The sequence below is a fragment of the Tachypleus tridentatus genome, chromosome 7 (assembly GCF_004210375.1).
Source record: "Tachypleus tridentatus isolate NWPU-2018 chromosome 7, ASM421037v1, whole genome shotgun sequence".
Classification (NCBI taxonomy): Eukaryota; Metazoa; Arthropoda; class Merostomata; order Xiphosura; family Limulidae; genus Tachypleus; species Tachypleus tridentatus.
Window position 1 is genome coordinate 183,922,554 of NC_134831.1, and position 262,588 is coordinate 184,185,141.

At 35.2% G+C, this 262,588-nt stretch overlaps 5 protein-coding genes across 17 annotated transcripts; 3 read left to right on the top strand and 2 right to left on the bottom strand.

The window, feature by feature from the left end:
• Positions 1–3,978: 3,978 nt before the first annotated feature.
• LOC143257458 (uroporphyrinogen-III synthase-like) lies at positions 3,979–19,132 on the bottom strand. 8 transcript variants are annotated; one of them, XM_076516149.1, is made up of 7 exons: positions 19,033–19,132; positions 16,588–16,666; positions 14,923–15,091; positions 14,643–14,723; positions 10,693–10,767; positions 8,579–8,668; positions 3,979–5,646 (listed from the first exon to the last, which is right to left on the bottom strand). In XM_076516149.1, exons 2-7 carry the CDS (start codon positions 16,657–16,659, stop codon positions 5,558–5,560), a joined length of 576 nt encoding a protein of 191 aa, XP_076372264.1. In that variant the 5' UTR covers positions 16,660–16,666; positions 19,033–19,132; the 3' UTR covers positions 3,979–5,557. The 8 variants fall into 8 exon arrangements, with proteins under 8 accessions (XP_076372264.1, XP_076372266.1, XP_076372265.1 ...); XM_076516151.1 differs by having other exon boundaries at positions 16,588–16,669; XM_076516150.1 differs by lacking the exon at positions 19,033–19,132 and adding an exon at positions 16,817–17,000.
• LOC143257456 (CDK2-associated and cullin domain-containing protein 1-like) lies at positions 17,609–37,006 on the top strand. 3 transcript variants are annotated; one of them, XM_076516147.1, is made up of 9 exons: positions 17,609–17,798; positions 22,636–22,759; positions 25,192–25,294; positions 25,980–26,075; positions 28,334–28,433; positions 33,225–33,314; positions 33,754–33,877; positions 34,558–34,601; positions 36,641–37,006. In XM_076516147.1, the coding sequence occupies exons 2-9, from the start codon at positions 22,644–22,646 to the stop codon at positions 36,697–36,699; spliced, it is 732 nt and encodes a 243-aa protein (XP_076372262.1). In that variant the 5' UTR covers positions 17,609–17,798; positions 22,636–22,643; the 3' UTR covers positions 36,700–37,006. The 3 variants fall into 3 exon arrangements, with proteins under 3 accessions (XP_076372262.1, XP_076372260.1, XP_076372261.1); XM_076516145.1 differs by having other exon boundaries at positions 17,611–17,798; positions 33,739–33,877; XM_076516146.1 differs by lacking the exon at positions 17,609–17,798 and adding an exon at positions 19,306–19,375 and having other exon boundaries at positions 33,739–33,877.
• A 16,102-nt stretch (positions 37,007–53,108) lies between these two features.
• LOC143258256 (uncharacterized) lies at positions 53,109–80,542 on the top strand. 4 transcript variants are annotated; one of them, XM_076517237.1, is made up of 3 exons: positions 53,109–53,684; positions 75,508–75,597; positions 80,290–80,542. In XM_076517237.1, exons 1-3 carry the CDS (start codon positions 53,546–53,548, stop codon positions 80,430–80,432), a joined length of 372 nt encoding a protein of 123 aa, XP_076373352.1. In that variant the 5' UTR covers positions 53,109–53,545; the 3' UTR covers positions 80,433–80,542. The 4 variants fall into 4 exon arrangements, 1 of the variants encoding a protein (XP_076373352.1); XR_013032233.1 differs by lacking the exon at positions 53,109–53,684 and adding an exon at positions 58,239–58,319; XR_013032235.1 differs by lacking the exon at positions 53,109–53,684 and adding an exon at positions 58,249–58,284.
• An 8,275-nt stretch (positions 80,543–88,817) lies between these two features.
• LOC143257888 (uncharacterized) lies at positions 88,818–209,327 on the top strand. The gene is made up of 20 exons (XM_076516912.1): positions 88,818–88,834; positions 89,740–89,827; positions 94,736–94,903; positions 101,945–102,226; positions 107,512–107,664; positions 108,298–108,377; positions 109,604–109,736; positions 113,564–113,730; positions 115,801–116,032; positions 118,620–118,827; positions 144,068–144,265; positions 145,839–146,002; positions 159,787–159,925; positions 162,318–162,816; positions 166,112–166,191; positions 170,233–170,538; positions 174,708–174,731; positions 195,531–195,566; positions 199,758–199,895; positions 206,950–209,327. Exons 1-20 carry the CDS (start codon positions 88,818–88,820, stop codon positions 206,967–206,969), a joined length of 3,132 nt encoding a protein of 1,043 aa, XP_076373027.1. The 3' UTR covers positions 206,970–209,327.
• Positions 209,328–253,561: 44,234 nt separating this feature from the next.
• Positions 253,562–257,176, bottom strand: LOC143258257 (putative G-protein coupled receptor No18). Its single transcript, XM_076517238.1, has 2 exons — positions 257,050–257,176; positions 253,562–255,988 (listed from the first exon to the last, which is right to left on the bottom strand). Exon 2 carries the CDS (start codon positions 255,948–255,950, stop codon positions 254,550–254,552), a length of 1,401 nt encoding a protein of 466 aa, XP_076373353.1. The 5' UTR covers positions 255,951–255,988; positions 257,050–257,176; the 3' UTR covers positions 253,562–254,549.
• Positions 257,177–262,588: the final 5,412 nt, after the last annotated feature.

Below are 262,588 nucleotides of genomic sequence, written 5' to 3' on the forward strand. Positions count from 1 at the left end.
CTTCATCTCACAAGATAATCATTCTGGTTCTATGCTGCACTATTAGGGCATGCAATACAACATTCTTAACACGTCACAAGGGTTCCACTCACCCATGTTTAAATTTTGACATTCCAATAAGTTTCTCATGTAAATCATCCTGAGTCACCCCTTATCCCTTTGGGATGGGATTGGTATGAAATACACAGTTCATATACACATTTCAACACATTAAGTACTTATACTATACTTTTTTATCCAGTAGCTGTATCTTTACAACATTTGGTAAATTTTAGTAAAGAATGCAAATGTTTTATATACAAAAAATCAGATTTTTTAAAAAAATATTTTAAAAAAGATTTGTTTGTGAAAACATCAAGCCTGTTTCATGAATAGTACCAGTGTGAAATGATTTCCATGTTATGATTAAAAAACTATTTTGCATCCCAAAATTTTCAAATATTATTAGTGTAATTTTTAAAACCTTCTAAATACATTTCAAATATTTGTTTCCAGTAAGACTTTATATTTTGTCCGCTTTTTTCTACCGAACTATGTGGGATCTGTCAATTTGACCAACCTTGTAACCACCATAAAATTAGGAAATAATTAAAATTGTGCTTTTTTCATTCTAGAATGACAACAGCTAAACAAAAAATACAAATGTTTAGTCCAAATAACTTAAGTTTCATAACATTATGTCTGTGTGTGTGTGTGTGTGTGTGTGTGTGTGTGTGTGTATTTTTTTTATTATATTTACCTTCCAGTTGTGCCTGGCCATCATTACAGAACTTGCACTGATGTGGCACATGAGCACTCATGTTACCATATCCAATAATATAAAATTTATCTTTAATCTTTACAAAGTGACCCTGTCTTGGCTGTGTTTTAGTAGACTAGCATTTTGTAACATACAGCCACATTTCAATTATTATATATTTGTATATAGATTATTACTATTTAGAAATAAGTTATTAAACTTATCTTTCTTGAAATACAGAACAGTAAACAAAGAAGTAAAAGGAACAATTACCTCTTCTAGCTATGACATTTGAACTTGGTTGCTGATTGATGTAGGTTGCTAAGCCTTTTAAAATTCACACATGGAGGGTATGAAATGATTTTAAGGCTTCATATATACAGTTGAATAATCAAAATAGTCATAAATTACTGTATCAATACTACAGAATTCCAGTACAATTTATCAAGCTTAGTTAGTAACTAAGCTGTATTTAGGTCTAAAAATATGAAATTTCAAACATATTAAAGACACAACCTACCTTCTCAAAATCTTGATTCAAAAGAACGAAATAGGTTCTAACACAGTAAAATGATTGAAAAAGCCACTAGGGGGACATTCTGAGCTTTCAATTGGTTATTCACAAGTCATACATAGAAGTGTTTATAAGGGACTGCTTCCAAAAAATCATAGGTGAGTGGGGACCATTGTATTTGATTCAGTACATTAATGGTATCTCATTATATAGAAAAATAAGATTTTACTTTATATTTTACCTTTTAAATATCAATAATTTGAGTTCCTCATATGTGTGAAACTATAGACTCAGTACTTTGAGATCACAAATGTCTAATTTGAACCAATGCTGCATTCAACATATCATGTCACTCACAAAAAATTGATTCAAGTGTGTTCTTTAGAAATTTACTTTTAATTAAGAAATCAATGTATAATATTAAAATTTGAATTATAATCTACAATTTGATACCAAATGTAAGAGATAAGTTCATAAAAAAGTAGTTCAACCAAATTTCGAATGCAAGTCAACAAATGCAATGACATGGTCTTTAATCCTTGACCTGTTAACATAGGGTTAACCAATAGTAGCATGATATTCTCACATGATGTATGGGACTCCCTCTACACTCCTCTACTGGACTATCACTTTGAAGTTTGACAGAAGACATCAGCACTGGAGAAAACAGGGAAGAAAGGTGGAAAGTGTGAGCAAGTACCAATCGGAAACAAACTTTCACTACAGAAAAATGATAACTTCACTTCAGATATGGTACCTACCTCTTTTCACAAGATAGGCTAGAATTCCACATTAAGAAGGAAGAGGGATTTATACAAGAGATTGAAAGTACTGCCTAAAAGTGTACAAAGGATACCTGTTAAAATATGAAATATTTTTCCAAAGAAGGGAAACAGACCATTTTTCAGCCACATATGCTCTCAGCTCATAAAAAAACATAAAATTGAAAGGAGTACAAATGAGTGGGATAAAATGTGGTAGGAACGTTACTAACCAGAGCAAGAAAAGATAATTCAATCCTACAAGAGAATGAGTGAGAAAACAGGAAGCACCTCTAGGTATAGAGTGACTATGGCTTGGCAGATTGTACTTGAAAAGACATCTACATCTAAAACTTCCTCACAGGGTACCAACATCCATGCAAAGATAGCTTGAAGAATATAACATTTTCACCTCAAACTCAAGAATTGGGGATTAAGACCTGCACCGATTTTTGGGTATGACATGAGGATTATCACTCAAGGAATTGATGTCTGACATCGAAAGGATGCCTATCACATGGAATCAACTCCCCCAACCATGTCACAGTGGAGGCCACCCAAATGCAATAACATCCCCTCAAGAAGAGAACAAATGATAGTCAAGGATAGAACTATAACAGTCCCAAGTAAGACTGTTGTGACCCACAACACAGATGAAGTAACTGAGGGAGGAAGACAGACAACCCACACTATGTGAGGACTTATGGTGATTGGTCCACTTTAATCCAAAACCTCCTTGCAGGGTACTGACATTCACATGAGGGTTGGATGAAGGCTCCCAACCAAAGAGGGTGAACTACATATCGATATCTCAACTCCAACAGTTGTGTAAATGGTATCAAAAAGTCATGTCATCCAGCAAGGTGATGAATCAACTCCTATGTAAGCCATGTCTCATCTACACCAGCAGAATGCCACTGTCCTATGCTCTTGGCCGAGTGGTAATAGCCATCTTTTTGTGGAAACCATTCAAAAAGGCACTCAAAGAAAAGAGGGTGACAGTGCAGTGGTGACCATCTCATAGGGAAGGAGGAAGAGAAGTAGACGTGAAAAAGGATCCTGGCAAGATTCTATCATTTGTGAAGTGCCCACTCAAGGAATTTCATATGGATGTGACAGAGATGCCAGTGAGTCATGGAAGATTACATCCCCACAAACAATAGAACCTCATGAGCAACAAGTGATTGTACTAAGAGGACATGGTGAACAAAAAGTTCCATTCATTGAAGACATAAAAGAGAGGGCAGTGCACAACTGATATTTGTGTTGAAAAAGACCTTCTAAATGGACAGAATGAGTGGGTTGGAAGAATGACTTCTCCAGTGTAATCAACTAGCCCACCTGAGTTGCCACAGAAAGAAGTTGGTGAGTGTGAGTGGCTGATTCCTATTCAAAATGAATCAACTGTCCATGTAACAATAAAACTGTAGCCCCAGAGCATGGAGATGACGGGAAAGAGCATAGACTACATAGACTAGTAGACATAGTACATAAGGTGCCAAGGCAAGTCTGAAGATAAGAGCTTGAAATTGGTAAACTACCCTGAGATGGCCAAACTGAAGGTAAGGGTGAGACCACCTCATAAAAGGAACCATTCATAAATTCCTTAGAGATGTCAATAGTAAATTGACCCAAACCACAACTACATCCAGACCTATAAAGTCCCAGAAACAAAATGGAGGAGAGAAGGGCAAGGATATCTTCAGAAAGGATATTTGATTTGGAGCTGCCCAAATAAATAGGTAACAAATAACCTAATAACTATTGATCTAAAAAGGGATAGTCTGCATGATGGTAAGAAATAGTGAACTGATAAGAAGTCCTCAGGGTGTGGTATGCTGATTTATTTACTTAATTGTAAGAAAAATTTATCAGCAAAGCTCAAATATATGGGAGGGAAGAAAAACAAGAAGCGGTTGGGAAGTTTGTTTATGCAATAAGGAAGGATGATAGGAAAAGGGATAAAACATCACAAACCTGAGACAAAATCTACAAACGACCAAATTAGGCCTAGGTGACTCCTTAAGCTAGAAATGGGAAGAAATATCAAACTTTACAGGCATAAAAGGACGATCAAAGTCCTCATCATTCTATACAGGTTCAACTGGCTCAGGAGGAACTTGGGCAATGTCTGGGGACAAGGGTTCACCCATGTAATGTTTGATATCTTAACTTATAAAAGCTGATAGATCCACTATTTGATTGTCCACACCTGAGGTCTGAAAACAAAATATTGGTTGTTGGTGTGAATTTTGGAATTAATTGTACAAAAATAGGTTCACAAAATTCAAGTGCAGAAATGCAGTGAAAAGAATGAACTGATAAATTCTTATACATGAATTAAGTTCAATGAAGGCAAATAAAGTGAAGAGTAACCAGCTTGTGTGAAAAAAAAACTTTTGTCAAAATGGTAGCACTAGACACACAAGACAGTACATTTTAACTCAAATTCTGCCAAACCAGAAGTGATAGTTTGGTAGAGGGTGTCATGTGAATACAGCATGTTACTATTGGTTAAGAGGTAATGCACAATGATTTGCATGAAAAACATGTTAGCGTATAGGCTTGTGGCATATGTAAAGTAAAAGTGTGCATATAAAGAACAGCATTGAATGAGAATGTCTGATCTTGTGTGAAGGGATGAGTACTGCTTTGGAATTATTGATGCATGGATTTTAGCATTTTTTAAACTTCATTGTATCATTATTTAAAAACAATCATAGTTATTATTAACTAAGGTAATTAAGTTCTCAAATGATTTCTATTTGTCCTAAAAAAGAATCCCAAGTAGAAAAGGGTTAACTGTGACTTATTCAATAGTGAATTTCATTCACTAATCCTTATTTGATATTATTTACCCTTAGAATAATCCTTAGTAAAAAAAAAGGTTAAACAATTTTTCTTTATAAAAATACTTAAATAATTGTTGGAATTATTAATTATAACTTAAATATTTTGTTTCTTTGGTTTGTATATTTTGGGTAAATATACTCAAGAAATATCTGTGCTGGCCATCCTTAATTTAGAAGTTAAAAACTGGAGGAAAGGCAACTAATCAACACAACCCACTGCTAACTGTTATGCTACTCTTTACCAATGAATAGTGGGATTGACTGTCATATTATATAACATCCCCATGGCTGAGAGGGTGAATATGTTTAGTAACAGGATTTGAACTTGTGACCTGTAGATAGTTAGATAAGTCTTAAAGATAATTTTGTATTTTTAGCCTGGCAACAGTTTGTTTAATTATCTACATCTCCTAAGATGACTGAACTTTGTGCAATATTATAATAATTATAGTCTAAAATACTGCTGAGAGCATAGGTTCCCAAATGTCGATTCAAAACAATCTAATCGTTATATATTCTGATGCATTATGTTTTGTTATCCACTTTGATATAATGAATTAACATGATTAGCATATCTGGCATTTTGAATTACCTTAGTTCTGACTTACAATGTCAAGAAGTTCTTCACTGACCTAAACAACACAGGAAAATATTTTCACTGCAAAAATAAAAAATATACCACAAAATTCTGTCACCTTTTCAAAATATAATTTCTCAATGTTCTTTGAAGGTCCGGATGACAAATGGTATGGTAACATACAATCTCTTCAACTTGGATACCTATATATAAAATTATGAGGAAGTTTCTTTTACAAACAAAAACCAAATAAAGAACTGTGGAGCTTTAGGGTGGTTTAATAATAATTTTTTTTAAATTTTCAGCTTTTTAATTGTATAACACTAAGTAGAAAGTTTAATGGAATTATCCAGTTTCAAATTATTTTATTAAAATAAAATCAAAAGTTTAATATAAAAATATTTTATGAACAACATTTTTGGTTAAGCCTAATTTTTAGTTAATGAGCTCAGCATCAATACTTTAAGATCCGGTTTCATATTTCAACACTAGGAAACTGAGTAGCAAATGCCATCTCAAAAATACATATGTTTGTTTTTGAATTTCATGCAAAGCTAAACAAGAGCTATCTGCGCTAATTTCCCTTAATTTAGCAGTGTAAGACTACAGGGAAGACAGCTAGTCATAATCACCCACTGCCAACTCTTGGGCTACTCTTTTACCAACGAATAGTGGTATTGACTGTCACATTATAATGCCCCCACAGCTGAAAGAGCAAGCATGTTTGGTGCGATGGGGATTCGAACCCATGACCTTCAGATTATGAGTTGAATGCTTTAACCCACCTGGCATGCCAGGCCCCCATATAATATATATAAAAAAATTATATTACATTTACCTTAACATCAAATAAGGATACAAATCTTAACCAGCTTCTCAAAACCTTCAACAATATTTTGTCTTTAATACAACATATTGTACAAATCAACAAGTTTGAGGTCTATATGTAGAACAGTTCAAAACACAGAATAGGTACATTGAAAAAGTTCTGTGTCTTGTGCTTTAATCAAGATAATTTATTTTAATGCAGCTTCTCCCAAGGTCATTTTACTTTGATCCAACTTCATTTTTCTTATACCAAACAGTAAGTGTTTGCCAGATTTAGAGTTATTGGGTTTAAATACGTTTTTATTAGTTTCAAAACATAAGCAACATGGGCTTCTCTAAAAGTCTATTTGCTTCCAGGACCATGTCACTCACACTGCTTTTGTTCTAACGAGAGAGATATTTTATTTTTGTGATACATAACCCAGATGAAAAGAAAAAAACAAAACATTATTTTAAACAAGGATTTACAATATATTTTGTAATACACACACAAGTTCAAATTGAAATTTATCAGTAATTTGTGATGGTTTGTAAGTACAGTCCACAAGAACTTGTACAAAAATATTTTTGGCATTTAAACAGCAAAAAAATCCTTTATATGTAGGTTTATGGTACATAATACATTGGCTTAAAATTAACTAACTGAATAATGGTTTTAAAAAAACCCAAAACCTAAGTAATGCAGAAAATTAGGTTATTATTAATAAACAGTTCAAGCAACAGGCCTAGATATTGCTCCAAGTTGAGCATGCTTATGAAGGAAGTCAATGGCTGCATTAAGTAATTTTATTCATTTTAGGGTCAATATTTAATACATCATTAACATAATGTTTAGATAAGTTTGTTCACCTGTATTTAATTTTCATAAGTACTTTTGCAAACGACTTTCACTTGTGTTGTTACTCTGTATCTAAGATAGTTGTCAGTTGTGTCATTTGAAATATGCTTAATCTTAGTATAATAGTCTTATGTTAAGAACTACTACAAGTATAATCACTACGACTGAGAATATCTACATATTTATCTCTACATAATCTGACAAGAGTTACTAAATATCAGGAAACATAATCAATTATCACAGATAAGCCATACTTTATGCTAAGCTAACCTTTCATGGAAAAAATGCATAGCTTTATTGTCACTCGCAGAATTTTTTACCCCTCCTAAAATAATTTATATTTCCATTCTTGAGCATGCTATAGACTTGAGGTTAAGTCTAATAAAGAATAATTGCTTACTACAGACTTGAGGTTAAGTCTAATGAATGGTGATTGCTAGCTATATTCTGGAGGTTAAGCCTGATGAAGAGTGGTTGCTTGTTACAGACTTGAGGTTAAGCCTGATAAAAGGTGACTGCTTGCTTTAGACTTGATTAAGGGTAGCTGCATAACACAAAGTATAACAAGTCTGATGCTGGTTTTAATTTTTTTTGTATTTAAATATTTTACAATGTTTGTAGAGTAAAACTTCCACTTGACAAATTTACATGACAATGTTTAGAGCTAAGACAAGATTTCTATAACAACAAATACATGTATAAAATTCATAATAATGAAATTGTCTGCCAAATTTTCTGCTGTTTTAATTAAATTAGTTAATTTAAATAATTTTAATAAAATAAGTTTCTAACTTCATAATTTCAAAGATCATATACATTACTTATTTCAGTTTATCAATATTCCTAAGCTTGTAGTTCGAACTACGTGAGTGAAGGCAGACAACTGTCAGATTTGGCTTCTTTTGACTACTAGCAAGAGGCAAGTTAGATGTGTAAATCTGCTCAAATTTTTAAAAAATAAAACCGTGTACAGATAATTATTTCACATAAGTGAAAGATAATGTAAGAAAGTCTTGATTTGGAGATATAAAAGTTTTACACTCTAGGTACTATTAGCACATACACCTTTTAAGCCTAAATTTTTACAGATGGGCACACTAACTTCAGGCAACTTAGTTTTCCACAGCCCACTATCCTGGGGAAACTGCACGAGAACTGAAAACTCAGTGTTGTGTAATTTTTACTTATGCAGAGAAATATATTCTTAAAGGAAAAAACAAACAAACAACAAAACATTTTGCTAGATATTATAACATAAGCTTTAGAGACTTGTTTTCTGATGCTAGGTAAATCTAGTAAAACACAGCATTTTCTTAAAAGCTTTCAAATATAATTCATTGTTTATTAGTAAATAAACTTATTTTTAGCTTGACAAGCTCTTTCTATAGTTTATCAAAGCACTGTGTATTGTTTAGAGAATTAATGAAACCTCTCCTGACATTTATTTTACAACAGAAAACTTGGAATACCTTTTGACTCAAGTCCAGAAGAAATGGAGTCTTTCCTGAGGTTACCACATGGAAACAGCAAAGTTTTGGATTCCTTACATGGTATAAGCTCTATTAAAACCAATTATTAAAATAATTAATGAAACAGATAACAGCAAACTATCTTAATAAACAACATTGCCTTAAAATATCATATAAATTGTACATGATTTGAAAAAAAACAAAAAACCTGAATAAGGACCATTTACACATGAAAGTGGCTCAGATGACCACTGTGATGTTAGAAATGCATAACATCAAAACTTAAAAACAAAAAGTCACAGATGACTTTGCAAAAAATGTACTTAAACCTTAATAAATCAGTAACTGGGACAAATATGCATATACACTTTTACATATCAGATGTGTTTACATATAACTAAGTTAACTGCAGAAGTGGGTGGTTAACCTTTAAAAGGTATTTCAATCATGTTTAACATTTACAGGAAGAAGTTAATCAGTTAAGCAATATTCCTTCTAAAGGGTTTTCTGAAAAGTCTGGTTGTATAGACCCTTCAAATAATATTACTGAGTGTATCGCACTTGCTGTCCTCATAATTCAAGACAGGTTTGGATTGACAGCAGAATTAACATGACCTTCTCTTACATTGACAGCACCATAATCAGTCACATATCTAAAACTATGAAAAACTGAAAATCACCAATGGTTGCAGATTTTCTGGTCATCCTCTATTGGGTAGGTTTGTCCCTTGACCACAAAAAAAAAGGAAAAATGAAAAGAATAGCAGCTAAACACATTATTTAAATAAAGATACAATAATTTAAGTGCTTGTTTTCTTAAGTATGAATAACAGCTTTAGAATAATATAGTTCAAACATTTTGTTTGTTTCTCTTGAATTTTGTACAAAGTTACACCAGGACTATCTGCACTAGCCATCCATAATTTAGTAGTGTAAGACTTGAAGGAAGATGGCAAGTCATCACTGCCTACTGCCAACTCTTGGGCTACTCTTTCATCAAAGAATAATAAGATTAGCCATCATATATTAATGCCCCCATGGTTGAAAGGACGAGCATGTGTGGTGTGACGGGGATTCGAATCCATGACCCTCAGGTTGTGAGTCAAACACCCTAATCACCTGGCCATGCCAGGCCTCAAAATTTTTTAATATGGTTAAGGAAATAGATGTTCTGGCTGAGTTTGTAAGTCAGAGTTTACACTAATAAAAAATATTCTTACATTGCACCTGGAAAATATTAACATACAAAAACAACAAAAAATATACATTTTTCCCTCCATTTTCCAATTTTTTAAAACACATTGCTTTATGATAAGTAGTGAGAATTTAGTATGAAATCATTGATGATTGGTTAGTCACAACCCATTAATGTTTGATTAATAGTAACAAATTTAGCTACTTATTATGAAGGGCTATGTTTTATTTTAATAAATACTATCAAAACGTTTTTTCAAATCTAAATCCAAATAATTTAGGTTCCTCTCATTTTGATTTTATATTGACATGGTCACTCATTATCCAATCATATATCAGAAAGGAATTTTCACTGGCAGGATAGGGGATATTCTTCAGTATATCATTTTATTCATTATAACAGATTAATAATTTCCAATCACAACATAAATCAATTTTTTTTTTCTTACCTAAACAAGCAACCTGAGACCACACACACACACACTGCTAATGATTATGCCCTGGACCCTTTTCAAAGGTTCTTATGACAATTTATTAGTATTGTTTAGAGTATCTAATGATTATTGGTAAACCTTGATGGGTTTAACTAGCTAACTGTCATCCATTTATAGTCTTATAGTGTACAACTGGTTCAAAAAAACTAACACAGTTTTGATAAAATGATATTTTGCATGTTGAAATGCTAGGTCATATGTTAAAATCAAAAGGAATAAGTTTCAAATGTAATGAATCTCCAACTTTGTTACCTTGTATTACCATTTGATGAAATTCATTGTTACTTGTCAATCTTTTAGGCAAAACAAACTAGCTCTAACTTTCAAGCTATAATTCATTAAAAATACCAAGAGTTTACTTTAAATACAAAAGGCATTTCCATTGAGATAACTGTTTTAGGCTGCAGAATAAGATAGGATACATACGTCTAAGAATCACAGGAACAAGATCATCAGCATTTCCCGATTCTTTCCCAATTGTATCCAAGCCAAGACTGGTTTCTAAAATAGTTACAATTATATTATTTTTTATTATATAAATAGCAGTTGTATCGAAATATCATCAGGTTTTTAAGTCAAATTTTAAAATCCTGGACTTTATCACAAATTGGTTGTTTTTGAAAACTTTACTAGATTGCAAATGTTTGTTCAAAAGAATGATGGTGTTTTGGCTTCTATTCCAAGTCCTCCTTCCTACTATTCAAATTTACTATGTCTGAAGTTCCAGTGACACATTTACCACAAGTTGTTTTGAGGAACTTGCTGAGCCAATGTTGAGGAAATTTTTGGATGAGGAACACAGATGGACCTCCAGAAATCGAATATAATTAAACAACCAAGTGGATGAATTGAATCAAGTTTGGCAGCCATTTAAATTTTTATTATATTTGAAACCAACATCAAATGAAAGTGGTGTTTAGTGCTACATGTGACACAAGGGTCAGTCATGCACTATGATCTTTTCAATTTGTCTCTCTTCCTGCTGCCTTTCTGCCTACTTCTTGAACATTAATTATCCATAATGTCAAATGTGGACCAAATGTCAAATGATGTACATGCATGCTGTCCTGTCATCTTCATGAAGGCAATAAAATAAATGATTTTAGCATGCTAGAAAGAAAGATATAACTAAAGTTTGATAAATACTTTATATTATAAAACATACATATTTACATAAACACTTAGATTTTTATTCAATTACAATGTATCAGATAAGTCCATAGACTGAAAATTAATTTTTCTAGTAAAGGGTTTTTACACACATGCAAGCAGTGAACTTATGATCAACAGATCCAATGGTCAAATCACAAAGTGGTTTTACTGCATCGAGAAGAATCAAAGATTTTGGCTTGAGGAGGTGAACATTTCTATGGAAGCTTTAAAATAAAGGCTTAACAGTAAAATCTGACATGACAATTTTTGAGTCACACACACACACACACAAAGAACTGTTTATAAAACTTAATAAAATCTTATTTAATTGTATCATTTACTCACAGATGATATTAAAGAATTTTGCATTAAACAAGTTTTGATAAACTAATCTCCGTCTTTGACAAAAAAGTCCAATAATTTTACTAATTTCAATAACAAAGGTACAAATAATGATCAAATATTAACATTCTGTACATTGCAAGTATTTAAAATGTAAGTTCTATGGACATTTTTAGGTTTTGACAACAAGTAATTCCCTAGGTGGGATCAATGCATTATTTCAACCTTGCTTGAATACACCAATGATGTAGTTATACTTTGTCAGAGGCAATTTTGGATGTATGTAATATATGTAATTAAAAGTTCAAGTACATGTGTAAGTACTTTAAGTTTAAATTATAATACAGTTTTGGGTAAAATTGGATATAATCAGAGTTATTCAAATCATATTAAAAAGGTTTTAATATTAATAAACAGAATGCTATTTTGTTCTGTAAGAAAACTGTGAAAGGCAACAAATAGAAAAATTACTACATGAAAAATTGGGTTGTTTCAAAGTAGTTTGGTTTGAAAACATCTATAAAGTTAAAATTACTTTAAGTTTCTGCTGTTTGCTTTTAAATAACTGAATAGATTAATTTGTACTGAGAAAAGATACAGACCTTTCTTGTTGTTTCAACTGATAAACATTTTATAGCCAATAACTATGTACAATTATATAAAATAATGGAATCAAAATATTAACTTTAATGTTTGTTGTTCACTCTTCACAGACATGACTCTTATTCTCAGAAGTTGCCTAAAGAAAACTCACAACTTAGAATGAATCATTTTTAACATTTGTGTTTTATGTTCACCAAAAAACTGAACATTTGTTACTAGTGCTCTCAGGTGGTCATAGAGCTTGGACTTTGCCTTTTCTCTTGTTTCAATTAATAACACTGCAAGAGGCAAGGTTAGTAAACTGTAACCAGTTAATTAAAGTTATTTCAGAATTACTTCACTCAGTGGTTATGTTGATCTTTTATGCTTAAGATATTGTATTTGATTTACATATTTAATAATAAGGCTACTGAGACAGAGAACCTTGGTGTAGTAACAGAGAGATAATACAGACCATCAAGGTAATACTCTCTAACAAATATAGTTTTAGGATGTATCTAGTAACAATATTAGTTGAAAGAGATTATCTCATTATATGTTAAAACAGTAAGTAGGTCTTACTTTGAATAATGCATACAATTGCAATCTTTGGTAGATTTCTTTTAACATAATACAGGCTGCTTCTCATACAAAACCAAATATGAAGTCAAGACAGAATCTGATTGGTTACCTATCTATATTGAAGTTTTTTGAAAATAGCAATAAACTGAAAGAATGGTTATTCTGAATTTCAATAAAAACATTAATTTGAATTATATGCAAATTAAAAGTAGTTTAATTAACATTAGTAAAATAAAAGTTTCAAGGATTAATTAGGAGCAGAATCTGTTTTTAGTACAAATCTTTTATTTCAAAAAGATTAAGACATTAGTTCTTAAGTGAATGACACAGTAACCTTTTTTATTGTTCTAATTATACATAGCATGCGCTTTCAAGCAATTTCAGGTAATGCCCTACAAAAATCACACTTCAAATATAGAACACAAGCATTACAATTATAAGTAATTATAAGTTTGAATTGTCGAAATGTCCTTTTGACAATACTGGTGTGAGAAATGAATCTCTTAAACTGTTTAATGGTGTGTGTGCGTGTGTGTGTGTTGTGCATGATTGTTTGCAAGCACAGTTGTATTCCATATGGAGTCGCAATGTGTATATTATAAAGAATCAGGATGTGGGTCATTTGGAACTTGAGCTTTATTGTCTTAAATGGTCGAGCACTTGCCTTGGAACACCAGTGAGCATGCGTCTAAGGTTCATGCAGTGTTCTCAGCATCCTGATACATTATATATTTGACAAAAATGGCTACAACTTGAAGTGAACCTCAGTATCCATGTATGATTTGAAGTCATACTGAGCACTGGCACAAACTCAGTTTTCATATCAAAGTACAAACAGTAGATGCAGTTTTATAATATTTATTGTGAATTAAATTATAAAAAAGCTCTGAAAATCTCATATTTATTTTTGTACTCATCCTGCATATATGCCAAGTTACAGCAGTATTTGTAATTCTCACAGCATGGAATACTTTGACTCATCCTGCATATATGCCAAGTTACAGCAGTATTTGTAATTCTGACAGCATGGAATACTTTGTGGTAATACAATTTTTTCTCAACAGTAAGTCAGGACTCTTTCTAATAATTAAATACAACTCAAAGCTTTGTAATTATAATCAACAATAAAACCACAGAAGACAGCTTTTGAAATATACCACCTCTGCATCATTTGGAACAGTGGTGGATTTCAGGTTGTGTGGGCCCTACATCCCATGTAGTTTTACACAGAATAAAATTATCAATGGGCCCTGGGGTTGAGTTCCCTCTATCTCCTACCTAAATATGCCACTGGTTTAAAAGCTTCACAGTACCAACCTTTTTTTTGCAGAAGTATTACTGATGTCCCTGGTTTCTTCTTTCCCTGGCAGTAGAAGTACTAAAACAAATTGCAGGAGCCTCAGTTTAAACAGAACATGAGCAGCATCTGTTGTTTTGGCTTAAAATATTGTATATCTGATTTAAAATGTTATCATTTTTATAGATTGTGAAATTTACACAAACATCATTGGAATGTTCAAGATAATTTCCCTAAACCTATGGAAAGAAAACTTATATTTTATGAAACAAGGCAGGGACCACATTCAATTTGTCACTAGCTCTTACACACCACAGAGAAATCAATGATTGTTAATAGGAGCAACAACAATGAATGATGTGGAATTACAATTAATTAAATATTCTGATTAATTACTTTCCTCCATGATCACATACCTTACCTGCTGTTAAGGCAGTTGCCTCACCGACGACAAATGTCAACTTAGATCTCAACTTACTTAACAGCTCCTCTCTCTCTTCTATTGAGAAATAAAAAATTATTGTGACTTGTTTTCAGAATACTGAATGTCATGAACAGTGAAATGTCAACTTTATTTTGACATTATACATTTCACTTCAGTTTATATTCTTAAAAGTACTAATAGGTTACTTATTTTTTAAAACACATGTATATAAGAAGTATGCAACAGAATTACAATCTTGTTGTTAAATAACACTTACCACCCATAAGCGAGGACATGGCACAGGTAACAGCCTCTACTGCTCTCTGGCTTGTGAAAACAATACCAGAATACTCTCTTTTCAAACAGGCTCTTAGTTCTTCTAAGTTGGCAAATTGAAACAGGAGCACAGGAATGATAACAGGATGAATACCGAGTGTCTTCAGACACTATGAGAGAGAAACACACGTTTTGAAAGCATGTTAGATATACATAATGGATAATGTGTAACAATAGGTGAGTCACACTATTCTATCCATTTAATTTCGGTTTAACTCAATTAAAAAAACTTGCCTTTATTCCTAAATCATATTTTTTATTATATCCAGGTAAGATCTTAAAATTTTCTCCATTTGTGGGTTCCTTACATCTATATAGTGCATGTCTCTTAATACTTCAACATGACATGGACCTTAAATTTTCATGCTTGTGTACATACATTTCAATACCCTAATGATAGAGCCTATATAACCTAAATGTAATTTAGGATAGCTGTACTGATACGTTACAGTTGATGCTTAATAATCAGATATTCAATCTTTATATTTAAATAAAATTATTATTCTAAACCCTGGTTTAAATACAGATTTCAATTTTACAATCTAGCTATAACTTTTTCTAATTATCTAGAGACTGGGAAAAAATCCAAAGGTAAGTACAGAATTTAAAGTTTATTCATATTATAACAGATTGGTCAGAGGTTTTTTTTTTTTTTTTTTATCAAGTACAAACTTTCACCCTCTAGCTCCAACATCTCTTAATTTGAGATCTAATTACAGTTTTAAATTCAGGAGGTCGACCACTTTTGATGGATGTATCTGATCATGTGCAAGGTCTCATAAGTTAATTTACTCTAATACTGCCTACAAGAATTTCAGCTTGAGGTCCTGATAAGTAATAAAAATCGAATTAGGCATAAGAGAGTCCCACACTTCATATTACTGGAGCACAAAAACACAGCTAAAAAAAAGGGCTCCTTGACTAATTTACTCTAATCTTGTCTAAAAAAGAATTTCAAGTGTCATAGCTATTGAGGATTTTCTCTTCTTTAAAAACATTGAATGAGTGTCAAAAAATAAAATTTTCAAAAGACAGTGTCTGTCATCATTGCTAATAATACCAATCATTGATGTACAAGATTCAAAATTCATTAGCTACACAAACCAAATGTTTGCATAAAAAAATAATTTACCAATACAAGATGTACAGTGTACATATCAGTTGTAATGAAGTACAAACTTCTTTATACACTGCATTATAAAATTATTGAATAATTTTCAGTTTTTGCCTGATATAACACTCAACATCAAGAACAGTCCCCACAAAATTGAATAAAATCCCCCATTTTGTATTTAACAGACATAAAAAAAAACCTCAGCAGTAAATAGGAGGGCTAAACTTTGTTTATATTTCATTATATGATTCCTAAGTTATTAACCTACAAAGTGACGAATGCCAACCTTTCCAAACCACTAAAACTAAGCACAAAATTGAATGCAACTTCAATATATTTTGACCAAGCACTAACTAAAACTATTATAAGTATCAAATTTTCCAAGTAACTGGTCAATCTTTATCAAACAAAACATTAAAACTATGACTTGATAAATAACATATCAATTTCTTTTAAATATATATTTCCAATGAAACTCCAGAAGGCTCTCACTTCTGAATATGGATCCTCTGTGTTCACGTCGTGATCACCTTTAAGCAGTACTATGATACTGCAAGCTGCCATACTTCAACTTCTTGAAAGAAAAGATGGATTATTTGAGTAAATTGTTACAGCAGTGTGAGCATAAGAAATGGCCACAAGGTATATAAACACTTGACCATCACAACGGTAGTGGTTCTTATTTACGTAGGTTAAATTTTGAAATTAAAAACAAACATACATTACAAACTAAAAGTTTCTTCTACACTGTATAAAGTATCTACCCTATTGGGTTGATATATACACATAGATATGTGTGTGTATGTATATATTCGAAATTAACTTCTTATGCGAGTTTCAGTTTACGAAAGATGACGTATAAGAATCCTCCCTCGTAAGAGGATTTGTTTCGTTATAAGCGGGAAAGTTAACATCTGTTTTGTCAACGCACTGACAAAAAACGTGGCATCAAACTTATAAGGAAATACGCAAAAGCGTTTAATAAGATAAATAAACTACATTTTTGTTACAAGCAAATTAAAAAATATCGCTTTTGAAATTTAAAATAACAGACATAAGTAATATAGAAAATAATACATTGTTGGAAAAATATTTGAAAACTAAAAGCATTTGTAATTAGTTTTAATAGTTAAGAGCTAATGGAATTCCAATATCATTAACAAAAAAATATATTCTATTGGGATACCTTCTTAGACAGAAAAAATAATTATGATCTAACAATGCAAGTTTAATTTATTTAATAAAGAAGATTTCCAAATTGTTGTTTTCACTTTCTTACCTGTGCAAAATCCACTCCAATTGGAATAAATTTATGTATACAATATACACACCATGTAATTTATGGCAAATTGCTAAATTCAGACAATTAAAAATATTTAAACAAATAAAAGTTTTCGTCAAATTTGTATGAATGTATTCAATTTATTGAAGATAAATAATTGCAGAAGATTATTTCAACCGCTCGACTAGTTCACGTGCTCTAACGGATATTACCAGGTTTTCTTGCATATAATTTGCAACACAATCGCTACGATAGCGATGCCAAGGGTATTAAGAGTAGTGAGAAAGAGTACTTGAATTTGGACAAACAAAATTAACTTGTATTGCTTCGAAAAATATTTTACAAGTTGTAAAGGCAATATTTATTTGTTGCGCGTGTCGGACATCACACAGGATAAATTTGTTTCTGAAAACTAACCAAGGTAATTAATAATGACCAAGTGTTAACATAGTTCCACTCGAATTTAGCTTAGGTTAAACATTCAAAATGTAATTTGTAAATTGAGACGTTAGCTAAGCCTTGGCTTAAGTTTAGTCTATTTTAGGCTAATTTTATAAGTTAAATGATAAATATCAACGGTTAACTGATAACCATGAGTCACAGTATTAGTATTACTATTTTTTACTTAAGAGTTAGACCTAATAATAATAGTATTAATAAATAACAGCATCACCCTTAGTTACAATGTTAATGCTATTAGATCTAACTCTGATCATGTAAAAAGTAGTAATACTATTACTAATACTAATTATTTTTAATTTTAATGACATTGATAACAAAATGTAAATATATTAATAGGGACCTCTTGGTCTACTGTGGCTATCCCATTGCATTTTATTATGTTCATCCCTGATCAGGTCACAGGTATTCAAGTCCTTTCTTGAACATTCCAAATCCTGAAGTTGCATCTACTTCCAAAGGACTCTGCTGACACTAATTCCAATAATATTCTAGGAATTCATTTTCTTGCTAGTATTTTAACCTCTTGGGTGATTATTTGAATTTTTCAGCTTCTTCATGCTTGAATTCAGGGTCTTAAGCTTAGAACGTACAATATAGGATGTCTCTTTACAAGAAATGCAGTTGATGGAAACTTTACCTTTACGTGAGAATGTAAAACTGTAAGTCTGCAGTTACATGACTCAAGCTCCATTGTACCAAAAAAATGTACACTCCTTGTGTGTTGGGATCATGGTTGCATTATAGGAGCGACAGTCAAATCCTACTATTTAAGTAGAGTAGCCCATGAACTGACAGTGGGTGATGTTGACTAGTATATTTTCCCCTAGTCTTATCATTTCAAAATTAGGTACAGCTAGTGTATGTCACCCTTGAATAGCTTTATGTGAAGTTTAATAAACAACAACATAGGTAATAAATCTGGAAGATTAATTTGATTAATCAGTAGTCATGAATGAATATAATTTCACTGATTATAATCATGTATTAGTGTTAGTTTATTCCAGCTCTCCAGTAATAGAGTTGGGTGATTAATTGTATTTGCTTGTAGCTAGAGTGTCTTTAAAATAAATTATAAACCATATTTACAGTTGAAAAACTGGTGTTTACAATAATTATTGATATTGCAAGTATAAACATTTTAAGAATGTATAAATAGGAATGAATAATATTCATACTACATTTCATACACTTACACCAGTTAGTCCTACTGACAGTTTCCATTGACTTGTACTAATGTTACTGTAGTCTTCATCTCTTCTGTTCATTTTAGTTTTGTTATCTGCGAGATCTATTAGATGAATTTGTTAGAAACTGCAAACCATGTCTTAATCACTTCATCAACGATATACAAAGTTAAAATAACTTGTTCAGGAATTAAGAATTATTATTAATTCTAATACTTTACCAGCAGTTTCACTGTAGCTACAGGCTGAGTTTTTTCAACAAAAAACATTAAATCACCCCTGTTTTCAGGATAACCAGCATCTCTCTGCACCATATTACTTTGAATTTAAGATGTGCACCACTTTTAAAAAGGTATTTTCAGGAAACAAAATTTCAATAATTAGAAAGGAGTAAATATGTTTTAAAAGAATTTATTAATTAATAAAAAATGTTAATGTATTTAAAATGAAATATAATAAATATATATATATAGATATAAAATATACAGAAAAATTAAAATTTTCATTACATCGTTCTTCATGCTTTCTTTATTTAATCAGAATGTTACTTTGATGTTTTTTCTGACTTGTTATATTTTGAAGATGAAGCATCTTCATTACTTGATTCATTGTTTTCCCAAAAAATGCCATCTTGCATTCTATCTTCAAAATTTGACAGCAATTTTTGACTAATTGTTGTCCTTCATATTAATGATAAACCTTCTTTTTTCATAAATTTTTCACACTAGTCATGACAAGCATTGAAAGAAATACCATTATTTCCTGTACATTTTTTGCTTTTAACATTAAGACTTTTTTCCTTACAAGCAATCCTTTATTTTGTAACTCTCTCAAATACATTAAAGTAGTGACATTAATTTCAGGATGTCTTCCTTTTCTTGGGTCTGAAAATGACTTTGTACTTTTCTTGCAAGAAAACAACTTGGTTTTCATACCACATCAATGACATAGATTTGCCTCACTCACTGCACAGTTCCTAATCTGTTTGGTGCACAAAATAACTTTTATTTTAAATTTGGCATTGTACTTAAAACACTTCTCCATGGGATAAAAAAAACAGTAAAAAATGACAACTGAACAACAGGAAAGTTGGACAAAGACTGAGGATGGTGATATCCAACTACACTGCTAGAGGCACTGACATTGGCAAATTTGATGTTTTGTATATGTTTTTATTACTCTTTCTAAACTAAGTTCTTTTTAAAATATAGTCCAATCTGTTTGTTGATGCAGGATTTTTTCAAAAATCTTTGTTTTTTGAGGAAAATGATGTTTTTGAGACTTTTGAAGAGTTAAAAATAACAAATATCTCAAATTTAAGATGCACCCTAATTTTTAGTTTGGAAAATGTGAAAAAAGTGCATCTTAAATTTGAAGTAATACAGCACATCCTTACCAATGTTTTTTTACCTAAAGTGTATTGCTTTACATTTTTTAATCATGAAGCTCATTCTGTATATTCTGGTCAAGTAATTAACTGAGTAGATTTGGCCCAGAGTTTTTTGGGTTTCTTACTTTAAGAAGGACATTGAGTTGTTGGAAAGTGTTCAAAGGAGAGCTACTTGGGTGACTCCCAAGATGGAGGTATTATAATATGAGGACAGGTTAAGGTCCTTTCTCAATGTCAAATCTAATTGAAGTGTTCAAAGTTACAAATGGAATGGATTTTATAAATGCATAATCTTTTCTCTTGGAATATATTGCTTTCAGTCTTGGTTGATGTAATGAGACTAGCAGAGATGCCAATCATTACGATTTTGGTGTATACATTACGACTATGCGCTCATACAGACAAATATTATGACTTGTTGCAACTCCCAACTTATTATACATTCTATAGGCCTATTCAATAAAATGATAAATTGTTCCCCCAAGGCTTGAAATTGGTGAAAGATCATTTCTAGTGAGATACAAATAAATTTTGATAATAAATAAAAGACATAGTCCAGAGGGCTACTTGTGATAATCATGTTTGTGCTTGAAATAACAAAAAATATTTGTATCTCCGACGTCTACCTATAATTTGAGTGCGGTGCTTCTCCTTACTGAGTAAGTGGGGGAACCCATAGTTGCGTCATCAGTGCTTGTCAACCAATCGGTGCTCGCGTAGATGGGTATTTCTCATTTTCTGAGCAGCATAGAAACATCAATGTGATCATTCACAAGATGGGAAAAAAGAGGCCTCGTTCACCATATTGTCTTGTTTCTGGCAAATCTAAAAGGACTAAAACTGTGAAAGGGCTCTGTCTATAACCATTACGCTCAGTCATTTGAAAAAGTTGGCATCTCTGGATTAGGATATTTCAAGCGAGGGGTTTAAGGGTACTCAGAAAGTCAACGATGAATACCAGCAGATGAGCATTTCTATCTTGAACAGGTCTACCACAATGGTTGAAGGGACACCTTGTCATCTGTCAAATGTTATATTGAAGAACTATTCAACTTGTTCACATGAACTAATGCACAACAAAGGTCCTGAAGCAAACTCTAATGTTAGCAGTTTTAAAAATTATGTGGATGAGTGCAAGGCTTGAGTTTGACTGGAAGATTTGGAGAACACTGATATTAGAAATTTTCACATTTCAGGTTATAAGTTATTTAATGATGATGACTTTTAAATAAGGGACTAAAGTAGCTTTCTACAAAACAGAAAACTATAAGCTGTTAGAAAGAAAACAAAAAAAAAATTTAGACAAGAAGCTTGTTTTAAATTGGAACTGTATAGTACGTAATACCTGTAGCAATCAGTCAAGTTAAATGGTTATTCCTGTTTCATATTACTTGGCCTGGATATGTGATATGAAAGATCGCAAACCAGCGTGGAACCAGCAAATGAAACAGATTTCCTAATCAGTTATAATAATCTTTTGTACTTGGAATCCTGCAATATAAATGACCAAAAGGCATATGTCATGGCTGTAAGTATCTGTGAACCTTGTTTCTAAAATGAGGTGTAGCTGTTTCTTCTTAGTATTAACAAAATTGCAACACAATTCAACAATTGTAGTTTGACATTGTTAATCATGAGCAATGGCTTATTCTACCATTTTGTTTTTTTCACAGTTTGAAGCATATAAAAAATGACATTTTTTAGTATTAAAAGAAATTTGGAAAGATAATGTGGTTATCCTTAAGTTGACAGCGAGTACAGTTAGCCATATATTCAGCTATTTTAATTTTTCAGGTGTACATTTTATCACAAATTACATGGCCTGGAATGGCCAAGTGGGTAAGGCACTCTATTCGTAATCTGAGGGTTGTGGGTTTGAATCCCCTTCACACCAAATGTGCTCGCCCTTCCAGCCGTGGTGGCATTATAATGTGACATTTAATCCCACTATTTGTTGGAAAAAGAGTTGCCCAAGAGTTGGCAGTGTGTGGCGATTACTAGTTGTTTTCCTTCTATTCTTATACTGCTAAATTAGGGAAGGATAGTGCAGATAGCCCTCGTAACTTTGCACAAAATTCAAAAACAAATAAATTACATTGTTAGAAAATTTTGCTATTGAACAACAGTGTTGATTGTCACATATTACATCAATTTCTCAGAATGTAGTAAAATATTTTTACCTGTTTTCATGCCTATCTTAATATTTTTCTGTCTACAAACAGGTTATGAAATGATTTCAGCAGAGTACGAGCAGGAATACTGGCCTACGATTCAAAATGCTATTGATCTCCTGCTCACACAGTCCATTGGGCATAAAGGGCTTATGTCATTTGAGAATGTCTATAGGTAAGTATACAGTTGTATAGAAAATCCATTGTTGTTATTAGCAGTGAATGGGGTACACTGCTTAAGATGTGTTTGGTTTTAGTTTTGATACTGTTAGTTGTGATTGTAACTTGTATAAAATTTCTTACATAAAATCTGTTTTTCATTTGTGTATGTTTACCATTCTTGTTAAGTTGGTCTCCTCATTCGTTCATCTTGATTTTGTCAATTATTTGTGGCGGTTTGATTTTTTATTGAGAATTGGAAATATGCTACCAAATAGATGCTGTATAATGTGGACTGTAACACCTTGTTCAAAGACATGCAACTGATATCAGACCTGTTTGTGATGTTTTTCTTTTTGCTTTTTTTATTTAGTGCTGTGAGTTTATTTACTAGCCAAAAATTTTAAGATAGCTCTAAACGTACATCAGCCAGTATTCAGGCTGCATCAGATTTTATTAGTTGTTAATGAGAGCTGTAAAAATATATGATTTGTGTAATGCCTGTACTTAAACAAAAAGTGTTGTATTAAAAAGATAACTTTAAATACACACATTTCACTACCTAACGTTGTATGTATTTGTTGTTTCTGTGAAGGCCATTGTGATGGAGCACAGAGGGGACAGATTTAACTTCTGTATTGCATCAGTAGAATATGCTGAATACTTGTCATATGAGATGTAACAAGTTTTATTGCAGACTAAGTATGAACCACTAAATATGTGCTCACTTTATTAATTTTAATGTTGAAAAAGGAGAACCAATGTAGTTACACACCTTTCCAAGATGTATGTTTAATTATTAATTAACAGTTTAAAAATGTGTACCTTTAATGAATGAAACTTTTTGTAACAGTGTGTTACAGTTGGTCTATGCTTATTTTCTAATCAAACTGTTGCTTTTTCTGTTTTTGTTTATTATGTTTAAGTAATCAGTGATTTCTTATTAAAGAATTTGAGTGTTAACATGCTTGTAAGTGTTAACTGAAACTTTTTTTTTTGCTTAAAACATCTGTAGCTGTTTAATCTGTCATAGTAGGGTGCTCATACAATGTAAGTTTACTTTACACAGCTGTATAACTGTCACTTATGTCAATTACATGCACCAAAATAATCTGCATTTATTTTCATATAACTTATTTTCAAACATCACATGAATGTTTTATTTCAGCTATATGGACTATGTAAAATTAAAAAGTTTTTGAATGAAATATGAACTGGTAATTATGGTTGTCATTGGTAAATTGGTACTGTGAAAGGTTTGAACTAATTTTTGGTAATGCTTTCCTACCTTTCAAATGTCAAAATCTACCCTGCATCACAACCTTCTTTCTTGAAGAGACCCTAAAGAACTGGCTATGTAATTAGTCCAACATCTATAATGTGTATAATAAGTTTTTTTATGTAGATGTAATAGGGGAGAAAATCTATTTTAACAAATTGCAATCAATTATGGCAGAGGATGCATTTTTATGGAAATTTTTAAAAAGGATTTATTAATGAGAAATAAGGAATAGACTTAGTGATTAATTTTGTTGGTTAAGGTAAAATGGGAGTTGGGATACCTTTGGTGAACCAAAAGCCTACCATCACCTCATAATTCCTCATTTACTTAAGGAAACAATATAGAAGTTGTAAATGCAGGTTAACTGTGGGTTATTAATAAAATTCTTATTTTAGAGACAAATAACAGGGGCAGCCCAAGATAATTTTTTTTTTTTGTAGCCATTGATTGGTGTCATGAAAATAATCAACAGAGTTTTATTATTGTAGCTATTTAAGTAATCAAGGTAATGCCTTTATAATTTATTATTTTTGATTTTTAGTGATGTTGAGAAAACCCACTTGTAGAGAAATATATATGCAAAAACGGCTCGTTTGGGTTGAGAAAATATTTTACATTGAAGAGCGAACAACGTTTCGACCTTCTATGTAAAACATTTTTTCAACCCAAACGAGCCGTTTTTGCATATATATTTTGATTTTGATTAAAATTAGTGTTTTTGACTTAATATATTTTATTATTCCAACTGTCCCATCTCATGTAGGAATAATCAATTAGTTAAAAAATAATTGATAATCTAATTCCACTAATCACCCAGCTCTAAGAAGAACTACTAGTAGCTAGAGTGAGGAGTGCATTCTATACTGTAATTACATGAAGTAACCAGAAACACACAATGAAAGTCTTGCTTGTTAGAAATGTGTACAGTCATTGATTATATGAAATATTTTTCTGGCTTTACTAAGAGATCATAATAAACACATGTAGGACATGTTTGAAGTGGAAAGTGTTCCTGGCAATGGAAACAAATTTTTATTAAACATTTTAGAAGTTTCTTGTAAAATAAAGGCTTGCTTTGTGTTTGCACATTTTTCTGATTTTGCATTATGCGACTAGAACAGATACTGGAATGACTTAATGGTTTGATTTCTTGTCTTTCTTTTCAGTTGCGTCAACAAATGTATTTGTAAAAATTATTCAGAAAGGTTGTACCGTGACCTTTTGTTTGAAGTGAAGATACATTGGGAGAAAGTAAATCATGAGCTTGAGGTAGGATAGGCATTTCTGAAATTTATATAGCAGAAGTTAGATCTTAACAGTGGTTTATCAACTGTAAATGCTAAGACTGAATAAATAAATATACATATTTCTTTGCAAGCTTTACACAAAGTTTAAACAGGGAGAAAAATAATGAAATATTACATTCACACAAGGTCAACATTCCCTCATGTAATGTTGCATTTTCCTGTGAATTATCTTTTAATTTAATCCATGTAACATGTTAACTTTCATTGATCATAACTAAAGGAATATAGGTTGACCATGCATTCCCAAGTGGAAAGCTAATTAAAAATATTAAGTTCCTTTGAATGAAATATTTTGAACCCTTTTAAAAGGTGTAATTTTCAAAGAAAGTTCTCACTCTGAAGTTAAGCATAAAAAATTTTTAAATTTACATTAAACTAGTCTTTTGCAAAGAGGTAAATCTTCTAAAATTTCAAAGCTACTGTTACTGAATTTTTATTGGATAAACTTTTCTCTGCCAGGTGGCATATTTAGCATAAGATTTTTAATCATTGAAATAATTTGAATAATATACTGATCATAGCATTGTTTCATATTAATTGTTTTTAGTTTGTATGATGGTGAATTGATTTCTTTTGCACTTCTTGAATCTCTTTAAGAAATGAGTTGAATGGTTATCATTTTGTTTGAACAGTTTGTTTTTTTTTAGGTCAAAGCAGGTCAAGTTTTAGTGAAGATCTTCGATTCAGTACTAAAACAGTTTGAATCCAGTCTTAGAGGACTCATTCCAGTATTTACCTACATGGCAAGTATAACGTTATGTTGTGTGTATGAATAATTCAGGTGTATGCACTGCACATTTTCTATTTTTTCAAGGTTTCAGAATTTCTGCTTGTGAAAAAATTTGTCATGTTTGTTGCTGAGAGTGTATGTTTATGTATGTATGTATTTGCTGTTAATATTAATTTGTTATTGCTGCAATATTATCTTTTTGTTCTGGTTCTGTGTGAAAATTTTCAAATGGAGAGTGACTGGAATTATAGTCAGAATAGAGTTACGTGCCCATGAAGAAGTAAAAACTTTAGAGTAGACCCATATTCTTAGTTTTATGATATGTTACTTCTAGGTATTAATATAGAGCTCCAAATTCGTTGTCTGCCTTACAACTATCAGAATATTCTTTTGGTCATGGCTTGTTAAAAGTTAGTGGATTAAACACTGGATGGGTTTATTGAATCTTAACAAAAGCAGGCTTCTTGATTGTGTTTCTATGTGTTTCTTCAAGTGATTTGGTTTGAATTTTTTGCAAAGTTACAAAAGGGCTATCTGTGCTAGCAGTCCATAATGTATCAACGAAAGACTATAGGAAGGCACCTAGTCATCCCCATCCACTGTCAACTCGTGGGCTACTCTTTTAAGAAGGAATACTAAGATGACCATCACATTATAAGCCCCCATAGCTGAAAGGGTGAGCATGTCTAGTGGGATGGAGATTCAAACCTATGACTCTCAGGTTGTGGGTGAAGCATCCTAACCTCCAGGCCATGCTTGGCAATTCTTCAAGTGAGGCTAAGAACATCTGTGTAGCAGCATTTGATCTAGAATGAAATAATAATTAAGCTATAGCTGCAGTCAGCTGAGTCAAACATAATGGGTTACCTGTCATAGAAAAGTTTTAATGAGGTAAACACAATTAAAACTGAGCTAATCAGTGTACCATTAAATATTTTATGTAGCTAATATAATATTGTATCAATGAACAATCTTTATAGATAATAACTTGTTATATTAAGTTGTGATTCAGTGAAAAATGTTAAAAAAGAAAAACATTAAGTTTTGTTTCTCCATTTCAAGTGATTGACAACTAAAGTATTTGGAATTCATCTCAGAACTGATATATTTCAAGATGTATTTATGATTCTTTCAGTTTTCTTTCCACTTGTAGGTCACCTTTAGTTGCTTGAAAAATGTTTGTGTTTTGAAAATAAAAGCTATTAACTAGTTTAAGAGTAACCTTATAATTGTGTGTTAACTGGTTTTATTAGCAGCATTGTTTGTGTGTTGTGTAAGCTGGTTTAGGGGCAGCATTGTTTGTGTTGTATAAGCTGGTTTAGGGGCAGCATTGTTTGTGTGTTGTATAAGCTGGTTTAGGGGCAGCATTGTTTGTGTGTTGTATAAGCTGGTTTAGGGGCAGCATTGTTTGTGTGTTGTATAAGCTGGTTTAGGGGCAGCATTGTTTGTGTGTTGTATAAGCTGGTTTAGGGGCAGCATTGTTTGTATGTTGTATAAGCTGGTTTAGGGGCAGCATTGTTTGTGTGTTGTATAAGCTGGTTTAGGGGCAGCATTGTTTGTGTGTTGTATAAGCTGGTTTAGGGGCAGCATTGTTTGTGTGTTGTATAAGCTGGTTTAGGGGCAGCATTGTTTCTGTGTTTAAACTTACTTGGTGGCACATTATTTCTGGGTTGTTGCATCCATGTTATTTGTAAGTAGCTTCATTTCTGTGTTGTACTGGTTACCATTTAACAACCACTTTTTTCTGTGTACTGAGTTAACAACAATTTTGTTTGTTTGCTGTTTTGGTTTAACAACCACTTTGTTTCTGTGTTGTACTGAGTTAACAGTAATATTACTTCTGTGTTGTATTAGGTTAGCAACAATTTTCATTACATTTTGTATTGGTTTAACAACAACTTTGTTTCTGTGTTGTAGTGACTTAACACTCCTACGAAAAGACGTTTCTAGTCCTGATTTCTCCAAGCCCGTTCCCCTGGCTGTGGTTTCGCTAGATAGTAGATAGGGACAGTGGGAATCTCGTTAATCCATTCATTAATGGATTTAAATGGCAATTTCATTTAAATACAAAATTATTAGCCTAATATTAATAACCTTTCAAGTTGCTCTGGGGCCTATTAGGCCCCACTTTTCGTAGGAGTGTTAACAACAGCTTTGTTTATTGTGTTTCAATGGTTTGAAAGTAGCTGTGTTCCTTTGTGTTTAAATGTTTTCATTTTAATAAATACAGCATTCCAAAAAAGTACTGATGCTAAATATTTTGTAATTTAGAACAGGTATTTAGAAAGTAGAATGGACACTGATTTAAGGAGTGAGCTGTGCCGGTCCTTCACTTCTGTCCTTGTTGATAACCATGTAAATAGAGTAATCGGTAAGTAATAATTTTGTTTGAAACATTTGTGATTTTTAGCTAACACAAACTGCATTTTATTTGTTACTTTCACTGAGTGTTAATATCCCATTTTGTTTCCTAAGGTTGTCAGATGACTATTAACCTTTTAGTTTTCTCTGTACAATAATTCTAGTACAATTAATTCCCTTGTACCAGTATCCTCTAATGCACATAGTTTTAGTATCTTACATTCAGTATTTTATTAAACTAATTTTTGTTTTTTTTATACCATTTAGTATAGCATAAAGTCTTAGCTATTAATCCATATTTTATATTTATGTAAGTTTTCAATTTTTAATTTTGCAGTGCAATATTTTAAAAAATCTTAAATTTTTCTTAGTGTGACATGTGATACATCTTTTTTTGGTATCTACTCATCTCTGTTTTATCCCCTGAGAAAATTACTAAATTAAACAACAGTTACTATAAAACTGTCATTGCTCAGACAAACCATAATTTTATAGTCTTCAGTTTGTTTGTTTGCAGAACCAGCAAATCACACCCTTCCTGTCATATCCTGTCTTTTCAGGATATATTAATAATTCTCTTTATGTTTAATTATATATTACTTATAAATAATAAAGTGTCAAGATTTTTGTCTATTAAATGATGGATTGTATTACATTATGTTGTGGATAGATAAGCTACAAGGTCAGTAAAATTGACTAACTTTGTCTAGTGTTATGGTAGAGAGAATAAAAGATAAAATTTAAAGTTTTTCTGAAAACACATTTGAAATGTATTTAGGAGAGTTTAGAGATTACAAAAATGAAATTTGTTTGAAGAAAATTTTGATTTTAACCTTGAAATTACTTTACAAACTACAGGGTGTTTGGAAAGTTTTTGTGCAGTTTTGTAATCATAGTTTATTCAGTCTATTTCAAGCCAGCAACTAATAGCAGTGTTTAGAAACATAATAAGAAGGATCCAGGCCTGTATTGATGCCAACGGGGGTCACTTTCAACATTGTTTATAATTGTCATTCATATTTACCTCCTGTATTCTATATTGAAACATGTCTGTTAATAAATATATAAGTGCGCAGTGACTTTCCGAACACCCTATGGTATTTAAACTGTTCAAAACAGATACACTATATTAAAGAACAAATTTATTTTTAGTTTATTAAAAATACTTCACTAAAAATATACATATGAAAGGCTTATGTTAACTGAAAGATTGACAAATGTTTTGAAGATATACATACTATACTGAAAGTTAGTATCAAATCTATAAAGACTGGGAAAGACTTTGTCAAATTAACCAGGCCCACATGAAGAGAGTTAACTTAGGCTGTATAGAAATTTTATAGAAATTAGTGTTTGGTTTCATATTTTTTGTATGATTTTGAGTCACAGATTTTTCATTTTGTAATTATTTTTGAATTTAAAAATTTAGTATTCTACTCGAATGCTATATGAAATTTAAATTTATTTTTATCTACAGTGGAATTTGATAACATATCAGAAATAATTCTTGGAAGGAAAATTTTTTTAACTTGTCAAATAGAAATCTTGCTAATTTTACACCACGTGCAATTACAGTTTGATACAAAAAATCATGAAACCATATACTGCTGCATACCATATATTCCCGACATCAGCAGAAAATTAACCAACATTTGGCAAAAACTAGTAACAAAATATGACATTCCAGTTAATACCAAATTTATTCAAAAACCAGGCACAAAACTGAGATCTATGCTATGTAAAAACTACACTGACAAACACCACACCAACATTATTTATAAAATACAATGTGATAACTGCCACGACTTCTATATTGGAGAAACAAGTAGAAAAATGGAAACCAGATTTAAAGAACATAAGTCACCTTCACACGTTTTTGAACACTGTAAGTCAAGTAAACACAACATAACCATAGAAAACACTCGAATACTAAATAAACAAACATAAACGAATGCAAAATTAAAGAAGCCTTACTTATACAACAACTTAAGCCCAAAATAAACCAATACAAAGGAACACCTTTATATCTATATTAAAATATAATATAATAAATAATAATAAAAATTAAAGAAATAATATAAAATTGTATATTCAGCATCTAAGCCTGCCCTCTACATTCCGACACTCATTACACAACCTCTTTCAAACATGTGGTCAGTTACCTCTCTCTTTCTTTGTGAACCTGACGATGACCGAAGAAGGTTGAAACGTAAAAAAGTTCACTCCTATACGTTAAAAAAAAATCTCAACCCAAACGAGCCATTTTTACATATATATTTCTCTACAAGTGGGTTTTCTCGACATCACTGATTAGTTTGATACATTTTTTTTATAGAGGTATACAGTATACACTAACATATTATTTTTCCATGTTGTTGTCCACGTATATAAAAGAATCTGTCCCAATATTTTCTTTGAATACTGTTACATGTATTAACTAAGTTTAATGTCTTTGTAATAATGAAAATTTTAATATGGTTACCAGTGATGGCATGAGAAGTACTTGATAGTTCTTGGGTCATGTCATTGCAATTTAAAGGTTGGCTATTAACCAAGAAAGAATGGATTTCATGTTTATCTCAAGTTTTTTTATTATGTAGTTAAAACTTTATGGCTGGCTGTAAGCATACTGCCACTTCTGTATTTGCATTCATGAAAACAAATAATTCGCAAATTTTACTCTCACTGGACCTTGGACACTGCAGGCATAAAGCATAATAACCATTGAATATTTGTGAAGCAACATATAATTTTTGTTTTTTAAATAGTGAAATAAACCATTTTGTGTAATGGGAGGCCATGTAGGCTAGTTGTTTGGAGTTTGACTTTAAATCTAGGTTTACAGTTTTTAGTGGAGTACATAAGTCATTAACTAGAGGAAATTTATAGTTATAATAAAGGATGAACTTAGTGGCTGAGATTCAAAATACAACACCTTAATTCAGTTTATTAATACACTCGATAACATCAAAATTACCAAAGGTATCTTCAGAATTTTCACTGTTAAAATGACCGAATTCTTCAATCTGACCAGGTAACTGTCCTTCAATTAATCTTTCAATAATACTCGTTAAATTCCTTACTACACAAATGGATTATCAGGTACAACATCAAACAGTATATATTCAGTCAGTTTACTTTTACTTTCATTAATATTAATAAACTAAATTTGTTCTTAGCTGTGCTCTTCGACTGATAGAGATAGCAATAGTTACTTATGCTGAGCTCGAGCTGGAAGAGTTTCTTTTCTTCAAAATGGTCAGGAATCATCAGCAACAGGCTTGTTAAGTTCTTGGTAAGAACCAAGACACTGACTTTGTCAAAGAAAAGGGAAATTTGTACTCACTTTTTCAGGATTTCTATGAGCATTCAGTTAGCTTTATATGTTTGTCATACAAGTAGAACCTTCAGATGATTGGTTGATATCCACTGTCTGATCAAATCAATACTAATTGTCAATTGGTTATGGCCAGAAGTGGTAAGTTGGCCACTTTATTTGCATATATTTCTCTTCATTTTCCTTCCAGTCAAAGTTCTGCCAAGAGTCTCTGGTTTTTCTTTCGAAGTCTTCGTATAGAATTCATTTCTTGCCTCTACTGAAGTTAACAAAAATTTATTCATACTTTCTCTCTACTACATGTGTGTCTATTTATATAGATAAAATAGACAGTGGGTTTCCGATACTGTCTTGAATACATCGTATCATATGTACTGGGCATATATATTTATTTCCCTTCTAGGTTAAGTGTCATTGTGTAACTTCTCTTGTGTTGTCACTATGTGCACATATGTCACATATGTAGTTGTTATAAAATATTATTCCTTTAAGCATTTGAAAATAATGTAAAATGCCTCACAATACTGTGTGCAATTGGAGCCTATATATGCTGATCATTTGGAGTTTGACTTTAAATCCAGTTACAAAAAGAATATGCTATGTAATTATGCTGGTGTTAACATATAAGCTGTAGTCTTATTTATTCTACTTACCACATAGATTTCGTGACTCAAGTTTCGTGGGTATTTGTACCTTCTGCATGTCACAACAGAATTAACTACTCCACAAAGAACATTCTGTGTTTAGTATTAACCAGACATGTTTTGTAGGATCTGTTTCATTTCAGCAAACTAGTAACAATAGTTATAAACCTAGAAATGATTATATGCGTTAGCATATTAAAAGAGAATTTTCAAGAAGCATCTAATATATATGAATAATGTAAATAGATACTATGTTACTATATGTTATATATCAAACCACTGTTAATTAGAATTAGCAATTTGAATTTTATTTTGACTTTAAATAAAGTAAATATTACTTTTTTTTATAAAAAAAAAAATCTAAATATAAACATTTTGGCTATAATCTTATTTTACAATCTTTTTTTTTTTTTAAGTGTGGGTATGAAAGTGAGACAATGTTTAAGTTAATTTTGTCACATGTCCTCAAATAAACAAATTATTGGCAAAATTTTCATACTCAGTTCAAGAACTTTTAACATTATCTTTTAGTTGTGTTAAGCTATTAACTAAATCTGTTAGGTAATGGTTGATTGTTTTCTTGTGACAAAAATCTTAAGAACAGAATTAATGTAAGTGTGATATATAGACATTTATATCAAGTTATGTATAAATGTTGAACAAAATTCAAGAAATTGCGATGTATCAAAACAGTACAATACATCACGTATATAAGTATTGAATCAAGTTACTGGAAGTGTGATATATCTGAACAGTAGAATATATAATGTATAAATATATTTTTCATGTATTTATTGTGTTGTCAAATGACTTATTTCAGGGGCACTAGAGGAAGCACAGTTGTCTGCTTTTACAGTACCCCCCTCAACTGTGTTCAGTGTAGTCAGTGGACTCTATTCTTTAAAGAGAGGTAGGTTTGACTTTGTTGGAAAGATATTCAATATTTACAGTGTACTTGGTAAATTTTGAGGGGATGTGTTTCCCTCAAACATTATAGAGAAGGTTAATATTGTTCAAATCAGGTATATTTTTTCTTGGTACAAGAACTAAAGATACTCTTGAGATTTTTAGCAAAACAAAATGTCAGAATAATGATTAAACATGTACATATAGAAACTTGTTATTTGAAATAAAACATTAGCTCTAGAAATTAAATATTAGAGAGGTAATTTTGTGTGATGAAACATTACAAGTCTACTTGACAGCTACTGTGTAGATCATCATATGAACCAAATCTAGTAAATTAGTGATAATATAGCATTAAACTGTAGGTGCATTGTACTTCACATTATCTTGTATTGTAAGGTTGTTTGATTGTACGTTTGCTCTTACAGAGTATGTTTCTTTAGCTCCTCATATCTTTGCTAAATACATTCCAAATGTACTTCCTCCAATGTCAGTCTCGGATCTTCCCCTTGCTGTGGAAGAAACACGAAAGTTTCAACAAAACCTGATTGAAAGTGGATTCTCTAGGTAGATTTCGTTTTATTGTTACTTAACCTTTAAAGCAGTGTTTTAATGCATGTTCCAGTAAAGTTTATTGAATGTCAACTGTAGTGTGAATACTGAAATTGTAAATTATATTGAAACTTTCTAATTTGTTACATTATCTGGTGGTTTTCATTCTTGTTTATATGTTTAAAAAATATAAAGTGAGTAATATTTTGTATTAGTTTCAAATTTATTTTCATTTTAACTGTGTACATATTTCTGTTTTCTGGGGGGTTTTATAGGTTTTTACAAAATTTACAAGTAACATTAGTTTAGTGAATGTCATGAGACCACTAGTATTGACTGAGGTTTTATAAAACATTGTATTATTAAAAAACAAATGATTTTGTGGTTTCTGAAGATTATATAAATTCGGTGTTTTATGGTAATGATTTATATCATAGGAAGTCTTGAAATGTAAACATACTCATTATAACAACTTTGTATCAGACACTAAAATTTGGGAATATTTTTGAAGCATCTCAGTATCTATATTTTGTTACGTGAATGTTTTGGATTTGAATTTAAGTCTGTAGAATAAGGTTTAAGATCAGTCTGATTGACAATACAGAAGAAATAGACAAATATCTTAAAATATTTCTTGAAGTGTTTATAAGTTATACAGCCACACTCTGGTAACACCTTTTTAATTGATTTTACAGAGGAAATCAAAGCAAAAAGCGCACAGGAGACAGTGACATCTTAAGTAAGTATCGTGGGTATGTTTTTCCAGACACATTTTATAACAAAGAAAATCTTTACAATATGTTTTGATGTGGTATAGACGTTATAAATTATTAACCCTTTATTTTTAATCAGATCATATATGTGTATTTAGTATGTGTGTTTTAACAAGTGCTAATCTGAAGCCACTTTGTAGTATTTGGCTTAGATGCTGCTAATTTTGGTGATTGCATATTGCAGAACAAAATATGGCATTCATTTCCTAATTTTCAACTTTAAGTTTTACTACGCAATTATGATTTTTTCTGCAGTTAGTGTTACGGCAGAGAATAAGAGAGAGATAAAGTATCCAATTTACTTGAAAATAAGTTGTTCATGTAGGAGGTTCTGGAGGTTGTTAGATGAAATATGAACACTGTATCTTTATTGTTAACATGAAATCATGTTTCACTTGGAGTTAGTGTAAAGATTTCAGGAATTAATGGTGGTATGTTTCTTAGAAACATTTATAATTTAGGTTATGATGTACAACAGAGATAACTAAGAACTTGTCACATGATGTGAACATTATCTGACAAATATGGAATTGTAGTTTCTAGGTTGGACATATCGACCAGTCTTGTTCTTCTAAATTTAAAAGGTGTCTTAAACTACATTTTGTACAACAGTTTAGTGGCCAAGTCTGAGGAATTGAAAATTCATGCTATTTCTTCTCCTGAAAAAAAAAAAAATCTCCCATGACATAACAATACAAGCAAAGAAGGATTTGTATACAGATTTAGTATGTCAGATCATTTTGACATTTTGTTTACTGGTAGTAAGATCACACCACAGTAACACTCCATTGGAATAATGAAATTTATTATGAGTGTTGAAACAAATGATTCTTATTTTGTTAAATAGTAGTTGCTATCTTCTTTGGATAAAGTAAAACCAATTCCCAGAGTTAGACAAAATTAGTGTAATTCCTTTTTTTTTAAATAAAAAAACATTAATTATTTCTTTGTCATGTCACATCTATGGGAAACACCTGTTACACAGAAACTGGAAGTGGTCACTCATTACATGTTGTATACAGAGAATTTAACAAAATGATTGTCACTTGTATCAGTGTTTCAGTCTCCATTAGTAAAGTGCCATTTCTGATTATTATAACAGCAATTCAGAGCACTTCTCATTAAGAACAGTTTCAGACAGATGGTGGAGGTTCTGTATTAAATGGAACCTTACATTTGAAAAGTGTTATTTCTGATTTAGACAATAGAATTTTAGAACACTTCTTTGTAAGGAGTTTAAGATAGATGATGGAACTTTTAGAGTAAGAGATACCTTAAATATGTACTAAGTGTTTTCTGGAAGGGGGGTTCTTTTAGACAGCAACAGTGCTTCTTAATTGAAGCAACAAACAAAATCTCCAGATAAATTTTGTTTACTAACTTATTACTATGTAATGTTTGTTTGATAAAGACAGTACTCTACATTTAATAGTTCTGGCATATGTGACACTACATCATATTTGGATTTTGAAAGTTATGGTTGGAAAGTTACTGAAATAGTGCTGATATACATTAGAAAAAATTACTAAACTGGATTTTTGTTGGAGGTATTAAAATACTGGTGAATGGAACAAATTGTCGATCTTATATTAGTCGTTTCCTGATGAGAATAACTGACAAAAGTTATTACACTTAGTACACGTGCACTAGTTCCCAAAATACATCTCAAAATGATTGTGGATGAAAACTAAAATTTATTTTTATTTTTAAAGTCTTTAACCAATTTGTTTTACAACTGTCCTACTTTTAATTCAATTATTTGATTGTTTTATATATTTTTATTTTGAACTTTTGTTTTTTATAATTTCTTCATAAATCATACAAGTAAACTGTACGTAAAAGCATTTACCATGGATGTTGGTACCTTGTTTTATAAGAACTTTCAGATTAAATTTTAATCAAATATTAGTTCACTTAGATGTTGAGTGAAAAAAATATTTAGACTGCTACTTAGTAAATAATAAGATAGGCTTATTGTAAGATCTTGTTTCTTTACTGTTTTTAGGAGGAACAGCTTTGTATCCATTGGCATTAAACAGTATACTTATTGATGGACCAAGTTAAGAAAATCACACATGAAGCTTCCTTTTTTTCAAGCCCACTGTCAGAAGGAACTGTAACCTAATGATAGCTTTGTGAATTTCTGGTCAGAGAATGGACAACAGGAGAATCACATAAAGCTGTGATTTATGAAACTGTTACTCAAAGATTCAGTCTGTGTTTCATCCATCCATATCACATTTCATCTGTTAGTTGAGAATGTAAATACAATGTTTAACTTTCTACAAAAGAAATTTCTTGTGGCATTAGTTTGTATCTGTTGTTTAGCTCCTTTCGTTTAAAGTAAATAAAGTTCATTTATTTCACCAAATGGGATTGTCACACATGATTTTTGTTTTTATTATAACCATTGCATGTGTGTGTGTTTTTAACTTGAAAATGTTTCAAGTTATAAATGATAAAGAATTAATTTAAATTATTTGGAACATAAACAGGCAACCAAGACAATAGGATAATGAATATATATACGGCATGTGGATAAAGAAGCACGAATATAAGTTTGGCACAAGAGAGTATCCATAACCACTTTTACAAATGGACACTTATCCAAGATTAATTTGACAAATAACTGTGAATGAATAAAGCAATGATAAAGTAATTTCCCTTGTTAGTAGAACAATAAAGTTAATGGTCATGTCATTGAGTAATTATTAGATTGACAACTCACAACTGGGTGTAGTACATCAATAAAAAAGAAAATTGACAAGTCAGTGGAAACGTAATCTAGAGAAATTTGGTACAAGAAAAAAGTGAAGCCTCATGAAGGTATGGATGGCTATTGTACAACTGATCTCCGTAAGTAGAGCCAACAAACCTTTGTGATGACAGTAATTTTGTACAACAACTCTTCACTAGAACCACCAGACCTTGTGATGACAGTAAGTAATATTAGCTTTTGTACAACGACCCTTCACTAGAACCAACAGATGTTGGTGATAAAAGTAAGTAATATTAGCTTTTGTTCAACGACCCTTCACTAGAACCAACAAACCTTGGTGGTGGCAGTAAGCAATATTATACCCTTGTGCAAATTAATTGAAACAAATGGTCATTTTAGAATATTTTCAGCATGGCGGTCGGTGTAGGCTCGCTGGACCCACTGATTTCCTTTAATCATTTTTTCACACGAATTGCGTCATTAGCTGTGTTTTGCAGTGCGGTCGATCTGTTTTTGGGATATATGACGAAATTTTGAGGAATATTACGTCATTCGAAATTGCGTTATAAGGGCAAGGAGACCAGTCAAAAAACAACTTACCAACTCGAAGAAAAACTATAATTGGGGTCTGAAATACAAGAACTGGATGCAAGAGCAATGGAGGAAGGTGTTATTCAGTGACGAGACTCATTTCTTCGTACAGAGTCAAAGAAGTCTGCATGTTTGCAGATCTCCAGGTAAGATACTTGGAGAATCTCGCATCAATCAGTTCGTAAAACATCCCTTGAAGATGTTTTGGGGCTTTTTCAGCTACTATGGCGTCAGAAGCTTGTATATCGTAGAAGGTATGATGCGAGGACCACAGTATATTAAAGTTTTGCAGAGAAGAGTCGTTCCAGAATTGAAAGAGAGATTTCCAGATGGATCTGGCATTTTTCAGCAAGATCTGGCTCCGTGCCACACATCGAAACTTGTGAAGAATTTTATGACTACAACACGAATAAAGGTGCTGGATTGGCCTGGAAACTCTCTGGACTTAAACCATATTGAAAATCTTTGGCGATTTGTAAAGAAAGACTTCGGGGAAAAGACTACTACGAAAGATAAGCTAATTGAGGCCATAATTGAGGTGTGGTACCGCGATCCAAAAATTAGTAAAGATTGCAGTTAACTCGTGGATTCGATGCCAAAGCGGATTAATGATCTTATGAAAAATAAAGGCAGTCATATCGTATTAATTTGTGAGTAATTTTTGGATTCTCAGAAATAAAACGCAAAAAAATGAAAAAAATCGTAATTTTCCGTCTTGTTTCAATTAATTTGCACAAGGATGTAGCTTTTGTACAACGACCCTTCAATGGAACCAACAGACCTTGGTGGTGGCAGTAAGTAATATTAGCTTTTGTACAACGACCCTTCAATAGAACCAACAGACCTTGGTGGTGGCAGTAAGTAATATTAACTTTTGTACAACGACCCTTTACTAAAACCAACAGACCTTGGTGATGAAAGTAAGTAATATTAGCTTTTGTACAACGACCCTTTACTAGAACCAACAGACCTTGGTGATGAAAGTAAGTAATATTAGCTTTTGCACAACAACCTCTCACTGGAACCAACAGACCTTGGTGATGACAAAAGCAATATTAAATATACAACAATTGATTTCATTTACTAGAAACGCCACACCTCTTAAGTGGCTTTTTCATTAGCTGTGTTTTAAATTAGTTTATCATATAATTGGACTTGTGATTTATGTGAAGTTGTTGGCTTTATTTGAAGAGAGTCCCCAACCTTTTTAAAATCATATGAGTGTGTTACAAAACGGTCGTTAATTTGAAGATGCATTTAACTGTTTGCTACACTAATATACTTTTCAGTTTAGCAGTGATGGTATAGTGAGTTTATAGAGTTTTGCCAGTAATCTCTAGAATTACCACCATATTGTACGCACAATACGTATAGATAGCCTATTATATAGTTTTGTACTTAACTGCAAGGCATCTCGGTGGGTAAGAGGTAATCTTATGTGGACTTACAATGCTAAGATCCGGGGTCGGATTCACTACGATGGACACAACAGATAGTATACTGTGGCCCTGCTCTAAAATAAACAACAAAAATAACTTTTATTAACACACAAAACATCAAAAATATAAAACTAAATATTTAACGAGTTTGTTTTTTTATTTTCCGTTAACAGACTTAGTGTCAAATAATGTAAAAACAAATTTGATGAAGGAAATTCGAAAATCTTCAAACCTCTGTTATTGGTTTCCTCTCTATAGTAACCTTGGAGGGAAATAAATAAACAACGGAAAAAACAAAGAACTATAAAACAAATATCGAACACTGGGTCACAAATCATAGAATGGATAATCATGTAACGTGTTCTGATTTTTGTCGGTACCTGCGGAAGCAAAACGTCAATTGCGTTTGGGAGTGGGGTTTCACCTTTATTCGATCTAATCTCATGTTTGCCGGCTTCACATGTTTAGGAAACGTTTGTTTTGTTTTAGAATTTCACGCAAAGTTACTCGAGAGCTATCTGCGCTAGCCGTCTGTAATATAGCAGTGTAAGACTAGAGGGAAGGCAGCTAGTCATCACCACCCACCGTCAACTCTTGGGCTACTCTTTTACCAACGAATAGTGGGATTGAACTTCACATTATAACGCCCCCACGGCTGAAAGGGCGAGCATGCTTTATGCGACCGGGATTCGAACCCGCGATTTTCAGATTACGAGTCGAACGCTTTAATCTACCTGGCCATGTCTGGCCACATGTTTTGGAAGAAGGGGGGGAGGGAATAAAAGAGGGAAGAGCAGCAGACGTGGGCACTCAAGGCCTAAACGTCCCACAACTTTACTACCCTTCAGTCAGAAGTTCGGAAAGTGGTTGCTCAAAAAGCAAGAAGGAGTAAAGGTAATAATTAGAATAGGATGTATTAATGAGGTAACAATAAAATTGCTATTGCAGGTAGCATTCGATATGATGCTTATAGTTAAGGACAAAACTACACAAAAGGCTATCTATGCTCTGCTCACCACGGATATCGAAATCTAGTTTCTAACATTGTAAGTCGGCAAACATACCGCTCTGTCACTGGGATGCCCAATGACATCTAAGTAAATACCAAACTGTGAAATTACTACTATACTAAGTACAAGTTTTCACTGTTGTAGTACCCGTCATCGGCCCATCAAGTATAAGTTTTCGTTTGTTTATTTATTTTTCTTCATTACAAAACTAAATCTAATTATTTATATCAATACAGTTCCTTCCATATTGCAATAACTGTCGTTGCGACACTTTAATGGTACAGATTCTAGAAAACCTTGCAATAAACATTTGTGATACTCAAGTGGGATAGGTGGCAGCACACTAGCAAAATTTGTGTTGAATTTTCCACGTTTGAAACCTGTAGACGTAAAATCCTTTAGAACAGATTCCATCATTTCCTTGGTAGTCTGCTCTCTACTGATACCCGATTTAAACCCTTTTGATTTCTGTGTCCTTCTGGGGTTAATTGAAATTAACCCACTCAGTACACAGGAACCTAAAGAGGATACAGTAACTCGGGAGTTACAAGTCACAATCACAGTTGTGTGTGGGAGATAAGCAACGTGACGTCATAGAAAGGAAGTCATACTGAACATGCCATTCACAGACCATTAAATCTTCCAAGTATGTAGTGTAATATTGTTAAATGTTGTATGTACCATTCACGTATCATCATTTAACAGAGTTATTACAAAAAAATGCGTAAATATGTATATATAAAACATAACGTCGTGTATTTTTTGCCTTCTTGTTATATCAGATTTTATCCAGATTGATTTTTGTTTATTTTCGCGCAAAACTACTCGTGGGCTATCTGCACTAGCCGTCCCTAATTTAGCACTGTAAAACGAGAAGAAAGGCAGCTAATCATCACCACCCACTGCCAACTCTTAGATTACTCTTTTTACCAACGAATAGTGGGATTGACTGTCACATTACAACGCCTCCCCACGGCTAAAAGGAAAGGGCGAGCATGCTTTATATGACGGGGATTCAAACCGGCGAACCTCGGATTAGGAGTTGAACGCCTTAACCACCTGGCTATACCATGCTTTTTACACAGAACTACATTTGTTTATTTTAGTTACCATGATTAATTTATTTATATATGGTTAATATTTTGTTATTTATTGTTGTCAGTGGGGATTTCTGAAATCATTAAATTTGAAGAGAGATGAAGCTATATAAACGCCCCCTAGTAACTGGTGAAAAGAAAAATCATAAAATGTATTGCACTTCAATATATTATTTACATATAGTATGATCGAAATTTCTTCATAACTCTTATCTGAAGGATATTCATCTCGACACAAATTGTATGGATCGTAAAATATTAAGACATAAGTCTTTTTGTTTTTATCACTTTTTGTAAATGCATCATGATGAGAATTTAGGCTTAACATCGATCTCACAGACTACTGTGCATTCTGATATTTTTAAAGAAAGAGTAGGATAAATCGAGAAACGCGACGTTAATATTATTAGTATGCATACCACGTTTAGAAAATATATCATTACATTGGTTGTTCCGTGATCTCTCACTGTAGTGCCAAATAGCTATGACAGAGTTAGGATTAAGTGGTCAAGTCAAAGACTTCAAAGTTTAGAAATTAATGGACAGGTTAGAGACACTGATGTTTAGGCATATTCATCCATCCTTTAGAACTGTTTACTAGAGAGAAGTTCCAAGTCAGAAGTCCTCCCAGCGGCAGAACGTTATGTCTGCGGATTTACAACGCTAAAATTCGGTTTCGATACCCATAGTGGGCAGAGCACAGAATAAACAACAACCAAAAAACACAATCGAGTCAGATGTTTCTGCCACCTATAGCTAGTCTTGATCGATTAGCGGGATTATTGTTTGTTTTGAATTTCGTGCAAAGCTACAGGAGGGCTATCTGCGCTAGCCGCCCCTAATTTAGTAGTGTAAGACTAGAGGGAAGGCAGCCAGTCATCACCACCCGCAGCCAACTCTTGGACTACTATTTTACCAACGAATAGTGGGATTGACTTTCATATTATAATGCCTCCACGGCTGAAAGGGCGAGGATATTTGGGGATTCGAACCCGCGACCTTCAGATTACAAGTCGAGTGCCTTAACCACCTGGTCATGCCGGGCCTTAGCGGGATTAATTGTCACGCGTATGACATTCACGATAACTGAAAGTGAATAGCATGTTTCTTCACTGACTTAACTTCTTATATTTTACGCTGTATTTTTATGTATTTATTACACGCGACTGAAAAATCTAGAAATATCTAGCTCTCTAGTAACAACAATATTTACATAACGAGAAAACTTAAAAGCTTTGAGTAAGACGACGTCAACAATATTACTAAAGCCTGGTACAACAATTACTTTACATAAACAACGTGCGAATTCCATGAAATTACGCAGCAAAACGTTATAATAATCGCTTTTAAAATAATTAACCTTTAACAATCTTGTTATGAAAACTGAATAATCACTAAATAATAGCTATTAAGCTGAACGGTTTTGTATATCCAACGGGATATAGTTAGTTCTACACACAACTGATTATCTTCTGGTGGATAAAACTGTATAGTAGCTACATGTAAACTCTGAGAATTAAGAGCAGGTGATCGGTTTAACCCAAGTTTTATGAGTTGATTTGGATGTGTGTGGGTTACATTTAACCCTATTTTTATAAACGAATTGGTGTGTGTTTGATCCGTTAAACCCAGTTTGTAAAACAGAAAAAATATATGGTTTATTTAACCCAAATTTGGATGGTGCTTGGTCTTGAGCGTTTAACTATATTATTAAAGGGACTGTTTATGGCCCATTTTACCAAACTTTTGTAACTAATATGGGTACAAGTATCATTTCATCCAAATTTTATATATGAGCAATGCGTGGGTCGTTTAACCCAAATTTTATAGATGGGTTAGTGTGTAGTACATTGCAAGTTACAGTATTTAGTCCATGTGGTTTAACTATTCAAACCAATAGATTTATATAGAAATATGGATTGGTCTGTGGTCCGTTTTACCCATATTTTATAAATTGCTTAGCTTTAATGATTGTATTAGTCTGTGAGCTGGTGTGTCCCTGTAGTTAGTGTATTGGGCTGTAAACTCGAAGGTCCAAGGTTCTCTTCCCGTTGCAACAAAATCCCGCTTCACTTTTGGAGCTCTGGATACATTATTAGAGTGACGGTTAAATCTCACTTCGTGAGTGTTTTGCCAATGTGTGCTATTGACTGGCTGCCTTCCTTATACTTTATTAGTTAATAATTAAGGACAGCTAGCGATCAGTCGCTTTCCATGAATATTTAAAGCATACGAATAATTACGAAAAGATGAACTTCGTGTGTTTGATTTGTTTTGAATTTCGCGCAGAGCTTCACAAGGGCTATCTGCGGTAAATTATGAACAGCTAGAGCAAGAGTAGATTAAGAGTTGGCGCTGGGTGGTGGTGACTAGCTGCCTTCCCTCTGGTCTTATACCAACGAATGATGTGACTGACCGTCACATTATAACGCCCCCACTGCTGAAAGGACGAGCATGTTTGGTATGAGGGGGATTCGAATCCGCGACCCTCAGATTACGAGTCGAACGCCTTAACCACCTGGCCATATCTGGCGAAGTTGGTGTGCATCCACAACTCTGAATTAGAGACACGTACACGAAATATAAATTCGGAAATACATTTTCACATCCTTTTGAATGTTTCAGGTATTTATATAAATTTTACAAAAACAACAACGAACAAACAGCGAAACATAAATAAGGTCAGCTACTCGAAGGCTATCTGCGATAGCCACCCATAATTTAGCAGTGAAAGACTAGAGAGAAGGCAACTAGTCTTCACCATCCATCGCCAACTCTTGGGCTACTCTTTTACCAACGAATAGTCATATTGACCATAGCATTATAACACCCTCACGGCTGAAAGAGCAAGAATGTGCGGTGAGACAGGGATTAGAACCCGTAATCCTCAGGTTGCAAGTCAAGTGCTCTAACCACCTGGCCATGTCATGTACGGTCTTAACAAAATTTGACAAATAATGATTTGAAGAATTTCATTTAAAATTACCCAATTACACACATGCTACCTGACGTACCCTCAAACACACGGGGAAAAATAGGAAGCACTAACTGATGACGAGAAACCCACTTGAAATAAAAATGTATCTCAGAACGGCTGGTATGGGTATTAACACTTTTACTGATAAGCAGAGTACAACGTTTCGACCTTCCTAGGTCATCTTCAGGTTAATAAAAGTGTTAATCAGGAAGCACTGATTTCCAAGGTTACTCCCGAAGGGGTTCTTAGGGCACATGGCCTGTTCGGTGACAATAGGTGTAGCGGTTTGCCAGTTATAAGCTGACACACATACACACACACACACACACATACACAGAGTTTGCTGTTAAATATTGATTTATAAGATGTTAGAGATTTGTGAAATGGAAGAAAAAAGTTGACAACACTCGTTATCGGTATAGGTGTTTTCAACTCTAAAGCCACCTCACGTGACTTGAAGTTTATTACCAACATATCTCTAGTACAGGGGTCACCAAACTTTGTTCACAGGGGCCAGATTACTTGGGGAATGAGAAGCGCTGGCCACATGATCATTATGTTTAATACTCATAAGCTAGAACGAAAGCTCTCTGTAAAAGACTTAACATTAAGTTTAGGATGCCACATTAGCCATGTGAGAGTAGCATGCAATACACACATATAATAAAAAACAAACAGAAATACAACCAATATTTTTATTTACCAAAAGGTTATCAAAGAAGGTGACATTAGCAAAAACAATTGTCACATCGCACATAATAAGTACATATCTGAATTTCACTAAGCTGCAAAAATGTTAGTGAGATTTATGAAATTGGCGTTTGGCTTTCAAAATATCTTCAATGTTCGGTTTTGAATTGCTGCATCCAATCATTAGGATTACTTTGAAATGTTCATCAGTCAACCTTGATCGATGTACCGACTTCACATACTTCATTTTTGAAAATGCTTGTTCACAGACATAAGTTGTTCCGAACACTGATGCCATACCAGATGCGAATTGCTTCAGCTTTGGAAAATCATCTTCAGATATGCAGCTGTAAAATTCAATAAGCTGCCTCTCTCTGTGTTTTGCTTTCAACAAGTCATTTCCCTGCAAATTGATGACCTCCAGCTGAAGTTCCACTGGCACGTCATCAATGACACAATCAAAAGGATTCTGAAAAAGGAGAATGTCACTTTCGATTCTGTCAAGATCCGAAAATCTCTCTAATCCAATAATCTTTTTCTGAAACTCCATGTTGACATCTTCTGTGATTCCAGAATGAAACTCATTGAAACACTGAAAATGAGAGAGGTTTCCTCCTTCCAAATGTGCTTCAAACAATGACAGCTTTCTCCAAAATCCTTTAATGATTCTATAGAGATCACAGACAAGGTTAATCTTCCCCTGAAGTTTCAAGTTCAATTCAGTCATGTGGGATGTGTTGTCAACCAAAAATGACAACTTTGACAACCAGGCTGGATCCGACAGAAGTGGATCGGCTCTGTATTTCTCGATAAGAAATATATCTATTTCTCTTCTCAGCTTATAAAAACGAGACAAGACTTTACCGCAGCTGAGCCACCTCACCGTCGTGTGATAATGCAAGTCACAGAAATCCGAATCAATTTCTTCAAGAAACGCCTTGAACTGGCGATGATTAAATGCATGACCCCAAACGAAGTTCACTGTAGAAATGACTGGTGTCAGTACGCAAGAAATATCTAAGTCTTTTCCACAGAGTGCTTGCTGATGTATGATGCAGTGTATGAACAGAGCGCTTGGGAGTTGAAGATCTTCCAACTGTTTCCTGATCAGCCCCACCAGACCCTTCTTTACTCCAGCCATGTTTTTTCCTCCATCAACAGTTACACCTCTAAGCTGATTCCACTTACAAAATTTTATGCACTTCCATGAAAATGTCTTCTTCAGTTATTCTTCCGTGTATGCTGCAAACTGATGCTAACTCTTCCGTGATCTGAAAGTCCAAATTAACTCCACGAATGAACACGAGAAGTTGTGACATACTCGAGAGATCAGTAGACTCATCCTGTGCCAGATAATACCATAGGAAGTTTCTAGCTTTTTGGCTTATCTGTAATGCGATGTTCTCTCCACGTTCTTCTGCTTTCCGTACAACTGAAGCTGTTGAAAGGCTGATACTTTCAAAGAAATTGGCTTTTTCAGAACACAGCTCATTTGCTGCTTCCATCATACACTCTTTGATGAAGTTGCCGTCAGTAAAAGGTTTTCCTCGCTCTGCCATCCTATGCACTATTTTGTAACTTGTACGAGTGACAGATTCATTTTTAGCAAACTTTCTCGTGAAGAGATTCTTTTGAGATTCAAAAACACGTTTCATGGATTCAAATTTCTCAGAACGAAACTTTCCTGAAAATTTCAAATACAGTCATGTGAAAAAATTAGGACACCCTATGAAAGCCTGTGCATTTTTGTAACATTTTTGGATATATAGATATTTAATCTCAATTTCAACAATACTAAGAGATTATAGGAATATAACTAAACAAGTAAAACTGAAGAAAAGACTTTTCAAGATCTTCTGTAAATGTAATTCTACAAAAATGCATATTCTAACTGAGGAAAAAGTTAGCACACCCTACCCCCTAATAGCTAGTGTTACTCCCTTTAGCTGAAATAATTGCAGTGAGACGCTTCTTGTAGCCATCTACCAGTCTCTGACATCGGTCTGAAGAAAGTGTGTCCCAGTCCTCAATGCAGAATTCTGTCAGCTGTGAGATGTTTGAGGGGTTTCTTGCATGTACAGCACGTTTAAAGTCACCCAACAACATCTCAATGGGATTAAGATCTGGGCTTTGACTCGCCCATTCCAGGACTCTCCATTTCTTAGTTTTCAACCAGTCCTTGGTGGATTTACTGGTATGTTTTGGGTCATTGTCGTTTTGCAGGGCCCAGTTCCGCTTCAGCTTTAATTTTCGTACAGATGGTCTCACATGATCCTCAAGCACCCTCTGATACACAGTAGAATTCATGGTGGATTCCATGATTGTGAGCTGTCCAGGACCTGCTGCAGTAAAGCAGCCCCAAACCATGACACTTCCACCTCCATGCTTCACAGTTGGTATGAGGTTCTTATCCTGGAATACTGTATTTGGTTTACGCCAAACAGTTCCTCTGTTCTGGTGTCCAAATAACTCAATTTTGGACTAATCTGTCCAAAGAACATTATTCCAGAAGTCCTGGTCTTTGTCTACATTCTCTCTGGCAAACTTCAGTCTGGCCTTGATGTTTCTCTTAGAGAGCAAATGTTTCCTCCTTGCACACCTCCCATGCAAGTTACACTTGTGCAGTCTCTTTCTGATTGTAGAGGCATGCACTTTCACATCAACAGCAGCCATAGCCTGCTGTAGGTCCCGTGATGACATGTTTGGAGACCTCTTTTAGCATCTTGCGATCTGTTATCGGAGTGAACTTGTTTGGACGACCAGACCTGGGCATGTTGGCTGTTGTTTTAAAATCACTCCACGTGCTGACTATTTTCTGGACAGTGGAATGGCTGATTTCAAAATATTTTGGGATCTTTTTAAATCCCTTACCAGACTCATAAGCTGCTACAATTTTCTTTCTGAAGGTCTCAGACAGCTCTTCTGCTCTCACCATGGTGCTCACTCTCACTTCAACAGTCAAGAGCACACCAAACTAAATGTCTGAGGTTTAAATAGGGCAAGTCTCATTCAAAATGCTGAGTAATGATCTTCTAATCATGTGCACCTGGTGTGATACACCTATGTGTGAGTTGAACCATTTTAAGTGGGAATAAATGTGGGGGTGTCCTAACTTTTCCTCAATTTGGAATATGCATTTTTGTAGAATTACATTTACAGAAACATGTAAATTTATATTTACATAAACTTTCCTTCAGTTTTAATTGTTTAGTTATATTCCTATAATATCTCAGTATTGTTAAAATTGAGATTAAATATCTATATATCCAAATATGTTACAAAAATACACAGGCTTTCATAGGGTGTCCTAACTTTTTCACATGACTGTATGTTGATAGATGTTTTGTTTCATAGTGACGCCGAATATTGTACTCTTTCAAAACGGCAACACGTTCGGTGCATATCACACAATTAGTTTCTGGTTTTTTGTTTCCACAAAGAAGTACCTTTCTGCCCATTCTTCATTGAAAGCACGACACTCAGAGTCCACTTTTCTTCTTTTAAAAGCAGCCATAACGATGGGTGAAAAAAAAAAACGGGATCTGAAAATGAAAAACTCAGAACGCTGTGAGAAACGTATTGTACAGGTCCAAGAACGAGTTACGAAAAGCGCATAACCCGACTAATAAGAGAAATGAGCTTGCTGAAGCGGTAACCCTAGGCCGCTGAATTTACAAGACGAGTCGATAGGACGAGGGTTAAGTTTGTACTTGTTTTCGAAATCCTAATGCTTTCATAGATACGTGCCTCGATATGAATAAACGGACAGCAAGGACGAAAGAAGAATTTTCCTATTGGTTAAAAATGCACGTGACAGCCTTGTTTCTTTTTATCATAACGTCTTGTGTTTGCCAACTTAAAGCGGCCATCGGTGTGATTTATTTTGTTATGACAGTTGGACATTTGATGAAATGTCACTTTTTATTTCCAAGCGGCTAGCTGCTGGCGGGCCCGACAAAATGACCTCGAGGGCCGTAGTTTGGTGACCCCTGCTGTAGTATATATATAAAAAAATAAAACTTACTATTGATTTAATAAGAGATGTAAAATCTACAGGAACGCCCATTTTACTTCACTACCGTTAGAAGTATTGTTTTTGCTTTACTAGGCCGTAATCGAAGTCACTATTTCATAACCAAACTATGAGTAACTTGAATTAATTAAAAAAAGAACATTACACATATTGGTTGAATATTATTAAACAATCAAGGTTTTAAAAGACTATAGAATATTTCACTACTAACTACGCCACACGTTCTTGAACAAACATTAAATCCACGAGAGTAAACTTGAAGCTGACAACTTGTGTTTATTCTCGTGTTTTGTATGTGAAATTTGTTCCATTTCTTAAAATATCAATTTCAACGGCGGTATTGGTTGGAATCTTTGTTTTATTGTTTTTTTCAAATATTTAATATTCCACTTTTATTATAGAGACTGTTTTATATCGTTAGCTCAGTATATGGTCTTAAGACTAATCTAAATTCCATAAATTGGCTGAAACTTGTGAGATATTATTGTATTTACGGCAGTAAATAATTGTTAACTGCTACAGACAATACATTTCATACTTTATTAGCGAGAACTTGAGAAAGGTAAACTTAATTAACGGGTTGATTTTTACTTTTAGTCCTAGTGAATGGTTTGCTTTAATCCTAAGTTCCCATTAACTTCTACAATGTAACGTAAATACATTTTTAAAATATAGAAATAACATTATAATTGTAATAAAATTTAGGAATGCGACTTTACTAAAATGAAATAGAAAAAAAAAGGCATTAGAATAATCTGAAATAAGAAAGTCAGTTATTCACTTGAAAGTTTAGAAGGAGTTAACAAAAGAACTGTTGTTTAACATAACATTCTATAAGAATAATTTGTTTGTTTTGAATTTCGCGCAAAGCTACACGAGGGCTGTCTGCACTAGCCGTTCCTAATTTAGCAATGTAAGAGCCGAGAGAAGGCAGCTAGTCATCACTACCCATCGCCAACGTTCTTTTACCAACGAATAGTGGAATTGACCGTTAAATTACAACGCCCACACGGCTGAGAGAGCGAGCATGTTTGGTGTGATGGGGATTCGAACCCCCGACCCTCAGATTACTAGTCGATCGCTCTAACCACCTTGCCATGCCGGCCCTCAGTAAGAATAATAGACTTTTCAGAATCAGTTTTTATTGGTTGTAGTTTCTTAGTGCAAACATACACAACAGGTTTTTCTGCACTGTGTCCTTCGCGGAGAACTGAGCCAAGGAATTTAGAAGTCCATAAACTTATTATAGGTCAATCTCATTATTCGTTGGTAAAAGAGTAGCCCAAGAGTTGGCGGTGGGTGGTGATGACTAGCTGCCTTCCCTCTAATCTTACACTGCAAAATTAAGGACGGCTAGTGCAGATAGTTCTCGTGTAGCTTTGCGCGAAATTCATAAACAATGAAACTTTACAAGTGGAATACGTGCACGTGACGGCTAACCCTCGCCGCAAGCGTATCATACACACGTATAAACATATAAAGTTTTAATTTTTGTCTGTTATGCAACAATGTCGAAAGTTTGAAACAAAATTAATATAATTCAAAAGTATACAACCAATAGAAGCTGTTTAAAATTAGTTGTGTTCTCTTGGTAATATGAAATTTTAATTCTGACTTTACAAAAACGTGTTTCGGAACGTATGGTAGATTAAAATGGTTGATAAATTAATTCGTCGTTTTTAGCTTAAATTTGCTTCAAAATTATTTTATATATCGAACCTTCATTAACTGTTTAATTGTCACACGATTATCTTATTCTTCTCATGCAATGTTTAACAAATATAATCTAATTATATTGATACATGAATTGTGCTCTGGCATGGCCAGGTGGTTAAGGCACTCGACTCGTAATTTGAGGGTTGCGGGTTCGAATCCCCGTTACACCAACTATGCTCGCCCTTTCATCCGTGGGGACGTTATAATGTTACAGTCAATCTCACTATTCGTTTGTAAAAGAGTTCCCAAAAGTTGATAGTGGGTGGTGATGACTAGCTGCCTTCCCTCTAATCTTACACTGCAAAATTAAGGACGGCTAGTGCAGATATCCCTCGTTGAACTTCTTCGCGAATTTCAAAACAAACCAAACCAACGTTTATTTTATTTTTAAAAAAGTGAATTGCAATCGTATAATAAAGAAATATAATAAAAATTGTGATTGTGTAGTAAGGTAACGTAGAATTTTATTGAATTAGATTTTTGCTATTAATCACAAAGCTACACACTGGGCTTCCTTTACTCTGCCTACAACGGGTATCAATACCTGATTGCTAGTGTCGTAAAGCTACAGACTTTCTGCCGAACGAATGAGGCGCAAACAATCGTAAAAAGAAAAAAATATGTTTAAAAAAAGAACGCGCTATTAATACACACTAATGTGCGACTTAAGAAGTGATTAAAGAAACAGAAAAATGAAACATTTAAAAGCAAACTGATAAAAAATAGCAATATTATTATTTTAGGGGAGAAAGGAGTTTCACCGCTAACTTTTGTAATTATTGTGTAGTGAATAGTGATCTTAAATTACAGATATACTCCGTATTAACTAGCTCGACTCCGTAAAGTTTATACACGTGACTAGTCCTAACTTTGTGGAATGTGAAGACACAAATTAGCTATAGTAAAAACATTAGAAACTATGAAAACAAATAAGGTGAATAATGGACAAATTTTAATTTTACAAATAAAAAAGTTAATTTTATATCACGTTCGGAAGAAATGGTACTCATTAACCCTTAAGGGAATATGACAGTGAAGAATAATAGAACAGCTAAAGGAACTAAAATAAAAGTAAATAAATGTTACTTGGATATACATTTTATGTAAAATATCTGTGGTTGATTAACCAATTATAATTTAAATAATAATAAATTAAAACCGTTGGTCAATTCTCTGGCAATCCTAGGCGGCTCTATGGTAAGTCTGGGAGCTTAGAACCCTAGAAATGTGTTTTAGATATCCGCGATGGGTATAGCACTGACAGCCCAATGTGTAGTTTTAAGCATAACAACAACAACAAAACAAACAAAGCAATGGATAAAACCCATAAGTCAATCTTCTGGCGTCCCAGTTGGTTCGGCAGTACGCTTGTGTTAAAAATATGATTTAGGTATTAGCAGTGGGCAAATCTCTGGTAGCCCATTGTGTAGCTTTGGGCTTGTCAACAAAATAAGCGAATAAAGCAATAAATCCCCGTTAGTCAATTTTTTGATGTCCCACGTAACTCACTGACAAATGTACGGACCTGTTTGGTATTATGACCGACAATGTCTTTCAAATGGTCTCTCTTCTTTTTTTTTTTTTCATGAACACATCAAATCAAGAAACCTTCTAAAATATCGAATTAAATAAACAATAGTTATAGCTCATGTTCAGGATTTCATACTCTCCTGATTGTTGTTCATTTACCATTCCCATCTCTAATTTTAAAACTGAAAACAAAGAGAAAAGATGAAAAGATTTCTTAACAGGTAACTTCTTATGTTATAGCTCTCACGTCTCAGTTCAGTTAACTGCTTTCTGACAAATAGCATTTGTAATAATACTATGAGATTACGTGTTAATTAAGCTTATTAGCTTCAACTACAACGCAAGTCTAGGGTTACCGTGATTTTATTTGTAATTTAATCGTGAAGGCCTAATTAAATGGATTGTAGGCTGATTTCGTCGGGGGCGATAACATAACCAAAATAAATTTCGTTTTTCCCACCCATCTCGTGATAGTCATTAGGGTAATTCAGAATAATTTGTAGAAATGATTTGCTTTCTGTATGTTCATGACGTAATGACCAAGCTGGCCTGAGAGTGGGTAGGAATTGCTTACTTTCCAAACGAGGATGGATTATCATCGATTGGATTTTGTTTGCACGTTTCCTAGGAAACTGGGAGAAACAAGGTGTAATGTGGCTGTTGAGCATGAGTTCGGCTTTTGGACTGTATCCCATCCACGACCGTTAACAAATAATTACATCAACTCTCGTTTCGCTCGGTATTACCTATGAGAAGAGGGATTTTTTTTCTTTTTTTGGATTCTGAAAGATACTCTGTGTCAAATGGTCAACGATTTACAGCTTTGTGTCAAGTCAGCTGACCTGGGGAGACAAATGCGCAGCGAGTATTTATCGGAGCATATGAAAGGTGTGCCACTCGAATTGTTAACGTGTTAGGACCTAATCGAAACCCGACAGTCGGTAACGAATAGAGACTTATATTGTGCTGTAATGTCCACCTCTGAGATCGTGAGGATCACACCAAACTAACATGAACCATATATGACTAACTTGGTATTCCTTAACGGCATAAAGGAAGAGATGACGCTGTTTTCCAAGAGACCCTGATAGCTAGAAAGCACAAAAAAATGTTAATCCATGTGGAAGTTATCCCCTTTAGATCACTAGACCGAAGATTAGCCATGAAATCTCCAGAGAGACCGAGATCGCTCGCAAGGAAATTCACTAGATCCTGGTGGGATTATTGTCTAGTCTTTATGGCACTCTGTAAGTCTGAAATATCACATGACTATAAGAAGTCGCAAACACTAAAACACATAGAATGATATGCACAATAGTTAGTTAAAACTGGACAGGAAACAACCACAAAAGAGTTTACTTAACATAAATTACTTATCGCGGTTTAAATGGTATAAGTATTTCTAACTTTGGAGTGTATTGAGTTATTCTTATTAACATAAAGTAAATTGCGCAAGTGAATGAAACAGTGTAAAAGCGTAAAGCTTCAGTTGAATAAGTTTTGGCTCTACTGTTTCCTGTGTTAAACAACTACGTTTCGTAATGCAATCAGTATTTATGTGATTTAACATGAGCGACATCATTCGCGATTCATGCGCTAAACGGCCCAGACATTCCAACTTTGACATAGCCAAATGTTGGGATAATCTTTCACTAACGAATAGTTGGATGGGATTGAATGTAACATTATAACGTACCCACGGTTGCAAGAGCGAGCATATTCTGTGAGTTGAGCGCCCTGCGACCAAGTCATGCCAGGCCTACATCGGTACTAAACATGAAGTGTGTTTTTGAGGGTTTCTTCGGTTGGTTTTTGTTGTGTTTGTTTTTCTACCTTTGGTGACTCATTTTGATAATGAAAACCTGATGGTCTAGACATTTCTTATTCTAGTTTGTTTCTTTTACTAGGTTGTCTAATTAATCGATACTTCTGATTTATTCTATTTTCATGTGTAATGTTCGTAATATTTTTCGTCACTAAATTTGAAGAAAAAAAGGGCAACGTTTCGTTTGTATTGAATCCTTTTACAGGTAAATAAACATTAAGAATACAATATAAAGTTCTCAAACCTACTGTATAACTTCCACTGAAACAGCTTGGATAAGTTACAGTTATTCAGGGACAACAGTTTCTATCCATCTCACGAGAAAGATAATAAGTAAAATATTTTTTGTGAAGAAAAGCGGCCCTTTGAGAACGCTCATTTGGTTTTTCTTCACGTTGACGATGTAAATAGTCTTATGCGAGATTTTTTGTTAAAGATTAAATTCTCAGTTTTGCTTTTTTAGATCATGGTCAAAATTTGTTTTACAGAGATTCTTAGTAAGGAAAGCTATTTGGGAAAAGTTAATGTTTAGTTAGATTGAGTTGGAGATTTTGCTCTAAATGTGATCTCAAATATTTTGTGACTTGGAAATAATTGTATAGAGAACTAGATAAGATTAGTACAACGTATTAATTATGGCTGAAAATTGTTGAACACTAACGATGGTTTTAATATACAAATGAATTAAATAATTCGCAAAAAAATAACAACATTTCAGATATTATCCTGTGGTAAAGGAATAAACAAATTAAAGATTTCCAGCAATTTTTGTCACACTGGATCAGTCATAACATCTGTTCAAGAGCACAGAGGTCTTGATATAGATTATGCACGTGGTTTTAACGTAGAGTTCAGAGAACTATTAATCCAGATAACCAAGGATATGGAGGATTGTGGATCACCACATTAGGAGTGTATTCTTCGTGTTTTAGTATTACAGGGAAATCTTATCGAGAGCATATCATTCAAGTAGTCTGAGCAGATGCAAAATTATGATTTGCCACATGAAAACGAATTTTTAATACTGTATTGAAAGATCCTAAATAAACCACGTTAGAAATGTATTTATGTCTTATAGGAGGCCATATCAAGAAGGTTGGCCTAGAACGCAGCAGGGTTTGGATTTACCGTATCAAAAACTTTAGTTTAGAAAGAGCAGGGTTATAATAAATCTGAAACAATGACAAATATTAACCTGGAAAGGACTAGGCCAAGAATATATTGCTCAAGAGGTGTATAGAAGAGTATGTGACTGACCTGTTACAGAAAGATTCTAATAACTAGAGGACCACCGTAATAATATACGTAAGAGAAACTGTTTTGTGGTTCTAGATCCCAGCTGTAGCTATCGAAGCCACTAATGAATTGTTATGATAAGCACCTTATTTTGTTCTCTGAAAATATGATTGGTTTAAATATGTCTAATTTAACGATACTTTATTGGAAGTCAGTTTATGTGAAAAGTCTGAACATTTACGAAACCATCTTGATGACGAGAAACTCACTTGAAATAAAAATGTATCTCAGAACGGCTGGTATGGGTATTAAAACTTTTATTGATATGGAGAGAACAACGTTTCAACCTTCCTAGGTCATCTTCAGGCTAAGAAAGAGAGAGTTTGAATGTGACCGTGACGGACATATGATTTAGGAACGAGAGTATAAACGGGTACGGGATTGTAGAGGGCGTTGTTTCCATTTTTCTGCTTGTGGAAACAAGATTCAAAGAATACAAAAAACACCCTTACACGTTTTGAACACTGCAAATCAAATAAACAGAACATAGAAAACATCCAGATATTAAGTAGGGAAACAAATATAAATAAACGCAAAATCAAAAAGCCCTACTTGTGCAACAACTAAAACCAAAATTAAACCAATACAAAGGAACATCTTTATACCTAAACTAATTAATGACCTAACATCCACCTGAAACGCCCCTACAATCAGGTACCCGTTTATACTCTCGTTCCAAAGACATATGTCCGTCAACGGTCACATTCAAACTCTCTCTTTGTTAACATGAAGATGATCTAGTAAGGTCGAAACGTTGCTCTCTCCTTTTCAATAAAAGTGTTAAACTCATACCAGCCATTTTGAGATACGTTTACGAAACCCATTTTTCCTATTACTGACAAGTGTCCCAGTAAAACTAATTTTACCGTACGTCAAAACTGTGTAAGAAGTAGCCATCATTTAATGGTCTGTGAAAAATTGCACAGGTGCAAGTTATGTTCTCCTGGTGATTAAAAAGTCGAATTGTATACATATAGGTACGAAAAAGAAGGCGGCATGACTTACTTGCAAATATAAATAATAAACAACTGGTGTTAGCGTGAGTATTTTCATCTTAGTTTCGGAAATATTAACTGCCCCTTCCCATATGTCTGTAAACCTACAACCTTTTCAAACTATTTGAAATAATATTTGGATCGGATATGGTTTGCTACTCTACTAGAATTTGCAAAAATAGCTTTGTACAGAATAATACATTTCCACTTCTTTCATAGAGTTAGATTTAATGCATGTGAGATTTCTTTAACGAGTTGATTAGCCGAAGAATGCTTTATATTCTTTGTCACTCTAGTAAGAATATGCAGTGAACTGTAGGACTTAATTTAGTTGAAAGCTGTGTTCTTTAGTGACTCTATACATTTCGCTATAGTCTCGTATTTATTTTATACTTTACGATATATTCAAATTAAAAAACAACAACTAAATTTTGTTTTATTTTTTCAACCTTTAAAAACGTTTACCCACAAACCACTTATATAATGAAAGAGCACTGTCGTCTAATTCATATATTGGAATCACTTAGTTGATGTACAAGTTAGACATCACGTACTTATTTACACATGGGATATGATCTATTGACCTACATTCTGGGGTGGATCAGTTCAGGGCGTTGTATATCGGGATATATTCCAATATTGATCAGTCGATCTATATGTTGATGTTGAACATCACGTGTTGGTGGAAATTCTGAATTTGAACTATTAACTATTAATATTCTACACTTATTCAGTTGATCCATGAGTTATACATCATGCACTGATCTACATACTAAGTTCAATCTTCTGATCTACGTGTATGTCCTCAGACTGATCATTTTATCCACGTCTTAGATATCATGTTCTGGTCCATATTTTGAATATAATATATCTTATCTTCACTAGGTGATCCACGAGTTAGCTGTTATGTACTGATCTATATACTGATTAGGGGATCTTTACCTATATCCAGAAACTGATGAATTCGTCCACGTGTTAGATATCATGTACTGATTATTAACTTATTTATCCAGAACCCGAGTATATTAAAATATCAAACTAATTTAGTTTTAACGTTAACTCGTATTCGAATTTTATTAAGAAAAACCTGCACTGTTGACAATTCAAAATCATACCAAAGCTATAATATTGAAACCGTAATGTCTTAGTTGAGCAAGCAATGTGATTAGTACACGTTACAATGTGATTAGTACACGTTATTTTCTCACACATGCACTGATTCAGCCATTAAATTTGGTAGATGAATCTCAGATCACTCGCTTGCTTTGTTTGATTCAACCATGGAATATTGTAGACGAACCTAAGGTCGCCACATGCTTTGATTCAGCCACGACATTTGAATTTTTTTTCCAAGTTTTTGAACAACATTCCAAAAGAATAAATAAAACATTAAGTATAAAAGAGATTGAACAGGATAAAAAGGAAGTTCTAATTTTACAAGTTTTAAAACTTTGGTTTTTCCACGAGACTCGATGATGGAAAAGGTTATTTTTAGTTAATTGTTTTCAGTGCGAAAACTTTTTAGAAACCGTCAATGAGCATTATAACATCACATTCTATCAAATTAAAGTAAAAGAAAAAACAACAGAAAAAAAGAGTATAATTTTGAGATAATTCCAAAGTACATTTGTGAATATCACTGAATTTTAAATGGTTATTTAAAGTCTCCATTAAAAGTTAATACAATATTTTTTCAGTGCTAGGCGGCGTTTGTCACTCACGACTGTTCTAGTAAGTTCACAAGCTTAGGTTTCGTATGCTCTAATGTAAGTAAACCTAGACAAATTATAATTTAAGCTGAACAATTATCTGAGAATGATTAAGATTTTTCTAGCTTAAAAATTATATTTTTATATTTGTATTTGCTATTTTGTAATATGTGGAAGATATTGATTTACATTTAAGGTAAAACTACAAAGAAAATGAATACAGGTAAAGCTGTTTATGAAACACGTTAACTTGAGCTTTTGTAGAGTTCAATTTGATGTATCGGCTAGCATGCAAAGTGGTGAATGTGTCAAAAATACATCTGTAACTTTTCTTCATCACGTGCAAACAGTTTGTCCTTGATGAAAAAAGGTCCATTTTAAAGAAGTGCTAAGGTTATAGGGTTTTGTATTTTTACCTTAAATTAATTTTTTAATCCAGTGTGTTTTCCTAATATCATAAATATGTCTCATAAGTGACGGCACTAGGCATTTGTAGACGAAGCAATTTACTCACGGCCCTAAACAGCTAAAGGGTTTCTATTCATCAGAATATTAGCTTTTGCATGTTTTTGTACTGTACGCATTTGATAAGAAAGCGTCTTCGACTAAAGTATTCCTAAAACACACCACTCAGTAACAGAAGGGTATTTAAATACTTGCAGCAGCAACAACACACATTTTAGTCAGACACAAGTGATTTGTTTGTTGTTAAGTGCACTCTTTGAGAAAGATAATATTAAGAGTGCGTGAGTAGAAATTACTTTTTAACAAGTGTTTAGTAAGAGCTAGAAGAGACCTGCAAAATACCTACGGTTAAATTTGTATATTTATTGTAACAAAATTTCTTGAAATACAAAATCTTTTAGAATAGAGCAAAATATACTCTTCAAAAAAAGAAACGCAAAAGGGATATTTTTGTTATTTTAAAGAGAAATATATGTAATAACGTTACAAGCTCAGAGTATGTGATGTTACACGTGTTAAGGCACTGATTGTCAGACCTAAATGACAATAAAAGTTGTGCACTTCGAAAACGGAGGAAAACATCGGATTTTTCGCCAAAACGCATTCGTGTCCAATAAATTTGTTTGAGAGATCTGCATGTTCTGCAAGTGCAACATGTGCAAACCCCTATAAAAGTGACGGGTTCTCGGTTTCCATAACTCAGTGTTAAGCCACCGACACGCAATATAGTTACGCCAAGACTGACTGAAGCACAACGCAACAACGCCATTGGTCGCTTAGAAGCAGGCGAATCTCGATCAGATGTTGCCAGAGCTGTGAATGTCCACCCAAGCACCGTCACAAGGCTATGGAATCGTCACCAACAACATGGATCAACTCGTGACCGTCCACGATCTGGCAGACCTCGAGTGACCACGTCCGCACAAGATCGCTACATCCGGTTACGTCACCTTTCGGATAGGACCACCACTGCGACGTCTACTGCCTCAACCATACCAGGGCTGCGTAGGATTTCCGATGAGACCGTACGCAACCGTCTACGAAATTCTTAGGCCCCATGTGCAACCTATCATGGTGAACGTCAACGACGTTTTTCAACATGACAACGCTCGTCCTCACACAGCCCGATTCACCACTGTCTTCTTGAGACACCACAACATCAACGTTCTTCCCTGGCCCTCCAGATCACCAGATTTAAACCCCATCGAACATCTTTGGGACGAGTTGGACCGACGTCTGCGACGGCGACAACCTCAACCGCGGACTCTACCTCAGCTTGCAGTAGCTTTGCAGGCTAAGTGGACAGCCATTCCACAGGATGTGATTCGTCATCTCATCGCTTCCATGGACAGGAGATGCTAAGCAGTTATTGATGCTCACGGGGGGCATACTCGTTATTGATGTTGAGTGACGTTAAACTTCAACTAGTGAGCGTGGACTTCGCCTTTGCAGACTTTGGATGTTCAGCAGTGAATGTGCAAAGTTTCACACATGTCATACAGAACTATTCGGAATAAACTTGTTAACAATTTGTCTCAAATTTTGCTTTTGCGTTTCTTTTTTTGAAGAGTATATTTCTAATCGTAGTCACCAAAATCTGTAAGTCCGCTTGATTAAGCCTAGCATTAGCTACGTTTTTATTAACCACGGTCGACTATAAGAAATAAATCAACTCTACAATCAGTGTACGTATTTCCTTGTAGCAAAGCCACATCGGGCTATCTACTGAGTCTAACGAGGGGATTGAGCCCATGATCTCAGCATTGTAAATCCGTAGATTTACCGCTGTACCGGCAGGGGACAACTAATGTTCGTTTTTTTTCTTTAGTTTAGATTTGGTTTGTTAGTTTTGGACTTCGCGCAAAATTACACGAGGGCTATCTGCGCTAGCCGTCCCTAATTTAGCAGTGTAAGACCAGAGGGAAGGCAGTTAGTCATCACCAGCTCTCGCCAACTCTTGGGCTACTCTTTTACCAATGAATAGTTATAACGTCCCCCTGGCTGAAAGAGCGAACATGTTTGGTGTGATGGGGAATTCGAACCTGCGACCCTAAGATTACAAGTCGAGCGCCTTAACCACCTGGCCATGCTGGACCTGCTTACTTTGGATAGACTTGGCCTTTATTGTACTCAATACTATCAATAAATAAACTATGTTATTCTACAACCTAACGTTAGATTTTCATCGAAGCTTAGATAAGCTTTTAACATGATGCTTCACAAAATACTCGTATCTATTAAAGTGTATTTACATCCACTTTTTAATATATATGTAAAAACGGCTGGTATGGGCTGAGAAAATTTTTTATGTAGAGGAATGAACAACGTTTCGACCTTCTTCGGCGAACCTGACAATGACCAAAACCAGCCGTTTTTACATATATATTTTTCTCTACAAGTGGGTTTTCTTGTCATCACGGACATCCTCTTTTGTTTACATTCGTTGAAATGAAGTTCGCGCACATTTTCAGAAGAGAGAAAACTGAGTATTATTAAAATCAACTGTGCTCATGTATTTATAATTTATGGAAATGACGAAATTAATATTTTTAGGGAGTGGGTAAAGGAGTAAAAAATATTCCTGTCGAAAAACAAAACAAAAAAAACCTCTCTCGTCTCATTTGCCATTACGTTTGTGAAATAACGAAAAATAACAAAAACAGAATGCTTGGCAAGATTGTTTAAGATTCAGTAAATAATCTGGGTCGTATCAACCAATAGGCTTTACAATATAGAAATAGGACTAAGTTCCATTTTGTCCCCCATAGTTCATAGTATTTAATACAAATTTTGGATAAGAATATTTTGTTTGTTTTGAATTAAGCTACACAATGGGCTATCTGTGCTCTGCCCACCATGCAGTGCGAGTCTGTATGCATACTGCTGTACACCTGAGAGGTATGGCCGAGAATGATCCAATGGGATCAGAGGAGTTAGGGTGTAAACAAGCACACATTTCGTCGTTTTATATATAGATTTAACATTAGATTTAATTTTATTACTTAATTTTCACTGCTTTTGGAAGTATTGTGTTAAAATTAAACCACACGTATCGGAATCAAAGTTAACATTAACATAAAAATATTGTAACAATGAAATATGTTTCTATGTGATGTAGGCCTAAGTCCGAAACTAGGCCTCTACTAAATGTACATGTGAGGGCTTTGGGATCTTGAAAGTAATAAATTGTGTAATTAATATTTTTTGTCTGAAAAGTACGTCAGAGCCCTCAGCGGAGCAAAAAGTACTTGGAGTAATAACTTACATGCTTTAATGTGGATACCTACAATTAAGTTATTTCCCAAACTCACACATTCAAAGCACGGCGGTTACTTATTAATATGCCAGGCATGGCCGGGTTGTTAAGGTATTCGACTCGTTATCTGAGGGTCGCGGGTTTGAATCCCCGTCACACCAAACATTCTTGCCCTTTCAGCCGTGTGGGCGTTATTATGTGACGGTCAATCTCACTATTCGTTGGTAAAAGGGTAGCACAAGAGTTGGCGGTGGGTGGTGAAGACTGGCTGTTTTCCCTCTATCCTTACACTGCTAAATTAGGGACGGCTAGCGCAGATAGCCCTCGTGTAGCTTTGCGCGAAATTTAGAAAACAAACAAACAAACAACTTAATAATATTGTTCAAACTTTAGTCACGGATATTCCAAGAAGCAAATATTAAAGTGTTGATGAATAGAACCTGCCATCAGTGCTTTAAAATGCGATGTCATTAATATAAATCCAACTTTGTAGCATCGCTTGAAGGACATTGTTATTAATACAATAAACACAGTTAAAGTACCGGCACCATCATCATCAGTGTTTTCCAGACTTCGAGTTGTCCATAAAGCAGTTACGAGGACTCTTCATTACGTTTGGTCTGCTGCCATTTCCAAAACGATTTTTGTTTTGTTTCTGTAATCAGTAAATTTAAAATGAACGTGTGATTAGGGCACAACACCCATGACCAGATATGCATACAGCTGGTCATTCGGTCTGGGCCATTGATGCACCACCACGTGGGCGACGGGACCACCACACCGCTTCGCAAGAGTAAATACTTTACTGCACTTGAAATCGAACATACCAGCTGAGGTGCGTTCACGATGCCATTGCTGTAATAAATTGAATTTCCTGAATTAAATATAAAATTACTTGTGAAACCAAATATAATGTAAATCACAGATAAAATAACACAAATACAACGTTTAACAAAAGGGTTCAGTCAAGGGAGTTGTAAAGAAACGTCTATTTGTACGATACGTTACGATAATTTTAGACGTGAATAATAGTGTTTGCGGGCGCAGGTTGGCCCTGTGATTAGAACTTCGGAGCTGGCAAGCTCAATTCGAATCCATGTAGAACCACAAAATATTCCATGCACTGTAACCTCTGGATGAGTTGCCTTTCCTCTGGTCAGCAGTTCAAAATTAGGGGCGGCGGGCAGGTAGTCTTAGATTAACTATAAATTCAAAATACAAATGTATGGTTTGTTTGTTTTAGAAAGTTTATTCCAAGTTTAGCAAAGAGCTACATGGATATATTCATCCTTAATTCAGTACTGATAGACTAGAGGGAAGGCAGCACCAACCAGTCTGAGCGAGTGATTGGATCTGACTCACACTCTTATAACACACTCGAGGCACGAAAGTGCAAAGCGAGTTTCTGAAGGGATCAGGGTGTGAATCACGAACTTTCAGATTCACAGTTCAGCCATGCTGACCAGTGGGTCTGCTTGTTCCCTTACCTTGAATAAAGATTTTTTTTTGAAAGTAAGTACGAAGTAATTCTCAAATATACAGAGAGGTTTTTATCTTAAAACACTCGACAGAGATGCCATTGGCGGCGCTAGAATATTTTTGTTGGGGAGGCTGAGGGGATCTGAGGTAAACTGTGGAGTGGCTTCCAAAAATACCATCAATATGAAGTATTGATGGTAAATTATAATAATGTAAATACCAAAGTACATTTCAGAAAGTTGTGCTATTTTGAACTGTGTTTTCAATGCAGTTTTCATTGGAAACTCATACTCTGATTAATAATTCATTATTACAAATTAGAAATAATCTGTTTATGAAACTATGCGTATATGTAAAAGAGGAAGCTCACCTAAATTTCACCCAAGGTAATACATAATAATAAAGAAAATCAAGATTAGCTTAGATTGAACATTTAATATACCATTAAGAGTAAAGCTACAAATAAAAAGACATATAACATAAAGACATAGTTTACATAGCAGAAACGAATTATCCCATGTGAAGTTAATACACTCTGAGGAAAAGTAAGGTCACTATCAGGCTAACTGTCTTTCATCATGTTGTGTTTATAATCAATATTACTTCAAAACAATGCGCCTGTTCTGTTGTAACTTAAAATCAACGTGGTTGTCTAATCTTCGTCAAAGCTAAAGATAGAATGGCATTACACAGGGAGCAGCAATACAGCGCATGAGTTTCAGTGCATTCAGTACGTTGCTATGGGACGCATGACACATACTTCCGTCTTAATGAAGACGTTGAGTACTACAGATCTACGTCTCTTTGGTGTTAATTGTTAAGCAACAACGACGATTGTGTTTTCCATATTTTATGAATATATGTAGGTAACAATATTGGGGGGCTGAGTGGGGCTTGGCTCATTTTTGGGGGACTCAAGCCCCCAACCCCTCCTGGCGTCGCCACTGAAAGATGCAGTTCTATTTCGTATGTAAATCAAGAATGAAATCGACTGTAGGAGATAGACAGATGGAATATTATCTTTTTTCGTTTTTACTGAAAATATTGCAGTTAAAAGATCTAGAAGGATTCACCATAGGTAGTTAAAAACGACAACGGAAGTAAACCATCGATTTTGTTTGTTAATAATGATCCTATACGTGGCGCATTCATGTTGAAAAACTAACTATTCGTGAGTAAAGCAAACTTGTGTCGAAACGAAACTCTTCTGTTAAATAGACATACTTGTTAATGGATGACAAATCCGATCATGTCAGTGTTGTGACCCGTTTGTAGATACAATATTAACGATATTTCTGAGACTTTTCTTTTAAAAACTCTTCATATTCTATAAGTCACGATCGTAGACAGGTAGATTGGGGGACAATCCCCCGAAATTTTTCATAGACATTTTTAGTGTGTAAAATATGCCATGTTTATTTTATATAAATACTTATTTCATAGGCCTGACATGGCCAGGTGGTTAAGGCACCCGACTCGTAATCTGAGGGTCGCGAGTTCGAATTCCCGTCATACCAAACATGCTCGCCATTTCAGCCGTAGGGCCGTTATAATGTTACGATCAATCTCACTATTCGTTGGTAAAAGTGTAGCCCAAGAGTTGGCGGTGGGTGGTGCTGACTAGCTGTCTTCCTTTTAGACTTACACTGCTAAATTAGGGACGGCTAGCGCAGATAGTCCTCGAGTAGCTTTGCATCAAATTCAAACAAACCAAATTTTTGTGGAGCTTCCTAATCGAAACTTGATAAAAAATCAAAGTTTATTTTTCAGAAAGAAAAAGGAAACATACTCAAAATGTTAAATTAATACAACATGGAATTCTGGGAGTGACAAAGTGTTTCTTTTAGAATGTTATTTTTTTGTAGGCTTCGACCGCTGGTACTCACAAGTGACAGAAGATCTGGCCTTTAACATCCAACCCGGTGTATTCTGTTCATTGACGAATTGAATAACGTATCAGAAATTATTACACTTCAAGACGATTTATCTGAGATACTACGATTGGCTTAAATAGACTAAAACGAACCACGTTAATTGTTGGATGACGTCAAGTCGTTGTCATGTACAGTAAAGGAATGAAAGATTATTTATTGTTATGGCAGCGGGAAAGAACCCATACAGTTATTGCCTGCCAAACTTAGTCCTTCTTGTGCTCAGTAAAAGTAATAACATCATTTTATTGCTTAGGAGAGCGAAAGGAGCTCGTGAAATTATCTACTAAATATAGCTCTTTCCGGTGTATTGAAGAAGAGGTAAACAAATATTAGAACGTTGTTATGGCAATGAAAAGGCACTTACCCAGTAATTACATGTTAAGTTATGAATATAGTTCCCACCCATAGGTCTTAAAGTATTATTGTTGTTATGCATAATGAATATGATTAAAACGATTTTGTGTTGTTATGGCAATTTAGAAAAACCTAAACAATCATTACCTGCTAAATGTATTTGATGACATTTACACTACGATTGACTAAAACCTTTCTTGTGTAACGAAAGCTGTAGTTGGGAGAGATAATTATACACCTTCAGACACGCAGAAATTCTTCGTGAGTTTTCTCCTATAGATAATTTAGGATACTTGTAGACAGAGCGCACAAGACTGATCCACACGCGTAGTTCAGATAGTCCTTAACTTTGAAATGATAAAGTTGAGGAAAGGCAGCTAGTTAACAGAACTCGCAGTCAACTGATAAACTTCTTTAAAAAGAATAGTTGGAATTGACTATTATTTTTATCACGCGCTGACGACTTGACGCGAACTGTGGATTTAAGAGTCCTTCAGCTAAGTTCTAAGCCTCGTATAGCTCTTGACTAGATAAAATATTTACATCAATATGCGTAGTAAAGAAACGTAACTTTATTAAAGTTTCATTTAAAAAAAACGCATTTGTTTGAGATAGCTATTATACAGAAAAAAAAACAAATTGTGATCGTTTGAATACAGCATTTATCGCGAGCCTTGAACAGGGTATCTGAAGGGCGAGCGAGAGCTTTCAATAATCTTCAGTTCAATTCAGGGTAATCCCGTTTTATGGTATCTCTTCCTTAGAATGTCTTCACGTGTTTGAAAGATACATTTCCAAGAATCTTTTCCACTACCAGTAAGTCAGACGCCTATGGAAGGTGAATTTATTTGTTAGGCTTAATACCTTTGAAGAATCTTAAATATCCGACTAAAATGGAGCAATTTTTAATTTAAATGTTTCTAAAGTATAACAATTGTGAATTTTCTGACAAAGCTTTTAATTCATCGCTTATTTACGTAAAAGAGTTTGGCATAAAAAATCACTTTCATTGGAACAGTTGGGAAGTGGAAGCTAATTGAGACATTCGAAGAGCTTATAGAAAATTGTAAACCGTTTTACAGTTAAATATACTGATCGTGATGCTTTTACCACAGGGTGGCGATGCTTATTTGAAAACATTACTTATTCCTTTTATCACTCTTGACAAAGCGTGAAAAACTACATTTCCAGAAGTTTCTTTTGTCTTGTTATCTCGATGGTGTAAAATGTAATAGTCCCATTTCAAAGTCCAATATCTTCTTGTTTAGAATGAAAAGAACAAACCTTTCAAACATTGTTGCCTCGTATTAAGATCTTCCTGAATTTATTGACTAGAATCTTACGCCAAGGCTCTATGATGTTTCATAGCTTTCTTTTTTAAAAAAAACCTTTATCTATTTGACGATGACATTAGGGGCGTGCCCACTAGGTTGATGTCGAAGCAGTTGACTCTCAACGTCCATCATCTAAGGCTAGATTTAAAGTTTTAAAGTTTTGTACATTTTACTCCCCATTAAATGAAACTATTAATGTTTCCTGCACTTCAAATTAATTCTTTGCTCTCTTTATACCCCCTCCCTCCCCTCCCCTTCAGTTCTAAAATCGTCCCTGATTCTTCATATCAATCCGGCGACACAGTGTAACAATGTGAGATGTTTTACATTCTGAAACCAAAGTTTTGCTTTAAAATACTCGATAATCTATTGAAGGTGTTTGCTTCAATCATTGGGCGCTTCAACAATATAATATTCATCGCCATTATATATAATATCAACCTAGTGAATATTGCCTCGCTTTCGTAAATGTAGCAGCTGTTACGTCATTGAGAATCGATGGTCGAGCCATTAAAGGAAGTTGTTGAAAATTCTTATTTTTGAAAACTAGTGCGTTATACTTTAACACCAGTCAGTTTTCTTAAAGATTAATAAAGTTTAATAATGACATGAATAGAGAAACGTTTTTTAAACAAATATTAAAAAAAAATAAAAGCAAAGCGATTAGTTAGAAACAAATATGTTTAAGAAGTTAGAATCACGATTATGCCTTTTTAGTTAAACTTTGTGGGAGAAATTTAAAAACCAAACCAACTCGAGATATTTCACTAGATAAATGTGTTTGTGAATTTTGCGCAAAGTTACGAGGCTATTTGCACTAGCCATTCCTAATTTAGCTGTGTAACACTAGAGGGAAAGCAGATAGTTTTCACTACCCAACCCACCGCCAACTCTTAGATTACTCTTTTACCAACGAATAGTGGAATTGACCATAACATTATAACGCCTCCACGACTGAAAGGGTGAGAGTGTTTGGTGTGACGGTGATATGAACCCGCGACCCTAAGATTACGAGTCAGGCGATCCAACCACCTGGCCATTAGATAAGAAATGACCCAACTGTTTAAATCGTAGATAGTTGCTTAGAAAATACTTTTGATAAATTCCAATAGAAATACTCAACTCAAAATCAATTTTTAGCGTGCTTTCTTCTTTTTTAAGAAATCACGTATAATGTGAATTCGTTACTAATATAAAGTATAAATGTTTGTTTTGCTCAGGAGAAAAAAAGATCACCTCGAAACGCCATCAGCTAACAAGTGGTGTACGTCATCATATCAAATTTCAGGAAAACAAATCGATGGCGCAATTCCGAGAAAACCGATATTCGATTTTATTAAAGTGGACTATATTTTCTGAATTTTATTTGTGCCGCGATTTTAGTCTATGTACGCTATATAACGCTTATCTTAAGGCTACACTGATTCGACTTATGGCCTAGCGCGTAAGGCGTGCGACTCGTAATCCGAGGGTCGAGGGTTCGCGCCCGCGTCGCGCCAAACATGCTCGCCCTCCCAGCCATGGGGGCGTTATAATGTGACGCTCAATCCCACTATTCGTTGGTAAAAGAGTAGTCCAAGAGTTGGCGGTGGGTGGTGATGACTAGCTGCCTTCCCTCATTAGCCTCATTAGCCAATCAGAGAACAGCTTTATGACCATTAGATGATTAAACGGAATGGTAGCTTCAATGAGAAGAACAGTGACATTACCGTGATAGAGAATGCCAGACTGTTATATATACCTTATAATACTTAATACGGTGTTCCAATGCTTTCTTTAAAGCTGTGGCCTACAAACCTGTTGTTTTGAAATTAATTTCTGACTGATATGCATTATTGATATTTGAAAATATTCTGTAGTACCAGTCGCAGTATATTTTGTTTACACGTGTATTTTCGTTAATGTTAGTTTCTTTGTACTTAAGCGCAAAGCTACGCAATGGGCTATCTGTACTGTACCCACCACAGATATCGAAACCTGGTTGCTAGCGTTATAAATCCGCAGACTTATCGGTTTTCTACTAGGGGGTATTTTCCTTGTGGATCTGGATCGCCAGAACTTTAGCCCAAAGCCAAATAAACTTCAGGAATTCACACCGTTACACCTACAGAATATAACTGTAACCACGTATTCACACCATTACATCTACAGAATCTAACTGCAACCATGTATTCACACCATTACATCTACAGAATATAACTGTAACCACGTATTCACACCGTTACATCTACAGAATCTAACTGTAACCACGTATTCACACCGTTACATCTACAGAATCTAACTCAACCACGTATTCACACCGTTACACCTACAGAATCTAACTCAACCACGTATTCACACCGTTACACCTACAGAATCTAACTGTAACCACGTATTCACACCGTTACATCTACCGAATCTAACTGTAACCACGTATTCACACCGTTACATCTACAGAATCTAACTGTAACCACGTATTCACACCGTTACATCTACAGAATCTAACTCAACCACGTATTCACACCGTTACACCTACAGAATCTAACTGTAACCAGTGACTTTTGGAGTGGATAATCCATTGATCTCCACCAAAAAAAAGTAAAAAAGTCAAAGTCTTGCTGGTATAGTGATTACCAGTGAACATCAAATATTGAAGTACTTTGGTTATGTTTCTGTTATTCCGCTGCTTCCGCTCCATCTACTTAGTAGACTACACTGTAGTATAATACAGTGTAACATACCACTTTATAGTAGACTGCAAGGTAATATAATACAGTGTAACATACCACTTTATAGTAGACTGCAAGGTAATATAATACAGTGTAACATACCACTTTATAGTAGACTACACTGTAGTATAATACAGTGTAACATACCACTATATAGTAGACTGCATTGAGTGTAATACACTGTATGTTACTGCACTGTCTTACAATGTAGTGTATGAATGTGGTTATAGCAACAAAAACAACCATATCTCTATACCGTGTAGCCATTTTTTAAAAACCTAAGAAATTTATTACGTTCTTTTCTATTACGATTTCTATATTGTTGGTTTTATTTATTTTCCCATGAATTGTTGTGTTGTTGTTTATTATGAAAAATGGGAACAAATCTCCCAAACCACAAACCAATCAGATTGCACGGCAGTTTGGGGTCTAGTATCATTACGTAACATTATCTCACACCAGATACTTTCTTTACTCTGTAGTAATGGGCGAGAACGTAAATGGTTCCATGCAGGGCCAGTGGCTTACCCTAAAGACACATCTAGTATAATTACAGAACATATTTTTGTATCTCAGAACGGCTGGTGTGGGTATTAACACTTTTATTAATAAAGCAGAAAACAACGTTTCAACATTTCTAGATCATCTTCAGGTTAATAAAAGCGTTAATATCCATACCAGCCGTTCTGAGATACATTTTCATTCCAGGTGGTTTTCTTGTCATCAAGAATATATATTCGTTACCGTTATGTTTCGTAACTTTTCGCGCTTTTGTAAACTTCGATGTAGCCAATTTTAATTGATTGAATAAGACATCAAATATGGAACGACTGGAACCATAACTAGCCATGAGGGTACACAACTGATATTGTAGGCCTAAGAAGTTATAGGAACTTTATGTAATTTGTTTCGTATTCATAACTGTTCTCCAGTGGGTAACGGTAAGCCTAGGAACTTACAATGAACACAGCAAGTTACCTCAACGTGTCTGTGTTGTAAAACAAACAACTATTGATATTTACAATTATTTATTATTAATTGTAACTATTATTGTAGAATTTATTAGCTCTCCCCCTGGTAAAACTAATTACGTAACTGAACCTTCATAATTGTGTGTGTGTGTTTTCTTATAGCAAAGCCACGTTGGGCTATCTGCTGAGTCCACTACTCTTACTGTAACTAGCCTTCTATAAATCGAGAATATTTCGTTTGTTTGGTCTGCCTGCTGTAATTAACACTTCTTTAAAAATAATCAAATCTGTCATAATATTCTGTGTAAATATACCTCGAATATTTAGCTTGTGTCATGAAAAAACAGAACAAAAATCCATGCTCTTACATGTCGTAAAATCTTCTGGTCATCGTTTTAACGCCCTCTGGTTGGACAACAGTAAATATGTGGACTTACAACGCTAAAATCCATGGTTCGGTTCCATGTTGTGGATAAACAGCAACAATAGTTTTTAACAGTGGAAATAATTACGTAGTATATTATAATGAACACTTTTGGAAATAAAAAAAGCACGTGTACGTAGGGTTATTAAATGTTGATTCTACAGAAACACCTAAACTCTTTAAAACACACACTTAAATAAGCTTAAGCCTAAATTACAAAACGGGACACAATTAGAAGCGTTTAAAAACCTAGAACTGCGTAAGTCCAGTGAAGCAAAGATGAATCGATATCACACTTTTGTTAAAATGTAGTGGTGAATCCGAAATTGATTTTCATATCTCATACAGATCTTTAAACGGTAGATCAATATATATATATATATACATACATACATACAAAGTGGTTTAATTTGAAGAAATGAAATGTATATAGATATATATATATATATATGCATGTGTCTAAAACCATCGGAGTTCTGCATCATGGTTACGACAGGGGACTGTGGTGTATGTGTCTTCTGAACAAAGACACGTCAGATTATGTGTTGTGGTTATCGAGGGGAATCAAACCCCTGAGTTTAGCGTTGAAAATCCATAGACTTACCGCTGTCCAACCGGAGGATATGCCAGGATAATTCCGCTTAGATATATAAGGATAGCATGTGTTATCCTGACTATATTAGTAACCTCCACTGTAAATAGTATATTATATATTGTCAAAAATGTAGTCTCTGTTGTAAAAATGTAGTTTGTATATTAAATAATGTTGTCTCTATTGAAAATAATGTAGCTTGTATTGTAAATAATACGATCCCTATTATAAAGAGTATAGTCTTCATTGTAAATAATGTAGTTCACTGAAAACAATATACTCTCCATTGTGAGTAGTATAGTTATAGTCTCTTATTGTAAATAATGTAGTATATTGCAAACACTGTATTCTCTATTGTAAATAGTACGGTTACAGTCTATTGTAAGTCATATGATCTATTAAAAATAATGTACTCTTTATTGTAAGTAGTATAGTCTATTGTAAATAATGTAGACTTTATTGTAAACAATGTTGTCTCTTCAGACATCCATAGTTATTAACAATAATTGAAGGATGCTACACTTTTTTGAATAAACAAGTGTACTACAGAACGCGAAGTACCATTGGTTATTTCGACAACGTTTTTAATGGCATGTCAATTATAATATTGAGGGCGAATAACGCCTGGCTCAAAGTTGGGTTACGTTTTGTACCAGTTCGTGATGCCTCGATGACTTGCTATGTGTTTGTAATCATTACTGTCCTTCAGATATTTAAGAAGTCAGGACTTAATAATAAATGACGGTAAAAACAACAACAAAACAATCACGCAAAAGCTAAAGTCATTATTTTCTGGGGAATAAGTAAATAAATATAGTCTTTAGATATCACGCGAAGTCACGATTTTTCACGAGAACAATGAGGTTTTTCGAAATTAACTGTATTGCGTAATATTTTCACATGAAATTTCGGCCTATGTATTTGTTTTTGAATTTCGCACAAAGTTACTCGAGGGCTATCTGTACTAGCTGTCCCCACGGCTGAAAGGGCGAGCACATTTGGAGCAGTCGGGATTCGAACCCGCAACCCTCGGATTACGAGTCGAACGCCTTAACCCACCTGGCCATGCCGGGCCTGAACCTGATGATAGCAAGTGAAGAAGTACTGCATTACGAAGCAGGTAGTTTGTGACACTCTAATCATTCTTCAAAAAAGTATTCAGTACAATGCTTCATATAAAAATGGGAGAGAAGGACCATGCTATTAAGCACGATTTATCACTGCCAAGGTTTACCTTCACAATGTAGTGTGTAAATATTACAAACCTGACAGAATTCACCTATTTGTTTAGGACTGACTCATTTTAAGGAGTGAAATTCAGAGGTGGTCAAAATGACCCGGTTATCTGTTTTTCTTTTTACTCCTCGATCAAATGAAAACACAATGTTTGTTTGTTTAGTGTAAAACCACATAAACGACAGAAGTGAGAGCGCTATCCCCTTACTGGTGCGAGCCTGAGGTAGGCTAAGCAACAATGTGACAGCGAATCCCACCACTCAAGAGTTGGCGGTGGGTAGTGTTGACTAGCTGCCCTTTCCTCTCGTTTATCACAGCTAAATTATGGGCGGCTAGAGCAGATATTCTTCAAATAGCTTTTCACGAAATTAGAAAAGCAAACAGATCACTCATTCAGTGCTAGGGACTGGAAATTTTAATCAAATTCCCGAGCTCTCATGTCAAACAGCGGTATTCTGTGGATTTACTATACTATATACCGGGTTTCAACACCCGTGGTAGGCAGAGCACAAGTAGCCCATTGAATTTCTCTGCACTTAATTTTAAATAAAGAAGTCCACAGCTAAAAAGTCAGTTTTTGCCATCTAGTGGCACAGCGGTATGTCTGCTGACTTACCGGTCTTTGATATCCGTAACTGGTGGAGCGCAGATAGTCCTTTCTGTAGTTTTGTGCTTAAAAAAATCAAACGAAAAAAAAAATTCTTCAAAATTCTAAGACGTCTTTCGAAATTGGAAAATCATTATTTGCTATAATTTTTGGCACCAAGTTCTCCACTTGTACCTTTTTGTAAAAAACTCGTATTGACTATTTCAAAGTTGCAACCTCATGTTTTCCCTTTTCTTTTCTATGCATAAAAGCAACTGGTATTGGTACTGCAATGTAAAAGTAATCAATTTAGATATTCATGGAAAAACACTGTTGAATTTTGGCGCCTGGAACTAAAAGGATATAACGGATTTTTATTTTTTTTAAGTGGTGCAACGGTAAGAGGCAGTAGCCTCATTTGCGAAACAAATTATTTTAGACAACGATTATAAAGGGACCATTGTCATGCGTAAACAATAAGCCAGCGGTTTCACATTTGTCTTTTTTGATGCACTGAATATTTCGCCATCGTGAACATTTTACTGGTTCGCTTTTTATTTCTAATTCATACGAAATTTATTCACATATTCTGAAACAGTTCCTGTAGGTGTTTTCTTCTCATGCTGTACAGTTCGCTACCATTGTCGATGTAGGTGGTTAATTTTGAAATTTTGAATTTATTCTATATTTATTCACATATTCAGACATACAAATTTCTATTGTGTTTTATATGTTTTATCCACATAATTATTTCTCTCCGAAACCTTATGTTCCTGTTTTATGCCTTGGATTTCTTTTCCTGTTTACAGTACAAGTCTCTCAAGAACGGTTGATTGTTTTACTGAAATACTACGATCACCAGTTTAGATATCATACAATATCCCACCTACTCTTGAATATGACGCAGATAGCCCATTGTGTAGCTTTGCACTAAAAGCAACGCAAGAATATAACATTTTCTTACTCGTACACAAACGTCCTTGTGGTTTATTTATTTTTGAATTTCACGCAAAGCCACACGAGTTCTATCTGCGCTAGCAGTCCATAATTTATCAGTGTAAGACTAGAGGGAAGGCAGCTAGTCACCACCACCCACCGCCAACTCTTGGGCTACTCTTCTACCAACGAATAGTGTGATTGACCGTCAGATTATAAGGCCCCACAGCTGAAAGGGCGAGCATGTTTGGTACAACGGGGATTCGAACCCGCGATCTTCAGATTATCAGTCGAGCGCTTTAACCACCTGCCGGGCCCTCAATAAGGGATGATATAATGTGGGATGTTGTGAGCTTGAGCAGCTATATCTTGCTTTCCTAACTTATCTTTTGTTTATTTGTTTTCTTTAACATGTAAGACTATCAAACGGAGGTAAACGGCTGAGGAAGGGAGGGGCATAACGAGTGCAATGTGAGCCTAACTTCTGAAGTCACTTCTAAACCTGAAACCGTGGGTACATCTTACATCCCACATCACAGCCTGTGCCCTGGTAGCCCTTTTAATTTATTCAATATTTTTGTTTTGGTTGCTGAGGCTTGTTTTAATAATATATGTATATATATCGCCACATTTTCGGTAGCAAGATTTATTGTATTAAAACAGGAAATGGGTTTGGTTAAGTCTAATCTTTCGCCTGAACTATAAAAAATCGAAGTTTTTGATTATGCAAATTATAACGTATGGCACATTTATATCATGATAAAAATATTTCATGTTGTTCATTATTTTAGAATCTTTACTTCACCTCCTTCGAAACTTAGTTTAAATAAAACTTTATTTAAGTAAGACAAAACAAAAATAATACATGCCTTTCTGGGGTTAAGACGAACATGGCGGATATTTATTTGTACCTTTCATGTTTCATACGCACATGTTTATTATAAAATGATATTACTTATTTATTTTACAGGTAACTCGCTGACTTCTGCTTGGTGGGTAGAAAATACCCCACCATTTCGAATTGAATTGGACGAGACTACGATAGAAATCATTGACCGTGGTAAGTATAAGACAGGCTTATTAGGTTCTCCACTCTGGACAGATTAGATGTTGTGCTCAGATGATATGTTTCATATTGTTAGCTAAATAAGTCGATGATGCTAATATGTACTTATATTACTGATGCCATTTTTATCAGTACAATTATTAGCGACGCCATGTTTAGTTCGCCATTTTTTAAATCATAATGATGTACTTTATTTCAACAGTCAGCATCTAAATTTAAAATTCACTCTTAAAGACACACACGAGTCTAAGTACCACTTTGGTAGCCTTGAATTATTTTGAAGTAAGTGTGTATCGGTTTGTTTTGTTTGTTTTTGAATTTCGCGCAAAGCTACACGAGGGCTATCTGCGCTAGTCGTCCCTAATTTAGCAGTGTAAGACTAGAGCGAAGGCAGCTAGTCATCACCACCCACCGCCAACTCTTGAGCTAATCTTTTACCAACAAATAGTGAGATTGACCGTCACATTATAACACCCTCACGGCTGAAAGGGCGAGCATATTTGGTGTGACGGGAATTCGAACCCGCAACCCTCATATTAAAAGTCGAATGTCCTAACCACCTGGCCATGCCGGACCAGTATTATAAGAAGAAATCAGAAATCCTCTTAGGCCGAGAATACCTAATAGTACAAATTGTGTACGTTTGGAAATCAATTTTCGTCATAAAACATTTATTTCATTTTAAAGATTGAATTCCTGAAAGTAAGCGCTAGCCAGTTGTTCGACAGTTCAAGTTCTTTAAGAATATGTCCACTATCGCTTATACATGGCGAGTTACTTTTACAAAATTAAACAGTGGTCAGCTATTTTTAGTTCGAATTTTTCAATAATACGTCCATCACCGACTATATATGGTGATCCGTTCAAAAACTATACTGGAACACCTTATAAGTTTAATATTAAATGGACACTCTGATGCAATTAAAAAGTTAAGGTTGAACAGTTGAAGGTTCGAGATGGTTTTATTATTCTAACCCTGAAATTGTCTATAAATTAATAACATTTGTCTTCACCCCCTTCAATCTGCAATTTTATTTTTTTTTGGTTATATAAACTTACATGGTATATTTTATTCTTTTTCTTATTATATGTTAAAATTCAAATTTATTCGATTTTAGAAAATCGCTTATTAAGCCAAGGCTCTAAAATCCGAAATTATTCGGTTTTAGACGACCACGAGATGAATTGTACGTTTAAAGTTTTCTTTCTGGAAAGTTATTCATGATGGATTGGTATCACGCGCACGCAATAAATCACTGTGTAGACCCATTTGAACGGCTTTAAAACAAACAGGAAATACTACGTTTCTTAATTATTGTAGAAATTACTGTATAATAAATACCAAAAGATTTGCAACTAAAGAACTAAGATTAAATAAACCAGTTTGTGAGAGAAAATGGAAAGACTCTTTCCCATGTAAAACATCGTGGTGGGATCCAGTTAAGTCTGCGACAGAAAATGAAGTAACAACAGCATTTCACAATCAATCATTTTCGATCTTCACTCTAATCGAACATCTAACCATCATACACAACATGACAAGTGGATTCGCCTGCCGAAAGAAGTAGTCATTTCTTTTTACCTGAAAACATACAGAGCACAAAAGAAAAAAAAAAAACAAAAACAAACAAAGAACATATTTATATATCAATATATATATATATATACACACACACACAAATATCTATATCCTTCCCCCCGTAGCACAGTGGTATGTCTGCGCTAGAAACCGGGTTTCGATACCCGTGATGGGCAAAGCACAGATAATCTTTTGTGTAGCTTTGTAGTTATTTCCACACAAACCAAAGACACATCTATAAAATTCCTTTCATTTGCAGATATAAAATAAACTGATTGCGTAATTTTGGAACCGACAATTTGAGTCATGCGACCTCAAAGATGTAGTCATATTCTGGTTTTTTCAAAAGATAATGGACAGGAGCAAATAAATGCCCGTAACCTGTAGTGATCATCACGTAAAAATGTCCTTCTAGTAGGAGCACCATTAGTTAAGATTTTGTTTTTTAAATTCACTCTTCAAAGACCTGTCATCAGAATTTATGTTGTAATGGAAAGGAAATATATTTGTTACAAGGAAAAACCGTGGCTGCTAACGGGTGACTGACTCAAGGAAAATACGATTGGATAATTATGTAAGCTGCAACAGCTATAAGACTGTGTCACGTACAGATGGCTAATCCCATCAACAATGGTTGTCACGTAATATGATTAATTCTTTCTACAATGGCTGCCATGTACAGAAGCCTTCAACAATGATCAGGATTTGATGAAATCAATCTCAAGGGATTACAGAGATATTATCATAAACTGTTATTTATCAATAACTTTTAATCTGAGCAAGATATACACGTAAGTCACAAATAATTTAATTTATCACTCTAACTAGGACTAGAAACCAACTGATCGGTCCAGTATTGCCCTAGCTATCGATCTCTGTGGCTATAATACGCTTTAGTGCTGTCCAAAGGATATTCTATAAATAATACGTGACTGGACTGGAGTCTCGTTGCGTGGTGTGGTGTTCCACATTCGTTGTTATCTATGGTGATATTAAGACAAAAATATTGAGAAAACCATGCGTTATAACTTACGTTTGCGTCTGCTATTCTGACAGCGAAAGCTGCTGACAGTGGTTTAATTATGTGTAGAATGTTCTCACGGCAAGAGTTATGTTCTCCAATTCCTGTTAAAGGACAACTAAAATCCAGGGTCTACCTAAACGTACTTGCTAACTATGTTCACCTTACAATGTTGCAAAGCTGCAGATACGTCTTCATACAGCATCTTAAAGATATTTTTAACATCATTAAAGCGCTTTTGTGAAATCTCTATAAAGAAAATAAAATGTATGACAGAGCAGCAATGGTTGCAAGTTAACAATGAGTATTAATCACATTGTTTGCATAGTTTTCTGTCTGGGAAGAATCAAATGTAACAATATAAGATTTTCATTATATAGGCGTTAATTTAAGAATATAACAATTAAATAACCTAAGAATTTGATTGGTTTATCCAGTTCGTGCTTATAAAATATATTTTGAAAAAGATTCATTGATATATTATGTTTATTTAAGCAGAGAAAATGCACACAACAATAGAAGCTTGTTTTTGTACGGTTTTCTTTGTGTCTTAACTGTTAAGCGCAAAATTACACAATATGCTCCACTCGTTTTCTTCTCATTACTGATTTAGTGATAAGACTGAAGGCTTATAGCACTATAATCCGCGTTTAAAAACCTGTGGTGGGCTGGGCACAGCTAGCCTACCGTAGCTGAAGAACAAATTAAGAAATGAAACGAAGTTAGCTCCCATCCCAGCGTGTAGCGTGACCAAAACTTGATTTTTAGTCTTATAAACTCTTAGTTTTACCCTGAATCATCAGGGGACGCAACAAAAGCTTTTAGATGCGTTTTAATTGAGGGGAATACTTGTGAAATTATGTTCTATTAATATTATCATTATATTGTGTTTTTTCTAAGCCTTTAACTATCGTTTTGTTTTTATTTTCAGCAAACACTAAAAGAAAAAGAGATTTATCTAAACAGGCATAATTATAATCCCTTAGCATTCATTACATTTTAATCTTATATAATATTATTTCTAGAAATTACTCCGCCAATAGGTGTCACGCTTAGCGTATAAAAATGTATAATAATTTTATAGACGGCCTAAATAAAACAATAGTTGATCGTTATATTATTATAACACAGACCTTTTTAAATATATGATCACATCTCCAAAAAGTGCATGAATAAATTTGTTTATGTTTTGAATTGAAGTTTTTGGCAAGTAAAACTATAAATCTTGATATGTGCATACGAGAACATTTCTATATTTCAAAATTTAAATTGTTATGAATGAAGCTTTGATATTTCTAGAAGCAACCAGTCGTCGCAATTGGTTGATGAAGGTGTGTTATGAAATGTAGAGTTTAGGCTTAAAATTATAAAAACAACACATAAATCTCCCCACAGTTAGCAGTACGAGCAAGCCCAATGAAGAGATTCGAATATTGACATTTAGACAGGAGCAGATATTTTGTTACAGTTGTTAGCAGTACGAGCCAAGTCCAATGAAGAGATTCGAATATTGACATTTAGAGAAGAGGTTCCAATGTAGCCGGAAGAGTATAACCACGCTTATTCTGTTGAACACGCTGTTAAAATTTTTAAACGATTTCCATACGTTTCGAACAACCGGTTCCAAATGTGTATCCAAGCGTTGCTAGGTGTTTCACCAATAAACAGTTTTGGTAGCTAGGTAACAGATCATTATATATAATCAATTCTACCTCGATGTCTGTTCTTCTTATGTTCACGAGAAAATCTTTTTTGCTGATTTTGCAACTCTGATTCTCTGCATTCTTTTATTGAAACATTCACCCGAGCATAAATTTAATTATTTCACCTCAGTTCACAGCCTACTTCGATACAAGCTCCATATCACCATGGATCAATAGAGAGATGGATAGTTAGTTACGTGGATGGATGGATGGATAGATAGATGAAAGAGCGACTGAATGGATTAGTGGAGAAATAGACGACCATTTTAGAGTTGCATAAATTGCTAGATAAATAACAGCGAATAAAAATTGTAGTTAGTAAGCTGTATAGATACATTTGAATGCAATTTTATATATATGTGTGTATGTATTTCTTTATGTAGGACTTCATCGTGGTCCTAATAAAGGGAATGAAGTTCGAGATCAGAAAGTTCAATTAGCCGTGATGACAAACTCACAGCAACTTTGGTGTGAAGTTATAAGTGGAAGAAACGCGACCAAGAGTGTAGCATGTCAAAGTCGGTAAATATTCTGTCGAGAAATCAAACGTTTAAAGAGAAATAAAAAAAAGAGGAAAATTTGGAATGAAAAGTAATTTTGGAAGTGTTTTAATAAACTCTGTTTGTTTTGTAAAAACATGGCTCGCTAAAGTGTTCTCAATCCTTTTGTGAGTTAGTTGCGAAACTTTGTGAACAAATTATAATTAAAGTCAACGGATAACCAACTATTAGAGGAATGAACAAACAGTTAAGAGAAACGAACAACCAGTTATTACAGAAATGAACAAAAAGTTGAAATAAAAACAAATTACACATTATTACAGAAACGAAACACCAAATCCAATGAATAACACTATTATAGAAATAAACAAATCAAATATTAGTTTTGTTTACTTCAAATTTGAACGAAGGGTGAAAAGCATGTGTAAAGGTAATTACATAATTTTAAAAAAATCAATTATATTTAACTCTCCAGACATGTTGTTTTCTCCAACACTTGTTACCATATTGTTCCCTCTAACCCTTGTGCTAATACAGTTTTTTTTAACGCACGTGAACATGTTGTTCCATATATATCTCGGGGCCTCATTGTTTCCTCTTACTGTTTGGTTTGGTTTGTTTTGTTTTGAATTCAGCGCAAAGCAATACGAGAGCTATCTGCGCTAACAGTATCTGATTTAAAGTTATAGGCTAGAGGAAAGGCAGCTAGTTAATACCACCCACCATCAACTCTTGGGCTACTCTTTTACCAACGAATAGTATGATTGACCGTAAATGTATAAAGATCCCACGGCTGAAAGAGCGAACATGTTTGGTATGACGGGGATTCGAACACGCAACACTCAGATTACGAATCGAGTGTCTTAACCACTTGGCCATGCCGGGCCCTCCTCATATGGTCCTGACTTTGTTGTTCCTTGGTAGCGAGTTCCAGTTCTCGTTCCAACAGGAATTCCAGGTTTTATTACAGCCAGTTCTTTTTAACACACGTGCTCGTATTGTTTTGCTAATAGTCGCTATCGTGTTTTCTATGTAATATACGTGACCATGTTATTTAAACACGTTAACTTTTCTTTTTAAAGTGTTTTAATATCGACGATACACGTTTGTGTTATATTCTGGTCTTAAAGGAGATAGATGAAGGTCAAGGGAATTATACATGTGGTACGAGATTTTAAAACATGTTACAATAAAACGATGGTAAACTTATTCCGTTAATCTCCACATATCCTGAACATATTTTATATCCATGTTGGTAATCAAAGGATTGAAACTGTTTTTGTTATTCAAAAAGAATAATGGTTTTATAACGTTGAAGATATGATATTTTCTAGTACTCGCAGATATTTTGTTTTAGTATTGTTACCAGCAAGTAGGTGTATAAATATGTAACAGGAAATGTCACCTTCTGTCAGTGTTAGATTATACCCACGGTAACAGCGCTTATTACTCTCGTTGGAAACAGTTTCTTTGTCTCTAGGTTATTCATTTAAGGTTACACGAAAGCTATCTGCTCTAGAAGTCCCTATTTTCGAACGCATAGTCCAGAGAGAAGTGAACCCCCCACCAACTCTTGGGATGCTGGCATCTAAATAAATAGTTGGATCTGACTGTCACTCTTGCAACGCATCAACAGCCCTTAAGGGTGGAGCATTATTTGTCAAAGTGATAACAGAACACGAACACTGGTTTGCAGATCCATAATCTGGCACACTAACCATTATGACTCGCTGTGTCCAATAGATAAGCAATAACAACATGTGTTATTGCGTTATACTAGTTTCGGAGAATTCCACTTTTCATCAGTAGCCCTGTACGGATGTTTCTAATTATGACTATAAAGCACGTTCACACCGTCAATATGTTTGAATTTAGTAATTTAGTTTTTTAAAAATTATTCTATTAAGAGTAGGGTTGTATAAGTCAAAGTTTTGCCAAAGTTTAAGCAAAAAGTTTGAAACTGTGATGGACCAGATAACCTAAAATGACTGCAAGAGGTTTTTGTTATTAAACAAAGGTTGTTGGTCAGTCCTTCCCGAATATTTGAGCGATAAGGTTTTATATCACGTAGCCAACAATTAAAAGATTTGTTTTTGAATTTCGCGCAAAACTACACGAGGTCTATCTGTACTAGTCATTCCTAATTTAGCAGTGTAAGACTAGAGGTAAGGCAACTAGTCGTCATCACATACCGTCAACTCTTGAACAACTCTTTTACCAACGAATAGTGGGATTGACCGTTACACTATAACGTCCACACACCTGAAAGCGCTAGCATATTTGGTGTACAGGGATTCGACCCCGCGACCCTCGGGATGTGAGAGAGTCCAAGACGAATATCTTACGATTTACCAATCCCACCAAATACTCTTTAGTCTCAAAAGAATGGTTTTAATTAGTTTGATTTTCAACCACTTCACACAGAGTTAAGAAACAGAACCGTTAATAAAGTTTACACGATTGACCTTCGAGATGGCGATGTTCATAATGATAGTTCGATGACTCAAATAGGACGTGGCTGATTCTTGCAGCTGGAATTATGAAGGAAGACCCGTGGAATATAATTACCAGATTCATGACTAACACAATGGTTATTACAACAACCAAAGTCTCATCTTGATTTGTAAGAATTAGGAAATATGATCACAATGCGGTAACTATTTTTCAGACTACGTGGTTTGTAAAAGGGTTTAAGAAGTACATTTTTATTCACTCAGGAAAAAAATAACAAAATAAATTACTTCAGATAATAAACTTTTACGACGGTCCTCTCGTGCTTTAGATGCCATTTTATGGAACATAATGAGATTTTGTTTTTGTTATGTGAGAAACGTTTGATGTAGCAATGATTTATTAGGGAAATAGACTCAGTAATTTGAAAACGGTGGCACTAGTTGTACCGCTAGATAAAGATATCCAGGTGTAAGATCAGATAATCTTTTGAAAGTAACATGTTCGTAATAATGTGTTGTTTTTTAAATTCTGGATGATCATTGTGTTTCGGGTATTCATGCAAAGCTACACAAGAGATATTCTGCGCCAGTCGTCCCAACTTTTGAAACTAAGCTTAGAGGAAAGGCAGTTAGCTAACAGCATCCACCGTCAACGCTTGGGCTACACTAAATATATAGTAAGCTTTAGCGTCACTTTTATAACGCCAAATTTCAAAATACATTGTGTGCGATTTGATGCACCAGGACAAGAGTAAAAGACTTCCAGATTTGTAGTACAGCACACTAATTATCAGGCCACACCTGGCCTCATGAGTTCAGACCTTTGTAGATCGTATAACTATATAAATGTTGAAATGAAAGCACTTCAGCAAAACTGGATATTAGGGAAGCATTAGAATTTGGCATGGTCTGTCAGTTAGGACACTCGATTCGAAATTTGATGGTAGCGGGATCAAAACCCAGTGCGCTCAACACGATTGCTCTTTCATTGGTGAGGGCGTTATAATATGGCAGTCAATCCCATTGGTCGTTGATAAAAAGAGTTGGCGATGAATGTTCCGGCTGCTTATCTATCCTTGTGATGCAGCAGTTCGAAATTATGGATGACAGCAGATAGTCTTAGTATACTTCCACTAAACAATTAAAGAAACAAATAAACAGCGGAACATCACACACACACATAAAACAAACTCTTTTCTTTATGGGATTTAAATTTACAGTTTAAATGACAGTAAAAATAATCATTAGAATTTCTCTCTCTAGCGTCCGCACTTGCTTGGTTGTTTATGCATGAATACTGTAAATAAAAAATTACAAATGAGTAACTGGAGTGGCCAGCAGCGCCTTTCTTGCCTACTTGTCATTTGCTGCTATTTTGAGTTCTTAGTTGATCAGAACTTATTTGATGACGATATCCACTAGGTGGATTTATTTGGTGATCACATCCGCTACGTTTCATGACATATCTATAGGGTAACAATTAAGGGTGGATACAAGTTTCTGGGCGTTCGTCCCCTAGCATGTATGAGAGAGCATCGTTTGACAACATGACGCAGTTATCTCCATGGTGATGTTATTGTAATCGTAAACTATTGTATTCAGTGCTTCGCGAGCTAAAATATATTAATTAAACAATCGACTTTTTTGTAGCTTTTTAAAAACGTTATGCTAAACGTTGACTTCTCTGACAACATGCTTATTTAACTGACATGTTAGGTGACGTTCAATAAATTACGCTTTCCGTTCCAAGTTCGTTTATGAAATTGCTGTTTCCTCAAACTCAGTAAAATGAATGGTTTAGGGACCTGTTGTCAGTTGTTCAAATGACAACCTAACCTGATTCAGGTGATAACTATAATAACACACAGAAACTGACTGTTAAATAGAAAGTTATGTTTGTTTAAAAAAAAGGTTGTTTGTTTGTCGGACTTTTGCGGAAAGCTACTCGAAGGAGGCTATCTGCGTTAGCCGTCTCTAGTTTTGAAATATTAGAGTAGAGGGAATGTAGCAAGCCAGCATCACCTACCACCAACTCTTGAGCTACTCTTTACCTGACCGTAACATTATAACGCCTCCAAGATTGAAGAACCGAGCTTGCTCAGTTACGAGCAGATTGCAAGTCAAGAAAATATCTGTTGAGGATATTTACTTCCGCGGGGCCCCTGAAATTGCTCTGTTTTAAAAGTAAATAAAACCAAAATTAAGAGTAATATAGATTTGTATTTCTTACTTTTGAAGTTCATGCGTCGTGCTGTGTTGTATCCTATGGAATGTATAATGTTTCTTGTGATTCATGGCACTCGCACGTTTTATTGACTCACGAAAGTACAAAGTGCAACGTTAAACTTTTCTAATATGACGTTATTTTAACATATACTGACTGACTGGCATACAAAAAAACTACTATACAACAGAGCGAAGTGGTTCAAACAGGTGGCTCCGTTTTAGAGAAATAACCTGAGGTGATACATAGAATGAGCTCTTGATAACCGCCAAGCTTAGGCCCGGCATGGCCACATGGTTAAGGCACTTGAATAGTAATCTGAGGGTCGCGGGTTCAAATCCTCATCGCACCAAACATGCTTGCCCTTTCAACCAAGGGGGTGTTGTAATATTTTGGTCAATCCTATTATTCGTTGGTAAAAGAGTAGCCCAAGAGCTGGCGGTGGGTGATGATGACTAGCTGCTTTCCCCCTAGTCTTACACTGCTAAATTAGGGACGGCTAGTGAAGGCAGTCCTTGTGTAGCTTTGCGTGAAATTCAAAAAACAAACCATCGAGCTTTACACAAAACGAAAGTTGGTTTTTGAGAAATTTTGCGCGTGTAAAGTTATACGAGGGCATTTTGCATTGATAAGCTATAGCTCAGACACCCACAGTCCACGGCACCCACCCCAAATTCTGTGGTTATTCTCGTGTCACCATAACTTTTACAACATACCTAACGTCCCGACTTGCGGAATGTGACGTTTTTCATTTGTAACAGAACGTTCATGATGGACCCGAAGATTCGTAGTTCGGTTTGCTAACATTGGATTCAATATTTTTTTGTGATTTGAATCACGTAATACTGGATATGATTTTTTTTTTCTCAAGCAAAACAATCATACTAATCAATGAGAGAATGACTGAACTGTGACATCAAACGCACTGTTTCAAGAGTAAATAGCGCTCGGGTTATAGGATTTCTATTTCATTTTTTTTCAACCGCACAGTAATGAAGTCGTACGATAAGCATATCTGACAGCGCCACTTATGATGTTGTTTTATAAATATTTTTACACACCTCAACCAATTGATAAAGCTATTGGTTGTATGTTTTTCTTTCCTCATCAGCTATGTTTTTATGCCTAAATTTATGTAGTGCCAGTCCAGTGTATTAAAATTTTGGAATCAAAATCAAGGCTTAGCTAACTGCAAATCTTAGCTACTTGGTGAAGTCACAGGTCTTTGAATGATAAACAGTCGTTCTGTTAGGTCGAAAACCAAACCATTATTTCTAAACAAGGCAATTCGAATATATTTTATAACTTAACATACTGCCTTTTATTTCTTTCGATCACAGAATTATATAACAGATAATTATAAACAAATGTTATAGAATTGTTTATCAAATTATTTAATTAACAGAACTTCATTCAAATTTTATAGTCGAACTGATACACTACTGGCCAAAATTGTATGGTCAATGAACGCAAAGAAAAAATATGCATTTTGCGTTGTTCGACTCAACCACTTATTTGAGTAGAGCTTCGAAAGATGAAAATAAGAAAAGGAAAAATAAAAATAAAAAACTTTTTAGCATTTAATAGGGATAATGTGAACACTATGAAGTTAGCCTAAATACTAGCTGGTCAAAAGTTTAAGACCATATCAAAAAGAAGTCCTAAACAGGGTAGGAAATGCTCAACAAAAGGTCTCAGTAGTGAGTTGCACGGCCCGTCATTGCGAATAACTTCAAACATTCGCTTTGGCATGGTCGATATAAGCGTTTGCAAAAGGCTGGCTGGAATGTTATTCCAAGTGGTGAAGATGGCTTCACGAAGATCATGCACTGTTTGGAATTGACGTATATTTCTATGGACGTCCCTTGCCATCCACCCCAAACATTTTCAATGGGATTCAATGAGGCGAACACGCTGGATGATTCAAAAGAATCACTTTATTTGCCATTAAAAAGTCCTTTGTCCTGCGGGCATTGTGGATTGCAGCGTTGTCCTGCTGAAAGATCCAGTCATTTCCACACAAGTGAGGGCCTTTAGTCAATAAGGATGATCTATCCGACATGCCAATGTAGCCAGCTGGTGTTTGACGCCCCTGTATAACATGAAGCTCCATTGTTCCATGGAAGGAAAAAGCAACCCAGATCATGATGGAACCTCCTCCATTGTGTCGTGTAAAAAATATCTCCGGTGGGATATCCTTATCGTGCCAGTAACGTTGGAAGCCATCTGGACCATCCAGGTTAAATTTTTTCTCATCAGAGAACAAAACCTTCGTTCACTTTTCTACGTCCCATGTTTGGTGCTTCTCAGCAAAATTTAACTGAGCTGTTTTGTGGTGTGGAAGAAGGCGTGACCTTTGAAGACGTTTACGGCTTTTAAAGCCTTTCTCTCGTAGATGCCGTCTTATTGTTCTTGAACTGTGTTCTGCGTCCGTAAGAGCCTTAATCTGGTTCGACGATCACTGGTGTCTTGCCGGACAACCCGTCGAATCCTCCTGCTCAACGTCGGCGAAATTTTCTTTGGCCGCCCACTTGAAATTCTCGTGCGTATCCCTCAGGGTCTTTTAAGAAATTTGCAACAGCAGTTTTACTATGCCCAATCTCACCAGCGATGACATGTTGAGAGAGACCTTACTTTTGCAGCTCGACAATTCTGCCACGTTCAAACTCTGTCAATTTTTTCGCCTTTGCCATGTTTTTACCCAATGTAACACAATAGATGTCAGTGGGAGATGTTGACAACGCTAATGCTTGAACACAAATGGCTAAATTTCGTTACGTGTTTACCGATTAACGCTTCGTTTCAGTATGGTCTTTTGACCAGCTAGTATTTAGGCTAATTTCATAGTGTTCACATTTTCCCTATCAAATGCTAAAAAATATTTTTATTTTTATTTTCACTTTTGTTATTTTTATCTTTCGAAGCTCTACTCAAATAAGTGGTTGCGCCCAACAACGAAAAATGCACATTTTGTTTTATGTTCATTGGTCTTAAGATTTTGGCCACCAGTGTATAAGCTGAACGACATTTTATGCACATCTATAAGGAAAATTTATTGACGAGGGGAGGATAGTCAATGAGTACCACTCACCGCCTATAAGATCACCCTTAAATTAGAGATGGGAGTGACTGTCATTTTTATAACGCGCTCAATACTCACCATGCGAACCTTGAACGATATTGTATGCAGTCTGAAACACTAACCACTAGAATCTCAAGTAACTGTTTGATTCAGATGTTACAGTTAACGCCATTTTATTTCTAGAATCTGGTAAGATTTTTGGCGCTTGACTCTTAAATAACTTTTGTAAAAATCTGTTATCTAGGAATGACAATAGTAATAAATTCATTTATTTTGAATCAACTAGTTTTGGAGATCTTAATTCGCTTTCAAAGCAATTTTATTCACGACTGGAAGACTTGAGACTATAAAACAAAGGTTTGGAAGAAATATCTATATAAATATTAACTTGAAACTTTTGTCACTGTCAAAATAAACTCCAATTCTCCTAGTATTAAGTCTTTGATCGAAGCCGTGTCTTTGTGCGTGTCCACTTTAATTTTAGTAGAATTTTCAGGGATGAAATCCTTATGGTCATGGAACATTCTTACCTCCATCATTTGGTTGTGACTCTTTTCATCTACTGTGTCTCCATCTTGAGTTGCTGCTGAAAAAACTCAAATTTTATTGGCTACTTTTGCCCTCGGCTATTCTATATACTCTTAAGGTCGGTATGGACACTTACTTTTGGTGAGAGACTATCATATTGGTTAGGCCCAGGAAATATTTCAGGTATCTACTTGGTAGATTGTAATGGCTGCTATCGGATAGGGGTTATAAGGAGAATTATACGAGTCTTTCATATTTTCTAATCTTCCATGACTTCAATGAGTTCAAGGTCACCAGCGGGAAGAAACATGTATTTCATGTACATGTGGTTTTAATAAATATATGTTTATTTGTAGGGTTAAGCTGGGGGTTGGCTTCGTGGTTAACGTGTCTGTTGCAGACTGAAGGGTACAAGGTTTGAGACATGATGCCGCTGAACAAACTTCGCACTTTCAATTGTGAACGTGTTCTAAAAGTTGCAGTAATTCCTCTTATTTGGTTCAAATAGCCAGACAGAGTTCACGTGGCGGTGGGTGCCACGGGCTGGTTGAATTTTCTCCGGTCAGTAAGTAGTTCAAAATTAATGACGATAAAAAGTATCAAGGGTCCCTGATTAACTGTAGATGTCATTCAAGTTGAAAGTTCAATTTCTAATTTTTTTTTTATAAAATAACAAACAAACGTTTTGACTCAACAAAAAAAACAAACTGAATTTGAGAAATTCTAATTCTTAGTTGCTTTAAAATTTTAGTCTTGGACAATTATTTAAGAAGAACATGGATTTTGTGAAGAACGAATTTATTTTTTTATCTTTGCCGCGCAAAGTGCGGTAAGTTTATTACTGTTCACGTCAATCATTTTATTTGAGATTTTGTAAAGTATTGGATTTCAAAGGCACATTGTCAAAAAATTCAGCGATATAATTTTTTTATTCGTCTCAAGGTGCATTAAGTAAAAACAAATATTTTGATGAAACCGATATTTAAAGAAACAAGTCGTGTAATTCTATCAACTGTCTCAGAAATCTCACTTCTTTGTACTTCCAGGTATTCAAATAACTTGTCTTCTCCAACTTTGAAGTTCCTACGCGCCTTCTACCGAAACAAGAATTACAATGATACTGACTCCGTACAGGTAAGCTGGAAATCACGTGATCTCTTTTACCTACAGATAAATTAATCTTTTTGTTTTGCTTAATTAAATTGTGATATTTTAAACATACAGATGACCAATTATCTTCTTGTTTTGTCTCATTAAGTTGTGATACCACAAAGAATTTTCCGCACTTAAAGCTATGAGTGCATTATGAGAGTGATAGTCATTCTTGGTGACGAGAAACCCACTTGAATTAAAAACGTACATGTATTTCAGAACGGCTGGTATGGGTATTAACACTTTTATTGGTAAGTAGAGAACAACGTTTCGACCTTCCTACATCATCTTCAGGTTAACCTGAGCTCTTTATTAATCTGAAGATGACCAAGGAAGGCCGAAACGTTGTTCTCTCCTTATCAATATAGGCCCAACATGGCCAAGTGGTTAAGGCACTCGACTCGTAAACCGAGGGTTGCGGGTTCGAATCGCCGTCAACCAAACATGCTCGCCTTTTCAGCCGTGGGGACGTTATAATGTGATGGTCAATCTCACTATTCGTTGGTAAAATAGTAGCCCAAGAGTTGGCGGTATGTGGTGATGACTAGCTGCCTTCCCTCTAGTCTTACATTGCTAAATTAGGGACAGCTAGTGGAGATAGCCAGCGTCTAGCTTTGCGCGAAATTCAAAAGAAAGCAAACCAAACCAAACCAAAACCTTATAAATAAAAGTGTTAATACCCATACCAGCCGTTCTGAGATACAGAGTGATAGTCAATTCCTTAATATGAATTATTTGGGTTAGGGTGGTGCTTACTGGCTGCCACCCTTCTGGTGAGTATTTCAAAATTAGAGACAGCGGCAGAAAGCCTTGATAGGTTTGTCATAGACACAAACAGAAAATATAAATAAATTATATATGTCCTCCTTCAGTAAATTATACGCTGCTATTTCTTTAATGTTACTTTCATCAAGTCTACTGGCTAGAAAATTAGTATATCTATTTTTATTATTTTTAAGTTTAACATTATTGTGTTTTTGCTATTATGATTATTAGTAATTGTTGGTTTAATATATGTATTTAGGACTAACCTGAGCTTCCTAAGCTAACAAAATCTTATGAGGCATTATTGGGTTTACAGCCAATAATATCTACAATACTAATGTTGTTCAACTGAAAGAAACGATTCAATCTTATCGTTATAAGTAAATATAATATATTTAGTTAATTAAACTCATTACTGGGTTGATGTTTAGTTACGATTTACTTAGATACACTACATGGCCAAAACTTTGTGGACACCTCTTTTGATTAGTCAGTTCGGATGTTTTAGCCACACCCATTGCTAACAAATGCATGAAATCAAGCATACAGCCGTACAATCTCCATAGACAAACATTGGCAGTAGAATGAGTCATACCGAAGAGCTCAGTGACTTTGAACGTGACACTGTCATAGGATGTCACCTTTCCAACAAGTCAGTTCGTCAAATTTCTGTCCTGCTTGAGCTGTCCTGGTCAACTGTAAGTGCTGTTATTGTGAAGCGGAAACGTTTAAGAGCAACACTGGAGCAGTGGAAACGCGTTCTTTGGAGTAATGAATCACGCTTCACTATCTGGCAGTCTGACGGACGAATCTGGGTTTGGCGGATGCCAGGAGAACGCTACCTGCCTGAATGTATAGTGCTAACTGTAACGTTTTGTGAAGGAGGAATAATGGTCTGGGGTTGTTTTTCATGGTTTGGACTAGGCTCTTTAGTTCCAGTGAAGGGAAATCTTAATGCTACATCATACAATGACATTCTAGAGAATTGTGTGCTTCCAACTTTGTGGCAACAGTTTGGGAAAGGTCCTTTTTTGTTTCAGCATGACAATGCCCCTGTGAACAAAGCGAGGTCTATAAAGACATTGTTTGCTGAGGTTGGTGTGGAAGAACTTGACTGGCCTGCACAGATCCCTGACCTCATCCCCCATCGAACACCTTTGAGATGAATTGGAATGCCAACTGCGAACCAGTCCAGGATTTTTCTCTTGACATCAGTAGCCGACCTCACTAATGCTCTTGTGGTTGGATAGGAGCGAATCCTCGCAGCCATTTTCCAAAATCTAGTGAAAATCCTTCCCAGAAGAGTTGAGGCCGTTATAGCAGCAAAGGGGTGACAAACTCCATATTAATGCCCATGGATTTAGAATGAGATGCTCAACTAGAATATGTGGGCGCGATGGTCTGGTGTCCAAATACTTTTGGCCATGTAGTGTATCTTACTTTGATCACAAGTCGGCATTAATGGCATTATTACATTTTGTTAACACGTTTTACATTTTATTTTCTCGTTTGCTTCTCTTAAGCACGCACATTTAATACTTCATACTGTACTGGATCAGTTTTAAATTGCTGTCTTGTTGGCTGCAATAGCCAGTTGTCACTATTCAAGAGAATTATGGAGAGACTACGTCATGGTTACCTAAAGAACTAGTAATAAAACACCAACATAATTCTGCTTAGTTGCAAATAGATAGTACGTTTAAGTATTTTTGTTGTGTGTCTTATAGATTCCAGTCATCCAATGGGACAGCGGTATGTATATGGACGCTAAAATCAGGGGTTCGATTCTCCTTAGTGGATACAGTATATAGCTCCATATGACTTTGCTATAAAACAAAACAGATATTTATGGCTATAAAGAGTATTTGCTGCTGTCTCTAATTTTGAACTGCTGATTAGAGGAAAGGTAGCCAAATTCAGTAATGCTCACCATCCACGCTATGTGCTTCATTGTCACACTTATAACGCACCCAGAGCTTCTAGTGCAGGGTATATTTTGTTTTTGTCTTTAGTTTAAGCATAAGGCTATACAATGGGCTATCTGTACTCTGTTCTATCGTTGTATGTACTACATAATATTTAACCTGACTCGTCAACTCCGAAATCCAGAGCTCTACCACAAGCCAAATCGATGTTTATAATTATACCTTCATTTTATGCATATTGGCAAATTGTCTGGACACGGTTAACAAACGACTGGTGTTGTTAATCGTGCTTTGTCAGTAATAACCAAAAACATTTCGCTTTATAACTGGTTTGGCTAAATGATACTGGTTAAAACGTATTTTGAGTTAAGTACACATTTACGAGAGTAATTATTGAAGTTGGTTTAATATACGGAGTTAAGACTAATATAAATCATCCTAAATTCGACGAATCTTGTGGAACATTAATATGATTATGGCCGAATGTATCGTTAAAAGTGTGGATGCCTTTATACATTTAAATTATAATCATATTGAATATTTTATGTATTAATTTTTGATATTATATACCCTTGATCAGTTTTGTACACAATATTATTTTTGTTTGTGTATGTAATATCTGGAATTAGTATCGATAGAGCTTACTTTTGATCAGAAGTTCTTTCTAAAATGACCCCCGCTAGTAAGTCTACGGATTTACAACGCTAAAATCAGGGGTTCGATTCCCCTAGGTGGGCTCAGCAGATAGTCTGATGTGGTTTTGCTATAAGAAAATACACACTTTATAAAATATTGATTTTTTTCTGTGTAATAACATTTGTTTGTTTCGAATTTTGCGTAAAATTACACTAGAGCTATCTGCGCTAGCCGTCCCTAATTTAGCAGTGTATGACTGGAGGGAAGGCAGCTAGTCATCACCGCTAATTCCTGAGCTACTCTTTTTACCAACGAATAGTGGGATTGACTGATACATTATGATGTCCCCACGGTGGAAAGGGCGAGCATGTTTAATGTGACAGGGATTCGAATCCGCGACCCTCGGATTACGAGTCGAATGCCTTACCACCTGGCCATGTGTAATAATGTAATGTTGTTATAGGGAAATAGTATCACAGCCAGAGAAGATAAAATGATAACAAGTAGGGCAGGAAACCCGAACTCTCAAGAGTACATTTTTTTGTTTTAGTAAAATACAAAAGTGAATGTATAATTAAAGAGAATCACGCAATTTAGAAATTATGCAGTTAAACTGTAAAAATAGTGAGTTGAAAAACTCTCTGGTTTAAAAAAACACTTGTCAACCAGATTTCAGAATCCATAGAACATCAAGCAACAAAACTCTTCAACCCATAGAACACCGACCAGTAAAATTGTGAGAAAAATATCGCTGAACACGTGATTACGAGAAACCCACTTGAAGTAAAAATATATCTCAGAACGATTGATATGGGTATTAACACTTTTACTAATAAAGCAGAGAACAAAATTTCGACATTCTTAGGTTAAGAAAGGTCGAAATATTGTTAGGTGCCATGTCAGTAAAAGTGTTAATACCCATATCAGCTGAAATATATATCGTTGAATACTTCGTCAAGCAGAGTGGACAAAATGAGATTATTTTATGCCTTACATGATTTTAACGCTCCACATTTCGTACTTAACATCACCATAATAGCAATTTACCCATTATGACCTGAAGAAACGTCCTATAAATAAGAAAATGCTGTGCTTATCACGTTAATATAAATACACGTTCGTATTGAATTTTAACATCTAAAAATGGCCGTTTTACTCAGGATTTTACAAAATATTAACTTTTTGCAGTTTATTATCATAAGTGAATTAATATGATTTCTAACCTTTTTATTTTCAAACACAACAGTAATTTAGGCTTCGTATTCAACCTTATGTTTTGAATTTCGAGAGAATAAAAATTATTATAGTTGATAGTACTTTCGATATTTGAAAATATAAAAAAAGACAGCATCATTTGCTTAATGTTTTTGTCATCTTTAATTGTTTTTTTATTTGACGAAATTATGATTTTTAAATTCGTTGCTATTAGCGAGGTAAGACTTAATTATTAGGATACGGGTTTGAATTTGGAGTTAGGCTTATGGTGTCAGAAAGCTTTCTCAACTATAGAAACTAAAGAAATTATTCCAGTTTTTATATTTATTGAAATGTTTTTTTCTAACAGTGTATGATACTGTATATTTCATGCAAAAAACGAGTACGTTATGATGTTCATTGGAATGGCCGTTATGTGGACCCAATAAATGCATATTATAAGAAGAACGTGTTAATTTTGAAAGGAAAGAATCCCAGACTTCCAGATGACCAGTATATTTCAAGATTATATTATCAGGTAAATATTTAGTTTTGATAATTTCTTGTAGAAATTCGAGGCTTTTCGACTGTAAACTTGCTTATTTAAGCCTATTTATTGAAGCAGGTTATGTATTTTTGTTTCTGTGAATTTTGCACAAAGCTACTCGAGGGCTATCTTTGATAACCGTCCCTAATTTAGCAGTGTAAGACTAGAGTGAAGGCAGCTAGACATCACCACTCACCACCAACTCTTGGGCTACTCTTTTACCAACGAAGAGTGGGATTGACCGTAATATTATAACGCCCCCACGGCTGAAAGGGCGAGCATGTTTAGTGCGACCAGGATTCGAACCCGCGACCCTTGGATTACGAGTCGAACGACTTAACCCACTTGGCCATTCCGGGCCCGAAGCAGGTTATCGTTTGATATGATTGAAAATGTTTTATACAACAATGTGTAAGGCGTTTAACATTATTTTTAGACAAGGTGTATTTATACAACACATTCCAGTCCTACAACACTCGCGATGGATCTGCCTTTTATATATATGTGAATTATATGATAAGTCTAATCCAAAACAATCGCTTTTCCTTAAACACTGTGTAAAGGTTGTTTACAGATATACTAAGTCTAATCAAAATACAACAAGTATGTTCGAGTACTTTTTGTATGAATCTGTTTACAAGGCCGATACTTTCGATCTCCGGTTTGAAGTGGTACAAGGATATAAGAACAGTGACTCCTTCCTCGGTGGACTCAGCAGATAGCCTGATGTGGCTTTACTATAACAAAACATACACGCACACTCCTTCCTCTGAACAGGATGCCAGTCCATCGCATATTAACCCCTTAAACTAACAGCTGGCACTCATTATACATATCATGTACCATGATATAACTTATTTACGTTATTCAGCAGTGCGAAACCGAAGTAACTTAGAATTATTTCTTAACTTTCTTATTTCGGGGAGGATTATTACTTTAGAGATAAAACATTCATGACTAATCATTTTTTTTGTGCGAATAACCATAACTACAGAAGACACGTGGTCATACACATACATCAACAACATAAAAAAGAGTTGAATAGACTCACGAAGAACGTTTTCATAGTCAACTACATTATACGGACTATTATAGCTGAAAAACGCTTACATTATTACACTATTTTATGAAGTGTTATAGCCAGAAAGTGCTTATATTATTACACCTTTCTATGAAGTGTTGTAGCCGGAAAATGCTTATATTATTGTCCCCCGATGGAAGAGCGGTAAGTCTTCAAATTTACAGGGGTTCGATTCCGCTCTGTGGACACAGTACGTTACGGTTTCACTATAAGGAAAAAAACACGTACAAAACACCATTTTTTCTAACTGTTTGATCCATTGCGCAATTGAAAGTAAAATAACAAGTGTAAAGAGACTTTACAGAACATGCGCATTTTTGAAAGCCCCTGTAACACAGTAGTATGTCTGCGGACTTAAACCGCTAGAAATCGCGTTTCGATACCCGTGGTGGGCATAGAACAGAGAGCCCATTGTGTATATTTGTACTTAATTGTAAAACAAAACTTATATTATTGCATTCTTCTGTGAAGTGTTATAGCCGGAAAATGCTTATATTGTTACACCCTTCTGTGAAGTGTTATAGCCGGAAAATACTTATATTATTACACCCTTCTGTGAATTGTTATAGCCGAAAAATGGTTATATTATTACACCCTTCTGTGAATTGTTATAGCCGAAAAACGGTTATATTGTTACACCTTTTTGTGAAGTGTTTTAGTCAGAAAATGCTTATATTGTTACACCCTTCTGTGAAGTGTTATAGCCGGAAAATACTTATATTATTACATCCTTCTGTGAATTGTTATAGCCGAAAAATGGTTATATTGTTACACCTTTTTGTGAAGTGTTTTAGTCAGAAAATGGTTATATTGTTACACCCTTCTGTGAAGTGTTATAGCCGGAAAATACTTATATTATTACACCCTTCTGTGAATTGTTATAGCCGAAAAATGCTTATATTGTTACACAATTCTGTTAAGTGTTATATCCGGAAAATGCTTATAATATTCCACTATTTTGTGAAGTATTATAGCCGGAAGATGCTTGTATTATTACACTATTTACGATTACTCTTGTACAGAAACACCCACTGCTCATGATTAAACTATGTGTTAGTCATAGATCAAATTTTTTAAAATTGTCAGATATTTTGATTTCTATCAAATTCGTGCTTTAAGGCAGGTTGGGTTATATTCAGTATAATTTTCGCGTGTCCCCAAAAACTGATCACATGTGTCAATATTATTTTTTCTACACATTCGATATCGATATATGTGTGTGTGTGCTGGCTGCTGGGCACGCAATATTTTCTATCTTAAAGTTATATTTTTCTTTGAGATCCATAAAACTTATGACCATCGTATATTTGGCTACAGCTATTAAATCTATATTACTAATTCGAAGAATTTGTGTGAAAATAACTTGTTGCATTGTCAGCTTCAGTTGTACAAGGTGAAAATGAATATTTTGAATTATGAGATCTTGTTTTAATTCAAAGTTACTTTATTCTTTTATTTCTGTAAAATTCGCTACAGTATGAATGGGTATTGTTTTCGTTAAAGGTGTTTATACATATGTATACCACTTCTATCCGATATGTTTCTCTCTCTCTTCGTATATATATATATATATATATACGTCTACAAAACGTATTCCATGTTTAAACTACAATTTAAGGTTCTATTTTAAAATGGATATGTGTAATAAAACAACAGGTTTTACAGTACATATAAATAATGTACAATGTATGATATGGTTAACCTAAAAAAGCGTTAATCAGAACAAATGTTTACCTTGAAAACAACCTGATAATCCATTATCTTGAGTATAGAAGTGAAAACGTAATAAAATACTGAATTAAGTTGTGTTTATTATGTATAAAATATACATGGAGTATGAGTCACTAGAGTCAGTTGTTTCGTTTAGAATATAGTTAAAATTTTTGTTTCTACTCTAAAGCAAACAATAATTATATTTATTTCATCTTTGTAATATTTTATTTAGTGCTAATGTAATACCAACCGTACTAAGCGTGCAGTTTCAAACGTACAGTAACTTTCGTTTCACCCTGTATATACTTATATGCACGTTTATATCTGTGCTTATGTATAAATATATGTCTATATGCCTACGTGCACACACACACTCATATATATATATATATAGATTTTTGGTGTCGAGTATTGAACCGATAGAACATATACAAGTAATTATTTGAGGCTGAGCACGTGTACACAGAGAACTTTCTTTGGGTGCCTGGTGGAAGTGAGGACTTGCCGAATTATACTCCATTACAACGAATATTAGTTTAATGTACCAGCCTTTACTCAGTATATTGACGAAAGAGGGCGTAGTAATGATAAAGGAAAATGTATTTGAAGTGGTTCTGAGTAGAAAGGATTTCATATTTGTTTGTAGGCCTTTCGTCAAATAATAGTTTCATGTTTATTTGTAGGATTTATTTCAAGGAAGAATTTCATGTTTGTTTGTAGGCTATATGTCAAGGAAGGGTTTCATGTTTATTTGAAGGATTTACGTAAAAAAAAGATTTCATGTTTGTTCGTAGGATTTACATCAAGGAAAGATTTCATGTTTTCTGCAGAAACTGGAAACGATAGTATTACTACAGACAAAGACAAAATTTCGAAACTGAAGAGACCTCTTTAGTAGATTTATTCTAAGCCAATAGGCTGTTTTATTAGTTGTTTTTCTAAGGAAAAGTAAATAAAAAACGAACAAAGTCCTACCTTGGAGAACCTTAAGAAAGACAATCACCTACTGAAGTTATTATTCCAGCACCTATCATGGTAGTAAAAGTTAAAAAAACCAAAAAAAATCAATTTATACAAAATTAATAAAATTGTTACCCAGTTAAATGAATTAGAATAATAGCCATCCTTCAAACGTAAAGTCAATTGTAACTGCTAATTTCTACATTGCATTCTATCTTTCACAGGAGATTATATATTTATATGTGTTAATGATGTTAACACACCGAAGAAAATAGTGCCAGGAAGTATTTATTGAAATGGCTTTATTAAAAAACATTTTAAAGATTAATAACATATTTAAATTTAAAATTCAAATTCTTAGTACCATAGAAAACATCCAGATAATAGGTATGGAAACAAATATAAAAAAACGCAAAATCAAAGAAGCCCTATTTATACAACAACTAAAACCAAAATTAAACCAATATAAAGGAACACCTTTATACCTATACCAACCAAATATCTAACTACAACGCCCCCTATCCCGTACCCGTTTACACTGTCATCCCTTAGACATGCGCCCGGAAACAATCAGTTATAAACTCTCTCTTTGTTAACTTGAAGATGACCTAAGAAGGTTGGAACGTTGTTCTCTGGTTTATTAGTGAAAGTGTTAAACCCATACCAGCTGTTCTGAGATAAAAAAATATTTTTGACTTAGAATAAAGTGATGAAATATTAATTATTTTACTCTTAGATTGGTTAACCGTTTTAATTTTATCCAGTTGTTCATTTAACTGTTTCCTACAATGTATTCCTTCTTTTAATGAATGCATTTTAGTTTATATTGAACAATGATGATCATATCATGAAACTATGGATGAAGAAACAGATGTAACTATAGTACAGACCCTTTCACAGACGTAACTATAGTACAGACCCTTTCACAGATGTAACTGTAGTACAGACCCTTTCACAGATGTAACTAGAGTAAAGACCCTTTCGCGGATGTAACTATAGTAGAGACCCTTTCACAGATGTAACTATAGTAGAGACCCTTTCACAGATGTAACTATAGTAAAGACCCTTTCACAGATGTAACTATAGTAAAGACCCTTTCACAGATGTAACTATAGTAAGACCCTTTTACAGATGTAACTATAGTAGAGACCCTTTCACAGATGTAACTACAGTAGAGACCCTTTCACAGATGTAACTATAGTACAGGCACTTTCACAGATGTAACTATAGTAAAGACTCTTTCACAGATGTAACTATAGTAAAGACCCTTTCACAGATGTAACTATAGTAAGACCCTTTTACAGATGTAACTATAGTAGAGACCCTTTCACAGATGTAACTATAGTAAAGACCCTTTCACGGATGTAACTATAGTAGAGACCCTTTCATAGATGTAACTATAGTACAGACCCTTTCACAGATGTAACTATAGTAGAGACTCTTTCACAGATGTAACTGTAGTACAGACCCTTTGACAAATGTAACTATAGTAGAGACCCTTTCACAGATGTAACAATAGTACAGACCCTTTCACAGATGTAACTATAGTACAGACCCTTTCATAGATGTAACTGTAGTACAGACCCTTTCACAGATGTAACTATAGTACAGACCCTTTCACAGATGTAACTATAGTAGAGACCCTTTCACAGATGTAACTGTAGTACAGACCCTTTCACAGATGTAACTATAGTACAGACCCTTTCACAGATGTTACTATAGTACAGATCCTTACACAGATGTAACTATAGTAAAGACCCTTTCACAGATGTAACTATAGTAGAGACCCTTTCACAAATAAACAAGGTATACTCAAGTACAAAGAATATATCAGAAAATAAAACTGTTCATAAATATTGTTTAGATAGTGAATGTAATAAAGTAAAAATAAGTTATTTCTTTGATAGAATGTTTATTCAGAGTATTCATGATGAGTAAACTGTCTATTATTAATAAGAGAAAATCCTTAATAACCGTGGCACTTGAACTTCTTTTAGGCAGGATTAAAGTAATTTAATCTGTGAGACATTTTCCTTCCTCCCTCTCTAGACCTTTCTCGTGTCATCCTGTGTCACTGTATCAAGTTTGGTACTGATTGATCAAGAAATGTGGAAGCGTATAAGGAACAGATACACAGACATAGCGACATTTATTAATATAGATAATATGGGGGTGTGATCTTTTCATGACCTTCCTCGTGTCACCCTGTGCCCCTGTGTCAAGTTGTACTCGTTTGATAGTTTTTTCTTCAAAATTTAATATAAAATCAGATGGGGGGTCCAACTATCCTTCCCTTATGACCTTCTTGATACCATCCTGTATTACTGTGTGAAATTTGGCGCTGATTAATCAGGAAATGTAGAAACGTATAAGGAACAGACACACATCCCATATACTAACATTTGTTTATATAGATCAGATGAGGTCTAACTCTCCCAGTGATGTTGATTTAGTTTAGACACCTACAAGAACCCAACGCTACATCTTCTGGGAAAGAAATTAGATTACAAAGTTTTTATTGATGCTAAGAATGTGACATCACAGACAGTAAACCCGACTCCGATGATTTCATATTTTCATAGGTCTACTCTTATATGGACTAAAAGATGCGAACAAACAGCCACAAACTTAGCTTTATATATTAGCAATACCAAGTGTGGAGGTCTCATATACTCGATTCGATCTTATTATCATTAGGATCTCTACCAGCCTACCCTTAAACTGAAATTCTTTTAGGTAGGATTAGAGTAAATTAATGTACGAAATCTTGGGCGTGGTCAAATACGTGTTGAGAGGGTTTAACTTTTCGAGTCTAAAACTGTAATTGGATCTCAAATCAGTCAAAAGATGACAGTGCTGCGAACTAAAAGTTTGCACTTGGGAAAAATAAAACAAACAAAGAAAAACCTCAGAGCTATTCTATGAGTCGCTATGCTATGGCTAAAAACACATCAAATGTTTACTTTTTAAGCAGCTAATATCAGCTTTTTTTAAAGTTAGACATTTTTTCGACACGTTTGAAATTATTTTACAATATTCAATGTGTCTGAACTACTTAGTTCCTGTGATTTGTTATTTGTTAGATTCGTTGTATAAAGATAGATTCTTATAGAAACAACTTAGGCAGCAAAATAAACTGCTTGTGCAAGACTTCTTCAAACCACAAATCTTTACCTGTGATTACCATACTTTGGTTTCCTCACGTAATAAATAAATAATGTATGTTTTTTTTGTAAAGATATTTTTAGAGTGCTAAATTTTAACGATGTTTTTTCGAGGAAACTGGAACGAATTATTACGATACGGAGAAAGGTAGCTTACATGTAGTGCTTCAGGAAGGACAGGAAATTGACGTCCGACCACGTGAGGTATTGGAGTTTGGCTTAATTTTTCCGGTACGTTTAAACGGAAAGAAGCGGACTGGACCAGCAGAAGCGGATCTCGTAGCCAGCATTTCTTCGTTACTCGTAATTCCTACAGATGGCATCAGGATCGTAGAAATCGAATGCTGTAGGGACAGACGATATTTACTTTCCCGTCTGAATAAAGTTGAAGTTCAGGTAAGTGTTAATTACTTCGTTGGTTTGTTTTGTGAACGTCATAATGACGTCACTAGTTTTGAAGTGCAGAAAAACAACCAGTGAGCAGTATCCGGCACAAAAACAAACTGCTACTCTTAACTTTTAGAACAGAAATAAGAACAATTAGATATTTATGCTATGCCCACCACGGGGATCGAAACTCGTATTTCAGCTTTTGGTGACCACTAATTGCACATGTAGAAGAGTTAGTTAGTCTGCTTTAATATTTTCGCACAAAGCTACAGACGGACTATTCTCACATACTTATCCCCAATTTTGAGCTAATAGACTAGGGAAGGGGGTCAGTAACATACAGACACAAAATTAGCTTTATATGTTTGTGCCCCAGTAATATAAAGCGATTCTGTTTTGTAACTCATCAGGATCTGTGTCAACCTACTCTCGAACTGAAATCCGTTTAGGCAGAACTAAAGTAAATTAGTCAATGAGACTATGAGACATTGAGGCTGCTCTTGCCTGATATAATAGTAGGATTTGACCGTCACCTTTACGGCTGAAGTACATTTTTTTTGTGGCAACAGGCCACGAACCATGAATTCTAGTCACATTAATAAACCAAGCTACGCCCGACTCTAGGATCAATTTTTCTAATCAACAATTTCCTAAAAAAAATGTTTGTATATCAAAAAGTATCTCAATGACCACAGCGATCTAATTATCACAAGTCTTGTTTGTTTGTTTGTTTTGGGAATTTCGCACAAAGCTACTCGAGGGCTATCTGTGCTAGCCGTCCCTAATTTAGCAGTGTAAGACTAGAGGGAAGGCAGCTAGTCATCACCACCCACCGCCAACTCTTGGGCTACTCTTTTACCAACGAATAGTGGGATTGACCGTAACATTATACACCCCCACGGCTGGGAGGGCGAGCATGTTTAGCGCGACGCGGGCGCGATCCAGCGACCCTCGGATTACGAGTCGCACGCCATCACAAGTTTTGATAACAAATTGAAAACGCTGCCATCATTAGAATCGAGACCTGAGTTATTATATCTCGTCAGCTTTATTATTTGTTTTTTCGTTTCTTATCAAATGGTAGTTCCTAAAAGCATTTTATCTCCGGTACTAATAATAGTAACAATAACATTTATCACCACGGCTTCCTTTTCTTCCGTGTTTATCATGTAGTTCAGCAAAGTACACTCCAGATAATTCTAGTTCTAAGCTTACGGCATGAAATAACATGTTTTAGTAATTTACCAAATTTTGATGACGATATCATAACTAACATTGCTTTTTTTATACTGGTTTTTTTTTCAGACACGCAACGGATAAATGTAAGACATCATATTGTATAAAAACATAGACATCAATAACACCTATCCAGGCCTGACGGGAAGGGGAGTTATAGTCCCGGGGCTCGGGAAAATATGGGATAAAGAATAATGTATTTTCATTTTCGTAATATACTTAAGGAAAAATCGCAGTACTGCGGGAAATCGCATTGCCTCAAAAATACCTTTTTATCCAAAAAATGTAAATTCTCAATACATTTGGCTTCCGCCCACTAGAAAAATTATTCATACGCCCATGAATATACCATGAATTTAAGAAGACTTCAAAAAGGTGCTCGGGGACATAGTTGTCCCTGGGGCTCAACCTGCAACTCGACTCCCCTGCACCTATCCTCCTGTTCGTATATATTGGCTACGATTATCTTGATACTTTCAAACTTATTGGATTGACGTATTGAATACATATATACACGACCGACGAAGAAAACGTTACCATGGGGAAAAACTTTTATGCATTTGACATACACATGTTGGTTATGGGTTGTTTTCCTCTAGACTGACGGTGTCACACATATTTTTAGCTTGGTGGTATATTTCATGAGCAGTATGTGTTGTCTTTGTTATGCTCGTTTTTCTTCGTGGACAGGAAATAGCAGAGTGATTTAGAAACTCTTAAGCTCAGGTCTGTCCATTTTGCTCCAGTTAGATAAGCCGTACTAATATTTTGTCCTGCGGATTAAAACGTATTTGGTAAATGGCATTGTTCGTCCTTGTGCAGACTCTACTGTCGCAGAATTAACTGGTACTTTCGAGCAACTTATTTTTTTCGGGGAGTGGGGAACTTTTATGCCCATAGCTGTTTGTTTGTTTGTTTTTGAATTTCGCACAAAGCTACTCGAGGGCTATCTGTGCTAGCCGTCTCTAATTTAGCAGTGTAAGACTAGAGGGAAGGCAGCTAGTCATCACCATCCACCGCCAACTCGTGGGCTACTCTTTTACCAACGAATAGTGGGATTTACCGTCACATTATAACGCCCCCACGGCTGAAATGGCGAGCATGTTTGGCGCGACCGGGATGCGAACCCGCGACCCTCAGATTACGAGTCGCACGCCTTAACACGCTTGGCCATGCCGGGCCCATGTCCATATCTCATAATCCAAATAAGTATCATTAATATGAAATAAAACTTTCAGCTCTCCCCTTTGCTACAAGTGTATCAATTCCCAACAAACATTCAAATATGTCTCTTTTTAACTTTTAACGTTTCTTTCTTCTACGTTTTTCTTTTAATCTAGTTTATTTGTACATAACTTTCTACTCTAAAAGTCTTTATCTATATTAAGAGTTAAGCCTAACACCCACACCGTTTTTCATCCTATAACATTAACCTATCTTTAAGCTCGTTCTTTAGAGTTTTCTACATTTTATTTATATTTTCTCTTGGATTTTCCTGTTTTGGGTTCTTTGGTCTACTTATTCACTCAGGAATTGTGCCCTTTCTGCCCGTTACAGAGATGAGTAATGGTATTATGTTTAGACTTAAGGGGTTGGCCATTTAGTGCCGTTAGTCTATTTCCTTAATTCCCCTTTTTTTATCTATTTTCCTTTTTATTTGTATATATTTATTTTATCTCTCTTCGTTACATTCAAGTCCCCCCTCAGCGCTCATCGGTGGTGTTTGAAGGCTTAAATGCTTGAAATCGAGGTTTGATACCCGAGCTGGTTCACTTTTTGTGAATTTAATTCTCCTAATTTTATTAGGACGCGTTCTTGTTAAGTCAGAAACGTGTTTGAAGCCAGTATAGAAAGGTATGTTACCGATGTATCGTTAGATTCTATATACATGTATAGGGTTATTATTCATTGTTTAACTAACGCGTTGTTTACAGAGTCGGCCCCTTACAAGGCTATCTCACAAACCATAGATTCTTGAAATAAATATACATATTGCAAATGCTTTCAGGATAATTTGAACTGAAATCACGCCTCAAAGCTTATTTCAACTTTATGTAATGTTCGGTGGAATTTTAAAAAAAATCGTTATTTTACTACAGGAACATGCTAATTCTTTGTTAACTAACTACATTCACTACTCTATCTAAATATAATACATACATTATGATAATTTACTTCACAATTTTAGATCATATAAAGAATATATTAAATAGGCAAAGAGAAGAGGCGAGTCTCAAGGTATAGATTTTAATTGATCTATGAACAAAAATCTCGAGTATTCCTATCCAGTGATAATCATATTTTCTTCCATCTAATTTTTGACCAACTTATTCTTAACATTAATTTCTGCTGGTTTGAACCAAAAAGCTTGCATGATAAGAAAAGACTTTTTTTTTTTTTTTATAATCAGGTAAAGCTTGTATAAAATCATAATTTCCTGTACTGGTTGGATCTGCAGATGCCATTGGAATTATAATCGAAAACATCGCTTACAGTGATGTTATCTGATTGGTGATAGTGATGTGTACTTGCCATAGGTTTATATTACCTGACTATATCTGAGGGTCGCGGGTTCTAATCCCCGTCTCATCAAGCATGCTCGCCCTTTAAGCCGTGGAGGCGTTATAATGTGACGGTCAATCCAACTACTTGTTAGTAAAAGAGTAGCTCAAGATTTAGCGGTGGGTGGTGATGACTAGCTGCCTTACACTGCTAAATTAGGGACGGCTAGCCCAGATAGCCCTCGTGTGGCTTTGCGCGAAATTCAAAAACAAAACAAACAAACAATACATTTAAGCTTAACTCAAATTTCCTAAGCTGGTTAGAAGTTTTAAGGTTCTAGTGAGATTATAGCCGAAAACATCGCCAACAGTTATGTTATCGAACTAATGATACAATCTACGTATGTAGTCAAATGTAGAGGACACAGTGAACTACCTATCAAAAACATGTATAATTATTTATGCATAATATTTATGTACAGATTAGGCCTAATCTACACCTTCTCCAACGAAGAAAAACAATTCTATAAGAACACAACAAACATATATTCATAATTAAGCAGTATTTACATAATCCTTGAGTGAGCGAACATTACAAGCATTCAAATTCTCCAGGTTTTATATCTTAAATATTATCTTATGAAACACAACAGATTTAACATCCTTACAAGGGGCTTGCTATGACTCACCCTGTATATGTCGTGTACGCCTCAGGCGCGTAGCTAGAAGTGTGGAGGAAACTTTTTACAAAACAAAATGTGGGCCTTTTCTTCAACACAGATAACATAAGCCTGAGAATCTAAACTTCACAACGGGAGTTTGGGCTTAAATAATGCATTTTCTATAATTCAACTAAGCAGGTTTCGATAGTAATATTTATTTATTTGCTGTCACGTAAGGATTTTTTTTTACAGTCGTGAAGAAAAAATACTTTATATTTATCGCAAATATAATATGTTGGAGTTATTTATACAATCTCTTGTTGCCATAGCGACGAATAAATAATATTTAAAATATTAAATAATGTTATAGTGCACGCACCAACAAATACTATCCAGAAATGATACGCCATGCGGACTGTTAACTGTTTATATACTAGCGGTGTGTTTCTCATGGGTTCTTGAATAATTGGTGAGATTTACGTCGCGAGTGATCCAAAGAAATCTGTTGTCAGTGGCTGTCAACATTTTAAGCATAACAAAATATGACCCGATTTCAATGAAAATGATTCACTTATGTAAAAGAACATGTGACGTGATGGAGAAAAATTGATGTTATTTCGGATTCTGCATACAGGAATTACTGTAGAACATGTAAAAATCTCAACACTATAAAACCATCGCAAGTCTATGTGATTTAAGGGACTTACATGAAAGCCAAGTGTTTATGAAAAAATTAAAAGATGGTGAAATGTTTAGACTTTTTAGAATATTGGGGTGGTCGTTTTATCCTCCTCTTCCGCCTATGCCCTGACCAGTAAATGTGTATTTACCACTATATCTCTCATTTAATTACACCACTGAAATAAAATATAATATCAATAATAATTTACAGTTCCAGGTTTCCGGTGACTCAGTCAGTGTTACTAACGAAACTCTTAAGACAACGTCAGCGGATGATTTGGGAATATATATTAATATGTTGGTATCAGCAGTCCGGAGTGGCCTCATGGATAAACAGGTTAAGTCAGAAGTCCATTCCTTATGGGTAAGTCAGAGCAGGATGGTTTACAGCAAATATGATAATACGGCTGAGTGTTTTCTCTCAAGAATCTCGATGAGATATTTCATCATTTATGAAGGAAATTTAATAAGTTTTTTTAAAATTTCCTTCGTGCTATCGTTGCTTTTTCTTATAGGGGGCGCTCACCGTCTACACAATTGCAAACGTATTCAAAAATTAACGAATTAATGTACTTGAACTTAATTAATTTGATACAACAAACACAGTAGAGTTGAATTATACACGGAGACATTTCGCTGTTTACAAATACGTCTTTTTTTTGCGAAATTTCGGTTGTCGTATCATATCCTTAATTGTTCAATAATGTCCTATATAATTCTACATATTAACTTACTTTACGAGGCTTAAGGAATAAACACTATTTATATATACCATTTATTAAACGACCATTGTTATCGAGTGAAAACCTTTTTTTTTTAAGCTGCTGGAGGTGATTATAATAAATTTACTTATCGTCAGGCATTTGTACATGTTTGACGCGTCGCTGACAACGCATTAAAGATAAATAGGAAGTATAGTTTAGTGAAATGAATTGTTTGTTGACAAAGAAATGTTCATCTTTAAGCCTTTGTTAACACAACTTCTTTAAACCGACAGATTCGTAACCATAGTTATCTGGCCTCGGACATAATCGTCGAAGGAGCTGCTCTGCAAAGAACACGAAGACAAACCAATCAGTAAGTTCATAACCTTCTGTTACCTATGTCATTAGCAGCTCTGCTTAGTGTCTTATTAGATATATAGTTACTTTGTTTAGTAGGTATGTACTGCCGTTTAGTGTATTGTTAGATATATAGTTACTTTGCTTAATAAATAAACACTACCGTTTAGCGTCTTATTATGTTGTTTCGTTTTTATTCGTTTTTTTCAATTTCGCGCAATGTTACTCGAAAGCTATCTGCGCTAGCCGTCCCTAATTTAGCAGTGTAAGACTAGAGGGAAGGCAGCTAGTCATCACCACCCACCGCCAACTCTTGGACTACTATTTTACCAACGAATAGTGGAATTGACCGTCACATTATAACGCCCCCATGGTTGGGAGGGCGAGCATGTTTGGTGCGACCTGGATTCGAACCCGCAACTCTCGGATTACGAGTCGAACGCCTTAACACGCTTGGCCTTCCGGGCCCGTCTTATTAGGTACGTAGTTATTTTGTTTAGTAGGTACATACTGCCATTTAGTGTCTTATTAGGTATGTTGCTTAGTAAGTATTTATTACTTTGTTCAATAGTCACTTATAATTTTGTATAGTAGGTATTGCCGTTCAGTATCTTTACTAAATATGTTTTGTTTAGAAGGTATCTGTCGTCACACTGTTCTAACAGAAGTCGTTATTTGTGTACAAACTGTCGTTAACTTCATACATGTATCATTATTTTGTTTATTTGGCCTCCATTAATTAATCACGACAGATGTTAATTTGTTTAATGTGTACATCCTGTCGTATGTGTGCTCTGTATATACATGTTGCTTTTGTTATATTAACAAAGTCGTATTAAAGTGTCTCAGGCTTGGATGCAACCTTCATTCTTGAATGATTGGGAAAATTATCAATGAACACGAGATTGGGAGTAAATCAAAATGTATTGAATAGATGGAAATTAGTCTTTAGTGTATAAAACGAAATTTAAAAATTAAATTTGTTTTTAATTTTAAAAATTCCCCCTAAGATGCGCCTGTCAAACTGTTGTGTTCCAGGTGCAAGCCGTAGAAGTCTAATGCTCCTGTACGTTATATATATAATAGCAGGCATAAACTACAAACTTTTGTGTATAACCTTGCTGTTTGTTTTCAAAACATGGCAACATTAGATAGCTTTCCTTAGGTAAAGGTGTATATTTGATTTACATTCTTGACTTACTGAAACTTATGCATCTTGTGTTCAACATAATTTATACGTAGAAGCATCTCGAATACACCATCGTTCCAAACTCCTTACAAGATACTAGTCTGTGTAGAAGAGTGCGGGAAGACGGTGACAGAGGTCTCAGTCTATGAACCTTTAAGAATAATCCTGTATGTTAAAGATGCTAATGTAAGTAGTTCTTAAAGTTTGTTTACAAACCGCTATCTTTTGACACTCAGCATATAGAACTGACTTTTAGACGAACTTGTTTACTTGCAAAGTAAAACAAAACGCAAAACTAAGGGTTATTACTAGTCTCTACACACCCCCTAGTGGTACAGCAGTTATTTATGTCTTTGGATTTACAACACAATAAACCGGGTTTCTTCTCGCTGGTGGGCAGAGCACAGATAACCCATTGTGTAGCTTTGTGCTTAATAACAAACAAACTAGTTGCAACCTTTACTTTTATTATTCCCCCCCCCCCGTGATATCTATATGTTATTAAGGATCTTGTGAACAGTGGGATCAAGGACCCATAAACAATTCGATGTATAAATTATTCAGAAAAAAAACGTGTTAAAAATTCTAACAGAAATTTCATTGGTATTTTTCACTATCTGATTTAGAAACTTCTCTAAGTAATGGTCTACCGAGGCTACCGAGTGGAATCGAAGCGCTGATATTAGAGTTGTAAATCCGTAGATTCACCTCTGTACTAACGGGGACTAAGTAATAGTCTTAATGAGTTAAACATTACAAATCAATGACTTTATATTACTCTGTAATTTTAATATATTGTGTTCGGCCATCTAACATTTTGAAACAAATAAGTATTAGACTGGAGAAAAAGGCTGAAAATAATTTTCAAAAGCCATTACATCTGTACACATTTCAAGGTGGTTTACGCAACGCATGTGAGTGGACCTCTTGGATTGCACTTTGATATATTCAAAACCAGATACTAACAAAATACACAGTTTTTCAGTGAAAATTACACAATATTTTGATAAAGCATGGAACCTGAAGAAAGGCTTAACCATTAATTTTCCTTTTCCTCGAAAAAATTAGCACCACCTTTATATATTTCTGCCTACGCCTGCACACCTTTACAGATTTCTGCCTTTGTCTTCACCAATTTTTATAGGTTTCTGACTACATTTGTACCAACGTTATCGATTTCTGCCTTCGCTTCTGCAGTGAAAGAATATTTTGAAAATCATCAGTAGTTGTAACCCTAGTTACACAGAACGGATGTGGTATGGGGTATAGAAAGTATTCATTGTTTTAGGGTTCGGACCAATACAACATAACTAGATTACAGAGAAGTCGATATGCATGAATAAATTGCATTTTTCTTTCAAATGATAAATTGAAATTCATTTATTAGCTGTTAAATTACGATAATGGAACTTCCCATTAGGATACAACAACTATATCTTTTATTTATTATATTTTAATGTGTAACAAAACACCTTAATTTAGATTTTTGTTAAGGAAACAGCGCTAAGGTAACGGTGGAGTTAGGTAAAATAATGTTTTGGACCTCCATGACCTCGGAGTCATGTCTGAATACACCCCTCTTAATAATAAAAAACAAACAGAAATAAACATGTGACTGCTAATGATAAGCTGGATTTACCATCATTGTTTTGGTTATATTTACCATTAATAGATTCAGAATATAGGCTTACATTATGATCTGTAAAATGGAAGGTCAAAGAAATAAGAATAATTAGAGATGATATTATTTTTATATCATTTTTCTAGTCGCCACTCGTTTCTTGCGTTTTTATGATAAATATTGTTGAGCCAAATGGAACATCAAAACAAATTTAAAACAACAAACAAACTAAGAAAGAAAAAACAGCATGTATTACAAACTAAGTTATGTATCAAACCAAAACCAGGAGACATCACACCAGTAAAAAGAACCAATAAACGTGTTACAAACAAAACCAGCAGCAATTATACTAGAAATAAAACAAAAAACGTGTCACAAATTATATTATGCATCAAAACAAAACAAAAACAAAAACAATACTTGTAGCAGTAAGATGTGACAAGCAATATGTGTTACAAAAACAACAGAAATAGTTGTAGCAGTAAGATGTAACAAGCAATATGTGTTACAAAAACAAAAGAAATACTTTTAGCAGTAAGATGTAACAAGCAATATGTGTTACAAAAACAACAGAAATAGTTGTAGCAGTAAGATGTAACAAGCAATATGTGTTACAAAAACAAAAGAAATACTTGTAGCAGTAAGATGTAACAAGCAATATGTGTTACAAAAACAACAGAAATAGTTGTAGCAGTAAGATGTAACAAGCAATATGTGTTACAAAAACAAAAGAAATAGTTGTAGCAGTAAGATGTAACAAGCAATATGTGTTACAAAAACAACAGAAATAGTTGTAGCAGTAAGATGTAACAAGCAATATGTGTTACAAAAACAAAAGAAATACTTTTAGCAGTAAGATGTAACAAACAATATGTGTTACAAAAACAACAGAAATAGTTGTAGCAGTAAGATGTAACAAGCAATATGTGTTACAAAAACAAAAGAAATACTTGTAGCAGTAAGATGTAACAAGCAATATGTGTTACAAAAACAACAGAAATAGTTGTAGCAGTAAGATGTAACAAGCAATATGTGTTACAAAAACAAAAGAAATAGTTGTAGCAGTAAGATGTAACAAGCAATATGTGTTACAAAAACAACAGAAATAGTTGCAGCAGTAAGATGTAACAAGCAATATGTGTTACAAAAACAAAAGAAATACTTGTAGCAGTAAGATGTAACAAACAATATGTGTTACAAAACAACAGAAATAGTTGTAGCAGTAAGATGTAACAAGCAATATGTGTTACAAAAACAAAAAAAATACTTTTAGCAGTAAGATGTAACAAGGAATATGTGTTACAAAAACAACAGAAATAGTTGTAGCAGTAAGATGTGACAAGCAATATGTGTTACAAAAACAACAGAAATAGTTGTAGCAGTAAGATGTAACAAGCAATATGTGTTACAAAAACAAAAGAAATACTTGTAGCAGTAAGATGTAACAAACAATATGTGTTACAAAACAACAGAAATAGTTGTAGCAGTAAGATGTAACAAGCAATATGTGTTACAAAAACAAAAGAAATACTTGTAGCAGTAAGATGTAACAAGCAATATGTGTTACAAAAACAACAGAAATAGTTGTAGCAGTAAGATGTAACAAGCAATATGTGTTACAAAAACAAAAGAAATACTTGTAGCAGTAAGATGTAACAAGCAATATGTGTTACAAAAACAACAGAAATAGTTGTAGCAGTAAGATGTAACAAACAATATGTGTTACAAAAACAAAAGAAATAGTTAGAGCAGTAAGATGTAACAAACAATATGTGTTACAAAAAACAACAGAAATAGTTGCAGCAGTAAGATGTAACAAGCAATATGTGTTACAAAAACAAAAGAAATACTTGTAGCAGTAAGATGTAACAAGCAATATGTGTTACAAAAACAACAGAAATAGTTGTAGCAGTAAGATGTAACAAGCAATATGTGTTACAAAAACAAAAAAAATACTTTTAGCAGTAAGATGTAACAAGGAATATGTGTTACAAAAACAAAAGAAATAGTTGTAGCAGTAAGATGTAACAAGCAATATGTATTACAAAAACAACAGAAATAGTTGCAGCAGTAAGATGTAACAAGCAATATGTGTTACAAAAACAACAGAAATAGTTGCAGCAGTAAGATGTAACAAGCAATATGTGTTACAAAAACAAAAGAAATACTTGTAGCAGTAAGATGTAACAAGCAATATGTGTTACAAAAACAAAAGAAATACTTTTAACAGTAAGATGTAACAAGTAATATGTGTTACAAAAACAAAAGAAATAGTTGTAGCAGTAAGATGTAACAAGTAATATGTGTTACAAAAACAACAGAAATACTTGTAGCAGTAAGATGAAGCAAACAATATATGTTATAAAATAATTGTGTTTGTGCACTTTTTCAGGACAACGTCGTGACAACGTTTGACGAGTCAACATTCTGGAGGGCAAAGGTAACAGAAACTCTCGAAACTTCAGAAACTGGACCAAGTTTTGAAGGACCGAGAGATGTAGATCTTTCGAATGGGATGGCAAATTTTACTGGTTTAAGATTTGTAAAAGCTAAAGAAAGGTAAGTTTACAGGAGAATAAAGGTGAATGTTTTATTACGTCGTAGAAACTGGTATTAAACCAATCACATTTCATTCAACTAAATCAAACGATTCACGAGCTTTGTTTCTTTAATCTTCGGTAACAATGTTATTATTTTTAATGTGGTTTGTTATTGTATGTTGAGTAATATAATACAGTTAGTATCCGGGCTATTTGTACGTGTTTTAGCTATTACTTAACTGAAGTATTATATCTGAGAATTATCTGTTTGCCTTTGGAACAGTTATTACAAGTTTCAAAACAGAGAACACGGATAGTTTAATATCATGAGAAGTCGAACCGCATTAAGAACTGAATGGAATAACAAGCCTAAGTAAATATAATAAAACCAGATAACTGTTTGGTTGCTTTAACGCTGCTAAGCCTACAGATTTAATACTGAGACACTGGAAGGGGATGCTAGATTGGTTTGTTTGTTTTTTTGAATTTCGCGAAAAACTACACGAGGGTTATCTGCGCTAGCCGCCCCTAATTTAGTAGTGTAAGACCAGACGAAAGCAGCTAGTCATCACCACCCACCGCCAACTCTTGGGCTACACTTTTACCAACGAATAGTGGGATTGACTGTCGTATTATAACGCCCCCAGCTGAAAGGGCGATCATATTTTGTGTAACCGGGATTCGAACCCCCGAACTTTTGATTACGAGTCAAGTGCCTTAACGACCTACCATGCCGGGCCTGGGGGCTAGATAATGGTAGTGGAGTAATTATTATGTTTATTTGTAGTTAAGCACAAAGCTTCGCAATGTGTTATTTCTGTTCTGCTCAGAAACCGAAATCCGGTTTCTAGCGTTGTCAGCCCTCAGACTTGCCGCTGTGCCACTAGGATGTGTGGTTGGGTAATTATTATAAATAATATAGCTTAGGTTTCTAACGTTAATAATATTATGAATGACAATACAAAGTTTTGAACATTAGAGATACATCATACGATTAACAGAGAACCAATGAACTGTTGTATAAAATAAAAACTAAACACAAATAAAACAAGCATATATTTCGAATTTGATCGGGTACTTTTCCACGGAAATAAAAAGAACAAATAATGGTGTGCGTCTTTGTTTTCCTTATTTCAAACGTGTGTTGCAGTGTCTTGCCAGCAGGCTGGTTTTCAGTAGTTTAATGTTTGGGAAGAAGAAGAAAACAAAGAGTTTTAGTGTTAACTCTTCGTTATCACTGGATCTTGAAAAGTGGACACTGTTTGCACGGGCTTGCAAAGATTTTTATCAAATTTCTGGAACCACGTTGTAATGCCATGCCATTCATACAGTTTCTAGGGAGCTGTTTTCTTTTTCTTTCAACGGCTATAGTCCTTTTCGTGTCTATCAGTTTAGTAAGGAACCGTTTTCTATTTATAACAGCTTAAATCTTTTTCGAAAGAAATTCGTGCTTATCTCTGTAGTAAGTACAACTATTGTATCAATAGCTGTTCACTGAGAATACGACCCCCAGAGGCACAGCAGTATGTTTGCGGACTTGCAACGTTAGAATACGGGTTTCAATACCCGTGGCAGGCAGAGCACTGCTAGCCCATTGTGTTGCTTTGTACTTAACTTAAAAATAAACAATCTCTAAGAAAACAATTCAACAATGATAAAAATAAAATATGAAATACGTCATAATTCTCATCTAATGTAAAAGGGACGAGTGAGACATAAATGTTTTCGCTTCCTCGTGACCTTTATTTTCTTCAATGTCCAAGCTTCCTCTCACCATATTATTTTGTAATATAATTAACAGTGCTATAAGGACGCCCCCTAGCACTAAAAATGCCCCACACAACCAGAGGCTCAGCGGTTTTTGTAACCTTTACAATGTTTTCCAAGAAAATTTCCTTCTCAATATCCTGTTTTTTGTCACACAAGAAAAGATGTGAAATGTTAATTTTCAGAATGCTAACATCACGTGCTTGCTAAGATTTTTGCTAATTAAAACACGTTTAAGAAATGTTTTTAGCCAATACAAAAACCAAAGGACAACTTAAAAAGAAAACAAACTCGTAAGTTTTAAAATTTTTCGTCTATTTAGGATGGTCATCACGTTTACGGTCGTTGACGATGGTGCAAACTCGACCAGTTCATCCAAGCCTCCGCCAGCCACTTTTGGACCAATAATTGTCAAGCATCGTCCACTTTACTTGGTGCAAGTTTCTAATGGCGTTCCTTATAACGTGAAAGAGAATGGGAGCTTAGAGGCCTACATTGGAGTTAGGATATATGACGAGCTAACAAAGAAGCCGGCTCATTGGACAGCCCTTGGCGTCAGTGTTTATAAGTTACTTTTTTGAACCTAAACTGAATATTACATTAGGACTAGTTACAACACCTGAAACATGGTCGTCGTATGATAACTTAGGGACCAACTTTAAATTTCTAATAATATACAATACACTGAGAAGAAAGGGTTGTCAAATTATTGTGAAAAGAATTGTTGAATGTTTGTTCACAAGATTCTGTTTGTTTTATTTACAAAGCCTCTATAACAAGGATGATAGAGTTACAACTTGTGTTTTGTTTGTTTTTTAGCATAAAGTAACAAAATGGGTTACTTGCGCTATGCCAACTGTGGGAAGCTGAACCTCAGAGTTTAGTGTTACATGTCCGTAAACTTACGCTGATTCTCTGGGGGACTACAACTTACGTATCGAGAGATCCTGTTACATTCTATTATACAAAGGCTCAGATTGGATGATCGAATCTTTGGTTCCACAAATGTTAGTTATCGAAGTATCTTTAATATACCCCTTAAAATTTTACATCTCAAATGGTCGGATTAACTGTTGACCTTAGTCGTTTTATCAACAAGACATATTGTCCGAGATCGTCTTTGGTTTTGGTTTATATTATTATAATTAAATTTGACTGAAACATGACAGAGTTTTTAAATGTTCCACATTGCAGAACCTTCAGCTTTGAAGAAGAGATAATGAATGATGATGATGAACAGCAAAAGACAACTAAGGCTTAGCCACACAGTCAGAACTGAAGTTAACTGTATTTTCACGAAATTCAAGAAATCGAAAATTGTAAAACCTCAAAGTAAATATCTTTAGAAGCTACAATGACGTGTATAGGTGAACGCTTACAAGCATAAATATCAGTTTTATTCCTGTAATTATTATAAAGCCTTCTTAGATAAATGTTGTTTTTTTCCTTATTAAACTGGACAATTGGATAGCTGCGCTGCTCCCTTCGAAGGGCTCGAACACCGAATTTTAGGGCATTAAGCTGTCAATCTTGCCAAAAAAAGTTTGTTTTCGAACTTAGCGCCCTAACCGATCTCATGGCCGTGCCGGACCTACCACTATATAAGGCCTGCTTTCTCTCCACTCTTCCAGGCAGCAACGACGAGCTGTGAATTCACGGAAATTATTCTCCAAAAAACAACTATTTCTCCACGTTGAAAGTACGAACTCGACAAAAATAGTTTACAGTTGTACACTGGGATTACGGATTTTTTTGCTTTGGATGAAATGCGAACATTTTTCCAGAACTTGTAATGTTTGTTTGTTTAATTTTGCGCAAAGCTACACGAGGGTTATCTACGCCAGCCGTCCCTAAGTTAACAGTGTAAGACAAAAGGGAAAGCAGCTACTCATCATCACCCACCGTCAACTCTTGGGGGTTCAGTGTGTCGTCAATTCCACAAAATATTGAAATTAACGAATTCTTTTATATGATTCCACTCACCGTTTTTGTATATAACTACACTGTTTTGCCCCGTTTATATCAAATGAGTAATCTCCAATTTAGATGGTATGTCAAAGAGATCGGGATGTCCTTGATTAAGTTCTTTCATTCGACTTGGACCCACGGTTTAGATTTGGTTTGTTTGTTTTGAATTTCGCGCAAAGCTACACGAGGACTATCTGCGCTAACCGTTTGTAATTTAGCAGTGTAAAACTAGAAGAAAGGCAGCTACTCATCACCACCCACCGCCACCTCTTAGGCTACTCTTTGACCAATGAATAGTGGGATTTACTATAACATAATAACGTCCTACGGTTGTAAGAGCGAGCATGTTTGATGCGACGGGATGATTGGAAGATAACATCAAGACACTGAACACATTAGAGCATCATAATTAAGGCAAAACGTAATAACTGAGCGTTTAAAAGTAACTTGGAAATATGCTGTTTCGAATAAGTTGTTTACTGTGACGTTTGGTAGGTGATTAAAATACGAACATTATTATTATTTTGAGCTTTAAAAAACGTGTTTATTATTTTATACAACACACGTTCTTGACATTCTAAACCTCCGTTTATCTTACGAGTTTGTGAGGCTCTAGTGATTAATGTGCTCGGACTACGAACTCGAAGGTTCATGGTTCATACATCTTTGCCGCAAAAACAAAACAAAACACGCGCTTTGAACTTTAGGGCCTTCGCTTGTACATTTTTCGTAGGCTGAGCGTGGTTAGTGTGCCAGACCATGAATCTGCAGGTTCAAGGTTCGCGTTCCACTATCACCAAAATAGTTAAATAATAAATAACCCTTCACATTTTGCGACTATGAATGCGTTGTAAGGGTGACCGTCAAATCCCACGATTCTGTCAGAAGAGTGTAGTTCAAGAGTAAAGGATGGGTGATATTGACTAGCTGTCTTTCCTTCGTTCATAATTCGGTATTTCTACGGTAAGTGGCGCTGTTGTAGCCTTGGGTGTATATCCGAAGTTAAAGTAATGATATAAACAAAGTAAGGCAAAGTGTTTTAATAAATAGTAAACGTAAAAATATCGCTATAAATATTACATTTTTTCTTATATATATTCTTACTAATGTGCGGAAACGAACAGTGCACGTGTAATTCTAACGCGAGTGTTTTCTTTTTATGTCTGTTTACAGAATGGCACGTGGAAAGCGAATGTAGATTTTCTGTATAACGATATTTACAACGCAAATCTGCTTGGAGAGAAACAAATAATTCAGCAAAATGGAAAGAACGAGTTTTTATTTAACGACCTCAGAATAGACAAGTGGGGCTATAGGTACTACCTAAAGGTTACGGTTACAGATGACAGCAAGATTAGGGATCCCCTCAAACTTACAATCGGTAAGTTTAAAAACTGTCGGCAATCTTACTTGTGTATAGGATTAGAGAGCTTAAATTTTGTTTATAAAAACAAGGGTCGAGGATTTAGGGTTAAATCATGTTAATATATATATAATTCGAGAAACTGGTTTAAATTAATTTTTTGTCCAGTATTGATAGAATTAGCAATAAATCAGGTTTATTTATAGTATTGGTAGAATTAGAGTTAAATCAAATATATATATATGTATATGGGATTGGGCCTGCAGAAACTACGATCAAGTAAAGTTTATTTTCGGAGTTCGAGGAATTACGATCAAGTTTACATACAGGATTTGTTACAAATTAGGATTAAGCCATGTTTATGTAAAGGATTTGTCAGAAACTGTGATAAAACTATGTTTATGTATTCAAAATTCGAGTGACGTAAGACTAAGTCACGTGACCTAGAAACAGCTGTATCTACACTTTAGTTTTTTTCTATTACAGGTTAGAGGTTAAAGCTCTGTAGAACTAATTACTATTAAAAGAGGATCAGAGGATAAGTTATCTATTATCTTTCAGTGTTTGTAGAAGGTACTGTAATATTGTACAGGTACAATTTTAACGATATGTAATCAGATCCACGACACAAATTGAAACTAACTTTTTACAGCTTAAAATAACAACCATTTTCATCTTAAAACTATAGACCAAACCACCTTAAGGTAACATATAACATTTAAATGTAAAAAAAGTAAAATAAAAATTTAGAATTTATTTGAATTAATTTTCAGAGTTTCGCTTATTTCAGACTAATTATTCATGTCCCATCAAAGTCTGGATCCATTTTCAGAAAACTGTTATTAGGAACATAACATATTTCTTTTGTATTTCTTTATTATTAAAATATGTAAATTAGCTTCAGTGGTAATGTTACACAACATGTGCCAGGATATGTCTTTCTACCCATTTCTATATATTTTTGTGCAGAAAGTATAGTAAGAAGATGTTGTTTTTTCTGATAAAAATGTTAAAAATGTAGATAACACTTTGTAAAGGGTATATGTTGTCTTGAGGAAGCAGCAATAGAGAAAATCAAATTGAAATTTTAGTCCTAGAAAGGTGAAACTACTTTAAAACGATCGGTAATTCAAGTCGTGTAGAAAATGTTCTATAAACATACAAGCGTACCAGCGGTATGTTATTAAATATCCTAAAATTATTTTTATATGTGAAGCAAAATATTTGAAATAATATTAGATTGGTTTGTTTGTTTCTTTCATGTTACTTCAATCGAATTCTGATGAAAAACACATAATGTCACGTAACAGGTTTTAATATTTAATATTCATGAAAAGGATCTCGGACAGTGATTTATGACAGACAGAAATATAGGGCTTGGCATGGCCAGGTCTTTAAAGCCCTTAACTAGTAATCTGAGGGTCGCGGATTCAAATCCCTGTCGCACCAAACATGCTCGCCCTTTCAGCCGTGGGGGCGTTATAATGTGACGGTAAATCCCATTATTCGTTGGTAAAAGAGTAGCCCAAGAGTTGACGGTGACTGGTGATGATTAGCTGCCTTCTCTCTAGTCTTACACTGCTAAATTAGGGACGGCTAGCACAGATAGCTCTCGTATCGCTTTGCGCGAAATTCAGAAAGAAAACAAATAGAAATATAGAACTGAAATATTCTTAAGCACCCTTGGCTGGAGAGTTTTTAATGAAATTCCTTCGATGAATGTAGTATAAAATATATATGCAGTAAAACACGAGGTTTTATTAAATTTATTAAGTACGGTACGTCTTGCGGTGACACTTGTAATGCGTTTGTTTTATAAAGATACCTTTTTCACGATCCACGTGCTTTGACTTCTGTTTAACATAAAAATTAAAAAGAACCTGAAGAGGAAAAAACACTGCTAAAATATATTGAAAAAAATCACTGAATAAATTGTTTTGTTCCGACATTGGTATATTAAATAAATCAGAAAATACGTATAGTTCGGAGAGATGACTTTTAACAAAATTGTGGAATGTATTTTTGGAAACAAATAATGTCGATCAGGCCAGGTTCTGTGTGAGAACACGTGCATGCGTACCAGCAGTAGTAAAGCAATAGAAACGTGCAGATAGACTAGACAATCTAATATATAGCCAAGGGCAACAGTGTAGACTCGGAGTTACTATCATTAAGTTTATAAAGTTGTTTTTCATCAAGTCTACAACTATACATTTGGTTCTGCTTTTGCTTATCTCTATATAAACATCACCTGTATTATAAACTAAAATCAATAATACGAACATTAAGATGAGAAAAAAAAACAAACAAAATGGTTTGTTTTGAATTTCGCGCAAAGCTACACGAGGATCCAAACCCGCGAAATAACAAAATGAAAAAAACAAAACGTTGGAAGTACATACATGCTATATCTACGTGTGCTGTGTAAAGAAAATAGTTATTTTCAATGTTTAATATCCCATGCATAGTTCGAAATTACTGGATTCTACAGGTAACGAGATATATGTGTTTATATAACTATTCTCAAAACAACGGTCGGTCATGGCCAGGTGATTAAAGCGTTTGACAAGCAATATGAGGGTCGCAGGTTCGAGTCCCCATCCAACCAAACATGCTCGCACTTCCAGACGTGGGGACGTTATTATGTTACAGTCAATCCCACTATTCGTAGGTTAAAGAATCACTAAAGAGGTGGCGGTGGGTGTTGATAACTAGTCGCCTTCCCTCTAATGTTACACTGATAAATTAGGGACGTCTAGGGCGAATCTTAAAACAAAATTTTACTTTCTTTCCTGTAACTTTATAACTGCTTTATACAGGGTGAGCCAAAAGTAGGTGGACAGTAAAAAAACATTTATTTAGAGATCACGTATACGTACAACTATATGTAATAAGACAATTATATTAATGAAAATAAAATGTTATTTATTAACGCAAATGCTCAAATTGATTTCCTTCTTGATTTACACAGCTTTGAAGTCTACCTTTACGCTTCGACAACCATTTTGCACAAGTCACCCGGGCATTAATTTCTTGAAATGCATCTCTTATGTAAATTTTTAAATCACCGACACTTCTTGGTTTTTGACTATAAACTTTTTCCTTGAGTACTCCCCAAAAGAAAACATCCTTAGGGGTCAAGTCCGGTGAACGTGCCGGCCAATCGATTGGACCTCTTCGACCAATTCATTTCAATGGAAATGTTTCATCAAGATACTCACGAACTCCTTTGGAATAATGTGGAGGGGCCCCATCTTGTTGAAAATAAAAGTCATGTAAATTAGGTTGTTGCTGTAACTGGGGAACAACTTGATTCCTTAGAATTTCGAGATACTTATCTCCTGTAATTGTTCCGTCCAAAAAAAATGGTCCATAAACACCAGAACTTGAAATACCACCCCAAACATTGACACCAGGCTGATTTAGCTGTTGTTCTAATGTTAAATGCATGTTCTCACTATACCAGTAAACACAATTATGTCTATTGACATGACCGGATAATTTAAAAGAAGCTTCATCACTCCACACAATGTTATCTAAAATTCCTGGGATTTCTTCAATCTTGTTCAGCATAATTTCACTAAATTGCAGTCGCCTGTCTAGATCATCCTCCAATAAGCCATGAATTAGTTGTGGTCGATAGGGTTTCAACTCAATTTGCGTTATAATTCGCCTAATAGAGGTTTGTAGTATGTTCAATTCCATATAAGCTCTTCTGGTGGATTTTTTTGGACTTTGAACAAATGCATCGGCAACACGTTGCTTATTATTCTCTGTACAGACTGTTTTGGGTCGACCAGTTTTAGCAGCATTAAGGATTGAGCCAGTGGCGTCGAATTTGTCGCGGATACGGTAAATGGTTTGTCTTTTTGGAGCTGGAGTATCAAATGTTTCAACCCACTTTCTCCTTACGGTTTCAGTATTTTGAGATTTCCAATACCCTTTTAACACCCATATTCTTTTATCTGTATTTAAAGTATTTGACATTATGGGTTCTATTAACAATCTAAAAAAAAGAAAACAGATTAAATTAAAACAAATGTAATTATAAAATTGTAATTATATAACACAAATAATATAGTTGCAACGTAGTTATAATATACAATTGCATTAATATAACCGATACATAAACCTATTCCAAATGCTGTCCACCTACTTTTGGCTCACCCTGTATAGATCGACCATGACGTCAACAGGAATTTGAACAAGATAAGTTAAGTTGAAGCACTTGTATTACTTATTTTTAAGTAAAATATTTTTTAAAAATCTAAACATTTATTGTTTTTCTCAAAGTAGAATTTCAAGAACTTGGAACTAAATATTTCTTTCTTGATTAACCTCAGCATGATCTATTTATAATAATAACTATTCGTACAGTTTAATTAACCTCAACATGATATATTTATAATAATAATTATTCGTACAGCTTAATTAACCTCAGCATGATCTATTTATAATAATAACTATTCGTACAGCTTAATTAACCTCAGCATGATCTATTTATAATAATAACTATTCGTACAGCTTAATTAACCTCAGCATGATCTATTTATAATAATAACTATTCTTACAGATTAATTAACCTCAGCATGATCTATTTATAATAATAACTATTCGTACAGCTTAATTAACCTCAGCATGATATATTTATAATAATAACTATTCGTACAGCTTAATTAACCTCAGCATGATTTATTTATAATAATAACTATTCGTACAGCTTAATTAATCTCAGCATGATCTATTTATAATAATAACTGTTCGTACAGCTTATATTATTTTAATACTAAGTCGAAATCGCTAATGATAAAATAGTTATTAACAGAATTACAAGCTTCATATCACGAAGTGGTAAATAATATACCACCAACGGCCTAACAGATCGTTGAAATATTCTTTGTTAGTTATAGAATTTTTATGCAAAATCACAAAACAACAACAAAAAACCCAAAAAAACAGACTATCTCCCTGCAGCTCCTGATGCTGAACTGAGAGTGTAAAAAAACGCCATCTTGTGACTAGCACTTACTGCCATCTTTTTGGCTAATCTTATTTGACCCAATACTGGCTGGCACTTGTCCGTAACTTTTACAACACACCAACACCCTAAAATGCGGAGCGCGTTTTTACAGCCACAGAGTGGGAGCCAGAGTGTTCGGATTCTCAGACCTGATTGGTTGACTACTAAATCACAACTGGTCCCTCCTTGAAAGAACAAGAACACTGTTGTTGACATAGTTAAATTTCGAGACTAAAAGTAATTGTTTCTTCGGTTTCTATACAAATTGACCCTTCCCTTAAATTTTCAATGCACGAAAACTACTGGAAAAGCATAAATTGTATTTATGAATACGTTCTAACCCAACTAACTTTTTGTGAAAATCACGCGATGTATTTCCGTGTAGGGTATTAATCTAACTCAACTGGAACCAAGATGTTAAAAGGTAGTCCAAGAAATATTATATTGAATTGGATATCCGTAGTTCAAGAACTACTATAGTGAACTGGAGACTCGTAGTCCAGGAACTGCCATATTGAATTGGATATTCGTAGTCTAAGAACTACTATATTGAACTGGATATTCGTTGTCCAAGAACTACAGTATTGAACTAAGTATTCGTTGTTTAGGAACTACCATATTAAATTGGATATTCGTAGTCTAATAACCATTATAATGAATTGGATATTCAAGAAACTTTGTTATCATAATAAGACACAACGCAGGTAACGCATTGATGGAATGGAAGACATGTGAGTTTGTTTTAGTGGTTTGAATGTGGTGGCATAGAGTCATGGTTGTGTGAGTTTGTTTTAGTGGTTTGAATGTGGTGGCATAGAATCATGGTTGTGTGAGTTTGTTTTCGTGGTTTGAGTGTGGTGGCATAGCGTCATGGTGTGAGTTTGTTTTAGTGGTTTGAATGTGGTGGCATAGAGTCACGGTTCTGTGAGTTTGTTTTGGTGGTCTGAGTGCGGCGGCATAGCGTCATGGTGTGAATCTTGTTTTAGTGATTTGAGTGCGGTGGAACAACGTCATGATGCCTGTTTTTGTGGTCTTGAGTGTGGTGGCATAAAGTCATGGCGCGAGTTTGTTTTAGTGATCTGTGCGTGGCGGCTTAGAGTCATGGTGCGAGATTGTTTTAGTGGATCTGTGCGTGCGGTAGGCACAACGCCATGATGTGAGCCTGTTTTAGTGGTCTGAGTGCGGCGGCACAGCGTCATGGTGCGAGATCTGTTTTAGTCATCTGAGTGTTGCGGCACAAAGCATGATGTGATACTGTTTTAGTGGTCTGCGTGCGGCGGCATAGCATCATGGCGTGTGAGCCTGTTTAGTGATCTGAGTGCGGTGGCACAGCGTCATGGTGTGAGTTTGTTTTAGTGGTCTGAATGTGGTGGCATAGAGTCACGGTCCTGTGAGCCTTGTTCTGGTGGTTTGAGTGCGGCGGCATAGCGTCATGGTGTGAATCTTGTCTTTAGTGATCTGAGTGCGGTGAACAACGTCATGATGTTTGTTTTTGTGGTTTGAGTGCGGCGGCACAAAGTCATGGCGCGAGTCTGTTTTAGCGATCTGTGTGGTAGCATAACGCCATTATGTTTGTTTTAGTGGTCTGAGTGCGGCGGCTTAGAGTCATGGTGCGAGATCGTTTTAGCGATCTGTGCGTGGCGGCATAACGCCATGATGTGAGCCTGTTTTAGTGGTCTGAGTGCGGCGGCACAGCGTCATGGTGTGAGATCGTTTTAGTGATCTGAGTGTTGCGGCACAAAGTCGCGATGCGATACTGTTTTAGTGGTCTGCGTGCGGCGGCACAGCGTCATGGTGTGAGCCTGTTTAGTGATTTGAGTGTGGTGACATAGCGCCCGCGATGCCTGTTTCTTTGTGGTCTGAGTGTGGCGGCATAGCGTCATGATGTTTGTTTTTGTGGCCTGAGTGTAACGGCACAGCGTCATGGTGAGAGTTTATTTTAATGGACTGAGTGTGGCGGCACAGAGTCATGGTGCGAGCCTTGTTTTAGTGGCCTGAGTGTGGCGGCATAACGCCCATGGTGTGAGCCACTTTAGCGATCTTGAGTGCGGTGGCATAGATCCATGGTGTGAGTTTGTTTTAGTGATCTGAGTGCGGCGGCATCACGTCATGCGATGTTTGTTTTAGTGGCCTGAGTGCGGTGAGAGATCCATGGCCGAGTCAGTTTGTTTTAGTGGTCTGAGTGTAACGGCACAGAGTCGCCGGCGCGAGCCTGTTTTACTGATTCCAATGTGGTGGGATAGCGTCACGACGTTTGTTTTAATGGTTTGAGTGCGACGGCACCGCGTCATGGTGTGAGCCTGTTTTAGTGGTCTGAATACTTGTGGCACAAAGCCGACGATGAGCCTGTTTAGCGATCTGAGCATGGCTGCACAGAGCCCATGGTACGAGTTGGCCTTTAGTGATCTGAGTGCGGCGGCATTACGTCACGATGCCTGTTATAGTGGTCTGAGTGCGGTGGACAGAGTCATGGCTGAGTGAGTCTTGTCTTTAGTGGTCTGAGTGTAACGGCACATCGTCATGGTGTGAGTTTGTTTTAGTGATCTGAACGTCACTGACAGAGCACCGGTGCGAGTTTGTTTTAGTGATCTGAGTGCGGTGGCATAGAGTCGCGATGCGAGCCTGTTTAACTGGTTTGAGTGTTGCGGCACAGCGTCATGATGTTTGTTTTAGTGGCCTGAGTGTGGCGGCATAGTGTCATGGTTGTGCGAGTTTGTTTTAGTGGCCTGAGTGTAACAGGATAACGTCATGGTGTGAATTTGTTTTAGTGAGCTGAGTGCGATTTCAGAGCGTCATGGTGTGAGTTTGTTTTATTGATCTTGAATCTGGTGGCTTACAGCCAGCGGCTGGTGCGAGCCTGTTTTAGTGATCTGATCGTGGCGGCACAGAGTCATGGTGTGAGTTTTAGTGGTTTTGTGTTTTGGCATCACGTCATGATGCCTGTTTTAGTGGCCTGAGTGTAACGGACATCTTTTATGGCGTGAGCCTGTTTTAGTGGTTTGAGTGCACAGGACACCGTCATGGCGTGAATTTGTTTTAGTGAGCTGAGTGTGATGGCAGAGCGTCATGCGTGTGAGTCTGTCTTTATTGATCTGAGATTGGTGGCTCACAGTCATGGCGTGAGCCTGTTTTACTGATCTGAGCCTGGTGGCTTACAGCCCATGGTGCGAGATTGTTTTTGTGATCTGAGTGCGGTGGCACAGAGTCACGGCGCGAGCCTGTTTTAGCGATCTGAGCCTGCGGCACATCACGCCTTTGTGCCTGTGGCCTGAGTGCGGGCGGCACAGCGTCCGCTGCCTTGTGAGCCTGTTTTAGTGGTCTGAGTGCACAGGATTCTCGTCATGGTGTGAAACTGTTTTAGTGAGCTGAGCCTGACGAAACAGCGTCATGGTGTGAGCCTGTTCTTAGTGATCTGATTACTGTGACAGAGCAACGGTGCGAGCCTGTTTTAGTGATCTGAGTGCGGCGTGCATAGAGCCCATGGTGTGAGCCTGTCTTTACTGGTCTGAGTGCGTGCGGCACAGCCCGCTGATGTTTGTCTTTAGTGGCCTGAGTGCGACGGAACAGCGTCACGGCGTTAGCCTTGTTTTAGGCGTATTCTGAGCGTTGCAGGCAACAGAGCGCCGACGAGCCTGTCTTTAGCGTTGAGTGCGGCGGCACACGTCATGATGCCTTGTTTTAGTGGCCTGAACGCGGTGGCACAGCGGCATGGTTGCGCGAGCTATAATAGGGCCTGACTGTGGCGGCACAGAGCCCGCCGATGTGAGCTCTGTTAGTGATCTGAGTGCGGTGGCACAGATCCATGGTGCGAGCCTGTTTTAGTGATCTGAGCGGGGTGGCATTACGCCATGATGTTTGTTTTAGTGGTCTGGAGTGCGGTGGGAGAGAGTCATGGCTGAGTCAGCCTGTTTTAGTGGTCTGAGTGTACGGCACAGAGTCACGGTGTGAGTTTGTTTTAGTGGCCTGAGTGTTGCAGGCACAGAGCCCGCGATGTGAGCTTTGTCCAGTGATCTTGAGTATGGCTGCACAGAGCCCATGGTGTGAGTCTTGTTTTAGTGATCTGAGTGTGGTGGCATCACGTCATGATGCCTTGTTTTAGTGGCCTGAGTGTCTGGCATTCTCATCACGACGCCGATGTTTGTTTTAGTGGCCTGAGTGCGGTGGACAGAGCCCATGGCTGAGTGAGTTTATTCTAGTGGCCTGAGTGTAACGGCACACGTTATGGTGTGAGCCTGTTTTAGTGATCTGAACGTCACTGGACAGAGTCCTGCGTGAGCCTGTTTTAGCGATCTGAGTGCGGCGGCATAGAGTCATGGCGTGAGTTTGTTCACTGGTCTGAGTGTTGCAGGCATAGCGTCATGATGTCTGTCTTTAGTGGTCTGAGTGCGGCACAGCGCATGGCTGGCTGCGTGAGCCTGTCTTTAGTGGCTCTGTGCGCACAGATACCGTCACGGTGTGAATCTGTTTTAGTGAGCTGAGTGCGACGGCAGAGCGTCATGGTGTGAGTTTGTCTTTACTGATCTGAGCCTGCGGCTTACAGTCGTGGTGCGAGCCTGTTTTAGTGATCTGAGTGCGGCGGCACAGAGTCACGGCGTGAGCCTTTAGTGGCCTGAGTGTCTTGGGCATCACGTCATGATGTCTGTTCTTAGTGGTTTGAGTGCGGTGATGAGCACGGCTGAGCGAGCCTGTTTTAGTGGTCTGAGTGCAACGGGACATCTCTATGGCGTGAGATCGTTTTAGTGGTTTGAGTGCAACAGGATATCGTCATGGCATGAATCTGTTTTAGTGAGCCGAGTGTGACGGCAGAGCGTCATGCGTGAGTCTGTTCTTATTTATCTGAGCCTGGCGGCCTACAGCCCATGGTGTGAGCCTGTTTTAGTGATCCGAGTGCGGCGGCACAGAGCACGACGCGAGCCTGTTTTGAAAGTGATCTGAGCCTGGCGGCATATCGTCACGCCGCCTGTGCTCTGTAGCCTGAGTGCGGCGACACAGCGTCGCTGCCTGTGCGAGCCTGTTCTTAGTGGCCTGAGCGCAACAGGACACCGTCATGGTGCGAAACTGTTTTAGTGAGTCAGGCCTGACGGAACAGCGCCACCGGTGAGCCTGTCTTTGCGATCTGATCACTGTGGACAGAGCAACGGTGCGAGCCTGTCTTTAGCTATCTGAGCGCGGCGGCACAGAGCCCGGCGCGAGCCTGTTCTTTACTGATTCAGCGCGGCGGCACAGCGCACGCCGTCTGTACTTGTGGTCTGAGCCTGCGGCACAGCGCCCGCTGCCTTGTGTGAGCCTGGTTCTTTAGTGGCCTGAGCGCAACAGGATACCGTCACGGTGTGAAACTGTTTTAGTGAGCCGAGCCTGGCGGCTTCACAGCCCATGGTGCGAGTCTTTGCAGCGATCTGAGCGCGGCACAGACGCACGGCGCGAGCCTGTCTTTAGCGGATCTTTGAGCCTGGCGGCACATCGCCCGCCGCCGTCTGTGCCTGTGGTCTGAGTGCGGCAGCACAGCGCCTGCTGCCTGTGTGAGTCTGTTTTAGTGGTCTGAACGCAACAGGATTACCGTCATGGCGTGAAACTGTTTTAGTGCGCTGAGCCTGACGAAACAGCGTCATGGTGTAAGCCTGTTTTAGTGATCTGATTACTGTGGACAGAGCAACGGTGTGAGCCTGTTTTAGCTATCTGATGAGCGCGGCACAGAGCCATGGCGCGAGCCTTGTTTTACTGATCTCTGCGCGGCGGCACAGCGCCCGCCGATTGCCTGTCTTTAGTGGCCTGAGTGCGACGGAACAGCGTCATGGCGTTAGCCTTGTCTCAGTGGCCTGAGTGTTGCGGCCCAGAGCCATGACGAGCCTGTTTTAGTGTCTTGAGTGCGGCGGCATTACGCCCACGATGTCTGTTCTTAGTGGCCTGAACGCGGCGGCATAGCCCATGGCTGCGTGAGCTATATTAGGGCCTGATCTGCGGCGGCACAGAGTCACGATGCGAGCTCTGCCAGTGATCTGAGTGCGGCGGCACAAACCACGGTGTGAGTTTGTTTTGAGTGATCTGAGTGCGGTGGCATCACGTCATGATGTCTGTCTTTAGTGGCCTGAGTGCGGCGGGAGAGATCATGCGGCTGAGTCAGCCTGTTTTAGTGGTCTGAGCGTAACGGCAGAGTCACGGTGCGAGCCTGTTCTTAGCGATCTGAGTGCGGCGGCACAGAGTCATGGCGCGAGCCTGTTTTACTGATTCAACGCGGCGGCATAGCGTCATGACGCCTTTGTTTTAACGGCCTGAGTGCGACGGCACTGCGCCCATGGGGTGAGCCTTGTCTTTAGTGGCCTGAAATGTTGCGGCACAGAGTCATGACGCGAGCCTGTTTTAGTGATCTGAGCATGGCCGCACAGAGTCATGGTGCGAGCCTGTTCCAGCGATCTGGGCGCGGTGGCATCACGTGACGACGCGTCTGTTACAGTGGTCTGAGTGCGGTCGGACAGAGTCGCTGGCTGAGCGAGCCTGTCTTTAGTGGTCTGAGTGCAACGGCACAACGTTACAACGTGAGCCTGTTCTTGTGATCTGAAACGTCACCGACAGAGCATTGGCGTGAGCCTGTTCTTTGCGATCTGAGTGCGGCGGCACAGAGTCACGGTGCGAGCCTGTTTCATTGGTCTGAGTGTCGTCGCACAGCCCGCCGATGCCTTTGTTTTAGTGGCCTGAGTGCGGCGGCACAGCGCCCGCGGCTCGTGAGCCTGTTTTAGTGGCCTGTGCGCAACAGGATTACCGTCATGGTGCGAATCTGTTTTAGTGAGCCGAGTGTGACGGCAGAGCGTCATGGTGTGAGCCTGTTTTACTGATCTGAGCCTGCGGCTTCACAGCCCATGGTGCGAGCCTGTTCCAGCGATCTGAGAGTGCGGCGGCACAGAGCCCATGGTGTGAGCCTTAGTGGCCTGAGTGTTCTTGGCATCACGCCCGATGCCTGTCTTTTGAAGTGGCTCTGAGTGCGGTGATAGAGTCATGGCTGAGTGAGTTTGTTTTAGTGGCCTGAGTGCAATGACATCTCTTGGTGAGATTGTTTTAGTGGCCTGAGTGTAACAGGACACCAATCACGGCATGAATCTGTTTTAGTGAGCCGAGTGCGACGGCAGAGCGTCACGGCGTGAGTTTGTTTTATTTTATCTGAGCCTGGCGGCTCACAGCCCATGGTGCGAGTCTGTCTTTGAGTGATCCGAGTGCGGCGGCACAGAGCCCGACGCGAGCCTGTCTTTAGAAGGATCTGAGCCTGCGGCACATCGCCCGCCGCCTTGCCAGGCTCAGTAGCTCTGAGTGCGGCGACATAGCGCGTCGCTGCCTGTGCGAGCCTGTCTTAGTGGTCTGAGCGCAACAGGATTACCGCCCGCGGCGCGAAACTGTTTTAGTGAGCAGGCCTGACGGAACAGCGTCATGGCGTGAGTTTGTCTTTTAGCGATCTGATTATCGGGACAGAGTAACGCCGTGAGTCTGTCTTTAGTGATCTGAGTGCGGCGGCACAAAGCCAGCGGCGCCAGCCTTGTCTTTACTGATTCCAGCGCGGCGGCACAGCGTCAGTCGCTGCCTGTATTTGTGGCCTGAGCCTGGCGGCACAGCGCCCGCTGCCCAGTGAGCCTGTTTTAGTGGTCTGGAGTGCACAGGATTACCGCCCGCGGTGCGAAACTGTTTTAGCGAGCCGAGCCTGGCGGCCTACAGCCCGCGGTGTGAGCCTGTTCAGCGATCTGAGTGCGGCGGCACAGAGTCACGGCGCGAGCCTGTTTTAGCGATCTGAGCCTGCGGCACACCGTCAGCGCTGTTTGTGCCTGTGGTCTGAGTGCGGCGGCACAGCGCCCGCTTGCCTGTGAGCCTGTCTTTAGTGGCCTGAGCGCAACAGGACACCGCCCATGGCGTGAAACTGTTTTAGTGTGCTGAGCCTGATGAAACAGCGTCATGGCGTGAGCCTGTTTTGTGATCTTGATTACTGTGGATAGAGCAACGGTGCGAGCCTGTCTTTAGCTACCTGAGTGCGGCGGCACAGAGCCCATGGCGCGAGCCTGTCTTTACTGATTCTGCGTGGCGGCACAGCGTCACAACGCCTGTCTTTAGTGGTCTGAGTGCGACGGAACAGCGTCATGGTGTTAGCCTGTCTTTAGTGGTCTGAGTGTTGGGCACAGAGTCACGACGTGAGCCTGTTTTAGTGTTTTGAGTGCGGCACACGTCATGATGTTTGGTTTTAGTGGCCTGAAACGCGGCGGCACAGCCGCATGGCTGCGTGAGCTATAATAGGGTCTTACTGTGGCGGCACAGAGCCCGCGATGTGAGCTCTGTGAGCGATCTGAGTGCGGCGGCACAGATCCATCGTGCGAGCCTGTTTTCAGTGATCTGGAGTGCGGTGGCACAGAGTCATGGCGCGAGTCTGTTTTACTGATCTCAACGTGGCGGCACAGCGTCGCTGATGTTTGTTTTAATGGCCTGAGTGCGACGGCACTGCGCCCATGGTGTGAGCCTGTTCCAGTGGCCTGAACGTTGCGGCACAGAGTCACGATGCGAGTCTGTTTTAACGATCTGAGCATGGCCGCACAGAGCCCGCGGTGCGAGCCTGTTTTAGTGGATCTGAGTGCGGCGGCATCACGCCCGCCGATGCCTGTTATAGTGGCCTGAGTGCGGTGGACAGAGTCACGGCTGAGTGAGCCTGTCTTTAGTGGCCTGAGTGCAACGGCACATCGTCATGGCGTGAGCCTGTATTAGCGATCTGAAAACGTCACTGGGACAGAGCACTGGTGTGAGCCTGTTTGAGCGGATCTGAGTGCGGCGGCATAGAGTCATGGTGAGCCTGTTCATTACTGGTTTGAGTGTTATGACACAGCGTCACGATGCCTGTTTTAGTGGCCTGGAGTGCGGCAGCACAGCGTCATGGCTGTGTGAGCCTGTCTTTAGTGGCCTGAGTGTACAGGATATCGTCACGGTGTGAATTTGTTTTAGTGAGCTGAGTGTGATTTCAGAGCGTTATGGTGTGAGCCTGTTTTACTGATCTGAGCCTGGCGGCTTCACAACGCATGGTGCGAGTTTGTTTTAGCGATTTGATTGTGCTGGCACAGAGTCACGGTGTGAGTTTTAGTGGTTTTGTGTTTTGGCGTCACGTCATGATATTTGTTTTAGTGGTCTGAGTGTAATGGGACACCTTATGGTGTGAGTTTGTTTTAGTGGTTTGAGTGCACAGACATCGTCATGGTGTGAATTTGTTTTAGTGATTTGAACGTCACTGGACAGAGTCTGGTGTGAGTTTGTTTTAGTGATTTGAGTGCGGTGGCATAGAGTCATGGTGAGTTTGTTTCATTGGTTTGAGTGCTGTCGCACACCGTCATGAATCCTTGTTTTAGTGGCCTGAGTGCGGCGGCACAGCGTCATGGCTGTGTGAGTTTGTTTTAGTGGTCTGAGTGTAACAGGATATCGTCATGGTGCGAATTTGTTTTAGTGAGCTGAGTGTGATGGCAGAGCGTCATGGTGAGTTTGTTCTTATTGATCTGAGATCGGCGGCCACCGTCATGGTGCGAGTTTGTCTTTATTGATCTGAGCCTGGCGGCTTCACAGCCCATGGTGTGAGATTGTTTTAGTGATCTGAGTGCGGTGGCACAGAGTCACAGCGAGCCTGTTTTAGTGATCTTGAGCCTGCGGCACATCACCACGCCGTTTGTGCCTGTGGCCTGAGTGCGGCACAGCGTCACGCCTGTGCGTGAGTTTGTTTTAGTGGTCTGAGTGTAACAGGATTACCGTCACTTGTGCGAAACTGTTTTAGTGAGCTGAGCCTGATGAAACAGCGTCATGGCGTGAGCCTGTCTTTAGCGATCTGATCATTGTGGACAGAGCAACGGTGCGAGCCTGTTTTAGTGATCTTGAGTGCGGCGGCATAGAGCCCGCGATGTCTGTTTTTAGTGGTCTGAGTGCGACGGAACAGCGTCAGGGCGTTAGCCTGTTTTAGTGGTCTTGAGTGTTGGCAACAGAGTCACGACGCGAGCCTGTTCAGCGTCTTTAGTGCGGCGGCATCACGCCCGCGATGCCTGCCTTAGTGGTCTGAACGCGGCGGCACAGTCACGGCTTGCGAGCTATAATAGGGCCTGACTGCGGCGGCACAGAGCACGACGTGAGCTCTGTTAGTGATCTGAGCGCGGCGGCACAGATCCAGCTGGCGTGAGCCTGTCTGAGTGATCTGAGTGCGGCGGCATCACGCCCGCCGACTGTTTGTCTTTAATGGCCTGAGTGCGACGGCACATGCGTCATGGCGTGAGCCTGTCTTTAGTGGCCTGAGTGTTGTGGCACAGAGCCCGCCGATACGAGCCTGTTTTGAAGCGGATCTGAGCATGGCCGCACAGAGCCCGCTGTGAGCCTGTCTTTAGCGATCTGAGTGCGGCGGCATCACGCCCATGATGTTTGTTTTTAGTGGCCTGAGTGTCTTTAGCACTCCGTCAGACGCGTCTGTCTTTAGTGGCCTGAGTGCGGTGGATCGAGTCATGGCTGAGCGAGCCTGTTCTCAGTGGTCTGAGTGTAACGGCACAACGTTACTGTGTGAGCCTGTTCTTTAGCGATCTGAACGTGACTGGACAGAGTCCTGCGTGAGCCTGGTTTCAGCGATCTGAGTGCGGCGGCATAGAGTCATGGCGCGAGTCTGTCTTTATTGGTCTGAGCGCAGCAGCACAGCGTCGCCGATGTCTGTCTTTAGTGGCCTGAGTGCGGCGGCACAGCGTCACGATGTTTGTCTTTATAGGCCTGAGTGCGACGGCACTGCGTCATGGTGTGAGCCTTGTTTTAGTGGTCTTTAGTGCGGCGGCACAGATCCGCTGACGTGAGCTCTGCCAGTGGCCTGAGTGCGGCGGCACAGACATCACGGTGCGAATCTGTTTTCGAGCGGATCTGAGTGCGGCGGCACTATGTCACGATGTCTGTTTTAGCTTGCCTGAGATGGCAGCACAGAGCCCATGGCTGAGTGAGCCTGTTTTAGTGGTCTTTAGTGCAACGGCAGATCCGTCATGGTGTGAGCCTGTTTTAGCGATCTGAACGCCCGCGGCCCAGAGATCTGCGTGAGTTTGTCTTTAGTGATTTGAGTGCGGTGGCATAAAGTCAACGTGTGAGTTTATCTTTACTGATTCAGCGCGGCGGCATAGCGTCAGCGACGTGAGCTCTTTTAGTGGTCTTGGAGTGAGGCGGCACAGAACCGCATGGTGTGAGTTTATTTTAGTGATTTTGTGCTGTGGCGCAGAATCATGGTGTGAGCTCCTGTTAGTGGTCTGAGTGCGGCGGCACAGAGTCATGGCGTGAGTTTGTTTTAGTGGATCTGAGTGCGGTGGCATTTCATCTTTATGATGCCTGTTCTCGTGGCCTGAGTGCGGCGGCAGAGTCAGCCGATGTTAGCTCTCTTTAGTGGTCTGAATCTGCGGCACAGAGTCATGGTGCGAGCCTTGTTTTGCGATCTTGAGTGCGGTGGCATTACTCATGATGCTCTTTAGTGCTTTGAGTGCGGCGGCACGGACACGGCTGCGTTATATATTTGTTTCACTGGCCTTGAGTGCAACGGCGCACGTCACGGCGTGAGTTTGTTTTCACCGATCTGAGTGCGACAGCACAGAGTCACGGTGTGAGCCTGTTTTAGCGATCGGCGCGGCGGCATGTCAGCGGCGCGAGCCTGACTTAGTGATTTGACGTCGCGGCATGGTCATGGTGTTAGTCTGTTCTTAGTGGATCTGATTATTGCGGCACAGATCCGCGGTGTGAGTTTGTTTTAGTGATCTGAGTGCGGCGGCACAGACCCATGGTGCGAGCCTGTTTTATTGATTTCAGTGTGGCGGCACAGCGTCATGATGTTTGTTTGATAGGCCTGAGTGTGACGGCACTGCGTCATGATGTGAGCTCTTTCAGTGGCCTGATTGCGGCGGCACAGAGACATGGCTGTGTTATATGTCTGTTTTAGTGGCCTGAGTGTAATGGAACATCGCCCATGGAGTGAGCCTTGTCTTTAGTTATTTGATCATTGCGACACAAAAGTCGCTGGTGTGAGTTTGTTTTAGTGATTTGAGTGCGGCGGCACAGAGCCCGCGGTGTGAGTCTGTTTTTATTGATCTGAGCCTAGATGGCATAAGCGTCACGATGTCTGTTTTATAGGCCTGAGTGCGACGGCACAGAGTCATGGCCTGAGCCTTGTTTTAGTGGCCTGAGTGTGGTGGCACAGAGTCACAATGTGAGCTCTGTTAGTGGTTTGTGAGTGTGGCGGACACACGGCGTGAGCCTGTTTTAGTGATCTGAGTGTGGTGGCATTACGTCACGATTTTTTGTTTTAGTGGTCTGAGTGTTGCGGCACAGAGTCATGGATGGTAACCTGATGTTGAGTGGTCTGTCTGAGTGGCCTGGAGTGCGGTGCTGCCAGTCGTCATGACGTTTGTTTTAGTGGCCTGAGTGTAATGGCACAGAGTCATGGTGTGAGTTTGTTTTAGTGATCTGAGTGTGGCGGCATAGGCCCATGGTGCGAGCCTGTTTTATTGATTTGAGTGCGGCGGCATTACGTCATGATGTTTGTTTTATAGGTTTGAGTGCGACGGCACAGAGTCATGGTGTGAGTTTGTTTTAGTGGTTTGAGTGTAACGGCACAGAGTCATGGTGTTAGTTTTTTTTAGTGATCTGAGTGCGGCGGCACAGAGTCATGGTGCGAGCCTGTTTTATTGATCTGAGTGTGGCATATAGGCCCGCTGATGTTTGTCTTTATAGAACTGAGTGCGATGGCATAGAGTCATGGTGCGCGCTTGTTTTAGTGATTGGAACGTCGCCGCATAGAGTCATGGTGCAACCTTGTTTTAGTGATCTGAGTGTGTGGCACAGAGGCATGGTGAGCCTGTTTTACTGATTTTTGAGTGCAGTGGCATAGAGTCATGGTGTGAGTTTGTTTTAGTGGTTTGAGTGTTGTGGCACAGAACCATGATGTTAGTTTGTTTTAGTGGTTTGAGTGTGGTGGCATAGAGCGTTGGTGCGAGCCTGTTTTTGATCTGAGTGCGGCGGCACAGTCATGGTGCGAGTTTGTTTTAGTGCGAACTGAGTGCGTGATGGATCGAGTCATGGTGTGAGTTTGTTTTAGTGGTTTGAGTGCGGCATAGAGTCATGGAGTGAGTTTGTTTTAGTGATTTGAGTGTGGTGGCACAGAGTCATGGTGTGAGCCTGTTTTAGTGATTTGAGTGTCGCAGCACAGAGTCATGGTGCGAGCCTGATTTAGTGATCTGAGTGCGGTAGCACAGAGTCATGGTTGTGAGTTTGTTTTAGTGATTTGAGTGCGTAGCGGCACAGGTCCTGGTGACGCCTTGTTTTAGTGGATTTGAGTGGTGGCGGCACAGAACTCATGATGTTAGTTTGTTTTAGTGGTTTTAGTGTGATGGCACAGAGTCATGGTGTGAGTTTGTTTTAGTGATTTGAGTGTGGCGGCACAGAGTCATGGCGCGAGTTTGTTTTAGTGAACTGAGCCTGGACCGAGTCATGCGAGTTTGTTTTAGTGGTTTAAGTGTGGTGGCACAGAGTCATGGTGTGAGTTTGTTTTAACGATCTTTGCGTGCGGCACAGAGCGTCATGGCGTGAGCCTGTTTTAGTGATTTGAGTTTCGCAGCATAGAGTCATGGTGTGAGCCTGATTTAGTGATTTTGAGTGTGGTGGCATTACGTCATGATGTTTGTTTGCAGTGGTTTGAGTGCGACGGCATAGAGTCGGTGGCGTGCCTTTGTTTTTGTGGTTTGAGTGTGGCGGCATAACCGTCATGGTGTGAGTTTGTTTTAGTGAGCCGAGCATGGCGTCACAGAGTCAATATGTTTTCTTTAGTTGAGTGCGACGGCACTGCGTCATGGTGTGAGTTTGTTTTAGTGGTTTGAGTGCGGTGGCATAGAGTCATGGTGTGAGCCTTGTTTTATTGATTTGAGTGCAGTGGCATAGCGTCATAACGCCTTGTTTTAGTGGATCGAGTGTCAGGCATAGAGCGTCATGATGTTGAGTTTGTTTTAGTGGTTTTAGTGTGTTGTAGGCACAGAGAGTCATGGCGTGAGTTTGTTTTTATCTGAGTGCGGCGGCACAGAGTCATGGTGTGAATCTGTTTTAGTGAACTGAGCCTGGTGATCGATCGTCATGCGAGTTTGTTTTAGTGGTTTGAAATGTGGTGGCATAGAGTCATGGTGGTGAGTTTGTTTTAATGATTTTTGTGTTGCGGCATAGAGTGCCGGTGTGAGTTTGTTTTAGTGATCTGAGTGTCGCAGCACAGAGTCATGGTGTGAGCCTGATTTAGTGATTTGAGTGCGGTGGCATAACGTCATGATGTTTGTTATGGTGGTTTTGCATGACGGCAAAGCGTCATGGTGTTGAGTTTGTTTTTGTGGTTTTGAGTGTGGTGGCATAACGTTATGGTGTGAGTTTGTTTTTAGTGATTTGAGTGCGGTGGCACTGAGTCATGGTGTGAGAGCGTTTTAGTGATTTAAGAGCGGCGTCACAACGTCATGATGTTTGTTTGTTTTAGTGATTTGAGTGTGGTGGCATAACGTCATGCTGGTGAACTTTGTTTTAGTGATCTGAGTGTGGTGGCACAGAGTCATGGTGTGAGTTTGTTTTATTGATTTGAGTGTGGCGGCATAGTCAGTCATGTTTGTTTGTCAGTGGCTGGAGTGTGACGGCATTTGGCGTCATGGCGTTTGTTTTATAGGCCTGAGTGCGACGGCATAGAGTCATGGTGTGCGTTTGTTTTAGTGATTGGAACCGTCGCCGCATAGATCATGGTGTAACCTGTTTTGTGTGATCTGAGTGTGGTGGCATAGAGGCATGGTGCGAGTTTGTTTTACTGATTTTAGTGCAGTGGCATAGCGTCATGGTGTTTGCCTGTCTTAGTGGCCTGAGTGCTGGTGGCACAGAACCATGACGTTGAGTTTGTTTTAGTGGTCTTTAGTGTGATGGCATAGAGTCATGGTGTGAGCCTGTTTTAGTGATCTGAGTTTGGTGGCACACAGTCATGGTGTGAGCCTGTTTTAGTGAACTGAGTGTGGTGGATCCGAGTCATGGTGCGAGTTTGTTTTAGTGGCCTAAGTTTGGTGGCACAGAGTCGTCATAGCGAGTCTGTTTTAACGATTTTTGTGGCGGCATAGAGTCATGTTTGTGTGAGTTTGTTTTAGTGATTTGAGTGTCGCAGCATAGTCGTCATGGTGTGAACCTGTTTTAGTGATCTGAGTTTGCGGTGGCACAGAGTCATGGTGTGAGTTTGTTTTACTGATTTTAGTGTAGTGGCATAGTCATGATGCCTTTGTTTAGTGGATTGAGTGTTGCGGCATAGAACCCATGATGTTGTTTGTCTTTAGTGGTCTTGAGTGTGACGGCATAGAGTCATGGTGTGAGCCTTTGTTTTATGGTTTTGAGTGCGGCGGCATAGAGTCACGGTGTGAATTTGTTTTGAGTGAACTGAGCCTGATGATCGAGTCATGGTATGCGAGTTTGTTTTAGTGGCTTAAACGTGGCGGCACAGAGCCCGCTGGGGTGAGCCTGTTTTAACGATTTTTGTGGTGGCATAGAGTCATGGTGCGAGTTTGTTTTAAGCGATCTGAGTGTCGCAGCATAGAGTCACGGTGCGAGCCTGATTTAGTGATCTGAGTGTGGTGGCACAACGTCACGATGTGAGTTTGTTTAGTGGCCTGAGTGACGGCATAGCGTCATGGTGTTTGTGTTCTTTGTGGTTTGAGTGTGGTGGCATAACGTCATGGTGTGAGTTTGTTTTAGTGAGCTGAGTGTGGCGGCATAGAGTCATTATGTTTGTTTTAGTGGTTTTGAGTGTGATGGCATTGCGTCATGGTGTGAGCCTGTTTTAGTGATTTGAGTGTGGTGGCACAGAGGCATGGTGTGAGCTTTTCTTTATTGATTTTGAGTGCAGTGGCATAGCGTCATAATGCCTGTTTTTAGTGGACTGAGCGTGTGGTGGCATAGAACCATGATGTTAGCCTTGTTTTAGTGGTTTTAGTGCGATGGCATAGAGTCATGGTGTGAGCCTGTTTTTTTATCTGAGTGTGGTGGCATAGAGTCATGGTGTGATTTTGTTTTTGTGCGAACTGAGCCTGGTGGCATCGAGTCATGGTGTGAGTTTGTTTTAGTGGTTTAAATGTGGTGGCATAGAGTCATGGGGTGAGTTTGTTTTAACGATTTTGCGGCATAGAGCGCTGGTGTGAGTTTGTTTTAGTGATCTGAGCGTCGCAGCACAGAGTCATTGGTGCGAGCCTGATTTAGTGATCTGAGTGCGGCGGCATAACGCCCATGATGTTTGTTATGGTGGTCTTTGCATGACGTGGCAAAGCGTCATGGCGTTAGTTTGTTTCTTTGTGGTTCCAGTGCGGCGGCATAACGTCATGGTGTGAGTTTGTTTTAGTGATTTGAGTGTGGTAGCATTGAGTCATGGTCTGAGAGCGTTTTAGTGATTTAAGAGTGGTGTCACAACGTTATGATGTTTGTTTTAGTTGTTTGAGTGTGGCGGCACAACGTCATGGTGGGAACTTGTTTTAGTGATTTGAGTGTGGTGGCACAGAGTCATGGTGCGAGTTTGTTTTATTGATTGAGTGTGGCGGCACAGCCCGCATGTTTGTCTGTAGTGGCTGGAGTGCGACGGCACTGCGTCATGGCGTTTTGTTTTATAGGCCTGAGTGCGATGGCATAGAGTCATGGTGTGCGTTTGTTTTAGTTATTTGAACCGTCGCCGCATAGAGTCATGGTGTAACCTGTGTTTAGTGATTTGAGTGTGCGGCACAGAGGTACGGTGCGAGTTTGTTTTAGTGATCTTGAGTGCAGCGGCATATAGTCATGGCGGTAGTTTGTTTTAGTGGTCTGAGTGTGGCGGCACAGAACCATGACGTTAGCCTGTTTGTTTTAGTGGTCTTGAGTGTAATGGCACAGAGTCATGGTGTGAGTTTGTTTTTGATCTGAGTGCGGTGGCATACAGTCATGGTGTGAGTTTGTTTTAGTGAACTGAGTGTGGTGGCATCGAGTCATGCGAGTTTGTTTTAGGGCTTAAGCCTGCGGGCACAGAGTCATGGAGTGAGTTTGTTTTAACGATCTTTGAACGTGGCGGCACAGAGTCATGGTGTGAGCCTGTTTTAGTGATTTGAGTGTCGCAGCATCAGAGGTATGGTGTAAGTTTGTTTTAGTGATTTGAGTGTGGTGGCACAGAGGCATGGTGTGAGTTTGTTTTAGTGATTTTAGTGTGATGGCACAGCGTCATGATGCTTGTTTTTAGTGGACTGAGTGTGGTGGTATAGAACCCATGATGTTGAGTTTGTTTTAGTGGTTTTAGTGTGATGGCATGAGTCATGGTGTGAGTTTGTTTTAGTGGTTGAGTGTGGTGGCACAGAGTCATGGTGTGAATTTGTTTTAGTGAACTGAGTTTGGTGGACAGAGTCATGGTGTGAGCCTTGTTTTAGTGATTTTAAATGTGGTGGCACAGCGTCATGGGGTGAGTTTGTTAATGATCTGAGTGTGACGGCACAGAGTGTCATGGTGTGAGCCTTTGTTTTAGTGATCTGAGCGTCGTTGCATAGAGTCATGGTGTGAGCCTGATTTAGTGATCTGAGTGCGGTGGCATAACGCATGGTGCGAGCCTGTTATAGTGGTTTTGAGTGTGACGGCAGAGCCGTCATGGTGTGAGCCTGTGTTTTAGTGGTTCCAGTGCGGTGGCATAACGCCATGGTGTGAGTTTGTTTTAGTGAGCTGAGCATGGCGGCACAGAGTCATTATGTTTGTTTTAGTGGCTGGAGTGCGACGGCACTGCGCCATGGTGTGAGCCTGTTTTAGTGGTCTGAGTGTGGTGGCACAGAGGCATGGTGTGAGCCTGTTTTATTGATTTTAGTGTAGCGGCATAGCGTCATAATGCCTGTCTTTAGTGGATCGAGTGTTGTGGTATAGAACCCATGATGTTAGCCTGTCTTTAGTGGTTTTAGTGTGACGGCACAGAGTCATGGTGCGAGTTTGTTTTTTATCTGAGTGTGGCGGCACAGAGTCACGGTGCGAATTTGTTTTAGTGAACTGAGCCTGGTGGGATCGAGTCATTATGTGAGCCTGTTTTAGTGGCTTAAACGTGGCGGCACAGAGTCACGGGTGAGCCTGCACAACGATCTTTGTGGCGGCACAGAGTGGGGTGAGTTTGTTTTAGTGATCTGAGTGTCGCAGCACAGAGTCATGGTGCGAGCCTGATTTAGTGATTTGAGTGCGGTGGCATAACGTCCGCGATGCCTGTTATGGTGGTTTTTGTATGACGGCAAAGCCGTCATGGCGTTAGCCTGTTTTTGTGGTTCCAGTGTGGCGGCATAACGTCATGGTGTGAGTTTGTTTTAGTGATCTGAGTGCGGTGGCATAGAGTCATGGTCTGAGAGTGTTTTAGTGATCTAAGAGTGGTGTCATAACGTCATGATGTTTGTTTTAGTTGTTTGAGTGTGGCGGCATAACGTCATGGTGGGAATTTGTTTTAGTGATCTTGAGTGCGGCGGCACAGAGTCATGGTGTGAGTTTGTTTTACTGATCTTGAGTGTGGCGGCATAGCGTCATGATGTTTGTTTTAGTGGCTGGAGTGCGACGGCACTGCGTCATGGTGCGAGCCTGTTTTAGTGGCCTGAGCGCGGTGGCTTAGAGTCATGGTGCGAGTTTGTTTTAATGATTGGAGTGTGGCGGCATTACGTCATGATGTTTGTTTTAATGGTTTGAGTGCGGCGGCATAGCGTCATGGTTGTGTGAGTCTGTTTTAGTGGCCTGAGTGCAACGGCATATCGTCATGGTGTGAGTTTGTTTTAGTGATCTTGAGTGTGATGGCACAGAGTCACAGTGCGAATCTGTTTTAGTGATCTGAACGTCGTGGCATTGAGTCACTGTGTGAGTTTGTTCCAGTGTTTTGAGTGTTTTGGCATTTCGTCATGATGTTTGTTTTAGTGGCCTGAGTGTGGTGGCATAAAGCAATGGCTGAGTGAGTTTGTTTTAGTGGTTTGAGTGTAACGGCACATCGTTATGGTGTGAGTTTGTTTTAGTGATTTGAACGTCATGGCACAGAGTTATGGTGTGAGTTTGTTTTATTGGTCTGAGTGTTGTGGCATAGCGTCATGATGTTTGTTTTAGTGGTTTGGTGTGATGGAATAGCGTCATGGTGTTAGTTTTTTTTAGTGGTTTGAGTGTTGTGGCATAGAGTCATGATGTGAATTTGCCTTAGTGGTTTGAGTGTGGTGGACTTAGAGTCATGGTGTGAGTTTGTTTTAGTGATTTTAGTGTGGTGGCATAGAGTCATGGTGTAAGTTTGTTTGAGTGATTTGAGGTGATGTTTTAGGATTTGAGTGATGTGGCATGGAGTCATGGTGTGAGTTTGTTTCAAGAGTTTGTACTTGATCTCATGGTAATGTTTAAGGAAGTCATATTTACTTTGTTTTGTTTTTTGTAATATTGTGGATAACGTCTCACTGTAAAACTGTTATTTTGTTTTTGCTATAGAAAGTGAGGGTGACATTTGTTCACTGGTTTGTGGATTATTTAAGTTTATTAACATAACGAGCCAGTTTGGGCTCATAGAATTTAACAGAAGCATTTTCGCAAGGCTCAGAAATCTTACTTCACCGTGAATCGCATTTTTTTTTTTTATAAAACACAATACTGCTTATTATAAGTTCATTAACCTACATTAAGTTAACACTACTGTTAGATAAAACAAGAATGCACTATTATAAATATACTATAGAATATTATATAGCATTGGCGGTTATCTTTTGAAAGCTAGAAATAAAACATACAAACAATAACTAATATTGGTAGTACTTAATGTTTTCGAAGTGCCAGGCATGATCTAGTGGTCAGTGTCGCGGGCTGTGTAGCGTAAGGTCGTGCTGCGATGTCGCTGATCATATTTTACCAATGGATTTTGGTAAGACAGAAAAGTGTGTTGTTTCCTCTTTTTTAACACATGGTTATTTTGAACCCTTTTTATTTAGTGCATTAAATAAATTGCCATTTTCATACTGAACGTTTATTAATTATAAAGTGAAAACTTGTAAAACTATAATGAACACGTTCTACTCCCCTCAGTTACTTCTGAAAGTATTAATTTTGAAGGCGTTCTTTTGCTTTTAAAGTGAACTCGTTTTTGAAATTTTGGAAAGAGAGAAAAATTTTAAATTCCTCTTTACTTAAACATTAGGACAGCACATGATTATTAAATTTTGTTTCTTACTATCTGTTCCTTCGCAGGACCGTTTGATATAGGGAAAGCGATTGACGAAAGTACTGTGATAATAACGTCCAAGGCAACTCGACTAGTGACCATGAGTTTTAATCAAGATTTCTCATTGGTCAGTACCGATCCTGTACGTTTTCACGTTTACTTCTTGAACACGTTTGGTCGAAAGTTTTCAGATGTGGAGTGGACGAACTGTTCTTCTAGCGCAGGTTTTGACTTTCCTAATACGTTGTTTTTATCCTTTGTTATTAAATCACTTGTTGTATTAATAATCAATGATCTTTGTATGTTACAATTGTTATCAAATCATTTGTGCCATTCGTAATCAGTCATTCTTTTATGTTCTTTTGTTATCTTATTACATGTTCCATTTCTAATCAGTCATTTTTGTATCTTTTAATTATTAACGAATTAATTGTTTGTTCCATTTCTAATCAGTAATATTTGTATGTTCCAGCTATTGCCGAATTACTTGTTGCTCCTGGACATTTTCTATTCATTTAGTACTCATGATAAAACATGGTAAAATAAATGGTTAAATAAATGGCAGATGGTTTCTTGCACTAAAAGACTAAAGGAATGTATGGTTAAAAGTCCTTTATTTACAGAGAGATAATTATTTTAGGCTGAATGACCAATCACTTCGATTTGAGGTCACGTAACTGATTATCAAGTTTTTGATTTGCTTAACAATGAACTAGACGGTGCGTACGCAGATGGAATTATATCCTAAGAGTTCTTTGCCATAACTGTAATATTATAACTTCCAATTTACCTTTAAATATTTTGTGTAAACAGTTTTAGTTTGGTTTGGTTTTTTGGAATTTCGCACAAAGCTACTCGAGGGCTATCTGTGCTAGCCGTCCCTAATTTAGCAGTGTAAGACTAGAGGGAAGGCAGCTAGTCATCAACACCCACCGCCAACTCTTGGGCTACTCTTTTACCAACGAAAAGTGGGATTGACCGTAACATTATAACGCCCCCACGGCTGGGAGGGCGAGCATGTTTGGCGCGACTCGGGCGCGAACCCGCGACCCTCAGATTACGAAGCCTTAACGCGCTAGGCCATGCCAGGCCCAAACAGTTTTAGAGCTAAGTTGTGATAGTATCAGTTGTGTGATGTGCAGATGTGTTATTTTAGGTTAATAAATTTAAGCTTAGACTATGCGGAAGTACATAATATATATGTTTATTTGTAGTAAAGACGGCTGATACGGGTATAAAAAACTTTTAGTTTAAACACAAAACAGGTATCAACGTTTTGAAAAAAGGTCGTTCTTAACCTGATGATGAAAAAAGCCAAATCATTCAGTTTTGGTTTTAAATAAATAAAGAAATATATTTGAAGATGATTCCTCGTCATCACAATATACATAAATATTTCTCAGTAAAACACTCGAACATTATAGAAGATAAATAAACAAGTAGAGAAAAGTTTCAACAAGTAATTGTGTAGAACTGTTCTAAAGTGCAAACGAAACGTATTTTTCCAAAGAAGCACAGAAGTTATAGAACGATTACAAAATTTCATAATTTAATTTTTTGAAAATAGTTTGTTTTTGCATTTCGATACTAAAATGAAGTTTGTGTTTGTGGCACACTTTAGAATCTAAGCCTCGTCATTGTTTGTTCTTAAAAGTAGTTTTATTGTTTTCTTTCAATTAACTGAATAAACAACGGAAAGTTTGAAGCAATATATTATTTCTTGTATTTGATATAGATTAAAAACTGTAACTTTCTTATGCTAATGAACATAAGATGTAACTGGATATCATTCTTTAGGAAGTGTTATTACCAAAGCGTACATTCAAGGAACAGAAGAGAATTTGGACAAAGCAACAAGTGGACTTAGTAAAGAGCAAGAAATTGTGTACGATGGAAAACAATTTCCTCTATCTAAAGTGTCTGTGGACAACAAAGGACAAGAAACTGGCACTAATGGACAAGTAATTATTATTATTATTTTAAAGTTTTGTGAAAAGAAAGGTTTAAGTGAGAAGACAAGACAGATGAACCAATTAGGAAAGAAAGGATAACATGTTAGCATCGTAGGACAGGTAAGCTGCAGGAGAAAGATTTTTATTTTTTGTTTTGTTTGAAGTTAATCACAAAGTTATATAACGGGCTATCTGTACTCTGCCCACCACGAGCGTCGAAACCCAGTTTCTAATGTTGGAAGTCCGCAGAAGACATACCGCTTTACTACTTGGGGCGGATAAGAAAGGATTAGATATTGAAATCAGCGGTTGAGCACAAAGTTACATAATGGGCTATCTGTGCTCTGCCCATTACAGGTATTGAAAATAGATTTTAACGTTGTAAGAACGTATACTTGCCGCTGAACCAAGAGGGGCGGGGACAGCAACTAATAAATAAGTAAATAATATTATGGAGATAGAATAACGGTGGGAACTATAAGGTTGTTAAGAGTCTTATGGAAAAGAAAGGATAAGAAACTGATATCATTGGACAGGTATGATGTTTGTAGAAAACAAATACACAGAGTATAATGGTGTATTAGTCATGACCTGCAAAACCTTTGTAGTAGTTTTTATGCCATTCTCTTGAATTTTTTTCTTATTCTATCATTTTTCACACACGACATTTAAGCTATGCTTTCTTGGAGGTATTATGTGTGAGATTGATAACTTCTGGTTTATTTTAAAAAAATACGCGACGAAACATACAAGTTCATGTAGACGTATTTTTGTTTAATAAAATTACAAATAAAGTAATGGTATTTATAATAGTGCACACAATATGAAGCAGTTATGAACATTCTATGTATGACACAATTTGGTTTTACGCGTGGGAACAAAGAAGTTCATTTCAAAGAATAATAAATCCACACTAAAGGAAAAAGTAACTAAAATACGTTTATAGCAGACTATGTATCTGAATTGTTGCAAAGTAAAATCAATGTAGTGTTGTAATAAAGGCAAACTTAGCTGAGTATGCAGAAACGTCTGAATGCACGTTCACAAAGCGATACGCACATGGTTATGAACGAACTGCGGATTTTAGACTTAAATAAGTCGAGAAAGTCCATGCAAATTGTATTTAGTGTAATTATGGAGAAGCATATAAGAAGTTAGTACCGATGGACAGGTATGGTTGTGGTAATGACACTAAAAGAAAATCACATTGTTGAATAGATAAAATGGCTGGAAAAGGAACGAATGCATTGGTTAGAATGTTGGAAAATAGTTGTGTGGTAAAAACAGAATACTTAAACCACCTCAAACTGTTGGATAATCCAGATCTTTTGGTTCTAAGTATACGGAAACTTGATTGATAACATTAAGTGATTTGAATCTTATGTGTGAATATCATAGTTATAATACCACTTATCTCGACTTCGTAGCAAGAGAGCTTTCTGCCTTTAGACGTATGAGACATTTAGCTGTTAAAACGAGTCTTCTAGAATGACCTTCATTTGAGAAAGCAATATTAAAAGAAATATGTTTTCTAACAACCGTATAAAAATGATCTATTTCGTGTGTGTTGTATACTAGCATCCATCACCCAAAGTTGATAGACTAATTACCGTAATTTTGTATGGTAGCTGGAAACTGTGTATATGGTTATTATGTATTATGAGTTTTTCCCAGAAAGGATAACAACCCCTTAAGATAAGGCACACTTCAATTGTTGTTTTTATATTAGAGGTTTTGAATGTAAAGACACAAGTACTTAATCAGTTTAATTATTACACCCATAAAGTAAAGTAATGTAATTAACATCTAATGATGTCATTATGGATTTAATATCAAAAGAGAGAAAGAAGGGGAACATTATCTAACACTATCCTTCATACAGTTTTTGCTTCCTTAAGGGACATTTTCAGTAAATGTTAATGCAATCCTTTGCAGCGTTGTCCCTCAATATCTGTTATGATTTAGATATACTATAACAGTACAGTGTTTTGATTGATGGACTAGTTGAAACCTCATTTGACTTGATAATTGGTTTGGACCAAAGAAAAAAACCAACGTGAAATTACGTTAATTAAGCTATCTGTATAGAGTAATCGGCCCAGACCTTACTTTAACTTGTTTCATGTCATTTAAGTCAAATTTTGGATTTAAAAAAGTCTCACAAATAGCGAGCCAGTTTATTAACGTTATAACGAATTTATTAGTCCAATATTTTCTTGTAAGATTTCAGTGAGAATAAGCTTGTAAAAAACGAGATAATGAAAATATAAATCCAAATCAACAATGAGAATAATGTTAACATAGAGATCGTGAGAAATATAAGCCATGATTTGTAGTAAAATTAAGATTACAACAGACATGATGAGAAGGATAAGCCAGGACTAGTAGTGAGATTAATATTACAACAAACATAATGAGAAGGATAAGCTACGATCAGTAGTGAGATTCAAATACCTATAAATTGCTACAAGCAAGAAGTATCGCTTCATCAAATTTGAAATTCATTTTCATGTAGCTGCCAAAATTCCATTAAAACAACATGCATCGACTATCATAGTAGCACAACGTGGGCATCATAGTTATTACAGGTTTAGAAATAGTTGTTATTAATTTTTAACATAGTTTCCGGACATTCATAACTTTTTATAATTGAAAAAAAAATTGTTTTATTTTGTGGCCCAGTCGTGAGCGTGACAACGCTGTAAATCAGAGAGCTCATGATTCATGTCCCGTTGCCACAGAAAAACACGTTCTGCACTGTGTATGTGTCACGAAAGTAACAGTCGGCTCCAGTTATTCGACCAGGTAAGACTAGCCCTCGAACTGATAGTTAATTTTGTTTACTATATGCAAATTTAGCCTAACAGTTTAAAATTAGGTTTATTTGCGCGCCGATAATCCTTGTGTAGCTTTGCACGAAAATTCTGAAACAAAGAAATTTGAACGAAGTAGATTGTTTTGGGCCAGAGAATATGGTGTGAATGTACTGGATACCAAATCGAATAAAACATCTAGAAAGGTATGCCCCCCCGCCTCTAGCTCCTAGTACACACGTTCTTCTATGATATTAATACCATTCGACGCTTGAGTAAACTACTGAAGAAAAACAAGTTTTGTGAGTCATATGATAGCTGTTAAAATCATGTAAATGACTATCGATAATACTTTCCACAGTTCAGTGAACACTTGCAATCTTTAAACACAATATTCCTTTGGAATTCATAAAAGTCACGAAGTATCGATTCCAGTTGTTGAAACCACTTAGGTATAAACAGTGTTTGCTAAAGCAATTATAATGTTCACATTCCATAATGCAATTCTCTCCTTTTTATAGGTGTCTTGGCGGTTTTGATATTAACGCCTCACATTCCTTGATGTTGAGAGTTTTTTGGTTTTTTTTACCCAGAAAAGCTTGCTCAGCTACCAATGATAAAAGTTTCAAAGTTTCCTTTTTGAGATTCATCACTGTTCGGTCGTAGAGCTCAGTTGTTTTGCTTACGTTATCTTATTCACTGCCGAAGGCAAGCAGGAACTACGAGGTTTCAGTGAAAAAGGGTCTCCTGTACAATATTTACAATGAAACTAGACATTTGAACTCAATTTGATACAGTGGAAGTCAGGGTATGAAGGAAATTAGGGATATAAACAGCAGTTTAAAGACTTAATTTCATGGTCTTTTTTTTATTTATTTTAGCTTTTGTTTTACCTTTTTAACTTTACTTCCTGCTACGAAATTCATGTTACAATATTTATCTTTTTATATTGGGTGGATACAGAGCACCCCAGTAATGGAGATTGGAGACCTGATCACCCTACTGAAGTATTGTTTTTGTCTCAGTTAAAATTTTGTAACAAAACCTATATTAAAAATTGTATAGTACATCTCTTTAGCGGCTCGGCATGGCTAGGTGGGTTAAGGTACTCGACTCGTAATCTGAGGGTCGCGAGTTCGAATTCCGGTCTCACCAAACATCCTTGCTCTTTCAGCCGTGGGGGCGTTATAATGTAACAGTCAAGTATATTATTCGTTGTTAAAAGAGTAGCCTAAGAAATGGCAGTAGATGGTGATGACTAGCTACCTTCCCTCTAGTCTTACACTGCTAAATTGGGACGGCTAGCGCAGACAGCCCTTGAGTAGCTTTGCGCGAAATTCAAAACAAACAAACAAATATTTTTTTGCCGCGGTATATCGGCTTATAAAGTAATTTAGTTTTTTTGTTGTTTTTTCAAGTATAAACGTTTATCTCACAGTTCTGTTTTCTTTTGACCGATTTGAGATTTAATTACAGTTTTGGATTCAGGATACCAAACCATTTCGAATGTTATATTTGACCACGCCCAAGATCTTATTGATTAATTTACTTTAATCCTGTCTAAAATAATTTCAGTTTGAGCGTAGGCTGGTAGAAGTCCTGATGAGGAATAAAATCAAATCGGGTGCACGCCCCCCATATTTGGTATTATGCTGGCACACAGAAATATAGCCAGAAAAAATGGGGAAAAAAGGTTTGTAGATTAATGTATTCTAGTCCTGCATAAAAGAATATCAAGTGCTGCGGTTATTGAGGATTCCCTTTTGTTTCTTATAATAAGGGTCGTTTGTTCCACGTTTAGATATTAATTTTGTGTTATTTCCTGTATTTCTCCTTAATGACTTTTATGTTTGTGGAGCACAGTGTGAATCATATGACAAAGACTCAGATTTTCCGGAGATTTTTCTGGAGTTCAACGTAATATCTTGTGAATATGTTGGAAACGTAATGGCCACGTCAGATGTCGGTATCAAGCATGTTACGTTGTTCTAATATAACACATTCTTTAATCATTTCAGGGATACAGAGTATCTCTTTTTGTGGAGGTAGACGGGAACCGAAACATATTTATCGTGAAATGGGTTCTGTGAGAGGAAACGAAGGCAAACGGATTTCTTGCTGGGTCTGTTGAAAATACCCGTGATTCAATGATTATCTTTGATATTTACAGTGCTGTTATACTGCTTGCTTGCTGGTTGCTGTCAGAATGTTCTAACTGTAACCAGCTATTCAGTTGTCTTAATATTACTATTAGTATTATGAAATACATTATTCGAACATTTTAACATTGTTTGATGCTATTTACAGAGGGCACTGTTAAGACAAATGAATTGCTAGCTATGGTTAGAATGTTCGAACAATGATTTGATGATACTTATGACACTGCCAAGACAACTGATATGTGGTTCGAGTTAAAATTTTTAAACAATGGATTTTATGTTGCTTATGATATTTTTAAAACAACTGAATTGCTGGTGACTGTTAGAATCTTAGAACAATCATTTTGATGTTTCTTAGTAAAGCTTATTGAGCTGCTGATTTTTTCAAAACACTCAAGAATGAATCTGATACCATGATGAAGTGAAGTTTAGTAAGTCATTGTTTCATCCTTCAAAGATAGCATCAATAAACCTGTGTGAAAGAACGAGTTATGGAACATCATTGAGTTAATGGTTGTTTATTCAAGCATTTGAAGAAAAATAACATACATAACAATAGCAGTCCGTTCTCATACCAAGCCCGAATAACATAAATAACAATAGCAGTCCGTTCTCATACCAAGCCCGAATAACATAAATAACAATAGCAGTCCGTTCTCATACCAAGCCCGAATAGCATAAATAACTATAACAGTCCGTTCCCATAGGAAGACCAAAATAACAAAAATAGCGACACTGGTCCAAGCCTATATGAAGCACTTTTTCTTGGTTGAAAAATTACTATCGAACTGATAATAAGTGTTATGCGAGATAAACTTTAACGCTCGTTCTATTCATGATAGAGGATCATTATAAGTTCAGTTTTCCAAAATAAAGACTCAGTACAGTTGTTTCAGAAACTATTATACCCAAGTTTCTATAAGAAGTTCTCGGCGCTTGTTGGGTGTAAAGTATTAATTAATTATTGAAAAAAGGTGAGGGATTATTTTGAGGACCCATGATGGCGTCTTATTGGTAAGTTGGTTTCTGGTCTTTGCCTGGATTTTAAGTGACTAGTAAAAAGAGGATAGGTTATCTAATTTTTAAGATTAATTTAGCAGTACTGAACGTCTGGATTTAAACTTAAGTCCATATAGTTTCTTGTTACTTCTATCACTGTTTGTTGTTCCGTTTTATTTCCAGACAGTGTTTTTGTTTATAACGCCATCCTTATCTAACACTGTTGTCATGACATTTTGGTTTTGCTTGAGATTTTTTAGAACACTAAATTCTTTACGTGAGACGTGCTTTTACGTGACCTTAAGACATTATTTTTACACATTATGCCTCTCTATGCAAAACAAATTTTGTTTATACATTTACTTATTTTTACATACAATATATATATATATATTTGTTCTCATTTGTACTGAACAACTTTGTTTTTCCTATAAACTAATAATACAGTGTACCCTCACCTATTCGCGGTTCCCCATTCGCGGCCCCGCATATTCGCGGGTTAGGCTCTTAACCCTATCGCATCGTATGCCGGTATACCGGGCTAGCGTCATAACATCATAAAAACGATTGCTCGGTAAACCGGGTTTTTGTAGGTCATAGAGACTAAAAGCGCTTTTCGAGGGTATGTTTGTATTTACTCTCTCAAGCAGTTTTATCGATTGACGTCTTTATCGAACAATTATTACTGAATTGTACTGTACTGTATCATTATTACCTGAACTGTGCGTACTGTATTTATCTGTCTAAGTTTGCCTTTAAATTTGTTCCACTTTCTGTCAATTCTAATACATGTGTTGTACGCATAGAAAATGACTTTACGGTACAGTAATACAGTATGGGTAACTATACTATGCGGTGTTACTGTCCTCCTGTACTTACGTTTCTTTTTGATTAAAATATTGTTGCAGTACAAAATTAAAATGTGTTTACATTATCATTACTACATTAGTGAAATACATGACTGCATGCAATATTACTACATTATTACTGTATTAATGAGTAAGAGTGTCTTTAGAAAGTGTCTGGGAAGCATTTAGTACCGTATATAATCTCATACATAGAAGTTTTAAAACTGCATCCAATATTCGCAGTTTTTCGCTATTCGCGGGGGGTAAAGAACGTAACCCCCGCGAATAGCGAGGGAATACTGTATATTTAAAACAACGACAATTATATACTTGCCAACTACACAACACAGTCTAATCTGATACATATTGTTAAAAGGTTTTACACTAGCAATGTTTGTTATCTCGTACGTAATACAATGAGGTTACTCTGTGCAATTCTTTCGAACACTGCTTATTATTAACCCTAATTCTATATAACTTGTATTCAGTTTTTTAATTACATGTTACCCTGATGACGACATAACTTGAAATATTGATGTATTAAAGTATTAGGTTTATTGTTGCTTTCTTAAAGTTAAAACTCGTTTTACTCTCTTTTTATTTTTATCGATATGTATAAGATTTACTATATATTAGCAGCTAGCACATTAAAAACTCTGTAATAATGAAAAAAAATTACGTTCAGTGACATACAGCAACCATCAATTTGTAGCACTTCCAAACGTTGATCTGTATGATTGTTCATATGGGTTTTCTAACCAAATACCATATATTAAGCTTTAAAAAAACAATAGGTAAGTGTGTCAAAGGATCTTGACAATAAGCTATGATCACTGTAAGGCGTGTCAGATTCTTATTTGGTCTACTGAAATACCTTATCGAATTATTATATAAGAGAAATAATCGATATTGTAACATGTCAAGAAACTAGAAGAACCGACGGTGATCGTTTTCTATATACCAGGTCCTCACAGAAGATGCTAATATAACTTATATTGAGAAAACCGATGCTATCAAGAGATTAAACAAAATAAATAATTCTGTTAGCCTTTGACTAAATTAACAATAACTAATATTTGACTGAAAATACGAAATTCAGACATCAACACCACATGGTGTCATGGTTTCACTTTCAATAGTCACTCTCATACGTAAAGACCCTAAATTTGCACTATCAACAAAACTGGAACATCTAGCAGGCCCAATGACCCAAAGGCCCAATATTCGTGGTTTGTAACAAAGGCACATGTAAATAATTGAGACAGCATTTGAACAACGCTAAAAGTTACCAGAAGTTAGATGAAGATCCTATACTTAAATTATAATCCATTATAATAAAGAGTTGTTGAATAAATTTGAAAATCGTACTATCTCTTTCTTTTTATGAATCGCTTAAAATCAAAGCACATTCATGTGTCTCTCTGTTATTGTGTATTTAAAAGTCAAATAAAATGTGTTTAACACACATATTCTCTACCAATGGCTAAGCCACTGAGACGATGTCATAGATTTTTAAAATTACTCATTTTTTTAAAAATAAATGTCTCTGCGTCTAACAAGCATTAAGAATTTTTTACAGAAACTTAGGGATAACAACTGTTATATCTTTTAACACTACAGCTGTACCATTCCCTTTTTACTGATGAAAGTATTGTAAATTTCAATGTATTTCTTTTTCATGAATTGAACGAAAATTAAGATTTGTCTTGAATAACTGTTACAAAAACAGTATATTGCTATGGGTAACTGGTGATCTTTAGAAACAAAAACAACGAGTTGCTGTAGGTAACTGATTACTTCTACAAGCAAAGACAATAACTTGCTATAACTAATTGGTGACTTCTACAGACGAGAACAATATGTTGCTATGAGTAACTGCTGACCTATACAAACAAAGACAATGTGTTGCTATAAATACTTGATGACCTCTACAAATAAAAACAGCAAGTTGCTACGAGTAACTGGTGACTGTATAAACAAAGACAATGTGTTGCTATAACTAACTGGTGACCTTTTCAAACAAAGACAATGTGTTGCTATAACTGACTGGTGACCTTTTCAAACAAAGACAATGAATTTCTGTGAGTAACTGGTGACCTCTACAAACAAAGACAATGAATTGCTATGGGTAATAGTGACCTCTACAAACAAAGATAATGACTAGTTATGGGTTACTGATTACGTTACGTTTTCCTGTTATTCTTTTTCACATTATTGAAAAAAAAATCATTAGAAATCAGTGATGTTTGACATCCTAACTTGATCTACCCTCTTCATTGATGACATCTTTGGAGTATAGAACAATGGCTTACAGTCCTTGCTAAAACTTCACTGTGTTTTAGTTTCACTTCATTTTCAAACATTCTATCAACAACTAACAACTCATTTGTCTTGACAGTACAATAATAACCATATCAAATCCAGCCAGAAATACGTTTGTCTTCACCTTCTCACACATAGCGATAAACGTTGTTTGTTTGTTAAGCACAAAGCTACACAATGGCCTACCTGTGCTTTGCCCATCATGGGTATCGAAATCCGATTTCTTATAATTACAAACCCACTGAGAGTTCTTACGATAAACATGGTTCGATCTTCAACTACGAATAAACAATTTGTCAGATTCAAACTATTATTCACACTTCATTCCAACAGCTACCCCCAAATGTCTTTTACGGGTCAACAGTAAAATTGCCTACTTGAAACGCTAAAATCCATGGTTGGATTATCCTCGGTTAGCCTATTGTGTAGCTTTATGCCAAACTAATCACCCAACTATTAAAAAACAACAAGAAACAACTCACGACAGATACATTACCAAGCTATTGATTTGAAATTACATTTTATTCAAATTCGAGAGAATATATAAAAAGAGACTTCGAATTTTCACACCAGCTTATTAATATTGAACGTTGATGAATAACACCTACCACATATATTATAATCAAAATAATGCCCAGTAATGAGTACAGCTAATTATATATATATATATTGTTAAAACTACCTTACTTATAATGAGTAGAACCCATTGTTTTTACCATCGTTGTTAACGATATTTTCGGCCGCAAACCTAATAATATCTCACGAGCTTCTGCCAACTTATGACAGTTAATGTATAGCTTTAGAAGTAATCTATTTGTCGGTAAAAGAGTGGTCCATGAATTGGTGGTGGGTGGTGTTGACTAGCTGCTTTCCCCTAATCTATCACCATTAAATTAGAGATAACTGTCAACAAATAACCCTTAATTAGCTGTCCGTGAAATTTAAAAACAAACAAACATTGTTTTTTTTTAATAAGGTAAAAATCTTCATTTCATGGAAAAGGCCTTCTCGATCCACAGGATGTTGTGTTTAGTGATGTTGCTAACAATTCTTTTTTAATTTTTATCCAGAAATGCTGTATACTCAAACAGATCTTATACAGACCAAAATATTGACATCCCAAAGTGCTAGCAGTGGACTGCACGTATTAAAAACTCGACTTCAATATGTTGTTGATTCATTGTTGAAAACCAATCTCATTCCTGATTGATGCTTTGTAATTGTGTTTCACACCATTTATTATGAACATTTGGACTTATTAACAAAACAATCACTTTTTGTTCCCTGAAATTTAATAATATAAATGTATAGGAAAGAAAATCTTCATACTGAACAACATTGTAATGTTAGCACAATTGCTGACGAAACAATTAAACGATGCCAGTGATGGAAAAGAACTTTTGTTAATTCAAAGAAAATTGTATTATCAAAACACTTCTTATTTTATTTTCTTTAATTTGCATCTTTGGTTTGAATTTCGCGCGAAGCTACACGAGGGCTATCTGCGCTAGCAGTCCGTAATTTAATAGTGTAAGACAAAAGGGAAGGCATCTAGTCATCACCACTCATCGCTAACACTTGGGCTACTCTTTTACCAACGAATAGTGAGATTTACCGTAACATTATAACGCCCCCATGACTGAAAGGGAGAGCATGTCTGGTACGACGTGGATTCGAGCCTGCGACCCTCGGGTTATAAGTCGAACGGCTTAACCCACCTGGCCATGCTGGGCCTAAACTTATAGAACTAAATTCAATGGATGAACATTTATCTTGTAATTTAGTATTGGTTTGTCTCAGGTTGTTCGCGAGCCATTAGTTGATTTTGGTCAGTAACTTGACCATCTTCAAATCTGAAATCTGTTTTATTTTGTTTAAGATATTTATATTCGACCAGAGATTTAAATTCAAACGTTCTGGTCCTGCTCGCTGTCAGAAATCAGAAGACGGATATACTCCCATTTTATTTAAACCTGTGAGTGAGTGAATTAAAGTAAGTGACTAATACAGAACCGTTTCACATTTGTAAAACAAACTTATAATTTATTCATGCTTTTTCAGATATGCTGTAATCATTTACCCCTTAAACTGGATGTATATTAATTTGCAATACTCTGTTCTTTCCTATTTATTTCACTTTAAGCACAAAGCTACACAATAGGCCGACTGTGTTGTGAGTTTCGAAACCATAGTAAGCTCCTACATTTACTACTAAGCCATTAGGAGCATTTCTGTTCTGTAATAGGGGTATATCTATAGTGATGAGAAGGTGATTCAGGCGCAGAAGAGTAGCCTTACACAATGAACGTGAGTATTGTCACGTGCTTAGTTAATGAATGTTTAATAGTTTGACTGCAAGACCCTGAATGTGGTACTGATAATGGTTTCTCCCTGAATTGAGTCCCTCATGTTGTCTTGTTCAAGATTATGAGATTATCCAACTGACATAGTAGATAATTTTGTTTCTGAACTCGGATATTGTATATCAGAGAGATAAAACAAACAGTTGAAGTACCACTAAAAGAAGGTCATTGATGATCTACTAAGGAGTCTTCTTGAAAGTCCAAACAAAAGACTAAAAATAATCACAAAGTTTCGGTACGAGAGCAATTCGAATGAGTAGTGTTATAAAGTTGTATAATTCTTAATATGGTCTCTGATATTATGCGTTATAGTATAGAAACTGTAAAGGTCAATTTGGGGTCAATTTTTAGGTCTAATCGACCGAACTTGTAGCGAGAGTGTTTATGTTTCAACATTACAGAAACACACTGCAACTGCTTCTTTAAAAGGTAAAAGACTGGTCCGTCTGTTGATGGTGGATAAGATATGACAAAGAAAATCACTGCATTCAACATTAATCGGAAATATTATTGTAATAGAACTGTAAGAAAGATTACAAGATAACAATAAGGATTCACAAAGCACATGTCTTAAGTTATAAATGAAGTAACACATTCAACGGTAACTGAAAGATGCTAGCTGTGAGGAATCTCACAGATAGCCAGCACTTCACAAGATAAATGTAACTACTCGGCCTTTGCTTTGAACTGTCAGATTTGTAGTTGAACAGTAACGGCTTTGCAAAATGTCCTAAGAATTCCAAATAAATGGAGACATTTTTTCGGTGCAAAACTGTGGAAGTAAAGCAATATGTGCCAGAAGCCTGGAATGAAAGAGATGATGCCATGGAATCAATATTTCAAGTGAGGTCTTTGAGGACAGTTTTTATTTATTCTCTCATTTCTCATAAGAAGCATTCTTCTCCTTTTTCAGTCTTTGCTTGAAATATTACCTTACTTGCTTCCTACTCAACGCTTTTGATTACATTTTAAGGTGCCAATAAACATTCCACTGCCACTGTCTTCTGGCGCGTGAAGTAATTAATGCAACCTGGAGTTCGAACTTAAACCGATCATATGCCCTTTCTTACAGATGGGAGAACTTTACGGTTAATTCGTCTCAACTTTGGCTTTTGTTCTAACAAGTAAAAACTCTCCTCGTGGTGATTCACAGCACATGTCTACAGACGAAGACAACAACGGTCACTAATAATGTCCGTTACACAAATAGCACTGTAACATACGGACACTACTATTCTATAAGTATAAAGATTACAGTATCTTTGTAAGTTTTCACTCATACCTTGCACGGTATTTTATTAATGTATATTTTTATACACCTAAATTGATATTTTACACGTTAAAACTCGTATTTTTCCTGATACGTATCCTAAGACAGTAAAGATCGAGGCTTCTTTTCCGCCATCTTGGTATCGTAAGTATAGTTTTACCATAGAAATGCATTTAGACGATTTTAAAATTAAGTTTGGGCACTGAAAAAAAACGTTAAGTGATGCTAACTGGGCACCGAAAGGAATTTTGATCAGAACATAAAGGAGAAGCCATTCAATTACAATAAAAAACGAAACTATTTGTATATACTTTCCGCGTCTCTTAGCCACAAACTCGACTCTAACGTTACTTTTAAGTCAAATGTTGCTATTCATTTTTTCCCCGTTATGTTCAAATAGTAATAACAGTCCTTATAAACACACGTAGCATGATAGCAGTCTTTTAAGCAGAATACTGTTGTACATTTTTTTATGATATTCTAAATTAGTTGTTTGTTAGATCAAAAATCTGCTATGTTCGAGCGGTTTCAAGATATAGGAGCACTTTGTATATAAATACCAGAAAACGTTTAGTGAGAAATAGTGAGAAACGAAAGAGACGTTAGTGAAGTAATCAGTAAGTTTATAATTCAGTGTCAGAAACGTTGTTCGTAGTTCAGTATTAAAAGTCAAATTTATCGTGTTTATCAGCAAGTTTATTTATGAGTTAGGCGTACTTACAATAGTCTCGGAGTTTCTGTTGAAACATTGTTTATGCAATTAAGCCTATAACCTCAACTAAAGGTTGCCTTCAACAAAGAAGAAATAAATTAATTTGTTATTGTTACGTGGTTTGGATATCGTGTTATTTGTACAAGATCACCCAAAAGGATTTGCCCAACTAATGAACATGTGAATATAATAAATATGGCAAACATAACCTAAATTAAACAGCCAGCAGCTTTTTATTAGATCATAATTCCAAAATGTTTCATTTGTATACTTATACATATTGTCCACTTTGATGTTTCCCTCACAGACCGAGCTGACGAACCCTAAACCCTCAACTGCCAGAAAAGGCTTACCACCTGCCTGGATTGTTGCCATTGTAATCAACTGTGTGTTGGTTGCACTGTTTTTTTTATTTCTGTTCTATTGTTACTGCACTAAGAGAAAGAGTAAGTGGACTGTACATTTTCTAAATATTAGTCAGTATATAAGTTCTTCCTGTTTGTAGCCTTTGTATTGTGAACTGGAGTATTTTTGACGTGCCAGAATAACTGGATGACCTTTGACATCAAGTAAAATAAACTTCTTCCCAACGATTCTATTGCATACTTATTCAAGGGCTGTAGTACAAAAACACACATGTAGGCGGAGATTTTATCTTCCAATAATTATGTAATGTTATCCTGCATACTTACTAGCTCAAACATATCTGTATGCATCTCTGTACTGCAGTCCTTTAAAAAAGGTGTTCAACCTAAATGTTTGGAATCCAAAGATTATCAAATCTGAAGTCAAAGGATTTAAGTATTTCTGACTTATTTTAGCTAGGAAAAGGATGGTGTTTAGGTTTCTGTAGATACAAGCTAATTTTAGTAAGAATAAGGGTTGGAGTCCAGAATTATGTAAGTACAAACTAATACGGGTTAGTGTCTAGAGTTATGTTGGTGCTGTTACGTATTACTATTTCAAGTAGCCCTAAAGTAAGTTAAATAATAATTTAGATTTACAAGTTAAATAAATGTCGATACGCATCCAGTTTATGATAATTGCTAATAAGATTGACACACGTAATTTTTTATTACAAATATATTTTTATATACCAACAATAACACAATTTATAATAACGATTATTACAAATAATGATTCATGTACAAAACTTTAATAAACTTACAAACAATATCGAGTCTACTATCTGGACTGGAACTTCCTTGATATCTTATCGAGTGTTCACGATGAGCGAAATAATTTTGATTTGATGTAGGTATAATTCATTTAACAGGGAGCTAGCTAGCTCTTCGCTGATCACACTCTGATTACAGGTCGAGTTATCCACCATTAGAGTTATATAATCTCTTCATAAAAATATTAATGTCCAACGTGGATCCTCTGAAGTTAAATGGTTTGTAATATTCGAAATCTATAAAGGTTCCTGAACAAATATCTAAAGTTCCCAATTAATAAGCGTTAATCACACTTACAGCTTCCGAGGTTTATAGTGTACCGACTGTAGTAATATATACTGTCTCTTGACATGTTTCGTTGGTTACATTTATAGGCGTGAAAAGAGCTTTTAGAAATTTCAGCCTGCACAACAATACTGACGATACACTGTTGTTTTCATACACGCTTGTTGCTGATTCTTACACTCGAGGATTTCTACAACTTTAGTGGATAGGCGGGGTTGCTCTATACAGATTTAACAGTATATGTTATGTACATTTCTAAATATAAATTTATATTAAACAAAATCAACATTAAAATGGATATATTATAGTCAGTTCGTCACAGAGCAAATTAATTTTATCCAGATTGCCGGCTAGTGTCTAGAATTATGAAGTTACAAACTAATGCTAGGTATGAAACCGTTGGTGTGTAAAGTTATATAGGTACAAACTAATATTAGGTAGAAAACCGTTAGTGTGTTGAGTTATGTAGGTACAAACTAATATTAGGTGGAAAACCGTTGGTTTGTAGGCACAAACTAACTTTAGCTAGAAGAATTCTGTATCTAGATTTTTATAAGGACAAACAAATTGTAGCCAGAATACGGGCTGGTGTCTAGTTATGTTGTTAGTATTAAAAATAAAGCCGTTTGTGTTCATAGTTATGTAGATACAAACTAATTTCAATCAGAATTACAAAATTAGGTTAAGAAATAATACAAGTAGTTTTGAAGCTACTGAACATATATATATATATGTCGAAACTATAAAAAAAGAAATTAATTTATTCTAAAGGACCATATGTTAACCATATAAATGTTAGGCTTAAGGTTTGACAAATGCAGTGTAGAAGATGCCATGTCTTGATATATCTATAAGTATAGGTTAGTATTATTATTTAAAAAAAGATCTTTATCTCATATAACGTGTCGTATTTTTTATTATTTTTGGCTTTTGAACGTAGTTCCAGCCTCTTCATAAGTTATAGCAATTAGATACAAGGCAGGTGATGCCCGAGAAAAAGACTAAAACATTGTTGCTATGTTGTAGTTTAATATACGCTTAAAGTGAAACGATTGTGTATTAAAAGTAATATAGATCGACTTCCTAATCATTTGTAAGATTTAATAATTTTATCTCATCATATTTGTTAAGCACGGTTTCATAAGTTTTACCATTGGAACTTAATAGTTTATTCTTACTTAGTAAGTTATAGATATTTTTACAACTCACAAAGCGTTAAGTATCGTTCTTTATTATAAAGAATCTAGTGTTCTAACTAATTTTTTGGTCACACGTGTTTCTTTTTCTAATCAAACAGTGATCTTTTTTATGTGATAATGAAATTTTAATTAAAAAAAAAAAAAACTGTTTTTACAAAATAACTTTAATTCTCCAGAAAATTCACGAAACTCCGACACAGTTGAAACTGGTTTTACAGGAAGGCCGCGTCAAATGTACATTGGTACAGTAGAAAGTCCGCCAATAGGACCAGTGTATGGGGCACGGGATGAAAGATTGTCATTTGTTGGGGACGTTAATCACTATTCTGATTCTTTTGGAAACAGACCTCCATCTTGCATGGAACCCCACTGTACGTGTAGTACCCCCGAATGTTATTGTGACGATCCTCAATTTGATCCGAACGTGCAGAACTACTATTCATGTTACTCTGAATTTGATCCGAACTTGCAAAACAACCACTTATACGTTCCTCCAGATTTGGATCCGAATGTCCAAAACAGCCATCCAACAGCCATACAGAAACAAGTTGAAGAAACAGAAAAACCAGAACAACAGAAACAGCAGGAAGTAGAGGATGAAAATCTGGATTTCTTACTACAAGAAGTTACTGAAGAAACTGAAGATGTTAGGGCTGATACAAGAAACAGCCATAAGTAAGTTTGCACTTTTCTTGAATAAGTGGTTTGTCCTCTGGATCCCCCATATAAAAGATCCTTTTAACTTTTAATCATATTAATCTCATTAAGTACAGAACCATTGAGTGGTCAAAATAAAAATAACAGTTAGTTCCAGTTGAAAATTATACGAAACCAGCTGTAATAAATTATTAGATTTATAACGATATGTTTTTGTGGGTGGGTATTTTTTAACAACGAATCTCTGAATCAACCAGATCACGTATGGTAGTTTGCCTCCGATATTTTCTCAACTCTCTTGCAACGTTTTTCACTATGGCATGAAGAATACAACGGTATTTATTAACCACAGGAGAAATGGAGGCGATACAATAATTTTCTTTGGTGGTAAATACAAAAATTCTTTACTAAACTTTGTCTGAGATCATGGTGTTTTTGTAACACGATATGTAGTGAGCTTTTTGCGACGCCAAAATTGATTGAAAACTCTAAGGAAAACCAGCTGATAACGTATCTCACAGGACAGGTGTCATAAGCATTAGATTAAGAGCTTGTCTGCATGTATAAGGTACTAAAATGCTCCACGTGCTACTGATACAGTAGAAACTGATGCGATCATAACGGGTCACCAGTTGCAGAGAAAGCAAGAGATAAACGAAGCCAGATAATAATTTATTTTGGTTTTAATAAAACTGCCAAACGGCCGAAGACAAACACGTATACTCACAGACTGGGTCAGTTTATAGAATCTTCAAAAGACGTGGACATCAATGACCAGAGCTATAAAAATAGTTAATTCTAGGGAGGAAAAAGCCACTACGACCACTGTATCCATGGAAACATCCACAACAAAGGTTGATTTGATTGTTTGGAATTAAGCACAAAGCTATACAATGGTTTATTTGTGCTCTGCTCATCACGGGTATCTAAACCCGGTTTCTAGTGGTGTGAGTCCGCAGATATACTGCTGTGTCATTGAGGGGCCCACAACAAAGGATCAAAGGAGTCTTAAGGTCAAACTGTAGAGATTCCTATATTTTACTCCAACTTTTCAGGATTTTTGGATTTTGTATGTACTCTAGTTTGTTACCAAACTAGATCAATTGGCCCGATTGACTAAGCGATTCATTGTTAACAACAATACTATAATTTATTTGTGGGTGTAGTTTTAAATTTAAAACTCATCAAAGATCTGTGGATGGTTATTTTGTTACGTTTCATTTCCTCTATATATCAAATTTAACGAAACTCTTATGTTTTATAGAAGAAAAAAAATCAAATAAGTACATTGGTGCCTCTGGTCGCAAAATTTGCGTTTTACCTTTAACAGTTGAATACTATTTGTGAGATATGACGCGCTAAGTTCCGAAAGTTTTTTTATAATTACTCTATATATATGCCAAGAGAAACAAAGTTTAAGAATTATCAATATTACTAAAATAATAAAATCACCATAAACTATCTTCAGGTTCTAAGCTAATTTAAAAACATTGTAATTATGCAAATATTGATAAAACGATGTTTTTAAAATTATTTATTATGAAACGCATTAAAATTCAATGTCTGCCTTTTTCTCTCTTCGTCTACCTTTCCTTGGATGTATAAATAAAAGAGGGAACTGAACCGATAAGTAAACCTTTTTCTACCACTTTCTTTATTAAAGTATAAGACATTAAAACATTTCTCTTGTTTCCTTAACTTATCAAAATTGAAACAGATAATTCTCCAAAAGTACTACACGTCGAAAATAGCGTTGATATGTACTCGAGGAAAACACAAACAAAAGAATAAAACCTAGATTCTGTCGTATTTCACGAACGAATCGATATTATTACTTTGTTTATAAAAAAAAATGTAAGTTTATCGTCGAGATGACGTAATTCCACCACTTAATGCACAAGTAACATATTAATCTTAATAACCTGTATTAGTGAATACAGATTAGGCTTCACTGACGCTAAACCTAATTTATACTTGTTAATGCGATATGAACGTTTGGTGACTTATTTATTAATTTGAAAATATTCTTCCTATTAATGCTGCAATATTTTGTATCCTATCTTAGAAATTTATTTATATCCAAACTGACAAGATTATTAACTCCATAGTTACTTGCAGTTTAGAATTAAACACCATTGATGAGTTGACGTGAAAAGTCAGAAATATTTCTTATTTCTACAGATAAACGAAACTCCTTATACCATCCAAAACCAAGGTACCATGCTTCAGATAAATACCTTTAAATGGGTGAAAAATAAATAATAATAATTTCTGTATTCATAGGTGGCTAGAAATATTTTTAGAAACTTGGAATGCACACTCCAACTTAAAATTTTGCAACCTATCCAATGTAGCTTATTTCTTAAAGTTACCAAACATATATATATATTGTTATTGAAGATTTATTTGAGGTGGTTACATAAACAATAAAAGTGCTGACAAATTCAGGGCATTATTGTACAGAAACGTTTCTTGATATGACAAATATTATAGTCTATTAATGTTTCTTTCATTTCCGTTTCACACACACTATAAGACTTATCAGGAGTTATTGACAAGTAAGCTAAAACTATTAGTAACTTATTGCTGCTATCTGTATTTCTTTTCATGTTTCTTCACAAAATCGAGCATTTGTTAACCAAATATTATATACAATTTTCTATTCATGTGTCTGCTTTTTGTGTTGCACCTCGGTGGCTCAGCGGTAAGCTCTTGGTATAACGTTAAAATTTGGAATTTGATTCCCGTGGTAGTTACGACACAGGTAACTCATTCTGCAGTTTTGATCTTAGCAATAATTAACAAATCTTCTTAGTAATCACTGAATTATTGTGTTTTATTTATATATATATATATTATGTTATATATAGAAAGTGAACTAAACTATAACAATATTAATGGTGAATATTAATTGTTTTTCATACGATGCTACGACTGTGTAAGTCAGTCCCCCCTCGGTAGTTCAGCTGTGTGTTTAATAACAAATAGAATAGAACCATATAACTCTCAAGTTTCTCAACTTATTGTAAGACATCGAGCATTGAGCTACTGCCACCTCAAATACGAGTTCAGAACATCATTTAAAATATTCGTGAAATTAGCTTGATTATAATATATATATATATATATGGTTGTGTTGATATCCGCTATCTTTAAAAGTGACACTTTAATTTCAGATAATTTGAAATTTTAATCTGCTAATAAAAACTTTAGCAAAACAATAAAAAAATTGTTTTAAATACACTTTTATTGTTGAGATCTAGCTGAACGTAATCAGTCCTGCTTGTTTCTTAATCGATTGTCGTGCTTCTAGGGTTTCTTCTCCAAGTAACAATACCCTGTCTGAACTCCCTGGAGCCGTAGGAGGTGAAGATGATAACATGGAAGACGAGAGTAAGATTTATTCATTTTCATTTCTATTAGTTTTAGTTTCGTCAGAGTAACTTCCTGTCGTGAATGGATAGTGAAAAGGAGAAAGAGCAAGTTAGGAAAAGAACTAAAACCCCTTGACCTACTATATTCTATAAGATAGAAAAGGACTGAAACAACTTAACCTAGAGTATCCCACAAGATGGGAAAAGAAATAAAACACCTTGATATAGTGTATGCTACAAAATGAGAAAATGAATAAAACTCCTTAACTTAGATGGGAAATTGAGTAAAACACTAACCTACTGCATCCTACAAGATGCAAACAGGAGTAAAACCACATTACTTAACTTGTCTTCCAAATTGAGAAAAAAGTAAATACAGTTTCTCAGTTATCCTGAAATGGAAAAAAAAAGAATAAACCCAGTTATTCAATGTATTCTTAAATATTCAGGATCATTTAATATAAATCTACTACACACTTAGAAGTAAAAAATATATGGTCGGCGTGGCTTACAGGTCAACACTCCAGTCTCTAGATTAGTGGTCATCAAAGGTTCGATCTTTGCTGAAGATGGCTGCAGACGAGTTCCTTATTCGGTTAAGAGATTACGCATAGCTGACGAGTGCCGCTGGTTGGTTTTCCTCCTTTGATCAATAGTTCTAAAATGAGGATAGATAATATGAAATAAATCGGTCTCCGATACATTCATTTAGCTCACGTGACACAGAAGTTACCATTCATGTTAATATAATCGAATTTCCAAAAAAAAAGGCAAAACGTAATAACAGACTGAATTATTTTATTTAGTTTTTTTTTATCCATCCCCACCTCGGTGTTTACACAAGTGAGTGTGAAGGCTTACAACTCAAAAAATCGATTTTTTGTTACTTGGGTCGAGCAGAGTAAAACATATCCAGTTCTGTTTGTTTGTTTGTTTTGAATTTCACGCAAAGCTACACGAGGTTATCTGCGCTAGCCGGCCATAATTTAGCAGTGTAAGACTAGAGGGAAGGCAGTTAGTCATCACCACCCACCGCTAACTCTTGGGGTACTCTTTTACCAACAAATAGTGGGATTGACCGTACATTATAACGCTCCCACGGCTGAAAGGGCGAGCATGTTTGGTACAACGGGGATCCGAAACCGCAACCCTCAGATTATGAGTCGAACGCCTTAACCCACCTGGCCATACGGGGCCGATCCGGTTCTGTAGCTGTGCATTTAACCACAAGTAGACAAAAATTATTCAAAGTGATTTTAAGTTTCAAAATTAGGAAGTTTCACCATAAGTACTTGTTTGTTTCCATATATCTTTTCTAGTTTCTTCCATTTTATCGTCCAGTTTATTTTAGTAATTCTTATGAACAATCAATCACAAGGCTATTTATGAACAAGTTCAACTGTTACGACTCTGGTAAAGAAAATCGTTTATAATAACACAGGCCTTTGATTGTTTTATTGTCTTGAAAGTTTTATATGTCTTGCAGTAATTCCTGTAAGTTGAATCCATTTTCTCCATCACGTACAGGGTTTTCAGAAAACACCATATATATTTTACTTAAGTAATTCATTTTCATTGCAATCTGATCACATTTTCTTATGCTTAAAATGTTCACAAGCAATGGTTATAGATTTCTCTAGACCAATCGCGATGTGATAATCTTACCGATCGTTCTAGGACCCACGAGAAACACCGCTAGTGTATAAACGGTTAACAGGTTGCCTGATATGTGATAGTACTTGTTTGTGCGTGCACTTTGCCATTATTTTTCTTTTTCAATATTATTTCTCCCTCGCTATGGCAACAAGTGGTTGTGTAAGTGATCCAAACATATTCTGTTATGTTTGTGGTAACGTTGTTATAAAGAAACAAAGGCAAAACATTACAGAATTCGTAGAAAAAAAAACGTATTATCTGCATTTTGGAATAAATGTTGGAGATCATGAGAAACAGTGGACGTTGCACAAAATCTGCACATTTGTGTCGAAAAGTTGAGGCAATGAACTAAAGGTAAGAAAACGTCTTTGCCCTTTGGAACTCCAATGGTCCAGCGTGAGGTTGAAATCTCGTTCTTGCACTTAATATTGACCATTTCACTGAAAATCCTGGGGTCATCAGCAAAGAACAAGGGGTAAGGGTTTCATCAAGACATCAGAAAGATAAAGAGGAGGCATCAGGAAGGTGGAACATCAGCATGGTGGCTGATTACTGCTGGCCATTGAAACAAGATGCTCCAGATGCAATACATAAAGGAAAGACCACAACACGTAGTTTTGAGACTAAAAGACGTAGATTTCACAAACAAAACCAGGATTAATGAGGATACATATTTGTTTGCCATCATTCTTTACTTTTCTTCAATTTGTTGTATTTTTGTTAACAAACATAATAAAACATGTTCATTGTGGTAAATAAAATAATAATTTGATTTAAATACGTGCTCATCCTTACCGAGTTGTTAAGGAAATCCTCACATGATAGGAAAAAATATATATTATTTGCGAAATTTGCATAGCTAAGTCATGAAAAATCCATTATTAAAACCAAAACAGCTTTTATAAAACTTAAATTCGTAGATCTGTGTAATATGTTCCTTCATTTCACATGTTTCTAAAAAAAAACTGACCTTTCTTGGAAACAAAACAAATAAATGTAGAGTTAGACCTCAAAAGAAATACGATTAACCACGTGCTAGAAATTCATGGTCAGTCAATGTGATGTTACTCTTTGAATTCAGCCCCTCAGCACTAAGTCTGCATAAAGGCCCAGCATGACCAGGTTCAAATTCCTTTCACACCAAACATGCTCGTCCTTTTAGACGTGGGGGCGTTATGATGTGACAGTCAATCCCACTATTCGTTGATAAAAGAGTAGCCCAAGAATTGGCGGTGGATGGTGATGACTAGCTGCCTTTCCTCTACTCTTACACTGATAAATTAGGGACAGCTAGCGTAGATATTCCTCGTGTAGCTTTGCGCGAAATCTGCGTACTTTTCCGCTGAAAATCGGGTTTCTGGTGAGCAGAGCACTGATAGCCTGTTGTCTAGCTTTGTGCTTAATATCAAATCAACCCTTTCTATTTCTCAGACTTGGAAGTTTAATCACGTGGCATAAATATATACTTTTCAGTTTTGGTTAGAACATAGCGTGTGATTGAGGTGTTTAAGATTGTTAAAGATGATATACTGATAAATCATTAGTCAGTTCTCATGTAATCGTGAAAGTGGTAAAACTAGGAAACACAATCATATATTTTGGTAGGGTAGGAGCCATATTCAGCTTTGTTTTTCTAACAGGATGGTTGACCTCTGGAATGGGTTATTTTCGGATGTGGTGAAGACAGGGGCTTTAAGAGAAAGTTTAATAAGTATTTCAATAAGGACTGGCTTTAAGGTGTCTTCTTTTAAAGATATAAGTTAATGAATATTACAGCCTAACTGGATCAGTAGGTCTCTTCCTGTTCTTTCATATTATGTTATGGATAATCATAATTTAATGGTTATTAAATTGCATCTCAGACATCTAATTTAAGGTTTTTAGGAAATTTTAGTGTTTTCATTGGTTGCTAGTGCCTTAAACAGATGGTAATCCGACCCATGGTATCGGGTTATCATTAGGCAAAATATGATGAGGTTGGTCACTAGCGACATTAAACAGATGGTAATTCGACTCATGGTAAAAGATGATCTGATGATGACGTGATGTAATAATTAAAATTAGAATTTGCAAAAGTTTCTCTAAATTTATTTTTTAATTAATTATTCAGTAGAGTAGATTCCACGTTAAACAGATGTTATTTATTCAGTTGAGTAGATTCCAAGCAGACGTTATTTATTATAACGTTGAATCATTTTGTTGTCCCTATGTTTTTACATTAGGGGTGCTCTACTTGGTCAAGTCCAAAACCTTGTAAGATGAACTAACTTGTCTTAGTATTGTGAGAATAACGATCAGACTAAATTAAAAACCACTTAAAGATAAAGTAAACGTTTGTTTTTATAAACTTAGGTGTATTCTTTATTTAATTCATGCTCTTATTCACATTTTAAACTTTAATAAGTTTCAGATTCTAAAACGGAAGAAGACAAAGAACAGAACAGGAAGAAATATTTGGTTTATTTGATGCTTGATGAAGAAGGGTCGCGAGAGTGCATAGGTCATTTGTGGTTGCCAAGTAATAATCCAGTAACCTTGACACAAGTACGTAATTACTTGGCTCAAGCAGCGCCCTCTGTGAAAGAAGTAACTCGACACAAGTATAATTTTATCAACGAAAGCTTCCGAGAGATTACTTTCCAGGAAGGAGCTTTATTGGTGGACAGAATATATCCTTCTCAAGGGATAAATATTCAGTTAATTAAGAAAGGTAAAGCCAAACTCTGAAACGTTTTGCATACAGTAGTGTTGGTGTATACACTTATATGTACGCTTCATTGTAACTTTAAATTTAGGCATCTTGTAAAAGTCTCAGCATTCTCTTATTTAAATAACTGTCAATGCTGTTTGAGTACATCAAGAGACGGGTTCACGTGTTTTAACCACGTGCTAAGAATTACAAAATCAACTGCAGTTTAACTTTGTATGTTTCTGTTATCATAAAATCAGTATTAAGATGGCGAAGTTAGGACACATCAAGAGACGTGTCCCAGTGTTCTTTCAAAATTTGAAAGCCTTCATTTAATTCAAAATCTAGATTGTATATTTTCTAATGACGTAACAGGTCACAAAGTTTAGTAACCTGAGGCCCCATTTTGATTAAATTTTTTTCACGGCCCTCAAGCCTAATAAAAGTTTGTTTGTTTGTTTGTTTAGAATTAAGCACAAAGCTACACAATGGGCTATCTATGCTCTGCCCACCACGGGTATCGAAACCCGGTTTTTAGTGTGTAAGTCCGCAGACATACCACTGTGCCACTGGGGGGCGCCTAATAAAAGAAAATTCGATACAGCTGATACAGCAGTAAGTCTATGGCTTTACAACGCTAAAATGAGGGGGTTTGATTCGCCTCAGCGGACTGGGCAGATAGCCCAATGTGGCTTTGCTACAAGAAAACACGCACACACACATGTGGATAAAAAGCAACATTCCAAAATTAAATGCTTTTATTCATATCAACTTAATTTTACGAAAAATATCTTTTATTTTTTAAAATTTTTTTATGAAAGTTTGAACATGATCTGTTGAACCCTGGAAGTCCGTGGATCTGTATTTGATAAAGACTATTTTAATGACTGCGATAACGTGTTTAATATTTACTGTAACTTTTAAAGTGTTATACTGTATATATAAATAGTGTTTTGAAGGTATTTTTGTCTCTCATCATCCGTCCCACTTCATGGAGGCCTGGCATGGCCTAGCGCGTTAAGGCGTGCGCTTCGTAATCTGAGGGTCGCGGGTTCGCGCCCGAATCGCGCCAAAACATGCTCGCCCTCCCAGCCGTGGGGGCGTTATAATGTTACGGTCAATCCCACTTTTCGTTGGTAAAAGAGTAGCCCAAGAGCTGGCGGTGGGTGGTGATGACTAGCTGCCTTCCCTCTAGTCTTACACTGCTAAATTAGGGATGGCTAGTACAGATAGCCCTCGAGTAGCTTTGTGCGAAATTCCAAAAACAAACAAACAAACCCACTTCATGGTTCTTGGTATTTACCGAGTGACTTCTTGGGCAGTGACTTGTTGGAGGCAAAAGAAAAAAATCTGAAATGGTATTTTAACACACTTCTGATTTTGAATCCGACATGGAAAAATGAATAATATTAAAATATATCTAGTGATTTTTATCACACATTTTAGGTATATTAACTATTTATGCGATCAGTCGTTGATTCAGTCGTTTACGATACTGTTTTAAAAATAATTCACTGGTACGATTAAAGAAAGGTAGAGAATGAGATGTAATCATTACGCGGTCCTGTTAGGGATATTCCTGCAAGGGAAGTTTTGCGGTATCCTTCCTAACCCGAGCTTCAAGCTAATTGTCCTACTTAATGTTTCGCGCCACATGTTAAATGTCCAAAATGTGAAAGTCTCTATGTCTAACATTTTTTGTTGTTTTTTTTATACAAAGTTCAGTGTACCACTAAGGTTAGCTTAAGTTCAAATTGAAAAAAAAAACAGCCTGTATTATTGGCAAAATACATAAACCAAATTACTGTACACGTTCTTGGTTATCTGAGGAAAATATGTACATTTTAACACATTTTACACCAGTCAGACCAGCATCTTTTGGAACTGAGTCGAGAAGGGTCAACAGAGGGGTCATTTTGGAAACCGGTTTTTAAGGTTATTTCGATAGATTTCGGTAAATGAAGTTCAGCACAACCTTATAAGACATAACAAGAAAACTAAGCATCAATGAAAATGTAACATGATGAAATATATATAAATGATACCATGATGATACCATACTGGACATCTTGCGTTTATTCTTCTTCACAGAAACAACATTTTATATTTGAGAATCGCAATAGTTATCATAATGCAATGCATCTGGTTCAAATTCTACACTGCATCTTGGGGGTTCAGTATGCCGTTAATTCCACAAAATATTGAAACTAACGAATTATTTTATATGATTCCAATCACCCTTTTTGTATATAACTACACAGTTTTGCTCTGTTTTTATCAAATGACTAATCTCCAATTTAAATGTCAAATAGATCGGGATGTCATTGATTAAGTTCATCTCTCGTTCGACTTAGACCCACGGTTTAGATTTGGTTTATTTGTTTTGAATTTCGCGCAAAGCTACACGAGGACTACCTGCGCTAACCGTTTGTAATTTAGCAGTGTAAAACTAGAAGAAAGGCAGCTAGTCATCACCACCCACCGCCAACTCTTAAGCTACTTTTTACCAACGAATAGTGAGATTGACAGTCATATTATAACGTCCCCACGGCTGAAAGAGTGAGCATGTTTGGTGTAACGGGGATTCGAACCGCGACCCTCGGATTACGAGTCGAGTGCATTAACCGCCTGGCCATACTGGGCCCCTACGGTTTTGAGTAAAACTAAAATTCAACCCGGGATTTGTAACGAATATAGCTAAACAGGTGTACTTGTTTTAAGTTCTCATTTATAAAAGTTAAAAGGCACTATATTATCAGTTAGATACGTTCACTATTAAAATTATTTTTGGTCATAATCCCAGTAATATAACAAGTTAGATCTCATTGTTCAGTTTCAAGGACTAGTCTGGATAATTAAATTAAGATTAATTTAGCTTATAATACAATTTATAAATAACTAGCTGGAGCATCCATCTTCTGAATGGAAGTGTTGTAAATTTATGGTCAATGACAATTTATCTTAGGACGTGAAAATTTTTTTGTTTCACTTAAATGTAATTATAAAAAACAACAACAAAAAGACGCTTATAAAAATTGTAAAACACTAAATGTGAGAAAACAAAGTTGATTTTTTCTCCACATGGACCCAACAAACCTTAATTCCAATTCTGGTGAAGTTCCTTTTGCCTGGGGCAAAAAAAGCCCCAAAAATCGAAAAACGCAAAATGCAAAACTGAAAATTTGTATGTACCCCCCCACACACATGGACCCAATGAACCTCCATGACGGTTCACACCCTGTGAATACTTACATGAACATACAACATACAGTACTGCTATATTTATACAGATACGTCGAACCTCTCAAAGGGTACAGAAATTAAGATATATAAATTTGTTAGATATTATTGTTAAAAGGCCTAGTAAGGACATTAAAGTAGTGTCTTCAATTTTCAGCATACTGTTTATGGACCTTTAATCCTGAGCATATCAGTTAATGTTTAAAAAGATTAAACTGCTATTAAAAACGCATCATTCCACTTAAGTTAAGCTAGGATGACCTGTATCTGGAAACGTAACATATTATTTAATGTATAAGCAGCCCCGGCATGGCCAGGTGTGTTAAGGCGTTCGACTCGTAATCTAAGGGTCGTGGGTTCGAATCCTCGTCGCACTAAACATGCTCGCCCTTTCAGCCGTGGGGCGTTATATGTGACGGTCAATCCCACTACTCGTTGGTAAAAAGAGTAGCCCAAGAGTTGGCGGTGGGTGGTGATGACTAGTTCCCTTCCCTCTAGTCTTACATTGCTAAATTAGAGACGGCTAGCGCAGATAGCCCTCGTGTAGCTTTGCGCCTAATTCAAAAACAAACAAAACAAACTATGTATAAAAGAAGTTACAGGCTGATTCCTACTGATTTAGGCTGATTCAGTTAATTTTTAATCATTATGAACTGCATTTAAAGAAGTATCATCACACCTCAAGCCGAGTTATGTTGAATAGCACTGGTAAAGCTGGGCCGTAAGTAAATTTTACAATTGAATTTTTATCATAAGATTTTTTTAAATGCGCACATACTGTTTGTACGAACCACTGTACTTTTTTCATTCAACTAACTTTACATAGTTGACAAATCATGTAATCGATGTTTAAGGCTTCTTTCAAAGTTAACGTTTGTTTTCAAGCCTGTGTAATGAATTATATTTAAGTGTTTTCTCAAATAATTATCTTTTAATGTATCTCGTTTCAGATGAGCCGATAAAGGAGAAAAAATGTAAGAAAATTTCCTACTATCTGTAATTCGTAGAGACTGGTTAACATATACACCAATCGATCTGTAATTCACAGAGACTGGTTTACATACGTGTCAATTTATTATACATTTACCACGTAAGACAAATTATCAAATATTTCGAAGTGTAGAACTTTAGTTTGTTTATTTGTTAGTCATTTATGGAAGATTTTTAAAGGAAAATCAGGTAAGCAAATTCCACTCGTTGAGCAGCAGAAGTTTAAAGCCAGTCCGTAAATTAATGTTTTTTAGAATAGTTAATTCGATTATGAAACTATTTTCACTGTAAAAGGGAAATATAATAGAAAACAGTTAATATTTGTTCTGAACAACTATTTTTATTAATCCAATATTAACTAAGTATTTATATTTAGCAGAGCAATTAAAGCTATAGAGTCAATCAGTAACTCTCTACCATCCACTTTAAAGAACTGACCGTTACTTTTATAACGCACACATACCTTAAAATGTGGAGAATAATTTGTTGTATCTCACAGAGTCGAGCCTGACCTGATAACTCCAGTGTTCTACTTTGGGACCAAATTGCGTTACAAATAAATAAGATTAAGTTAAATTTAATCATAATCAAATCATAAATTTGCATTACTGTTAGCTAAATCACGTTAATTTACTTGAAAAAGGGTAATACCCAGAAAAGGGTATTAGTTCCATAGAGTGTGCCTATGAAAAGTTTACATTTTGAATGGAAGTGCTATTACAAAGTTTAACAATAACATAATCGCAACCTGAAGCAAGATTTTAAGTTTCCCTAAAGCATACTTTGATATCACACTAGTAAACACCTTAGGTTAGGCCTAAAATAATGATATTGTTAATATAAGGTCAGATATTGTATTTAATAAACACTTGGGGTTAGTCCTAAAATAATAATTTTGTTAATATAAGATCAGTCTCTGTGTTTTATAGACTATCTTTACGTTAGCCCTAAAATGATAATTTTGTCAGTATAAAGTCAGTTCCTGTGTTTTATAAGCACTTTGAATTAGCCCTAAAATAATAATATTATTAATAGTACAGTCTGTCTCTGTGTTTTATTAGCACTTTGTGTTAGCCATAAATTAGTAACCCTGATAATATAATGTTAGTTGCTGTGTGTTACAGAACAGTTTTTAAAGAACAAAACTACTTGCGTTACGTTTACCGTAGGAAATCGAACTCCAGATTTTAACATTGAAAGTCCACAAACGTACCACTGACCCATCATATACACACGCACAAATCAGCTTTAATTTCACCACTTATTTATCATTGGATTAAAGAATGGCCGTACCAGAATGATTTTGTTTTCTTGGGTATTGCCTATTTGTAATGCTTTAGTGAAAATAGAAAATTTGTTTGTTTCAAACTTTTGGCTCAAAGCTACATAGAAGGCTTTCTGCTGACCGTAATTTTGTACTAGTAGTCAATATGGAAGGTTAGCTAGTCAACAGTATCCACTGCAAACTCTCGTGCTGCTAGTATACAAGAGAATGGTGGTAACAAGATCAAATCGGGGTAAAATGTGATTACCCAATAAAGAAAGTTTACTCAAAACGTTTAAATAATCATTTTAGTTACAGTTTAAAACTTCTTCAACCAATTTCTGGTTTTTACACAAAGACTTGTTTAAAGAAAACAGTGCAAGCCTATTGTTAAACAGGGTAAGAGTATAAGTCTGTTGTGACGCAGTCTAAGGACGCATAGAAAAATAAAACACAGGTTGTCGAAGCAAAAAAGCTAGTTAGGCCTAACAAATGCGACAGAAATCCTATCTGATAATAGTATTTCACTTCCATTTCTTAATCCACCATCCCTGATTTCAAATCAGACGTAATAAAGATAAGCACTTCAGATCTATCTTCCTTTTCTCATCGCAAATCTCCGAAATGAAGGTCTTTTATTCTATATGAAAACTTATCAGCTCAACTGGACAACTTTTAACTTTGGTTTGATGACACTATTAAAATGAAACTAATAATTTTTTGTTCTTTTTTGGCGGGAGAAAAAGTAAAATGTATGAAGATGAGTACCATTGGTAGTTATTAACACTAAAAATATCAACTGATTATTCCTATTCATTCTCTAAGGTTGCACAAGAGCTACATATATAACTTTAGGATTCTTTGACATTCTTGTCTAGATACCAAATCATAGAACGATAAACAAATAAAGTAAAATATTTTATTTCCATTTTAGAAGAAAAATGTAAATAACAAGAGAAGGCGAGTCATTTTTTGACATGTAGAAAGAAATATATTCGACACAAAAGAACAAGTGATGAAGTCAATCATGTACAAAGAATAAATGATGAAATGAATCATGTACAAAGAAAAGATCAAGAAGTCACCATGTATAAAGAATAAGTGATGAAGTGAATCATGTATAAAGAACAGGCCATGAAGTGAATCATATATAAAAAACGGATGATGAAGTCAATCATGTATATGAAGTCAATCAGGTACAAAGAACAGAGGATCAAGTCAATCATGTATAAAAATAAGTGATGAAATGAATCATGTACAAAGAAGAGATGATCAAGTCACCATGTATAAAGAAAAAGTGATGAACTGAATCATGTATAAAGAACAGGCGATGAAGTGAATAATGTATTATTATCGGATGATGCACTCCATGATGTATATGAAGTCAATCATGTACATAGATCAGATGATAAAGTCAATCATGTATAATGAACAGATGATGAAGTCAATCATGCATAAAGAGCAAATAATGAAGTCAATCATGAATAAAGAATTAGTGATGAAGTGAATCATGTATAAGGAACAAATGATGAAAAAAATCATGTGTGAAGAACAGATGATGAAGTCATTCAAGTGTAAAAAAGAGATGATGAAGTAAATCATGTATAAAGAACAGATGATGAAGTCAATCATGTATAATGAACACATGATGTAAAGAATCATGTATAAAGAACAGATGATGAAGTCAATCATGTACAAAAACATATGATGAAGTCAATCATGTATAAAGAATAGGAGATGAAGTGAATTATGCATAAAAAAAGATTATGAAGTCAATCAGGTAATAAGAACAGATGATTTAGTCAAACATGTATATGAAGTCAATCATATGTAAAGAAGAAATGATGAGGTCAATCATGTGCAAGGAACAGATGATGAAGTCAATCATATGTAAAGAAGAAATGATGAGGTCAATCATGTATAAATAATAATTGATGAAGTCAATCATGTATAAAGAACAGGCGATGTAGTGTATCATGTACAAAGAACAGATGATGAAGTCTATTATGTATAAAGAATAAGTGATGAAGTGAATAATGTATAAAGAACAAATGATGAAGTCAATCATGTGTAAAGAAAAGATGATGAAGTCAATCTTGCACAAAGAATAAGTGATGAAGTCAATCATTTACAAAGAACAGATGATTAAGTCAATCATATTTAATGATCAGATGATCAAGCCAACCATGTACAAAGAACAGTTGATGATGTCACCATGTATAAAAAATAAGTGATGAAGTGAATCATGTATGAAAAACGAATGATAAAGTCAATGATGTATATGAAGTCAATCATGTATAATGAACAGATGATGAAAGGAATTATGTATATAAACAGATGATGAAGCCAATCATGTGTAAAGAACAGATGATGAAGTCAATCATGTATAAAGAAAAAGTGATGAAGTCAATCATGTGTAAAGAATACATGATGATGTCAATCATGTAAAAGAACAGATGATGACGTCATTCATGTATAAAGAATTAGCGGTGAAGTGAATCACGTATAAAAAAAATGATGAAGTAAATCATGTATAATGAACAAATGATGAAAAGAACCATGTATAAGGAACAGATGATGTAGTCTATCATGTGCAAAGAACAGATAATGAAATCAATCATGTATAAAGAATATGTGATGAAGTGAATCATCCATAAAGAGCAAGCGTTAGAGTGAATCAAATATATGAAGTCAATCATATACAAAAAACAGATGATGAAGTCAATCATGTGTAAAGAAAAGATGATGAAGTCAATCATGCACAAAGAATAATTGATGAAATCAATAATTTACAAAGAACAGATGATGAAATCAATCACGTATACTGATCAGATGATCAAGTCAATTATGTAGAAAGAACAGATGATGAAATCAATCACGTATACTGATCAGATGATCAAGTCAATTATGTTGAAAGAACAGACGATGATGTAATTTTGTATAAAGAATAAGTGATGAAGTGAATCGTGTAAAAGGAATAAGTGATGAAGTCAATCATGTGTAAAGAACAGATTATGAAATCAATCATGTACAAAGAAAAGAATATCAAGTCAAATATGTATAAAGAATTAGCGATGAAGTGAATCATGTATAAAGAAAAGATGATGAGGTCAATAATGTATAAAGAACAAATGATGAAGTAAATCATATATAAAGAACAGGCGACGAAGTGAATCATGTACAAAGAACAGATGATGAAGTCTATTATGAATAAAGAATAAGTGATGAAGTCAATCATTTACAACGAAGAGATGATGAAGTCAATCATGCACAAAGAATCATTAATAAGGTCAATCATTTAATAAGAACAGATGATGAAATCAATCACGTATTATAATCACCTGATCAAGTCAATTATGTAGAAAGAACAGACGATGATGTCACCTTGTATAAAGAATGAGTGATGAAGTGAATCGTGTATAAAGAACAGGCGATGAAGTGAATCATGTATGAAGAACGGATAATGAAGTCAATGATGTATATGAAGTCAATCATGTACATAGAACAGATGATGAAATCAATCATGTATAATGAACAGATGATGAAGTCAATAATTTATAATGATGAACATCAACAGATGATGAAGCCAATCATGTACAAAGAAGAGATGATGAAATCAATCATGTATAATGAATAGATGATGAAGTCAATCATGTATAATGATGAACATCAACAAATGATGAAAAGAATCATGTGTAAATAATAAGTGATGAAATGAAATATGTATAAAAAACACATGGTGAAGTCAATCATGTACAAAGAATAAGTGATCTATTTAATCATTTACAAAGAACAGATGATGAAGACAATCATGTATAATGAACAGATGATTAAGTCAATCATGTACCAAGAACAGATGATGATGTCAATTATTTTTAAAGAATAAGTGATGAAGTGAATCATGTATAAAGAACAGATGATGAAGTCAATCATGTGTAAAGAGCAGATAATGAAGTCAATCATGCACAAAGAATAATTGGTGAATTTAATCATTTACAAAGAACAGATGATGAAGTCAATCATGTATATGAAGTCAATCATGTACAAAGAACAGATAATGAAGTCAATCATGTGTAAAGAACAAATGATGAAGTCAATCATGTTTAAAGAAAAGATGATGAAGTCAATCATGTATAAAGAATTAGTGATGAAGTGAATCATGTATAAAGAAAAGATGATAAAGTCAAAAATGTATAAATACCAGATGATGAAGTCAATCATGGACAAAGAACAGAATATCAAGTCAAATATGTATAAAGAATTAGCGATGAAATGAATCATGTATAAAGAAAGGATGACGAGGTGAATAATGTATAAAGAGCAGATGATGAAGTCAATCATGTACAAACAAAGATGATGAAGTCAATCATATGTAAAGAAGAAGTGATGAGGTCAATCATGTGTAAAAAACAGATGATGATGTTAATCATGTATAAAGAGGAGATGATGAAGTCAATTATGTATAAAGAACAGGAGGTGAAATCAATCATGTACAAAAACAGATGATGAAGTCAATCATGTACAAAAAACAGATGATGAAGTCAATCATGTACAAAAAACAGATGATGAAGTCAATGATGTATAATGAACAGATAATGATAAGAATCATGTATAAAGAACAGAATATTCAGTCAATCATGTTCAAAGAACATATGATGAAGTCAAACATGTATATGAAGTAAATAATGTATAAAGAACAGATGATGAAGTCAATCATGTACAAAGAACAGTTGATGAAGTCAATCATGTATAAAATAATAATTGATTAAGTTAATTATGTATAAAAACAGGCGATGAAGTGAATCATGATAAAGAACAGACGAAGAAGTGAATCATGTGTGAAGAGAAGGCGATGTAGTGAATCATGTATATGAAGTCAATCATATACAAAGAACAGATGATGAAGTCAATCATGTACAAAGAACAGTTGATGAAGTCAATCATGTATAAAATAATAATTGATTAAGTTAATTATGTATAAAAACAGGCGATGAAGTGAATCATGATAAAGAACAGACGAAGAAGTGAATCATGTGTAAAGAAAAGGCGATGTAGTGAATCATGTATATGAAGTCAATCATGTACAAAGAACATATGATGAAGTCAATCATGTATAAATAATAAATGATAAAGTGAATCATGCATAAAGAACAAAGGATTAAGTGAATCATGTATAAAGAACAGATTATGAAGTCAATCATGTATAAAGAATAAGTGATGAAATCAATCATGTATAAAGAAAAGATGATGAAGTCAATCATGTGTAAAGAACAGATGATGAAGTCAATCATGCTCTAAGAATAATTGGTGAAGTCAATCATGTGTAAAGAACAGATGATGAAGTCAATCATGCTCTAAGAATAATTGGTGAAGTCAATCATTTACAAACAACAGATGATAACGTCAATCATATGTAAAGAAGAGAGGATGAAGTGAATCATGTATAAAGAACAGTTGATGAAGTCAATCATGTATAATGAACAGATCATGAAGTCAATCGCAGATGATGAAGTCAATCATGTATAAAGAATTAGCGATGAAGTGAATCATATGTAAAGAAGAGATTATGAAGTGAATTATGTGTATAGAACAGATGATAAAGTCAATGATGTATAATGAACAGATGATGAAAAGAATCATGTATAAAGAACATATGATGAAGGAAACATGTATATGAAGTAAATCATGTATAAAGAAAAGATGATGAAGTCAATCATGTGTAAAGAACAGATGATGAAGTCAATCATGCTCTAAGAATAATTGGTGAAGTCAATCATTTACAAATAACAGATGATAACGTCAATCATATGTAAAAAAGAGAGGATGAAGTGAATCATGTATAAAGAACAGATGATGAAGTCAATCATGTATAAAGAATTAGCGATGAAGTGAATCATATGTAAAAAAGAGATTATGAAGTGAATTATGTGTATAGAACAGATGATAAAGTCAATGATGTATAATGAACAGATGATGAAGTCAATCATGTATAAAGAACAAATGATGAAGTCAATCATGTATAAAGAATAAGTGATGAAGTCAATCATGTATAAAGAAAAGATGATGAAGTCAATCATGTGTAAAGAACAGATGATGAAGTCAATCATGCTCTAAGAATAATTGGTGAAGTCAATCATTTACAAACAACAGATGATAACGTCAATCATATGTAAAGAAGAGAGTATGAAGTGAATCATGTATAAAGAACAGATGATGAAGTCAATCATGTATAATGAACAGATCATGAAGTCAATCGTAGATGATGAAGTCAATCATGTATAAAGAATTAGCGATGAAGTGAATCATATGTAAAAAAGAGATTATGAAGTGAATTATGTGTATAGAACAGATGATAAAGTCAATGATGTATAATGAACAGATGATGAAAAGAATCATGTATAAAGAACATATGATGAAGGAATCATGTATAAAGAACATATGATGAAGGAAACATGTATATGAAATAAATCATGTATAAAGAACAGATGATGAAGTCAATCATGTATGTATAAAGAACAAATGATGAAGTCAATCATGTATAAAGAATAAGTGATGAAGTCAATCATGTGTAAAGTGATGAAGTCAATCATGATGATGAAGTCAATCATGCTCTAAGAATAATTGGTGAAGTCAATCATTTACAAACAACAGATGATAACGTCAATCATATGTAAAGAAGAGAGGATGAAGTGAATCATGTATATAGAACAGATGATGAAGTCAATCATGTATAATGAACAAATGATGAAAAGAATCATGTATACAAAACAAATGATTCAGTCAATCATGTACAAAGAACATATGATGAAGTCAAACATGTATATGAAGTCAATCATGTATAATGAACAGATCATGAAGTCAATCGCAGATGATGAAGTCAATCATGTATAAAGAATTAGCGATGAAGTGAATCATATGTGAAAAAGAGATTATGAAGTGAATTATGTGTATAGAACAGATGATAAAGTCAATGATGTATAATGAACAGATGATGAAAAGAATCATGTATAAAGAACATATGATGAAGGAAACATGTATATGAAGTAAATCATGTATAAAGAACAGATGATGAAGTCAATCATGTATGTATAAAGAACAAATGATGAAGTCAATCATGTATAAAGAATAAGTGAGAAGTCAATCATGTATAAAGAAAAGATGATGAAGTCAATCATGTGTAAAGAACAGATGATGAAGTCAATCATGCTCTAAGAATAATTGGTGAAGTCAATCATTTACAAACAACAGATGATAACGTCAATCATATGTAAAGAAGAGAGGATTAAGTGAATCATGTATATAGAACAGATGATGAAGTCAATCATGTATAATGAACAGATGATGAAATCAATCATGTATAAAGAAGTAGCGATGAAGTGAATCATATGTAAAAAAGAGATTTTGAAGTGAATTATGTGTATAGAACAGATGATAAAGTTAATGATGTATAATGAACAGATGATGAAAAGAATCATGTATAAAGAACATATGATGAAGCAAACATGTATATGAAGTAAATCATTTATAAAGAACAGATGATGAAGTCAATCATGTATAAAGAACAAATGATGAAGTCAATCATCTATAAAGAATAAGTGATGAAGTCAATCGTGTATAAAGAAAAGATGATGAAGTCAATCATGTGTAAAGAACAGATGATGAAGTCAATCATGCTCTAAGAATAATTGGTGAAGTTAATCATTTACAAACAACAGATGATAACGTCAATCATATGTAAAGAAGAGAGTATGAAGTGAATCTTGTATAAAGAACAGATGATGAAGTCAATCATGTATAATGAACAGATCATGAAGTCAATCGCAGATGATGAAGTCAATCATGTATAAAGAATTAGCGATGAAGTGAATCATATGTAAAAAAGAGATTATGAAGTGAATTATGTGTATAGAACAGATGATAAAGTCAATGATGTATAATGAACAGATGATGAAAAGAATCATGTATAAAGAACATATGATGAAGGAAACATGTATATGAAGTAAATCATGTATAAAGAACAGATGATGAAGTCAATCATGTATGTATAAAGAACAAATGATATAGTCAATCATATATAAAGAATAAGTGATGAAGTCAATCATGTATAAAGAAAAGATGATGAAGTCAATCATGTGTAAAGAACAGATGATGAAGTCAATCATGCTCTAAGAATAATTGGTGAAGTCAATCATTTACAAACAACAGATGATAACGTCAATCATATGTAAAGAAGAGAGGATTAAGTGAATCATGTATATAGAACAGATGATGAAGTCAATCATGTATAATGAACAGATGATGAAGTCAATCATGCATAAAGAAGTAGCGATGAAGCAAATATGTATATGAAGTAAATCATGTATAAAGAACAGATGATGAAGTCAATCATGTATAAAGAACAAATGATGAAGTCAATCATCTATAAAGAATAATTGGTGAAATTAATCATTTACAAACAACAGATGATAACGTCAATCATATGTAAAGAAGAGAGTATGAAGTGAATCTTGTATAAAGAACAGATGATGAAGTCAATCATGTATAATGAACAGATGATGAAGTCAATCATGTATAAAGAAGTAGCGATAATGTGAATCATATGTAAAAAAGAGATTTTGAAGTGAATTATGTGTATAGAACAGATGATAAAGTTAATGATGTATAATGAACAGATGATGAAAAGAAGCATGTATAAAGAACATATGATGAAGGAAACATGTATATGAAGTAAATCATGTATAAAGAACAGATGATGAAGTCAATCATGTATAAAGAATAAGTGATGAAGTCAATCATGTATAAAGAAAAGATGATGAAGTCAATCATGTGTAAAGAACAGATGATGAAGTCAATCATGCTCTAAGAATAATTGGTGAAGTCAATCATGTGTAAAGAACAGATGATGAAGTCAATCATGCTCTAAGAATAATTGGTGAAGTCAATCATTTACAAACAACAGATGATAACGTCATTTATATGTAAAGAAGAGAGGATTAAGTGAATCATGTATATAGAACAGATGATGAAGTCAATCATGTATAAAGAAGTAGCGATAATGTGAATCATATGTAAAAAAGAGATTTTGGAGTGAATTATGTGTATAGAACAGATGATAAAGTTAATGATGTATAATGAACAGATGATGAAAAGAATCATGTATAAAGAACATATGATGAAGGAAACATGTATATGAAGTAAATCATGTATAAAGAACAGATGATGAAGTCAATCATGTATAAAGAACAAATGATGAAGTCAATCATCTATAAAGAATAAGTGATGAAGTCAATCGTGTATAAAGAAAAGATGATGAAGTCAATCATGTGTAAAGAACAGATGATGAAGTCAATCATGCTCTAAGAATAATTGGTGAAGTTAATCATTTACAAACAACAGATGATAACGTCAATCATATGTAAAGAAGAGAGTATGAAGTGAATCTTGTATAAAGAACAGATGATGAAGTCAATCATGTATAATGAACAGATCATGAAGTCAATCGCAGATGATGAAGTCAATCATGTATAAAGAATTAGCGATGAAGTGAATCATATGTAAAAAAGAGATTATGAAGTGAATTATGTGTATAGAACAGATGATAAAGTCAATGATGTATAATGAACAGATGATGAAAAGAATCATGTATAAAGAACATATGATGAAGGAAACATGTATATGAAGTAAATCATGTATAAAGAACAGATGATGAAGTCAATCATGTATGTATAAAGAACAAATGATATAGTCAATCATGTATAAAGAATAAGTGATGAAGTCAATCATGTATAAAGAAAAGATGATGAAGTCAATCATGTGTAAAGAACAGATGATGAAGTCAATCATGCTCTAAGAATAATTGGTGAAGTTAATCATTTACAAACAACAGATGATAACGTCAATCATATGTAAAGAAGAGAGTATGAAGTGAATCTTGTATAAAGAACAGATGATGAAGTCAATCATGTATAATGAACAGATCATGAAGTCAATCGCAGATGATGAAGTCAATCATGTATAAAGAAGTAGCGATGAAGTGAATCATATGTAAAAAAGAGATTTTGAAGTGAATTATGTGTATAGAACAGATGATAAAGTTAATGATGTATAATGAACAGATGATGAAAAGAATCATGTATAAAGAACATATGATGAAGCAAACATGTATATGAAGTAAATCATGTATAAAGAACAGATGATGAAGTCAATCATGTATAAAGAACAAATGATGAAGTCAATCATCTATAAAGAATAAGTGATGAAGTCAATCATGTATAAAGAAAAGATGATGAAGTCAATCATGTGTAAAGAACAGATGATGAAGTCAATCATGCTCTAAGAATAATTGGTGAAGTCAATCATTTACAAATAACAGATGATAACGTCAATCATATGTAAAGAAGAGAGGATGAAGTGAATCATGTATATAGAACAGATGATGAAGTCAATCATGTATAATGAACAAATGATGAAAAGAATCATGTATACAAAACAGATGATTCAGTCAATCATGTACAAAGAACATATGATGAAGTCAAACATGTATATGAAGTCAATCATGTATAATGAACAGATCATGAAGTCAATCGCAGATGATGAAGTCAATCATGTATAAAGAAGTAGCGATGAAGTGAATCATATGTAAAAAAGAGATTATGAAGTGAATTATGTGTATAGAACAGATGATAAAGTCAATGATGTATAATGAACAGATGATGAAAAGAATCATGTATAAAGAACATATGATGAAGGAAACATGTATATGAAGTAAATCATGTATAAAGAACAGATGATGAAGTCAATCATGTATGTATAAAGAACAAATGATGAAGTCAATCATGTATAAAGAATAAGTGATGAAGTCAATCATGTATAAAGAAAAGATGATGAAGTCAATCATGTGTAAAGAACAGATGATGAAGTCAATCATGCTCTAAGAATAATTGGTGAAGTCAATCATGCTCTAAGAATAATTGGTGAAGTCAATCATTTACAAACAACAGATGATAACGTCATTTATATGTAAAGAAGAGAGGATTAAGTGAATCATGTATATAGAACAGATGATGAAGTCAATCATGTATAATGAACAGATGATGAAGTCAATCATGTATAATGAACAGATGATGAAGTCAATCATGTATAAAGAAGTAGCGATGAAGTGAATCATATGTAAAAAAGAGATTTTGAAGTGAATTATGTGTATAGAACAGATGATAAAGTTAATGATGTATAATGAACAGATGATGAAAAGAATCATGTATAAAGAACATATGATGAAGCAAACATGTATATGAAGTAAATCATGTATAAAGAACAGATGATGAAGTCAATCATGTATAAAGAACAAATGATGAAGTCAATCATCTATAAAAATAAGTGATGAAGTCAATCATGTATAAAGAAAAGATGATGAAGTCAATCATGTGTAAAGAACAGATGATGAAGTCAATCATGCTCTAAGAATAATTGGTGAAGTCAATCATTTACAAACAACAGATGATAACGTCAATCATATGTAAAGAAGAGAGTATGAAGTGAATCTTGTATAAAGAACAGATGATGAAGTCAATCATGTATAATGAACAGATGATGAAGTCAATCATGTATAATGAACAGATGATGAAGTCAATCATGTATAAAGAAGTAGCGATGAAGTGAATCATATGTAAAAAAAGAGATTATGAAGTGAATTATGTGTATAGAACAGATGATAAAGTCAATGATGTATAATGAACAGATGATGAAAAGAATCATGTATAAAGAACATATGATGAAGCAAACATGTATATGAAGTAAATCATGTAAAAAGAACATATGATGAAGTCAAACATGTATATGAAGTAAATCATGTATAAAGAACACATGATGAAGTCAATCATGTATATGAAGTCAATTATATATAAAAAATAAGATGATGAAGTCAATCATGTATAAAGAATAGATGATGAAGTAATCATGTATAAAGAACAGATGATGAAGTCAATCATGCTCTAAGAATAATGTCAATCATGTACAAAGAACATATGATGAAGTCAATCATGTATAAATAATAAATGATAAAGTGAATCATGCATAAAGAACAGGGATTAAGTGAATCATGCATAAAGAACAGGGGATTAAGTGAATCATGTATAAAGAACAGATGATGAAATCAATCATGTATAAAGAACAAATGATGAAGTCAATCATGTATAAAGAATAAGTGATGAAGTCAATCATGTATAAAGAAAAGATGATGAAGTCAATCATGTGTAAAGAACAGATGATGAAGTCAATCATGCTCTAAGAATAATTGGTGAAGTCAATCATTTACAAAGAACAGATGATAACGTCAATCATGTATAAAGAAGAGATGATGAAGTGGATCATGTATAAAGAACAAATGATGAAGTCAATCATGTATAATAAACAGATGATGAAGTCAATCGCAGATTATGAAGTCAATCATGTATAAAGAATTAGCGATGAAGTGTATCATATGTAAAAAAGAGATAATGAAGTGAATTATGTGTATAGAACAGATGATAAAGTCAATGATGTATAATGAACAGATGATGAAAAGAATCATGTATAAAGAACATATGATGAAGCAAACATGTATATGAAGTAAATCATGTATAAAGAACAGATGATGAAATCAATCATGTATAAAGAACAAATGATGAAGTCAATCATCTATAAAGAATAAGTGATGAAGTCAATCATGTATAAAGAAAAGATGATGAAGTCAATCATGTGTAAAGAACAGATGATGAATTCAATCATGCTCTAAGAATAATTGGTGAAGTCAATCATTTACAAACAACAGATGATAACGTCAATCATATGTAAAGAAGAGAGGATGAAGTGAATCATGTATAAAGAACAGATGATGAAGTCAATCATGTATAATGGACAGATGATGAAGTCAATGATGTATAAATAGTAATTGATTAAGTCAATCATGTATAAAGAACAGGCGATAAAGTGAATCATGTATAAAGAACAGATGATAATGTCAATCATGTACCAAGAACAGATGATGAAGTCAATTATGTTTAAAGAATAAGTGATGAAGTGAATCATGTATAAAGAACAGATGATGAAGTCAATCATGTATAATGAACAGATGATGAAGTCAATCATGTATAAAGAATTTGCGATGAAGTGAATCATATGTAAAAAAGAGATTATGAAGTGAATTATGTGTATAGAACAGATGATAAAGTCAATGATGTATAATGAACAGATGATGAAGTCAATCATGTATGTATAAAGAACAAATGATGAAGTCAATCATGTATAAAGAATAAGTGATGAAGTCAATCATGTATAAAGAAAAGATGATGAAGTCAATCATGTGTAAAGAACAGATGATGAAGTCAATCATGTGTAAAGAACAGATGATGAAGTCAATCATGCTCTAAGAATAATTGGTGAAGTCAATCATTTACAAACAACAGATGATAACGTCATTTATATGTAAAGAAGAGAGGATTAAGTGAATCATGTATATAGAACAGATGATGAAGTCAATCATGTATAATGAACAGATGATGAAGTCAATCATGTATAAAGAAGTAGCGATGAAGTGAATCATATGTAAAAAAGAGATTTTGAAGTGAATTATGTGTATAGAACAGATGATAAAGTTAATGATGTATAATGAACAGATGATGAAAAGAATCATGTATAAAGAACATATGATGAAGCAAACATGTATATGAAGTAAATCATGTATAAAGAACAGATGATGAAGTCAATCATGTATAAAGAACAAATGATGAAGTCAATCATCTATAAAGAATTAGCGGTGAAGTGAATCATATGTAAAAAAGAGATTATGAAGTGAATTATGTGTATAGAACAGATGATAAAGTCAATGATGTATAATGAACAGATGATGAAAAGAATCATGTATAAAGAACATATGATGAAGGAAACATGTATATGAAGTAAATCATGTATAAAGAACAGATGATGAAGTCAATCATGTATGTATAAAGAACAAATGATATAGTCAATCATGTATAAAGAATAAGTGATGAAGTCAATCATGTATAAAGAAAAGATGATGAAGTCAATCATGTGTAAAGAACAGATGATGAAGTCAATCATGCTCTAAGAATAATTGGTGAAGTCAATCATTTACAAATAACAGATGATAACGTCAATCATATGTAAAGAAGAGAGGATGAAGTGAATCATGTATAAAGAACAGATGATGAAGTCAATTATGTATAATGAACAGATGATGAAGTCAATCGCAGATGATGAAGTCAATCATGTATAAAGAATTAGCGATGAAGTGAATCATATGTAAAAAAAAGATTATGAAGTGAATTATATGTATCGAACAGATGATAAAGTCAATGATGTATAATGAACAGATGATGAAGTCAATCATGTATAAAGAACAAATGATGAAGTCAATCATCTATAAAGAATAAGTGATGAAGTCAATCATGTATAAAGAAAAGATGATGTAGTCAATCATGTGTAAAGAACAGATGATGAAGTCAATCATGCTTTAAGAATAATTGGTGAAGTCAATCATTTAGAAACAACAGATGATAACGTCAATCATATGTAAAGAAGAGAGGATTAAGTGAATCATGTATATAGAACAGATGATGAAGTCAATCATGTATAATGAACAAATGATGAAAAGAATCATGTATACAAAACAGATGATTCAGTCAATCATGTAAAAAGAACATATGATGAAGTCAAACATGTATATGAAGTAAATCATGTATAAAAACACATGATGAAGTCAATCATGTATACGAAGTAAATTATATACAAAAAACAGATGATGAAGTTAATCATGTATAATGAATAGACAATGAAAATAATCATGTATAAAGAACAGATGATGATTTCATTTATGTGTATAGAACAGGTGATAATGTCAATCATGTACAAAGAACATATGATGAAGTCAATCATGTATAAATAATAAATGATAAAGTGAATCATGCATAAAGAACAGGGGATTAAGTGAATCATGTATAAAGAACAGATGATGAAATCAATCATGTATAAAGAATAAATGATGAAGTCAATCATGTATAAAGAATAAGTGATGAAGTCAATCATGTATAAAGAAAAGATGATGAAGTCAATCATGTGTAAAGAACAGATGATGAAGTCAATCATGCTCTAAGAATAATTGGTGAAGTCAATCATTTACAAACAACAGATGATAACGTCAATCATATGTAAAGAAGAGAGGATTAAGTGGATCATGTATATAGAACAAATGATGAAGTCAATCATGTATAATAAACAGATGATGAAGTCAATCGCAGATTATCAATCATGTATAATAAACAGATGATGAAGTCAATCGCAGATTATGAAGTCAATCATGTATAAAGAATTAGCGATGAAGTGTATCATATGTAAAAAAGAGATTATGAAGTGAATTATGTGTATAGAACAGATGATAAAGTCAATGATGTATAAAGAACATATGATGAAGCAAACATGTAAAAGAATCATGTATAAAGAACATATGATGAAGCAAACATGTATAAAGAACAAATGATGAAGTAAATCATGTATAAAGAACAGATGATGAAATCAATCATGTATAAAGAACAAATGATGAAGTCAATCATCTATAAAGAATAAGTGATGAAGTCAATCATGTATAAAGAAAAGATGATGAAGTCAATCATGTGTAAAGAACAGATGATGAAGTCAATCATGCTCTAAGAATAATTGGTGAAGTCAATCATTTACAAACAACAGATGATAACGTCAATCATATGTAAAGAAGAGAGGATGAAGTGAATCATGTATAAAGAACAGATGATGAAGTCAATCATGTATAATGGACAGATGATGAAGTCAATGATGTATAAATAGTAATTGATTAAGTCAATCATGTATAAAGAACAGGCGATAAAGTGAATCATGTATAAAGAACAGATGATAATGTCAATCATGTACCAAGAACAGATGATGAAGTCAATTATGTTTAAAGAATAAGTGATGAAGTGAATCATGTATAAAGAACAGATGATGAAGTCAATCATGTGTAAAGAACAGATGATGAAGTCAATCATGTACAAAGAACAGATGATGATGTGAATCATGTATAAAGAGGAGATGATGAAGTCAATTATGTATAAAGAACAGGTGGTGAAATCAATCATGTACAAAGAACAGATGATGAAGTCAATCATATGTAAAGAAGAGATTATTAGGTGAATTATTTATAAAGAAGAGATTATATAGTCAATGATGTATAATGAACAGATGATGATAAGAATCATGTACAAAGAACAGATGATGAAGTCAATCATGTACAAAGAACAGTTGATGAAGTCAATCATGTATAAATAATAATTGTTTAGGTTAATTATGTATAAAAACAGGCGATGAAGTGAATCATGATAAAGAACAGACGATGAAGTGAATCATGTATAAAGAACGGATGTTGAAGTCAATCTTGTATAAAGAATTAGCGATGAAGTGAATCATGTATAAAGAAAAGATGATGAAGTGAATCATGTATAAAGAAAAGATGATGAAGTGAATCATGTATAAAGAACGGATGTTGAAGTCAATCATGTATAAAGAATTAGTGATGAAGTGAATCATGTATAAAGAAAGATGATGAAGTCAATCATGTACAAAGAACATATGATGAAGTCAATCATGTATAAATAATAAATGATAAAGTGAATCATGCATAAAGAACAGATGATTAAGTGAATCATGTATAAAGAACAGATGATGAAGTCAATTATGTATAAAGAACAAATGATGAAGCCAATCATGTATAAAGAATAAGTGATGAAGTCAATCATATATAAAGAAAAGATGATGAAGTCAATCATGCACGAAGAATAATTGGTGAAGTCAATCATTTACAAAGAACAGATGATAAAGTTAATCATATGTAAAGAAGAGAGGATGAAGTGAATCATGTATATAGAACAGATGATGAAGTCAATCATGTATAATGAACAGATGATGAAAAGAATCATGTATAAAGAACGGAGATGAAGTGAATCATGTATAAAGAACAAATGATGATGTGAATCATGTATAAAGAATTTGCGATGAAGTGAATCATGTATAAAGAAGAGATGATGAAGTCAATTATGTATAAAGAACAGATGATGAAGTCAATCATATGTAAAAAAGAGATTATGAAGTGAATCATGTATAAAGAACAGATGATGAAGTCAATCATGTACAAAGGAGAGGTGATGAAGTCAATCATATGTAAAGAAGAGATTATGAAGTGAATTATGTATAAAGAAGAGATTATGAAGTGAATTATGTATAAAGAACAGATGATAAAGTCAATGATGTATAATGAACAGATGATAAAGTCAATGATGTATAATGAACAGATGATAAAGTCAATGATGTATAATGAACAGATGATGAAAAGAATCATGTATAAAGAACAGATGATTCATTCAATCATGTACAAAGAACATATGATGAAGTCAAACATGTATATTAAGTAAATCATGTATAAAGAACAGATGATGAAGTAAATCATATACAAAAAACAAATAATGAAGTTAATCATGTATAATGAATAGGCATTGAAAATAATCATGTATAAAGAACAGATGATGAAGTGATTTATGTGTATAGAACAGATGATAAAGTCAATCATGTATAAAGAACATATGATGAAGACAAGCATATGTGATTAATATAATTATTTTTTATGTGGGACGAAGGAAAATTATTAATTTCCAAAAAAATTACCTAAGTCTTGGAGGTATGTGCCTTACGGTTTAAAAAAACATTTTTAAGAATAACAATTACTTTGTTACTTATCTTAAGGTTTCTTTTTCAACTTTGGCATGCTTTGTTTCCTCTAATACGCGAAGAAAGTTCATACGTACCCGATGCTATATTATCTGTAGTAGAGAGAAAATATTTATTTCAAAATCATGGGTCACTGGGAGTGATTATACCACATCTTTTTTACGTGTGATATCACAGGAAAGTGTATACCTCATCCATATAACCATAATGTGTGAAAAAGTTTTGTAATCCATTCCTAGATATGCGTAATACATTGACAAATTTTATTTCTTAGTCTTTATTAACTATAAAAGCACTGCAAAAGTTTTTACACATTCTTTACCATTTGTGATATACGTGGGTAAACAGAAATCCTGGGGTTAGGAATATTACATCACAAAGTTCTGGAGAACAAAGGCTTGTATCTATTGATAAATATTTTTGTAATTATCAGATAAATTACCATAGAAATATGCCAGACTGTTCCTCTTAGTTTTATCCTGTTGTTTTCTTTTGTCTTTGTTGTTTTGTGAGAATTATTTCATTCACCGTCTGGCGGTGTCTTTCAGATACTACAAAGGAAGCTAACCAACAAATTTTTTGAATATATATATTTTTTCTCGTACACGTGTTCGTATCTGTTGTGACTCTAGTAAGCTGAAATATGGATATTTAATCTTTTATATCCATAAAACCTTTTTTTATTCAAATCTTTTATGTGTTTTACTTTTGTAAATTTATTTTTATTTTTCATGGATTTTACTCTTAATGTGCTTTACAGATGCAGCCACCCATGTAATTGTCGCTGTTGTGTATAAAATAGTTCATGTTTTCAAATTTTATGCCAGTAAACCGCTTTACAGAAAGAACTGGTTAAAGAGATCCTTTTATTTATGTTTTTCTTTATCGATCTCGTAGCAAGTCTGTATGTTTGTCTGTCTGTAAGAACAAACTTATGAAAAAGTACTCTTCTGTCGTGTGAGAAGGTGCTATAAACGAGAAAGGATCGATTTTTGGAGGCGATAAACATAATTGTCGTAAAAAATAGATTAACTCTCTTAAGAACAAAAAAAATCCGTCTGTTTTTCATGTGTTATCTTTAACGGTTTTTCTTGCAAGACACGTTACACATTTGTATCTTTTTGAGATTTATTTTGCATATAACAAGGAACGCTCGAAACTCAATGTCGCCTCACTTGAACTTATCGATTACATGGAGAACCTTTCTTTCAACACTAGCTGATAGCTATTGAACATTCTTAACTAGCGGATTGCTGATGAACAGCTTTAAGTAGTAGATAGCTGTTGAACATCCTTAAGTAGTAGATAGCTGTTGAACATCCTTAAGTAGTAGATAGCTGTTGTACATCCTTAAGTAGTAGATAGCTGTTGTACATCCTTAAGTAGTAGATAGTTGTTAACCATTTGGCTGTTTAGTATAATTTTCCCTGATTAAAACAATTAAATATATTTCTAATGTAAACTTTGTTTAAAATTAACTTTAAAATATATGAACAAAGTACTTCTGTATAGACATATTATACTCTTCTGGACATTCTATTTTGAACTCTTATATAATGTTTGATAAATAGTTATTTTATATAACGTTGGAATTATAATGTTAAAATTTAATTTTTTTCATTACAATGTTTCTTAAAGTCTAAATGATTTACCGCTTTATTATTGATTTTCATCTAAACTCGTGTTATGCATATAATTTAGTAATTAAAAGTTTAATATTTCTCGCTTTTAGCAAATGGGAAGAAGAAAGAAAAAGTTCAGCGATACTGTAAGTATGATTTTCATAATATAATTTGCAGGCTGTGTTTATTTAACACTGTATGTCCATAATTTGGGATATATGTTAATGATGCTATGTGTTTTATACTTTTGTTTATGAGTAAACGTAAGTGGTTTTTTCCTCGACGTTTTTTGCAAAGAAAGCTATATGAGGACCATCCGCAAAGTCAGGTTTAAGTTAATTATTAAATAAAAGTAAATAAATAGATAAATAAGTAATTAGTGTTAACATTAAATTACATAAAAATAGATAATGTTGTGTTATTAATTTTACGGCAAGAAATATGAATTGTTAATTACTTAAATAATATTGATAGCTATTACAGTTGACTTGTGTGATCTGACACACATCTTAACATCACGACCCTTTGTGTCGTATCCCAGCCAGCTTGATGTGCACTGGTAGAGGACGAATAGCTTCGTCGGGCTCACCAGTGGCACAGCGGTATACATGCGGACTCACACGGTTTGAAACGGGGCTTCAATACCCGTGGTGGGCAGAGCAAAAATAGCCCATTGTGTAGCTTTGTGCTTAATTCTAAAGAACCAACGAAAAGCTTCATCGGTACTAAGTATGGCAGGTTCGGTGTGGTTTGACATATTATAGCACATCCTCTTTCCCTTTCACTTGTGGGTTCTCAGGCTTAGAGAGGAGGCTACTGGGTAACAACTTCCACCAGCTTTTGCGACAGCGAGTCGCGAACCATGATATTTTTCGCATTCATAGTCTGAGCACGCCAATCGCTTGGCCACGTCTGATGAAATATATCACTTGTTCTGTTTTGTTGTTATTAGGGACTTAACCGAAAGCCCATTGTGCAGCTTAAGGCTGAACAGCAAACAAACAAACAAAATTTATGATGATCAGAATAATCTCATAAGTCAATGTTTGACTTCTGTCTTCTAAAAAGGGAAAGAACAATAAATTTCGTCCCAAATCGACAACTGCCTGTTATGGAGACACAAGTGTAGAGGACGACGTTTCGAATGTCTTCCGCCTTTCGTCTTGAGGTCAATGTATGTCGAACGAACAAAACCTTGTCAGGGGCTTAGTTTAGAGAACGAGAAGTCTGAGGAGTTCTCTCCCCAACAGGGGTGTTCAGGAACGTTGTAGTTCCTCTTCGTTCCCGCATGGAAGATTATTTATCTGTACATGAGAGTTTTCCTGTATTTTAATTTGGTTTGTTTGAGGCAATTAAGTGAGGTGGGGCAGTATGAGAATGTTTGGTGAGAACGCTGAGTGAGACCCAGGCGGCAAAAAGGAGGTGGACAGGTCCTGAGCCCGCCGGCAAAGAAGAAGCAAGCGGCAGACAACATCAATCAGTGGAACGTCCCGTGATCAGGACCACGGAGTTGCTGGGATCTATAAATCCAAGCGCCTCAGAATTTGTTGTAGGGGGAAGCGGGAGTGCCCCGAGAAAACCCACTTTCACAGGACAAGCGCCGAATGTTCTACCTGTCTTGTATTTAACCAGAAGTTTACCAAACAGCGGCCTACCAAAGAAAATCTCAAAAATATGATTTATGAAATTCCGTGTTCCTGCAACGATACATACATTGGGGAAACAGGAAGAAAACTCGCAACAAGAATAAAAGAACTTAAAGATAGCACAAGACTCATGAAAACACAGAATTCAGACATTGCAGAGCACGCCACGTCAACTGGACACAGAATAAACTGGTAGAAAACTAGAATCATCGACACAGACAAATTCTGCAAGACAAGAAAAATGAAAGAATCATTTTATATTAGCACTATTAGACCTTCATTAAACAGAATTTCCGGATTAGAGGTGAGTAACCTGTGGCTGCCATTGGTTGAATCTACAGGAAATCTCTCCTCCAATCAGAGACAGTGATAATCCAACTAATCATAACACGCTCTCCACAATCCACCAGGACACTAAAATAGACCTACAACAGCTACACACACACTGACCTGAAGACGAAAGGCGGAAGACTTTCAAAACGTCGTACACTTGTGTCTCCACAACAGACAGTTGCCGTCCATCCTACAAAGTTTCATCATGAATACTCTGCTTAAACAATCTATCTTCTCATATGAATGGTGGCACAATAGAATAATGTGATTGGAAAATTACGAAACCAAAATCCTGAGATTGAAACCTGGCAATGATTATACCCATTTTTATAGAGTTTTTCATATTTAAACGGCTCATACAGCAGTGAATGACCACTAAACCAATACTTTCAGCAACTGAGAAGATATACGGGAAACAATAGGAAAAGAAGGTTTAAAGACCTCTATTAAAACAACCATCAACACGTAAATTTGTAAAAACAAATCCAGGACCTCAATAATATCATTTGTTTAAGTCTGGTACCTCCTGGATCTTTCGAAAATTGTTCCCTATCGGTAATTTTATGAATTTATAACGCTGAAATCCGGGGTTCGATTCCACATGGAGTACGCAGCAGATAGTACGATGTGGCTTTTTTCAAACGATGAAAAAAAAGCCTTTCAAAAGTTGTTTTTATTGTTATATTATTATATTATTTATTACTATGACTATTATTATATTATTACTATGACTATTATTATATTATTACCGCTATTATATTATTATTATTATATTATTATTATTATATTATTACCATTATTATATTGGAGATGAAAGGGGGGGGGTGTTTAACTTTCCGGCCTTGATATCAAATATGTGGATAGATTTGAAAATTACAGCAAACACGTGAACGGAAATTACTATACCTTTTTGTTTTGTGCTTCATTGCTTCATTCATTAACGCCCGGCATGGCCAGGTGATTAAGGCACTCGACTCGTAATTTGAGGGTCGCAAGTTTGAATCCCTGTCCCACCAAACATGCTCGCCCTTTCAGCCGTGGGGGAGTTATAGTGTGACGGCCAATCCACTATTCGTTGGTAAGAGTAATCCAAGAGTTGGCGATGGGTGGTGATGACTAGCTGTGTTCCCTCTAGTCTTACACTGCAAAATTTGGGACGGCTAGCGCAGATTTTGTAACTTTGCGAGAAATTCAAAACAAACCAAACCAACTGTTTTATCGTCTATTGTTTTAAAAAATTTCTTAGGCGTACAATATAGTATGAAAATTAGTAAGTTATTTTTCAAAAAAAACGGTGCAACCAAAGAGTTAACGTATAATAAAGTTTGAAGAAATTGGTGCACCAAGGTGTTAATCTGCAATATTTTTAAAGAAACCGGTGCAACCAAGGAGTTAATATGTAATAAATTTTAAAGTAAATGGTGCACCAAGGTGGTAATGTGTAATAATTTTTAAAGAAACTTGTGCAACCAGGTAGTCAATGTGTAATAATTTTTAAAGAAACTGGTGCAACCAAAGTGTCAATGTGTAATAATTTGTAAAGTAAATGGTGCAACCAAAGTGTTAATCTGCAATATTTTTAAAGAAACCGGTGCAACCAAGGAGTTAATGTGTAATAAATTTTAAAGTAAATGGTGCACCAAGGTGGTAATGTGTAATAATTTTTAAAGAAACTGGGGCAACCAAGGTAGTAATGTGTAATAATTTTTAAAGAAACTGGGGCAACCAAGGTGGTAATGTGTAATAATTTTTAAAGAAACTAGTGCAATCAAGGAGTTAATGTGTAATAATTTTTTTACCATATCCAAATCTTATTTATTTTCCATAATTTCTTTGTATCCTTAAAAGAAATTTGTTAGACAAAAGAACTATTTGTAATGGTTAAATCTTTCTTATTTGATTGGGCTGAACGTGGCGTAGCACTTAGCGTGTTAGGTTGTGTGTCAAATATTTCAGGATTTCAGATTTGAACACGTTCCACATTTTCAGCTGTGAACGTGTTATCAAAATGGTCAGTCTGTTATTCGGTTAAAAGAAAAAATAAACAGTGACAGCACGTGCTATTGGCTGGCTATCTTTCTTCCCTCTGATCAATTGTTAAAAATCAGGGATGACTATACTTGAACCATAAAGATCTCTAGTCTGGTCGTTCAGTCCACGTGTAAGTTTCATTCATGTTAATCTCATAGTTCGTTACTTTTATTCTATTATACAGTATATTTAATATCATTTATAACCAGTCTCGTATTTATTTGTAACAAAAATAGTTTCCCATTTTTAACTTTATGTCATTTTCAGATTTAGATATTACATTATTTCTTCGTCATCTTAGCTTTAATAGAAATCTTTGAACCCTAGATGGACCCCTGGGAAAGTGTACTGAACCTGAGTGCGAGAAACCTGCTCGTATAAAGTGTACGGACTGTGGTCAATCTGCTTACTGCAGCACCCGATGTCTACGCATAGACGGACCTTCACACAAAAAGGTTTGCTATCGTAAGTATCTCGATGATTAATAACAAAACTAATCAGTGTAAGCGTACAGTGAAACGTTTATTACTTTGTTTCAAAGGCAGAAACACGCTAACCCTAGAATTACCCATGGAGTACATACATACCCCTTCGGGTTTTCAATACATTGTACTATACCATTTGCTTACCAAATTCTTTGTGAATCCGTAACACTATGCCTACATGGCTTCTAATAATACCTGAGATACATAAAAATATTACAATTAATCTATCAATTACAGTGGGAACCCCCAGTGTATTTTAACATATAAAAATGGAGTATTTTTTGACCTATTTTAGCACTTTTTTCAATGGGTACTGTAACAAGGAATGTACATAAAAATACCCAATATATGGACTTCACTGATGGTGGACGATATAAAAATAAATCGGTAATTTGAAGGTTAAATTTCCCCACAGAGGTATTAGTATAATATTACATGGGTTTCTTAGTGATGTTACATGTTTTACATGCTCTAAACGAAATAGATTGCATTTTACACAAAGGTTTCTTTTCAGGCAGTTCTTTCTAAATTGCTGTATTTGAACGTTATTTTATCGATTCTGTGATTTGTATATGATTGTAAGTGGACAGTGGGAACACACCTTAAATTGTCTAGTAGTTGAGCATAAATTACGTTAAATCAACTGAGTTTCATATATGTATATGTGTGTGTGTATAAGAAAGTACATTTTTTTCCCGATTACTAGAAGCAAATCTTTAAACACAGTTTAAAAGCGTTTCATTGAATCTCAGGAATATAATTCAGACAGTCGAATGAAAATACCGTTAGATCCTACGAAAGGCGTCCTTTCACAGTTGGTCCTTAACGAAGTGTTCAATCTCGATTTTTCATAAGAAGAGCACAGATGATGACCTTTGGAGGGTTTCTCCTGAACTAATATGATTCTTTATCTAGTATGTCCTTCGTACAAGAGTGACACATTTTTATATCTATCTGGCACATCCACCATCTTCAAGTGACACATTATATTATCTATCTTAAACATCCTGTCCTGAAGTCACACATTATCTTATCTAGCACATCTTCTATCCTGAAGTGATACATTGTTTTATCTATTTAACACATTATATCCTGAAGTGATACATTGTTTTATCTGTGTAAAACACACATCCTGAAGTCATACATTGTTTTATCTATTTAAAACACACTATATCCTGAAGTCATACATTGTTTTATCTATTTAACACATTATATCCTGAAGTGATACATTGTTTTATCTGTGTAAAACACACATCCTGAAGTCATACATTGTTTTATCTATTTAAAACACACTATATCCTGAAGTCATACATTGTTTTATCTATTTAACACATTATATCCTGAAGTGATACATTGTTTTATCTATTTAAAACACATTATATCCTGAAGTCATACATTGTTTTATCTATTTAAAACACCATATATCCTGAAGTCATACATTGTTTTATCTATTTAAAACACACTATATTCTGAAGTCATACATTGTTTTATCTGTTTAAAACACCATATATCCTGAAGTCATACATTGTTTTATCTATTTAAAACACACTATATTCTGAAGTCATACATTGTTTTATCTATTTAAAACACACTATATTCTGAAGTCATACATTGTTTTATCTATTTAAAACACACTATATTCTGAAGTCATACATTGTTTTATCTATTTAAAACACCATATATCCTGAAGTCATACATTGTTTTATCTATTTAAAACACACTATATTCTGAAGTCATACATTGTTTTATCTATTTAAAACACCATATATCCTGAAGTCATACATTGTTTTATCTATTTAAAACACACTATATCCTGAAGTCATACATTGTTGTATCTATTTAACACATTATATCCTGAAGTCATACATTGTTTTATCTATTTAAAACACACTATATCCTGAAGTCATACATTGTTTTATCTATTTAAAACATCATATATCCTGAAGTGATACATTGTTTTATCTATTTAAAACACATTATATCCTGAAGTCATACATTGTTTTATCTATTTAAAACACCATATATCCTGAAGTGATACATTGTTTTATCTATTTAAAACACATTATATCCTGAAGTCATACATTGTTTTATCTATTTAAAACACCATATATCCTGAAGTCATACATTGTTTTATCTATTTAAAATACCATATATCCTGAAGTGATACATTGTTTTATCTATTTAAAACACATTATATCCTGAAGTCATACATTGTTTTATCTATTTAAAACACCATATATCCTGAAGTCATACATTGTTTTATCTATTTAAAACACACTATATCCTGAAGTCATACATTGTTTTATCTATTTAACACATTATATCCTGAAGTGATACATTGTTTTATCTATTTAAAACACATTATATCCTGAAGTCATACATTGTTTTATCTATTTAAAACATCATATATCCTGAAGTGATACATTGTTTTATCTATTTAAAACACATTATATCCTGAAGTCATACATTGTTTTATCTATTTAAAACACCATATATCCTGAAGTCATACATTGTTTTATCTATTTAAAACACCATATATCCTGAAGTGATACATTGTTTTATCTATTTAAAACACATTATATCCTAAAGTGACACATTGTTTGATCTATTTAATACGTAATAGTGGTATTTTCAATTCTGTTTCTAATGTGGTGGTGGTGTTTCAATTTCCCGACATGTGTGTAATAGATTATTCCGCCATAACGGGAGATTTCGCCCAGAAAACTTATGAGGATTTTGTGATAAGTTGACTAATTTCTTTTTTTGTTTCTTGAGAGAAAAATAATTAATATGGACAATTTTGAAAGATTGAACCAAAACTGTTATTTTAACTACATTGGAAAACTTAATGCTTATATCGACAATAAATGAGTGATTAGTTTAATAACTTTCTTTTCCACAAGATGGAATGCAGGTGACACGTGTATCTTTTAGTGAAAAATAAGTCTATTTCTGCAGCTATGCTGGTGGAGAACTGGATAAAGAATATGTGCTTAGATTTAGAACGTTAAAGTTGCTTTCTTTTTCAGTGGTTAGTATCACCTGGTATCATCCATTTCCTGATAGTGCTAGTGAGCTATCAGTTTTGCCTGATGTCATAACCGGCCAGCGAAAGATATTTCAGGTTTAACCCGTTTGGTTCAGTGTCAGCATATACTGTGTTATCCTTTCAGGCAGCGAATGGTTCTTACCCAGAGAAGAAAATGGTAAAGTGACCAGAATAAAATAATGTTTACAAACTTGGACGACGGGCTATCGTCATGGCGACACGGAAACTAAATAATCGATAGTTTGGAAAGAAAAGTTCTATTTTACTAGAGAAGATAAAACCACTGGTATGGTCGTATATCATGTAATTACTTCGTAAAGTGTACTTGTCTGGTTTAGAGATTTTAGCTGGTGAATCTTGTACACTTGTGATAGGATGTTTATCCAAACTATAACTACCTACATTGTCTCTTAGAAACCACTTGAGGCCGAAGAAAGAAAGTTACTCGAACTTTCAAGAGGTTTCAATCATCCATACCACAGGCTGTTGCTAACCGTAAAGAAGCATCTTCCTTAGACCCTACAGATGAGACGGTATTATTTACGAATGCCAAGTTACGTAGAAGAAAAATATATATTTTATATAGCAGACAAAAACTTTATAGTAACTGCTAGGACTTAGCATGTACTGATGATTAAGACACTCGGCTCGCAAGTTGCAGATCGGAGGATCGTATCCTATTATCAAAAATATTCGCCTTTTTAGCCGCGGGGTTGTTATAATTTAACGCCCTAGTCTATTTTTTGTTAATGAAATGCACCCGAAGGTTTGGCGGTGAGTGGTGTTGAGTAGCTAGCTGCCCTTCCTCTAGTTTGTTATTTCTAAATTAGGAACGCCTAGCACAGATAGTCCTCGGAATAACCCTTGTTTAGAAACGTGACTGTTTTGCTAGAAATCACTTATGAATTACAATGCCAAGAAATCGCCCAAGGCATAGCTAAGAAAATACAAGTTTCTCGCTGGAAAACAAAAAAATGTTTTGCTTGTTGTAAAGTGAGCTTGGCTTTTATTTCCAAGCACCCATTTTAGAGAATACGAGTTTATTTTAGACATTAGTATTTCGGGACGCTTCACGAAGTTATAGAACATATTTCACGTGGCTTTTTTTTTTGTTTTTTTTGTCGGGAACGTTTTAATAACCAGAAATCAACAATGAAAACAAACAAATCACTTCCGGTCGCAAAACATTTTAATGTGACTGAACACTCTCATAAAAATATTAAACTGACGACTGTGGAAATAAATCTTTCATTTAACAGAAACATGGAAATTAAAGAAGTCTACTGGACAGCACTGTTAAATAGTGTATCACCACATGGCAGTAGTCTCGATCCCGTGGTTCTTGATGACGAGAAACCCACGTGAAATAAAAATGTATCTCAGAACGGCCGGTATGGGTATTAACACTTTTATTGATAAGGAGAGAACAACGTTTCGACCTTCCTAGGTTATCTTCAGAAGAATGAAGATGACCTACGAAGGTCAAAACAATCCCGTGATTGTTGACCTCCGTATTTCTGAAACGATTTTCAAAACTAAGTTCATAATTACACTTGCTTTACATTATTAGTATTATTGTGGCGTTAATTTCTCTATATTGATAATATTTCCTGAATATTGTGACACATTATTCCTTTATTTTTCTATATTGATAATATTTCCTGAATATTGTGACACATTATTCCTTTATTTTTCTATATTGATAATATTTCCTGAATATTGTGACACATTATTACTTTACTTTTTCTATATTGATAATATTTCCTGAATATTGTGACACATCATTCCTTTATTTTTCTATATTGATAATATTTCTTGAATATTGTGACACATTATTCCTTTATTTTTCTATATTGATAATATTTCCTGAATATTGTGACACATTATTCCTTTATTTTTCTATATTGATAATATTTCCTGAATATTGTGACACATTATTACTTTACTTTTCTATATTGATAATATTTCCTGAATATTGTGACACATTATTCCTTTATTTTTCTATATTGATAATATTTCCTGAATATTGTGACACATTATTACTTTAATTTTTCTATATTGATAATATTTTCTGAATATTGTGACGCTTTATTACTTTAATTTTTCTATATTGATAATATTTCTTGAATATTATGACACATTATTACTTTATCTATTTTACACTATCTTTTTTTTTATTTCATAAAGATTGGTTAACGTTTCTTATGTGTTATCACACTTAAATCTTTTAGGAACTGTACACACCTCTTTGGCACGAACTAAACCTAAAACTACCAACTCTAGGTTATGACTGATTATTTCTTAAGACTAACTCATATAGAACATCTGGTTTACATGTTGGTTAGCATGAAAGTATTGCCAATTAACTAGAATGTTGGTAAATATGAGTGTATTATCCATGAACTAGAATGTTGGTAAATATGAGTGTATTATCCATGAACTAGAATGTTGGTAAGTATAAGTGTTTTCCCCATGAACTAGAATGTTGGTAAACATGCGTGCACTACCCAGGGACTAGGATGTTGGTTAAGTTTCTGTTCGCTCTTTTGAGAAAGGATTAAATCGAACCACTATTACTTGGTGCATCGACCCTGAAGCAAAAGCAAGATTAACTCAGTATTACCAGCAGATTATCCCTCAAGTAAAGAAACGATTTAATCAAATTAATATTACTTGTAGATTATCCATCAAGAAGAGACATGATTATATTACACTAATATTTCTATTAGATTATTCCTCAAGTAGAAAAATCATTGAATCAAATCAGAATTGAGAATTGAAAATAATGAAATATATCTTACTAACCAATTATCTTGAAGCAGAGAAACAATTGAAATAAAGCGGTATTAACTGGGGGTTATTTATTTATTTACACAGAGACTGGGGTTGTATTTTTTATTTTCTTGAAATATTGTAAAAGTTTGTGGGAAATAAAAACTTTATTATGCGTTAAAAATAAGAATTTTAGCGTAAATATTTGTTGCTTATTTTAGAGCTAAGCCAAATAGGACTATGTACTCTGTCCACCCCGTGGAATCGAACCCCAAGTTTACATATACTGCTATCCCACGGAAGTAGACGAGTGAAAATAACCCACATACAGCAGTATCTCAAAGAAACAGTAGTATCTATATATAATTTCGTACGATATATGAGTAGACGAACTACTTGTGAAAAACAAAGAATGAGCAGTTACACCATTGGCATCGAACAGAATAAAAACAAAGAACAGACTTTATGACTGTCGCTTTAGTTAACTGTCCAATGTCACCGTGATTTTTATGGAACGCAATCTCTTTCAGACGTCACGAAAACTAATATTGGTAAAGTTGTTTCTTTTGTATTCTAAATAGTTGCGAGACTTGTGTGTCTTTCAGCCCCCCACCAAAAAAAATGTATATATATATATATAAACGTGGTAAGAATTTAGTTTTTTAAAGTTAAGAAATTTTCCTAAACTCGGAAAGTTCAAGAATATTGTTATTCCCCTTCGTTCAGCTCATTTCTTGCTGAGTTCTTGGGTTTAATAAAGTATCGGGTATGGCACTATTTTGTGACATTTATTACGTGGTATTTTGTTCAAATACAATTTTTCTATTCCTCCATTTAGGAGCTAACGAAGAGGGCCGCGTAAAATAAGTAAATATGTATGTTATAGGAAATAAATAACAAAGCCTTGTTATCTCAGCATTGTTATTTACAGACAATTTTTCATGTACTGTTAATCAAGATAATAATAATAATAAAACAGAAACAAAGATGGCATCACCACAGAAGCCTGACTAACCAAGTAAAAACAAAACAAAAACAATTCATCTATATTCGTTTGCCAGTTAATCCTTATCTTTGGCCTTTCACCTTTAAACAAAATTAGATTCTCATGTCTTCCTTTATACACAATGTTGAATTATTACTACGTTAAATATGCGCTCCTTGTGAGAGATCGTGTAATTAATTAAATGTGTGATGTTTTCTTCTTGTACAGGGTCGCCGTGGAAGATCTAGTTTTCAAGCCGCTCTCCAACTGATTAAAACAACGGCATGCTGCACGACCTACTTTAGGCTGAACTCGATAACTGTCGGTCAAAACAACTATTATTATTGGAGCATATTATGTAGATTTACTGTTTAAAATAGATTAGACTAACTACTCTAATAGAATTGCCTTTCCTTAGGTAGTGTAATGTGTGTATTAATTTACTTTGAGTTAGAAAAAACACTACTCAAATCACACGAACAATTAAACTACTTATGTGTTGATGTAGCATAGACTTTTTATAGTTGATACTAAAAGTCATCTTTCAATATAACAAAATGTTGTAGTTAACAGTGTTGAGGAGATATAGTTGTTCTTGTATTTGATAACAGATCTTTCAACGTTAACAGTGTTAAGGAGACAGGATTGTTCGTGTATTTGATAATAGGCCTTTCAAAGTTAACAATGTTGTGACGGTATGGTTGTTTCAGAACATAATAATACGTCTTTCAAAGTTAACAATGTTATGACGGTATGGTTATTTCAGTACATGATAATACGTCTTTCAAAGCTAACAATGTTGTGACGGTATGGTTGTTTCAGTACATGATAATACGTCTTTCAAAGCTAACAATGTTGTGACGGTATGGTTGTTTCAGTACATGATAATACGTCTTTCAAAGTTAACAATGTTGTGACGGTATGGTTGTTTCAGAAGATGATAACACGTCTTTCAAAGTTAAGAATGTTGTGCGGTAAGCCTTTTCATGCACTTGATAACAGACATTTTAGTTTTAACAGAGTGGTAACTTTAATTTTTTTATGATACTTGATAAGACGTCCTTAAACGGTGTGCAGTGTTGTAGTTTTAAGCCTATTCTTATACTTGATAATATATATTTCAATATAATTTCTCTAAATGGTACCACCAGACAAAGTTGCTGTTGTACGCCGTTTTCAATGAGTAAAAAAAACACAAACAAACAAGAGTTGTTTGGGTACATTTCTTTCATATAAGTATTTTAATAAGTTTGGTGGTTGTATGCGATATGGTTTTATTTATATGAGGGTGTTTTCTTTCGAAGATTTTCTGTTCTCGTATTTTAAAAGTTACTGTCCTGAAATGTACAATTAACATCGAGAATACTCCTCTCTTTAAATATTACATTCATATATATTCTCAACGTTAAGACGAAAAACGTTTGAATAAGATAATAGATCTTAAATAATAGAGGATATGTTGAAAGTTGCATGTTATCTTACTAATGTTGCAATGAATAAAAACAGTATTTAGAAGTGTTAAAAAGAAAGAAAACGCGTGTTATTGGAAATTTCTGCAGCCTTCCACTCTTGCGTGGCGTTTTATTTATTAATCAGACAGCTTTACGAAGGTTTCAAGTTAAGGAATATTGCAATTTTATTACGGATCATCGAAACTGTGTATGTTATTATAACAACTGATATACGTTTTATCGTAGGCTTTGGTGATCAAGATTTTTCTGTGCATGTGGAAGTGCATTAAGCCGATCAGAAGGACCTCTATTAAAGGCAGGCAGAAACTAAGGTATTAGGAAGTACGAGACCCAAGGCGAATGTTTATCGCCTTGAAGTATCAATTTGGGTCTATTTTTATGCGGAGGGGGCTAGAACCAGATGTCAAGCAAGGAAGAGAAACACATTTACATACCTTAAATATCTTCATGTTTATCTTCCTGATACTTTAATTTTCATTGTGTTAATCTGTATCTGTTTATAGTGAGAAAATATTGGTCAATTACAGTTAGGGTAATCGTAATTTTATCAATATTTATCGTAGAGCGAAAGTGGGCGTGGCTTTCATATTTTTAACAAAGATATATTTTTTCTTTATCTGTTTCATAGAAGGATTTGCAGCTGTGAACTTATGTTCCGTTTACGTTTATCGTATATTTCTACAAAGCGCAAGGTAAATGCAGAATATTAAATATCAACAAACTTATGTTTGTATTAACAGAGGTGTACAAGTACAAAGATACATATGCCTTGAAAGTGTTCCAGTATTGTTGTTAAAATATTAAGTATCAACAAACCTATGTGTTAACATAAAAGTACAGATTAACTATTATATATATATGTCGTTTTTAGATTACACTTTTCTAGCAACTTGAAGTTTACCATTCAACCCCAGAACCACAGTTTTAGTTTACCCCACCCTCAATAAAAGATAGTCAAAAGCTAGGTTTGTGTATAAAATATGATTATTTACTTATAGATTATAATCTTCAATTAGATAAGCGGTAAAGTTCGTTTTAAAATATCTTGAATTTGTATAAAGAATAATTATAAATTAATACACATGTAGAGAATCATTTATTTTAACAGTTTACGATCGAATTAAAAAGTTTTGAAGTTGGATTTTTCATGCTTTTCTTTCACTGCCGTGCTTGTTATAGGAGTTCCGTTTCTTCTCTATCAGTTAACAAAACGATATTGTCAGCAGAAATAGAACATAAAAGACGCAATTCATTTCGCGCGTTTTTCGAAGGAACCGCAGACTTACCCTTTAAAATAATAAATGGAAGTAGACTGTTTTTTTGCTAGAAATAGTTTTGTGCTTATAATTGGAAATACGACAGTGTTTAAGTGTATAATTATAAAACAATCTCTGGATATAACTCTTTATAATCTCAGATTATAAACCATTCAATATATACAACTGTTTACTAATGTGAGATTAGAAACCATTCAATATATACAACTGTTTACCAATGTCAAATTTGAAACCATTCAATATATACAACTCTTTACTAATGTCAGATTATAAACCGTTCTTCAGATAGAACTCTTTACTAATATCAGATTAGAAACCGTTCAATATATACAACTCTTTACTAATATCAGATTAGAAAAAAAACATTTTTTGTGTGCAACATTCGCATTTATATCATTTCAGAATTTATGAATGCAAGTGTTTTCTAATGAACAATTAGAATCTATAAATGCAATAGTTTTCTTATAAAGGGTTACAGTCTATAAATGAAACTATTTTTAATGAAATATTAGAATCTGTAGGTACAACTGTATTTACGACCCTCTGCTACTTGATAGGTGATTTTTCTTGTCAGGAATGAAAGTTCCGGTCGAATCATCCTGTCACACATATTGGAAAATTACTGGTTTTCGTAAGAGCTACTTAAACAAAGCCTTTGAAAGAGTTTTCTTTTTCCCAGAAACTTCCACAAGTCTTTCAGAAGCTTGTTCTTTCTTAGTGAACCTCATTACCAGCTGTTAATTGTCACATTAGTTACACCAAGTGGCAAGTTTTATCCAAGAGTTTGAGCTGTCTGCATCAGTACTAATGAGTATTTAAGATTTGCAGGATTACGGTAAAAAAAAAAAAAAAAGTTCCACAATATGAAAAGAAAAAGATTGCAGAAGTCCTTTTTTCCACCAGAAATACAGCACAGTGTACTTCCTGCCATAAATATGATATATCGCAGAATTGTAAGATGCTAAACAGCGAACATACAGTAAAATAATGTGTGAAAGGAACGTAATTTGATGCTGTTCATATACATGAGACGATCGGGGCGGAGCTTAGCAGTTAGTAAGTTGAGGCGTGGCTTGAAAGGTCCGAAGTACGAGAGGAGATACTGCTCCGAATTTCAAGTGTTGGAACGTTATAAGTGAGACAGTCAATTTCGTTATTCGTTTCAAGATTCTTGGGCCTGTCTGACTCATCTTTGGTCAAAAGTTCAAAATCATGGATGGCTTATGCCTTTACCCTACGGGTCTCTGGTTTAGCTCTTTAGCTCACGAATCTTTCCGTTAAAAATGAACCACAATTCTGTATATTAAAATCATTAATCCTTACAATAACACCAGCTTGGGATGAAAGTGTAGAAACGTAATAGCGATTGTGTTTGGTAGAAGTGACAAATACACATACAGAACGGACATGATTAATTCAAGATGACATATTTGGTATGAGACGCTCTGAGAACTTCCACGATGTTACTTCAGTTTTTAGCTTGAAAATAAAAACTTGTGAAAATTAAAGCTTAGGTAACGTATTCTGCTAACTGTACTGAGGAACAGTTATCTTGAATTATATACACATGTTAAAAATTTCTTTTTCACCAGAGGTGAAATTGAAAATAGAATGTGTGACGTGGAAGCCTAATGCATTATTTGAATGGCTGTACCCTCTGACGTGGACTATAGTGTTCGCCTATTCAAGGCTCATCCATTCAGCTTAAGTTAGCAAACCAAAGAAATACAGTTAGGCCTCTTATAAATAGTTGGCTCACTGTATAATATTTAATTATGAATTTTACGAAATGTCATAACATTATTCACATACCTAAGTTAATTTAGGTTACTGTATGGTGAACTAAAATGGACGCAAACCACCACAGTTTTCTTAAATATTTCTTTTGTTTTTCAAAATAAATTAAAACCAGTAAACTTTATCCATATTTTAAAATGTTCTTTCAGTCAACGTTTCTCAATATTTTCATTTACAAAATTGCTTCCCGATAAAATCCAGCGTTCTACTCCCCAAAATAAACAGAGTGCACATAGCCAGCTGTGTAAACATGCAATAAGAAAACAATAATTAGTAATAATTAACTTCCATCTCTAAATACTTCTTGCACCACCTGATCTATTGGACTTCCTGTTGTAAACAGTATAACTATTTCTACCTTTTAGATCGTAACGTTTATCTAATAGTTTACAAAACTGGTCTACTGTTGGTTTATTTTACACGTAATTACGTTTTCCTTGTTACCCTATCTGGTATATAAAACTATTAGTTTTGAACAGTGTTTCCAACCTTTCTCTAATCGCTTTCTCTTAATAAGAATCAAGTTATTACCTAACTAAACTACCAAAAGAACAGTGCTTGGTTAGTTTTTTCTTATAAAAAGTTAATTACCTTGCCAGTGCATTACGAAACCTGTCACAAAAATCCAACTTATGACGTGCCAAAAGCACGTGCTACACGTTCAAGTTACTCTTGAAATCTCTAAAAATTTACTAAAGAAACAAAACAAAATCTGATTGGTTTAAAACACGAGGTGCTGTTAGAAATTGTAATACGTTCACGTTACCCACGGCCCTGGATGGCCAGGTAATTAAGGCTCTCGACTCGTAATCCGAGGATCGCAGGTTCGAATTCTCGTTACACCAAACATGTTCGCCCTTTCAGTCGTGGGAGCGTTATAATGTGACGATCAACCCCACTATTCGTTGATAAAAGAGTAACCCAAGAGTTGACGATGGGCGGTGACGACTAGCTGCCTTCCTTCTAGTCTTATACTGCTAAATTAGGGACGGATAAACGCAGATAGCCCTCGTGTAGCTTTGCGCGAAACTAAAAACAAACCAAATCCTAGAAGAGGGTTGCTGAACATTACGACACTTTTTTATCCTATTAATAACAGCATGGTAATAATAATAATTGTTATTCTAGTGATTTCATAAGCAGACTCGCCAACAGTAACTCCGGTCTCTAAGGGAAATTGAAGAGTAGCCCTTTACTAACAAGAGCAGGAAACAGGTATTTCTTTCTTTCGTCACAACTCTTAGTTTTAAATGACTAAACATCTTTAAATCGCTGGGGCTCTGGGTAGTTACTTTCCCTCTGTTGACGATTCTGGTAATACAGACATTTGTGGTGAGCTATATTAAAACTTTTTTTTGAATTTCTTTAATATATATTTGATATATAATGACAAGGTTTTATATAAGACAGGCTATTAGGTTTACCATTTGCTTAATGATAGGATTCTATATGAGTATCGTAACACTTTAATTACGTTTTTCTTTTTAAAATTACGCTGTGCGTAAAGAAAAAAAAGCGTGCAAATGCAAAGCGAACAAAATCGAACATCGAATAAAGTGCGACGTGTTTTTTGAATTCAATGCATTTTATAATTAGAACAAATAATAATAGACACCCCTTCCCCACTCCACGCTATCTCAGGGGTAAACATCGGGGTTTTTAATGCTAAAAATCGAGTTTAGGTACAGGGAGGGAATAGTACAGACGGGGACAATAACAAACATACAAGAAAGACAAAAATATCTTAAGAGAAACTGATTTGGAAAATAAGATAGGAAGCATGGTCTTAACATGTTTAAAGTAACGCTAGGCCATGTTCGTCCTTTCAGCCGTGGGGTGTTATAAAGTGACGGTCAATCTCACTATTCATTGGTAAAAAGTAGCTCAAGAGTTGGCGGTGGGTGGTGATGACTAGCTGCCTTCTCTCTAGTCTTACACTGCTAAATTAGGGACGGCTAGTGCATATAGCCATCCTGTAGCTTTGCACGAAATTCAAAACAAACCAAACTAGAAAATAACGTATTGTGACGTAGGTTTGAAAGTGTAACCAATCCTGCAGGTCCTAAGCTCGACACACTAATCGAAGGAAGCAAATCACTGTTTACGTGGGTGTGATGACGATACTAATATCACGTTCCGTGAGTAACAAATTATTTTCTGAAAATCTTTCAACCGTTATAATAGTAACAGTTGATGCACGAAAACTACTGGAATGGCAGATCATACCTGCACTCAATCTGTAGTTTTCCAGCGTTACCTCTAGAGGGCGTGTTCATGGTAATACTAAGATGAAGCATAAAAACGGAATTTACGATTGCGCTATTATATATTTTGAGTTAAATAAAGGAATTATAATCTCTGGTTCACTGTGTGACGGTTTTTATTATTAGCCAGGCTTACTTGGATTAATTTGGGAAAATAATAATACTGATAGAAAAACCAGTAGACCTGACTTCACAAATGAACAGCGTCAACAGCAATTCCGTGTTTTGTGTTTTTCTTATAGCAAAGCCACAGCGGGCTATCTGCTCAGCCCACCGGGGGGAATCGAACGCCTGATTGGAACGTTGTAAATCCGGAGACATACCGCTGTACTCGCGGGGGGCGACAGTAATTCCACTTTTCTCATAACACGAACTGATAACTAAGTAACTGACTAATATACCCGCTCACTGAATAACTCACTTCAAAAGAAACAAACTCTTTCCTAACTCGTTTTTTTCAACGTGTGGCTCAAATTATTTCCTGAACTTTGAAGAAAGTCCCGAACTTTATAAATTCAGGTTCATAATGTGGTGTTAAATTCATTCCTGCTTGTTCAGAGAACAACGTTTCGAAAACGTCTAGATTAACAAAATAAATTACGACAACAAATACTGTACTACCTGTTACGACAGATATATTTATGTTTGAATAATGTTTCGAGGGGTCAAAAGTTGTGCTATTTTATTTCTGGATGTTAGGTAACTGTCATAAAACAAACTAAAAGGTTCACTACTTTCTGACAGGATATAACGTGGTTTTCATAAGATTTAATGGATTCCCCATGAACTTTTGGATTGTATTTGTCAATCATAAAGATTTGATGGTTTTTATGCACTAAAAGTATTTTGTGTTTACTGTAGATTTTTAAAACTTTTTTAAATAAGTGCAGTCGTCTTGGTATTAACGTAATACAGCCGTACTTTACTGACAGTCTACTGCATAGTTGTTTCTTATTACAATGGCTTGATGGTTAAGCTATTGTCCTGCGGATCGTATGGTCCAGGGTTTTAGACTCCTGCAACACTCCATGCTTTCACCTGTGGTCTATTAAAAAGATACGGACCGGCGTGACCAGGTGGTTAGGGCATTCGACTCGTACTCTGAGGATTGCGGGTTCGAATCCCTGTCACACCAAACACGCTCTCCCTTTCAGCCGCGGGGGTGTTATAATGTGATAGTCAATTCCACTGTTCGTTGGTGAAAGAGTAGTCCAAGAGTTGACTAGATGACTAGCTGCCTTCCCTCTGGTCTTACACTACTAAATTAGGGACGGCTAGCGCAAATAGCCCTCGAGTAGCTTTACGCGAATTTCGAAACAAACAATTAAAAAGATAGACAACCCCTTTCTTCAATTCAAAGAGTAGAATAAAGTCCTTGCGCTGCAGTCTTAGGCTCAGTCTCTGTAAGTGAATGGGTTTGACTGGCTACCCTCCACGTGGTAAGTGGATGAAAAATAAGGAATAGTTGCATTTGAACACTGGGATCTCTGATTTGACATCTTAGCTCAGGTACACACAACATGCCGTTCAGACATTCCATTTCTGTTGTTATTTAAAAATACCAGTTTCACCATAAGTATTCCTTTGTGGTAATGTTTAACATTAATAAATTAGTCAAAAGTAATGCAAATTTTAATAATAGCCACCAATTCATCTTCAGGTAATAATCTTTTGTTTCTAGATTATGGAGACACAGATCCTGTTAGACAGTATTGTATACATACATAATCCAGATCATATTTAGAATGTTGCCAAAAATAAATAGGTTATTACACCGCAAAAATATAGGGCGCTTATTTATTTATTTGTTATTTACAAAATATTTGCATTACTAATAATCATCGTACGTAAAAATTTGACAAACATCTGTTTAAAAACATGATAACAGTATAATTTATCTTCACTTGTGATGTCCTACATACACACAGGGCTTTTGTCAAATATTGTTTTTGATATACACGTAAAAGCAAACGGATAATTGCGTATTTCTTTCTTCTTTATTGCAGACTCTTCTAATGTTTTCTGACATTTAAATACTTTCTACATTTCAGTTTTTTATTAAATTCTCCATCTTTGACAGCTTCTCACGACCTTCTCGGAATATTCGTTATAGTAGATTAGTTATAAAAAAGAAATCATCAAGTGTAGTTTGCAAATAAACGGCTATCAGAGACTTGCTTCGCCAATTGTTAAAGTAAATAGTTCGTGAAAAGTTTTAAAACGATCCACACAAACTTTCTGATACCTTGCACAACAAATCATTTTATTACTGAAATCGCAACAACTACCTCGTGTTGTTTTGTCGTTTCTTTATATATATATATACACTTTGCTTGCTTGTCACCACACGAGTTCACTTTTTCAAGGAGAAACCATCAACAACTAAGATATTAAGCAATGTTCGAATCGAACCCAAGCTTCTCTGAACAATCACAGTTGCCCCAAGGGGAACATTTTCAGTTTACTGGGGGATCAAACTAAATGAAAATAAATGAGTCCCCAGTACGGTTCAAGCAATCACAGAACGTACGTCTTTTTACCTTCTGGTGATCAAAATCTAAGACGTATTTTTGTAACTATACGTTTTATTAAATTGCTCTTATATTTTGTACGTACAAACGTTACTGTTATTTATGAACAAACACTGCTGCTTCCAGAGAAATGTTGACATATCCAGTTTGTATTAAAACACACTTATATTGTCTGCGTTTCTTTGTTTTCTGCTTGTACTCGCGAGAACCTGTAGTCCAAACTCTGGTCAAGTGGAATCAAGATTTGGGAAGTGTGTGTGGGAGACCCAACTCTAGGGTTACAACATAAGTTTAATGATGCATAGGAATAATTGTTTCTTTTATTATAGCAAAGCCACATCGGGCTATTTCCTGTGTCTACCGAGGGAAATCAAACCTCTGATTTTAGCATTGTAAATTCAAAGAGACAGCCCTAATTGTAATGACTTAGTAATACATTCAGTTCTTCAACAATGTGACTTACAAAACAAGTACGCCAGTAATTAATTTCTTTAGTGCATACAGTTGTATATAAAAGACATTTTAACACTAGATATGACGACCTGATAACACAATATTTGTTATTTTTCTTAACGCTTTACAGCTTTTTCAAAAACGTTCACTGAAATAAAGTTTTGTGCTGTCAGTCACGGTTTGTGTTTTAGTTGTCTTTTGTGCTGTCAGTCACGGTTTGTCTTTCAGTTGTGTGTTTTGTATTGTTAGTCACAGCTTTGTGTTTTAGTTGTCTTTTTGTGCTGTCAGTCACGGTTTGTCTTTCAGTTGTGTGTTTTGTATTGTTAGTCACAGCTTATGTTTTAGTTGTTTTGTGCTGTCAGTCACGGTTTGTCTTTTAGTTGTGTGTTTTGTATTGTTAGTCACAGCTTATGTTTTAGTTGTTTTGTGCTGTCAGTCACGGTTTGTCTTTCAGTTGTGTGTTTTGTATTGTTAGTCACAGCTTATGTTTTAGTTGTTTTGTGCTGTCAGTCACAGTTTGTCTTTCAGTTGTGTGTTTTTTATTGTTTATCACAGCTTATGTTTTAGTTGTTTATTTTGTGCTGTCAGTCACGGTTTGTGTTTTAGTTGAGTCTTTTGTGTTGTCAGTCACAGCTTGTGTTTTAGCTGTGTGTTTTGTGCTGTCAGTTGCAGCTTGTGTTTTATTTGTGTTTTGTGCTGTCAGTCATGGTTTGTGTTTTAGTTTTGTGTTTTGTGTTGTCAACCACGGTTTGTGTTTTAGTTCTGTGTTTTGTGTTGTCAGTCACAGCTTGTGTTTTGGTATTCCTATAATCAATAATAATACAACATAATTACTGCCGTTCCGAAATACTCAAAAACGATACACTATAATTACTGCCGTTCCTATATGTTAAAAAAAACAACACACCATAATTACTGCCGTTTCTATAATTAATATTACTAATTATCTTATAGCTTCACTAATTACCTAACAATGCCTCTATACTTGTTTGTTTTTGTTTTGAAAAAGGGGAGAAGTTCTTCTTTGTGGCTAATACAGAGCACTCACATTTCTTGTTAAACACAAAGTTACGCAATGGGTTCTCTATGCTTTGCCAATGTGAGTATCAGAATACAACTTTTGGCGTTATAAGTCTCTCCAACTTACCGTTAAGCCATTATGGACCTAACATATTATTTATTTGAAAAAAACAAACAAACAACAAAACAGTAATAACGATGATAGATTCTTATGAATACAAACCAATTCAGTAAACATTTCATCACTTGATAAATCTGTATAGTTATCAGTTTGTTTGTTTTGAATTTCGCGCAAAGCTGCACGAGTGCTATCTGTCCTAGCCGTCCCTAATTTAGCCATGTAATACTATTGGGAAGGTAGCTAGTCACCACCACCCACCGCTAACTGTTAGGTTACTCTTTTACCAACGAACAGTGGGATTGACCGTCAGATTATAACGCCCTCACGACTGAAAGGACGAGCATATTTGATGTGACGGGAATTCGAACCCGCGACCCTATGTTTACAGGTCAGGTGCTCTAAAAACCTTGACATGGTGTGCCATTTGCTACTGAACTAGTTACAGTGCCTGTTCATACTGTCATATGAGAAAATGTAATAACTGTTTCCAGTATTCTACTTATTATTGTTTTTTCTGTTGCAAGTAGCACAGGATTATAATGTCAAGAACAATATTGTGAGGAATAAAGATATTTGAAAAGAAGGCTGGAAACCTCACTGGACTACAATTTCTGGCGACAGTTTTTGAAAATTATAATCTTAGGCGTAATTGGGTAAAAAAATTTAATTAACTTTAATGAAGCTCTTTGAGAAGTGAATTTGAAGACCAAAAAGGAAGAAAGAACGAATTTTATTCATAATTAGAATTAATAAATAAGTAGAAATTAATCATTTACATGATTTATAAATTCTATAATAACGAAATAACTGCTGCCCACCACAATATTTATTTATTTATTTTCCTTTTTGTGTTACTGAAATTTGAAATAATTTCAGTATATTACCACTAACGATCTTTGTTGTTCTTCAAGTTTTGTGCTTGTGTCCTCAAATGAATGGATTATACCCAGCAAAGCAATCGTCGTTCATGGCAAATAACGTAATCATTTTTAGTGTTTGAAACGTAATTCGAAAGAGGGCGTGCCGTTAGTTATGTTTAATTTGACGCTATACGCATGTCTCTGTAAAAAAGTAATACATCAGTCTAAAGACGCTCGAGCAAAAATGTCAACCAAAGTCAAAATTGTGCTTTAGTTAAAATAGAAGTTGATATGTCATAAATAAGGTAGATTTTCATTATTCATATTACATAATTTTATTCATATGCTGTAAAACTGAATTTACATTACACTTTGTACAGTATAACTCAGTAACGATTCTTAGACAAATCAGAAGCACACTAAACTTTTCTATTCACAATCAATAAAAAAACCTAACCTTGCTCAGACTGGTACGTTCATCTAGGTGATGTTCTTACTATTTACATATTTTGTTTTTTTATTACCAGATGACCAGTCACTCAGAATTTTATTCAGTACTGTACCAATCACCTAATATGTATTTTGTGGAGTACTTGACCTACCACTGTGAATTCTATGCAGGTCTGGACCAATCACCCTAAATGTTATGCAGTTCTGGTACAACCACTATCAATTTTATGAGGTTCTGGACAAATCACTTCGAATTTTTAACAGAACTGAACCATTTACTCTATATGTTATGCAATGCTGCACTAATCACTCTGAATTTTGTGAAATACTACCTGCCAGCCAGTCACAAATTTATATGTATGGTACTGACTATTTGTGGTTCCGATAGTCGAGTAAAGAGCTTGCTATATTACTTCCTGATCTGTCTTCGTGCTGCTTATTCGACATTAGCATGTTCCACCAGCTTACCACACACCACTGGACTTACTCTAAGTCCCATCTCTTTAGGTTTGAAACTCCCATGTTGATACATATCACTTCTGTCAGCAGTTCACAAAATAAAGACATAAAGACAAATTTATAGCAAAACAAAACAGCCCAAAACAAGGTAAAAAGAAATGGGGAAAACAATCAAAATGTTAACAGTATTTGTACAGAAAAAGAGAAATGTTGGAAACAACATATATATGTATTTATGTGTGTGGATGGTTGTACAGATATATCATGTGTGTGGATGGTTGTACACATAGATCACGGCTAAATTGTTAAGGCGCTTGATTCGTAATGTAAAAATCGCAGGTTAGAATCTACTTCCAACCAAATACTCTCGCCGCCCTTTCAATCATGGGAGCGTTATAATGTATGTTCAATTCCATTGTTGTACTGAAACAAAAAAGAGAAAATATCCTTAATAGAACACACTATTAACGTGTTTTGGAGCTTACGTTTTTTACAAAAAACACATGATATTAAAAGTTGTTGGATACGTAGAATACCGATATTTGACGATGCCAGTTTCACCACAAAACAAACTTTTGTACAAGTAACTCGGTTTAATTTTACAAAACCGAGTCGGGCTAGAAACATCTCCAGGTAAGAGATCCTCAATAAATATCGATCCATCGTTTCATAATCCAAGAATTCTGAGCTTTTCTAATTATTCTAAACCTCAAGTTTATAGATGCTTCAGAATATAATGATTCTGTTTTGTTTATCAGATAATTTATCTCTTTAGAAATAACGTTATTACTACAGCCCTTCGTTTATACCCTTTTCCGACGTCACAGCATGTAGTCTCAACTAATGAAACTCGGCGTTGGAAATAGCTCTAGCCAACTTTAATACCATTGGATAAAACAGATTATAAATTATTTACGTCACTATAGCGTAAATAAAGTGTGTTAAATGGTAAGTTATAGTTCTTTGGTGATGGTAACTGTTCAGAATTCCTGCAGTGAAAAATGAATCTAATAGGAAGTTTAGAAAACTTTGGAGCAAAGTACAAACATGACAATTGTTTTAGTTTTTTTACATGTTATTTTCATTCCTTAAGTCCCCCGTGAATCAACGGTAAGCCCGATGGCTTATTACACCAAAATACCTCTTTGCACGTTCTTAGGCCCAGCATGGCCATGTGGTTAAAGCGTTCAACTCGTAATCCGAGAGTTGCGGGTTCGAATCCCTGTCACATCAAACATGCTCGCTCTTTCAGCCGTGGGGCATTATTATGTGATGTCAATCCACTATTCGTTGGTAAAAGAGTAGCCCAAGAGTTGGCGGTGGGTGGTGATGACTAGCTGCCTATGCACTATCCGTCCCTATAGCTCTCGAGTAGCTTTGCGCGAAATTCTAAACAAACAAACCTTCCACACTGATGGTGGGCACAGAAATGATATTCCGTTTTCCAGCTTTACCCTTAACAACAAAACAAACAAATAAATATCTCTGAGAATGTTTTAGTTCTAAATTATATCTATTTCAGAACTACGAACATTTTATTCTATGACAAGATTAGTTAAGGTTATCAATATATGATACGAAATAACAAAATATGTCGGTGATTCAGATCCTGACTTAATAAATATTATTCTTCAAATTATCTTATTCAACTTAAGCTTACAAATAAAAGAATAAATTATTTAGTTAAACATAAAATTTATTTAATAAATATACGTTGATCTGTACCCACAACATTGTTAGGTATCATCTAGGCTGATAAAAGTAAAAGTTGACGCCATTACAAAAGTTGAGATCTCAGATAAGCGATTCATCTACCTATCTGTCCAAAGTTGTAGAGCTAGGATGAAGGAAAGAAATTAGAATAGTGTTAGGGAAGTCTGAGCTGACACGATAGACGAGTTCTACCACACTTGAGAAAATGTAGTTACACTCTCGTTGTAGATATTATTAGCTTACATAGATAGTAGAAAGCCATTGCGACGTTCTTAACTAAACTAAATTAACTACCTTAGCTCTGACGTCAGATCAGTGAGATGTGTATTAGTTGCTGTAGGGCGAAAAAAAAACTTTTAAGAGCCAATACCATCACTCAACATGACGAACGTTATTTATTAATAGGAAATGTGCTTGTAAAAGATATTATTATATAGGGTATATATGTGTTTCTTATAGCGTGTGTGTGTTTGTGTGTGCGTGTTTTTCTTATAGCAAAGCCACATTAGGCTATCTGCGGTGTCCACCGAGGGGAATCGGACTTCTAGTTTTAACCTTGTAAATCCGAAGACTTACTATTGTCCCAGCAAGGGTACATATTTAGGGCTAGTTAAGTCACAAGTCACTTGCCAAATTACATACAAATTATTAAGATATTCAAATGAGAAACGACCAGATCGACATTCGTTAAATTAAAGATCCCAGAAACTTAATTGTGTTTTATATTAACGTTTATTTGTTATACTGAAATATTAAATTTGACATTAGTACACTTTCTTTCTCGAATAGCGGTAAGTCTACTAATAACAACGCTGAAATCAGGGGTTAGATTCCCTTCGATAGACACAGCAGATCGTTGTTATGGGTTTATTATAAGTTTGGTTTGGTTCGTTTTGAATTTCGCGCAAAGCTACTCGAGGCCTATCTGCGCTAGCCGTCCCTAATTGTGCAGTGTAAGACTAGAGGGAAGGCAGCTAGTCATCACCACCCACCGCCAACTCTTGGGCTATTCGTTTACCACCGAATAGTGAGATTGACTGTAACATTATAACGCCCCCACGGCTGAAAGGGAGAGCATGTTTGATGTGACGGGGATTTGAACCCGCAATCCTCAGAGTACGAGTCGAGTGCCTTAAACAACCTGGCCATGCCGGGCCATTTACTATAATAAAAACTACTACTTGTACGTAAATTATTATAATTCCTTTTTTTATTGTTATAGTTTTATATCCATAGGTGGCTGGACTATTCGACCAGGGCCTTGTCGGTTCTTGCTTTAATCAGGCCCTGGTTACAACAAGAATTCCTGTTGTAATGGGAATAGATTAAAATGGCTTTTTTTAAATAAATAATCCATGAAGTCCATTTAGTTAATTTTTTTGTTTTGTAAATAAAGTCTGAGGTGAGAATGATTGTTAAGCCTTTAACAAGAAACCGATCTAAAATTTGGTTCGCTTGACAACTTTAATCATTTACTACGAACGTTTTCACAACTACCCTCATTTTCCATTGCTCGCCTAACCCTTAATAATCCCCCTTTTTTACTTGCTATGTAGTTTATTGATTTGCATTGGAAGAAATGTTCGTCGAATTAAGTACTTTAGAATGGGAAAGGCAGATATACAGTACAATAGGGTATAACGTCTTTTTTTTTACTTCTACAGAAACTAGACATAGAGGGTATTATGTTTACAGATAAGAAAGTAGAAAAACCAGCCATGCTAGATAATTAAACCAGGAAAATTCTTATCTAAGTTCTTTTAAAATTAAATTTGTTTAGAATAATGTGGTTATAATTTGAGTTTCACTTTCAACGTCTGTCTTTATAACTTTAACACATTTTACTTGCTTTAGAAGAATTCCTTTTAGTGAAATTGTTAATGAAAAAACATTTGTTGTTATACTACATAGAAGGACATATTTTCTGCGACGCTGACGAGTACAGCTTCAAGTACAGAGACCGAAAGTCTTCAAGGCGTCATTTACCTGGTCGGTGAAAAACTTTTCCTTTGATTTTGTTTTGACTTTCGCGCTAAACTACACGAAGACTATCTGCGCTAGCTGTCCCTAATTTGTCAGTGAAAGCACTACCCACCGCCAACTTTTAACTACTCTCTTACCAATGAATAGTGGGATTGACTGTTACATTATAACCCCCCCATATAAATGTTTGTTTGCAGTTAAGCACAAAGCTACACAGTGGGCTATCTGTGCTCTGCTCACCACGGGTATCGAAACCAGCGTTAGGTTTCTAGTGTTGTAAGTCCACAGACATACAACTGTGGAAAGGACGAGTATATTTGACAGACGAGAATTCGAACTCAAGATACGCAGAATGCGAGTCGCGCGCCCCCTAACCACCTGATCATTTAAAAGTTTGAATTCAGTGTCTAGCAAGTAAAAACAAATCCCTTCTATCGTACTAAAGTATCACTAAACACTTTAAAGTAAAACATAATTTGGTAAACTGATGAGAGAGGTGTTTGAGTCAATTTCTAGTAAATAAAAACAATCTCTTTTAGCGTTCCAAAACAAAAATATAAAGAAAGAAAAACATCTTGGTACTGTTTGTACATAAATATCCGATACTAGAGACGTGATTCCATTATGTTTTTATCTTTGTGTCTCAAAGATTTCTTTGAAGGACAACTTAATTACCTAGTTAGTTAGTTATCACCATTAGATTCCATCTTGGAACATAGGGCCACAATCGCTTGCGGATTCTTCAACAAGGATTTAAGTGAGTAGGTTGTTAGCCCACTGCACCGAGTCGTCCCTAATTTAGCAGTGTAAGACTAGAGGGAAGGCAGCTAGTCATCACCACCCACCGCCAACTCTTGGGCTACTCTGTTACCAACGAATAGTGGGATTGACCGTCACATTATAACGCCCCCACGGCTGGTAGGGCGAGCATGTTTGGCGCGACGCGGGCGCGAACCCGCACATTTGTTATTTTTCATTTGGTTTAAATGAGTGTTAATTAAGGATTGTTTACCATATTATTTGTTTGAACCTCTTATTATCTTAATAATCCGAGCTAATTATTTGTAAGTAAATCAGGTGTAAGAAAAAATGTGGATGCTATGATCACAGGATCATGATCATTCCATTGTGCTGTTTCTTGAGTTATTAAGCTTAAAGTGGTTTTGTACTTTGGGAAATGGAATTTTCCAAGAGAGAAAGGATTTGCAGTATGTTGAAAGAGTTATTCACTGAGAACAGCCAAACCAGAGAGAGTTGTTAAATCTTGAAGAAGTCCTGTTTTGCATATAAGAATTTCACTGGTGTTGTACCCTGAACTGCTAATCAAGTTTTCCACCCAGATATCGATTTCAGTACACAAGAGGCACTGATTAGTACAGTTCTTCATAATAACACACAGTCTAGTGAGACCAAGGATGATTAGAACAGTCTCTGGAAAAATTTATGGTGAAAACTGCAGTGATATGAGACTTTTCTTAACTTGTAACTAAGTAACAAACCTGCAGCTTTTTATTATAATATATCACCAATATTCTTGTATGCTCTCTCTCTAAAATTGAGTCACATTTTAGATCAATTGAGGAACTTGACCAATCATATCAGATATTAAAATATTTACTCAAGTAAGTGATAGTGGAATGAGGCAGTGTTGTCGCATTAAGATCATAAAGTAGAGCATGTGATAACATCACTAATCACCCAAATAACTGCCTATAATTACAATCTTTATCAAAAACTATTAATAATACTTAAATCTAAGAAAGCTCACAGTCTATGGGTCATGTATCACTGAAGTAGCTCACAAATATCCAAAAGATATGATTGCATGTTTAATCATAATATTGCGAAAGTGTGTCTTTGTTATACTCTATTACCCGGGTCTGCAACTTTAAAATACCTATTGATTGTTTCGCCACACAGAACGATGTTGTCCATTCATTGAATTCTATAATACGTGGAAGTTAAAGCCACTTTCACTTTACTATTATCGAGTAATACGGTGAGAGATTCTGCTAGTGGCTGAATACAATGTTTCAGGAGCTTCTAAGAGAGAAAATGAAGGACTCAGACCTAGAATTAGCTACCCTTTCTATGTAGCAAGATAAAGCATAACCAATGCAGATTAGAAAAAGTAACATGAACGTTTATAGCCCGTAGCACTTTTAGGAGCAGAGGGCTTGCTGTACCGTTACAATAAGGAATGGAGACACGATTTTCCACTTGTGTTGCATCTAGTCGTCCACATAATTCTTAGACAGAAAAAATGCTTTAGATTTTACAAAATACGAAGATTGGAAGCTACCTAATTATTGGATATACCTGTACTGATGTTCAAAGCAGTTTTCGAGGCTGGATTCAGTTCAAGGTATTTAATACTGATGTTAAACATTTTATGGTGTACACTGCCCAGATGAGAAACTGGGCTAAAGAGAATAAATTTTGGCAGAGAGTTACTGGATCTCTTATACATGAAATATTACAAATCATCCTGGTCTTATTTTCGAAATTTAATAAGGTAATCAGTATCTGCTGGTAATTATCAACATCTTCAATAAGCTGGCCAAAGATTATTTACTGACCAATAAACGAACGTGGTATATCACTAAAGATCTGGCAGAGATCACTCATTAGAAGTATTTGGTGCACCTGAAAACATTTATGTGGTTTATAATGTTTATTTCGACAGCCAATTTATCTTAGATTTGTATAAAGTATTGAATATGGCGATAACACACACTTTACCTCATCACTTGCAATATGGAAACATTCCTTCAGTAATTTTATTGATAGTTATTCAAGTGCTACATGTATCTCAGAACGGCTGGTATGGGTATTAACACTTATATTGATAAGTAGAATAAAAGTGTTAATACCCATACCAGCCATTCTGTTTGTTTTTGAATTTCACGCAAAGCTACTCAAGGTCTGATGTGGCTTTGTTATAAGAAAACACACACTTTATAAAATATTGATTTTTCTGTGTAATAACATTTGTTTGTTTCGAATTTCGCGTAAAATTACACTAGGGCTATCTATACTAGCTGACCCTAATTTAGCAGTGTAAGGCTAGAGGGAAGGCAGCTAGTCATCACATCCACCGCCAATTCTTGAGCTACTCTTTTACCAACAAATAGTGGGATTGACAGTCACATTATAATGCCCCACGGCTGAAATGCCGAGTATGTTTGATGTGACCGGGATTCGAACCCGCGACCCTCAGATTACGAGTCGAATGCCTTAACATACCTGGCAATGCCGGGCCTACAAGCCGTTCTATTTCAAGTGGGTTTCTCGTCATCAAGAACAACGGTACATGGTTTGGATTATTAATGTTAGTAGATGTGACTCCTAAAACCTCAACATGACTTATCATAATGACTACAAGTTTTGAAATTCAATTAAAAGGATACTGTCACCCTTACTTTCCAGATATCGAGTGATATCCTAAAGTGAAATATTTACCAGACAGTTTTCATACTATCTAGACACGTATTAATTCAGTTTCCACGGAGAATACCATTGATACACAGTAGATGTATCCAGATATACGTGCATGTATAACTCGTACATGTGGAGTGAGGAAGTTATGGTCTTTTGTTTTTCAGCACAGAATATGGATCAGTTGGCTACAAGTCTGTGTGGAATATTTCTTATTTCTGTCAGTTTTGTTTTCCTTAGTCTGTATGTGATTCCAACTAAAAATATTCGATTGACTCGTAAATATTGATACAATACAGTGAAGGTTTGGCTACGAGTGTTTATAATTGTATATAGGACGATAAACGCATTTTACTGTCGAATATTGTATTTAACCGAATTTCATATCAGTGAATACGGATATATATTGTAGCAAAAGCTGTAATATTAATTCTGGTCGCAATAATTTTAATTGAAACGTTCTTAGTTGGGTGTATTCTAATATGGAATGTCTTATTTGAATGATTTATTTATATCGAGCAAAAATGCTGAGATCAGCCTCTCATAGATGGAAGCACCTTGTAATAGCATAATTATAAAGACATGACTAGCAGATGTGACCTGAGACCCGTGTAGGTTACCGTAGTAAAATCATACAAACCAACGGCAGTTTGTCTGACACTGTCAATACGTAAAATCTAGATGTAAGGATCTGGCAATATAATTTGATCAATATATATATATATGTGTGTGTTATACATGTAACATAAAGTTGTCCATGAGTGTGACAGAGAAAACAGCTATCAAGCAACATATGAACAAAATTAAAAGGATTTGTTCTGTATGTTAGTTAATGTTGAATTATTCACTTGTGGAACATTATTTAGAAATGTGGTGTTTCTTTATTAATACTGAAGAGAGAATGTTTCCAGTTATTAAAAAACTTGACACAACAAACACAGACGTGTCTATCTAAAAACATAAACACAAAAATTATAAATTTGTATGCATGATTTAGTAAAGCTATTAGGAATCCAAAAACAACAAACAGTTTATTAACATTAAAAAGACCGCCACACATTAATAAATATGTAAAATAAATTAGTCTGTTTAGTACAAAGCTATACAGTGGGCTTTTTGTGCTGTGATCATCATAGATGTTGAAACCAAGTTTCTAGCGTTGCAAGTCCGCAGGTGCTGTGTCACGGGTGGGGGATTGCAACAAAATTAGGAAAATATAAAAATAATGAATAAGAAGAAGACAGAGACGGCAGAATTCTTAAGAAAGCGTTATTAATAAAAAACACAAACTTCACACAAGTATTTATAGAGGATGACAGTTTACTTTGTTGAATGCCATGTATTACACGTGACTTTTGATTAAACAATTTAAAAGCTAGGTACAGTTTATTATCTATCTCTTATACTAGCTGAAGAAGTGAATGTCTTGGTCTACATTTTTAGTTGTTTTAGAGAAGATGGAGATTTTTGAAAAGTATGTTATTCTGTTTTCTTAGTACGAATCAGGCATTCTTTGAATACCCAAATGAAGAGAAATGAGTGAAGTTGAGAATACAACAAAATTTCTTGTTTGTTACAGGGATTGTAAAACACAGAATCCTAAGTATCCATACCGACTTTGAAACCACCCCGAATATCCGAGTTAGAAAGAAATACTTACTCGTAAGAAACATATGTACAATATAATTAAATTTAAGGAGCCTAAAACTTGTAATAAACACACACTTTATGCAAGTGAAGTGTTTAGTTGCAGAACTGATAACAAAACACATTTCCCTGGAGGGGGGGAATTTTCTACTCGTGTTAGAGGTAACATCAATTATGTCGTTAAAATAGAAGAAAGTTCATTACTTATCACTTTCTTAATTTTATTTTCTTTATCAATAATAAGCATAAAATACAATATATAAATATTTTTCGAATGAAACTGTCCTTGGCCACATTTACTAAATTAGATACATTGGCGAAGGAAAAGGGGAACAGGCCCCCACACTTTTCGCCTGTATCGGTAAAAATTACGAAATAGTCTAAGAAAAAAATCAGGAGGAAACATAAAATTTAATCCAGTATTTAGTTTGCTTCCCACACTTCTGAAATATCAACTGAAAGCCGTTATAACTTACAACATAGCGACAGGCTGAGAAAATAACAATGTTTGCGTAATTATGTTTTCACCAGCCCCTCATACTGATATCTCGTACACCAATAGGAATTTTCCTTTTCTAGACATATGCTTTTGATCCCACCTACGTTTACAAACTTAATTTTTAATTCGTCGATATATTTCTTTAGAAGTTAGATGGCGATGTTCAAATGGACCTCCAGAGACGAGAAGAAACAATTTTTTGAAACTATAGTTTAAATAAAATAAGAGTAAATGGATAAATAAGTAATTGCTTTTTGAAGTACTTCTGATGATCATTGAATTTCACTACAAAAAAGATAATATTAATTACATTATAAAAGTGCAACACACATTGTTATAATAAATTTATTTCCAATCTACAAGGTTTTCTTGGGTCATTTTGTGCTTGGCTACCTTAAATCTGTCTTTCTCAGTAACGTACAGGAAATATTACATCACTGAGGATCATTCACTAAAATGGACACTTTTTAAGCATTATAAGGAAAGCCTTTGGGGGGTGGTTATTAGAAGAAACTATGAGGACACAAGCTGAAAGTCCATAAAATGCAAACATTTTTCTTTTATTTCTATTCAGTTGGCCTTATAAACACTTTTTATCTAAACATAAACAGTGGAGTTTCGTGTAATAGCACTTAAAAACTTAGGATTATTATTTTTAGTGTAAAATTCTACAAGGCCTCCTGTGTACCATTAATTTTAAAAGTGAAATCCTTTTTCCATACATAATAAATTACAGCAAGCAAGATAAGAAATTGTATGTTTCTTTCGTTATTGTTGGAAACTATTTATGATATTCTTGAAGCGTAAGTGTTTGAGCCCACCATCACTGGTCTTTATGATAAGATAAATATATTTAAACAAGCCACCAAAATGATAAAAAATATCATCTCATAATTTCTACTACCGAATTATCCCACATATTAACATAACATTTCATTTTATGGGACCTATTAGTCCATCTTGACTGTTCCATTCTCTAACTAAACAAAAACTATTAATCACACGAGTATACGATGAGGCCTGGCATGGCCAAGCGTGTTAAGGCGTGCGACTCCTAATCTGAGGGTCGCGGGATCGAATCCCCGTCGCGCCAAACATGCTCGCCCTTTCAGCCGTGGGGGCGTTATAATGTTACGGTCAATCCCACTATTCGTTGGTAAAAGAGTAGCCCAAGAATTGGCGGTGGGTGGTGAGGACTAGGTACCTTCCCTCTAGTCTTACACTGCACAATTAGGAACGGTTAACGCAGATAGTCCTCGTGTAGCTTTGCGCGAAATTATAAGACAAACAAACATATAATCGCATCTCAGGCAAAAATAACCATGTTCATAATTTATGCGGATCGATTTGTTGGGAAAGAGAATACACTTAAATACTTTATACAATGGCGAATAAAAACTACATTAAAGAAGTGTATTTCACTCTAGCTGGGGCAAAGAAAGTTAGTACTATAATAAGGATTATATTAAATGTGACTCTCTTTCTTCTTGGCCCGGCATGACCAAGCGTGTTAAGGCGTGCGACTCGTAATTTGAGGGTCGCGAGTTTGCGCCCGCATCGCGCTAAACATACTCGCCCTCTCAGCCGTGGGGGTGTATAATTTGACGGTCAATCCCACTATTCGTTGGTAAAAGAATAGCCCAAGAGTTAGTGGTGGGTGGTGATAACTAGCTGTCTTCCCTCTAGTCTTACACTACTAAATTAGGGACGGCTAGCACAGATAGCCCTCGAGTAGCTTTGTGCGAAATTCCAAAACAAACAAACAGATATAGCAACCCGGTAGTATTATGTTTTATTTTTTTTAGAAAGTCCCGATTTATTACTAGAATCAATATCACTCCTCTTGGCAAAACGGAACAAGAATACCACTGCTTATGCTTTCTGCTCAAACCCCAGATAATTTGTAGAAAAGCTCACACGTGTTTGTCCACCCAGTGAACTTGACAGCTATAACGAACAAATCTGCAAAGAAAATATTTGTTATTTCTAACACGTGATAGCGCGTGTCACCAGAGCGTGTTAGATGTTGCACATGGAATGTATCGTAACGAAACTGATTAGACCTCTTATACTTTTAAAGTTACCTCAGAGGATATTAAAGGTACTCTGAAAATCATGGCTCATTATAAATTGTTTCAGGCACCGGTTATATTGGCAAATAGATTGACAGACGTAGAATATGTTTCTGATACTACTGCAAAAGACAGACGTTGGAATAATTGAATAAACCCCTCATCTCCACAACAAACATAACACCCATTTGGATTTCCATAAACATCAACTTACGCTACTACATACCCACTTCTAATGACTCTGCAGTAAGTCTGCAGGCTTAAAACGTAAAAAATCTGGTTTAGATATCCTTTGTGGGTAGAGCACAGATAGCCCATTATGTAGCCTTAAACAAAATTAAAATAAACTAAGATGTAAAAAAGATAAGATTGAGATAAACACAGAGGAAAAGTTGGTCATTAAACTCATTTGCACATTAAGTCGTGTTATGTCCCTGAATTCCATCATATCTGTATCCAACTAAGTCCTAACTATTACTCTTAATGTTTTCTAGCAGACATTGGCAACTAGTTGCATACACTGAATATTTATTTTAATATGACAATAACAAATAGTTTAGTTCATAAAATGTTTTCTTATCGAACATCAAACAGTTTCTTATCAAACAGTTGAACACAAAAAAACAACATTTATTTGAGTCTACAGAATGTTCTATGATCTTACATTAACAAAGAATTGAGTCGACATAATGCTTTGTGATCTGAAATTAACAAAGATATTATTGGGAAAAATATTTTCTTATCTGACATCAGGAAAGAGTTGCAACCAACAAAGATTTTGCGACTGTAAACTCAACTCTATTCTTATAAGACATTTTGAGTTACAATTACAAAAATATGTTTAGTTTATTCCCATTTATTCATAATAATGGAAGTCTCCTTTGGAATACGCGCGAAATCAATGGCGTTTTTTATGTTCCATTTCTTCTGACAATATCTCTTTGTTAACTAATAGAAAAGAAACGAAACTCCTATAACAAGAACGGCAGTGAAAGAAAAACACGAAAAATCGAACTTGAAAACTTTTTAATTCGACCCTAAATTGTTGAAGTAAATAATTCTCTACATGTGTATTAATTTATAATTATTCTTTACAGAGATTCAAGAAATTTTAAAACGACTTTTACCATTTATCTGATTAAATATTAAAACCGACAAATAAATAATCATATTTTCCCAAAAACCTAGCTTCTGACTGTTTTTGTTTTCTCAGAGGTATGCTAAAACTTAGATTTCTAATGTAAACTTAGAGTTGCTAAAATGTGAACTCTAAACATGACATATATATTGTTGAGCAGTACCTTTCATGATATATGCACCTTTATATTAGTACCTTTTTACTTGTACAGATCTGTTAACACACAGATTTGCTAACATTTGACATTATAAGAACTTTCCCTTTTTACTCGTACAGATCTGTTAAACACAGATTTGCTAACATTTGACATCATAAGAACTTTCCCTTTTTACTTGTACAGAGCTGTTAACACACAGATTTGCTAACATTTAGCATTATAAGAACTTTCCCTTTTTACTCTTACAGATCTGTTAACACACAGATTTGCCAACATTTGACATTATAAGAAATTTCCCTTTTTATTTGTACAGAGCTGTTAACACACAGATTTGCGTTGTACAGGCTTGTTAATACAGAAATTTTCTAACATTTGACGTTATAAGAACTTTCTTTACTCCGTGTTTGTACTGCTTCAGATTTGTCAAAATACACGATAAAAAACTACAAATTCAGGATCAGAAGTAGGAACAAATACCGCCATCTTTAGTATAGGAGAACCACACCCACAGATCCCTTACAAGTTTTGATAAGTTTATAATTTCAACAACTTGAATGGAGTTCATGATTAAAATAACGACTTATTAGGAAAAAAAATGAAAAATCTAAATTGAAGTAAATGGAGAATGAACAATAGGCCATATAACATAACCTTTAAACTGCCTATCAACACATTAATATCGGGTTATTGTATTTTCTGATTTTCGTCGTATCTTGCACTCATTACACCTAACTAGGCCCAAACTGCCAGTTTAATTATAAGGTATTTTCTGGAGGACACGTCTACGAACCTGACTAATAAGATCTGTCGAAGACAAGTGTCCGTTCGGCAAGACCCCGAGAGGTTCGTCAGTAAGCCTGGGGTTTTATAAGCTAAAATTCAGGTTGCGATACTCGAAGTGGAACAGATACCCCATTGTTCTCAGTAACAAAACAAACGTTTGATTCATTTCCAATCTTACTTGCCAAAAAAATACATATGACGTATGACATACGTACCTGTCATACTCCCATAATTGTATGGGAGTATGTATCCTGTGTTGAATTTGATTTTTTAGTTAATGCATTAATGACGTACTAATGATCCTATGAAAGAATCATAATTTGACGCAAGAGTTTAGTAATCCCGTATTCAGTTTCCTTTCCTTTTCTATTGGCTGTAAATAGTAAAAAAAAACAAAAAAAACCCTATAGATCCAAGTAAGAAATTTTGAGTAATAAACAGACGGGGAGGTAATCGAAACAGCCCCTATAATTCTTCGTTCTGAAAATATTTCTGTTATGATTAATACAAAATTTAACTTTGAAAAATTAAGATATATATATATATATATATATATGTTTAGTTTGAATTTAGCGCAAAGCTACACAAGGGTTATTTGTGCTAGCCATCCCTAATTTAGCAGTGTAAGATTAGAGGGAAGGCAGCTAGTTATCACCACCTACCACCAGGGGCTGACAGTCACGTTATAACGCTCTCACGGTTGAAAGGGATAGCATGTTTAGTGTGACGAGGATTCAAATTCGCGACCCCCAAATTACGAGTCAAGAACCTTAACTACCTGGCCATGACAGACCGTATATATATATATATATAGAGAGAGAGAGAGAGAACCTAAAAGTATCTTAGGTGTGAGAAAAATGGCAACCAAAAAAGAATGAGTGTGTGACTTAAAATAATGAAACCAAAACAGGAACCTACATTGATAAGAAGTTTACAGAAAATATGCCTTCACTAATTAGTTAGACAGTGTACTTTATTTACCTACCATCATCACTAGTTAGTTAGACAGTGTACTTTATTTACCTACCATCATCACTAGTTCGTTAGACAGTGTACTTTATTTACCTACCATCATCACTAGTTAGTTAGACAGTGTACTTTATTTACCTACCATCATCACTAGTTAGTTAGACAGTGTACTTTATTTACCCACCATCTTCACTAGTTAGTTAGACAGTGTACTTTATTTACCTATCATCACTAGTTAGTTAGCCAGTGTACTTTATTTATCTACCATCATACTGAAAGCTGAACAAAAAAACAAAAAACAGTCTGACTAGACAAGAAGCATTTAATACAACTAAACCTTAACTAAAGTAAACTAAACACACAGTACACAAGAACCGTATAATGTTAGTTCTGATAAGTTGAACACATATTAAGAACCCCCCCTCCTTTTACTGGCCCATTGGCATGTATACGGACTTAGAACGCTAAATGACCTTGACTTCGGTAACAGATGACAAATCAGGAAAGCTTCCTTTACCTAGAAGATTATGATCATGAATAGGGTTAAAGATGGCTAATCAGAAAAGCGTCCTTTACCTAAAAGCTTATGATCATGACTAGGGTTATAAATGGCAAATCAGGAAAGCTTCTTTTACCAAGAAGCTTGTGATAATGACTAGGGTTACAATGGCAAATCAGGAAAGCTTCTTTTACCTAGAATATTATGATCATGACTAGGGTTAAAGATAGCTAATCAGAAAAGCGTCCTTTACCTAAAAGCTTATGATCATGACTAGGGTTATAAATGGCAAATCAGGAAAGCTTCTTTTACCAAGAAGCTTGTGATAATGACTAGGGTTACAATGGCAAATTAGGAAAGCTTCTTTTACCTAGAATATTATGATCATGACTAGGGTTACAGATGACAAACCAGGAAAACTTCCTTGACCTAGAAGCTTATGAACATGACTAGGATTACAGGTGGCAAATCAGGAAAGCTTCCTTGACCTAGAAGCTTATGATCATGACTAGGGTTACAGGTGGCAAATCAGGAAAGCTTCTTTAACCTAAAAGATTATGATCATGACTAGGGCTACAGATGGCAAACCAAGAAAGCTTCCTTTATCAAGAAGCTTATGATCATGACTAGGATTACAGATGGCAAATCAGAAATGCTTGTTTTACCGAGAAGATTGTATCCTTAACTATAGCTTGATTTAGGACAAGTCAAGAAAGATTTCATTATTCAAGATGTCATAACCTTGACTTTAGTAACTATTTTTTATTATTCTTTTATAAACGGCTTTAAACAGTTTTATATTTTGTGCTTTAGAACACGTAGGGTTAAATACTTTTGAAAATTAAACAATGTACAATTTTATAATCTGATTTTAATTTCTATAACTTTCTTGAAATAGCACCACTTTTCGTAGGCTACTTTTTATAAAATTAAAAAAACTATTCAATTGTCTTACAGAACTTGTTAGATTTTCTTGAACCATAAACTTGCAGGTTTTTAATACGTATGGAAGTTTACTATGCCATTATTGGTAAAATAAACAGTGTTAATTAACTCTAAGTAACGCCCAAGACATTAGTTTAATAATTCTGAGTTATACACCTATCAAACGCCTCAGTACTAAGTCAGTGAGTGGGTGGGATTCGCCCTTTAGACAAACATGTTTATTCAATAATAAATGACCTCATAACATGATTGATCTCTGTGTAGAACACCAGAGGTCAGTACGTTTGCTAGTTCTTAAACTGAAGTTATATTGTATTTCGAAGCAAATTATTTTTGTTTTTAATAAGCATTTTGCTTTGAAAAGGAAGGGTAAGAATAATGCATATTTGGAAGCAAAACTTTAAACACAGATTTTCTAACAAAAAATTGTTAACTTTACATCTGTGTCAACTTAATAATGTTGTACAGTTGTAAAAAGTATCTGTTCATTCCTTGTTATGAAGAGTACCGTGAAAAGAAGATGTTTATATTGGTTTCCATTCACTTTCTTCCTAAGAAAAAAAACAAAAAAAACAATCTCCACAACTTGAAAGGCTGTATCTCATCATTTGTTGTTCTGCCCAAGATGCATCAGTTTGGAAGACCCGTCCAATCATTTCTTGTCTTGAGGAAGGCTAAATAACATCCTATTCTAAATTTGGAAAATCGTTTACCATTTCCTGTCCTGAGAAAGATCATATAATACCTCATTGCAACTTGAGCAACTGTCCACACATTTCCGGTCTTGAGAAAAATCATGGAATGTCCTCGTTTACAACTTGAGCAACTGTCCACTCATTTCCGGTCTTGAGAAAAATAATTAAATGTCTTCGTTACAACTTGGGTGACTATCAGCTCATTTTCTGTCTTTTAAATTCTAAGTTTTTATTTTGTCCTGCGACAGTCAAAATCAAATCGAGGATCAAATATTAAAAAAGGTCACTTGACGAGTAGCAACATAACTTTTCAAAGAACGGTAGAGGTCAAATTTAAACTAACTGAAAACTGCTTTACAACACACGATGTCAAACTCGTTCGTTTATATTTTTCCAGTATAGAAGCTGAATAAATATAACGAATTGCTTGACTTATATATTTTCTTTGACTTTGTTTATTTTATTTTAAAAATTAGTACATTCGGTAAAAGGATGTCACATTTTGAAACATTATTTCATATTATTATTAAATATATTTAACATTATTATGTATATTTTCACACGTTATGTTTTCTGTAGGTTCAAATAATGCAAGCTGCTATTTAAAACATAAAGGGCCACTTTCCTCTTACACGAATAATTTGTATATGCTAATATAACGTCGTACCGCTGTAAGTGCGAAAGGATAGATTTTTAACTGGATTATAGTTAATTCCTAACCAATGAATAATTTAATTGAGTAAACAGAAGAATGACTAAAATAATGTGAATATTGAGTAAATTCAAATAAAAATATACATTTAGTGAGATCGTGAAATAATTTACAGACGAAAGATACAATATTTTCAAAGAAGACATCGCTGTTTCCTGAGAAAACGCATTCAATAGTTTACACATAGAATGAAATAATGGGGTTACCAAGAAAACAATAGTTTACACATAGAATGAGATAGTGGGGTTACCAAAACAACAATGGTGTGCACACAGAATGATAAAGTGGGGTAACAAAGACAACAAGGTTTTAACCACAGAATGAAATAATGAGGTTCCCGAGACAACAAGGGTTTAACTACAGAATGAAATAGTGGGGTTCCCAAGTAAACAAGGGTTTAACTATAGAATGAAATAGAGGAATTCTCAAGACAACAAGGGTTTAACCAACAGAATGAAACAGTCAAGTCCTTAATCATAATAACTTGAGGTACGACTCACAAATTCGGCAAATATAGAAAAACAACAACAATTTTTTTGGAATATACTTTTTAATCATTTGAATAAATAAAAGTTTGAAATAATTGTCTATCTGTTTTTCAAAGTAAAGACATGTGTCAGATAAGAACTGTGGACTGTTTAGACACAGACATGTGTCGGATAAGAACTGTGGACTGTTTAGACACAGACATGTGTCGGATAAGAACTGTGGACTGTTTAGACACAGACATGTGTCAGATAAGAACTGTGGACTGTTTAGACACAGACATGTGTCAGATAAGAACTGCGGACTGTTTAGACACAGACATGTGTCGGATAAGAACTGTGGACTGTTTAGACACAGACATGTGTCAGATAAGAACTGTGGACTGTTTAGACACAGACATGTGTCGGATAAGAACTGTGGACAATTTTTCACAACGTTCATTTTGTAAAATTGTAATGACAGCGTGTATTAAGTGTGTATTGTAATATAGCATATATTAATTGTTTTGTAATGACAGCGTGTATTAAGGTTTGGTTTGGTTTTTGGAATTTCGCACAAAACTACTCGATGGCTATCTGTGCTAGCCGTCCCTAATTTAGCAGTGTAAGACTAGAGGGAAGGCAGCTAGTCATCACCACCCACAGCCAACTCTTGGGCTACTCTTTTACCAACGAATAGTGGGATTGACCGTCACATTATAACGCCCCCACGGCTGGGAGGGCGAGCATGTTTGGCGCGACCCTCAGATTACGAAGCGCACGCCTTAACGCGCTAGGCCATGCCAGGCCCCACGTGTATTAAGTGTGTTTTGTAATATAGCATATATTAATTGTTTTGTAATGACAGCGTGTATTAAGTGTTTTATAATATAATAGAGTGTATATTAAGTGTTTTAGCGAGATCGTCTGTTAGGTGTGACGAGAGTATACTCTAAGTATGGTTTTTAATGAGAGTTTGTATTAACTGTTTCTAGTTTTGTTTACGTACTTAAAAAAAGACAGTTTCATCATTAAAAATTAGAAACATGACCAGTTTTGTCATTATTTTTTTTACTTTGAACAAAGGGTATGACTATTTTTTCGACTATTTTTCAGGTTTTAAACAATATTTACGTTTAGAAACAGGACTTTTTTATTGTTATTTTAGGTTCTGTACAAATTTTACGTCGAATAACATAGAAACCTGGCTAAGTTTCATATAATTATTTCACGTTCGGAACAAAGTTTAAATTTTACCGGTTGTAAACTAAGCTTACGTTTAAATACGTTAGAAATATTATCAAATTTTACAAGATTAATTTTGAAGTCCTGATCAAATTTTACGTCTTATGGTATTAGAGACGTGAGTGAGTTCTTTGTATGTTTCGTTTTATTTCAGGGGCCCGAAGAAACGTTTATGTTAAAAACATTAAAACCATAACAAAATTTATGTCCGCTATTTCAGGCTCTGAACGAAGCCAAAGTTTTCACCTCAGATTATTCGAACGCTATAAAGTTGTAACCCCCCATCTACAGCTATGATAGCGATAAGTAATGAAACTACAACGCTAAAACCTGTGGTTCGATTCCTTACGGTGGACACAGCAATGCGTTTTTGCTCTAAAAACAAACAGTTTCAAGTTACTAGAACTGAAGTTGTACTAGTGTTGTGCTTTAATGTGTACAATCAACACTTGTGCTAATTCAGTATCGAGTTACTGTAAAACAAGTAGTTGTAAGGAACCATTATTTTCATAAATATTTTACAAGAGTAAACATAATGCAAACTGTTTACTGAGTTCGCGAGCAAACAGCTGTTTATCAGTGTAACGCCTGTTTACGCCATCAGCAAGTCTGAAACTGTGACATGGCATTAATTGTATAATAAGTAGGTTTATGAGCAATTTCATGGTTAAACCAGAATTGATGAGCGAGTGCTAAGTGTGTTTGGTCAATGCTGTGACATTGTTCATAAACTAAGTTAATTAAGGGACACACGCTATTAATTCCAGAAAAAAAAGAAAAGAAAAATCTGGCTGTCTTTACAAATAATCCTCTTCTATAATTTAACGTGTTTTTTTAATAACTGTTTCAGTAATTTTGTTAGCATACATGCACAAAACAAACTAAACAGATCATGCACGATAAAACAGATAGTTACCCCCTAGTGACACAGCGGTATGTATGCGAACTTACAACACTTGAAACCGGATTTCGATACCCGTGGGGGAAAAGGACGGCTAGCTCTTTGTATAGATTTGCCCTTAACTGGATACAAACAAACAAAAACTCCTAGTTTGGTAAACCATGCATTTAATCTAAGACTCGTTCAAGAAATGAAACAATAAAAGTCCAGTTAAGTGACTTAACTGGTCGATCGAAGAGGGAAATAAATACACTTGGCCGCTAGCAATACTGATAGAGGTTTGACCACCGCTTTTTGAACAAAACTAGTATAATCTATCATTTATACGATCTGACCGCCAAAATAAAATAAAAAATAACAACACAGAAATAATTTTTATTCATCTCTAATAGTCGATAAACATCGCTTAGAGACAAGCAGAAAGTTTAATCTAGAGTTAGCAATTGGGTCTTAGTGACTTTTTAAATACATTTTTGAGGCCTAGCATAAGACGAGGTGGTTAGCATGCCTCGTGAATGCGAGAGTTTATGGTTAGCGTCCCGTTTCCGTATAAAAACTCTTTCCATTTTGGAAACGCGAAGCATTGTAAAGGTTTTTGTTTGTTTGTTTTGTTTTAGAATTTCGCACATAGCTACACGAGGGCTGTCTGCGCTAGTCGTCCCTAATGTAGAAGCGTAAGACTAGAGGGAAGGCAACTAGTCATCACCACATACCGCCAACTCTTGGACTACTCTTTTACCAACGTATAGGGGGACTGATCGTCACATTATAACGCCCCCACAGCTAAAAGGGCGAGCATGTTTGGTGCGATGGGGATTCGAATTCGTGACCCTCAGGTTGCAAGTCGAACGCCTTAACCCACCTGGCCATGCCAGACCCATTGTAAAGGTAAAATCGAACCTCACTATTAGGTCAGAGGAGAGTAGCTCAAGAGTTGGCGGCGAATGCCTTGTGACTAGTGGCCTTACCTTTACCCTAACAGTTAAAAAATAAGGAAGGCTTATTTTATTGAATTAAGTACAACGTTACACAATGGGATCTCTGTGATCTGCCTACTACGGGTATCGAAACCCGGTTTCTAGCGTTGTTAGTCCACAGAGATACCGCTGTGCAACTGGGGGGCTATAGGGCGAAAATAAGAGAAAAAAGTGTATCTGTAAAGCAGAATTTGCGGATATTATAATTACCAATACAGTTTTAAATCTGATTGTTGGCAGCAGCAAACAGGCTCATAGAATGGCTCAGAGATTTTTTTTGATTTTTTTTTTTGCAAGTACAAACCTTTAACTCATAGCTTCGTCGTCTTTTGATCGATTTGAGATCTAATTACAGTTTTGAACTCGTGAAGTCAAACCCTTTCGATTGGTGTATTTAACCACGAGTTAGGTCTCATAATATCTGATAGTATGTTTCCTTTCTCACTATTAATCCCACCCCCAAATAGTTCAGCGGTAACTTTTAGGTTTCTATGCTAAAAATCTGTGTTCGATACCGATGGTAAGCACAGTGCAGCTAGTCCAATGTGTAGTTTTGTGCTTAAAGTTAAACATACACAAACAAAAACATGACTGTAACAGTCAGTATGAGCACTGGGGGACATATATCTTTTATTATAATAACATTTTTATTGATAAAACTATGTTTACCTCGAGATATTACTTCAGATTGTCCAGCAAATTATAACTTATTGTCACTGAAACTGTGACCAGTTCAATTAATAATAGTTAAATGAAGCCTCAAATAAAAGATTTCTATGATTTCAAACTTGGGATTACCACTGGTTCAGTGGTAAACTTTAAGTTTCTTATCACTTTTACTTTCAGCGCCCTCTCATTTAATACTTTTTGATAAAATTCAAAATAAGTGTATTTCGATTTTATCTTTTGTTAGAATCGTTTCTTAAAACCTACTTTTTGTTAGTTCCTGTTCAAAAATTATACGTCAGGAAACATCGGTTTTGTTTATTCATTAATACCAGTTTCAAAATGTTTAAAAATCGACCTTTCTTTTTTGTTAATGTAAAGCCGTTAAACGTGCTCTGTCTCTGTGTTGCGCCAACCTGACGATCCAGCCTTCTATTTTTGTTGAGCTCTCAGTAATACCATTAAATTGCTAGAGTGCTTCCCCAATTGGTCCTCTTAATATAGGAATAATTAAATATAAGGCCCTACTGATATTAATTTTTATTTATTTATTAATAATTAATAAATATATATTTTGAAGGTCAAAGCTAGTGTAACGTTTCTTATGTGATTGAAAATATTCGCGCTACAGAGCATCGGGTAGATAAGTGTTAATTATATTTCTCTGATTCGCTTCCTCTCTTTTGTACGACTCAAACACATTAGCTTCACAGATGTGTGACTCATAAATTATGAATATAAACATGAAGATAATGAATTCTATGAGTCTGAATGTGTGCGTCGACATTTACCATAGAAACAACGATCTCTCCTGGATTCCCCCAGGAATTTACTATTCCTGTAGACAAAGTGTGGTCGACGGATTATTCTTGCGTTAGGGTTCACTTAAGTCTATTACCCTTAGGGGAAAAATTTCGCATGGTGCTTTTGTACCAGCTTGTGTGTATGAATGTTTATATATATATATAGATATTAACATTTTCATAAAGCAAACCTTTTTTTTTAACTCTTGTGTATATGCGTGCGCATTAATATTCTTCTACATGCGTTATTAAAATCCTTGCAACTCTTTCCGCCAGCAGTTCCTAATTTTGAAGTGATAGACAAAAGAGAAGGCAACTAATCAGCACCGCTCACCTCCAACTCTTGTGCTACTCTAATCTAATAGTCGGGCTTGACAGTCACTATTATAATTCACCCACGATTCTAAAGTGTGTGACGTGATTTTGCTACTACTTTAAGGCCTTAACCATGGATCTACGGATTCAAACTCCGACACTAGGCCACGTTATTAATCTAGAGTTACGACAAATATAGTGTTTGTAGTGTTATAGACTAAAGGCCACGCCACGAAAAATTTTGAAAACCAAGATCTAAGAATTGAATGATTTTTAAAAATGTACGTGAGTCCTTTGATTTTAGCTAGATATACACTTACTGTGCCCAAACTTTCAAGCAACTCATATAACAACTTGCAATATATGTTGAGAGTGTAAGCAGCAATAGTTTGATTGAGTGACTGATTTTTTTTAATTAAGCACAAAGCTACATAATGGGCTATCTGTGCTCTGCCCGCCATGGGTACCGAAATCCGGTTTCTAGCGGTGGGAGTCCGCAGACATACCGCTGTACCATTTGTGTGCGGCTACAATATTGTGTAACATATTTTGGCATCATTTGCGACTAAATTCTGTATAGATTATATTTTTTAAAAAAATATATATATATAAATAAACTTATTAAGATATATTACCAAACCCGAACTCTGACAAAGTTTAACAGTACAAAATAAGTACTTTCAAGCATATCCTCTGACAACAGAATATATTTCGTTCACAACCTTAGTTTGACAACATAAAGTACTTTCAGACTTAATATCTGAAAACATAATAAAGTTCGTTTACACACCTAGTTTGACAACACAAGATAAAGTAGTTTCAGGCCTCAAATCTAATAATATAATGAAGTTTTTCACACCCCTAGTGTGAGAGCCGAAAATAACATAGGTTTCAGCCTCGTCTCCTATAACACAGACATATTTATCAATTTTGATGTTAACAATTTTTTATGCCTACTTTACCGCCAGAAAACTTACAGTGTATCGTCTAGATACAAACGTAACTCGATAACTGTTTATTTAGTAGAGCTTTCAACATTAGTTTTTTATATTTCTCTGTAGAATGAAATAAACTCTTTACGTCTCTCTTCAGAAGAATGGATACCAAAAACCTTTTCTTGAAATCATTACACCTGAATGGAAAACTTGACAATACGAAACGAATGATTGTATCTATATTTCCCATATCTTTATATCTTTCTCACTTAAAGACCAACCCACTAAACTGTTGTGTACGACACAGCTGTGAATTATCTTTAAATCAATATACATGATAAGACTCCAATTCGTTCATTTACTCAGTTACGTGTGAGAGGTATAAAGTCATTTACAATGACAAAACCATATGCCATTTGACTATCCACGAAGCCCCGGGGATTTCCTGTAGGACCAGTCACCATTTATCACCTTTTTGAACTTCCTCTATCCACACTTTATTAAACCACCCTACACAAGACCCCCTCAACCGATATTAAACTTTTAGCGACGCACTTCACAGACTCGAAACCTCTCATTAAATAAAGAAAGTTTGCTCACTAACCAAAAGTTTCCCAACTGGCATCATAACGCAATTTAAGCACTAAACTTATATATATTCAAAAATCGAGTGCTAAAACTAGGGATAACCTAAGGGAACTTTAATACGATAATTTAGAATATAAAAAACGATTGATGGGATAAAACTGATGTTGGACGCAACGCAGATAATAAAAAAATAAAAAAACATAATGACTCCCTATTACACATTTAATAACACAAAATAACAAATCAATAGCCAGTCACTATTAGCTACTTTAGAGTAATGTGTAATGAGAAACCAAAAGAAACCCAAACCACAGCAGTGATAAGAAAAATCACATTTACTGGACGTTTCACAATATACACATTTCATTTCAGCAAATTACTACAGTTAAAAAACTTCATAATTACAGTTAATAACTCGAACTTTAAACAGAGCTTAAGTATTAATACAAAACAACACAGGCCTGCGATGGTTTCATTGTCTTGAAATGTTAACATGTACTGCAGTAATTACTATTTGTTTCTTTTTTGAATTTCGCGCAAAGCTACTCGAGGGCTATCTGCGCTAGCCTTCCCAAATTTAGCAGTGTAAGACTAAAGGGAAGGCAGCTGGTCATCACCACCACCGCCAACTCTTGGGCTACTCTTTTACCAATGAATAGTGGGATTGACCGTCACATTATAACGCCCCCATGGCTGAAAGGGCGAGCATGTTTGATGCGACGGGGATTCGAACCTGCGACGCTCAGATTACGAATCGAACGCCTTAACCCACCTGGCCATGCCGAGCCGGCAGTAATTACTGTACTCTGAATCTAAAAATGATATCCATTTTTCTCTGTTACGTACAAATTTTTCACAAAACGTCATATGTTCTTTTACATTAGTGAATTGCTTTTGTTGGAATTGAGTCGCATTTTGTTATGCTTAAAATTCTGACAACCACTAGCTATAGATTTCTCTAGACCAATCACGACGTGAGAGTCTTATCGATCGTTCTAGAACTCAAGCATAACAAACATAATAATAAAAAATATTTACTGCGGTAAACGAAATAATAATTTGATATAAGTAAGATTTTTTTTCCTCTTCCCGATTTGTAAAAAAAATAATCGTTACGTGATATAAAAAAATATTATTTTCGAAATCTAAGTCGGTGAATTATGGAAAATCTGTTATTGAAACCAAAAAACTTTTATGAAGTTTAAATTAGCAGATTTGTGTTATTGTAAGTAGAGGAAATTATAAAATAAGAACAAAAGAGTGATACTTATATACATATAAGTATATTGTATATTATATATACATATAAAGAGTGAAAATTATATACATCCATATTATATGAAATGGTATAAGTATCTATATAGCTAATGAAAAATGAGGACTAATTAAATAGGCTTAAGTCAAAATAAGTTGCGTTGTACTTGAAGGTAGGGAGATTTTGTTAAACAAGTAAAATCAATTTAATGAGAGGTTTCAATTGCGTGCCGCCTCTAGCTAAATGTTTTATAGTAATGTAAGGAGATTTTACTTCCGGTAGTCGGAATCTGTGTGGATAGAAGAGGTGCTGAGAGATGACAGTTTTAAAATAAAATAATCCTTTCGAAAAGCTGTGTTTCTGAATATTTATTTAAAGGACAGTGAATTTCCTTTCTCTACAACGAAATAAAGTAGTTTCACTATGAGGGCCGTAGGTCCGAATCTCGGTCACACCAAACATGCTTGCCCTCTCAGCTTTTGGAGAGTTATAATGTTACGGTCAATACCATTCGTTGGTAAAAAAGTAGTTCAAGAGTTGGCGGTGGGTGGTGATGACTAGCTGCCTTCTCTCTAGTCTTACATTGCTAAATTAGGACCGGCTAGCGCAGATAGTCTTCGTGTAACTTTGCGCGAAGTTCAAAAAACAAACAACTTGTGATAATCGAGCCTCAACTTATATAACACGAATTGAAATCCGTTCAATTTTTCAATTTTGATACGACTGTGTTACAAAAGTTGAAACTCATTCAAATATGAGCTAGTGTAGCACTATATAAGGCCAGTTCATACGAAGTTCTTATAAAACAAAATACAAATATGAGCTAGTGTAGCACTATATAAGGCCAGTTCATACGAAGTTCTTATAAAACAAAATACAAATATGAGCTAGTGTAGCACTATATAAGGCCGGTTCATACGTTCTTATAAAACAAAATACAAATATGAGCTAGTGTAGCACTATATAAGGCCAGTTCATACGAAGTTCTTATAAAACAAAATACAAATATGAGCTAGTGTAGCACTATATAAGGCCAGTTCATACGAAGTTCTTATAAAACAAAATATAATTTATTCAGTCTCCAATTTTAATAAAAGAATGTAAAGTTAAATATGCTCTTGAATAAAACACATATCTGTTAGAAATCGCTGCAACTTCGGGATCTCACTGTTAAAATCATACTGGATCAAATATGAAATCAGAAAACCATAAGTTAAAGGCTGTCCAACTTCCAACCATCTCTGATAATATGAATTAAAGATTATCCTGATCCTATCTCTGATAACATAGATTAAAGATTGTCCAACTTCCATCCATCATAACATGGCATATCGCTGGTTTAAATCTCATCTCTGGCAACATATATTAAAGATGGCTCAAATTTCATTTCTGATAACATATATTAAAGGTGGTTCAAATTTCATTTCTGGTATCATATATTAAAGATGGTTCAAATTTCATTTCTGGTATCACATATTAAAGATGGTTCAAATTTCATTTCTGGTATCATATATTAAAGATGGTTCAAATCCCGTCTCTAATAACAGGTATTTGTGAGAATTTCACTCTACATAAATCCATGCACATATAAATAACGAGACTGGGAACTAGAACTTCTGAAATGGGAACATCTCGATCCTTGAAGAGTGCTTGTGGTAAGGTTCTCCAAAGGAAACATCTTGATCCTTGAAGAGTGCTTGTGGTAAGGTTCTCCAAAGGGAACATCTCGATCCTTGAAGAGTGTTTCTGGTAAGGTTCTCCAAAGGGAACAACTCGATCCTTGAAGAGTGCTTGTGGTAAGGTTCTCCTGTTTTCCTTCTTTTTCTTCATATATCTGAGATTTCTTTTTCACGCCTCCTTTCCACATTTGCAAGATAGACTGTGCTCAGATTGCAAACCAACTAAAAACATATTTTACAAACAGTGTTGTCTTTTTCACTTCTCATGATTAATAAATTACTTTATTACAAAGAGCTGTGTGAATGTGTCCATAATTCATCAAAATGATAAGTCAACATTCTGGTTGCAGTATAATTGATTTTTAACGTAAGATTATTAATAATTGTAATTAAAAATCCTAATGAAGCAAAGATGAAATAGTGTTGCTTGACTTTTCACGCGTTACACCTATAGGGTCATCTGCTACTTGACCTTCGTACACCTTTTACACTTTTAATATCATCTGTTACTTGACCTATGTACACCTGTAATGCAATCTGTTACTTGAGTTGTGTGCCCCTATAATATATGTTACTTGACCTATTTACACGCGTTACACCTGTAATGTCATCTATTACTTGACCTATACAAGCGTCACATATGCAATGTCATCAGTTACTTGACTTGTGTTCACGCGTTATACCTGTAATATCAGGTATTACTTGAAATGTGTACAAGAGTTACACCTGTAATGTCACCTTTTACTTTACCTTACTGATACGTTACAGGTTGGGTGTAACTCATTTCTGTCTGTTTCGTGTGATAAATTATTTTTTCTCCGCTTTGATGTCCAAGTAAAAGCAAACAAAAAAGACTCGTTTGCAATGTTTTAACGGGACGGGAAACGTAGCAATGACGGTCATTCATCTATGTAATATAAATGCATAATAATAACTGTTGTTTGTTAATGGAGAAAACATCTGTAGCAATGACTGTTTGCATTAGTGGAATACGAGACCGTAGCAATGATTGTTAATTTTTCAAGGTATTTAGCATTAATTATTAATGAAATACCAAACCAAAATAATGAGTGTCGTTTTTCAATGGAAAACAAAACCATAGGACGGCGGTTTTAATAGAATACGGAACCGGAATAATAACTGTTATTCTTAATGGGTAAAAGTCCTGTAATAATGACTGTTATTTTTCATGGTACAAAGTCCTGTAATAATGACTGTTATTGTTAATAGAACAAATGCCTGTAATATTTGTTTGTTTGTTTTGGAATTTCGCGCAAAGCTACTCAAGAGCTATCTGCGCTAGCCATCCCTAATTTAGCAGTGTAAGACTAGAAGGAAGGCAGCTAGTCATCACCACCCACCGCCAACTCTTGGGCTACTCTTTTACCAACCCATAGTGGGATTGACCGTCACGTTATAACGCCCCCACGGCTGAAAGAGCGATCTTGTTTGGTGCGACGGGGATTCGATCCTGCGACCCTCATATTACGAGTCGAACGCCTTAACCCATCTGGCCTGTAATAATAACTGTTATTGTTAATGGAACAAAGACCTGTAGTAATGACTATTAATGGGTAAAAGACCTGTATTAATGGCTGCTATTATTAACGGGTAAAAGACCTCCAACTGTGATTGTTACTTTTTAATCGAAAGTTAAAACCCAGTAATAACTGTTAAATATAAGTGAAGTATGAACTGTAGTGACGACTGTTATTTATTGATGGGCCAAAAATTTGCAACAATGACTTACTTGTTATGAATAAAAGCTCTGTAACAATAACTGTTATTTGTTAACCGAGCAAAGGCCTGAAGCAAAGACCGTTATTTGTTAATGAAGAAAAGGTCTTTAATAATTACTATTCTTTGTTACTGAAACAAAGGCCAGTAAAAATTATTGTTAATTTTACTGGAAGAAAGGTCTGTAACATTGACTGTTACTTGTTAGTGTTTCACACTATTGGAAATATATATTTATGTTAACGTTATGGAAAATCTTCAGCTTTCATCGAACAGTTGAAAATAGCATGAACATGAAATAAAAATAAAAATAATTTATAAACAAATCTTATAATTATGAAGTTTACACAAACGAATCTTTCATCAAATCAACTGCAAAAATTCTTAATATATATATTAATAAGCATGTGTTGGTGAAACTAATAAAAAACCCTGAAAATAAGATTTAATGATCACTTAAAAACACCATTAAGTAGCCACGAAATAAATTGCAGTTTGAAAAAAAAAATCAAGAACTATGTCTTACTTAATATTTACTGAAAATTGCAGTATAAAAAAACAAACTTCAACATCACCAGCAGACGTATATGTTTTACATGGTTATGATACACAGCTCTAACATCAAAGTAGACTTGGATACGATTAATTCTTCATTGTTACGTAAATTCCTGCAACATAATTACAATAATAACTTTTATTTTACATTCAAATACAGCATCTTTGTAACTTTTAGTGAATATTCGAAACAAACTAACAACGGATAGTTAAGCCTTACTAGGCCTCATTCATTTTCTTGTGTTGTTAAGCCTATACCAGTTTTACTTTTGTTTGCGTATTTTTGATATTTTAATCTTAAACATAATTTTTCAAAGTTAAATAAAAGATTCGCCACACAAAACAAAGATATCGAATTAGGCTTAGGGTTTAAAAAGAACTAATTACTTTCATTACTTTAACTTCTTCACTCCATACTTGTATATTTGGTATCTCAGCTATGATTTTACGTGAGTTTGCAAAAGGAAACATTCTTTAAACCAGATGTGTTCTAACTTTTGTATTTGTGCTAGGGATGAGCCGACTTGTTACAGCTCCGACATTTAGGACTGGTGAGCTGGGCTCGAATTTATGCGTACTGCACTTTAAACTCTGGGTGCATATAAGAGTAGCAGTTAAGTCCTTAGCGTGGACAGTAAGTGATAAGGTCCGATTGAATGATTGACTGCTTCTTTTTGGTCAGTAGCTCATAATTAGGTACAGTGGCTGGTAGTGTTACTTATATTTTGGCATAAATACAAAAAATCTTGTGAGCATATAGGATGGCTTGAAAAAAACTCACCGTGTTAAGTTAATGTGTGTGTGTTTTAATTTCGCTTCAAAGAGCAGTGATAGACAACAGATTCGCAACGTATAATCCAGGTTAAAATTAGGAATACAAGCTTGTTTGTTGTCAAGCGCAAAGCTACACAATGTGATCTGCCAACCGCGATTATCAAAACTCGATTTTTTGAGTTATAAACCCTCGGACTTTTCTGTAGTAAGGTAAATTAAAGTTCTGGGCTGCCGAACTGGGAATCCGAGGCTCGAGTCCCTTTATTTTATAAAAAAATCAAGAAATCGCACTTCGTACTATGGGGCCGTGGGTGTGTTATAAAAATAACAGTCAACTCATACTATTTCGTCTGACATGATAAAGTGGTAAGAGTTAGCGGGGAGTGATGTTGATTATCTGCTTTCCTTCTAATCTATGACTTGGTGGTTAGGGCGCTCGACTCTTAGGGTCGCGGATTCGAATCCCCGTCACACCAAACATACTCGCCCTTTCAGTCATGGGCGCGTTATAATTTGACAGTCAATCTCACTATTCGTTGGTAAAAGAGTAGCATAAGAATTGGCAGTGGATGGTGATGACTAGTTGCCTTTCCTCTAGTCTCACACTGCTGAATTAAGGATGGTTAGCGCAGAGCCTTAGAGAACGAAGACAGTCGCTTTCTTCCGAAGATAGATGTGATAATAAATCTTTTTCAAACAAATAAACCTTAAATACACTAACTAGAACACTGCCATTCTGCTTTACTAGATTATCCTTTCTCGATAAACAATAAGAAAGAGCATTACGGTAATTTCTAAATATGCCAGGAAGATAAGTTATTGTCGCGAATAACGACGTTTTTCAAACAGTAATACTTTCAACCCAATTTTTAAATCCGACTTTAACAATTAGGATTTTTTTTCCATTTCCAACAACAAATCATAATTCCCTCCCTCTTTATCTCCAAATTACGGTCCTGTATATATTGTATATATATATACCATATGCTATCGTTTGAGTTTTGTATGGGATCCATGCATTTACATATGAGAAACTGCCCTTTATATATTTCTTCAAAATATACTTTAGTTATTGCATATTAATATCTAATGTTTAATTCAATAATAGTTATAATTTTAAACTTTCATTTCAAAATTTAAAAGTATTAAATAGAAGAGTATTAAAACTGAAAAACAAACACACATCAATAACAAAAAAAATCCATAGTTTTTATGACTGTTACAAAATATTCCGGATTGCTAATAATAACATTCTCTGTCTTCGTCTGTCGAAACGTGTAGTTTGTTCCTCAAAATAAAACCACTTAATTATAATTGGTTGTTTATCAATTTAATATTATATTAATTTAATATGCTTCCATACACAAGTATGGATTGGTCGTTGGACCAAAAGGTGCGTTTTCTTTATCTGTTTCTGGAAGCCATAACAACTACATATTGCTAGTCTGCTTTTGTAGTCAATGTGCCCATTTCCTTTCGTTTATTCCGGTAAAATTCAAGACGAACCCACAAAACCAAAACATTTAGGTAGCATATATTTAACACGTTGTCGAAAAGAATAATTGGTCACTTCTTTGTCCTTCGGTTCATTTGCGTAACTTCTTAATGTTTGGTCAACAGTGTCCACTCCCCATTGGTACTGTCATAATATCTGACCATTCCTGGCTTTTTAGCTGCTGTATTGTTATCAATATGTGACTGCTCCTTCGCAGTACTTAGTAACATAATTCACTTTTCTCTATGTCTCTACAACTCTAAGATTCAGAACTTGGTGGTGGATAGAGCTCATTGGGTAGCTTTATGTTAAAATAACACCCACATAGACTTTCCTTCTTTGGACAATATGATGGTAAGACAGCACAGTTAATGAAAGCAAGTCTAGCTGATAACCTGATACATCCTTTAATGGAGTCTTTTCTAGATATCAGTACCACAACGTCTTTCTCGTGTTTTCTTATTATCGCTAGTATACGTGACGAATATCCTCAAGGTTTGTTACAATTAGGATTTAAGATTTAGTTAGTTTGTTCTTTTAATTTCATGTAAAGTTACACTTGGACTACCTGTTATATGCGTTTTTAATTTTGAAGTGATAGACTAAAAGGTTTGTTTGTTTTTTAATTTCGCGCAAAGCTAAACGAAGCCTATCTGCGCTAGCTGTCCTCAATTTAGCAGTGTAATATTAGAGGGAAGGCAGCTAGTCATCACAAGCTACCGCCAACTCTTAAGTTACTCTTTTATCAACAAATAGTAGAGTTGACTGTTACATTATAACGCCCCCACGACTGAAAGAGCAAGCACGTTTGGTGTGACGGGGATTCAAAGTCCTGTAATTACGACTGTTATTGTTAATAGAACAAATGCCTGTAATATTTGTTTGTTTGGTTTGGAATTTCGCGGATTACGAGTCGAGTGTCTTAACCGCCCGTCCATGCCGAGCCTCAGGATTGATGTAGAATTGCGTAACATCGATAATCGAACAGTCAGTAATAATCTATTGTGCTCCAGTGAGAGAAAAGAACAAAACTTTATCACAGTACCATCAGAAGACAAGAGAATAGTATACGTCACCTTAAATTTATAGTGGAAAAAATCCAACACCTGAAACAGTGTGTATGCTATTAACATTGCGATCTCTGAGTTAAGTGAAAATAAAGCAGTTGTCCAAGCTATGTTTTAACGAACACAACATTTTGGGTTTTAGAGGTTCAGTAAATCAACTTGCTTGTTTACAGGTTCAACTCATGTCTGATCAGATTTATAATGAGAGATTAGAATAACTATTCTGTGATTGCATGTTCACTTTACGACTAATGAATTAAAATAACTTTTCACCTGTTTTATTTTGTCTGCCTTCCCTCAGTAAGTCAAGGGTAATAAGTTTAAGGGCTTATAGTGCTAAAATCCGATGTTAGATTTCTCGTGATGGACACAGTGCATATAGATCCACAGAAACTCTGCGATAATTCGGAATATTTATAACGTTAGAAACTGGGTTTTGATACTCCCAGTGAACACGATACTGAGAGTCCATTGTGCAGCTTTGTGCTTAATAGTAAACAAATAGTTTTATCTGACATCTAATGAGGATTATACTATAACTAGCGTATTGACCATCAAAAATAACAGAGCGGTTATTACCACCTTCACCTCATAATATATCCTAACCTCACATTTCAAGCTAACTGAAACAAACAAATTTAGGTCAATCACGTCTGACCAATAAAGAGGTAGAAAAGTTCAGTCAAGGCAGTCACACTTCGGTAAGTTCTTTTGTGAGCCAATCAAAATCAAGATTATTCATAAAATTAATTCGTGGCGTATTCATAGAATAATTACTGGTAAAAATCAGTTAGATTAACAATGTCTAATGTGTATTGGTAGTACTACGTTCCAACAATGGCCTTTATGTCATACCGCTCAACATCAAAAGAATAACCTAATATTGTTGTTAGTCTATTTACTGAAAGTATAAAATAGAATGTAGAGACAATAAAAATGAAAAAAAATATTTGTTGATTTATTACTTTAGTCTCCGTGGATTAAAGAGGTTTGTTTTTATCAAAAACGTTGGTGATATAACAGAAAATAGATTAATTCAGAAAACGATTTAAGTTTAAAAATGATTCGATATTTTTACTTTTATGATAAATTTTACGCACTTGGCTTTAGACTAGATGATCTCACATTACATCTTTACTTTAGAATTAGTATACCAACACTCACTACACTTATAAGGTTTCACAGCACACACACACCCTTCACTAAAATTGTAATGAGCAGTCAGTGATCGAACTATTTTATCTGGATAAATGCGTTTTGGCTTTTAGGACTTCGTATTTCGAGAAATCAAGCATGACGTGTGATACACACTAGATTTTATATGGGCTAGATTCATTTATTTCCTAAATGTTATAAAATTATGATTTTTTGTTGCTTTAATTTCAGTTTTACATTTTTTGTTTGAAACAACAACATGTACACATACGGGTATTGCTAACATGGGGCTACTAGTGTGTTTCTTTTATTTCAGATTATTGACACTTATGTATGGAGAAACATTATATTGCACAATAAAGCCTTGCTTTCTTTTTTCTACAATAGTACATACGACACAACTATATATACATTCTATATAATTATGCACATATATAGCATATATACACACACACTCTTTATAATTATGCACATATATAGCATATATACACACACACTCTTTATAATTATGCACATATATAGCATATATACACACACTCTTTATAATTATGCACATATATAGCATATATACACACACACTCTTTATAATTGTGCACATAAATAATATGCAATACCATACAGTATAACTAATGGTAAAATACATTTTCGCAGCATCAACATTCATTTTTGAATACTTACTCTAAACCTATTTACTAAAACAGGGTTCAGAAAATAATAATAATACGCCGCCAATGTTATTAAACAGGTTATCTTGAGGCTATGGATCATTTACGCTACCTATTACTTCATAATCTGCGCGTTTTCCGAGCGACTGAGCAAACAAACAAACAAGATCACGTGGGAATAGTTTAACAGCTCGACCAATCAACGAAACCCAACTTCATAGCTATTCATCCTAAAGTGAATAGTTACCCATATTAATTAAAATTTAACAAACAAAATTATGAAACATATAAAACTTATATATATACAGTCACACAGTTTTCAATAAGTTACAGTTTTGCGGTTACTGAGTTAATTAAGTGTTCCTCTATTTCAGTCATTTCATGAATTGAATCCGCTTTGTTTCTGATATTTTAAGCTCTTAATTCCATCTATTCACTGAGCATTTATGTTATATTCTATGCACTTCCTTAACTTAATGGCCCGTTGATTTTTGAACAAGTTTCTAATTGATGGTTCTCGACTTGATTTCAAGTCTAAGTGTTTTCTGGTTATTGATTTGAACCTATAGTTTCTGTTTTGTTTTTTATTAGGTTGTCCTCACAAAGAAGACTGATTAAAACCAGGAACAGCGAGTCTCACGTGCAGCTTGTCATTCCTGACCTCTGTCCGAGGTCGAAGTTCTTTTCTTTTGTGTCTGCTGTTCTCGTTCAAGAGCTCCTTACTTGGCACTTGTGAGTCCGTGCCAGGAAGTTGTCGACAGGATCTCGAGTCCCTGCTGAACGAGTCGTTTGGGACTACGTTAGTTAGACAGTTTTGGTCCTTATTCAGGTCCATTGTTTCTGGTTGTAACCGTTCAAAGCGCTGAGCACAGCGACTTGCTGAGCTTATATCATCGAGGAACGTCACTTCTGGATCTTCTTTCTTTTTACACCCCAATACTCTTCGGAACGCCGATTTAAACTCCCTATTCAAAAAGGCATAGATACAAGGATTAAAGGATGAGTTGAAATATCCGAGCCAAGTGATGGCGCTGCGCCATTCATATTCCAAATAACACTGCTCGCAGTAAGCCAGAATAACATACATAAGGAAGAATGGAAGCCAGCAGATACAAAACACGCCCATTACGATTCCCAATGTCCGAATGGCCTTTGTATCGGTCAACAACTGTCGAGACTGACGTCGAAGACTCCGTTTTACGTGGTGGTCAGCACCTTCCAAAGACTTCTCTATCTGTCGAATTTCTCTTGCCTGCCTTTCGGCAATTAGAAGGATACGAAAATAAACATAAAACATTACCGGTAGGGGAAGGTAAAATGACGTCACAGAAGAAATCACCGCATACACTCTGTTGACATTCAAAGAACATTCGGTGTTCTCGTCAAAGATGGAAACTGGGTTCTCGCTATACCAACCCATGAAGATTGGAATAAACGATATGGCACCACTGCATAACCAAATGATCCCTATGGCCATCATAACTCGTTTTTTGGATACGCAGGAGCGGTACCTCAAAGGTTTGGTTATGGCCCAGAACCTGTCCAAAGCAATGACACACAGATGGAGGATAGAAGCCGTACAGCACATGACATCACACGAGATCCATAAGTGGCAGGCGACAGGTCCGAACCTCCAATGTCTTTCGACATCATAAACCACTAGAAGAGGCATAACTAGCAGCGCCACTGTAATATCTGCGGTTGCCAGACTAGCCAGAAGTAAGTTTGTTACCGATCGAAGTCTTCTAAACCTGAAGATGACTAATATCACCAGAATGTTTCCTACTAAGGTGAGGCTGATAATTAGTACACATAGAATGGCGCCTAAGATTCTTAGTCCTAAGGATGCTCCCGCTTCGCCAGATTGGAATATGAATCCACTGGAATTATCAAAATGAGTACTTTTCGAGGAATTAAGCCAAATCTCTGAGAAGACAACGCTCTCCTCAGAAAGCCAAACATGGTCAGTGTTTCTCAGATCGATAAATATATTCTCCATTTTCTCGGGATCTCCCAGCACAAGATAAGTATCAATCACTGGAAACAAAAGGGTAGGTATGTTAAAACTAGACCAGTTATGACTTACCAAAGTATCTGTTAGATAACATTATCACCAGATTAAACAATGGTGGTTTTGTTTCATATGAGTGTGATTGTTTCGAATATTGCTGTTAAATTAGGCTTAGTTATGATACTTCACAGATTAGACAGCACACACACTGTAAGCCTGAATATATTAATTCCACTGAGTCTAAACATTTATTTACATTGCAGTTTAAGTCTGGTTTCTCAGCTTCTAAATATTTTAAGGTTATGAATATTAATAATTTAAAATGTTTAATTATTTAACATTAATTTTAATGATTTAACACAACTCGCAGTGGTGTTTTATTCAGTTGTCAATGCTGATTCTTAAAATTTACACGTATATATAAAAATTTATACGTTATAAACATAAACAAAAATTATAAAGATGCAACAATCGAGACAATCCCCAGGGTACAGGCTATAATGTAGGATATAAAATTTATCTTAGTTTTTGGGGTAACTGCGGAAGTATAACTCACACTGCGATGAGGATACTTCATGTGAGACTGGATAACGAAGGTTAACACCAATAGACGGTGTATCCCCACCGCAATGTAGGTCGTACTTCTTTAGTCACCTCTGAAATCTAGTGTAAATTGTACACAGGGAATCCTTTCGATTGATGCAGCTTTATAAATTATTGTTTGCTCTTGTTTTTGTTCATAAAAAACTGTCATTAGTCAGGTGTTTGAATTTGCTGTTTTTAACGCAGTCCTTCCTTTTAATTTTGTTTTAGTTCACGTGACTCTTCAGTATTAATATTCTGTAAAGTTATATCTGTACATATTTAAGTAACACCCTCGCTCTCAAGTCCCATAAGTTGAGAGAAAATGTGACTTTTATAACTCATCTAAATGATAATGAAACGTGCATGTTTAAACAGAAATCAACAAGTCAGCTCCAAACTTCAAGGGATCAGTTGTACATAATGAATGAACTCCGACAAATGAGTTACTCCTAAAACTATCGCAAATTTCATATTTTGGAGGGCAAAAAAAATTAAAACTTACCTTTCAGTTTGATTATTATTCATCATATAAATCTGTGATGAATAGCTGGAGCTTCCGATCTTCTGACAGCAGGTATAGACTTATTCTCCTTTTCTCTAACAGAACTGTATCTTTTCACTGGGAGTTTTCTAACTCGCGCACGAATGCGTAGATCTGTTGCACTTGTGGCATAATACTTCAATAAGCCGCATAGCCCCATCTAGTGGCAATGTATAAAACAACTATTGATTTAAACTACATAGAGGTAACATGGAGTTTTTACTTCTTAAACTGATAGCAGTTACGAGATATTTGACCGTGACGACAGCTTGTAGAAACTCAGAGTTAATAACCAGAAAGTTAAGCCTAGCAAGTTTCCTACATATCTACTGAAGAATATTAAATAAAAAAATATTCATTAAGAGAAAACAGACGAGAGAATTATGTTTAAAGAAGAATCTATTCATTCAACTGGATCAGATAAATGTAGGGCATTACTTGGATTTAAAAAGTGGTGGGGAGAAGGAAAATGGTTATTATAAGATCTGTAAGGATACATCTTATGGCTTAATCTAAAGCCATACGTAATGTAATAAGAAATGTAAGAGATGATCACCACGTTAACCAATGCAAAATTAGGGGATATATATCCCTCTGTCCCCTGCGTTCGTATCGTTAGGATTTCGTAATTTAAAGGCGAGCAATTAAGTAACTTCATATAAACTAATTAAAATTAGAAGAAATAACTGTTGTTAAGAATTTCAAGCTATCTAATCACTCATTATATAAAGTCGAAGGTGATTTGGAAAACTCAAAACAAAAGATATGACTTCTTGTATCAGGGAACCACGAAACCAGTTACAAATTTTGGATTTCCTATGCAAACGTCATGAATTATTCTTTTCACTAGTTATTGACAAACTGATTGCTTATTTTTTATAGGAAGAACGAAATATTTATTCCCTAGACAAGAGGGTGGTTGTGTTACATCAAAAGGTTTTTGGATCTGTACTGTGTTGTCACATTCCATGTCGTCACGTCTGGTCATAATCTGTCTGACAACCGTCCACCTTGACAATATTCCTGCAGCGTAATTCCCATTGCAAAAGGCTGCCACATTTAAATCTCACCATTTTCTTCAATAAACTATTCTTAATTAATATGCTGTACGAGTACTATGGCTTCTCAGCGCCTGATTTAACAGTCTGATCACTCAGAAATCCACAGGCACAACATGTAACGACTTGATCAGTGTGTATGGCTTCGTATTAAATAGCATGAAGAAATGTGTTCATTCGTGTTCGTGGATTTTTACCTGTTACAATATTGCAATTTGATTAACGTGGCTGGGGTACGACTTGTTACTAGGCTTTTTACAAAAGGTCCTAGAACTCTACATTGATCCATATTCCCTTGTTTTATAATGCCCTTAAGTACAAGAGATTTTCTCGTTTTGCAACTTATAAATTTCTGGCCTGGACAAATCTTTATGATCTGAATCCACGAACATTTTCTTCGGAAAATACGTTACACATCATTTTCAAAAGCCTTTTTAACGTAAATACACTACCTACAAATATCAAAGAATGTCAAAATGTAATCCTAATACGTGTTTTTTCACCGCGACTGTATGTCGGCTGTTGTTTTCACATGATTTGTTGATTTGCATGTTGAAAGTCATTTTAATATAATCCTCTTTATATTCAAGTATTTGATTTGGATGCGAATTTTTTGATATCTGATCTAAATTAACTCACTGTATATCATGATAATACTATCGAAATGGTAAAACGTGAACTGATGATTCCGTCGTCCAACTTATGCGTTCCAAACAATTGCACATATAATTTGTATTTTAAGACTTATTTATAAGCTTTCTTGTACTGAAGAAAAGAGGTTCACGAGAGTGGTTCGTTGATTATCGTTTTTCACAATACAGAGAAACAAAATGGACCTTCTGCTAGAGTTCGTACGGGTCGAACCCCGAAGTATTAGCTCTATGAGTCCTAAGAGACACCGGTAAGCTACATGCGATAAACGATGCAAAAATGATACACATATGTTTTTAGGAATGCACGCGACCTACCGGGAAATATTGTCATTCTTAGAGGTTTATCTCTTTGTGATAAGTGAAGAAATAACTAAGACTATGGGTCAGCGGATGACCACTTTCTTGTGGTATTGAGAAAAGATCGATATATATACACAATTTGTAGATATTCTATGGACGTGTCTGAGGTCTCATTGATTTATCGAACATGAAACTGACGTCCATTGAAGCTAAACTTTTATAAACATAGGCTATTGGTTAGGTTCTTGTCTAGTATAATAATTTATTTATTTATGGTTATAAATTTATACACATTTCAAACGTACACATAATGTAAGACCCAGCAACTGTTGGAAACTAAGAATATTGCTACAAGTTATCGAAATAAAACCCCGAATCGGTTGAGTTTGTTGCTTTTAATTCGGTTCAGGTTTGTGTAAAAACTTGAAGATGACTTTGAATATCCCGTAGTAATTTTGGGAGGAAATAAGGTTATGCGTTTTAATATAACTTGTTTACAAAATATGTTGACCGTGGCCAAGTAGCTGCCGTACCCGGTCTATGAATCATGTGGTTTATGGCTCGAGTTCCGTTGTTGGGAAAACGCGCTCTGCTCTTAGATACAAGAGTAGCCCAAGAGTTGGCGGAAAGTGATATTAACTATCTGTTTTTTTCTTTAGTGTTTCAGGCCTAAATTATGAACAGATATACGCAGATAGTCCTTGGGTAGCTCTCCGCAAACGCTCTTTAGCAAACAACGAACATAACTAGTGATATATTGCCATTGGTATATATATATATATATACATACATCGATGTATGAGAAAACGTTACAACCGAAAAGTAATATTGAATCAGGTGTGCGTGAAAATACTGTTTTTCATCTTTATTATTCACGTAAAAACAAATGCAAGATCAACATTCTGCCTACTGTTAAAACAACAATTTTCATCCCAGTAAACCATGGATTTACAACACTAAAATCCAGGTTTCGATTATCTGTGGTACAAAGAGTGCATATAGCTTATAGTGTAGCTTTGCGCTAAAACAATAATATTTATTTAAAGGAATTATGACAGTAGGAAAAAGTTTATTTTTCTTTCTTATTTTTCATGTTGGAATTTACAAAATAAGTACATTCAATGTGTTTAGTTTCGCCTTTAGGAATACAACGTTTCTTCGTGTCGATACGACACTTGAAAATATATTACTTATGAACATTATTTATACTTATTGTCGTAAACATTTGTAGTATTTTTTTTCTAAAGATAAAAACAGTATTGCAATTATGTTACACTATCCCAACATTTAATTTGATAAATAATTCCTTTCGAAATAATCGTGTTTTTTTTTATGTTTTATTGTTGTTGTTTTGAATTAAGCACAAAGCTACACAATGGGCTAGGTATGCTCTGCCCACCAGGGGTATTGAAACCCGGTTTTTAGTGTTGTAAGTCCGCAGACCTGCCACTGAGCCACTGGGGATCTTCTGCTGTTTTAATCAGGTAAAAATGTGTGGAAAAACTGAGAATTAGTCTGTCTCGCTTGTGTTTCTGGGCATGCTAATAATCATGTTGTGTTTTTGACATGTTAATTATCATGTTGTGTTCTTGCCATATTAATTATCATGTTGTGTTTTTGTATGTTAATTATCATGCTAGGTTTTGATATGTTAATTATCATATTGTGGTTTGACGTATTAATTATCATGTTGTGTTCTCGATATGTTAACTATCTTGTTGTGTTTTTGACATGTTAATTATCATGTTGTGTTCTCGATATGTTGATTATCATGTTTTCTTTAGTCTTCATGAATTATATCTCACAAAAATTCACAGTATGTGTTGTACCCACTGTTGGTATTGAAGCCCGATTTTTTAGAGTTCTAGTTCCTTAAACTTGCCAGTGAGTCGCCAGGTGGAGTACAAAAAATTATTGCATTTCATTATTGGCAAACAGAGACCACAAATTACTGATTACTGAAAATATTAATAAAACTCCCTTATACTTTATACGGTTGTTTTCCCGCATTACAACACTGGATGTTGATTTACTGTTGTGTAATTTGATATACTTCTTTCTCAGGAAGTTGTGCCTAAAGACAAGAAAAAGATCGCCGATAGATTTGTTTTATTCTAACTTTTCTAGCTCTTTCCTGAAGAAAAACATAATCAAGGCCAAAAATACCAAAATCTCTGAATCACACTAAAGGAAACATATTTGGGCTAAAATAGTTTTCTAAGATATTTGTTTTAAAACGTTAATAATTATTTCGTATAAGTGTTTTCTTCTGTGTTTATGAAGCGTTGTTTAAGCAGTAAGATTAGAGAGACTTGTATCTCGATAAGTCGGTTAACTCTTCAGAAAAACAAAACAAAATCAACCAGTTTTCCTTATTTTTCTTTATTTTTCACTCTTGTTCAATGGTCGATCGGCCCCTGCTAGTGCAGCGGTAAGTCTACGGATTTACAACGCTAAAATCAGGGGTTCGAATTTCCTCGGTGGGCTCAGTAGATAGCCTAATATGGCTTTGCTGTAAGAAAACACACTCAATGAGCGATCTATGCTGTGTCTACCACGGCTCTGTGTCTGTGAGAAAAGCCGTTACGTTTGAGCGCAAAGCTGCAGAATGGTCGACCTGCTTCCGGCCCGCCGAGAGAATCTAATCTTGGATTTTACTTCCTTCTGACTATCACAGTCAGAGTTGCCATTTGAATATCACTATTAAGTATCACAGCTACTGTTTGGTGGAAATCAAATAATTTGTAACCTGACCAGCACCATTTGGGATAAATGGACCAAACGACCACGGTAGAAACTTCTAAATTCCAGACGTAGAGGGCGACTGGTTAGTAGTACTCGCCGTCCATATGACTACTGTTAACAAAATTATATGATTGGTTGCCACAGTTATAATGTTTCTCGGATGAAGATGCACAATATAACACATATTCGATGGCACATCACGCCTAGAACATTGGATCATCTATTTAGTCCACAATCCGGCTCCGAAATTCGCAAGAAAATAAGTTTTAAAACCTCTTTTCTATATTATGAACATGTCCAGCATGGTCAGGAGGTTAGGGCTTTCCATTCGTAATCTGAGGGCCGAAGGTTCGAATTCCTTTTATACCAAACATGCTTTCAGCCGGGGGCATTATAATGTTACGCTCAATCTGACCATTTTTTGTTAAAAGAGTAGGCCAAGAAGTGGCGATGGGTGGTGATGACTAGCTCCCTTCTGTCTTGTTTTATACTGCTAAGTCAGGGACGGCCAGCGCCGATAGCCCTCGTGTGGCTTTGCTCGAAATTCAAAAACAAACAATCAAGTCTGTTATGGATTCTTAAAACATTCTACATTAATGTTCGAATAATCCTCAAAATATTAAAGGGAGGATCCGCATTATATTCAATGCTCTGATTACTTACACTGGAATTCATCAAACACAATCAAAATATTAATGGCGTTTGACAAAGAGACTTGGAAACGATTCTGATCAGTTAGAAATC

Bases quoted from the DNA above. Each gene is read 5' to 3' on its own strand.
- LOC143257458 (XM_076516149.1), bottom strand. From the start codon at position 16,659: ATGGCAGCTTGCAGTATCATAGTACTGCTTAAAGGTGATCACGACGTG. The intron at 10,768-14,642 runs GTAAGGTATGTG...TAACTATTTTAG, and splicing joins GGCAACTGCCTTAACAGCAG to AAACCAGTCTTGGCTTGGAT. The intron at 5,647-8,578 runs GTATTCCAAGTT...TTTTATATATAG, and splicing joins TTCTGGACTTGAGTCAAAAG to GTATCCAAGTTGAAGAGATT.
- LOC143258257 (XM_076517238.1), bottom strand. From the start codon at position 255,950: ATGGAGAATATATTTATCGATCTGAGAAACACTGACCATGTTTGGCTT.
- LOC143257456 (XM_076516145.1), top strand. From the start codon at position 22,644: ATGATTTCAGCAGAGTACGAGCAGGAATACTGGCCTACGATTCAAAAT. The intron at 22,760-25,191 runs GTAAGTATACAG...CTTTCTTTTCAG, and splicing joins TCATTTGAGAATGTCTATAG to TTGCGTCAACAAATGTATTT. The intron at 34,602-36,640 runs GTAAGTATCGTG...TACTGTTTTTAG, and splicing joins AGGAGACAGTGACATCTTAA to GAGGAACAGCTTTGTATCCA.
- LOC143258256 (XM_076517237.1), top strand. From the start codon at position 53,546: ATGTTAATCCATGTGGAAGTTATCCCCTTTAGATCACTAGACCGAAGA. The intron at 53,685-75,507 runs GTAAGTCTGAAA...TTTATTTTACAG, and splicing joins TCTAGTCTTTATGGCACTCT to GTAACTCGCTGACTTCTGCT. The intron at 75,598-80,289 runs GTAAGTATAAGA...TTCTTTATGTAG, and splicing joins GATAGAAATCATTGACCGTG to GACTTCATCGTGGTCCTAAT.
- LOC143257888 (XM_076516912.1), top strand. The intron at 195,567-199,757 runs GTAAGTATGATT...TTTGAACCCTAG, and splicing joins AGAAAAAGTTCAGCGATACT to ATGGACCCCTGGGAAAGTGT. The intron at 199,896-206,949 runs GTAAGTATCTCG...CTTCTTGTACAG, and splicing joins ACACAAAAAGGTTTGCTATC to GGTCGCCGTGGAAGATCTAG.